General features: G+C 44.7%; 9 protein-coding genes, 2 long non-coding RNA genes and 1 pseudogene across 27 annotated transcripts; 6 read left to right on the top strand and 6 right to left on the bottom strand.

Moving 5' to 3' along the window:
* The first annotated feature begins 16,474 nt into the window (after nt 1-16,474).
* On the top strand, nt 16,475-45,960 carry KDM3A (lysine demethylase 3A). 4 transcript variants are annotated; one of them, XM_040064444.2, is made up of 26 exons: nt 16,475-16,553; nt 17,401-17,589; nt 20,092-20,241; nt 22,391-22,501; nt 24,001-24,103; nt 24,723-24,847; nt 25,316-25,388; nt 25,469-25,557; nt 27,700-27,851; nt 28,840-29,402; nt 30,642-30,843; nt 32,226-32,440; nt 34,955-35,107; nt 35,310-35,405; nt 35,742-35,869; nt 37,554-37,740; nt 38,245-38,414; nt 39,194-39,430; nt 39,824-39,995; nt 40,931-41,021; nt 41,584-41,714; nt 42,512-42,631; nt 42,720-42,859; nt 44,610-44,786; nt 44,868-45,002; nt 45,217-45,960. In XM_040064444.2, the coding sequence occupies exons 2-26, from the start codon at nt 17,419-17,421 to the stop codon at nt 45,295-45,297; spliced, it is 3,972 nt and encodes a 1,323-aa protein (XP_039920378.1). In that variant the 5' UTR covers nt 16,475-16,553; nt 17,401-17,418; the 3' UTR covers nt 45,298-45,960. The 4 variants fall into 4 exon arrangements, with proteins under 4 accessions (XP_039920378.1, XP_039920377.1, XP_039920375.1 ...); XM_040064443.1 differs by having other exon boundaries at nt 16,533-16,719; XM_040064441.2 differs by lacking the exon at nt 16,475-16,553 and adding an exon at nt 16,811-16,884.
* A 1,815-nt stretch (nt 45,961-47,775) lies between these two features.
* On the bottom strand, nt 47,776-62,060 carry CHMP3 (charged multivesicular body protein 3). The gene is made up of 6 exons (XM_040064450.2): nt 61,940-62,060; nt 57,221-57,281; nt 53,625-53,804; nt 51,024-51,145; nt 49,234-49,348; nt 47,776-48,297 (listed from the first exon to the last, which is right to left on the bottom strand). Exons 1-6 carry the CDS (start codon nt 61,982-61,984, stop codon nt 48,161-48,163), a joined length of 660 nt encoding a protein of 219 aa, XP_039920384.1. The 5' UTR covers nt 61,985-62,060; the 3' UTR covers nt 47,776-48,160.
* Nucleotides 62,061-62,833: 773 nt separating this feature from the next.
* RNF103 (ring finger protein 103) lies at nt 62,834-82,305 on the bottom strand. Of its 8 annotated transcripts, XR_005700861.2 has the most exons (8): nt 81,328-81,653; nt 79,077-79,216; nt 69,569-69,684; nt 67,144-67,554; nt 65,107-65,402; nt 64,227-64,516; nt 63,524-63,605; nt 62,834-62,946 (listed from the first exon to the last, which is right to left on the bottom strand). XR_005700861.2 is itself a non-coding variant. In XM_040064447.2 (5 exons), exons 1-5 carry the CDS (start codon nt 81,551-81,553, stop codon nt 65,324-65,326), a joined length of 972 nt encoding a protein of 323 aa, XP_039920381.1. In that variant the 5' UTR covers nt 81,554-81,653; the 3' UTR covers nt 65,029-65,323. The 8 variants fall into 8 exon arrangements, 6 of the variants coding, with proteins under 6 accessions (XP_039920381.1, XP_039920379.1, XP_058276652.1 ...); XR_005700860.2 differs by lacking the exon at nt 62,834-62,946 and having other exon boundaries at nt 63,316-63,605; XM_040064447.2 differs by lacking the exons at nt 62,834-62,946; nt 63,524-63,605; nt 64,227-64,516 and having other exon boundaries at nt 65,029-65,402.
* Nucleotides 82,306-84,775: 2,470 nt separating this feature from the next.
* Nucleotides 84,776-87,045, bottom strand: LOC120752811 (uncharacterized). Its single transcript, XR_005700862.1, has 2 exons — nt 86,451-87,045; nt 84,776-85,529 (listed from the first exon to the last, which is right to left on the bottom strand). It is a non-coding gene; the product is annotated as an uncharacterized LOC120752811 (long non-coding RNA).
* A 343-nt stretch (nt 87,046-87,388) lies between these two features.
* Nucleotides 87,389-112,760, top strand: RMND5A (required for meiotic nuclear division 5 homolog A). The gene is made up of 9 exons (XM_040064522.2): nt 87,389-87,650; nt 92,222-92,364; nt 98,581-98,715; nt 98,859-98,959; nt 103,649-103,815; nt 104,534-104,699; nt 107,278-107,380; nt 109,363-109,517; nt 111,019-112,760. The coding sequence occupies exons 1-9, from the start codon at nt 87,509-87,511 to the stop codon at nt 111,080-111,082; spliced, it is 1,176 nt and encodes a 391-aa protein (XP_039920456.1). The 5' UTR covers nt 87,389-87,508; the 3' UTR covers nt 111,083-112,760.
* A 4,552-nt stretch (nt 112,761-117,312) lies between these two features.
* Nucleotides 117,313-120,527, bottom strand: LOC120752690 (T-cell surface glycoprotein CD8 alpha chain-like; annotated as a pseudogene).
* A 2,694-nt stretch (nt 120,528-123,221) lies between these two features.
* Nucleotides 123,222-129,805, bottom strand: LOC120753353 (T-cell surface glycoprotein CD8 alpha chain-like). The gene is made up of 7 exons (XM_040065456.1): nt 129,545-129,805; nt 129,269-129,456; nt 128,349-128,711; nt 127,693-127,779; nt 127,187-127,303; nt 126,204-126,234; nt 123,222-123,936 (listed from the first exon to the last, which is right to left on the bottom strand). Exons 2-7 carry the CDS (start codon nt 129,312-129,314, stop codon nt 123,891-123,893), a joined length of 690 nt encoding a protein of 229 aa, XP_039921390.1. The 5' UTR covers nt 129,315-129,456; nt 129,545-129,805; the 3' UTR covers nt 123,222-123,890.
* A 2,603-nt stretch (nt 129,806-132,408) lies between these two features.
* Nucleotides 132,409-139,158, top strand: LOC120753356 (uncharacterized). 2 transcript variants are annotated; one of them, XR_009207896.1, is made up of 3 exons: nt 132,409-132,539; nt 137,379-137,499; nt 139,035-139,158. It is a non-coding gene; the product is annotated as an uncharacterized LOC120753356 (long non-coding RNA). The 2 variants fall into 2 exon arrangements; XR_005701078.1 differs by lacking the exon at nt 132,409-132,539 and adding an exon at nt 136,179-136,343.
* On the bottom strand, nt 139,083-147,528 carry CD8B (CD8 subunit beta). 5 transcript variants are annotated; one of them, XR_005701076.2, is made up of 6 exons: nt 147,383-147,528; nt 144,656-145,003; nt 142,746-142,841; nt 142,036-142,125; nt 141,368-141,926; nt 139,083-139,416 (listed from the first exon to the last, which is right to left on the bottom strand). XR_005701076.2 is itself a non-coding variant. In XM_040065459.1 (5 exons), the coding sequence occupies exons 1-5, from the start codon at nt 147,426-147,428 to the stop codon at nt 141,886-141,888; spliced, it is 621 nt and encodes a 206-aa protein (XP_039921393.1). In that variant the 5' UTR covers nt 147,429-147,528; the 3' UTR covers nt 139,763-141,885. The 5 variants fall into 5 exon arrangements, 2 of the variants coding, with proteins under 2 accessions (XP_039921393.1, XP_039921392.1); XR_009207895.1 differs by having other exon boundaries at nt 141,512-141,926; XR_005701077.1 differs by having other exon boundaries at nt 139,324-139,416; nt 141,403-141,926.
* A 3,448-nt stretch (nt 147,529-150,976) lies between these two features.
* LOC120752749 (uncharacterized) lies at nt 150,977-160,377 on the top strand. The gene is made up of 2 exons (XM_040064275.2): nt 150,977-151,213; nt 156,909-160,377. Exon 2 carries the CDS (start codon nt 156,919-156,921, stop codon nt 159,541-159,543), a length of 2,625 nt encoding a protein of 874 aa, XP_039920209.1. The 5' UTR covers nt 150,977-151,213; nt 156,909-156,918; the 3' UTR covers nt 159,544-160,377.
* On the top strand, nt 151,509-160,377 carry LOC120752748 (uncharacterized). The gene has a single exon (XM_040064274.2). It carries the CDS (start codon nt 151,509-151,511, stop codon nt 153,204-153,206), a length of 1,698 nt encoding a protein of 565 aa, XP_039920208.1. The 3' UTR covers nt 153,207-160,377.
* A 25,095-nt stretch (nt 160,378-185,472) lies between these two features.
* Nucleotides 185,473-210,516, top strand: SMYD1 (SET and MYND domain containing 1). 2 transcript variants are annotated; one of them, XM_040063894.1, is made up of 10 exons: nt 185,473-185,879; nt 194,353-194,529; nt 195,823-196,036; nt 197,379-197,509; nt 199,406-199,444; nt 202,137-202,329; nt 205,720-205,812; nt 206,827-206,990; nt 208,519-208,687; nt 210,102-210,516. In XM_040063894.1, exons 1-10 carry the CDS (start codon nt 185,743-185,745, stop codon nt 210,258-210,260), a joined length of 1,476 nt encoding a protein of 491 aa, XP_039919828.1. In that variant the 5' UTR covers nt 185,473-185,742; the 3' UTR covers nt 210,261-210,516. The 2 variants fall into 2 exon arrangements, with proteins under 2 accessions (XP_039919828.1, XP_039919829.1); XM_040063895.1 differs by lacking the exon at nt 199,406-199,444.
* Nucleotides 210,517-210,937: the final 421 nt, after the last annotated feature.

Here is a 210,937-nt window from a genome sequence, read left to right as displayed (position 1 = left end):
AACGGACAAGGGTGTTGGCCACACGATCCAGGTAAATTCTCACCATCATCATCAGCGATGACAAGCAGTAATCTCTCCTTAACATCAGTTTTCATTAGGGGGTCTCACGTCTGTCAAATCCAAATTTCATGAGGAACAGCTGCCCACACACAAAACAACGTATGTTGGCTTGACCTGCAGGTTGTTCTCTTTAAGTTTCCTTCGGTTTCGTCTCCTTTTTTTCACTTGACACATGCCAAATGTGGTTAGATTTCCTGAAATCATCTCCCCTGCTTTGGTTTTTTCTTTCTACTGGAAGCACACATGCTCATGGCAATTAATGATGAGGTTTTGTCTTGAGTAGTCCTGAGATCTCAAGTTTGCCACCAGAGCAGCCCCAAGCTTTTTTTGGAGGCTGTTTCTGGCATTAGGTCCAGGGCTCCAGCCACTCCTGGCCCTGGGTGCACTGCAGGATCCTCACCTCCATGCCACACACATGGTTCTTTCTGAAGACCAGGCACCTGCAGCAAAGTGTCCCCATCATTCTGAGACAGCATAGCTGAAAGATGCTGAAAACCTCTCACGTATTCTGAGTAACCTGAGAAGAACCCTTGCAAGGAGAAACTGAACGTTTCAAACCAGAGACAGCAGTTCTAGGAACTGATCACAGACTTCTCTAGTCCCAGGTTTACCACAGACATCCTCATAGCCCTGTCCACAGTATCCAGCCCTGATCATAGAATGGTTTGGTTGAAAGAGAACTTAAAAGTCATCTCGTTCCAACTCTCTGCCATGGGCAGGAACACCTCCCACTAGACCAGGCTGCTCAGAGCCCAATCTAGCCTGACCTTACACTTCACCTCTCTTCTGCTGAGCTCAGAAGTCCTCCGTAGCAGAATCACCTTTTCTTAAGTTGGCTCTCTGGATCTGGTCCCCAGAAAACCCATAGGTCTAGGGAGAGACAGACCAACAACCCACAGCCTTCAGGTAAAGCTGCAGGCACAGACAGGCCCATAATTAAAGTCCAGCGCCTCTAGAAATGAAACCCCCGGGAAAGATGCGCACGACTGCGCTGCTCCGCTGGCCGCAGTGGGTCTGTTCCTCCAGCAGAGGGAACTTGCGCCCCGCTCTGTGACCCGCACCGCGCCGTCACCTCCGCACCTCCTGCTCCCAAAGCCGAATTTTGGGTTACACAGGGCTGGGAGCCACAGCTGCAGGGATGGGAGCCACCACACACTCTTTCTTCAGGGACTGTAAGGGTCGAGTGTAGCAGCATTGCCCCAGCCAGCACTGACTGCTGAACAGGCACCACAAAGGCAGGGCTGGGTGGTGCACTGCAGTAAGCAAGTGTAAATTAGCCGTCTTCTCCAGGCATGCTTGCTCTAAGCGAGGTCTGCCTTCTCTCCGAAAGAAGCCATTAGGTCATCCAGCGCTAATTCTTAAAGCAGTGAATCATTCTGTGGCTGTCTTGCTTGTATATCGTAGCCAAATAAGTACTTGGAAATCTGTTATCCGGATTTTTCCCTCTGTCAGGATTATTTAGTGTGAGCTTTTAGACTGCATGTTGGCAGACAATACACAACATTGTTACACTTGGGATGGGATATTATCACGTACAAGGCACAGATCTCTCTGCAAGAATATCTGTGTTATCACCACAGTACACAAAACTTGCCACTTAGTACTTGCTGCATATTTCCTGGACCAACAAGAGAAGATATTGGATCATAAAGACAGATAATACACAGGACAACACCCAAAGCTGCAGCAAAACGTTTTAGTGTTCAAATCATAACTCAGCCTCACGTCCTCTTGATTTGCTCGTACGCTGAGCTAGGAGTCACCTCAGAGACTGACCCAGTGCAGTGGGTATTCGCTTTATTCGGCGCCGGTCGAATCCTCGTGGGGGATCACTCCTCCTAATACATACATCCAGCACTTTTACACAGCACAATTTATGGTTAAATTCATGCATAATCATTACATTCTTTGGGATAGGAGCGGTTATACAAATTACTTCTCGGAAATCGTTAATATCATTAGCATACGTGACGGGCAAGCACAGTGTACTCTGGTGGTCGCACTGAGGAAGGCTCTGAGTCTTCCTCGGGGGTCGTTCCGATGAAGGCCGGCAGTCTTCCTCGCTCTGCCCTCTTCACCTTTCTTTCTGAAGCATGTGCAGTCCTTCACTGGCTCGTTCAGTGTTTTCTGCTGACAATAGGTTTTGTGTCTCTTATCTTGGCAAGGTGCATTCTGTTTCTCTTATCTTGACAAGGCTAAGGTGCATCCTGCTTCTTAGGTTTGTGATTAATATTTGTTGACTCTTAATAGTTAACTCATGCTAACATGAGTTTACTACTGATAAACTCCTTTCACTCTTGCCTCCTGCCAGCCTCTTCCAGCTCACCACGTTCACTGCAACTCCTGCCAGTTGCCGTCGCTGCTGACCCCACTGCTCTTTTCTGAGCAGCAAACCTCAGAAAGGCCTGAGGATTATTTTTCTGGCTGGCAGCAATCCAGAGATTGTCAGCACAGGGGTAAGCAGGGCATGGACCCTTCTTGTGCTGCTGTTTTGTACACAACTCGCACAATCACCGCCTGATTACTGATCTGAAGCCTCAAATGTACATAGATAGTTAACAAGGTAGTCGGGTGATGGAAAGCCTAAGGAGCCTGACTGTGAATGCAGGGAGCTTTACTGAAACAGCTGTTTGGTAAACAGAGGGTGAAGGAGAGAAATTCAGCTCCAGTGAATCACCAGTGGAAGGGTGACAATGCCCCCTACCTACTCCTCATGGGCTGTGTCTTAGGACAAGTCACACAGCTCTGTGCCTATGAGCTCTGCATGTGACATCCCAAGCATCCTGGAAAGAGGCTTTCTTGAAGAAAGCCTTCCCTTTGCTGTTGAACCACCTCATCCTGTCTACAAAAAAACAAACCAAACCAACAAAAATACTCCCAAAAAACAGAGAGACAAAAGAAAACAGAGAGACAAAAGAAGAGTGAGCATAGGAACAGATATGAATTAAGTAATACAGCCAGCTCAGCAGAAATGCCATCCAGTGCTTGTGGAACATTTTGGAACTGGTCTAGCAGTAGAAGGTTTGGCAGTGAAAAATCCTACACAGATTGCATCATTAGATGGTCTGATTTCTGTTCCCCAAATTATAAAATAAATCAGCTTTGTTACTGAAGGCAGAACCACTACCCTTGCCCTAAATACTATGTAGTCTTCTCATAGCAACTACTTTTCCTGAGAAGTTCACAGCCAGGGAAAAGCCAGACTGCCCAAGAGCTCTACTATAATGGGACTCATTCCTCTCTGCGCCAGGGAAAGGGGATCTCTGCCTCACAGCTGAACAACAACTGCCAAGCCAGGCCTTCTCAGAACAAAAGCGTCACTGACATACATGCACGGGGCACTGTTACCAAATCCAGAAAAGGTCAGCAAGCAGCAAGTGCAGACAACTCTTATGTCCTCCGATGGATCAAACCCACACCAGAGGCATTTAAGAACAGCTGAAGTGCAGACAACACAGCCAAGAAATGTACCCAGGAATGGAGAAAAATATCAGACAGAAAACTTGTGATAGTTTGGTGATGAAATTCATGTGGCAAAACCAAAAATTAATATAAAATTAAATGAATTACACATAACCATAGTGCACACATATATCATGCAGCGTTGTTACAGCACCTAAGAAGTATCAGGAGAAGAAAGATAGTTTGATCAGGAATAATTAGTCTGCATCCCATCAAGGAATGCACACACATACGCACAGCCTCTTGAAAGAGAAATGTTTGGTGTTTCACCCACCGGAATAGAATGGGCAATTCCTTGCAGTTATCTCCTGACTTCCACTTGGGAAGCAAAACAAAAAATACAAATAAATGAAAACCTAATGGGGTAACAGGGATAATTAGAGTGAAAATCCAAGAAGAATGTAGCTCCTGAATGCAGTAATGAAAAATGCCATTTCTGAAATGACAGCTTTACTAACAGATATGGTGTAGACAGGGAAAAGTTAATCCTACCCATGGGAAGAATTGTTAAAACATGGGGAGACATTCAGCATTTCCCGGCTACTGTTTCAACTTTTATTATGAAATTAACTGCTTCAGAGCTATGGCCATTAGCAAAGAGAGATTAAGAAATGCCTATTTTGCCTCAAAGTGGTGTGGTCTGGCATTTGTGCTGGGAATTGTGATTTCTGAGAAACACTCTTAATTTCAGTGACTCACTACCAGAGCTTGGGGAAAACCTGGAGACCAGTAAGTCTGAATGCATACTTTGGTTTTAGGTAACCAAAATGGGAGGGCTTAGCCTCGATTATCCAAATACAAAACTCTGCAGCACAGAGCTCAGCCATTGGTACTCAGTATCTCAGATATTAAGCTCTGAACACCTCAGGTTGTGCATCAAAAGTGTCTTCTGAGAAGTCTGTCCTTTGCTTTCCACATCCTCTTCTGTATCTTACATGATACAAGAGGCCTCTGCTTTAGAATAAACCCATTTGTTTTAGATTAATTCATTAGTGGTTCTGAGGTATCTGCAGACCCTCTAGCTCCACGAGAAATTATCCTAGTTCAGCATGTTTTCCATTTTACTGTTTCAGAATCCTAGAATCATAGAATATCCTGAAACAGAAGGGACATAAAGGAACAAAGAAGATGCTTGATTCACAGCATTTAATAAATTGATGAAAGAAGGACTGCATTTGAGACTGAGAATTACTTTTTCAATCCTAAAAGTTAATAAAGACATTAATAAATTACCATTGTTATTACAATACTTCTGGCACTCAGGTCTGATTCCTTGCTCCTTGTTAGCTGCTACTCTTTCCACTGGCCTGCCACTGTTTACATACTTAACACCCTGCTATGGACAGCATGCAACTGAAATGTAAAAAGAATGGAAACATACAAATGAAATGTAAAAATAATAGAAACAGTTCAATAACCACCACCCCCCCCCGCCCCATATATAAGCAAAAAACCCCATCCCAAACAAAAACAACAACAACACCGCAAACCAACCCAAAAATCCTTCAATAGTGACTTTGAATAATTAGGCATACTGTCAAAACTTGAAACCAGTAGAAAGACCAAGCCTATCATAGCTTTAGAACTGGACATTGAATGGCCATGGCAAGCTTCTGTGGATGATGCACACTGAGTCAAGACTAGGGAAGGTTTCTTTGTAAATTTGCCCATGTGTGTCCCTCTGGGCCCTTATTATCAGCTACCTCCAGGAAGGAGATACTGAGATGTACAGAGCCTTGGTTTGGTTCAGTGGGTCAGTCCTTACATTCTTGCTCTGGAAGGATGGATTGTTCTGAATTTTATTATTACATTTCCACTGTGTAGTGTTGAAAGATGGTAACAATAGTGAATGAACTGAAGGATGACTTGACCATGTTCTTGACCTTAAAGCAGACACAGAGAGAAAGGAGGCAGGCAATTAAGTGCCAGTGTGAACCTGACGTTTGCTCAAGAGAGATATTGAGAGAAATATGGTCAGTGCACAGCCTTGAGGTTTCACTGAGGCACCACGCTGTGCAAACAGGAATGCAAATGATAACAAGAAGCTGTAAATAATGAAAGGGGCCCCTCTGATGTGCAGAAGAGGGGTTTCCTTCAAGAAAACAGAGAAGGAACGTGCAGAAGGCTATCCATAGCCCTAATTATGTCAGGGGAATGCTGCAGACAGTTAGCAGTTTCTGGAGACTGTCTTCACAGACTGGCGTAATAAAAGAATTTAAGGCAGTAAGAGAGGAAAGCAAAGTGGGTTTCTTCACCATCCCTTGCAGAATTACCTTTAACCAACTTTGCTATCATGGGCACTGCTCTGTTTAGCAGGATCCTACACATAAATGAAATCACCCAAGCAATTGCTAGGCTAATATGGCAATGTAAAAACATGTTTTAATAACTGTATAAACACTACTTAATGGTAAGTCTTAATAAAAGGCTGCTATTGACCTTCTGGATCAGTTTAAATCCCAGCACAAACCAGGATATGGCTTCAATTCCGTGTAGAGCCCCAAGGGAGGCAGAAGAAAATGAGCTGCCCTGGCACAGCTGGCAAAGATGCCTTCCCATAGGAGCTGCTCAGAGGTACTTGAAGGTGAGCAGCAACCTCGCTGTGAGTGCACTCATTTCTCCAGGGGTTTTGTCAGACTTCTGCCAGGATTTTCCTCTTCCTCACATCCAGAATACATCTGCATCTCCCATGTGTGTCCTGTTCTGTTCCTCTCAAGGTGTGTATACTACTCACTTCCTTATAACTGTTTTGTCCTCAGTTACAAATGCAAAGAGAAATGCTGAGTGTCAAAGCATGGAGCATATTAAAGACACCAACTCTCATACACTGTATATTCATGAACAAGAAATTCCACCACACTAAGCTACTTTCAGTTTTATTCTATTCTGCAAAAAGTAAGAAAGGATGATAGGGAAAAGAGGCCTCTTTTTATGGACAAGTTATATAACTAAATTTTTTCTCTGCAGTCAGGATATATGAAAAACTTGCAGCATCATCCTGCTTCTCTCCCTCTCATTATGTGGCAGTAGGGACAAGAATTAATCATCTTCCTGGGGATAAAAAAGACTATGTTCTAAAACTGAAATACAAAAAACCCAGGATCCAAACCAAACAATTAGAGGCTTCAGGACAGAAAAAAAAAAAAAAAAAGAAAACTACATTCATTGTGATAAGAGTTTTCAAGTTACCTTCTACAGGCTATTTATAGAAGCTCCCCATCCCTATAAACTTTACTCCCTTTGAAAGCCTTACAATATCTCACTTTAATGCCAACAATAATGAGACCAGATAATGGTTCCTTGGCTTGGTACCTGCTTACAGCTCACAAAGGTCAAAGTGAGTGCTGTGGGCATTGCATATAAAGAGCTCCCAACGCTTCATATGGCTACAGAAAGTATTCTAACACATTTCTGAACCATGCATGCCTGACTGAGGAAAGCAGTAGTAGTTTTTCCCCACAAATAGTGATCCTTAGCCTGAGATTTGAAATGGCTACAGCTGAAAATGGAAATTTGGACTCCTAGCAGTCTATACTTCAATACCACAATGTACCTTAATGAAGAGAAAAAAGACAACAGATAATTGCTTAAAAAAACATCATTGCCATCATAATTTTAAAATAGCATTTGTGCTCAACCCCCATTTTCCATATCTGTCTCCAGCCAGAAAACTGCAAGTTCCAACCTTTAAAGCTGCTAAATGAAGCATTTGCAAATACATGTTCTCCCTCCACACTTCAGTAAGAGACTCATAACTGAAACGCATGCAGGTGATGCAGTGTTTTCTGTGCTCCCTTGTCTCTCAGACACCAGCCTAGCCAACCTCTGTTGAAAATATTTTCCAGCTCTTTAAGAGCCCAGAGATTCTCCAAGTGCCACTGAAATTAAATGGACAAAATCCAGCCAGTGACCAGCACTGCCAACTGCAGTGAAGGTGTATCTACATCCCATGGGAAGTGTGCCAGCACATCACACGGTCCTCCCAGAACTACCCTGACACCAGTCTGGGTGCTGCTGATAAAAGTGTGGCTGTAGCAACACAGAGCTTACTCTGAGGTAGCTACACAGGAATGTCCTCAAGAGCCCTGGGGATGATTTTCTACTCATGCCAACCTCCACGCTGCTGAGGCTGCACCTAACTTTGTAAAACAACTGAGTTTCAAGTAGCCCATGGAGATCATTGTGTCCAACTTTCAGCTCAAAGCAGGGTCAGCTTTGAGCCTGCATGACACTGGGGAAGACCTCATCTCCACCAATGTCTTATAAAGGAGTCTAGACATGAATTTGTGACCTGTAGCAGTTAGAGTGATGAAAAATGAGACACTTTTACCCTTATGACAACTTTGTAAATCTGGTGTGGTGGGCAGAGATCTGAAGCTGTCTTAGCACTGAAGCTGTCTCCCCTGGTGCCAGCAGCTGTCAGAGCACTGTGCAACAGGTTGTGTTACAACCTCTTAGGTCAAGACATTGCTCTTTTGGGTGGAAAATTGGTTCTGCAAAAGTCAAGTGCAGTCCTTCTAGTTGTTATAGGCAAGAGGATTTCAAACCTTGGCTTTAGGTTATAGCAAACCCACATGGTGGGCAGCTGCAGCCACTGCTTAAGAGTTAATCCCTGTAATATCCTTTGTTAATCTAACTACAATGATCAAGTGGCATGGAACATATTCAACATGGACAGAGAGTGTATGTTAGATTAACAGGATTACCTGCTGATGAGGGTAATACTACCCTGTATTTATTCAGCACGTCTCTGAAGAATGGAAGGTACCTTTCAAATGTGGGTAAATATTTGTTAATCCCAGAGGTGAAAATATAAGTGCAAAGAGGCTGAATAATAACACCAGTTCCACACTGTGAAGCAGTAGCACTGTTCCCAGACATCCTTTAACATGGCACTCCTTGAGCCATAGGTTGGTACAACCTGCTCATAAAGTCCTAACAATCACAGCACATCCTGTTCTCCCATGCTAACAGGCTGCCTATAAAACAACATTTCTATGGCCAGTTAAAGCTCCATTTTCACTACTCATGTTTTGCTGACTTTGTAAGAGTTTACAAAAATACATTTGGGGAACAAAAAAGTTTACAGTACTTTCCTTCGCACGGTAGCGTGTCCAACACATTGCTATGGAACAGTTAAATGTAAACATTCTGAACCATCTGTAAATTTTGTATGTATTTTTTAGAGCTCGTGGTCATGATTATTTTGCATTCTTTGTGTAAAAACAATACATATGTTTAAAAGAGTCTGATAAAATAATGAACTTGAAGAGTAAAGTTTTCATTTTTCTCTCTCTTTAAAAGATCCTTCACACCCACAACCAATTCCTGTGATTCTTGTCGATAGACATTATTCTTTTAATACTCATACAGTCACCTGTACCACAGGAAACCTGTGAGAGCTGAGCATACGCTGTACTCCTCATTAGCTCATTACTGCCCCACAACAACATTCATTGTAGCAGCTTCTGACAAAGAAAAAAAGCCCCAGAACTTCAATGCCTGCCTAATTCAGGCAACAATGTGTAAACCAGAGTAGCACACACACCACCCCACTTCATGTTTGTATCTAGTTCAGCATTTACTCTAGCAGAAAGGGTAGAACATAAGTCAATAATTAGAGACCTCTGCAGAGAATGAGGAAGATCAGACATCTCTGAGGGATAATTTGTCCCAGTTATTCTAGACATCTATTTTAGTATGAATCTCCTTCTGGAGATGCTCCTCTTCACTCCCTGCAGAGTAGGCTTAGACAATGAGATGCCTGCTGGTGGATGAAGTTCATTAAATGCATATTTTCTGTAGCTGGCAGATTGTGACCTACATGTTATACAAAGTGAGATACATCCAACCTCTGCTGCAACCAGAGGCACAATGCTGGTCATCTCATGGAGTGAGTCAGGGAACCCAACACCTGACATAAAACCATGCCTGCAAAAATTCAGTCCTCTAATGATCTGCTAATTTTTTTTTTTTCCTAATACAGCATTTATAAAATTATTTTCAGCCTTGCTAATTATTTCAATCACCTCAAATATCTCTCTACTTGCTTTTGAAACAAATCCATCTCCAGTTACCCCAGCCTGTAGACACACAGGTTTTAAACTACTCCTCATTGTTTATGTGTCCAAGTTTGTTGGACAGCAGAGACACTCTGGAGTAACTTGGCTGTGTTCCTTACATTCTTGTTAGAAAATTGCAGCTGTAAATTTTATTATGTGATAAACTGTGCATAGGAAATAAGAGTAAAAAGCAGCAATAGAAATCTATGCCACAGCAGAAATTCCTCTGCATAGGAAACTGGAAAATGTCATTTCCATTTTTGAGAAAACTGCAATTATGCTATTTAGGGCAGTAGATATTGGGAAGCAGGAAAAGTTCAAATTTACCTTCTTATGCTTTTCAGAAGAGATGAGAGACAGGACAGATTGCAATCTTCTTCTTACAAGAAGATAAAGCTGACATATGACCTCTTAAATCACTGGACGAAATTCCTAGTTTCACTGGAGTTAGGAATCTGCTTTAGAACCACTGTTGTGATTTTAGGCACAAACCTCTGCCATCAAAATCTAGGGTTTGGAGAGCAGCCATTAGTCTCTGACAGCTGTGAAGAGAGACCAGGGAAAAGACACAAAAGTTTCACTGACTTAGGGAACTCTGCTGAGAGGAGTAGAAAATCACGAAGTGGTTTACAATGACAAACACAGAGGGTGATAGAATTACCAGTGCCAGTACCAATGCCCAGCTGCACTGCAGGCTTCAGCAATCCCAGTGACTCCAGAACTGCCCAGTGCCCCCTTCTCCCAGGCTGGGTGGAGATGCAGAGGCCTCTGCACATGGCAGGAGAGCTGACACTGAGAGAACAACAGGAACAATCTGTAACCTACAGCTGTAACCATTTTAAAGCACACTGTTCGATTTGCTCTAAGCTAAAGTACAGTGCCTATTTCCAGTTTGTGCATGCAGGGTACTGGAGGGGTCGGAGCCAGTTTGACGGAACTGAGGTGTCAGCTGCTCTGATTCTGCTTTGAATATATCTTACTCAAAATTTCAACTCTCACATATTGCATTGCCCCTCTATCTAAAACAGATGACTCAATCTCAATTTAATAATAAATATCTTCTGGGAGAAATTCTTAGCAGCTTCTTCACACTCATGCTTTTTTTTTTCTCTCTGGCATTAAGGGAGCATAAACACTTATTAAAGTTTAACAGGGAAAGTAAATTTGAAGATTAAAATAATGCTTAATTAGTAGCTATAATACTTATCTTTCAGGTGCACAACACAAAGCAATTCATAAGAATGATTATTGTTATCCCCATCTCACAGAGAAATAGGGTGAATTAAATGATCTGCCTTATGACACACTTAGTGTTAGATTTCAGAGCTGGCTCCCAGTTCTGTGCTGTACCAACTAGGTCACATTTAGCAATACACAACTTTTAAATAGTTCCAGTTCTATATTCACCAATATCTGGTATCGTAATATTTCAATTTTTTTTTTTTTTTTTTAGCTTCAGTGATACATTACTTTAGCATTGTTAATATTATATCAGCACAATATACAGAATTAGGGAAAAAAAAAAAAAGGAATTATTTCTCACTTGACTCTTGATGTGAAAAGGTACTGCTACTGCAGGTACTGGAATCTGTTACTGCAGTAGCAGGTAAACCATACAATATATCCATTGCTCCAGTTCAAGGGCGAGTTGGTAAGTGACAGGACAGAAGAACTAGAGCCAAGAGAGCTGGTGTTCTGCAGGGGGTGGAAGGATTTGCAGTCCATCAATAAGATTCATACACATACAACCACCCACTGAGATCACTCCCCAGTGTGCCCTCCCTCCAGTCAAAAGGCTGAGCCTCTTTTTAAGTGAATACACATTCAAGAAATTCTTGTCCAAATTTTACATATTCGTGACTCAATGATCACTACTTCTCCAATGTTTACTATTTTGTCAAAAACTGTGTTAAATTACAGAGGCTGAGAGAGAACTTCCAAGATGTGGATTTGAGTAATCAAAAGCAGCAGTGTGAATTTAGTCCAAATGTTCTTAGAAAAGTATGTAGCAGGGTAGTTCAAAATTAGAGCAATCTCTATGCTCAGCCTAGGACTCACTGACCTGACACCTGCACAAGCTGCTGAAATCCGTCAGATCCACAAGAGAAAGGTGTAAGTTTTCTCCCAAGGGAAGACACTCTATCACAAAATAGATCTGTTTAAAAGAAAGAGCAGGAGGGACTTGAAATAAACAAAAAGAATCTCTCTGGCACCGGCAGGGAATGGTGTGAAGTCTAACTCTGCCACAGCCAGATTATGTTGTTTCAATGATGGAAGAGCCTGGACATTATTAAGGAGCAAATTAACACGTTCTGTTTGCAGTTTTGGTGTGAGGCTTCTATAGGTCAGGCTAATAAACAAAGAACAACTTTCCTCAGATCAGTAAACAAAGTTGCTTAAAGTTCCCTGTATCTCTTTATCTCTTTTCAATGTCTCCTTTTGTACATCACCAAGACATTCTTGCTGTGGCGGTGGTTTCTACGATGTGGTTCAAATATATCCATCAAGATAATATTGATTTGCATTCTTTTATTAAAACCCTTTCAATTATTAACTGATAATGTATTAACACCTGAGGGAAAAGGGCTTTTTTCTTCCACAACAGGCCCTCCTCTGAAGCAGTCAAGGAAAAACAAAACCAGCACAGAGTTACCCACCACACTTTATGTCTAATGTTTGTTCATGGTTACTTTGTAAAGGTTATTGCATCACTCTATCTATAAGTACTAATTACACTTTAGAATTAATCTGCAAAATTTAATATCTAATTTCAATCCCCAGATAATACTTAACACACAATTAAATAATTAAATGTTAAATTAATAGTCAATTAAAATTTAATAATTGATCCTGATTTATCATCCTAAGAGTCTTCTCACGATTTCCTGTTTCTACAGTTGGGATAAAAAGTTGAAGTCCTACTAACTCCTAAAGCAAAAGAGAGTCCCCACTGCAGAATATGTAAGGGAGCGGAAAAGAGTAGGTCAGCATTTCTCATAAGAGATTCCTTCAGCAAGTAAATTAAATTGCATAAAATTAAAATTAAAATGTACTTTGTATCCAAATATGTGCTTCCTTCAGCCTCAGACAGTGAGAAAATATTAATTAATGTAAGACACAAATTATTTTCCTTTTTTTTTTAAACTTATGGTAAAGAGATAATCACTGGAAAAAAAGGACCTGGAACCAGTCCTGCCACTCCTGCAAAGCTGATCCAGGTGAGGTGTGCTGAGGTAATGAGGCTGTACTTGAGTAAGGAGCTCCTACAGGTTTTTGTCTTTTCCTGCTATAACTAGAGTTAGGTTGGATACGAGCTGTGACTGATCTACATCAGCTACTTAAGGAGTAATTTAACTACATCAGTTTGGTGCTACTGAGTAAGAAAATTTCTGGTAGTTTTAGCCTCACATCTCAAGACATACTGGAAAATGAGCAAATGGGTTATCTCCCAAAGCTCTGCTTCCAGTTCACAGAATATTCTGGGTTGGAAGGAACTCACAAAGGTCACCAAGTGCAGCTCTTAAGTGAATGTCCCATGCAGGGATCAAATCCACAGCCTGGTGCTATTGGCACCATACTGTCAGCACAGCTGGTGGTTTCATAGCCTGACCATAAGCACTTCCAACTTTAATTACACATCCTTACACCTCTGTCATTAATCACTAGAATATAAAGGACTCCATGTTCCTCTTCTGTGCTTGTAGAGCCCCCTATTCAGAGGGCCTTTGATTGAGAATGGAGACCCTTAAATGTCACAGTAGAGACTTTAAAAACCAGGTCCACAACGTCCTGCACTGATCATTGCCTGTTGCAGCCACACACACACTTGTAGGCTTAACCTGAAAATGCAGGAGAACCCTGAAAAACAATCTGCTCCCTCATACGGAAAACATCTTTGGAGAACACAGTGCCAGGACAACTAATGTTACCTACAGCCCCTTCTCTGACTGAAAAGTCCCTTTCTTTAAAGTGACATCAAATACTTCTAGGTAGTGGGAGGCCAATTTTCAAGCACAAATATTTGAATAGAACATCCAGATTTTATATGCAGAGAGGTAGGCGTAAATGCCTGAATGTGCAATTGTTTAGGCATAAAATTGGCTATTGAGTTTTATTGCTAAATTCCAATTTAAACTGAACTGTTAAATTCAAATAATTAAATTCAAACCTCAAAGCCCCTTCTGCTTTTTTTCCCAGTGATTCCCAGCACAAGAGAAATTTTCTTTTACTTAATGGTGTCTGAAAGGACAAATTTATTCAAGTGTGTTCTGAAGTTACTGTTTAAAGAGCTCCTGTTTGCAGAGATTACTCCTCTCTCACATAGGAGCTAAAGGCTTACCTATTACCTGTTCATCCCAGTAGGTAGGGCCAGCTGGAAAAAAAAATTATGCTCAAGAGTTCTTGCAGGCAGAAGAACAGGCTGAAACCCACTGTTTTGAGGTTTAATCACTTCTGCCTATTTACTGCACTGCTTTGTTTTGCAGGTACTTCAACAGACATTGTGTTTTCCAGGGGTAAATAATGCAGTGAGACAGCTGTGCCATTATCATAGGGTGAGCCTGAAATTTATTTATGAACATTTTGATATTTCTCTTGACACACTGAAGGTGTGTCTACCCACACAAAATACTTCTAACAGACATTAGTTTTGTGGAGACTGTTGCGAGTGGTGATAAAATAACCAGAAAGAAAAACAACATACTTTTCTCCTGTGTTGTATGGTTGTAATAGTGAGAAATAAATTCTTCAGTGATGCAGCAAATTCAGAGATGTTTAGAGACATAATTTTAAATTTTATGTATTTTACTTTTTGACCCGAGACTTTACTAGTTACCTTTAATTTATAACTTTTAAAGAAGCAAGATAATTTAAGAAAGATATTTGGTCCTTATTTAATTTCAATAAATGAAGAATCCTAAGGAAGGGAACCAAGAAGCTAATTGCCTTCTCTTTTTCAAAAGCAAAAAGTCTTCAGTTATATAGCTTCTACTTAGCCCCTAGGGTTTGAATACCTCTACTCTTTCAGGATTTTAAAAGCTTGTTTGTACCCGGGATGACTGAGTTTTGTCCAGGTTTCTGTCAACTTGTGCTCTGTCTGCTTCCCCATCTTCTCATCTGGTCTCTGCCAATTAATTTTATTTTATGCACATTCAGAGTGCTGCTTTTTGATCACATCATCTTTTAGCATCCTTTCCTACGTAACTTTATTTTCGAGGGCACTAATGGACTATGTCACCCTGTACTCTCAGCCTTCTAGACCAGGACCTACCTAAAATATTAAATTTTAAAACACCTTTGACCAACTTCCATGCCACTCTTTGCATATGGGAGCTGCTCATTCACAAAACTCATGTTGTTGTCGTTCAAATCTCTCCTTAAAGCTTTCCTTTATTCTGATGCTAATGGGAAAAAAAAAAAAAAAATACTATTAGGCAACTGGAGTGCTACCAACAGCTTGATCTATTGCATTGACTAATACTACTTCATTATAGCCTGACATCCCTCTTCCTGCATGTATTAATCATCTACTCTTTGAGGCAAAGTGTTCTCTCTGCAGAAAATCTAAGGGCTTTAAATAATGAGGTTATGCAACACCTACATGGTGTGATGTGTCAGTTGTACAGCCTCTGCTACACGAGCCTAAAGTCTACAACGAAAGAAATAATTTGATAGATTCACATCTAGCTTGCTTTATATGATATCACAAATTCCACATTGCAGGTCTGGTTTATATAATAATTATTTAAATCTGAGAAGCAAACATACCTGTTATTTTCTTTCAGTGCCAGCTAACAAGTGGTTCTCCAGACTGCACATGGTTGCTGATCTATCATTTATTATTGACTGTTACTTCTTTTGTTTCTCCCTGCTGAAAACTGTAGCAATTATTAAGTTCATCTCATTGATAAGAAATCATTGGAGATTCCCCTACAGTTGTCAAAGAAATTGGACTGTCTGATTTCCATGTAGTAGACAGCAATTTCCTCATCATGGCACATGAGGAATTTTTTACGCTTTTTGATTTCATACATGGATGTGTTTGCTTAAGTGTAATAGGCAAATGATCAGTGGAGGCAAATTCGTTGGAAAGGGTTTAAAAATACATTTAATGTAAGAGTGGAAATGGATTCTTGGACGAAACGGGGGATGACAACACAACATGGCAGGAATATCCCACTACTCTCTGATGGAGGTTTTTGAAGCTCAGACACCTCTGGTGATGGAAGGAACCCTGGAGAAAGCACAAGCTGAGCACCGTGAGCTTTTAATAAACTGGATGAGTCAACAGTTTCTTTGCCCTGGGTACTTTCTGCACTTCTGGTCTTTTCCTCCCACATACTCTGGTGGGAAAGTCTTACAGTAGAAGAGTACATTTGTCTTTTTGGGTCACTGCTGAACACCATCACCCAGATCTTGTAATATTTTCTGTTTGACTCCTTGGCTCCCATTGGGAATGGCTTTAAACTGAAAGGCAATAGGCTTAGATTAAAAATAAGGAAGAAATTCTTCCCTGTGAGGGCAGCGAGGCACTAAAACCTTTCCAACCCAAGCCAGTTATGATTCTGTCATCTTTCCTTGTTATTTGTAGAAACACATCAGGTTTCATGTTAAAGGCATGAGGTCCTGGAAGCCATTTGCTTTTAGATGCAACTATACAACCTCCATCAACCCCAACTGGAACGCCTGCCATCCTCCCTAGGAACCTCGGGCACGTTGTTATTTTATGATGTTTCACCCAGTGCCCTGACCCCTGCCCCGCAGGACCCGCCTGCCCCCATTCCCCTCATCAAGACAAGATGGCGGCCTGTGGGGCTCCCGCAGGTGCTGGTCCCGCCCCCGTGCGCATGCGCGGAGACGCCCCGCAGGTGCCACCGCCCCCTGTGCTATATCGGAGTACGCCGCCAGCCGCACGTATAAGGGTCGTATCACACCCTCTGACCTCGCTTCGATCCCTCCGCCGCTTCTAAAGTCAGTTGCTATAGCTGGAAGCTCGGTACTCCCGAGGCGGGAGCACGACCTAAAGAGGCGCCGCGGCCCAGAGCGCGTTCGTGCCTCCCCTGGGGCTCGGCTGCGGGAGCTCCGCGGGCTGGCCGGAGGGACTCCTTCCCTCGGAGCTCAAGCGGAAGGATATATGGTTTTTATTTTTTTATCCGCCATCTGCTGAGCAACGGTTTCAGGGGTGTGGCCCGGCGCGCGGGCCCCGCCCCTCCAGGCCAATCGCGGCGGGGGACTCGCTGCCGGACCCGCCCCGCTGGCGCGGCGCAGCCAATAGGGGCGTGGGACGGGGGCGCGCGCACGGGTGAGGGGGTGTGAGCGCGGCGCGGCGCCGGCAGTGTCGCTTGGCCGCGGTGGCGGTCGGGGCGGGGGGGTGGAGGGGAGCGGGACCCGTGCCCGGTGTGACTGCGGGGTGCGCCGGCAGCGGGGCCGGGGGGGAGCAGGTGAGGGTAGGGGCAGGGCTGGAGGTCTGCCCGGGTGGGCAGGCCGGGTTGTTGGTGAGGCGGAAGGAGCTTGGCCTGGTCGCCTGCTCCCTCCCTTCGGCTGCCGCCCGGCGTTCTGGCTCCTCGGAGGAGGAAACAAAGAGGCGGCGGGGGTGGGAATGGCCGGGGAGCTGCGCTGCAGCCATTCTGGAAATACCTTCTGGTGTTTTCTTCCACCCACCCCCGCAGAGTAGTGATTAACAGGACCGTGGGCGGGGGCGCGACCTGTGGGGGTCCGGCTGGAGAAGCGGGGGGGGCGGCCGGGAGAGGAAGGAGGAAGCGCTCACCGCCCTGCCCTGTGTGTTTCTCTCCTCCTTCCGTCGCTTTCCTCGCTGAAGGCCTCCCGATGAGTTAAAATGGTGTTGAGGCTCGAGGGTAGCTGGTCGCTGCTCGTAGGGAAGAGGTTCCTCTGCCTGTCGGAGGAGGAGGACAGGACGTGGGATGCCAGCCTCATCTCGGAATGGCCCTGGAAGTCGGGCAGGATCCGGGCTGTGTCACACACGGACATATCCAAACAAGACCTGAAGGTAACCGGGAACTTTCAGAGAGACCTGCTAAATCGAGAGTGTGACTGGGGAAGTTGGTGTGGGTGTGTGTACTCGTTTCTGCACATGCTGCTCTCGGGGGCAGAGGAGACGGCGTCTTGGCCAACACGTTTGGAAACGTGCACCTCTGCCCAAGTCCCCGATGTGCTTGTACTAATGCCGCAAATTATCTCTAACTAATTATAAATGTGCTTTCTTCCACCGGCATTTTGAAAAGCAGGTTTTTGCCGCACCCACTCTGCCTGTGGTTTATTTCCTAAAGGTAGTTTAAGGACTTGCCACTTGTGAAAAGGTTTTTGCTCCCAGAGTTGAAACCGAAACCCTCCAATGTTGTTTGAGTTGGTGACTTTTCTTTGGAGCAGCTGGTCATGAACACGTACTTAGGTTTTAAAGTCGTACCAAATTCATGCCTGGTGTTGGAGGTCTCTCGGACTCTTCTTACATGGTGGCCTCTTCTTATTAATGATTACCAAGTGGGTTTTTGAACACACAGTTGTTGCAAGCGTAGTGTAATTGGTTAGCTGTGTATTTTGTGTGGAAGTCAAGCAATGGTTAGGGTTTGGCTGTGGAGTTGTTAAGGGGCTTTATTTGGCAACTGTAGTCATTAAAAGAATTCAGCCGTGTCTGGGCACTTATGAGAGTATAGACTGAGCGCTTACTCCCCAAGGACAAAACTCCATTGTAGCAGCGGCATCTTGAACGTTGTGCTTGTTTCTACAGAGGACTTCGATGGCTGTCCTGTGACAGCAAGATCAGCACCTTCTTTCCATTTTAACTGTCTCCTTTCCACTTTTTTTTTGGCAATGAGAACTTAATGACCTCTGATTAGCTGAAGAAGCACCCCTTACTTGTGAAACAAAGCGAAACTTCGGATGTATCTCTTTCTTGAAAGCGTAAACTTTCTTATCAGCTTGTTGTTGTGGATCGCGGCGGGGGTGGAGCTTTGTCCATTTTTGGGCGCGGAGCTGTGCCCCGTGCCGTGCTGGTAGTGAGGAGGAGGTTCTTGGTGCAGAAAACTCTAAGGGACTTTCTCTGCAAAGGAGAAGCAGCAGGTGCTGATGGGGACTCTGTTGTGAGCTTTGTAGCTGGTTACGGTTCTGCCAGAAGCAATTGGCTTGATGTGTTCGCCAGCTGAAGTGTTAAAGAAGTTACAAAGTGGCCAATGGTGTGGAGGGCTTTGTGCCAAAACGCACCCCCATCTCCTTTCCTATCGAAGCTCTGTCGCAAGCATGACAGACCCGAAATAATAATGGACTGAGAGGGAGGGGATTAAGTATTTCTATTGTAAAAGAGTAGAAGTATTTATTTAAATTTTTATTTTGTATAGAAGGACTGTCAACTGCTGTTGAAATTATGTTCTCCACTGTATTTTCCTGTGTGCACAGTGTTGATGCAGTAGACAAAACAAGCCATTCTGGTTCTGGTTGTTATTTGCTTATCTCTTTCATTGTTTCTGTGCACCTCAAAATTACTAAGTTCATTTCTGCACCCATTAGTTCTATGACTCCTGGCTGTGGTAATGCTGTTTGTGTGCGTGTTTTCACTTGCCTTTCCCCTGAGAGGAATGATAAAACAACAGGAAATGTTTCTGAGATTCACTCAGCTGAGATTTCTGTTTGTTAAGTGTATTAAGGCCGGATTGCTGCATTCTTTGGGAAGAATAAATGATTTTTTTGAGAGTAGAGTCCTCTATCAAGGTGTTCCAAATCCTGTATTCAGGCCAAGTTGTATCTGTGGTCTTTCCCAATAATTTGCTGATCTCCCATGTTGCCTTTGAAATCAGGGAAATGCAATACCAGAGATGTTGGTCAAACCATCATATTTTTGCCATGAAATTCTTTTCATTTTGACAAATCTACGTAGTTGTTTCTGAAATTCATAAGGGTAAATGGCAGTTAAAGCAGTCAGGAAGTGACCTTCACATTGCATCATTTGATCACCTTTACTGTCCTACTGTCATTTGTGTTTTCAATACATTGGCTGGAGTTATTCTTTGGGATTGATATTTCTCAAATGTTTCTGGAGAAAAACCAGCTTGTTTATTCCAGTGCTCTAGAGTTTGTGGAAAATCCATGTGTCACTACTGTAGGCGGTCCTTTAGTTTTACTGGACTTATTAAGGGAGGGTGTGTGTATTTTTCCCTGCTTGTAAACACTAGCCACAGAGTTAACATAGTTAAATATCCTCAAGCAGCATAGAACTTTTTGCATGGGAAGTTGTAAAGTTACATGTAAATACTATTTTTTTTATATGGCAGTCATGATGCCAGACCAGTTAACATTGACACTTACTTATGAAATACTGGGTCAGCCCTGGGTGCTTTAGTGATTGCTTGATTATGTGACAGGCAATAATCACGCTGGAATTATAAGTACATTTAATGATTCTTTTAGTTTTGAGTAAATTGGTGGTTTTATCTTTTCCATGTTGAATGTGTCTGAATTTTATAGGCAGTTACTCACTCACTTTGCTTCCTTTCTGTAGATCTGTGTGGAATTTGATGAGGAATCATGGGAGAAGCGGAGATGGATAGAAGTCTACAGTCGGATGATGATAGCATTCCTGGTGGAGCAAAAGCTGGTGTTGGCTGAAAGAAAAACCCAGTCCATGCCTCCTGTCCAGTGGCCTGCAATGGCAAGTACACTCTTGGCTTGACTCACTTTGGTTCTGCAGTTCCACCTTCTGGGGACGGCATTGTCACCGGCGTGGATTTCGCAAGTGCAGCCTCATTCCTGGGTGTCTTGGGAAGGGAGAAAATCTCTGTGCAGCTCGAGCTGACACAGCTCATCAGCATTTGAAGTTGGGAGACACAAGGATGCATTTTTAGGACTTTGTTTCTCTCTTAAACCACTGTTCTGTGCGTTGTTAATTTATTCTCCCTCTAGTCTCAGGTTTTGTTTCTTCTTCCATGAAATTCCTCATAAGAATAAAGAGAAGAAGTGTAAATAATAGGTTTCTAAAGATAAGCTTGTGTTCTTATTTTAAGTTTTTGACTATGCCTCAGGTTAATGCTATGGTGATTCTTGTTCCTGAGACAAAAATAATACTCTTGTGATGCCTGCCTGGCACAAATGATTTGTGAGATTTAGATTTTCTGCATACAAAAAGCTGAGCTACACTGTACGAGGAGAGAACTAAGCTTTCTGTACCTGCCATGCATGGCTGAATAGGCAAATTACCCAGGGGGGAGGTGAATGGGGAATATTTCTTAATGTATTCAGCCAGTAGAGTTGTACTTGACTACTTTGGATATTGCTGCTCGAGAAAGTAGTGCGATAAGGGAGGATGCAAACATGTAAACTTGCTGAACATGAATTATGCTGATTATGTAGTCTGTGTTTTAATGCTATTAGCTGTGCTAGGTATAAAGTGTGCATTGTAATTCATATTGCTGCATTTTAGCTGGTCGTTCTTTCTTAAGCAAAGTCAATCTAAGCAGATAGTTACCGGAAGTAGGCCCCAATAGAATGGGAGAGGAAGGGGGAAATATAAATCCTTAATTTTACTTCCTGGGCTGTGCATTAATATCAGCAGTTCCTCTGGTAAAGTTTGCTGACAGCTTGCTTTGGAAATCTTCATATTTAAACTTAGCTGTTGTCCCTTTCAAAGTATCTAAATAGTTCTTACTGGACACTGGCTTTCAGTTTTTGCATCAGATTTTCCTCCTGAAGTGTTTGATGTGTCAGTTCATGCAGGGTACCTGTTTCAAAGCTCATTTAGCAAAGGAGGATGTAGGAGCAAATGTAGGCCAGTCCTGTTTCTTGCCTTGGCAAAGAAAACTTTTTCTCCCTTTATCATCACACAGGGCAGGAAAGCAGAGGTCACAGAAGAGGTGTGTGGATTAATTTATTTGAAACTTGATCACAACTTATTGGTTGAGGTAAAAGGGAGAGTGTTTGTGACAAATGGAGTAGCTTTGTAGAAATCTTGTAATGCCAACTACTCCTGGAGAGACTCCTGTCCCTCCTCTGCCAGTGCTGTCCTAACCAAGGTGAAGACAGGAAAGAGTATCTGGTTGGGTTTTTGGAGGACTGATCAATAAAAGGCTTTCTTCTCCTATCAGAATGATTCCCTTTGTGTAAATGGGGCGTGATGACACCTTTCAGGTAGGGAGGAGTTACTCTTGCCACTTCTGTTGTTCCAGGCTCCTGGTGCCTGTCCTCTCAGATCTGTTACTGTCACTAGACAAAATTTAATTTTGAACACATTAGGAAGTGCGCAGAAGGTTTTGAAAGAAATTTGTTTTTTATCTGTTCCTAAAGCCTTTGGTATACCTGAACACCATCATTGCACTGCTATGTTACAGCAGCTGTGAGGCTGTCCAAATCATCACATGTGCCTAAATTAAAGTTTCAGTGTTTTATCAGTGTTGCACAAGTTTTGAGAACTTCATTGTAAACTATGCTGCAGGCATTCTTTGATTTGCTAGTTATTTCCCCAGTCTACCATAAGGAAGCTTATTAGTAATATATCTGCAGTTAGAATTATTACATTAATAAATTTTTCATGTGGACATGAATGATTAATTGCTAATAATAGCCACCTGCACTGAATTCCTAATTCATGCTGATATCTGAAATTAATTTCAAGTGGAGTCCAGTAACTTTCATTAGGTGTGTATTAGAAGTTTTATTGGAAACTAGCTTTGTTTTCAAGAGTTGCATGTAGATGTGGTAACTTAACAGAGAAATAGAAGCAAAATTGTCGTAATTTTTTTAAATGTAAAGGATAAATGATGTGATCTTGTTACTCTGTCTCTGAGAATGTATTTCACTTCTTTTAGACCTACAAGTCGTTAGTGGACAAAGCTGGAATGGGATCACTGGTTTCCGTGCGCTACCTGGGGGAAGAGAAATGTGTTTTTCTTTCTAAAGACCTCCTGACACCCATCAAGGTAACCTTGACTGGCATTGTAAAGATGAAAGATGAATCTCTTATCTTAGGATGCATCAGGGTAATGTAATCGAAATGCAAACTTCAGATGGGGAAAACCTTCTAGTAGGTGTTTTAGTTCTGTAACTCGTAAATATCAGTTGTGAATGTAATGTGTCTGATTAAAAACCCTTTAGAGCAGACTCAGGACAAAGTCACTTAGGAGAGCGGGATGAGGGAGTGTGCTAGGACAGTTATTCAGCAGTTGCATGTTGATTTTGGAGATAACCTGGAATAGTTTTGCTTTGTTCTTTTGAACATGGCTGTCATTACTGTGCAAAGAGTTGCAGAAATGTCTGCCATAAGTGTTCCTGTTTAACAGAAGCACATCGCTGCTAATCATAAACAAATGAGGAATTGGCCAGAATGCAAATGAGATGGTTGAATTACAGTCCCTTTATTGAGCACCAGAGGAAAGTTTGTTAGTGAAAATTATGTACAGATGGGTGGAAGAATTGTCCCTGGGCAGGTGTTTGGAAGAATTGTACCTGCTAAAGAATTTAGCCTTTTTAGGAAACTGTTCTCAAGACCTGTAAACAATCTGAAATAATGGTTGTCCCATGCTGAGACTGCAAGTAGTGCCATTATTAGTGTTCTACTTTGACTTGTTAACAGTCAGCAAATACAAGTCCTTTACGAAAACTGACAGGAGAGTCACTAAAAGCCAAATTTGAGTTGTAGATGCTTGTCTTGCTTATGTTGGCTCAACAGCAGGGTTGAGATCTCTTTATGCAGGAGGCTTATCTCAGCACTGCAGTGGAAAAGATTGCTTTACTGGCATCATGAATAACAGTTTATTGACTTCTAGTTCTTCAATTTTCTGCCTCTTACAAATATCAGAGCAGAGCCTGGGACAAAAAGATAAAAGCCAAACCCTTTTCTTACTTGCACTCTTTGAGCCTTGGGTGGAAACTTGCTGTGACCTTTCCGTTTCAGAATCAATTCTCATTCAAGAATTTGAGAGGAAAAAGTAATACACGTACATTATGCTGAAGAATTACAAATAATTTAAATGTAGCTTACTCTGTTTTCATTCATATAAACATTTTATAATGGTATCTTGAGACAGACTGGATCCTGGCATTATCATACATGGAAACATAAAATATTTTTATTTGCATCTGCTCAGGACAAATATGCTGCTGCTTCTGAGAATTTCAGATCCTAAGTTAAAAATGGACAGTTCAATTAAACTTCCTGCTCATTAGCAATGTAGTACAACAAAGTTGGGTTATTTTCAAAACAGAATTAAAGTAGATCTGGCGAGCTCACTTCAGTCTGTCTTGTTGAAAATTAGTGATAAGAAATTATATACTTCCAGTCTAGCATTCTAGAACTGATGGGGAACTGGTTTATGAGAACTGGATTTGTATGAATTGCTGCCATCTTGTTTTTTGAATATTGTGGGATTTTCTTAAAAGCGTTATCCTGAATGCAAACTTTTTTTTTTTTCTAAAATAGGATATGGACAGTTCCAGGCTTTCTCTTAAGGATGATCAAAATGTAAATGAAGAAATTCAGGCTTTGGTTAAGAAACACCTTGATGAGACACGCTTGGTCCAAGGTACAAGCATGCTGTGGAGCAGAAAACTGGCAATAAATGCTCAAGTCCAAAGGGAAATCCTTGCAGTATTGGCTTAATTAATTGTTAATCTGTTCTAGGGGATAAAAGCTTTTTAAAAATACTGATTTTACTCTCACAGCAGTGAATGCAAAATGTGAAAGATTGTAATGTTCAAGTTTCTTTTGAAACTTTTCTTTCTTTTGAAAGAGTATGTAATAATTTAGGTACATATAGACAGCCTGATACTTGTGAAATAGATCAAACTTGTAGCAAGTCTCAAAAATTGAGTTGTTTATTGTTTCAAGTAACTTGATTTTTTTTGTCCAAGTTTGTTTCTTGTTTATGAAAACTTCCAGGGTGTTATATAGAGGCTTCCTTTTTTAGTCAAATTTAAAATTGTTACTTTTGTTTGCCAGCTTTAAGTTCTTAATTACTGGGTTCATACCAGCATATTTGTAGTTATGTGCTTGCACATATAGGGAGTGACTTTTTTTAAAAGGTAAATATTGCAGCTTACAGTCATACTGTAAGGACAGGAAAAATTCATTTTGATAACTGTGGTCATTTTCATGCTGCCTCCTTTGTCTTAAGCTCTTTTTTTTCCCCCCCAATTTTATAGGTGGAAAGAATATCATTGGTTCAAAAATTAGGATTTATAGCCTGGACCCTTCTACTCAGTGGTTCACAGCAGTTGTTGTCAATGGTAATCCAGCTACGAGGACTTTAGAAGTCAACTGTCAGGAGGTAGGAGCCAGCTGCAGTGGTTTACAAATGGATATGGGGAATAAGTGCAAACTTTTTATTTGTATCTCCACCAACACCATTTTTATTTATCTTTAATGTAATCTTTAAACATGGGTGTCAGTGTAGTGCAGAACAATGTAACCCGAAGTGTTTATGTTGCTGGTAGATTATTAAATAACAAATGTCTTTCTATGAAAAATGAGAGAGGCCTGGAATTTTATTCTAAGAATGAAGCAAACATGACCTTGGTTTCTTTGCTCTCTGTGCTGTGCAGACAGTGCTCTCAAGCACCAGTTTGTGTTTTTATGCAAAATCACTGTCACGTAGTATGTTGTTAAATTCAGCTTGGTATTCAAAGAACCTAGAAGTGTCTAAGCTTAGTCCATACCACCACATCTAAGATAAATATATTCAAATAGACTTCCACCTCTCTAAATGGCTTCTTCTGTGTTTACTTTCCTTTTCAAGATTCCAGCTTTAAAAACTCTTGATCCAGAATTAATTCATGTGGAAATCATATATGACAACAATGGAAAATGTGGTAAGACCCATTATTTTTTGTCCTTCAGACATTGAGTAGGTTATTTTTGATAGACTAATCTTGATCACCTTCTCTCCCAGATAAATCAAAAAGAATTGGGGGTGTGAAAAGGAAGTCATCTGAGAACAGTGGAAGTGTTGATGCTAAACACACAAAATCTTCTCCTGAGGTAATGTCTTGCTCTGTTATATATGGGTGATACATAATGATTATGTCACTTCTCAAAACATCTTAAACAAGGATTAGGTTGGCAAGTAGAATGATAAATATATTCCCTTGGAGAGTGTGTTGAGTTCTTTCAAACTTATCTGGGCATGAATTGAACACCTTGCCTTGTGATAATGGGAGTAAAAGCTACTAAGCCTTGAATGGCTGTGGTTTTTGGGGTTTTTCTTTGTTTGATTTTTTGATTGTGTTGGGGTTTTTGTTTTTTTTTTACTGTGCTTTTTGCCCCCTCCTTCTGCTTTAGGAGTTGTTCTGCCTGATCATGTATTCTTGCAGTGGGAGAAAACACAAAGGAGTTGTGAAGCTTATAACCTTTGCTTTTCATGTTCTTCCTTTAACTATCTTGTGCTTGAATCCAAACCTTCAGCTGCACTTGGATGCTTTGAGGATTCAAGCTGCACAAGCAGCAGTTGAAGGCTGTTTGAGTACAGAGAGGAGATGTGACTTTTCTGGTACTCATGTCTACTTTTATTTCTTTTGTGAGTGACCTGCCAAGTATCACTGAGAGATAAGTAAACTCTCATAGGCCTAAAGACAATCTGGGTAACTTAAGTGTATAAATGCAAATGAAAAATCATGGCTTGGCTGAAGAACAGTACTTCAAACTTGCCTTGTAATTTTTCCGCAGTGTTTCAGACCAAAGTCTGCATTTTAGTCAGGAGTAGCCAGTCCCCAGGAAGCTCTGCAATGGGAGGGAGGCAGTTGTGTTCTGTGTAGAGTCAGCTGTGCATATCAGGCTAATGGCTGGACATAGTCATTAGCAATCTTTACAACCTCACAGAGAACCAGCATGAGGTAACAAGCACAGGATAAGAAACCCAATGAAGAGAGTGTCCTGTCCTGTATTTATTGCTGAGGAAGAGCATGCAGCAGGGCAGCATGGAGTAGCAAAGGATCGCACTCTTGTGTTTCCACAGCTCGTGCTTGGGTAGCTTTAGCAGCTTTTGGTGCTCAGTTTGCCTTCCTTCAGTTTTCTGCATAATTCAGCCATTGAGCAGCCTGCCTGACACACAGAGAGGTGGACTGTATTTCACATTCCAAATGCCCTGCTGAAGAATTACCATGATCTGAATTAATAACTTGTTTTACTGTAGTTTTTCCTTAAAGCAGTGAAGTTATCTACTTCTCATTTTCCAGTCTGCCTTCCTTCAAAGGACTGGATCATTTATCACTTTTGTACTCTTTGGAAAATGCCTTGCAACCATTTTTTAAGTGGTTACAGTGAGTGTGCTTTCTAGCAAGGAAACCAGAAGCTATTTGTTACTCTCATTTTGATGGAACCGAGTATGTGGGAGTGATTAGCTGAAGCCATGTTCTTTGTTAATAAGTATGTGATAGTACCGATTTCTTGTGTGGAGTTAATTATCTGCAGCATTTTTCTGAAAGCTTGACTTGGTGCCTGACAGCTGTGTAATACCAAAGCAAAAAGGAAATATTTTGGAGCTGATGCTAACGAGCCTGTAGTGTAAATTCCCAGCAGTAAGTGGAGCATGTGGGAGTAAAACGTGGATGTTGGAGCTAGGGAAGGACCCCCACAGAAAAGCTGCTATTCTAAAGACACTTTCTAATTTGGTAGGCCTGTTGTATTCCTAAATGAATTACAGATTTCTTAGTATTGTGATTTAATCAATGTAGGATTTTTTTACTTAACACTTTCTAGAATTCTGGTGCAAAGATTTTCTTGCTACAAGAAAGTTCACATCTAGATATTTTCTAATGCTGTCAGACATCACAGTTTTGATTTTCAGCTGAGCTCAGAAATCTATTTCTGACTGTCAATTACTGCAGTTACTTTAGAAATATTGTTGCACTGGCAGTTACCAAGAACGGAGGTTTGTCTTCCTTTCCACTTGCTTTATACACTTCCCCCAAAAAGTTTGTTGTTGACTGGGGGGAAATGAATTAACATGAACAGTCTTTCATGTGACACTTTAAAGTCTTTCCACCTCATGAACTGAGTGGCCTTTTATTGGCTTCATTAAACATCGTAAGAAGAGCATTAATACGTTTTTCCTTTCAGGGTGAACCCTGCGAAGCCATAATTTGTTATCCTGAATTTTCCTAACTGTTAAAATTTCCCTTGCAGGTTTCTCCCAGTCAGGGACACGTGCAGTCAGTACCAACTGTGCTGGGTGAAGCACTGCTGGGATGTACTCCTGCAAATAAAGACCAAAGGCACCCAGGCCTGCCCCTGCCAGCCAACTCACCACCCAACCTTGGTGCAGAAACTCCTCAGGGGTAAGGAATTTTATGCTTATGCATAATGCAGACATTTTTACCTCCAGAAATAATTGATTCTTAGCAGAACAAACTCTGAAGTAATTTTAAAGAGCTGTGGTAACTGCTTTTCTGTAATACCAGCATAGAAAAGCGTTATCCTTGCTTCCCACCTTCCCATATGTAATTTACTGCCTAATGCCATGTTTTTATTTATCTTTAAGGAAGTGGCCCTTCAGTGTCCCAGGCTAGTGTCACTGCTTCATTGTACCCATCTGTAAATGGATACATGGGTGTGGTGCCTGCTTTGTCAAATTCAAATGCATTCCTTCCCTGCCCCCAGGAAAACCAGAACATGGTTAAGCAGGTGCTTGCTTTCTTGCAGACCAACTACAGATCCTCAGTTTTAATTCTGTTGAGCACCGGTGCCTTTGAACTTTTGATAACCCCAGTTCTGTCACAAAATGCATGTAATGGTAGAAATAGTGTGACAAGAAAACACAAATTTGAAGTGCTAAGAGGGGCTTTTCTACTAGTTTTGTCTCTCTCACATGCTGAATGTAGAAAATACAACTTTTTTTAAAAGGTTTTTTGTGAGAGAGGTTTTACAGTCTCTGGCATACTGACTTGTGCTGCCAATCAGAAGTTCCTTGAGAATCTTGCCACAGACATGCAAGTGAAATGCATTTGGTTATTCAGCAGTAGCATGGAGAACATGAGAAAGCAACTATTTAATTGTGAAAGAGGATAGTGTGTGCCTACACGGGTGTAGAGCTTTATTGTTTTCTAACTCTTAAAAATATCAAACCTAGATAGAAGACCTGAAAAACACAAACCTGTTCAGCCTCACTCAAAATTTAAGAGACTCATACATTGAACTCAAGGCACATAATTAAATAACTGAATTTCTTGTTTCAAGCTTTAAATGTGGCTAGATTGAGCAGCTGATGCTCTGATTTGTTTGACGTGTTTGTGGGTTTTTTCCTAATTATTGCATGTTGTGTTTCAGCACGTGTAGACGAAGCTTACCGGAAACTCATCCTTCCTGTCTTAATACTGGAGTTAAACCATTGACAGAAGATCTGACAGCCTTTCCTAAAGTGGGGTTTGTGTCTAAAGAACAAACACAAAATCCTAGTGATCAAAATGGTAAATACACCTCTTTGAAAACCTCAAGATCTTCATCTTTGACTGATTCAGCTAATGAAAAGGGAACCAACCTGAAGAATACTAATGACCCTTTTGTGAAGGCCACAACAAACTTTCCCAAGGAATGCATTTCCATGAAACAGCTGCAGCATCCCAACCCTTCCATAGCAATACCCAGAGGCAGTGGCACTGTTGAACTGCAACGAACTTTAGATTGCAGACCCTCAACCTCAGATGCTCATCTTCTGTCCTTCAGTGAATGTGGGGTTAAATCACAGAGCAGCTGCAACAGCCACAAAGGAAACAAGATTGATGAACTCGCAGACATGGAGTTTTTTATTAGAAGAAATTCAAATGAGATTCTTTGTGACAAAAGTGAAAGTGAAAGCTTCTGGACTGGAAGTGCCAAGGTCCAGGATAATAGTAAGTGTTTTGAAAATGTCCTGTCGTTTGAAAGTCCTTGTAATTTCTGTCTGATTACTTAGAAGTAGGTAACTTGTTACATATGCAAAATTAATAATTTAAATTTTGTGAGCAAGTTGGGATTTTGAGTTGTTTGCATGTTCTTTTATGATGGGAGTACAATAAACTGGAGAAACACCCTTTCCTGATAAAGGGGAAGGACTAATCATGAAATTTTAGAAGTAAGTTGTTACAAAATATATGCGAGAACAGAATTGCAGAAGAAGTTACAAAAACAAGGTTCTGTTTGGAATACAGATGCTGATGGCATAATGAGACTACCTTTTAGAAATGGTCCTAGATTTTACAAACATGGTGAGGGATGGAAGTTTTCCTCAACAAAGCACTCTTCAAGAGGGGCTTTTATTTAAGAACCGTCATGAGAGCAAAACAAACAAAAACCCACCCACCACCACCAAAAGTTAAAACCCACTCAGCCTCAAAATCACCCACCTTGTTCCTCTTTTCCATTTGGTGAGCTCTTCAGGTTCTCACATGGGACAGGAGGGGAAAGGCTGTGGTTGTTTAAGGAGCTGGACTCCCGGTGTCATGTGTCCTGCTGTGCATCAGGTGGTGTTGCTGATTGTTCAGGATTCTGGGAATCCCCTTACATACCCACCTCGTTTTTCGTGTTTCTGTCTCCTGTTGCTTGGTCTTGGATTACCATGTGCTGTTCCATAATTAGCATGGATACAAGCAGTCACTGTTGCATCCCCTGCAAGGCCTCACTGGCAGTGTAGGAGGAAGTGAAATGTTTGGCATCTGTTACAGTAAGATGCTGAAAGCTATTGCATCATGAAGGGGGAAAACAGGACTGAGAAACTGCCAGGTTGTACTCTGTCCCTGTTGCTTGTGAAATATGGTTGCTGCATGCCCTAATCTGCTCAGGTCTCCAACTCTGGCTGAAGAGCTTCTTTAAAAGCAGATGCTCTTTCAAAATGCTTCTCTGTGAAAAAGTGAAAAGTGCTCTTAAACTCTGGTCCACAGACTGTGTGACTCCACTGGAACTGCAGCTTGAGACACTTCCTGCTGACCGGAGAAGAGTTTTCTGCCAACTGCAAATATTTTTAGCATAACTTTGTTTCAATGTAACGCGAAACTTACAGGGAAAGTTGACGCGGATCTTTCACTAAAATACATTTTATGGTACTTCCGTGTGAAAAACCGAGGCTTTTCTAATCCTGGCTGCTCTTCTTGCAGTAATTGTCCGCAAATCCATTTTATCTGACGCTGCTAAAGTGAAGAAGCTGCAACAGAGTGGAGAGGCCTTTGTGCAGGATGGCTCCTGCAATAACATCGCCCCTCACCTGCACAAGTGCAGGGAATGCCGCTTGGACAGCTACCGCAAGAACAAGGAGCAGAGAGACTCCACCGTCTTCTGCCGCTTCTTTCACTTCAGAAGGTGAGGACAATTTAGATAAACACCTTGCAAAAATCCCCAGAATTACTGGGCAATTATTTGGCCAGAATGATCTCCTGTAGGTCTCTGTTTCAAAGCTGTTTAATGCTGGTGTTTAGCTGTAAGACCAATATACCCAACTAATGAGTGGCTGCCTATGGTTTTTTAGCCCTTAGAAATGATACAACTGCTTCATTTGAGCAGAAAATATTTTGGCAGGACTCAGAGCTCTTTATTTTGCTGTTCTGGGCTGAGTGCCAGTAGGATAACATGAGTTTAGTTTGAGTGCTACAGCTCAGTAGAATTGGAGATACTAATGAGGCTTCCCAAAGTTTAGTGGTTGGATGCCTGAAATGTTAACCATGAAGCCACAGCTGTGGAAGAGTTGCAGTAAGTGGCTATGGGCTTTCAGCTGGACACGTTTAAGCTTGCCATGGAAACATTTAATCTGTGCACCCACGAGAATTCAGTTTTGTTGCTAAACATTTAAATAAATACAGATGTGCTACTAGTAGTCTGTTGCTTATCCTCAGATTAGCGATTTTACTGTAGTAAATCTTTGTATAATCTGATGTGTGAGACCAAAGTAACAACAGACTCTGCTAATTCATCCTCTCAGGGTAACAATCCAGACTGGCAGTGCAGTTTGAATCAGATGAATCCTTTGGTTTAGAACTTGAAACTGATGGAACTATCCCTTTTTATTGACTATGAAGTCTGCCAGATCTGGAGATGGGGTTTGTCTGATGAGAGCAGCTGCCAGCACGTGTTCTCATGGCACACTTAAAATTGTCACCTTTCCTCTACAGCATTTAGTGAAAAGATTCCTGAGCAGAACTCTTCATGTTTCCATTTAAGACACTACTAATATAGATCTCATTCTTTCCCCCTACTCAGAATCACTCAAGAATATCTCTTACTCAAATTTTGCTTGATGCTTTTTGACAGCTGCTTCCAAATGAATTGTTACTGGAACATATTCTATATTTAAGGCATTCTAACTTCTCTTGAGAGTTGTATGTAGTCCTAGATAAAATTATTGCTGTTGCTATCTCTAGATGTGGCCTTAATGCCCGTACATTTTAAAAATTTTAAACCTGATTTGGTTTTGTGTGAATAAAGAACCACTTCTTGTAAGGTAGGTTTCCTAACTAAAAACGTGGATATTTTTAGTCTTTTTTTTCTTTAAAACAAGCAGTGCATTGAACATACTTAGTGCTAGTGACCAGTATGTTTACCTGTGTCTGTTGTAACCTTTGAGTAAATTCATTGGCATACAGTACACACATTTGCAACTCAAGCATAGACTGATTGGAATGAATTTAAACCAGTACAGCATTGGAGGTGATGAGGGTTTTTTTCTCTTTTTCCCCTTTTTTCATCAGGCTGCAGTTTAATAAGCATGGAATACTGCGTGAGGAAGGTTTCTTAACTCCAAATAAGTATGACCCTGAGGCTATTAGTCTGTGGCTACCTTTATCCAAAAACGTTGTGGGTCTGGATCTGGACACAGCAAAGTACATCCTCGCCAACATTGGAGACCACTTCTGCCAGCTGGTGATATCTGAAAAGGAAGTCATGTCAACGATTGAACCACACAGTAAGATCAACTAGTATTGAAATCATCTGTGTTTTTACAGCTTTACGTGAAGCTTTAAGCTTCTGTTTGAAAGTTAATTGCATATATTTGGAAATACATATGACTTGAGTGTTTCTCTTCTCAGAGAGGGAATGGTTAAGAGCCACTGTGAACTAGTGTCAGCAACTCTGTTCCTCACAGGGAGGCGGGGGGAAAGGGAAGGGTAATTCCACCCTTCCTCGTCAGAAGTTGTTTCTCAATTTATCAAGTTACTTTTCCGGTTACAAAGTGTAAAAAAAAAAAAAAAATTAGGTAAACTACCAGGTAGCTGACAACAAAATCTATTCTTGGCATGAAAATGAAATATTTTATTTGCACAGGTTGTGTTAGATTGCTTTGGTTCTATTTTATTGTAACTGCATCATGGACCTAATGCTGTCTGTCAGTAAGAGATTTCCTTCCACCTGCAAGTTTCCGGTAGCACTTTTAGAAGTGATTGTGTGCAGCCTTACTGGGCATAGAGCAGAGAGGTGCTGGGGTAACTGATTGGAGAGGTTAATTAGTGAAGAGAGGGCAAACTTAGCACCCCCAAACACAGGGGCTTGGCTACATCAAAATATTTCTGTAGCAAATGTGAGCAGACAAATGGGGAAGTCTGCGACCTTGCGTAATCACTTCTCGGAGTAGAATGACTCCTAAACTGTATTTGTTTCCTGGATTTGTAAGTGCATGACCAGGGTACAGCACAGTTTAGGAGATTGCCACTGTCTGGTGTGTTTGGGGAGTGTTGACATTAGATAAAGATCCCCTCAGTTTGGCAGTCACTCCACTGTTCTGAAAGAAGAAAAAAAGCTAAACGAGCTTGAATGCCCTTTGAAAGCAAGATAGTCCAGAAATGCTTGCTGTGGGGTGAAGCTTTGGGTGAATGCCTGAAACAAAGGGGAGGTGTGGTGTTTCTTAATAGCAGAGGATGCATCTGTTGGCACAGCTACCAGAAACATCCTCTGCTTAAAAAACACAGACGTGTGAGTTCTGGAATTGGCTTAAAAGGAGAAAAATCTCATTAATTCATCTTTGATTTTATTGTCCTGACTGGTGAGAGTAAGGGAACTCACTTTCATTAATATGGAGGTTATTTTGAATGCCCTAGGCAGGAAAGAAGTAATTTACAGTCTGGATATGTGGTGTTCTTTGAACAGTTCAGTGGGAGAGTGCTCACTGTGTTGCCTTGTCAGCACAGGAAAAAGGGAGATTCTTCTGCCAGCATGACTTGAAGTTATGGTAAATTTAAGTGTATTATCCCTGTGAAGTAAAAGATTGACCACTGTAGAAAGAACAGCTTGTTAGGTCACGTTGTTCCTTGGCCACCATATGCCAAAAGGAAACAGGATCAAATTACAGAGAGGAACCAAAAAAATAGGAGAAGAAAGGGAGAAGATTCAGTAAAATAGGAAATGGCATTCAAAAGATAAGAAAAAACCTTCATCCTGTTTGGGGGAAATTGGAGAGTTGACCTAGAAAATGATAAATATAGTTCATGTTTTTAAAAGGCAGAGAAGAATGGTGATATTTAGCCCTGTGTCTCTTGGAAGAATTCTGAAGCAAGTAGTCAAACAATTTTTATCTCCTACTTAAGAGCAAATTGTGCTAAGCTATTCCAGTGTTGCTCCATACATAGTCAATGGGCATTATTCAGAAGAGCAACAGATGTCTTGGATCCTGGTATGTTTTTTTAGCATGCATTAGGACATGGTCTCTCATAACTTGCTTTTAAAATTAAGAAATATTGTGGGCAGGAAAGTTGCAGAGAAGTTACAAGTGTGGAAGGTGGTAGGAGGAGGCAGGTGTGTGCTTTTTGTCTAGTCCAGTTCTCTGGCTGGCAACATAAGGAGATGGAGATCAGGCTAAAATAATTCTTGCATAATCACAGATTCACAGAAAAATAATACAGCCCTAGAAGGGCTGGTAGTTTTTTTTGCAAGATAATATTTGGGATGTTTAGAGTGAACTGAAGTGACTTGGGATGAGGAAAAAGGAAGGTAGTGGGTACATAGGAAACCTGAACAGCATCAGTCAGTGCTTCAGAGAAGAAAATACACCATTCTAAGAAAGTCAGATAAACAAAACCACATAAAACCTCCCAAAAGAAGGACAGCTACTTGCCCACCTTGCTGCTGGATAGAAAGCAAGGACAAGGTAGTTGTGGCAAGCTACACATTAAGCTTAGCTTGCCAGCAGTACCTGAATTTATTTCCTGGAGTAGCTGTGGTATTTCCACTTAGGAAAATGTCAGGAATGTCTTGTTAACTTGGGCAAACACATGTCAGGAATAAGAGCTGTGGTTGGTGCTGCACAGGAGGAAGCAAACTGCTCTCAATTGCTTGGAGTGTTGTGTAACAGCTAAAGCATTTTTTGAAGCTCCATTATAAAACCAAGTCTGAGTCATATCTCTGTAGTCTCAAAGTGAGTGTCGTTAACCTGCAAATTCTGAATTTGTTTGCGCCAACACTTGGGCTGTCCCGTTGCTGCCCGCAGGACAGGTGGCCTGGAAGCGCGCGGTTCGTGGCGTTCGCGAGATGTGTGACGTCTGTGACACCACCATCTTCAACCTGCACTGGGTCTGCTCCAAGTGTGGCTTTGGGGTGTGCGTGGATTGCTACAGGATGAGGAAAAAAAGCTCCTGTGAAGGTGAGTGTGCTTCTTACTGCCTGAAACAACAAGGGAGGAGGGGAAATAAAATATCTGTATTCAACTTGGAAGCCAATGATAACCTTAAACGAGACAAAAAAACCCTTCCCAACCAAAAGACCTGTGCTTAGATATATCAATAATAGTAAAACATGTGGCTTTCCAGAGCAGTAACAAAATATGTAATGGTTTTGTTTTACAGATGATGACTCAGATACTTTCTCCTGGTTTAAATGTGTGAAGGGACAGGCACATGAACCAGAGAATCTAATGCCTACACAAATAATTCCTGGAAAAGGTATTGGAAATATTTGGTTAGCATAAAAACGTGCTGTAGGATTTTTCTGTCTCTTGTGTGTTGATATTGTACTGAGTGAGGTTTGATTTTTAGTAGTAAAGCTAGTAAAAGCTTAAAATTTATTTTCTAAAGACAGGAGTAGCATGTGTTTAATACTGTTTTATTATCCTTGACCTTTACAAAAAACTAGCAGAACCTCTTGTTTAATGATGAACGGCATTCACATATTATTGTTTATCTGCACAGCACACAGAATTTCTTAAAAAGTCTTAACTGTTGCAGTGACTGTTGGATGTTGTGATTACATGTGAGCTCACTGATGTTCTCTCCCTTCAGCCCTCTATGATGTTGGTGACATCGTTCACTCTGTAAGAACAAAATGGGGAATAAAGGCAAATTGTCCATGTGCAAATAAGCAGTTCAAAGCACTATCAAAGCCAGCTCTAAAGGAGGATTCAAAACAGGTATTGTTGCTGCCTCTGTGTCTGTGCAGTTAAGTTTGTGTCCCTCTGTTGCATGTTCATGAAGCCACTGCTAATTTGACTTTGTTGGTTGCCAGCCCTGACCTCTGTGATAATCCCACCACACAGGGACAATTTGTATCCACTGCTCATCTTTCTGCTTCAGCTCTTCTTTAAGTTTTGGGGAAAATCTCGTTGTGTGCCTTTGACACTGAGGCCTCAGTAGTTGACCTGTCCTTGAAAAAAGCTCAGCGAGGATTTTTAGAGTGAAAATGGAATTAGATTGAGAGATCCCTTAAGAGAAGAACATGAAGAACAGATGAGTGGCAATGGTTGTGAAGTCTAGGCTATTCCTTGGGTCCTGGAGATATAATACGTGCAGCATCTGAAAGGATAAGTAAGTTAGAAGAGCACTGGAATTCATAAAAGAGCTAAACATGTAAAAAATTGAGATTTAGAGGAGTGTGGAAAACCTGATTTCTCTGGCAGTCTGGTAGGTTTGCTTCTCTGTATTTAGAAAAACAAAACAAATCCTACAAGATATATATATGTTTATAAATGGATGTAGTGGGTTTTTTTGCTTTTGAAAACAGAGCACAAATTAATAGCTTAGTTTGGAGGTATCTCACAAGAAATAGTGTGAATTAAGTGATTTTAATTTTGTTAGATGCTTTATTCATAGCCTTACTTTGAAAACAAATCTTACCTTAAGTATAAGAAGCAGGTTAGACTTAATTTTGGTGTAAGTAATGAACAGAAGAAACAAAAATATTTCAGTTTTTAAGTGTGGAAGATAGTTATGTGAATCAAAAGTTATCGTCCAACTGACCTGGCTTCAGTCTTCTGAAACAAGATTTCCTGTGATTCTGGACAAAGCTGCATTAAATTTATCTGCACATCATTATAGAATTAGCTATTGCACTGGTTGTGTGAGGATAAGCTCGTTAAGGTTGAAGCATTTTGTATTGTCATGTTTAGAATCCTGGCCAAGCATCAGCAGTCAGTGAGAGGTGAAACAGAATGTAATGACAGGCAGACAGAAGAGCAGAATACTCTTAGCTGAAAATTGGTTGGGCAGAGAGAGGAAATATCACCAGTCATGCAGGAATCCCAGGGCAAAGCTGTTCTGGGATTAGTCTGGTTAGTCTGTTCCTAGAGCCTCCAAATGACCGGATAAATCAGCTGCAGAGGAGCTGGACAGTCCTGTGCTGGCCAGTCCAGTGCTGCACTCAGGCAGGTGTAGCTCAGACCTGGCAGGTGAGTGCACTTTTGCTGCCACCTTAAGAGAAACATTTAGGGATGCTTCTTACCTGTTTTAGTCCTCTGAACTGGATCTTCATCTTAGCCCTAGCCTGAGCATCAGCTATGAGTAGGAGTGTGAGAACTGGTTTTAAAACTGCTTGGCTCCCAAAGCAATCCCAGAAAATGCACCTGGGAAACTTGGCTCTCTGTTTTGTCTTGAGGGGTGATGGACTCTGGCTGCTCTAAAAGGCAGGAGATCCCAAATCCTGCTGAACTGTCCTCTGCTGATCCTGAGCTGCAATGCTGACCTCTTGTGGAGATCACATGTTTTGAAGGGCCAAACCATTTTACTTTTAAAAGGATGAGTTTGGACACGTTATTGCTTGTATTCCCTTTGCACAGAGTGTGTTTAGTGTCTAAACAAGTTACTGCTTTGCTTTTTCAGCACTTGGCATCTGGGGACAGGCCTGGCCTTCAACACAACAGTTTTGTCCTGAGCCCACAAGTCACTACACACGATCCTCCTCTAAAGTCAGCACTTGGAAGCAAACAAGCTGCTTCTGTAAATACTTCTCCTTCATTAAATTGGTTTTCAAACCTAACAAGTGGAAACGTGAATAAAGAAAACAAAGGTATGTGCAGAACCAGTGAAGAGTAAGCCCTTTGTGGCTGTTTGTCAGAGGAATATAGGTCAGACCCAGCAAAGTCTTGTGCTGAGTGATGTCATCTGCCTGCTGGGGTGGGTGTTCAGTGCTCGTGCTGCAGAACATGGCAATGGCTTGGAGTAAAGCCTGGCAGATTAGCAAATTCTGTTTCAAAAACTGGATTAAAATTCCATTGATGCAAGTATTTTTGAAAATCCAGTTTGAGAATACTTTTTGTTCTTGTTGTTTGGGGATTTTTTGGGTGTTTTGGCTTTTTAGAGTTTTAGAATGTGGGATTTTTGAAACTTTGGTTTATTGAAGAAAGCTAAGTGAAAGAAATGTTGTATCTGCGTGTATTGGGAGGAGGTTTATCTGTATGCATATACATGTACATACATGTATGCATGTAGGAAGACATTGTCTTGAAAAAAATAATTCCAAGTATTTTCACAGTTTCCAAGTATTCTCATGGTTTTCCTTTCTTCATTTCAGAAAAACTTCTCATACCAATTTCAAAGAATGAAAGTAAACCTCTCCAGACGCTGCCCAGCTTAGCCAAGCCAGCTGCAGCCCTGCAGACATTCAACAGTGCAATATTAACCCCTGTGAGCAACAACAACACGGGCTTCTTGCGGAACCTGTTGAATTCTTCTGCAGGAAAGGTACAGGAAAAATTCTGTCCTACAGGTTTGAGTTGTTCCCAGGCCTAGATTCTGTTCTAAATCTGTGAACAACTGCCACAGGCAGGTTACTTTCTTGTCACAGTAAGAGAAATTGTCTTCGTTTGAGTACAAGGACTAATTCAGTTACCATGTTTTGGTGCTCACTTAGCAGTAGCTTAGTGGTACTATTAGCAAGTCTTGGTGAGGAACTGGGAACTAAGGGATAAAGCAGATTAACTTCCTTAGGCTTCCTCTGGCAGCTACATTGATTGGGATGTCTTCTAGACTCCAAAAAGAAGCACCCTTGAACTTGCAGATGGAGGGAAGAACCTTCTGTTGTGTCTTCCCCATACCCCATTTGCAGACTGGTTCACTTCATATGTTTCTGGGCTTTGTCTGATGTTACAGATGTGACTTCAAAGTGGTGGGGAAAAATACTGGCCTTGAGAGTTCTTTGCTAAAAATGAATTTCTGCTCTTTGATATAAAGCAAGTCCTGTTCCCTGCTGCATATTCTGGGTTTCTGCAGCGCTGCTGAGATGCAGATCAGAGCAGAAATTGTTCTGCCAGAATTGTATAGACAAAGTGTAGGAAATGGCATTGGCATTTATTTAATGGTGCATTTCTAGACAGCAAAGTTCTGTAGTTTTTTGTTTCTCTGCGTGACTGGATCTCAAGTAAAAAAATCTTGGAAGTGGTGAATACTTCCTTTAAAGCCTGCAGGATAAGGTAAAAGAAAAGAGCACTAATTTGTTGTTGTTGTTTCATGTGTTTTATCAGACAGACAATGGACTGAAGAGTACACCCAAAATCCTTGATGACATTTTTGCTTCCCTGGTGCAAAACAGAGCCATTACAGACTTGCCTAAGAAGCCTCAAGGACTGACCATAAAGCCCACGATAATGGGCTTTGACACGCCCCACTACTGGTTATGTGATAACCGCCTGCTGTGTCTTCAGGATCCCAACAACGAGAGCAATTGGAATGTCTTCAGGGAGTGCTGGAAGCAGGGACAGGTATTTTCATTTGCCTGCTTTTTCCATTTGCAGTTTGTGTACTTTGTCCTTTAGTTGAAGCACAGCTACAACCACTCTAGTGATAATTAGCATTAGACCTTCATCGAATGTGTGACCTGAGCTCTGTTACACACCCTTATCTAAGGGTCTGGTTTACTCTTTAAATCTGTTTCTAAACACAGAGTTGAAATTATGGTTCTGCATAAAAAGCTGCCTCAGTTTGAAACAGAATGCTCAGATGCGTGGTAATGCAGAATTCTGATAGGGCATACTGAGCACTTAGTTTGCAAAATGCCTGCATTCAAATGCTCAGTGAATTTTATGTATTACCTTGTTGTAGTTAGGATTTTTGGTGTTTAATAATTCTTCAGAGCGTGTTCTTTTGCCTTCTAGCCTGTAATGGTTTCAGGAGTGCATCACAAGTTAAATGCAGACCTCTGGAAACCAGAGTCCTTCAGGAAGGAATTTGGGCAACAGGAAGTAGATCTGGTTAACTGCAGGACCAACGAAATCATCACTGGAGCTACTGTAGGAGATTTCTGGGATGGTTTTGAAGATATTTCAAGTAAGTGCTGTAAATCTTTGTTCCAGTAGGTAAAACACTCAGCAGCAATAATTCTTCCCTAGCACAGATTTGTGATCTATGATCAGTGTACAAGATGTTCAAGGATTTCTCTTCACCTTGGACAGTTTGGTGAGGCTGCATTGCAGATGTTTATGCTTTGTAGGATTGTGGACTAGATAAAAACTGTCATTCCCATGAGGTACTCCTTTAGGAGTATGTTGCTGCCTTTAGTCTTTTGGGGAAGCATTCTGAGGAGATTTAAGATCTTCCTAGCAAGTAGGTTCACCTGCCAGGTTGTTTTTTATTTCCAGTTGAGTGAAACAGAAGAGCACGTGTAGGGGTGGTGCTCACTGGTTAAATGGGTTTTGCTGTTTTAACTTGAAGATACTTCTTTATCCTGAGGAACTGAAGTTATTTTGTATAAAAACAGATTTAGAGGAGGTGAGCTTGAGGTTTTCCAGGAGAATTAATACTTGTCATTGCATCTGGAGTTCTACTTTGTTTTTTATCCTTATCTAAGGATCTGGTTTAATGTTTAAATCAGTTGTAAGCTTAGGGAATTTGGTATTTTGGGCAAGAAGAGTGGGAGGTGAAGACTCAGACATTTCTCTTCTGTTACTTCATCTTTGAAGAGGTTTGGCTTCATCAGCTACTTTTGGCCTCAAACAAACCGCTTTTTGATCTAAATTGTAGGAAGTGCTTGGGCAGGGAAGCAGTGAAGGCTGCTTGTCTGTCTGACATTTCCTGTTGTAACACATTTGTCATAAGTGATACCCTACTCTGGTGTCAGAGGAACTTGTATGTCTTTAGTTCTATGTGAAAAGTTGTGGATTGAACATGATTTTAATCTGAGATAAGGGTTTCTTTATCTTAATTCTTTGTATTCTGAGTTGTACAACTGGTAAAAACTAAGACTTGTTAATATTTCAAATTAGGTCGCCTGAGAACAGAGGAGGGAGAGCCAATGGTATTGAAGCTTAAGGACTGGCCTCCAGGAGAAGACTTCAGAGATATGATGCCCTCTCGGTATGAATTTCCGGAGGAGATGTTCCTTGTTTCTGTGGTGCACCCCAAAATAAGGGACTGGAGGAATAGCCTCATGTTTTGATACCTGCCTCAGCTTTGAGCAGCAGTTGGTGACATGTGAACAGTTCTGTTTCTCTGTTTCTCAGAGATGCCTGTCATAAATGGAAATCTTGCACAAGTTTCATGATAAATTTTCATGTAGTTCATTGTATTTGTTGCTAAGTAAAGTGAGCGCTTAACTGCTCCTAAAAGCCTGAATCACTTTGAAATCTGAAGTTCAGTTGAAGTTTACTTTCTGGCAAAACATTTTAAAGTATTTGGACTTAGGCTGTTAGATATTCCTTGAGATGATTACACAATGAAAGAGCATTACTCCAGAGCAGTTAAATTTATTTGCTGTATTTCTGTGCCTTGTTGTTTGGTTCCTTTTCATGGTGTCCAGCAAAACCCCCTGAGGGAATGAGTACACTTCCTTGACTGAAGAGAGCTTTTGTTGTGGTCTGTTTCAGTCTGTTTTTGGTTTTATCAGTGGCTAATGTGAAATCTTGCTGCTTTACCTTAGGTTTGATGATTTGATGAAAAACATCCCTTTGCCAGAATATACCAGGAGAGGTGGCAAGCTCAACCTCGCCTCTCGACTTCCCAACTATTTCGTGCGGCCGGATTTGGGCCCCAAGATGTACAATGCCTATGGTAAGGAATTTTTCACTCTAAAGGTCACTTTGACCATATGTTCATATTGAAATTTATTGTAGATTATGTGAATCCTTGCTGTTGTAGACAATTTGATTAATCCCATAGATCAGAAAACCTGAGTTTGGCTCACCTATAGGTATCAGTGATGTTCAGAGCATGTTATGATTTTATTAAACATCTTTTTGTCCAGGTGGTTTTAAGTCAATAGGAGTTAATCCCAGTCTTCCAATCAGCTTCCAATTCCACAGTCTCTTTCCTGTAGCTGGCAACATGTATTTGTTTCGCTGCTACTGGATGTATTGCTTTTGTTGTTCTCCTTTTTGGTCTGTATCATTTAGCTTTTAATCTCTCCTTGAGCAGTTTTTTCCATGTCCAGTTCATCTGCTGTCACTTAGAAGACATTTAAAATGTAGCAGCAGCATGGCCAGTAGCGAGACTGTGGATAGTAAATCCTGCATCAGCTGCTGTTTAGAATGAAAACAAGACTGTTTCTGAAAATGCTTTATCCTAAACTGTAGAAACCCCTTTTCTAACAGGACTTAAACATGACTTTTATATATCATACAGGCTAGATAGAGCTACATTGATCTGTATCAGCCTGTTAGCAGATCACTTGGGAAGCCACAAGATGGAGCAAGGTCCTGGGTAGAAAACATTGCTGTTCTGGAAGCATTTGTTGGTTGAAGTAAAAACACTCTAATCTTTTCAGAAAGTGCTTCTGACAGTGGTGTAACATTTCCTTGTCTTACTAATGGATCTGCTACTCCTTTTCCCCCCTTTGATTCTGCCCCCAGGCCTAATAACACCAGAGGACAGAAAATACGGCACAACAAACCTCCACTTGGATGTGTCTGACGCAGCCAATGTCATGGTTTACGTGGGGATTCCCAAAGGCCAAGCCGATCAGGAAGAAGGTGAAGTCTTAGTGGTGTCTGGGGGGATGTGCCTGTGGCTGGAGGGAAGATCCTTTAGTGTGTAACTGCTGGTGTTGACTCTCCACAGAAGTGCTTAAGACCATACAGGATGGTGACTCTGATGAACTGACAATTAAGCGTTTCACTGAAAGTCGAGAGAAGCCTGGAGCTCTGTGGCACATTTACGCTGCCAAAGATACAGAGAAAATCCGGGAGTTCCTTAAAAAGGTAAGATGTTAATCTTAAAAACTGGTCTTTTAGCTGGGTAGGCTTGCAAGTCTCTCTCCTTGGGCTTTTCTCCTCCTTCATATCGCAGTTACTGTGGCAACAAATAGCTTGAGTTGTATCCAAGACAAAACTTCTCCTGTGCCATGAGTCTTGTAGGACCTGAAAAGGGTGGAGAGTTGAAGTTTCAAGTTACCTTGTATGCAGATACTCCTTCTGCCCACATTTCTCTTAGATGAGTAATGTTACATAGTGAACAAGAAAATAGCTGGTTTAGATTTAAGGAAAAGCAGTTGAATTTGATAATTTTTAGAAACATCTGAGATGTTTTTGAGAAGTGTCAGAGCAATACATGGTACATAATGCTCTTACTTGTTCTCTTTCTTACTACTTTTTTTTTTCTTCCCCATGTCTTGATGAGATCTGAATTAAGGGAAAAGCATGAGGTATTTTGTCATGTCTTCATAGGGTTCAGTAGCGATGTGCTACCACATCCAAAAAGGCTTGTTTCAGTGTTCAAATTGACCTCAGATGGTCCAGAGGTCTTAATTGTGATACTTCTTTGGTGCTCTAAAAGTGGAAAGAGCCAATATGCTGGTATTTAAAAGGATAAGTGGGATGATCTGAACAACTGTTGGCCTGGTCTGGCTTTTGGCTTTTTTGGTGGAAGCCTGGAGAGGCTGCAACAGGCTTATTAAATATTAACAATGAACAAATCTTACAGCTGATAAAACATGATAGTGGGTTTGATAAGCATTAGCACTCGGAATCTTCATATCTGTGTCTCACACCTCAGTCCCTTGTATCACACTTGCTGGCAGGTGTGGAGCTTTCAGCAGCTTTTAGTGGAGTAGAACCAAGCTGTTTATTTCCTCCCAAATGAGTTTTTGGGCTACAGTCCTGGATGTAAATGGCTGCTGCAGCAATTTGGATTTATACAGCAACTTCTTGCAGAAATTCTTTCCCCACTGCCCTCAAATTTCTGTCCTGAAGTGCTTGTTGTGCCTCCCAGTCTTGTTTCTCCTGAAACTCTGGTTTGCATCCTCTAGGTCATTGAGCACACAGTGACTGATTGTGGCCTTAAGGCAGACACCTGCTGAATTCCACGCTTGATAATGTCTTCTAGTCACAGGCTATAGAGTCAGAGAATCTCAGAATGGTTGGGGTTGGAAGAGAGCTTCAAGACCATCTCATTCCAACCCCCTGTGATGGTCAGGGACACCTTCCCCTGGATGAGGTTGCTGAGAGTCCTGTCCAATCTGGCCTGGAACACTTCCAAGGATGGGGCAGCCACAGGTTCTCTGGGCAACCTGTGCCAGTGCCACACTGCCCTCACAGGAAAGAATGTCTTCCTAATTTCTTCTAATCTGAACCTACTCTCCTTCAGCTTAAAGCCATCACCTCACACCCTTCTCCATGGTCCCTCTCCAGCTTTAGTAGTGTCAGAACACTGGTTCCATGTAGGCAGTGGTTCCCAGTGTGAACATGAGTTGCTTCACTTGCCACTGTAGTTGGGATTACTTGCATTTTCCATATCCACATTTGCAGTGTGTCTGTGAAGCCAGTGGGACCTGAGAAATGCTGAAACCCTGACAAAGGTCTGAGTGAAGATCCAAACTTTCATTGTGTAACTCTCCTACCTGAACGTGTGGTACAAGTCCTGGCACACATTTGTATGGATTACCACAGATAGAACTTGACTGACCAGTCAGACTGGTATGTTAAAATGCCTGTTGTCTTGTGACTTTCCCAGGTTGCAGAAGAACAAGGCCAAGAAAACCCTGTAGATCACGATCCCATTCATGATCAGAGTTGGTACCTGGACCGATCGCTGAGGAAGCGCCTTCATCAGGAGTACGGAGTTCAAGGCTGGGCTATTGTACAGTTTCTAGGAGATGTAGTTTTCATCCCAGCAGGAGCTCCACACCAGGCAAGCACCAGGGACATGGGATGGCCTGACTGCTCAGGCAGCCCTTTGAGCACATGGCTAATGCTTGTTTGTTCTCTCTAGGTTCATAATTTGTACAGTTGTATTAAAGTTGCAGAAGACTTTGTATCCCCAGAGCATGTCAAACACTGCTTCTGGCTCACTCAGGAATTTAGATATCTGTCACATACGCATACGAACCATGAAGATAAATTGCAGGTAACTTCCCAATGCTCAGTGCTCTTAATCCTTTACAAAAAAACCCACTAAAACACAACAGATGTTTTCCCCAGTTTGTGATTTGCATGAAGGTCGGGCAGAGGAGTGTGTTTGAACTGACCTGCACAGGGTGAGGGGAAGTAAGTGGGAAAGCTGGAAAACCATCTGTGCTGTTAGCTTGTAAAACCAAGCCCCTTTTCCTTTGCTGTTGCAGGTGAAGAATGTCATATATCACGCTGTTAAAGATGCAGTTGGGATACTGAGAGCTAATGAATCCAGCCTTAGCAGACCGTGACGTAGAGCGCCTTAACCACACACTATGAAACAGAAGCGTTGGCAGCTGTTTTACCTACTCAGTCAGGACCTCTGTGGACTTTGAGATTATATGAATGTTACCTCATCTTCCTTTCAGCAGTACCAGAGGATTGTGGTACTATGTTCTGTGTATTCTTCCAATGTTTACAAACCTGATATGTATATGTAGTAATATGTATGGACTGTGGCATACTGTGAATGCTCAGTTGCAATAGAACTTTATACGGAGTTTCTCTCCAAACTGTACAAAATACCTCCTATAGAACTGTTGGGAACTATTCCAAATTATTCGTTTGAAAAATATTATTCAAGGCGTTGTAAAGCTTCAATTTTTAAGATTTATTTGGGGGGGGAGGAAGTATGGAATCGCTCAGTTTAATAACCTATTTACATAAAAAGTTAAGAATGCAGTTCTGGAATTTCACATTAACATAGAACTAGCATTTAAAAGTAGCTTTAAGCTATTGTATAGTAACATAGAGATGGGAGTTAACCATCTTTAGGTAAATGTATTTAAATTTCTAAATGTTAAAAGAAACTTTTAATCAAATGTCTTCTGTTCGAAACTGCTCTTTAATTTGAACTGATGTTTGATTCTCTTGTTTTTAACACTGAATGGTTACATAAAAAATCTTCTATTTCAGATACTGTTCCTTGCCTGTCTTCTTCAATTGACTGTTTAAAATGTAATTAGTTTGGTGCAGTACTTTGAAATGCAAAAGAAAACTGTGTATCATAAATGGTTCATACTGTTTTTTGAAGTATTTGAAGGGTATGGAATTTAGCAGCACACCTGTTTATAGTTATTTCTGTTTAACCCAAGCATGACTTAGCTGACAGCCTACTGCTGCTAGTGCTGTGGTCTCTGTCTGAAATGGTACAGACTGAACTCAGGGTAATATGCAGAAACACTGAAAACATCATAAAACTTTTAACAGGAAGAGAGGTTATGAGTGGAAAAGTGAATTTCTCATTTGATGAGATACCCTGAGACAAAACTAACCTTTCAGTTCCTTTCCAGCACTGAAAGTTGCAGGATGGCTGTTGGGAACAGCCAGGCAGGAGAGGAAACCTCCCAAGTTCACTTTTCTGAGCTTATGCAACAAATTGAACTCTGCAAATTCCCCTCCCTGTAATACCTGACCTGCTGTTTGTGATGAGCATCAGCTGTTGTCTCTCTTTGGTGACAGGATTCTTCTTCAGAGACACTTCCTCTGCTCCCTCAGCAGTGGGGAGTGGGGTCAGCCTGCAGAGCTGTGCAGGCAGCAGGAGTCTCTTACAAGAGCAAAGTGAAGTTGGCTTACAAAGGGTTTGCCTACACAACAGCCCTTCACTGTAGTCAGTGAGAGCTTTCCTCCACCTTCACCTGCTGCCACCTCTTGGCAGTAAATAACTTGTTCTAGTCACTTCAGGTGCCTTGATTTGGCATTGTGTGCTTGAACTTGTCAAGTATGCTTAAAAACAACACTTACCTGAATGTTCTCCCTTGAACTATCATGTTGAAGTAGATGACACAAAGCAGGTTAATTGCTTTCTTGGAGCCAGCTGGAGTATTTGTGGGCAGCTGGAGCACAGGTACCTCCCAGGGAGCTGAGTCACACTGCTCTTGCACACCCTGTGTGTGCACATAGATCTGAAAAGACTCATTGTTGAAGCTGGATTTTGAGCTCTTACCACTGTGCTGTTGTTCAGTCTTGTTTTATTGCAGCTCTCACCCACTTTTGTTTCTGATCTGTCCTTTCTGGATTTTTAAGACCACAAGAAACAAACTGTCCCTCTTGCCTGTTTTTGGTGCACTGGGGTGGAGATGAACACTTGAATTGCACAGCCCTGAAGCACTGGGGATGCTTTGCCTCCCACAGCACAAAGGTGAACAGTGCTGGGCCCCCTCTCATGCTTTTGTGGTTAAAATAGGAGGTGTTGGACTCCATCAGCTATCTGATCTGTGTGCCTTGTGTTTTTCTACCCTTGCTCTTGGGATGCAATGCTGGAGAGACTTGGCTTTCTTTGGGTAAGTCTTCCTTAAAAGGAAGAGCTCTGGCCCTTGTCCGGGAGTTGCTGTGGCAGTGATTGGTTTGGGTCAGAGGTTTTTGGTTTGCAAGCAGCTTTTTGTGAGCCATGACATTGTTCTACCTGAAGCTTTTCCTTGGAAGGAGACACAGCTCTCCTTTGACCCTGGAATGTGCTATTGGCTATTGGCATGGCCACAGGGTCTGGGGAAGCTTTGCCAACAGCTGGGTGAGTCAGGGCCCCCCTCCCACTGCCGCCACCTGCTCTGCCCTCACTGTGCCACGGCCTTGGACAGAGCTGGAACAGACTGAAAACTTGTCTTTAACTACACCGTGGAGGGCCTAAATGTGCTAAAGAAAGGTGTTGCAAAACTAAAAGGGAGGGGTTAGAGGTGGGTATTGTTTGTGAAAGAGGCCAAAGTGATGCAAACTGAACTGCTGTGTGGCAATGACTGTTAGAAGCAGCTTTAATAAATTTTGTATTGATTCAGGAAAACACAGATCTGACAGTGCTGAAGGTTTTTGGTAGCAGATTTAACCAAAGTGCCTGTTAGGGAGAAATGCTGCTTGAAGATGAGAATTATTTAGGAACTTTATGTCTAAAAATACATAACATTATACCACTCTTTCCATGTCACCACAGGCCCTGTGGGCTGAACAAAACTGGAAGAGATTGCACTCCCCAAGAAGTATATTACAGTAGTGTCTTGGAGAAAAAAATCCTCAGGAAGAAAAAAAATATATATATATTACATAAGTGAGAATACATTAAGTTTTGCATTTTGAAGGTAGGACAGAATAAAATAAAGCCAACTGTACACATCCATCCTGGCCCTAGCTCCTCAGCGTGGCCAACCGTGACTGCATCGCTTCGATGTCCTCCTCCTCATCCACAGCAGCAGCAGCTGCTCCCATGGGCTCAGGCTCTGGCAGAGCATCTGTGACTTTACTGGGTGCTTTACCCAAGGCCCCTGCAACAACAAACAGGCTCATTAGCACGTGCCAGCTCTTCATTTAATAATTAGTGGCTTTGGGGGACATCTAAAATAACCCAAGCAGTCATTTCCTATGGAGCTCACACCCCTGAGCTGTGCCAGGTGCTGCCCAGCAGCACTGACCTGCCAGCTCTGAGCCTCTGGAGGCTCCCAGCTCCCCACGAGCCCTGCTGCCTGCCTGGGAGCTCCCCCTGCCTGCTCGGGAGGAGGGGAGCTGCTCCAGCCAGCAACCACCATGGAAAAAGCAAATTAGGATGTGAGGAAAGAATGGGGCAATGTGCCAGGCACTGGGCACAAGGTGCCAGCAGCCTTTGCAGTGTGGTACAGCTGAATGAAGCCCTGGAACTTGTTTTTGTCACACCACATCACAAGCAATCTAGGTGAAAGGAGCATTCTAAGCATTCTCCAAGTCAAATAACTGAACCAGTACATCATTACTTCATGAGGTGGAAGGCAGAAGTTGTGGGTTTGGTTTTAAGAGGGTTTTTCTGTTTGTTTTGGGATTTTTCCCCTCAAACAAGACACAGCATGTTACTGCCAGGACTCACAACATAGCCTATGACTCGAGGCAGTGCAGCTGAGTTTATTTCTTGGTTTCATTAATAACAATACCTAGTCACTCATGTAAGTTTCACCTTGTTAAGAGGATTCACTGCACAGCCAAACACAGAGCTATTAGAGCCTCAATTACATAACTGCACAGACAGCAGCTGATGGAGATTAGTTCTGCCCTGCTGAGCCCCACTGGCCTTCTCAGCCAGTATTCCCTAAGAAAGCAGTTTGTCAGAGCTCTCTGCCCATCACCAAGGGAAGAAATGTCACTGGGAGAGTGCAGAATAGAGGAAGATTTCAGTTGTTGCATCTTACTGAACAGAGCAGGGCCTTGGCTCCCAGCAGCATCCACAAACTCACCGGCTGTAATTTCAAAAAGGATTTTGTCAATTTCTGCCTCAGCTTCCTCTTCCATCTCCTCCTGATCCTCCAGGCCTTCAAAGGTGTCCTCCAGCATTTCCTCTATAATTCCAGCCTAGCAGAAATAAACAGCAGAGTAAGAAGACACATTTCTACTTGGGAGATGAGGTTATGCCTGTCCAGGCACGTAACACACCCCTGCTCCAGGGTGTGGGTCCAGATGGAGGCTGCTGCAGGAGGGTGAGCACACATCTCTACAAATGGTGCACAGGAAAAACAAAGAAAAATGAGGATTAAAGGCACCTGTTCTCACTTGGAAAACCTCAAGTTATTTAAACTAAAAGAGGAGATATTTTAATTAGATATTAGGAAGAAATTCTTCCCTGTGAGGGTGGTGAGGCATTGGAACAGGTTCTCCAGAGAAGCTGTGGATGCCCAATCCCTGGAAGTGTTCCCAGCCAGGATAGATGGGGCTCTGAGCACCCTTGTCTAGTGGCAGATGTCCCTGTCCATGGCAGGGGAGCTGGCATTACATGGTCTTTAATGTCCTTTCCAACCCAAACCATTCTAAGATTCCGTGGTTATTTATTGTTGTTGCAGCCTGCTCCAAGCGTGTGAAATACAAGTGTAAATTTCAGTCATGCAGCATGAATTGTGTAGCACAGTGTAAAACTGCTCTTTGACACAGCTTGTGGTTTTTTTTATCTCTCTGCATTTGAAAGCATTCCTTTGCAGGCCCTGCAACCTAGATATGGCCAAACCATGCTGGTGCACAATGGTAAAATTATTTAGAAATAAACTTATTTGAACTAAACAGTCTAGAGTGGTAGGAAAGGAAAAAACAAAACAGCTTTGGTAGTTGAAAATGTAATAGTCATAACAGAGACTTAGGATACTTTCAAATCAAGCACTCCCATCACATGGAGACATGGAGCTAGAAGCTTTAAACCAGTGACAGGGAATTAGCCAGGAGTTTTGTGATTCTTTAAAAAATTTGTAGTGAACTACATTTAATTAGTTAAGCAATATTTGATTGTGTTACTTTGGCTGGTTTTGGTTTAGATCTGTGTTGGCTGAGTGTCAGTAAAAACCCTGCAAAATTACCTCACTGCACCTGCAGAGAGGAACTCCACGGACCCATACCCCTTAGAGAATCTACAGCTGAAGAACAAAATTCAATAAAGAATTGTTTAATGGTTATCATGTAACTAGAGATGAATTAGATGTCATAGGACAAGAATGGTATCTTGTGGGTGAAGGAGTCAAAGGCCTATAAATCCCAGAAAACTTGATTAATACATTGCAGGTGTAGTAAGGGAGCCAGTTCAGAGGCTTGTACCCTCAGAAAACTTAATCAATAGTAATTGTCTAAGCAGGATAGCAAATTTAATAAAGCACTGTTAGCTGGATAAAACTCAGGTTATCCATTAAACAAAGACAGATGAGATGTTCTGGTAGTAATTAAAAGAAACAAAACACCTCTACCATGACGCAACAAATTGGGCAGATTTTTGGGAGTGGCTGTTAAAATGTATATAAAATTGTTGTTTCTTTGAACGTGTCTATGGCAAATAAATTCCCCATATCTTCCCATTTTGACTCAAATTAGATATTAGGAATGTTGGTCTAAGAGCTTCTTGCTGTTAGATTTAAAACCCTTTGTGTCTCCAGTATCAGACTGGCCAAAGAGTGAGAGAATGTCTGAGCTCACACCAGCCCTGTGACAACTGCACTGCTCAGTATCAACCACATGGTGTTCATCCAAGCCAGATTTATGTGCCAGATCTTACCTTCATCATCTCTTTGGACAAGTCCCTCATCGTTGCTTGGATTTCTGGGATTTTTACTAGATTTTGCATAGCTTTCATGACTTCTGTGCTCTTCTGCAATGAACCTGCTACTCTGAGGACAGCTGTGAAGGAGAGGCACAGAACAGCTTGAACAACGCATGCACTGCTGAAAGCAGAGAAATTATACCCTCCCTACGTGAAAATTTGTTTACATTCAGGCAATTCAATTTAAAAAATAAACGGGCATTGCACTTCTTCATTCTTGACTAAATTCCTGAAAAAGCCCAACTTATACCCACATTGGCAAAGTCACATTTATAGCAAAGCTACTGGTCCTGTACAGTGAGAAACCCAGGTGGTCTGCAGAGAGATTTCAACCCGCCCAGTTCATTAAAGACAGGGAGAGAGCTGCTCCTGCCCTGCCCCTCAGCAGCCAGAGGTGTTGCTGAGGGTTTCAGCAGCAGAGCTGCAGTGACTGCTGAAACCAGGGATCTCCTGCCTGACACCAAGTACTGGAAACTGACCCTGGCAGAAGTTCTGCTGCAATAGTTTCATAGCAAAGAGTAAGCTACAACATTAATACTGAAGCAGATAAACCAAAAATAAGCTTGTTTAAACTGAATTTAACAATGATCTTCCCAGAGGCTATTCTAACTTAGAAGCTCTCCTCATATATACTGATATACCAAGATCAAAAAGCAGTAATTAAGGGTACTTTGGAGTTTTTTGAATTTTGCCATCTAAATTTGCAGCTTCCTGGACACAGAGAACTCACCTGTTTGTATATAAAATGGTCACTCCTTAATGAAGCAAAATGAAGGTACAGCACATATTATTTTTCATTTTAATAATTTCTTTTAAGAGCCCTACACTTGTAACAAACTAACAGAAACCTTGCCTTGAGAGGTCATTTCACAAGTTACTACAGACCCGAGACTGAATCCTAGATTCCTTCACATTTCCTATCTAAGTGTATCAGAACATTCCCAAGAAGTTGAAGATGCTGGCAGTGGTAATAAGGAGGAGGCTATTTTGAGTTTTCCCTTTTAAGGAACACCTTAAAGTGCAAGGATGGTCCTACTTTCCTTTCCTTTCCTGAGAGAGATGCATGGGGAGCCACATTTGAACCATCATAAAATTACACTTAAGGTTCACAGTGTGACTTCGTGTTTTATCACTCATCCAACATTAAAATCTACTTGGATGGTGCTGGGGTGGGGGAAATGCTTTGACATTTCTGCAGCATGTTGACCTCCACCAAGTCTTCTGCTGCTTTTAAAGCTTTCTTCTCTGCTTGTACAGGCTGGACTGTTTCCAGCTATGGAAAACACTGCAGGAAGTGTATTACAACAGATTTCTGATGTGGATAAGGAATGAAGGAAATAATGCTGGTGCTGGAGGAACACAAAAGACCAAGGAGGGTTTACAGAACATGGGTGTTAAGCCAAGGGACAAAAGGATTCATTCCACACTAAGAAATTAAACACTGCTCCCCCATTCCCATGTAGGCATTGGTAAATGCCCCCAGACTCCTGCTAAGGAAGCAACCATCCACAAGATGAAGAGAATTCTACTCCTGTGACAGGTCCTGTCAAAATCAGTGACACAGGCTCCACCAGGACACAGGGATATTAGGAATGCATTCAAACTGTTTAGAAATGCACACTAAGAATGTGCTCCAAATTGCTGTGAGTTCAGCCTCAGAGCATGTGACTCTCACATCACTGGAACCCTCAGGCTCTGAGGAGAGGTGTTAGATCATCTGCTGAGGAAACAGGGAGCCAGCACGGATGTAGGGAACAATGAGGGGCAGGAACACCAAGAAACTAAAAACTGGGAGCTCCCTGACTACTTCAGAGTCCAGGGTGGGACACCCATCCAGGCAGGGCACAGGAGAAACAGCCTCAGAATTATCCTGCAGACTGAGGGGGGTTATGGCCTACAGGGATACAGGACTCCCTACAGGGATGTAGGGGAAAAGAGCAGGTTTGGACACGGGCAAAACTTACAGTGGATCTTTTAAGGGGATTACAGGAACATGACAATCATAGGGGAACGACCAAAGGTACTTTGGGGAAGGAATGAAGTGGATCAGGGAACACACAAACCTCAGGGGCCTGCAGGACCACGTGCCAGCAGCTCAGGCGGAGCAGGAGATCTGGGGCCAGGTACCAGATATCTGGGCAGCTCAGAAAGAGCATCTGAGAGAGCATCACTGGAACAAGTGATCTGTTGAGCACATGGTTCTATTAATGGACCTCAGTCCTCAGGAGCTGAAGAGGAAGAGCAGGATGGAGCTGTTCATATGTGTGTGAAAGCTGTGTGTGTTTATGGGGTGGTGGCAAAGGCTCTGCTCTGAGAGTGTGGGTGCACAGACCTGCTGGGATTAGGGGGCAGAACTTCAGCAGCCTCACAGCTCTGGGCCTGCTATGGGAGGATCTTCCCAGACTCCTAAAGCCCACTGGAATCAGCTGCTTTTCTCAGGAGCACAGCTGCTCCCACATTCAAGCCCTGCCTGCATTTGATTTTGGTTCTGGACAAGGAAACCTCACTTCTACTGTCAGAGCAGTCATTGTGCTTGGGCCCAGAATTTGCTCTTACCAAGCTGGTTCTTCATCCCCATGAGAACAGAGTTCATGTGAGCTTTGGATGCATAGAGTTTGCTTACGGCCCTCCGAGAGCGGATCAGCTCCTTGGCCAAGATCACACACACATCTCTCTGATTCTTCTTAGCAGCATCCTTTATTGACCTCTTCACCTTCTCCTCTTCCCTCTGGATATCTGGAGTACAGAAAAATACAGCAAACAGTGACAAACTCCTAAGGATATAGAAGAGAAATCAGTCGTTTGTTGGGGTGTGTTTCCAATGTAAAGAATTGTTTCTGCTTGATTTCAGATTCCCTCTGTTACTCAAAGATCTTGTTCTAGGTAGATTTACACATCAGCTGACTAATTCAGCTAAATCTTAATAGGAAAATTCTCATTACTGAACATCCAGCTCTGTAATTTCCTTTGCAGTCAAGAGTACTCTAAAAGGCTGTCTGAGAATATTAGTCTATGATGCTGAGCTAAGAGCTTACAAAGCAAAACAAGGTTCTCTAAGAACAAAGCACTCTGAGAGGGCGACTCGACTTGCAACTTCAAAATAACTTCCTGACTATTAAATTGGTGATATATACACAAAATATACATTTAACTTGAAACATCCTGTTCAAACTCTCCTGACATCCAGCTTTGTTCAACAGCTTTTTTTTAAGAGTGTGCTTAAGTGGGAACACTGAACTAAGCATGAGCACCAAAGAATTGTTTGGATTTGAACTATTAAACACTAAAGATGCCTTCTTAAATACCATTGGTTTCTGCAGCAAATCTGATACGACTGTTTACAGTTCTGCCTTGCCAGGTAACACTGGCTGTGAACAGCAGGAGCCAGGTACTCCAAAAAGCCCAGAGTAAAAAATGCAAGAGGAAGCGGGGACAATATCAACCTCCTTTCTTCTCCAGACCCAGCAATAAATTAGCCACTGATGAAATGTGGATCTCAGAGACCACAAGAAAAATTATCCTAAAGTAAATAAAGGATTCAGATAGTAAGGGCTCCTCACCTTCCTGCAAAGAGTTGATTGAAATGACCACAAGAACAATTATTTAAAGGAAAGCCTCTCTTCAGATTCAGCTTTGAGTCTTTTTGATTTATGCCAGATGAAGTTATACATTGGAAGAATCAGAAGCTGCCCTTTTACAAAAACAAAGGCATCAACACACGCTTTCTGGTCCGAGCCAGCTTGGAGACTTCAACACAGCCTCTCAAGTGGGAGCTAATGAACCCTGTACTCAAGACCAGTAATTCTCTCAGTATCATTCACTGAGGTGTTTACCTTAAAGGACTGGCAGAAAGCTGTAGGACCATCATCAGAAAAACAAACCTTTGCTGCTTTCCCACTATTATTTTCAGAAATACCACAAACTTGAAGACATTTGTATGTCAGACATGGGACTGAGCTGAGTCCCAGCCTATCAGAGCAGGTAAGAAAGAGCTGAAGTTCTCCAGCAGGAAACAGAAGGCACCAGAACTCCAGCAGTACTGAGAAATTACAACATTCACTTTATCAGGCTGAAAACAGTCACAAGTATTGTGTTACTACACCCAGGCTAGTGTAGAGTGAATGCTTCCAGTGGCATGAGCTGCTGAGTATGAGATCAGTGGCACAAGTATGCAAGAACAGTCAGCTCCAGCTTTGAAGGTCAGTGCCAGCTATACTCCTCAAGGGAGCCAAAGTCACTTTCCCAGTCCCTCTGCAGCACTATCAAGCACAAGAGGCACAAAGCAGCCCAAAGCATCAGTGAGAGGGACTCACAAGCTCAGCAAAACACAAAGTTACTGCATTACTCCAATGCTATCAACTCGAAAAATTCAGTTCTGAAGTAACAAGGATACCTTTCATTTCTCCAAACCTTCCAAGCCCTGAGAAACAACCCACTCCAAAGAGAAATCACTACAGCAGCAAGAGTCCAACAACAGATGGTTTCAAAGAGTGTCTTGCTATTTTAGTAATTGTGCTGACTGAGAGAGCCAAGTGTTTGAGTGATCCAAGCCCACTCAGTTCATCCCAGGTGCATCGAGTGTTGCCTTGCTCAAACACATCTAGCACAGCCTTCTACAAGGAAACTCAGACAGGTTCCAGCTTAGCACCCTTACTTAAAGATTGCACTGATTTCCTGTGTGAGGCTCAGCTGAAACAAGAAAGCATGGCAGAATCCAACTACAGTGAGTAATTTTTGAGGAAACCTTCAGTGGCACTTGGCTGTCACTCTTCAGGAGCAGCCTGCTAGCCTGGGAAGTGTCCAGCAGAACCCTGTACTTCCATAGGTGACACATGGTAACACGTGAAATCCTGGCACAAAGATATTCTGTACTTTATTTGACAGGGAATTATCAGTATAGGAGATGTTGGTGGTTAGTGCTGAACTGGATTGCTTTGGATGTAGGACTCTGAAACACAGATATGTTTAGAGATGCTAAAATAATTAGATTTGCATCCACATCAAAATATCACACCACCATGAAATCTAGTATTTGTGTAGGCCATTTAAAGTATTATGGCATGTAAAAACTTAAGAGAAACCCAAAATTTCAAGAAACTCAGTAGTGAACATGTGGGTACTTTGCTTCTGTGGAAGATGAAACCTCTAAAACATATTTTGCTAGTAAGATCAGAGTTGCAGTTCCTCTGTGCCTGATACAGCCACACAAAGTACCCTGGAGAAAGTAAAAGAATTCACATCCCTGTACATCAGTTTTCCTGGGAAAGACATGAACTCTGCTCCTCATACTGGAGACAAGGCCAAAGACAGACTTTGTACTGCACAACCAACTCATACAAGAGGGAGAAAACAAACCCTGCCAGTTCTCTCCAGAGGCACAGGGCTGGGGAAGAACGGGGAACCAAGGATGTACTCCTCGAGGCCCCGCTCCAAACAGGCAATGTGCCAGTTACCAGAAACTGACACAAAATATCCTTCACCAGCACATCTCAGGGACAAATCCCAGGGACAGGGCAGCAGACAAAGAGGGGGAAAACAAAGCCAAGGCCCAAACCTATTTTCAGGCTCAGGGAAGGCAGGCAGAATGAATTCTGAACTAACAGCAGTGAAATATTAAGCAACTCCTCTGCTTTTCAAGACTCATTCAGCAGAGTGTAATGCTTATTATTTAAGAGCAAAACACCCATCCACTGAGAAAATATTTTTTCCCCTTCCTCTCTTCTGTTTGTAATTTTTCCAAGCTGACAGCAAGCTACTTTTGCTTGGTATGTGCACTTTCACACCAGTACATGCCAGTGGAACTGTCTACATGTGGAATTATGTACCACACTGATACTACTCACTAAATCAATGTGGGTGAAATTCTGGATTAGAAGTCTTATGCATATTATCCAAAGGGATTTAAGAGCATTATGCTTTACTGGGACCATGAAATATTCATGTTCTTTTGAAAATTTTACTTGGAGAACTTCACATGACATCATTTTGTAACACAAACTAGGTCTGGGCCCAGGATCACATTCATCTTCTTTTATTCCAAATGTGGTAGACTAACCCACGTTATTAAATTTCACAGCCTGCCTCAATTAAAGCAAAAACAACTTGAAGGCACACAGGGAGAGTAAAAGCAAAAATGAGACACAAGTACAAACCTCTGATCTGTCTATCAATCACTCTCATTTCTTTTCTTATCTTCAAGGACCATTCATTGACCTTAAAAAGAGAAAGTGAGAGTTACTTGAAATTCCAGCTCTAGAACTATGCTTTAATACTTTCATGTAACTTAAATATTCAATATCAAAAGCAGCACTCCAAAATGCATGAGCTTCAAGTTCTGAGTGATGGTAAAATATTTCACTATTCAAATAATAGAACACCCCCAAACATTGCAGAGATACCACCAGTTACTGCAGTGCTCTTAATGTTCAGACAAGGACTAAGGGAGGACCTTTATAGATCCCTTCCAACCAAAACTCTGCAATGGTTCCATGATATGATTTGTGAGTCAGATGCTCACAGCCATGTCGCTGCACAGAGGGAACGTGCCCCGGGGGATTTCAGCAGAAGGGACAGACTGGCACAGGACCACAGCCCCAGGAGTGCTACTGCCCATTTCAGTCAGGAGAATCCCCAGGAGGTCTCCAAGCCAACCCTTACCCAAAGCAGGATCAAGTTCAGACTTCAGACAGGTTGTTAAGGGTCTCATCCATTAAGTTTTGATACTGTTTGAGGGCAGAGACTTCACAGCCACTCCAAGCAGGCGCAATTTAAATTATTCCTGTGTGGTGAAGACTTTTCCTCATAGAATCCTGGAATGGTTTGGGTTGGAAGGAACCTCAAAGATCATCTATTTCAATGCCCTGCTGTTGGCAGAGCCACCTTCCACTAAACCAGATTGCTTAGAGCGCCACGCAACCTGGCCTTTCATGTTCCATTCAAAACTCTCCTCTGGCCAGCTGTGGCTGTAACCCCCCTCCTGTCACTGGACACACCTCAAAAGTACCGGTCTCTGTCTTGACTACAACCCCACCAGAGGCAGTGGGAGGCTTTAGACCCTTGCTCCTTCACCTTCTCTTCTCTAAGCCTAAACGAGCCCAATTCCCTAGGCCACTCCTCCTGCATCACAGGCTCCAGCCCTCCTCCATCCTGCTGGCCCTCGGCCACACTTCCCCAGGTTGTTGAGATCCTTCCAACACTGTGTGCCCAGAGCGGGACACTTGTGCAGATGTGGCCTCTTTACTGCTGAGTAGCACAGTGACTGAACACTCAACACTGTGCCTACAGCTTCCCAACACAGCGCTGTTTGCCTTCATTGCTGCAAAAGTGCACTGGGAACTCCTCTGTCATCCATGGGAAACCAGATCCTTTCCAGCAGAGCCGGTGCCCAGCCAGCCCCAGGCTGCACATTCCTGTGTGCAGGGATGGTTGTCCCACCTGCACAATCTTGCATTGCTCAGCATCATGAGGTTCCTGCTGTTCCTCCCACGTGCTCAGGTCCCTCTGCCCTCCAGCTTCCCTTCCCCTGCCTCTGGTGGGGTTAAAACGCAGCCACTCCTTCGACAGCTCCCTCCTGGCACTTGCCAGGATTTCTCTGTTCCAGATCCTCTGGCTCACCCAGGAGTGGGGAGCTCCACTTGCCCTGATCACCCCTCAAAGGAAGCAGAGAGAAGAGAACTCATGCAATGAAATCTTGTAAAGCAAGTTCTCTTCAGTGCACAGGCCCAGCAGAACAACAGATTTAGACTTTTACCAGTCTCAAAAGATTTCCTCTTGGTCATGGTGAACAAGACCGTGTTTTGATGCAGACAACAGCCACCATATGAGGTGCTGAAGCACAAAATCAGCTAAAAAAGTCTCACATACAACCCAAAGCCCTGCAAAGGTACAGAAGATCCTAACAGGTTTTAGAAAGCTCCCATATCTTTAGTTAAACCCTGGGTTTACAGGGAAACAAACCCTAAACCCTTGCAGGACTGACTGCAGCTGTCCCTCTTGTTCTTCAGAGCAGAGAAGAGTATGTCCTGGAGAGTCACTCCTCACCCTGACAGGAAGCTAAGAAGGTCCTTTTTTTGAGTATGGACTACATGAGAGGGAAAAGAGCAGGGTGAAGGAACTGAAGCAAAACATGACAGAGCTCTGGCTGGCCAACTGTCCTGTCTCAAATGTAACACCTATCAGGGATTTGCTCTACAACTTGTGCTCTAGAACAAACCAACACACAACAAGCCTTCGTGTACAAGCACAATCAGCAACTGTCAAGTGAACCACAGCAGGATTTGCAGCTTCTGTCTCTGGGATGCACAGCCCAGCACAAAGACATCATTAAATCAAGACTGGTTGTGTGTTGTCATCAATCCCTGCTTACTCTGGCAGCAGAAAACTCTTTCACAGCTCATCCGCAGCATTGCCAGGAATCAGCTGCTCGACATGACTGTCCTAAAGACAGAGCTGGGTGCTTACACCTTCCCTGGTGCTCCCAACTCATCTCCTGTTTTGTGTAAGAGGAGGAGCAAATCCCACTGACTCATCCAGGCTACTCCATGCTCCCAGCGACATGAGACAGCAATTTGTTGAGCTGTAAGGAAGCCACACTGCCCATCTCACACAGGGACACAGATGAGAACCATGGCACAAGGCAGCAATGTTGGGAACAGGAGTATCTGGTCCAGCTGAGCAAAGATAATTACCCTGAGCACAACTCCATGCTGATGAAGCAATTCTGCATCCACTCCTGACCTCAACAAAAACATCACTCTCGCATCACTGTATGCCAGCGTCAGCCAACAAAGACCTCAAGCTGAAAAGAGCCAGTTCAGACTGCACTGGAGGAAAACCCACTTTTTAAGTTCAAACGATCCAGACACGGCATTAAAAGCACATTAAATCCCCAGCTTTAGACAGGCTGAAATGCCTCACCAGCTCTTCACAAGGGCTGAAGATATTTGCCTTGTATTGATCATAAATAAATTACCTCACGTCATCAGAGCGGGCAGACCAAAGAACCGAGGGCAAATCATTGCCATCACAAAAATCTCCCATCATCACCCAGCTCCTGCAGCGCTTGCATGGCTCCCTCTAGCCCTGCCCAGGGACTGTATCTTGTGCACAGCTGCTGGCAGACATGAGCTAAGCAGGGCTGTTTTCCCATCAGCTAGGATGTAGAAACAATTACTGCTTTTTCCTTCTAAAGCTGCAGTTAGGTACAGGAAGAAAGGAAGTTTTAACTATTAACGGGTTTCTCAATATCAGTGTTAGGCCTGTGAAGTCACCATGCCAGCCTGCACCCCAAGGGAGTGCTCATGACAGCAAAGGGACTCACCTTTCCCTGCACCTGTTCTATACTGCCTTTGCAGGGTTTTCTGCAAAGAATCACAGAATCATTGGCTTAGGAAGGGAACTCTGGAGATCATCCAGTCCAAACCCCCTGCCAAGGAAGGGTGACCCAGAGCAGGTGACAAAGGGACGTGTCCAGGTGTGTTTGGAATGTCTCCAGAGAGGGAGACTCCACAATCTCCCTGGACAGCTGTTCCAGGGCTCTGCCACCCTCAGCATTAAGAAGTTTTTCCTCATGTAAAGATGGAAGTTATTGTGGTTTAGTTTATGGCCACTGCTCCTTGTTCTGTTGCTGTGCACCACCAAAAAAAAAAAAAAAAAGGCTCAAGGTGGATGGCACCATCCTCCAAGAGCTCCAAGATGACCCACAGACTCTGAGCTGCTGGAAAACATGGCAAGCTCATCAGTTAGGGAAGGCAAAAGAGCGTCCCTCGGACAGGAGGCAAGAACTCAGTGCAGCATGACCACACTGTGAGTTACCCAGCTGTCTGGTGTGTTACCCCACTCCTGAGAGCAGCAGACTCCAGCCCCAGCTCTCCCTGTGATCTCCTGTACCACACCTGGGAGACTGACCCAGCCCACACAGCACTCCAACACATGCAGAGGAGGAAGGGAAAGGACATTCCCAAAGGTACATTCCTCATCTGGTTCTCTCACCCAACCCAACAACCATAACCTGCTCTCCTGGGACTCAGCTGCTACAAAGCACCTGTGACACTGCAGTTCGTCTAAGCCTTCAACTCGTGTGCCTGCCGTCCTTCTCCCTGCTGCTTTTCCAGTACCTCTAAAGTATTTGATCTTCCTCTGTCAAACAGCAGATTTTTTCACTAACACGTTTGGAGCTGCTTATGAAAGGCAACAGTGAAATCCACCAGTCTCAATTATTTCATTTCACTGTAACATCAGAAAGCTCTTCGTAGAAATACACAGCTTGTCTACAGACTCATCTTCCCCCTACAAGCCCCAACATTTCAGCTACTGTTTCCTATTTTAAGGCTGCGTCTGCAAGAGGAGTTATAATCATACAATCACAGAAGCATAGAATATTAAGGGGTTGGAAGGAGTCTTAAAGATCATAGAGTTCCAACTTCCCCTGCCACGGGCAGGGACACCTTTCACTAGACCAGGTTGCTCAAGGCTATTCCAGCTTGGCTTTGAACATTTCCAGGTATGGGGCAGCCACAGTTCCATAGACAACCTGTTCCAGTGTCTCACCACCCTCACAGGGAAGAATTTCTTCTTAGTATCTAACCTAAATTTCCCCTCTATCAACTTGCACCCATTCCCCCTTGTCCCGCCACTCTAGTTCCTCAAAGAGCCTCTCTCCGGTTTCCTTGCAGGTCCCTTCAGATAGTGGAGGGCTCTGTGAAGTCTTCACAGGGCCAGGTGTAGCCTGAGCCAGGACCAGGCCGAACCCGGCCCCTCCGCAGTCCCCGCCCGCCGCCATGGCAACGCCACACGGTCCTGCCGCCACTCCCCCCTCAGGCTCCCGGCCCCCGCCGCCCTTCGGCCCCGCCTCGGTGGCTCCGGCCCCTCACCAGCTCTTTGGGCGGCTTCTCGGGGGTCTTCCCGAACAGCCCCATGGCGGCCGCACCGCCCGGCACTTCCGGGTTCCCCGCTGCCGGGCCGGGCGGAGACCGCACTGCGCCTGCGCGGCCGGCAGCGCGGACCCCGCCTCCTCCGCGTGGGGGCGCTGCCCGAGCGGCCTCGCCCCGCCCCTCGCGGCTTCCCGCCAGTCACGTGCGGCTGCGCGCGGCGCTGCGCACGGCCCCGCCCCCTGCGGAGGGGCGCTGAGGGGCGCGGGGCGGGAGCGCTGGGCCGGCGCGCTGAGCGTGTTTGTAACCCACTCACAGGGTCAGTCAGGTCGGGAAAGACTTCTGAGAGTATCGAGTCCGACCATGACTGAACACCGCTATGGCACTGGGTGCCACGTCCAGCCTTTCCTTAAACCCCTCCAGGGGCAGTGACTCCACCATCGCCTTGGGCAGCCCATTCCAATGTCCAATCCCCCTGTGAAGAAATTCCTCCTAATACACAACCTAAACTCCACTGATCCAGCTTAAGACCGCGCCCTCTCATCCTGTCGCTGGTTTCTTGGGATCAGAGCCTGATCCCTACCTCTGGCTGCACCTGTCAGGGAGTTGTAGAGAGCTACAAGGTGCCCCCTGAGCCTCCTCCAGGCCGAGCCCCCCCAGCTCCCTCAGCTGCTCATCACGCCTGTGCTCCAGCCCCTTCCCCAGCTCCGCTCCCTTCTCTGGAACTCCAGCACCTCCATAACCTGTTGGTGCAAGGGCTAGCTCCCACTCCGGCCTTTCCCCTGGCAGTGCCCGCAGGACACCCGAGGGCAAAGCTCAGACAAGCCGATGGCCACCCCGCCCTCGGCTGCCCGGGCTCTTTCGGAGAAATGCCACCAGCCAGGCCTGGCTCATCTTCACCCTCCTCTCCGCAGGGTCACCTGGCTGGAATGAAGGGACAGCTTGGAGCCGCTCCGCTGGAGCTGCAGCAAACCATTCCATCTCTTCACACGCCGCTGCACAGTCTGAGACTGGGAGCATTAGAAATAAATCAGTGATGCACAGAGTACAAAAGCTTAGGAAGAAAAAGGTGCTATTAACTTAATCTAACTCTTTATTACCTTACAATTATACTTACCCTCATTATTTAATTACCAGAGACAGACATTTTTTAATGAGTTACAAAAATGTACGGTTTCACCTTTGTTATCTTTCCATTCAGAATCTAATGCAGAAAAAAGATCTAAAAAAGCTTTGGAAAAGAGAGCTCTCGTTTTGGACTGAGCATCAGCAGTAGGAAAGCCAGTGCTAATAAAACAGTAATTGATGATACCAGTGGCAAAGAGCTTCAGAGATTATTTAAACCCATCCTTTGTAATAGCAGCACAAAACATCCATCGCCTTTATTGAACCTAACCAGTAAGTGAATACCCTCACCTCAGTGGTTTGACATTTTCTGTTTACAATTGGTCTCCAGCTTCCAGGAACGAGACATCAGAGAATAAAACACCACTTTAGGAATGTTTAGCATCTCAGTTAAGGCACTTCACAAGTACTAGCACAACCCAGCCCTGCGAGGCAAAACATGTGAGCAGTGAAACTGCTGACCTTGTTACAGACAGTCTTTGCTCCTTTGCTCCGTTCTCCGGATGTTCAACTGTCAACGCGTCAGGGAAGGGCTGCTGAGATCCTGCATGCGGTAGAAAACAATGTTACTTGGATGCTTCTGCTGCTGCTGACACGAGCATTTCATAAAATAAACACATCCAACTGCTTTTTCTGTCGTGCTGGGACTCTCAACACACTACGCCAGCTGCTCAAGATTCTCTAACAGATGCGTTGCCGGGATCCGCATCACAACAATTTATATAACCCAGACACGAGGGGACTAAACCTTCCTCCACAGCTACCTACTGGTCATTATCACCTGCTCCTGTGGATGTGCCTTCAGGGGCTCTCCTGCTAATTAAACAGCAGTTTGGGTCATCCATCAAAAGAACAGGAAGAGTAGAGCATCTGAGGATGTTAAAACCAGTCTTCAGGTGAAACAGGTGTGCACAAAGGTTTGCAAACAAGGCTAAGCCAGTGCACCAGAGCAGAGCTGCTGGGGCTGACTGTGAGGGTGAGGAGGTCAGCCTTCAGCAGTAGAGCTGTCCTCCACGAGCACTCAGTGCTCCAAGGACACAGCATTGCTTAGCACTCACAGCATTTGGCAAATTGCCGAAGTACCAGACAAAGGCTACAGCGGGCTGCGGTACAGCACCTCGCTTGTGTGTGTCAGCACCTCAGCTGCAGCCTTATTTATACTCACAAAACTTCTCCTTTCCCTTGGCAAGTCCTCGGCTCAGTGCAGGTTTCAAAACAGTCCTGAAACAATGTGGATTTCAGCTACTCATGACAAGCACATACGCCACGCTGCTGCACAAATTGGAAGCAGAAATGATCTTTGCCCTCATTATGCCTCTCCACTGCTCTGCCGAGGTTGTAATGACAGAGACAGGGCATGTACTGGCAGGCCTCAACTGGAATAAAAATTACTTTCTGGACCACAGGAGAGTTGCTGATATTGTGCCCCTTGCACCTCTCTGCTTTAGTACTGCCCTGGGAAAAAGGAAATGAGAGAGAAAAAAAGGACTCAGTAAATTAAAAACAGCTCTTCTGCTAATTACATTAATATCCTCTTGGGAACACACCTGGTGACAGAGCCATGAAATATTTGATAATAAAAAGGAGTTTGCCCAGGAATACCCTGGACAGATGAAACAATGCCAGCAGTTCTGTGAGCACCACCCTCCCAACTCTATAAAGACACTGGGAGATGAGTTGTAACTGCAATGGGGAGTTGTGTTTGTATTTCCTATTACCATCACCTTTATGTCATTATCCTCCTTTCATATCACATAGGCAAGATTTAGGAAAGAAATAAGACAATTGAAAATATCTTTCTAGTTTAGACTTTTTCTCTACTCATATCATCTCCTGCTCTTCCCATCATCCCATTTTTCTTTCCAGCCAACAATTCCTCTCTATTTTCATCCAGATGATTTCTGAAAGGTACAACCAAAATCAGAGTTTCATACTGAAATATAAAGAAAACAAAGGACTCATATTTTTATGGCACCAAAGAACTATGAAAGAAACCAGAAATCACTTCAGAACACCAGCACAGTTGGAAGCAGGCAATTTTTTACCTTTACGAGTCACCTTTGTCACTGCATGGCAATATTCTGCTCCTTCTCAACAGTTTACTTTGAGGCTGTAGAGGGAGCTACCCTGGAGTTTTCCAAGATGTTTGCAGATGAGGGTGCTGGAGAGACAGCTGCTAGGAGAGGGTCTCCATCTGGAAAGCAGCTTGTAATCAACTGGAAAACCACTGATCAAGCAGAGAAGCACCTCAACACAGCAGGCTTATGAAGGAAAGAGTTCCCAATGAAACACCACTGCCTTCTCCTCAGCCAGCGGCTCGGAGCACTGAATTCTTGCATCCCTAGAAGATGATTTATTAGTCACAAGAGTTGTGTTATATTTTTATTGTCTTCACAGATAAATCAGGCCAGCAAGACATCCGTAACCATACACACAAAATATTTATCGAAACAATTAATGTTACAAATCTCCTTTTAAAATAATTTATTTCACCGATTTCTTTTTAAATGGTACTTGTCTTACAACATACATTATTCAACAAAGATGTGCAGAACAGACTCTAAAATAAGAAACACTTAAATTAAGCAATTGTCTCCGATTAGAATTTCAATTTCGCCCACATCCCGACTTGTAAATGTTTGCTGGAATACACTTCTCTCGTAGGCTTGATTTTTGTGCTTACAAAAACAGCATCGAGTTTCCAGATGTTGAAGAGAACAGGTTATTTGTATGGTAAGTTTGCATTCAGTTCAACATACAAGGCAACCAAATGATTCTGTCGTTAACGTTAGCATCGTGTATATTTTAGTTCACTGCACTAACATTTAAACTAAAACTTCAAACCACGTAATCTTTTAAGTGACTAACATTTAAAAGGCAAGCAGTAATATCCTGAAAGCTTACAAAAGACACGGGCACACAGCTAAGACGGGGGCTCACTCGACAAAGGCTGCGGGTGTGTGTATGGCTGCTTTTTTTTGTAGGACGCCCACCTGCAGACGGGGCAGCAGTGTCGCCCGCCCGCCAGCCACATCACGATGCAATTCTGGTGGAACACGTGGCCGCAGGGCAAGCCCATCAGCAGGCAGCCCTTTGCAAAATTCTCTAGACACACCACACATTCCGTACAGTGCAACATGTCGGAGGGCCAGGCTGACCAGTCTGGCTCCAGGTCACCTGCGGAGCTGTAGGACCTGGCTCCGCATTCGCACGGCTCGCGGTGACAATAGCAACTGGCACACGAATGGGCCTCAACGCCGCACCGACGCTCTCCTTCGCTGCACCCGTGAAACGTGCCCAGCTCATCGTCCTCCGAGACTTCTCTGTCGTTACTGAAGACCTCTTTGTTTTCACTGTCAGAGTCACTTTCGCTGTCGGGAAAGGTTTCCAGCGTTTCCTCGTCGGAATGGGTGCCGAGGCATCGAAACCTCCACATGGGTAAGTTTTTAATATAATCAGTTGGTATCAGAGGGTGAAGCCAGAGATCAGGGAAGGCCAACCGCTCCAAGAACAAATCCGGGTCTTCATCCCAGTCTGAGTCAAAAGGGAAGTGTTGAAAAGAAGCAATGGGATGAAACAGGTAGCTGGTGTACCAGTCCCACAGGCTCGACAGCCACTCCAGGTTATTAGCGTTTACTTCGTCCGTGTTGTTATTGCGCCTTCGCTTCTTCTCAAAGTAATCGATTAGTAAACCATGGCCAAGGTACGTGCTGAGGAAGAGGGCTGGATGAGAAGAGTAGAACATCCAATCTGCCCTCACCCAAGAAGCCAAAGTAGTTGTGTTAGAGTACCTGAAGAGTTTTAAACTGTACTCATAAAAGCTGTCTAAGTAGGGCAGTTGCAAAAAACCTAACACTGGTAGCCAGGAAATAATTAATAGTGAATTATACGTCCCTAAAGTGCTTATAAGAACCACAAAACGCTTTATAGTGGCGCCTTGTGTAATAAACAGGTCCATCCAAGCCATCAGATTAACTAAAACCAAACTTAAAACAAATAAATCGTTAACTTCTGGCTGCAACGAGCGCAAGAAGGAATCCATGGCACGTAGCGATATAAATTCACCAGTGTTATTTCCATACCTGTAAATCCCCTCAGGAGTCCTAAGGATGTACGATGGCGTCTTGTAGATACCGATTTCTGCCATGTAGCTTTTATTGTCCCAGTTTTCCACGTTCACAAAAATAAACTCTACTCTTCCAGTAAACTTTACACTTAGTGCAGAGAAGAACGCTGGAGGCTGGTCGAGGTTGGCAAACAGGTATATTTTCACCCGGTACTGGTCGCTTCTGTTCCATTCTTCCTTCAGATGTTCGGAGTTGTAGATGGTTTTGATCCGAGAAGCAGCGTGGGCTGTGATCCATTTGAAGATGTGCTCCACTTCAATCTTGCGCCCGCTGTATTCCTTAAGCATGACTTTTCCCTTGGAAGTACTGGTTTGTGGAACCGACATAATGAGGGTGGATTTCAGCCAACCCCTCCTCTTGCAGTACCTACAAAGAAAACCGTAGGTTAGATTACAGTTTCACAACCCCAGGACTGAGTCCTTACATTTCTATTCTAGGCCCAAAAATGAGACATGCTGAGCACCTGGGAGCCCTTATAATGTAATAGCAGGAAATAAAGGCACCCGATATTCTCTGGCAAAGCATATTTATTCTTACAGTACATTTATATCTTACAGGAATATTGTAAAGAGATATGCATCCATAAAACAGGAAGAGGAATAGTGTTAATTTTCACAGGTCATTAAAGTAAACAAGGCCATGCAGCCAACTTACGCTTTGTAACTGGATTTGAATAATAAACAAGCTGACTCTTTACTTTAAAGTTTTAGTATTAGAAGCTACTTTTCCTTGGCCTTCCAGCCAAGAAGAAAACCACTCAGTGTAACTCAATATCCCACAGCTTTCCCAGTGCTTCCTTCCATCCTGGTTTTGCCAAGGAGCTGTGGAGTGAAATGAGCAGACACTGGTCTGTTTGCAGTTGCTTTAATGAGGCTGACAAGTGTCCACTTCCTACTGGGACCATTTTGGCAGGATGCAGACAGGCTAAGGGGTGAGGTGAAGAGCTGGCCACAAAACCAGCGGAGCAGGAAGCAGACACATGGTGCTGGATGATTTGGGCTAGAAAAATACCCACACTGTCTGGCAGGTAGATGGGATGAACCCCAAATCCACAACTAAAAGAAGAGGCTCTTCATGGCTGAGCCCTGGAGTCGTGGTCCAGAGCCCAGTAACTCTGAGATAATCTGATGACTCACAAGATCCCTTCTCTCATGCATCTTTCCTACGAATATCATTACACCCAATTATCTAGTTCTCCTTTAAGGAAATATCTGGCAAGCTTCAACAATCAAAATATGACAGCCAACAGGCACACGATCTCTGAGATCCCTGCACATTGGGACCACCAGCCTCATTCACCAGCCGTCTTACCTAGCTCCTCTGTGCTTTTGGTCTGTCAATTGTATTTAGACAACTACAACTCCCCAGGAATCTGAATGCAGCATTTTTAGGAAGATATTTTCCCACTAATAAAGGTATCCTGATCACTGCAGCCCATAGAATTCTTCTGAATTTTAGCTGCAACCTGATGAAAACTATTCACAAGGGTTTACTCGACAAAACACGTCTTGTTTTAAAAAAAAAAATTAATTTAAAACATGGTATTTGATCAGAACTTAAGGCTACTTAGGAGCTATGCAAAGAGAGACACTGCCAAATTTTTAAGATGTTCAAATACAAGGCTATTTTGCATAAGCACTACAAAGCCTAAGAATTTCCTCTTACGATTAACATTGAGATTTCTGTAAACATTTAGGACTTAAGCCGTATAAGATGTGCCTATCCATACATGCCACTGGAATTCTAGACAAAGTCTCCTGTCACGTAAAGCAAACGCCCCCAACAAAATGTTAAAAAAGCGCCTCTTTTTACAGCAGCAGGGAATTATTAATAGCTTCCTTGGCTCTGCTCTTCCTTGTTCGATATCATATGCAAACACAGTGACTCCTGCACAGCACACGGTGTGTTGTCCAAGGGTGTGTGCCAGTTTATATATAAACATACATTTGTCAGGGAACAGGATTTGTCAGTAATTCTGGGAGGCAGGCACTGTATGCAAGGTTCATGCTAACCTGTGCTTCCCCCTTCCAGATGGTGATATAACGACTCTAAAACTGATATATTCAGCTTTGTCCTAAGCAAGCACAGCTCCTCTCCCTGAATGCCTAGACTGGAAGGCCAAACTCTTCTGTTCATGCCTCTGCACTGCTGTATTATGCTCTCCACAGCCTAATCATGCATTTCCCACACAACGCTTTAGGAAGCTGCAGAGCTGATAAATAATGTAATGGAGCATTCTGAGCAGACTTTAGGAGAGATAAAACCATGAATAAAGCCACCTTCTGTCACAGCTACTTTTACAACACAGCAAGACCTGCTGCTAGAACACAGCTGAGCCTTAAGATATTCTTGGTATTTCGATAATCTTTTAAGGATATACCTGGGGTCACTGGAACAGTTAAAAGTGCCAGTACGTATGCCGAACCTTGAGACTTTCTTCACCATTTTCTGCCAGTGGACTTTACCCACCAGTGGGCTTCTGTCGTTTGCTATGACCTATTGCCAAAAGGAAATACTAGTTTAGTATCACAGCCAGTGTGGTTCCTGAAATAAAGAGCAAATTTCAAGAAAACAGTGCCAGTCATGCTTGATACTCTTTCCCCTTCTTTTAGGACAGAGTGTGAATGTACAACTGGGAGTCATGGTAAATGTCTTTGGAGAGTGAAGCTCTAAGATAGAAATGTGGTTTCTGCAGAGAGAAATAAGTGCATCATCATGTTAAGTACATGTTAAGGTACTAAAATCAGTGGTAGTCAACAAAAACTTTGGTAAAACAACAAAACCATGATTTAAGCAGTTCATAATGGGGGAGAAAGGAGAGGGGGTGCAGCAGGTTCCTCTTCTTTGCAATAAAAAAAAAAAAAGTCCATCATTTTATTACAATTCTCTCTCAGAAGTTACAACAAACCAAAGAAGCATTGTCTCAGAGCTAACAGAATGAGTGGGAATGCATGTACCTGGTGCCAGATTAAACTGCCAACAGCCATTCCTGAGCAGTGGAAACTGCTGATTAAACTCTCAGATAATGCCTAAGAATCTTGACTCCTTCCAGCTTTGCCCGTGACTCACTCAACTCTGCAACTTTATGTGACTGTTCCACCAGCTGCAGTGTCCCATCTGCCATTTCAGGACGATCATTTGCTGTGATATATCCCCAAGTTTAATTTGTTCCAACCCAGTATATTAAAGTTGTACTTCAAGTTACCTCACTGTAAGCTCCTGCTGACACAGATGACAAAGAAGCAGCATTCATCCTCTGAGTTATAACTGTACAGGGAGGGGGGAAAAAAACCCACAAGGAGAAGAAAACCCTGCCTGCCTGCAGCTGACAGGTAATTTTGAATGACATGACTGATCATGCAGTATTCCACGAGCCGTCGCAATTTCTATTTTAGAAATGCCTCACATGCTTCTGCAGGTTTACTGGCAGCCACTTAAAATATATTTTTAAATTAAATCTTGAAACTTCCATTTGTTAGATATTTGTTTACCCACCATTAAACTTATCCCAATCGTTTTCTGACTTAATAACCTCAAATGTCAGCTTGCCCCTGGAAGCTGGGCTGTCACCATGATTAACAGTTCTCTGTGGACATGCTGAGATTCAACCTAGAAAGTGTGTCCAGCCTTTGAGACTCAAAAATATTATCTGCTTTGTAGTAAGCAGCAGCCTCTCAGAATCTTAAATCAGAAAAATTCACCAAGCAGAATGTTCTACATAGGGAAACAAACTGAAGTCACAGATTACATTCCCATTGCACTAAGCCCAAAATGTTTAAATAACACTGGAGGTGAAAATCTAGGTAAGAATACTTCAAGATATTCTTAAAACACACACACATCACATAGAAAAGCCTTTTTGGTTAGATAAATGCAACCATCATGCACTGAGACAACCAGCTGGGAAATCTCTATTGCTGAGGTTTCTTTACATCACCCAACGTGACTGAAGCTTTGGATATTTTAAACTTCTTCTTTTCATTCACTTCAGTCAAGGGAGACCAAATTCCTAAAGACACTTCAAAGCCAGAATATCCTCGGAGCTACTATGGCATAATAAATGCATCCAACATGGCAAGGAACCACTATGTTTTCTTAGTAAGCACAGAAGCAAAACTTTGGTGACTGAATTACTCTTTGATACAATGACTCAAAGATTGGCTTCTTCCAAAACTCTGTGCGCATGTTCTGAAAGAGTGAGGAGAGAATGTTAATGCTGTGTGCAGGAGGACAGATCCTGCTCCCTCTTTCTTCTGCCTGGCACAACATTCACGTGAAGTGTCAAGATAAAAATTTGTTGCAAATAAGTCACCATTATATTTTACTGTCACCTGCCTGCACTGGTGGAATTTTTAACATAAGCTTAATTCCTTTCCTACAAAAAAATCTTTCCTCTTGGAGGAAGCTATTTATACTGAAGAACAATGACCTAAGTAGCAGTCTGTATTTTGTAACTACACAGAAGAACCCTACTATGGTTTTGCACACTGAAACTTTGTAAAATATTTTAGGCGCATGCTTTTTTTATGTCATTATGGAAAAAAATCCAAATAAACATGTCCATTGCAGCTGCTCCTTGCAGACAACACCCACTTACAGCACTGGGAGTTCACCATGCCAAGGCAAGGCTTTGTATTTTGGAAAGCAATCACCACCTCTGTGCATGAGGGAGTCCAAGAAAATACTGCAGGTTAAGCAATCAAAATGCACTTCAGTTTAAATTAAAAATAACCTGCAAACACTTGTAACAGATTTTATTTAAGAAGTGTGAATTTTGGTAAGTTAAGAAATTTAGCTTAAAAACCTGTGACTGAGAAGACTGGGAATTTGAATGTGGAAGAGGCCTGCAAGTTCTTCAAGCCCATGGTGTTAAAGCTATCAGGATTTTATATTTCAAGTAAGGAAAAAAAAAAAAAGGTTGTCAAGTCCTGCACTTCTTCCTAGCAATCACTTCCAGAGAGAGGTTAGAAACAGTTTGACAATCTACAAGGCTTTAAAAAAAAAAAGGTCAAAAGGAACAGCTACCAAAGAAAGATATGCAAGGAAACAAAAAAGTACGGAAAAATGAGCTATTCAAGTTAGACCATACAAAGACTATTACAAGTTGTACCAAAAGGTTTTTCAGTCATATGAATAAGAATAGAACAGGGGGAGAAGCAGCAGGATCACCAAACAATGAAGATAGCATAGAAATGTAAGATAATTTTCTTTTAAAGTTAAATTAATACTGTGACTCAGTTTTCAGTGAAGGGAGGGGTAGCTGGCCATGGACCAGTTAGCAAATTTATGGGAAGAAAGTGCATCACCTGAAGGTGAAAGCAGAACTCAAATAACTTAATGCGCTTAGAGTAGGCAGGATATCTCCATCCTAGAACTGTAGCACAAGCACACAGGATCACAGGTGAACATGTGAAAATTTCCTGCAAACCCCTGTCAGAACAATTCACATTTTGACAGGACAGTAACAAATCTGTAGCTATATTTTAGAGCAAATGAAAAAAAAAAAATACAAAATCCCCTCAGTTTGATTTCAATAGGATGCAAAACTGTAGAAGAAGTTTTAGAGGTGCAGAGACAGTAGCATTTTCCACTTCTTTCCAGCATGCAATTACTAAAGATGTATCATTCCTGATTGAGAGAAACTTCCCCTGAAGGAAAATAACAGTTTCAAGAAAAAAAGGGAATGTAGCGCCCTGTTTGTAGTTTGGTAGCATATCATGTATTATGCCACATGGAAAATTTACATGAGAGCTACAGATAGGCTTTTATAGTGAGTGGGGGAAAAAAAAAAAAAAAAAAAAAAAAAGTTTTAAAATGAGCAAGATATTGGCTACAGCAAAAACACATCAAAATGCCAGAAAGACTCCTTAATAGATTTACCTTAGAGCTCAGTTCAGCATATATTCCCATTAATGCCCTTCCTGGGGGAACTTGAAGTCTCCCAAGGCCATTTGTAGAAGACATAAAACTGGGAAGCACATCTATGTGGCAAAGAGGATTTTAACACCACGCAGGAAGAGCTGCACAAATCTTGTAATGCAGAGTGTCACACATGAAATTGAATTCAGTAATGAACAGGACACTTGGGGAGTTCATCAGTTCGAAACAGTGATGGGAGGAAACGCTTGGGGCTATCAGTTGCTCCACAAGAAAACACGAGCCATCAATATTAACTGGCTGCAAAACAAGCAAAGCCCAGGATATATCAGACCTGACAAAACAAACTGGTTGATTGACCTCACTTACTGGGAGGAATGTGGTTGACATCAGGACTTGGTGAACCTAAGGGCAATGTCAATTTATGCCCAATAGGAACAAATTAGCCCTGAATACACCCAAGCCAGAAGTCAGACACATTTCCAAGAAGGAAACAGTCAACAGGAGTATTTGAACAACTTACAGTGTAAGAGAGACAGCAAAATATTTTCTAAACATGTATTCTACAGTCTAGCAGAAAGCTGAACTAGCTCATCAGAGAGGTCCCTTTCAACTCTATTTAATGTTCCTGAAATAAAGCCCAAGCACACAGGAGAAGGTACCTTTTAGATCAGCTAACACAGATGGGAAACAAACACCATGTCTGGAGAAGCACAAACCCTCTCAGCTTTGCTTATTATTATTAGCTATGTTCACAGTCTGTGACATATCACATGTCAGAGTGACAAGTAAGACAATGAGGGCAACTCAATTAATCCATTAATCATCCTAATGGGCTAAGGGAATCCAACGGGATCACAGTAACCCTGCTATTTAACAACTTCACATCACAGAATGGATCTGCTCCCTAACCCAGGCCAGAGGATTAGCTCTGATTGCAGGGTCTGCGTTACCATCTCTGTAATACTGGAAATGCTGAGATTCTGATGATTTCAAAAGACAGCTGACTAGGCAGCTTTTGCATTGGAAGAGTTCTCATGACATTGAATTACACAGAATTATCCCCAAAGAGTTCAATTAAGAAAGTGATTAGAAAAATCAGTAAATTAGAAAAATAGAATACTTTTGATCTGTATGTTAAAGTAGTCATAGTTGTGACATTAAAGAACAAACTTTAAGAGCAAATATCCTGGAGTCAGAAAGATACAAACATTTGGAAAAAGAGGACTAAGTCAGCAAGGCACTTTGCCTCTCTTGCCTAATCCAAACCCAAAGTGTATTGGGTAGGTACACCAATATTGCAATAGCTACTTTATAACCATCATGGATCCAGCTGCTTCTTAATTTCCAAGTATCATTAAGAATTTTTAAAGATCATTTTATGAAACATAGGTTCTTAAAATACAAGTAAAAATATGACTGAAATTGAAGAGGAAGCAGAGATGATGTTAGAGCTTGCTATAGCAATGCAATATGCAAAGACAGACTCATCTTCTGGTACCCCTGAAGTACTTTAGCATGACAGGATAATGACCTCACTTGAGCATTATCCTGTTTTCCATGCATTTAAATCAGATTCTGTTCAATTTCTTTCAGACAGGTATGCAGAGATCTCAGAGCAGGTCACAGGAACGAGATTTGCTCTCAGTAAGTTTTGAAACTCACTCACAACTAAAAGTGTTCAAATATCACAAGGCATGACAATGAGTCAGAGAGGGGCAAAAGCAGAACAAACAGCTCTACATGTATTCCAGCTCTCATTATTTTAACCAATTCTAGCTGGGACAGCAAGTGCCAGGCACACCTGCTCACACCAACAGCACAGAATTTCGAACACACAGTAATAGTCACAACTTGGTTTTACAGCTCAGCCACTAAGACACCAACCCCAAGTGCTCCTCAACTCTGGGCACTAGTGCACTGTGACAGACTTCACACCATCAGGAAGAACAAAACCCATTAAGTATGAGACACCATTCCCTGCTGCACACACACATCCAGGTAGCTCTCTCAGGAGCAGTCAATCCTCAGCCAGCCTCAGCAAGTCACTCTCCACATAAGGAACACAGACATTTGAATTGGAAAAAATCTGTGTAGTTTTGCCAAGGGTAAAACTGATTTCTAACTCATTTAATGAGCTGGTAAGGTTGCATGAACATGAGAATTATCTGTCTGGTTCAGTGGTTTCCATTTGAGACACCCATGAACTCCTCCAAAGTGCCTGCAGAGGGTAAATGAACAGAGAAAACTCAGTATTACTGTAAAGATTCCCTGGAAGATTTTTAGGGATCCACAGCGATAAAAAGGTTCAAAAACTCTAGTCAAAGAACACTTTTTCATCAACAACTATGCTGCAAACTCTGCTCCTACATATAAACCAAGTAAAAATACAATTAATTATAAATGGACTGGTAATTTATTTATTAGAAGCTTGGAAAAAAGCTCACTTATTTCAGATAATGTCAGTAAGTTTCTACATGAATGTCTGCACTTCTAATAACTCTGAGACATCTCACATTCTGTTTATTATTTGACAATGTGTTAATGGAACTGAATTTCCACTTAGACTCTCTACTAAGAATTCACAACTCATTCAGAATCCACCCATATGGACTGAAGATATCTGGAGATATTTTGCCTTTTTTTTCTGAGAAAGAGATTGTGAAAAATCACATCAAAATAGGCAAAGACTACATCCATCACAGCACGCAGAAATTAACCACCTCAAAATTACCTTCAGTTTCTCCAGGGAGGTGAGGTGATCTATGCACTGATCTGGACAGTCAGTTATGCTGTCAGTTAAGTCAGAGATTGAGAATAAATGAGCTTCTGCAATGAGTTAACACAAATGCACAGGCAATACAAGGACTATTACATTCCAGCTGACGCTATTCTGCACCCTTGACTGGATATGAAGCCTCTAAAGAAGAAAACTGAAACTTAAAATCAGATATCCTGTGGTAAATGATCCTGAAGGGCTATTGGAAAAGACACAAATACTGAATTATGTATTCTGAAAGAACTGAGTGTTTCTGGTTTGTTTCTTTTTAGCAAGAACAGCTGATCACCTGGCAAAATTCAGAAGGCAAATAAATATGAAAATCACTCATCCTACATGCAAGCAAAAGGAAGAACAAACAAACCATCACCACCAAAATGCTGTAGGCACATCCCCTGACCTGTGACTACACCACTTGAACTAGAAACTGAGATGCAGAATAGACTGCAGAATTTTATATCCATAATAACGGCCTTTGCAGCTCTACCAGACACAATCAAAATGTCTGTCCTCGTACTTCAATGCTAGGAAGAAGGTTCCCTTTACCTCTCTCTGCCACTATGTTATAGTAGAGACTTTTAAAATAAAAACATGCATTCATTTAGATTTTAACTTCATTCAAAGAGGATTTTTATCTGTAGATCATTTTCAAAAGCCATAATGACTACAATGCTGTTGGATGTGACAGGCTTCTGGAGACTAACCAGAGCCTGGAAAAGTAAGAACATTACACAGACCTCCCCTAACCAACAAGAGAAGCAGCTCCAGAAGCTACCAGTGACCCTCCTCGCCAGCCAAAGAAGTGCACAACAGCAGTTGGCAAGCAAGAAGAACGAATAAAAGGAAAGGTGATGAGCTCATGAGCTAATAGGAGAAAGAACATGCTGCTGTGTGTGGCTCTATGGAAGCGCCACACAGGAGCTGTGAACAGCTACACTGGTAAATAAATTAACCACTGGACTGGGATACTTTGCATGTGGATTTCCAGAAAATAAAGAAACAAAGCCACAAAACACCAATACCTTGTGTATTGCCTTTGGCTTTCTTCAAGGAATTCATCTTGCCGACTCTAAATGAGAAATTTGCACCTCTGTTTTTGTCAAATATATCAAGAAATAGTAATTGCTTCCACTTTTTCCCTTTGATTCTCTGCAGACAGTGATGGCTATCACATTCCCAGCCTGTGCCATACCAGAAATTTCATTTATATGCACTGGAAAATAAAAATCATCTCCAAAGTCTCAGTCCTCTCATGCATCATCACAAAGTGTTCAAACCAACTCAAGTGCCAGCCACTGTGCCAGCTGAGGCAGAACTGCTCCTCTTCCTCTGCCCCTTTCCAGCAGCTCCCACAGAACAGGGATTCAGGGCTCAGGATCCTGAAAAGGATCTGGAGATCCTTTCTGCTTCCCAGCCAGCAGCAACAGAGCAGGGGAATCTCCAACCTTGCCCATGGTCACCAAACCCACCCATGATGCATCCTCCTTCCCCTGCGTGAGCATCGAGCTGGTTAATGAGCTGGAAAGTTTCCACAGCATTCCTAACGCCTAAGGAGGGTGGGTAAGGGAGGGAATCAAGAGTTAGAACTGGGAAATGATGGTAATAACCAGCTTCGCAAGGATGAGGTCTAAGAAAAGAGTGTGGGAAAACCTGTGAAAGGACATGAAGAATCCAGCTCAGGACTTATCCAGCCAGGAGATGTGGTGGGGAATGGAGCAAATGAAAACTCAGAGTGATGAAAACTCAAAAAGCAAGAATGAAAAATAGAAATTCGACATCTCTTGTGGTTTTTATTGTAGAGAAACAGACAAATAGTGTTCAGCAAGTAAATTATTCAATAAATTCCACAATTTTTTTTTTCCACAGCTATTGTGACCAACTGAATAGCTGTGCAAATATTCCCAGGATGATGACAACATTCATCACACTGGAGATACCAAAACACAGCCTATCTGACCTGCTATTAGGGTGCTAGTGAAAAATACATTACAAGTAAAAGTCTGCAAGCAAGAGACAACAGAGAACTATCATATTTCACCCTTTTGAGCTGCACGGAGAGGAGGGAAAGTTTTTCACAGCATATTCATGCTTGTATTTGTCAGCTAGCTTGGGGACATGTAAACTGCCTTTCAACACTCTCTCTCTGCTTGAAGAATGCCCTCCTGTGTGATTTAAACCTCAACTTGGATTCAATAAACTCTTTCCCAAAACACAAATGCCATTCCGAGTCTGAAGGTAATGTGTCCTCTTGTCTATTTTGGGATGAGATCTGACGTGGAAACAGTGCAGGTCTAATGAATAGATTATGAAGATTTAATGACTTCCTGTTAAACAGAAAACATGAAGAGAGACCAGACAAACCAGGTAGGAGCTGTCAACGGATCAATTAATTGCCTGGTGGACAATTCACTTGATGTGGCTGTTAGGAGGAAACTTATGCCTTAAAAAACACCCTTTTATCAACAGAGAAGTTGACATGGAAAAAATAATTTCTACTTTTTGGTCTAGGTTACTTATGTTCTCAAGAATGAGGATTAATTGCTTCAGAATCCAGTTGGAAAATGTCTGTCTTTATTTTCCTAAATGATCTCTTGTTCTCATGCAGCCCTGGGAAAACAGACTCTAAAACTGCTGGGCACAAAAGGTTTGGGAGGAAGTTAACTGTGAGCCACTGGAATATGTGGTAGAAGCAGCCTGCTAGCCTGGGAAGTTGGCAGACCGAGATCCTTCCTGCCTTTGTGAAGAGCCAACAGAGATTTTACAAGTGCTCTAAGCCCCTTAGACAAGCAGAAACTTCCAACTGGTTGGGTCTGAGCATGTAACGGAAGAGCAGCACCAGGAGCCTGTGCCAGCTGGGAGCATCGGTATTAAGGCACCTACTTCACACGTTACAAGGCTCTTACAAACCCAGGGCCAAGGACTTGCATACTTTGTGTACTTCAGTGTGTGCTGCTCTGCTTGTTTTCTGGTTCTAAAGTGGCTGCTTTTCAAAAAGCAACCCAAAGAATGACAGGCTTTTTTTTCTTCCTGACTGTACAGAAGCTCTGGCACTTCCAGCCTTTCTTGTTTTAGTTCCCTGTTCCTCATCTCCCAGATGAAGTTTATCTTTGTCACCATCTCTCTGTTACACATTTTTACAGCTAGTTAACTACCCTCATAAACTCCTCCTTTGAAACACATTCTGGGTGCGATAAACATATTTAAAATAAAAAAAAAGGTCAAGTTTATGTACCTGTACCAGCCAGATCCCATCTTTTGTGTCTTCTACAAGCTCATAGAAGTGCATTTCACCACTGAAGTTTGTACTGGAAACTGATTCAGAGGCCTCTTCCTCCTTGAGAGCTGAATAAAGCTCTCCTTCCATGAGGTCTCCTGAAAAAGAGACAATTGGAGAAATTAAATTAAAATAGCACTGGAGAAAGATTACTTCATGAATTCTAACAGTTTAACTAACTATATTTGCATGGTTGCTCAGAGAACCTTTCAGTACAAAGGTAGCTAAACTTTAAGTTCCAACTATAATTCTATCTCTGGTGACACAACTGTGGACAATTTGACCTCAGTCAGACCACAGAAGACACGAATGCTCTGTTTCCGATTACACAGATGCACCACACATGCACGAGCACACAAAGGAATAGAAGAACACCTTCTAAGGCTCATTCTCTGCACATAACAATATACAGTGGCTGAGAGCAATTTTAGTCAATACATCTCTGCTTTTGTTTCACAAGATCGCAATTTTGCAGCAAGCAATTTCTTAACACTGATAGTTCAGACAGACTTCCAAAATTTCAATCATTAATTCTGGACCAAAACCCAGTGCTTGTGGTCCTGTTGCTAGTAAAAATCTCAGACAGAATAATTTAGGTGTTGGCTATTGTTTGCACTGTTGGGAAAAGTTCCCATGAACTCCAAATGCAACGACATAAAAAGCTCACGGTAAAATCATCTGATTATGTTTCCTTCGTAATCTCATTTCCTTCTCGTGTTTTGTTTCACAATCATTACAAACACTCTTAATGACAACCTGCATTCTAGTAACTAATCTAATAACCTTTAAGAAATGAAGTCTTGTTCAAAACCAGTTTCCTTAAAAATATAAAAATAAGTGCAACAGCTGAAACCCTTGAGGGGTTTGCAAAAATATTCATAAAATTTAGACGGGGAAAAAAAAAAAAAAAAAACCCAAAACGCAACCACGGAAGAATGCTGCAAAGCCTGTTGGTATGAGAAGTGTTTCCATGACATTTGAAGAAGTTGGTTAATACAGTTTGTTTGGAGTTAAACACTTCCCTGCAGCATATGCAACCCAAACATCGTGACATCATGAAAGTAACCTGACAGCCAAGGAGCGAAAGTGATTGGAAACAAAAGTGAAAGTGCCTAATGCTTTTTACTGTTGGGGCAGCAAAGCCAACAAACAACATAAAAATATAAATAAACAATGAAGAGTAACAGCAAATTAGATTTAAATGCCCAGGATTAATATCAATTATTTAAACCAGCATTTTTAAGCTAATATGGCAGGCACTACATCCATACAAATCCTTCTCTCTCCCCGTCCAGACATCAGAGACCCTCACTCCCTATCCCGATTGCTGGGATTTCTCTCTGTCCTGGATCACCAGCCCTTCCATCATTGATTTAAAAGCAGCTACTCACATTTTCCTGCTTGGCTGGCACTACAGCTATTACATCAGCCCCATCTCCCAGTCCTTGGGGCCAGCTCCCTCCGACTGCTCCAGGCAGCATCCCTACTTTCAGGACACTTTTGCCATTCTTGCATCTCCACTGGTCTTCATCAGCCCCAAGAAGTCCATCTCCTTCACCTGGTCCTCCTCACTTCTGAAATGCCCCCCTGCCTTTTTCCAAGCTGTTTTTTTTTTTTTTGTACGCAGGAACTAGTTCTTCTCCCCTTGTAGAAAACCATCTCTACCCTGGGTACCCATCCCTTCTGCTCCTCAGCTATGAAATCATCGCTTTCCTTGGGGCCCATCTTGATAACCGTACCTGTAAGGAACCCAGCAAACGGGTGGGAATACACGGGAACAAGCCGGCCCCAGCTGTAAACAGTAGCCTGCTGCAGCTATTTGGAGCCTCTCTTCCTCGTTTTTCACGGCAGACGACATTCGGTCCCATCTGTGCCGCCCGCACTGACCCGACCGCCCGCAGCGGAACTCCGGGGCAGGGGAGGGAAGGGAAGGGGAGGGCCGCTGCCGGTGCCCCGTCCAGCGCAGGCCTTTCACTCGGCGCAGCCCGCTGGGGCTCACAACGCCGCCGGGCTTTGACCGTCACCCCCCGAGGTCCCCGGGCTCCCTTCACGGACCCTTTTGCTGCGGGGAGCCAGCTCGCTCCCCAAACCCGCCCCGCGAAGGGAAGCGGCGCCCGCGTCTCCATCCAAGGGCGGCCGGAGCCCACGCGGGGGTGGCCGGGCACCGACCTCCGTCCGTCTCCCCGGGTCACGGGGGAGCTCCGCGTACCTGACTTCTCCACCAGCTCCCGCACATCCTTCTTCTCGGGCAGCCCCGAGTAGCCCAGCCCGCGGCACTCCAGGATGGTCCGCAGCTTCCTGAAGCTCAGCGCCACCGGGTCCACCAGCTGCGTGGCGAGGAAGCCGCTCTCGTACCACGCCACGGCCTCGAACACCCGGGCCAGCACGAAGAGCGCCAGGAAGTAGAGCAGCAAACAGCACAGCTTCACCCACATCTTCCCGGGAGCGCCGAGCCGGAGGCCGGGCTGGGGAGGGAGCGAGGGGAGCGGGGGCTGTCAGGGGAGCGGGGCCGCGGCCCCCCCCGCCTCCCGCCCGCCGCTGTCGCTGTCCCCGCCCCGGCGGAGCCGCGGAGACATAACAGTGACGTGAGCGGCCGGCACCGCCCCCCTGCCCCTTTTTCCCCTTTTCCCACTCCCCCTTTTCCCCTTCCCCTTCTCTCCCCTTCTCCTTTTTCCCCGCCGTGATTCAGCACTGCGGCCCGACCCGCATCACCGGGCTCGGGGGGCGGTCGCGTCCCTGCCCCCGGCTGCAACTTTGGACCCTGCGGCTGCGCTTGCTGCGAGAAAAAATAAAATATAAATACCTCGGATATAGGGGAGAGAGAGGGCAGGATCCGACCTGGCCGACGTTTTTCATGAGAAGAAAAATATTTACAAAGACAGAACTGGGGGCCGGTATTTGCAGGGCCGATCTGTTCGGCCAGTTTTAGGGCAGCTTAGTGGACACAGTTGATTTGGATTCGGGCTGCTGGGTGTAGGGATGATCCCTCCGCTCCTCCTTCCCGCACGCCAGCCCCGCTCCCAGCCCTTGGCAGGCGCGAAAGCAAATTCCACAGTGAGATTCATCTGCACGGGTCGGAACTCGGACTCTGCAGCTTTGCCTCGGCACTCGAGCGCTGAGAGCTTGTGCCAAAGCGACAGCCAAAAGCAAGCTTTGAGCTGCACCCCGACTTCGGTCGAGGGTTTAAGTTCGGTTTGTGCTCACATTGGAAGCATTTTGGAGCGCAGCGTGGATCCCCGCTGAAGTGAATCCTCGAAGAACCATCCCAGGCTGTGCAAGTGTTGGCCTGCAACGGTACAATTTACCCTGCTACAAAAACCGTACTAAAATCAAGCTGCTGCGTTGAGATGAAGGCTCTCCTCTGAAGGAAACTCAACAGTGCTTCTGAATGTTCAGTTATTTTAAGAATCCATAATTTGCATGAAAATTGGCAGCTCATACAGATGAGCACAGAAATAGCAGCTTAGCTAGCTATAGCACTGAGAACCCCCCAGAGTGTACACGCGGTAATTCTGTATTATCAATTTTCAAAAAGGCACACTAATATTGATCTGGAAAAAAAACATTTAAATCGCTCCTCAGAGCCTTTAAACACATTTACAGGTTTCTCAGTGTGCTGATTTGATTTTAAAAGGAAATAACTCAGCAATCCAGGTTGAGCTTGTTCTGTGACACGGCCAACAGCCTCTTCCAGAAGAAAAATCATGACCCTGTTCTTCAGGAATGGGTTCATTTTGGTTCTTAAAAGGTTCTTAAAAGTGGAGGGATTGCAGATGTAGCTGCTCACGAAGCCCTTATGGGCTGGCAAATGTTGTGCCCTTCCACTGGGACTCTCATACAACCTTATTTTTCAACATTTTTATCTAAAAAAGATAAAAAGAGACTGCAAACCTTGTATCTGCTGCCGCTGCTCTGTTAAATACAAAGGGATTTCGGCAGCTCCGCAGGGTTTGCAGCCAGCCTCGGGGGGCAGGGCCAGGCGGGACAGAAGGTACCAGGGCCAGGACGGGAGGCACAGCCCGGTGGAGGGGCTCACAGAGACCGGGCCAAGTGCTGATCTTCCTTCACAGCCACTGCAGCCGGGGAACCTTCACCTGCCGAAGCCAGGGTCCATCTCCCTAACGAGCAGGTGGTAAAGCGTCAGGAAGATGAATCCTTTGCCTATGGCAAAACCAAGGGAGTGGCTTTGTCCCTGCAGCTGGTGGAGCCAGGGGACAGTCAATAAAACACACATTTCCCATCACCTGTCAGAGGGCCTCAGGCAGGCTCTGAGCCCTGAAGTGCCCCAGGAACAGGGCACTTCTTTTCCAGAAGCTTTGTGAAGGTTCGTTCTTTTGTCACACCTACAAGAAGTTGCCTGATTTCTCTACCTTTTGTTTCAAGTGAGTGTCAAGTAACTCCTACCCCTGTGAAGTAATGGGTGGGTGTTTGAAGAAGGACTTTGTTTATTTAACTTCAGTTAGAAAACATTGTTGGACTGCGGGGTTTTTTTGGTTTGTTTTGGTTTTGTTTGTTTGTTTTACATGAGCACTTCAGATCCTACTCCAGCAGATCCCTGAGTTTCTCCCCTGTAATTTCTTCGGGGTGCCTTTGCTTCCCCCGGCAGGAAGGCACCTCACAACAATTACTCGTCTACGCTCACAGCTGAACTATTTGCAACACCAACTGCTGGGGAGGCTGTCACCAGCGTGTCATTTCCGAGTGCTCATGGGCTGAGCTAAATGAGGCCCCTGCAGAGACAAAGCCAATCATCCACCAGAACCCAAAGCCTTGGAGTCGTTTCAGGAAAGTACAAATGATATTTCAAGCCAGTATTCAAAACCCCTCCAAAACAACCCAAAACAAAGCAGCTGCCAGCACTGAAGTACCGGCATGAGGGGCGGCTACAACCAAGAACCACAGGTGATGAGTTAACCAAAGGTCTGGCAGAGCAAACCCAAATGGATCCAGCGCCTCTCCCAGGCACTCTGATCCTCTCTTCCCTCTCCACCTCTGCATCTCTGATGCACTAAGCTGACCCTACCAGAAAATGTTCCATTTTCTAGATGTAGCTGTCATTTGGTTTCCACTTGGAACTCAGAATGTCTTTGACATGTCACCTGCAAACAATCTTTCAGGGAGTTTTAATTATCTGGAAAATCTAAATATCTTAAGGGTGAATTGAAATTCATTGGGGCTGGACACAAAGATGACACACACTGGCATTTTTAAAGACCCCAGGGTTAACACTACTTAATTAATAGCATTAGTCATCAGTCAGTCAGTTCTATGCTCACAGAGCAAATATTACAAATGTGTAGAGAATAGAGACTATAAATTCCACCTTTAAACAAAAGCCCAAAGCAAGGATCTGCTTTTAAATAATTTTGGCAGCAAAAATATTTAACTATAATTTAGGAGCTAATGAGCCCAAATCCTGAGAACTGGGACAGCCACCTTTCCTTGTCAGACAGCCAAACCTGCAGTTTCTTTATCTGCTGCCCCTTGGTAAATGGCAAGGATTCCCTCTCCTCCCCCATCCTCTCCTACGAGCAGTTGCTGACTGTGCAGCCTGGGAATATGGACAATAATCCACTTTCCAGACTTCTGTGGGGAACACAAGTAAGTATTGTCATTTTAAAATCAGTAAAACAGATGATTAACTGTAAAACAGAGGATTAAGCATCTTAATTCAATCCTTTATCATGTTAAAATAACATCACACCATTTTTTAATGAGTTTCTCAAGAGAACAGTTCAGCAAACTAATATTCAAACCTGAAGGGCAGTCTTCCCAAGAGCCAACTCTGCAAATACAATTTATTTGATGACAGGATTCAGACCTTGATGATCCTTGTGGGTCTATTACAACTCAGGATATTCTACGATTCTGGGAATTTCTGGGAATTCACTAACACAGAAACTCTTTATCAACGTGGGTGCACTCAACAATTTTTAGGTGTGATTTGAAACCCTGCCTTCCTTGTAATTGGTATTACATAAAACAAAGAAGCTTCTAGGAGAGTCTGAAAGCAAGATGCCATTATTGTGTTGCCAGCAGAGGAATTTTAAATCAGATGTTTCCTGCTTTGTACAAGTGGCCAATGGGAAGCAGATTTAACAGAGTGGTGAATCTGTAACACAGTGACCATCACTGACAGCTCAGCTAAAGCCCTGGCTGCTGAACCATGGAATCCTGGCATGGTTTGGCTTGGGAGGGACCTCAAAGCCCATCCAGTTGCACCCCCTGCCATTGGGGTGAGGCAGCCCGGGTGATCCGGTGGTGATTCACACAGGAATTCGGGTTGCACAGGACGCCAGGAGGCTCTGAAGCTCAACGCCCTGCTCAGGGTCAGCTGTGACACCCGGGCAGGTGATCGGGGCTTTCTGTAGCCACAGCTGATCTGATGGTCACCGCCTGCAGGAATTTGATCTGCTATAAACACATAGTGATTAACAACAGAGAAACGGGCATCAAGCAGGGCAAATCAACTTAGAGAAGCAGAATAAAATAATTAGAGCTTCAAGAAAAGACACTTTTTATTTTTTTTCCCCCCTAGGCTGTTTGCATTTTCTGTTTTTGTACCAGTGAAAAACAATTTGTTGCCCCCCTTGGAGAAGACCAGCTCTGTTTAACGTCTAAAATAAATAAATAAGGAGTCTCTGTCTGAGTGTGCTGAGATGACCAAGGAGCCCACAGCAGTGGAGAACTTCACAAATTAAACCCCTGTGCTGATGACCTAAGAAACCAGAAGATAATGCTTGCGTTTAAGCATAATTTGTGATTAAATAAAGAACAGAACCAGAGAAAGGCAGGTGTTTAGGCTGAAATCTGACCAATTACTGACAGTACACATTGAACAAGTCCTTGCGTGTTCATATTCAGAACTCTTGATTTTCCCATCCTGCCCAGCACTGTGGACACAGATAAAGCAACACTACCCCAGACTGTGACCAAATACTGTTTTTCCAGCAAACTTTATCCAAATGTATTAGGAGCTTTGTTTATGCTATGCTACACAAAACACAGAGTCCTGTGTGTCTTGGGCTACTGCCTCCAAGTACCAAAGCTCATAGAGTCATCATCATAAAATCACAGAATGGTGTGGGTTGGAAGACACCTTGGAGACCATTTAGTTCCAACGCCCCTGCCATGTGTGGGGACACCTTCCACTAGTCCAGGTTACTCAGAGCCTCATCCAGCCTGGCCTCGAACTCTTCCAGGGGTGGGGCATCCACAGCTTCCCTGGGCAGTCTGTGCCAGTGCCTCCCCACCCCCACAGCAAATTTTTTCCCAATACCCAATCTAAATCTGCTCTCTTTCACTTTGTAGCCACGCCCCTTATCCTCTCACCGCACGCCCTTGTCGAGTCTTGCCCCATCTTTTCAGTAAGCTCCCTTCAGGTACTGGAAGTTGGGTCACTCAAAGCTATCTCTCTCCCAGGCTGAACAATCCCAATTTTCTCAGCCTTTCCTCACAGAAGTGCTTCATCCCTCTCATCAACTTGGTGGTCCCCTCTAAATTCGCCTGGAGCTGGTGTTAACAAGTAGAACTCGATCTGAGGCAGCTCTTTGAGCACACTTTTATAAGCCACTACCAGTCCAATGCACTTCAGCCTGTTGGTTAACGCAGCACCCAGCAGGAAATTTACCGAACAATTAACAAGCCAACGACAGGTTAAATGCTCCGTTTCCGGCTCTCCGGTTCCTTAACTCAGTCCTGGCGCCGCTCAGCGTTACTTGTGCGACGTTTGGGGCAGCTGCGAGACGTGCTCCCCTTGTGCCGCTGGTACCCCCCGGGGGTCACCCCAGCGGTGACACCGCACCCACCCCACGGCTCTAAATCGCTCCCGGGCCCAAAGGGCCGAGATCCAGAGGAGCCGCCCCGGCCCCCGCGGCCTCCCCGGGCCCGGCGCCCCTCAGGCCTCGGCGCCACCATGGCAACAGCGCCCCGCAGGCCCGCGGGCTTAGCTGCCCATCTCCCCGCCTGATCCGAAACACCCCCGGGGATACCCGCTCCCCAGGCTGACTCCCACGCGCCACCTGACCGGGAAGCGCTTCCTGATCCCGCCGGGACACCGGAAAAAACGACCCGCCCACCCCCGCCGGCGGCGGGTCAGAGCTGCCCGCCGCGCCGCCTGACTGAAAATCGCCGCTCCGCCCCGCATTGCGCGAAGGTCCCTCGCTGAGGCGTCCGCGGCGCTGCCTGCGCGGAGCGCCGTGAGGTCCCCGCGTGCCCGAGGCGCTGCCTGCGCGGAAGTGCGGCGGCCCGAGGCGACGGTGCCGCGCGGGAGCGGGGCCGGGGCCGCCCGAGGGCCGGGGCTGGCGGGGGGCCCGGGCAGCGCGGGGGGCCCGGCCGCGGGGCAGCAGGAGGAGCAGGACGAGGAGGAGGAGGAGCGCGGCCCGGGCGCGATGGACCAGTGCGTGACTGTGGAGCGGGAGCTGGAGAAGGTGCTGCAGAAGTTCTCGGGATACGGGCAGCTCTGCGAGCGCAGCCTGGAGGAGCTGATCCAGTACGCAGGAGGGCTGCGCAGGGAGATCCTGCAGACCGAGAGTACGTGGAGACCACCCCCCCCCCCCCTACTCCCCGCGTCCTCGTCTGCCGAGGGGTCGCGGCCCCGCTCCTCCCTCCGGGGAAGGGATGCCCAAAATTTGGCGCGTTGTGGACTGGACCCCCCTCAGAACTTCGGGCTTTGTGGGCTGGGAACCCCTCTAAGGAGAGCCCTTGCTCCAGGACCCCCACCTCGAGGGTTCTGTGCTGCGGGTTGAGCCGGGGGTCTTCCCCCTCGGCCCCCGGAGCTTTGGTTGTGTTGTTGACAGGGGACATTTACAAGGACGGAGCAGGGGAGGTTTAGGTTGGATATCGCAAAAAGGTTTTCCAACCAGACAGTGGCTGGGCACTGGAACAGGCTCCCCGGGGACGTGGTCACAGCACCAAGCCTGACAGAGTTCAGGAAGTGTTGGGACAATGCTCTCAGGCCCGTGGTGGGCTTGTTGGGGCTGTGCAGGGCCAGGAGCTGGGCTCGATCTTTCTGGTGGGTCCCTTCCAACTCAGCGTATTCCATGATTCTGTGATCAGTCCCGGCCCTCCCGGGCCCCTCCTGCCTCGTGCGTGCTGCTGGAGAGGTTTGTTTGTTCCTGGTCAGCCGGTCTGGCGTGACCCTGGTCAGTGTGTTCATAACCCTTTATGCTGGCTTACAAAGGGGTTGGTCACCCCAGGGGAAATACAGAGGAAATACGGCAGAGCTGACCTGTTTGCTTTCCCCCCTCTGCTCCCCGCCCCCATTTCTTTTCTTTTTTTTGTCTCTCTTTTCCTGTGTCCCTGAGTTGTGTTCCTTTGCTGTGGCTGTGTTTGGCGTTGTTCAGGGTAAAGCCGCGCTCAGCAAGAGGTAAACAAGCCTTGTCTCTGTGTCACAGCTGATGCTGGGCACTTGCTGTAAACACGGGGCGATTAAACCTTGCGAAATCCCGGCGATGGAGGTAGTGCCGTGTTTATTGGAGTGGGAGGGAATGGAGAGGCAGCTGAAGTGATTTACCCAAGGCCGTGCAGGAAGCGAGTGATGGCTCAGGGATTAAAAATAGGAACTTGCGAGCTCCTGAGACCAAAGTTGAGAGCAACTGTGCTGTTGCTCTGCTTTTGTTTTTTGTTGGTTGGGGGAAAACGTGTTTGCCGTGGTCCTGTGCAAATACGGGTGCAAAGCTCACTCAGGAGTGTGGATAATTCCAGGAACACAAGCACAGTGTGCTGGAGCTGCTCCGTGTTTACCCAGAAGTATCTGTAGAGAGCAGACATGGAATTCCGATTGTGAGCTGTTTTATTTGGGATGAAATAAGGCTTGGTCTTTTTGGCATTGTTTTGAACTGTTTCAATAACTGCCATTTGTGCTGTTTGAAACAGACTGGGCTTGGGCATTGAGAACAGTCAGTAAAATGTGTCTTCGCAAACTGAGTGCTGATCTTGCCTGGAGAGCTGTGTGTGCGACCCACGTTTGTGTTGGTCTTTGTTGGGCTGTAAAGGTTTGACTGTGACATTCCTGTTGGAGCTCCAGAGCTTTTGCTCCCTTTGTAATGAATTTAGAAGGTTCCAGTGTGTGATTCCTTCAGAGTCCTCATTGGGTTTTCAGTCCAAGCTTGGATTAGCAGTTTTTGGCACTGTCCTGTGAAGAGCTTGGACGTAATTTCAGCACTTAACCAGGTGATGCTGTCCCAGAGAGCACAGTCCAAATTGAGCTTTCTTTTAGTAAGTGCTCTAGAATGAAGCCAATACATTGTTAGTGTACCCTCAGACATCTGGGGTCTCTTCAATTTTGGCATTTGAGGGCGAGCTGGATTCATAGGGGCTAAAATTCTTACTATTTTCCATTTTCTTTAAGATGTTATTTGTAACTTTCTAAAAAAACAGGTATTTTCAGCCTTTATACACTGTCTTGAGGGTTTTTGAAAATGGCTGGAATTGAAAGCAGTCAGACATCTTAATGTGGAAGTCTAATTCAGGGCTGTGAACTGGAGAAATAGGCTCCTGGGTGTAATTTTGAAGGAAAAAAGAGAGAGAAATGAAAGCCCTTGCTGCTGAAGAAGAGGTTAGGACAAGAGAGCAAAGATGTATGAAAAGACCTTAAACAGGCAGTGGATAAAAAAGGAAGTGGGTGGAGAAAAAGAAACTATTAAAAACGGCTTTAACCTCTAAACTGTTTTTTTTCTCCCCCCTTCACACTGTATTAAAATGTCTTGAGCTGATTTCACATTAAAGCCTAAGGGCAGACCAACCCTATGATCAGGCCTGTGAATGGAAAGACAAAGTTTGTTTCTCTTCTCTGTTCCCTTAATACATCTGTTTTTCTGGAGTAGCCAAGGAGTGCATATTCTTGGATGGTATACGTGTGTCTGGCTGAGCAAACTTGGCGTTGGACTCTGCTCTGTGCTCAGTGTTTGTGGGCCAATATATTTTATTTTATTTCATTTTTTTTGTGACTGTGCTCACACATCACAGGGAGAAGCTGTCTCTCTCTCTGTGAACCCTGAATTACCAGGAGGGATGGCTGCAGGCTTTCCTCAAGCTGATTTAGTGCAAGCAGCTCATAGTTTGATTGGAGCTGAAAGAGAGGGGTGCAGAGGGGAAACCTTCTACAGCTCTGATGGCTTTTCCTCTGTAGACATTTTCATTGCTTTACTGGAGTTGGGTTTTTGCTACAATGTCATGGGCAAATAATTCACTTTTTTGCTTGGGGTAAAAGCAGGCACCCATGTGGGTTGTTTGGGTTGTAGCTTAATGGCTTTCAGAAAGTGCATTTTAGCCTTTCTGTTTGTTGGGCAGTGAGTGTTTCCATTTTGCTTGTTGCATAATCTCTGGCTGGTCATTTTGCTATGGCAAAATTAATGAGTCAGTTAAAGATCCTTCATGTTACTTTAAATGTTTGTCATAAAAATTAAATACCAACTAAGAAATAATGATTATTCTTGAAATAATTTGGGGAGATTAACTTTTTGGAATAGTTGAGTGGAATTTTTGGTTTTAATTTGGGATGCATAGAATCACTGGAGTGACTGTTTCAGTCCTATTACTCCTCACTCATCCACTAAAAAAAAAAAACAAACCAAAAACACAGAGTCCCTTTAGCCTTTTGCCCTGGAGATGATCCTTGGCTTCATGGGACTGGAGGGAGAAAAAAAGCATGGTAAAGTTTATTTTTGTTCTTAAACCCCATGGCTGTTGGAAAAATGCTGTTGAAACTTGCCCAGCTGGGGCTTGTGGGGCTGCACAGGAGCTGTTTGCTGGTCAGAGGGGAGGTGGCTCTGTGTGTGCCACTGTCAGCAGCAGCGTTCAGAGGGTGCAAGAGGGAAAGTGCCTGCAAAAAGTGGCTGTGAAGTTATTATCTACTCCCTATGATTGCAGTTTTTTCTGGATTTCCTTTGTTCTCTCCAGAAACTGGGCTCTTAACATGCTGCTGAAGGCAAAGATGTATTAAAATATGAACTCAAAAAGGAACAAACTTAAAAAGCGAACATGTTTTCCATAAAATCCTTCTTCTAAAGTGATATTTTGGTCCTTTTGTTTTTTCACATGAAGGCTTTGGGTCTGGAATATTAGGGAGACATTTCTGAGCTGCTCTCCCACTTAAATTAGCCTTCCCATGCAGTGGAAGGCTGCTAAGTCTGTGTCCCTAAAGGAAAAATTCTTCATCAACTTTGAGAAAGAAGAGACTTTTAGAGGTAAGACTGGAAGGGAGGTTTTTCTTGTACTTTTAAATCAAAAGCAGGAAGAAAGGACTGGAGTAAAGCACCAAGAAAATGTAACTTTTTTTTTTTTTTTTTTTCTGACTCAAAACTTCTGAGTGATGTTTGAATCAAGGCACAAAGGGTGTAACCTGTGAAGTGCTGTGATGTGGTCAGGGGCCTGTAAGCCTGTCCTGTGTATTATTTTCTTCACAGAGTGGGTCATACAGCAGTGAACCTGTTGGACATCAGCTGAAAAATATCATAGTTTCTAGAGAATAAATCTCATAACAAGGTCCACAGGTCCTCCATGGACTGCTTCTCATCCATTGAGGGGAATTGGAGACTGTTCAGAGCTACTGCCACAAGTCAGGAAGCAGAAGTTTCATACAGCTCAGAGTCCAATAGCAGTGGGTGGCTTGTGGGGCAAGAATTAATTGGGCCATCGTTAATCCACATTTTGTTTGCACTCTTATTTTGTTTGCACCCTGTTGAAGTTAAACATGATGTTCTGTTGTACCTTTAGGGGTTGTCTAAAAGAAAACTGATCCTGTGGTAGCTTCAGTATCCTTCTGTTATGTCCTTAGCGATTTGTGAACTGAGTGTTACTTTGAGATGTTTATTCCTCTGCTATGACTGAGACACATGAGACCTTTACATTAAATTTTTAAACTGTTGCACTTGTTCGATGTTATTGTGCACTCAACTGGATTCCTAATTCTACAGGAGAGTTTTCATGCAGGTGAAATCCTGTGCATCTGCCTTCAGTTAAGCTGATCTTACTTTGCAAATACTCTCCAGATTGCGTTTCTTTAATACCACTTTCTGTCTGTTTATGTTGTTGCATATTAAGAGGTTTAATATGACCATTTGTTTATAACAAAGTTGGTAATTTTCCTCTCTTTTGTCTAGATCAAGATGGGGACTTGTCGGGGACGATTTCACTTGTTATGACTCAGTGTTGTAAAAGAATAAAAGACACAGTCCAAAAACTGGCCTCGGATCACAAAGACATTCACAGCAGTGTATCCCGAGTTGGAAAAGCCATTGATAAGGTATTTTTTTTGTGCTTTGACTGTATTATCACATCATAGCACATGTGTGGTGTGTGCTCTGCTTCCCAAAATTTGGATTTTTGCTACAATTAACCTGAATTCTGTCAGCTGCAGAAGCAAAGGCAAGCCAGTGGGCAGCACAGTACTTGCTTTCAGAACTCACTGCAGACAACCTATTCCTTCTGGGACAGCTCAAATCTCCTAATTTCTTACAGAACATACCCTATAAATACTACAGGATGTAGAAATACTTATATAAAACTGTGTTTTATCAGTTTAGCAAAATGTTTTCTTCAATATCTGTCTCAGTCAGAAATACTATTGGTTTTTATATATGTGTGTATATATATTTCTAGTTAATTGTCAGTAGCAGTAACTCTGTTTTGCAGTGTAAGTGTCTGCCCTATCCCTGGATGTGTTCAAAGCAACTTTGAGCAGTCTGGTCTAATAGGAAGACCCTGCCCATGGTTGGGGGTTGGAGCAAGATATCTTTAAGGTCCAACCTAAAACACTCTGTGATTCTGTAAGACCAGAGAATATTTTAAGAAAGGCATTTTATACCTCTTACAGGGATGTTACTGGTTTGGGGAACTTAATTTTACAGCAGTACTCTTAATAGAGGAGATGCAGCATCTCACAGTCTCTGTATCTAAATAATAAAATAGGGCAGCTTATCTTTGGTGTTTTACATCTGAATTCCAGGTTCAACAGTAACTGGGATATGAGTATTTTTGTACCTATTTTTGTAGGTAAATATTAACAATTCTTTGAAATTTTACTGAAATGGTGCTACCTGTGTACTTTTAGGCCATGCTTTTCTCCCTCTCTGTTCTCTTATGTAAAAATTGTTGTGTGTGTAGGGAGTCTGACACTTGCTGTTACTGACATTTTGTGATAGCTTCACATCAGAACATGACTCTGACAGGCTCTAAACATTTGTTCAGTACACAGCACTGGTTTATCCTTTGGGAATCTCATTTAAACTTTGGTAGTACTGATAGTCTACTAAAGTGTAATGTAACAATAATGTGATGAAGAAACAAAGTACATAATGCTCCATTATTAGGTAAAATATGCACAAAACTTACTTTTTTTTTTTGCTTTTATCTGACTGGCCATCGTGGAGAGTTCAAACTTTGTACTAATAGCTTTAATCCACACGTCACTGTTATCCAAAGCTTAAGGATGCATCTGTCTCAAATCCTTGCTGCTGTATCTAAACCAATTAACTAGAGTAAAATTCCATCCTTATTACCAGCTCGAAGCCTGAAGTAAATCTCTGTAATCTTGTCCTAAGTTTTTAAACTTTCCAATTCTGCTTTAGCAAGTGGACTTTGTACAAATGCACTTCCAGGTTTAGCTATACTTTCTTCATTTAAATCCTCTGAGGTAGGACAGCCCCAGGTAGTATGGAGAGGTTGTAAATGTTCGGTGGAAATTGGTGATGGTATTTCTTATAAACCAAAGAAAATGCTTGCAAGTGTAATGAAGCTTAGGCTTGAGTCTAATCTACAAATTGCTGTTTCAGTTGTCATGGGAATAATTTTTCCAATGTCCTATCCTGCTGTTTTAAGTTTATGTAGTGTTTCTATTTGAAAAAGAATAGATGTAAAGAAAAGCATTTTTAAATTTTCTAATATGTTGCTTGGTAAAATAGTAGAAAGGATCCCATTAATCTGCTCTTTTCCTCTTGGGTGTCAGAAGAGCTTTTTCAGTGAGGTCTTCAAAAATGAGCTCAACTGACTCTGTGCAGTGTGCTTATTCCTCTGGATTTTCAATCTCACTTATTGTCAGTGGTGTTTGCATTAAAAGATTAAAAGCAGTGGGAACTACACAAGTCCCCAGTTCTGCTTGTAACAAAGGATGTCGTTCTGTAAAGTTCAGAGCACAAGTTAGGATTGTCTCCTTAAATATGTCCTTGGTGGAATTTTTTTGATTAGTTTTCCCCATCTGTAGTATCTTAGAGGACCTACTTTAAAATATAACCCAAAGTCTAGGCCTTTTTGTCAGATGAATATGTGTAATGTTTAAATCCAGGTGAAATTCAGCATTTCCCCAAACTGTAACATGTGAAGCAAATTTTCCACATGTACTTAATGCAATTTCCTTGTGCTGCTGGAAAATACACTTGGAACCTGCCAGCAAAGTCTTTGTTAGCACCAGAGTCCCAAACTGGAATTGCCCACCCCCAGTGTAATACACTTAAGCTTAAACCAGTAGAAGTAATTCAGTGTAATTGATGTAGTGAATTGATTCTCAACACATTCTGGTCAAAATACTGCTGCTTCCAAAATAAAACAGTCATTAGAATTTAAGGAAGCACAGCCCTTGCCTTGATTCATGAGGCTGGAGTTTAGTTTCTGTCACATGTAAGTCCTCCCTTATTTTACAGACAGATTAACATCTCCAAAACAATGCTTATGGTCTTGATAACTGCGTGTTCAGGCACAGATAAATGTCCTGGTTTGAGATTGGGAAACATGTACCCATTTCATGTGGCACAGCCAAATGGTAGCTGCTGTTGCATGTGGAATCAATAGACTTCCTATTTAGCAAGCTTGGATTGTGAAAGGTCTTTATTATCTGCCAGTGGCAATTTCAGGTTAAATTTCTTGTTTTTCCAGTATTGGGGTAGGGTGATACCTACATAAAACGTTTAGTCTGGTCAGTTTTTAAGTTAGTGTAGTCGTTGCTTGTGATTTTGGATGGACCTTAGACTTGTCTGTCTGCAGAGTTCACTCTGAGAACAGAAACTCTTAGAGCAAAATGAAGTTCGAATTTGGCATCAAATACATTAAATTCTGAAATGCCAGAGCTTTGTGTGTTGCTTGGAAAGTTTATCTAATACTGCTTTCATGGCAGTCCTATGTGGATTGCATGCTTCTGATCCAGGAAAGACTACCCTTTCTTCCAAAGAGCATTTTCTCCTTTGAAAGGAAATGTTGGCATCCAGTATTTTTCTGCATTGTACTGGCAATTGCTCTGCTTCCAGAACTCATCATGTCACGTTGTTCAGCATGTTGCTATCAGGTAGCTCATTCAGCAGCATTCCTGTAAATCAGTTGCTCCTCTGGAATGATTCGGATTCATCTCAAAGCATATTTGATGGGCTGGTAAATGTCCTCTCTCTAGGAGCAGTCTATCCGAGTAGTGGTTAAATGCCTTCATTTAGGAAAGTAAGTGGAGTAGAGGGTAGTTCCTTCCATTTTTCCCCTGAATTTTATATCTGTCTTATAAGGCAAACTTTTTAATCCAGTCTTTGTTTTGAGAAAGCAAACTTTTGCTTAAGTTAGTGTTCGTTTCACGTAAAAATTTGTGTATGAGCACATTAAAAACCTTTACTGAACATAATTTGTGTTGCTGTGAGGAATGGGGCTACATAAATACAGAGTCCTTGCAAGTGGAGCTTTATATTATGTGTAGACAGATTGAACAGAGAAGATAAACAAACGTTTTATTTGTATTTTGAGTAAGAATTCATAAGGGAGGAGTGTACAAAGTAATCTAACTGAGTAACTGAGGAACAAAACTGTCCTTAATCATCATCCTTCTTCAAATCCTGTTATGACTAACATGGAGGTTGTGCGTTGGTTAAAAAAGCCCATCTTGTGTTTCTGAGCATCTTGAAGTCGTCACGTTCTAGCAATTATTGGTAATGTGCTGTACATTGTATCATTGGTGTATTTAGCACATAATACTGTACATTTTGGCCCTAACCTTGCTAATTAAGCTTTAAAAAAAGATGTGTTCCTCAGGAATACTAACTGACACATAGGTTATTTTGTGGTTTTCGGGTTTTAAGCTTTCTGGAGTTTTTAACTTACAGAAATTCCTTTAACTTTTGAAATCTTATTAAACCCCACGTGCTGTCAGTTAGCATACTGTTAGCATTTACAAAACAAAACTCAGGGTTGTAGTCACCAGCAGATCCTGCACGCGTGACAGTTGTGAAATATATAAGCCAAAGGCAAGTGATAATTTTTTCTGACATGTGGCAGTCACTCACTGTAATCTGTGCAGGCAGTTCCTGAGGCTCCTCGGGACCCAGAGGAGGCAGAGCTGTAGAAATCTACATATAATACAGACCTCGGAATCGTTTAAAACAAACTGAAAAACCAAATACTGGAATGAGAACCTGGTCAGGACTGGGTTGGTCAGAGAATGACTGAGGTCCTCAGGTTGAACGATGGGACTTGATAACTTCTTTTATGTGACTTGAAAAAGATCCAATGGTGGGGTTTTGTAAAGATTCACAAGGCCGTTTCAGAAGAAAATGAGCATTTTGTGAGAGCACTGAGCTAATTAGTTCCACCATCTCTGCCCCCAAGCAGTGAGAATGGTGAAAATGTTTGAGGCAGCTTTACTGTTTGGTAACTGTCCAGAAGGACACAGTTTCTGCTTAGGGGGCTGTATCATTGCTAGGACATGGAATTGTATGAAGAATAACTTAGAGTCTGTTATTTTTAGATTAGTGATGATCTCTACCCTGGAAGCTAGGTAACAAAAGCAAGCTTGTGCATTCTGAATCGTGTCTCATATCTCAGTGCTTTATTAATGGATTGGTGTTACCTTCTGGTGAGGGTTGGACACTGAGACCAGAGTCAGCAATGGTGGTGAACCTTTAAGGACTCGAATGGTTGGCACAAATAAGAACAGTGTTATTTAGTCTTCAAGATGCTTTAAGATTTTCAAGAGGTCAACAGCATGGCAAGGAGCTTACAGGTTTAAGACAGCCAAGGGAAAATGTTATTAAATGTGAGACATTAAATGGCAATAATTTAAATGCTCACCTCACTCCACCAGAAAGGTGGAAAAGTCAGTTGGCTAGACTAAAGTTAATGTTTTACTGAAAGTTTGCTGAGAGCCCTGAAAGAAGCAGTGGCTTTGGAGCTGTGTGTTCAGGGATGAAAAGGCTGCCCCTTTTTCATGATGACAGAGCAGCATCAAAGGGGACGTGGAGGTGCTGATGAAGGAAATTAGTACGTGGTGAGTAACAGGAAGGTGCAGTGTGAAGCTGAGCTGTGCATGGGAAGATAGCTGGTACCAGCTGGGTGTTATCTGCCCTGCCTGCTGTGACAGGAGCCTGTGTTTGTGTGAGGCTGGTGTTCCCACGTTGTGCAGGGCTGTGGATCCTCTCAGAGCCACAGCTGAAGCCCTGCAGTTTTCACTGAACTTCTGATTTCTGAAGCTCCTTCTTGGGAGAGAGCCGTAGTCATCAGACGAGGCAACAAGAAATGAACTGACTTCTAGACTCTTTGTTTTGCATAGAGGCTTGTTTTAAGCAGTGGGTGAGGATTTTTATTAAAATTACACTGTAACATTACCCATAAATTACCATACCCTGTAAAATTACCCATAACATGTTTTATGTTAGGGCAACTAACATAAAACATGTTAGCAGTTAAAAATCCTGGTTTATATCTTGGATTAGGATAAATGTTGCTCTCCTGCTGCCAAGAGGCAAAGTGCCAAGCGGTGCCAAGTGTTACCGAGGAGTCAGCGTGACAATATCTTTAGTTATTCCTGGAATATGTCCGTAGGCCACTGGCCTAAAAATACATGGCACTGGGATCATCTGAGTTAGATCTAAAAGAGATCTCTTGGATCTTTAAAGCTCATCTTGTTGTTGGGATGTTTGGGTCATCAGAGATTGGAATTTCATTGTTTGAGTGTGGGGAGAAGTGACTTTTTTGCTATTTCAGCATTGGTTACCCCCCAGATATGTAAAAAATCCTTTAGTTAAAGCTCTTACTTGCAACTTGTTGTGCTGTACTGACAGAGTTACATTGAGGACTCTGTCTTGATTCCAGTCTAGGTGAATTTGTTTTCTGTTCTCTCAATATTTTCAGTTTTGCCATATGGAAAAAGCCATTTCTGCAGATGCTTCCTCCAGAAATGCTTCATGGGCTGGAAACCCCTTTATTAGTCAACTAGATTTCTAACTTTCTAGCTAGACTTGTAATTTGTCAGTGTAATTCCTTGTGGTGAACAACATTCAGACTTGAAACGAGCAAGCTGAAAGATTCCTTCTTCCTACACAGGAGGTAATGAAGGAAGCTGACATATATTTATTTCACTTTGGAGATAACCGAAGGCCAGCTGAGTAATAGGCAGAAGGCATCAGGGTGGAGACACAGGTGTCCTGCGTAATTAAAGGAAAATGATGTGGGGTGATTAGTTGCACAGTCCTATTAACTGTTAATTTGTGTGTTTCAGAATTTTGACTCGGACATCAGCAGCGTGGGGATAGATGGGTGCTGGCAGGCTGACAGCCAGAGGATCCTCAATGAGGTGATGGTGGAGCACTTCTTCAGGCAGGGAATGCTGGATGTGGCCGAGGAACTCTGTCAGGTAACAAGTGTGGATGGTGAAGGTTCTCCACTGAGGAAAAAAAAAATTGTCTTAGCTTCCTCATGAATATTTAAACTGTCAGATAGCCCATTGTTTTTCATGCTTTAAGTAAAAAGCGCTTTTTTTTTTTCTCTCCTTTTCAGGAATCTGGTCTATCAATAGATCAAAGTCAAAAAGAACCGTTTGTGGAGTTAAATCGAATATTGGAAGCATTAAAAGTCAGAGTTTTGAGACCTGCGCTAGAGTGAGTCTACTCATTTCTTTTCCTCACTTTTTTAAAAACAGGCTTTTAACAGCTCTTTAGTTATCCACTTTCAATACTCTCTTCAGTATATTCTGATGTGTTCCTGCTTGTCCTTTGAGAGGGGTAGTTACTGTGTGGATCTTTCCTTTTCCATCCCCCCTGTGCCACTCCCCATGGGAAGTGATTAACTAAGGGTCTCTGTCTTAGATTAAGGATTCACTTTAATCACTTGTGGTACTGCTTTAAGGAAACAACACTTGGAGGAAAAGTTGTTAGCCAATGATGGTGCTTGACCTTCTGTTGGATCATTAGTGAACCTCATTTTGAGATCCCATTGCGAAGGATACCAGGGCTTATTAAAGGTGTTGGGTACCATGAAGCCTTTGGAGTGAGCAGAACGTGATTTGGGATCAAAGTTCTCACTTGTCCTCCAGCCACCCTCCATTTCCAGATGAGGGACCAGAGGGTGGGAAGAGCCTGGGGCTGGCCGTGGCACTTGTTAGTGAGATTCCTCCTGAATGAAATAATAAGAAACCCCCTGAAACCCCCCATCCTGTTTTTCTAAAGACTTTTCTAAGCTTAGTTTGGTCCCAAAAGTAAGAAAAAAAAAATCAAAACACAAAAACCAACCAAACAAAACAACCTACCCAACTTTAAAGTGACCTTTTAAAAATAAAACCAGTGAAACCAGAACAAATTCAATAATTCTTTCATTCCAGAGCATAAATCATATACTTGACCAAGAATTTTTTGCATTATTCAATTAAGTACGTTTTCATTTGAACAAAATTTTCTTTTCCCTTTTACATGAACCAACATGGCTGTGTCAATTGAGCACTTACTGGCTTCTAAACTAAGTGCAGGGACACTCTGATATTCAAACCCTGGTGTTCATCAGCTAACTCCTGGGTAATGCCTCTGGGTCATGCAAAGTTTGACCTAAATAGTTGGTCTTTGAATCTAGTTACACGGGTGGAAAGCTGAGGTGGTTTATTGCTGTTGAATTGGCTAATTGAGGGGAAGCAGCACTGATACTACAACTGAAACAAAATTTACTGTCAGCTACACCACATACATTTTGTAGTTCAAATAATAACAGAGCTGTTGTCAAGGATAATCCCTTAGGAACAGTAACTTGCTGTTATTACTGTTCCCTTGAAATCTCTAAATTCATTTCAGCTCCAGTTTGCAGTGCTTTAGGCCTTACTCATTGCTACTGAGTTGTCTCGTGTAGTTTCTGCAATTTGTTAAGTATTTTTCAAACAAAAGAGAAGGCATGGTCATCCCTCAAAGGAATTTTTATTTTCCAGCTGAATGGGTAGACAATAGGGTGAATTGTCAGCAGAGTTTGTGTGTTGGTCTCCCCCCCTCCCTGTCTTATTTCTGTGTATAATGTTTATTCTGTTTAAACTGGACAGTGCAAAAGCTGTCTGCCTCTCTTGGCTGCTGCTGGGCACAGAGGGGCTTTATTTCTAGTGGTGCTGCTGATATAAAAACCATGGCTCTTGGGGAGGATGATCAACATGTGACAAAATGTCCTCATAGTTTGAGCTCTCTGCTTGAGGAGGTAACCAATGCATTAACTGCCCAGTTATCCCACAGAACTGCTGGTGCTTGTGAAGGTATTTCCCTTTTATTTCCTGGCAAACACAAGTGTTCAGGAGGAGGGATAGAAAGCAGAAAGCAGTGCTGTGAAAATGGCCTCCATATGACAGAAAGTGGCATTGTGCTCCTTGGGCTGAAATTGGCATCGGTGAATAAAGCTTCAGCATCCAGCAGCCCCAGCCTGGCCCGTTGCAGGGCCAGGTTGCTGACAGGGGTGTTGAAGCAAAGCCTCACATGAGGATGATTAATTACAGTCTCCTGAAGCAGGAAGTGGAGTAGAGCAGGTTTTATCCATGCAAAATTGTGAAAAGCTGGGATTAAAAGGCAACCAGTCTCTCTGGCTCTGCCAGCACTCTCAGCTTGTGCTCAGCTTCACTCAGTGCTGGAAACAAAACAAACACAGGTGGCTCCTGGTCACTGCTATGGCAAGGGAGTTGTCAGATTAATGACTTTTCAAAAAGACTTTCAAAGCCCTGCTGAGGTGATGGAAATTAATATTTGTATCTAAAAAAAAACCCAAAACCCAAAGCAAAACAAAAAAAACCACCAACAAAAAACCCCAGCCAAACTGGATTTGTTATCCAGGTTTTCTTTCTAATACAAATTTCAACACTTAAAAATATGACCCTTCAGATTTTCATAGAATGTGACTGGCTATAACTTTTCTTGGTTTCCTGTGTGGGATGTGGAAGTTGACTTTTGTAGAGGCCCAGTCTGGCCTTGCACTCTGAGCTATGTAATCTCTGTATGCCTGCAAGTTCCCATTAATTTCCAGTGACTTTTCTCACTGGGGTTTGGTGATGGGAAGCGAAATCCAGGTATTTTTCAGGGTGTATTCTGGTGCTTCAGAGCCCAGGTTGGGCCTCCATGTGAGGTCCTGGTGAAAATTACTTGGAGGTTCAAACCTTTGGCTGTAATTTGGACGAGATGCTCTCTTTTCTTTTGCCTGTAAACAGCCAGTTGCATAGGTCCTGGTATTTGCTGGATCCTTGGTGTATGATTTTAAATTTAATTTAATTTTTAGTAGGCTTTGTTAAATTCAGTTTAACATCTAAATCCCACGTGGGAGCTGAAGAGAGTCCTGTGTACCTGTGGTTTGCAAAATAGAGTGTAGACTTTAAAAAAATTCAGATGAATTTGAGCTTCAGAAGTGAGAACACTGAATGTCATTTTGAGAAGAGGTAGGAAGACAGGTGATGTGATTACTAATAATTTTGGACAGTTGTAGAGAATATGTGGGTTGAGTGTTTTAAACCTCCCTTGCTGTTTTTTTGTTTTGTTTTTCTCTTGGAAATAGGAACAGCATGTCCCAGACCAACCACCTCAGGCCTTGCCTCTGTGGTTGCTTTCTTTTGATACAAATCTGTGCTGCCACTCAAAGACCTAAAACTGGAAAGCCTGCCTAAAAGCTAATTTGGAAAAATAGACTCGACCTCAGCAAGATGAAGTACTCTGTCATGTGGGTGCAAATATTGGCAGGGAGAGGATGGAGGCTCTTTTGATGCAGTAGAGATTAATATCTCATTGATGGCACTGTGGACTTGTCTTAGTGTTTATTTATAATAGTTTTTTGTCCTTCATCTGCTTATTAGTCTCTGGTTGTTAACTTCAGGCTCTTGTTTTTGTAGCTGGGATGGAACTTTATTGCCATAATATCCTGTTTGAACTGTGCACGCTGACCATAAAAATACAATTAACCCCCTCCCCCAAACTTCTGAAACCACCCCAGAACACACTGACCACCCATGGTTAGTGTCTGTGTTTTTACTCCTTGGTGGAGAGTGAGGAAAATCTGAAACTGCCTGAAAGTGGGGACAGTAGGGCTTGTTCTTAGTTCAAAGGCTCCATTTTCCCTGTTTCCTACTGAAAGGTTACTGTGTCTTTACAAAGCCTTGCCAGTGAAGTCAGACTCCTGATAACTTCCACCACAACAAATTGAAAGTGGATCCTTGCTCATTAATGCTACATCCTAATGCAGAAGGCTGACTTGCTTTGAAAGCCTTCCCAATACAAGTAAGAATGCTTAATTTTCTCATTTTAGTATTGATTGAAAAGAGCCCTCACACAGCCTGGGTTTTTCTTTTAAGGAATACAGACTTCCTTACTTCCTCGCTAAAAAGCGAAAAGCTTTTTGCTTAATAGAGCCCCCACAGTGAAAATAGTAGAACTAATTAACACTAATGAGAAACAGATGTATTGGAGAACATTGAAACTTGAGATTCTTAAGAGAAAGATTGGATTGATTTAGGCCTGACTAAATGGAATTAAAGAAAAAAAATTTTAAAAAGGCACCAGAAAAACCCTTGCAAAAAACCAAGAAAGGGATGGATTAATTCTATATAATAAAGAAAAACTTGTATAAAATGCTTTAAAAATTTCAGTTTATTTTACTCTGTGTACGTACAAGAATTCTTCCATGGTATTTAGGAGCCAAACATTGTTGTCATGGTGAATGAGACACAAAAAATGAGAAATATTTTTACTGTTCACGTTGAAAATAACACAGAAGCAAAGTTTAAGCAGGATAAAGTATGATATTTAAATGGATTTCCCTTCCCCCACTGTGAGATCTTGATAATTTCTGTCTTTGAGGTTCCCCTCTCCAGGGTAACAGATGCACACACACAAACAACAGTGGCTAGGACAACACGCTTGGTAAATGAGGATGTTAAAAAACGTCTTTGGTCAAACTTCTTGACATGCAGCTGAAGAATTGTCAGTAATTGTTAAGATTCAGAGTGCTATTAATTGAAATACAATAGACTTGGGCTATTTCTGCCTTATATTGTGCCTAATTTAGTCTTGTCTTTCAGCCAGTGCATGTTGAATTTTGCAGTGCTTAACCTCTACGGCGGCACCAGAATTAACATCGTCCACTTTTTGTGCACCCCGCGTAGCTCCATTACTTGTAAAGAGCTTTGCCATTTTCTGTGCTCTGTAGAGGCTCTCAGAAGTTCAGGGAACAGTCAGACTTTCTTTAAAATAGATGGTACATGATAGATAATTGCAATGATTTCATGTGGTGTGGGCTGACACTTAATTACTCTCGTGTCACGTCCCATTGTACCTCCTCGCTTCTTCCAGGTGGGCGGTATCCAACAGAGAGATGCTCATGGCACAGAACAGTTCGTTGGAATTTAAACTGCACAGATTATATTTCATTAGTTTATTGATGGGTGGAACAGCAAATCAGAGAGAAGCACTTCAGTATGCGAAAAACTTCCAGCCGTTCGCCCTCAATCATCAGAAAGGTAAAGTTTTGGTCACCTTAAGGGGATTTAAAGCACTGGGATATGTCACTTTGTAGTAAAATATAAATCGTGTTTCAAATATGTTCAACTCCATTCTTAACAGTTTGTTAGAGGCTTTTTCTTTTGGATTTATCATACAGAGCCCAAATCCTTACAATTAGAATTATCTTCCTCTTTCCCTTTTAAGAAGGCTCAAAAATAATATCTGAATGTGTGCACATTTGCTTAAATTTAAGGGTTTTGACTCTTTAAATAAAATGTGGATTACATCTAGAATAGGCCTGCTGCCAGAGTAAAGTGCTAAAAATGCAGAAGAATGTTCTTGGAATAGTCATCTGCTATTTTCTGCTGCGTGGGGTAATACAAAGAGAAATTAAACTTTAGAAAAATGGAGAACATGTGAGTTAAATGAGCCATCTCAAGCTGAATCCAGCAAAGCCTACTTTTTAGGGTACTGCGTGTGTCAGAAAGCTTACAAAAAAAGTAAACCTGCTAGAAGCAAATTCGCAGGCAGCACACATCGGCAAAACTCCCCAGCCAAAAAAGTAGCAGGAGTGGAGCTCTTCTCCTGGCTGTCACGGCTGTAATTGCTTTTGTGCGGAGGTGAGGATGTGTGCTGCTGATCCGGTGCTTCTGCCTGTTTTCCATGGGAAAGCTACAGCTGGAGACACCATCTCTTGTTTGTTGTACAAACTCTGCTGTTCCTGCTCCCTCCCAGATATCCAGGTTCTGATGGGCAGCCTGGTGTACCTGCGGCAAGGCATCGAGAACTCCCCGTACGTTCACCTGCTGGATGCCAACCAGTGGGCTGACATCTGTGACATCTTCACCAGGGACGCCTGTGCTCTCCTGGGCCTCTCAGTTGAATCCCCTCTCAGTGTTAGGTATGCTGCTCTTCTCTTGCTTTTGAATCCAGGTACTTTGTGGTTTGGTTCCTGTTTCTTGTTGAGGAAAAAAAAGAAATTACTTTTGAGTAGCTTGCATTAAATACAGGGTATAGTTACAATTAACAAGATCTGCAGAGGTTAAAAACCAGAGGTTCCTTTGTGCTGGGCTTTACCCTGCAGCTCAAGAGGAAGCGTTCCTGGATGGAATTTATCTTCTGCAGTTTAGACTTAACAGTGAAAGATGAGGATGGCAATCAGCCAGTTATTCCCACAGCAATGTGTGACAACTGTCCCTGCTGTTCAGCTGAAAAATAACCCTGAAAATGTGGTTGTGATTCCATCGGCATTTGATAATTTTGGAATTTAATCCACACATTACTGGTCTTTTTCTTAGAAGAATGCTTAACACTTAGGTTGTGGTTTCAGCTGCTAAAATTTCCAAATTGTCTGCTAGGCCTCTTTAGCAGAGAAGAAAGAGGCACTTTTAAGCTCAGTAGCTAATCTGACAAAATGCAAATCTGTAGGAGGCTGTTGGAAATATGAAGAGGACCCAACCTAATCTCCTTCTAGCTTCTTTGAAGATAAAACAGATTAGCTGCTATTTAGCCTTTGCATGTCAATTCCCCCAGTACGCTCCCCTTATGTTCTCATTTTCGTTTCAGATGTTAAATAGAAAATAAATTATGTGTATATTTCTAGGCTGGATTTGGTACTTAGCAGAAGCTTCACTGCTTCCTCTTTTTTTTTTTTTTTTTTTTTTCCCTCCTTCTTTTTTTGCTTGTTTGTTTTGGCTTTATTTTTTCTTTTTACTGTTTCCATTCACTCTTGTTAGACTTCTGTGCTTGGTTTAGAGCTCTCACATTGTTAAGCCTTCTGCATTTCCTGCTTGTACCTCGGTCACAAAATACAGCAGAAACAAAAAAGGGAGCACTTCAGACTAACTGTTTTTCTACAGTAAACTTTCAAGTTTCAGTTTGAGTGTTTTATAGGTATTTAGAGCTTAAATCTCTGGGTTTTGACTTTCATCTACCTCTTGTTTCATTCGAATAACCAGCAGTCCTTTAGATTTTTAGTTGTTGCTCCTGCACTGATGCTGCAATGCAGTTCTCAGAGCAAATGGCCAAGAGATTTTGGGTGAAGTGGAAAATCCCTGCGATGTTTGGAGTGGTTGGACATTTGCTCTGCTCCTGGTGTGGAATTGATGGTGCTGAAATGTATTGACTGTATAGGTGATATCGATGCTCTTGTCATAAACAAGACCGTTGTAAACTGGTGTGACCTTGGAGTGCTGCAGATCCTTTAGGGATTAAACAAGCTTGAAGTGAAATCCCTGCTGTAAAATATTTTGCTTTCTAGAACATGAGTAGCAGGTACTTTTTTCATGCTGATTGGCTTCTCCAATATTTATCTAATCCTGTCCAGGCCTCATGGTCTGAGTTATTACATGGAGACAGTGGAAAAACTCTTGTGTTACAGAGGTTGTGGTTCAGGGTCTTGAAGAACTATGGGAATTTGAATTGACTGGGTACTTGAGTTTTTATCTTCTGAAAGAGCTCTTCAGAGATGTTTCCATGCAAATGTTATTTGTTAGACTTTTCACAAGGTTAACACAAGTTACACTCAGGGCTGAATTAACAGAAAAGCAAAGTGTAAGGGTTAAAATGGCCAGTTGGAGGTGAGATATATATATATATTTTTTTTTTTTTACATGCATATTTTAGCTTAGGCAAGAGATCCACAGGTTTCAGGTGGAGGAAGGGCATGACTTATGTAGACAATAAAACTTGCACAAATAGTAAAATAATCTGCCAAACCAACAGAGCAGGCTGATAGCAAGGTCAAATCCTGTTTCTGTTGCTGGTGATTTCCAATCCTGTCATTAGACTTAAATCCATCAAATCATCTGTTAATTTGTGGAAATTGTCATACTTCCTTTGGTAAAATACTGAAATATTTCCAAATAATGTGCTAAGTTCTGGTAGTGGGAAAATCCCAGAGGAGGCTGAACTGTTTCTTGGGAGACAGACTTTGGGCAGTTTCATACTGCTGTTCTTGTCACAGGCCCTGGTGTGCTTCCTTTCCTTACCTGCCTGCTTTTTCTACATTTCTTTTCTTGGTTTAAGGTGAAGGTGGAAAGACACGTTTCTTTACATGGTAATTATGTGTAATTAAAGGATTATGGGTTGTGTGTATGTGTAGGTTACCTGGAAACTCTTAGGCTGCATGTACTCCACCATAGCTGAGAGCAGCCTCCTGTCTAAACTAATGTGATATCTTCCTTCTGTGCAGCTCAAAATCAAAGTAGGTGGTAGAAGAAATCAACTCATTATAAATCTCAGAGGAGGGAATAACTGTTGTTTTCTGTCTAGAATGTAGTACCCGAGGGCCCCAGCCTAAAATACATGGATAACTGATAACCTGCCCCAAAACTCTTGCTTGTCTGTACTTCCAAGCTCCCTCCAAGTATAACAAGATGGAAATGAAATGAAATGTCCCAGTTAACCTTTAAAACAGAAATGTGAAAGATGTTGGTTTCCTGACATGCACTTTACATGAACATGTCCTTTTTCTGCAGTTTTTCGGCAGGTTGCGTAGCATTACCAGCTCTAATCAATATCAAGGCAGTTATTGAGCAAAGGCAGTGCACAGGGGTTTGGAACCAGAAGGACGAACTCCCGGTGAGTGGGTGCTGAAATCTCCCTGGGGCAGATTTCTAATGGCAAATGCTGTTTGCAGGTTTCTTTTGTGCTGCATGTTATGGGATGTTTTACGTGGCCATCACCTCCAGCAGCTCTGGGGCTTGGGGCTCCCTGCTGCACAGGGCCCTGTGGCTCACAGACACCTCCACACACCCAGACACTGACCTAACTGGCCACACAGGCTGCCCCAGACACAGGACTCACCTAAAATATTAGTACAGACAGCCAAGATCCCTTCCTTCTCCTTGGCTGGAAATGATTGACGTTCACCAGTGAAAGCACAAACTCCAGATTCACAGGCAAACATGTTCTCATGGATCCTCAATTACAGCATGGTCCTCCTAGCCCCTTTTACACCCTTTTCCAGCTGTTCCTACATGGTTTCCTTCCCCTGTAGTTCTGCTGACCCCCTCTCCTCTGAGACCCTCAGCTTTAGATTTCTATCTGTTGCAAAGTTCAGGTTTGGTTGCATGTTCTTGATGACCTGTCAAGGTTGTTTCTTGTTATTATCTCCATTATTTTTGTCCATCAGGTTTGTACCTCTCAGTTTGGTTTGTTGCTCCCCCTTTTGCTTGTTCTCCCCTTCTGCATTGAAAAGGTCTTTGATAAATGACCTGAAAGAAACTTGATGCTCTCACCTTCCACTTACCCAGAGGTGTTTCTGTGTAACTGGAAAGAAAATGGATCCCACAGAGAAACATTCAAGCTCAGTCCAGGGCCTGCTTTGCACTGGCTCTTCATCAGGCAGACAGGAGATGAAAGAATTGGTGCTGCATCTGGGGACACAGGAATTGAGATCCAGTGCTTTATGCTTCCAGCTTCATTTATATCAGTTGAAATGAAGCTGAGTTGTTACGAAACCCCGGGTTCCCTTTATAGCTCTTACCCAGTGTGTGCAGCTCTCCAGTGACCTGCTCCTGATTTGGAAAGGGAACTTATTTAGTGCAAACTGGGCATGAACTGAGTTAGCCTCTTCGACTGCAGCTGGAAGAGATTCATTTATAGAGTAAGGATGAGTGTTGAGTTTTCTCCCAGCTGTGTTTTCTGTAATGCTGAGAGTGTGACAGATTCCTGCCTTGCTGTCCAGCCAGAAATGAATCCCTAGGGAGCGTTTGGAAAAGATTGCTGTCTGATGCAAATCAGCTAATAATACACGTGTCTCCTTGCATTTTCTAAATTGAAGGGTCTCTAGTGTGTTCTGCTAAGGCATTATGGGGGTGGGAAACCTTATTTTCATTGTGCAAATTCAGATTAGGTAGCAGATTATGACATGGAAAGGTAACATTGTCAGGTTTTGTTGAAGGTTAAACCTTTGGAATAGAGGACCGGTCAGAGACTGGTGGTTTAAGTACACAAGATGTGATTTTTGCAGTTCTTAGTTAATTACTGAAGCCACAGACCTGTTCTTCTCTGTTACATGTCCCTTTCTGAAATAATTTTGTCCTCATGTTAAGAGTTGTGCTGCACAAGTATCTTCTTTGTTGGTAATGAAAATTAGTGATTGTGATACACTTTATTATTCACATGACATGAAGGTGTTGGCAGAGCCTTTCAAGAAGCTGTAGAACGGGAATATAGTCAATCCAAGGGTTTTTCTCTTTTTTAATATCCCCCTAAAATGAAATCTATAAACTACTTTTTATTTCCTAGCCAGTGATGTCCAGAAAGTCTTGATGGGTCACCAACTCAGTTTTCCTGCCAGGGCACACTTCTGCAAAAAAATTTGCACTTGCCCCTTGGCAGAAAGTGCTGTTTTGTTTTTACTCCCCATCCCCAACATAAATCACCATTTTATGATCACAATTAAGTATTTTTGGCTGGGAAATTGTCAGGCATCCACACAATGGATTTTGTTGCTTTTACAGCTGAATTGTGAAATCTGTTAAGTTAATGACCTAAAGGGATATTATCTGGAAATGTAATTTCCCAAGATAAATTTTTTATTTTTATTTCTTTCACAGATTGAAGTGGACCTTGGTAAAAAGTGCTGGTATCATTCAATATTTGCCTGCCCCATTCTTCGTCAGCAAACAACAGATAATAATCCACCTATGAAATTAGTCTGTGGTCATATTATATCCAGAGATGCTTTGAATAAAATGTTTAATGGCAGCAAGTAAGTACCGTTCTTTTATTTCAAACAACATACAGACAAGGACACATCCTAGGACTAGAATACTGTGTTTTTTGGGAAAACTGAGTCCATAATTATGTGATTGGTGGAAGCTTGTTAATCTTGGAGAATGGCTTGAAAGCTGGATCAGCTGGGTTGATGCCCTGGAGAAAAGCATAATAAACCCTCTGATGTTGTTGAAAGTGAGCTTGCTTGAAGGAATGCAGTGAGCAGAGCCATTTTTCATGTTGTAACCACCATTGTGTTGTATTAAATTCAAACTGGAAGGCTTTACACACACAGTTTTTCCTTGGGAGCAAGGTTAGCAATGCATGAAAAATCTCTTGAAAAATAAAATTAAACCTCTGGGGGCTATATCGCTTAGTAATTGAGCAAGAAGGGGAATTATAACTGTGGAAATACTCATCCTTAGATATCTGTGGGGTGCTTCAGGCTTTTGGGAAGCGGGAAATGGGAGAGAGCAATCTATACAGATTTTCTTGAGGAAGAACAGTGGTTATTTGGATTGAATATATACAGCTTCTGTGGAGGCTGTCAGCTTAATTTAGAGCTGTAAGTCATTCTGGGAAATCCAGTGTGAAAATAAATGAGGCTATGAATGAAAATGTCAAGTGACGTTTGCATTCTGTGCCATGTTAGAAAAGCCTTAAGGGATGCCTTTGTGGGTGACTTTGGGGGACTTTAGCCATTTTAAGCTGTAAACTTGCTGCTACATCATTCCTGTCCCTGATCCCTCATTCCTGGTGCTTTCATTGATCAGTTTTACTGACAGCACAGCTCTGACAATATTAACTGTGGCGGGGTGGGTGGGGGGAGAAGGTAAAATGCCCAGACGTGGGAGATGGGGGGGGGGGAATGGATCAATGCTCCAAAAGAGGATCAATTTCTTCAAAAAGAAGAAATATTGTAAGTATGTGGGATTGTATGAGTGGAGACCTCAACAGAGAGACCAGGCTGACCCTTCAGTCATAGCCTGCAGGAGCTGATCTAAGTGGGATAGAAAATCACAGCATTTTGGGAACCAGACACCAAAATGAACTGGATATTGAGGAAGCCACAGTGAAAGCTACCAGCTGATGTAAAATTACTGCAAGGCCAGGCTGGATGTGGCTCCAGGCAGCCTGCTCTGGTGGAAAGTGTCCCTGCCCATGGCAGCAGAGTTGGAATGAGATGGTCCTTAAGGTCCCTTCAACCCAAACCATTCTGTGATTCTAAAATGCAACAAGCAAATCCAGAAGTAGAAATAATAACTACAGAGAAATTGCTCTTTCTGATAACCTGATTATTCAGGGGCTTGTGGGTATAAGGTGAGAGACTGTAACTAGGAGGAAAAGCATGGTAGGTTCTCCCTCAGCTGGGGGTGATGTTTAATGTTTCGTGGTTTAAGAGTGCAGTTGTTTCTTGCTACTGGGGGGAAACTCAATAATTGAATGCTATGTTGTCACACATTGCCCCAATTCTAACACATTATCTTTGTCCCCAGATTAAAATGCCCCTATTGTCCCATGGAACAGAGCCCTGGAGATGCCAAACAGATATTTTTCTGAAGAGAAGTTTCAATATGCAGTTTGTAAGTGACACTCTGGATTTCAGGTGCATTTCAGGAGAATTAAAACACACTTGTACCCTTTTATGCAGCAGACTGAGGACTCCTATGTTTGTATAAGCTAATGCTACAGAAACTCTGCCAACATTTAGTATATACGTACCAAGTGGAAATGCTACAGAAATATTAATACCATAGGGCTTTACTCTACTCTTGGTCTCCATACCTGATCAAGTTACTACACCAGCAGTTGTCATTCAATGCAGGTTTTTGTACTTAATTATATGGTGACTTTTTACTTTTTAAAAGCAGAAATTGATCACCCCCATTTGTTTAATATTCTTCCTGCTATTACTCTATCATTTTATTGATAACTGTCATCTTAGAGAATGTTTGTGGACAAAGTTTTATTTCCTGTAATGTGTACATAATTAAAGGTAAATACTTCAGAAAAAAGAAGTTTGATAAATTGAATAGTCGTTATAAAACTAATTTGTATTTTTTTCGCTGAAAATGCTGTGATATATTCTGAGTTTTTCTTTCAAACATTTTTTTCAACTTTTACATAGAATTCAAAGTAAATGTGCATATATATAAAGTATATAAAATATATAGCCCCAAGGGGCTACCTGTTGAAATCCATCACTAATTTATAAGGGTGATGTGTGGCTAAACTACTACTGGGGCAGAGAGGGAATAGGAAATCCTGTTCCTCCGGTTTCACGATCGAGAAATGTTTGTGTAAGAGAACATTCAATAAATTCTGAAGTGGAAATGCTTTTAGTCGATGACATTTGCTCTCTGGCCTTTGTAGTCATGTTCTTTGAACTTTGTATTCAGGATTAGGCTATAAATGTCATGTTGCTGTATAGTTTAATAGTCATTATAGTGTGCTATTTATAAACAGTTATCAAAACCAAATAAATTGTAGAAGTATTCATTGTTAAATGGGGGGAAAGCATGTTCTGATGCAATCTACTGATCATGACTCTGCACTCGGCAGAACTGTGCCCTACATCATATATTAGGAGGTAGCAAGTTTTCTGTAGCTTGAGAACACTTTGCTTCTAGCCTTGTTTTTGTAGTAGAATATTACTGCCATTGCCACTTTCTCTGCTGAATTTGTCATATTGTTGACTAGGTAAATTTGTACTCATAAAGGCGACGTAGATCACGGCAGTTAAACCTTTTTTAGCGTGCATATATTTGTATTTATTGCACTGTCCTATAGTAGGGCAAGCGGCCATAAGGCATGCAAAGCTACATGTAAAATTATATTTCCGTATTGTGTAGTTAAAAAAAACAGCAACCAACCAACCCCAGGCTTGTCTGGTTGAACACTGACACACTGGTTGAATGCACTAGCACAATGCACTACAGCGGAGACCGTCTTTGGGAAATCTTCACCTTTTGAATTTGTCTGTCACCTGACCGGAGAGACTTGAGTCGGACTCTTATGGGATCAATGACAATGGACAAACCTACAGAGACATTACAGAGTGAGGAGCGAGTCAAGGCACACAAATTTTAAACTTCTGATGTGTTTGATACATGTGGAAAAATGCAGGTGTGTGATTTTTCTGCAAAACTTAACGTTGTATTCACACTGAGTTCTAAACAGCCGCGTTACCAAGTGGTCAAATCAACAATAAACGGGTGAGGATATTATTTTCCATGTAGGTTTCCTAGTCTTGCTGAAATTGCTTTTAATATTTTCTTTTGACTGGAGTCGCTTAGTGCTTTGGATCTATATGAAATGGCGTATGAAGTAATTAAAAACCCAACAAACTGTCCAAGAACAACAAACCCCCACACAACCAGCGTGAAGTATGGCTGCTGCATCTTTCTCTGTTACATTGATGGTGTTTTAGCACTGGTGTGAACACCAGTAATGTTGATGGTTTAGAGCCCAAGGATGCAGCAGTTATTAAATGGACATAGGGTAAAAATTCACCTTGATTACTAAATATCACCTTAACTTGTCAGTGTTATGGATCCATAGCTAATTCAAAAGCTCTGTTTCACCAGGTCATTGCCATTCTTTCCTTAGCTGCCTGTACATTGACTTAAAAATCCTTGCCTGCAGTTGTGCAGCTCCACCAACAGATGATGCTCACGGTTCAGTACTGAGAGCGTGTGCTCACCCTAACAGGAGGCTGTGCAGGGTATTTGGGAAGCAGTTCTGTGGTCTGGTTGGCACAAATAATCCAATTTGCCCTGTGAAGTGACGTGGGTTCTCTCCTGCTACTACCTGCTATGCTTATGGTAACTGCAGAACATGGTTGCAGGGGACAAGTGAATAAAACTATGGTTTCCATACTTACAGTTGGCATCTGATATGTGTGCATTGTCCCCATCTGGGTGGGAATATCCAAGGGAAAAAAAAAAAAAAAGTTGATTTTGAAGCTACAGTGGTATGTGAGATGTCTCCATTACACTTTCGGACCAGAAGCCTTGAAGTAGTCCCCAAAGTAGCCCTGTGTGTCCCAAGTGCCTTTCAGTGCTGCAGGATAGGTGTGAAGACACTCTGTATGCAGATCACCGTGCCACTCCTTGGACTCTGCTGGGCTTGCAGCTGGTGCTTCTCCCCTTTGCTCTGTAGTGGTGTGGATGGGCATCAAGGCAAGAATTTTTTGACCGTGGTTTTATTTATGTGTTATGGGTGCTCTGAAAGTAATGGATGTTTATAAACTTGATTTTCGTAGCAGCAACTTGTTCGTAGTGACAGTTCAATGTCTATTAATAGACTTGAATTTTAGTTTTTATAAATGCCTTAAATGGGAAATGTATGAGATCTTGGGGTGTTTCAGGTCTGACTTGTGTTACAAAGCATTATCAAAACTGCAAAAGAGTAGGAAAGGAAAGTAGCACATAGCCTTTTTGAACTTCAAAGGTATTAATTCGCTTTTGCTTGTCATTTACACAAAGTTCATGTCCTCACCTTGTGTTAGTACTCTGGATGTTCCTCTACTCTCTGAAGTATTTTTTAATTAAGTCTTCTCCTGCTGTGACCTCAGCACTGCACATTGCAACTAGGCATGGATGAACTAACAATCTTCCCTCCTAAAGGCAGTGTTCCTCTATAGAAACACTATTGATTTCAGTCTCTTCTCTGTGAGGTTAATTAAAGTGTGGAGAAGCTGAAGTGGATGCTGTGTGATGCCAGTAATGAGTCAGAGCATCTGATCTCTGTTAGCTTATACCTGTCTCCATCCTGTTGCTTTGAATCTTTCTTCTTGTCACTTTACAGGATGGCTGCTGTTAAAATTCAAGGTTGGAGTTACTTATCACTCAGAGCCAACTTGCCAAGTTAAAGGCAGTAAGTTTGGGTTAGATTTTCCTTGCAAGGTTTGTTTGCCCACTGAAAGATAAAGTTTTTCATTCTGTGCTTATCACTTCAGAGGTTGATTTGTCTCTTGGGCAGGGAGGGATAACATGTTCTTAATCCATCCCAAGCCTTGCTCCTTTCCTTTTGTGAATAGGAGACTGAAGTGTAGGGAAAAAAGCTTTTGGAACAAGAGATTAAAAAAGAGTCTGGCAGCAATGATTTGTAGTGAGTAAAGCTGTAATGCGGTGTTACATCACTAACATCACTACTTTGAATTTAATTCAAGCCTTAATATATAAAAAGGAGGAGTGGTTTACAAAAATGCACATATGTGAGATGAGAGTGACTTAATCTTTCTTTATGACTTCGAGTTTGCATTAAATTAGGAGCCCTGTAGAGAAATCCAGGAACTGAAGCTGGTCACAGCCTCCTATGAGCTCTTACTGGGTCCTGCTGGGTCTGTTTGTAGGAACTGGTGTTTCAGCTCACACTAATTTTTACAGCACAGCTGTATCTGTATTCAAATGCAAAAGCCCTGGAAGTGTTGTCCAGTTTCTATTCCAGAATTTTTCACTTTCTAGAGGGTGTTTTCAAACAACAGTGCAGACTGGAACACTCAGTGCTGAAGCTGGTGGGTGCTGTGACCTGGGCTGCAGTGAGCAAACCTTCCCTGAGTTCAGCCTTTAAAAGGAGATCCCCTTTTCCCCCTGCATTTCCTCTGCCTCATGTTTATTTTCAGACCTGGTGACACTGCTGTTGGTTTCTTTCTTCTTACTAAGTGTCAGGTTATAGGTAGGACTTTTCCTTTGGCTAGAGAAAAACGGAGATGGGGAAGGTGCAAATAATGTTTCAGTTCAAGTCTTGAGCATCATCCATGAGACATTTGCCTTTGGGAAGAGGAAATAAATACTTGAATGTAGATATTTTGACTGACAATTCTTTCCCCTCAGAACTGAGAGCAAATCCAGTATTTCTAAGCTTTCTAAGTTATGTGGGAAGCTTCCAGGAATGTGGAACACAAACAGATGTGGTTGATCTCCCATGGCAAAAATGTACACATATTCCATTTATTCAGCACAGTTCAGGATGGGAATCTGGGGATGGATAAGTTGTGCTGACCCTGCATGTCAAACAGGTTTGATGTCAGATGAATCAGAAGGAAGAAACCTACTTACAGGAAGGTTGTGTTTCACTGCCTATTTACTGTTCTCCCAGAGGTTTCTGTACTTTTTTCCTGCCTTAATTTGCTTTTCTTTGTTGAATGCTGCAGAAGCAGCGGCAAGGGGATGGTTTTGGGTGTGGCTTCCAAGCCCTTGCACAAAATGCGCCACAGAATTCGTCTGAGGAGTCTGGAAGGAGCTTAGGTTACTTGCCTGTGATAGGTCACCTGTCAAATACAGGCTTGGACAGACAAAGTGGTTTTACTGACCAGTCCAGTTACTGGCTCTGGTGGGGGTATCCTGGCTCTTTTATGTATCTGGAGTTGATTTATCAAAATCTTTTCTCACTCAGAAAACAAATTTTGAATGCTCTGTGTTTTGGGGGCATCTGATGCCTTCCTCATCTTCACAGGCTTTTAGTGACCATCCTGTACTCTTTTTCTTCCTTTATTTGTTGAGGTTATGCTTAAATTGTGCAACAGATCTTGCTCTCTCCACCATTAAGTGTTAACTCCTGGGTTGTTTGTCTTTAACCCGTGATATTCTGAGTTACGAGCTACTGCATTATTAATTTGGAGCAAGTGTGCAGTTAGGTAACCATCGACCTCTGAACGAATGTGTTCCTTCTGCTCCCCTTTGAGTGTCCTTCTCTCTGCCAGGCTCCACTTTGCCTGTAACAGCTTCCAGCCTTGGCCTCTGCACCCTGCTCAGTCAGCTCACTGTGGAACTAGAACCTCTTCCACGTGCTGTAACCAAAAGCTGTCAGATCTGTAGGGCCTGTCCAGCAACGGCTTCCTGCATGCACAAACAAGGAGCCTTGAGCTGCTTCCCTGCACACCAGCTCAGCCAGTCCTCCTCTTTTTATTCGTGCAAACAGCAGCCCAGGCTCCTTGCCCAGACATTGCCCTCAACCACAAACCCTGCCAGTTTGGGTGAACTTGCCTGATTTGCTAGAGGTTATGATTTGCTGATTATGCATGAAGGGCTGGAGTTGCTCTTGGCACTTTCCCTTCTCGCTGCTGCACTGATACTTGCAATTGCTTCTTAACATTTTAGTGCAAAAGATGCAGTTTTGGTTTTGCCTTCTACTGGTCTTCTAAAGGAAATCCAGATTGTAAGTGGATTATAAAGAATATTGTTGCTCAGCTCTACCTGTCAGTGGAAAACTTTTCAGGCGCTTTTGAGCCATAGGTTTAAATCCAAGGTGCAGTGCTGGGTGCAGCTGAGCTGAGCTGCAGCACAAGCTGCTCAGGGGACTGTGTGGAAGGAAGAGCTGGCAAAGGAAAGTCAGTGTTGCTTTGGAGGGCTGTGCTGGGTGTGTCTCTTCTGGAGGGTTCTGTGGTGATGTTGGTAATTTTTGGCGTATTCAGTGAGAAACTGGGGCAGTGACTACAAAAGGGTTTGTTCTGGTGCTCACCCCAAGCTGTTGTGGTTCTCTCAACCTTCTGACCTGCTAGGGAGAGGATTGTGCTGCTTCTGCAGCAATGGTGGAAGCAGAGCAGTTCAGTATTGGGTGTATTTGTAAAACATACTAACATTTCAGGAGCTCAGTGATAGAAAACCTTGTGTAAGAAGAGACAGAGCACGTTTTACCCACTGGGTATCTTGGGATGGACAGCATGTAGAATCTCACTGAAAATCTGCAGGTGGAGAGCTGGATTTGCCTTTCAACTCCCTTCCCTTATAGGATTATGCTAACTCATATCTGTTACAGTGATACTAGAGGTCAAAAATGGGAAGATTTCACTGTGCAGTGGATTCGGGGCTGTGCTCAGGGGGGTCGTTACCACTGTCAGTGTTGTAATCCTTTTTTAGAGGTTGATTTCCTGTGCAAACGAAAGACTGCAGAAAAAGCACCCACAAGCATACCCAACAAAATGATGAAAAAACCCAATGCCAAAGATTTCCTACTCCCAGTTCTTTACTGCATCAATCTTTCCTGGATCAATAGGAACTGGGGTCTTAGTGCAGCACTGCACGGTGGAGCATCACTATTAGTAATGTCAGGTAATAATGCCCAAATATACGTCTTTTGTATTGCTTGGGGTTTTATTTTTCTCTGTTTCTCCTGTCTTAGGATTCCATGCAGTATGAGGACTGTGTTGTACATGTGTTCATCTTATTGAAATGCTTTTTTTAAATTTAAATACCCACGTCCTCTCTCTCCCCACAGGATTGTCCTCTATAGGCTCCCGAGCAGTAGAACAGGCCACAAATAATTAATCTCTGGGTCAGGACATAGTAATTTAATTTGGAAGAATAACAAAGCTTACAGAAATTGCAATACAGAGGAATGCTTTTGTTCAGTTTTTTGAACAGCTTTTCTGTTTGATATTCATGCATTTAATTTTGATGTGTCACATGCCACATTCAATGACACTGAACAGTGAAAACACATTTTCAAGACAATGCTTCCCATGCATGACACACGGCCTTTTGTTGGGAAAGAACCCCTGATGCTGCGGTCAGATCATTGCACCTCCTTTGTACAAAATCACTGGAAAGAGCTGGAGTGGGAGGGGAAGGGCACTCTGAAATTGTGAAGATGATTTGTTGGAAGGTACCCAGGCTGTAACAGGGATCCTTCTCTTGCGCTGTGTCCAGGTTATCCCCTGCCTCCCAAAGCAGCCGGAACATCCACCTACCCCGCTGAGAGCAGGGCTGTGCTTTCAGGCCAGAGCTGCATCTGGAGGGGTTAGTGCTGAGCCGTACGTCGACGGAGCACGACGGTGATGGCCAGGAGCTGGAGGAGCAGGAGACAGAGGCCTGCCAAGGGGACCCAGAGGAAGACGAGACAGAAGTGATCTGGCTCTTCCTGCCTTCTGCTGTCTGCAGGAATAGAGAAGAGGGAAGGTCACAGCTGGTGTTACAGACGGTTCTGGTGGGGCTGAGGGCGGGGGAGGGAGCCCAGGGCCCTGCCCGGTGAGGACACAAGGCTGAAAGTTTTCCTGCGTCCTCTGATGGGGCTAAAAGCAGAGCTGGGCCCTGAGGCTCTGCCTTCCCCCCTCCTGTTCCTGATGTGCCCAGGCATGGGACATGCTCATGCTTTTTACATCATCCTTAGCCTTTCCTATGGGGGATGAAATGATGGAATTTAATCCTTCCAACTCTGCTAAAGCTGTATGGATTTTCACTCTCCCCCCATCCTAAAATATCTGCGGGATCTGCCTTGCTATCAGTGGACGAGGGTCTAGCACTTCCCCTCTCCCTCCTTGCATCCAGTCTACCTGGATCTAGTGTCTTCAGGCAGGAGTCCTCTTCAGTCATGCCGCACTGGGTGGTGGGTCCTGGTCTGATGGGTGCCACTACAGTGGTGGCTGCAAGTCAAATGGATGAATTCAGCATGGAGGGAAATACAATAAAAATAATTCTCTCCTGCCTGGGCTTGGCTGTTCCTGGATACAGCAAAGACTCAGCTTTGGAGACTCAGTTCTTGGAGGAACTTCAAGAGCCAAGTTTGGATGGGATCTCCCTAAAGAGGCTGACCCGAGACCCAAGAGGGAGCTGCAGCCTCCTTATTTCCCACCTTCTGACACCCTCACAAAGCCTGAGCCCCCTGAGCTTGGTGGTACTTTTGGGACCTGCGTGTGCTGGGGAAGGAGGGGGTGCTGGTGCACTTGGTGTTGATCTTCTCCCTTCAGAGCCATGGCTGGGATGGAGCAGTGGGGATGTGGAGATGATGCTGGGTGAGCCCAGTCACGTTTGCCTTTGGGCAGAAGCAGTCCCAGGAGGAGAGGTGGGAAGCAGGGAGCCTCTGGCAGGAGGAGCAGTGGGTTGGTCATAGGATGCCTTGGGCAAGCAGGCAGGGAAATGGGGTTTGTGGGAGGGATGGCTGGTAAAAAAGGGCACGGGCAGGAGGGCAGGGCTGGGTGAAGGTGGTGCTGACCTGGAAGGAAGGCAAGCTGGCCAGGGCTGAATTACAGCATTTGGTTGAAACCTGCCACGCAGAAATAGCTCCCCTCATCCTGCGGTCTGAAAGATTTCACTACCAAATGATAGGACGTGTGCTCTCTCCAGGCCTCAAAGTGTGAGGATGTTTTCTGATTCCCCTCAAAGGTGGCCCTGGACGTGGAGCTGATGAAGACAATGAAGTGAAGGCTCCCACTCTTGTCCTGGTGGATCCAGAAAGCGCCACTGTGCCTGTCAGAGCGACACTCCAGCTCCAGCTTCTGGCCCAGCCGCAGCTGGGTGATGTCCTTGGGAGACCTGAGCTTTATCTCGAGTGACTGGCCATAAACGCCAGGGCAGCCTGCAGGAGAGAAATCCTTGCTGGAACCACTTGGGAAGAGTCAAAGGGTTCCCTGAGGAAACCTCCCTCCCTGTCTGTGGGCTGGAAGTACAAATGGAAAGGGAAGAGCTCAGTGTCTGGATGATGTGAAGGTTTGCTTGGAGTCCTTGCTGGGGTGGTGCATGGAGGGTGCTCAGCAATCAGCCACCAGGGCTTGCAAGGTGGGTGCTGCCCCTCCAGTGCCTTCTCCAGGACATTCCAGCTTCTCTGAAGTGACTCCCTTGGCACTTGTTGCCCAGCCCCTTTTTTCCACCCTCCTCCCTCCCCTCCAGAACCACTCATTGGATCAATCTCCCTTCCCAGTGCCCGTGGTGCTGCAGTCACCCCTGTGGCTGCCCTTTGCTGCCTGAGGTGATTCTGCCTTTCCCCCACAATGACTGAGCACATCTCAAAGTCAGCCTTTTTGCTTTGATTTTTTCCTCCCCTTGAACCCATTAGTCCTTTGTCTTGGATTCAGTGGAAGGGTTTTTCTTGTCCCTGCCGGTGAAGGGGCTGCACAGCCCCGTGTCCGTACTCACAGAATGCCAGCGTGAGCAGCAGGAGCAGGGCAGGAGCGGTGTCCATCTTCTCCTGGGCTGTCTGTCCTTGGGGCTGGTGCAGCACAGCTGAGATGATCTTTGTCACTTGGCTTGGGAGGCTGTGTCTCTCTTTGGGGAGGATGTGATGTCATCAGGACCCCAACATCCAGATGCATTCCGTTCAAGTCCAGAATCTGGGTCTCTTTAACATCGTCATTTCTTAGAAGGACCTCAGGGATTTTTTCCTGGATGACTTCCCTAGGCATCCAGAGTGACGCTGCTCAAGGCTTAGGGCGGATCAGCCACTGCAGCCTGCTGTTCCCTCCCCACAGCTTCTGTGCAGAAGGTCCAGGCCAGCCCCATCCTCTGGTGCAGAACACGTTCTTGGCAGGGATTCTGCCTCCCTGTCTTGGGCACGTTCACGGAGCCCCGTGTGCGTGGCAGAGCCCACGGTGTTCATGGTGTGGACCCACGGGTGTTGTTCATCTCCAAGCACAGGTTTCTGGCACGTGGATGGGTACTTCTCTGTTGTCCTCCTTGCGCTTCTTTGTTCAGTTCTTTGCTATTGCTCAGCAAAAGCCCTTTCATGCAAGGTAGCTGGTCTGGGAACTGGAACCTGTTGAGACTGTCCCTTGCACAAGTGAGCCTTTTGCCTTTCCTTTGTGGTTAAAACTTGTGGTTCTCTTCTTTAACCACAGGGCCTTCTGCTCTTCACAAAAACCCTTTTATGCTTCACCAGAGAGGGCCCTTGCTGCCTGTGACCACTTGCACATGAGGATGGGTGATGCTTCCTGGAGTTTTGCATGCGTACAAAGAAGCATTTCACCAGCGTGCAAGGGGCTGGGCTGGCGTTGGATTGATTTCTTTCTTCTTGACTTTCCTATTGACTGCTTTTCTGTGTGAGGAGTGGTTTTTGTTACACCTTTGCAAGGAAGCTCCTTTTCTTCCTCAGGTGCTGCTGAGTTTGATGCTGTTGCTATTGGGACTGCTACTCAGGTCACGGGATGACCCAGCCATCTTCTCCTGGGCTGGCTGTCCTTGGGGACAGTGCAGCACAGCTGAGATGATCTTTGTCACTTGGTTTGAGAGGCTGTGTCACTCTTTGGGGAGGATGTGATGTCATCAGGACCCTCCTGGGTAAAGTGACGACGTTTGGCATCTGTGGCAAAGCGTTGAGGAAAAAATGAACTTCTGAAGGAATTAGTTTCTAGGCCAGAATTTGTGATTTGCTTGTTCTTTGTTTTATCTCCTTGTGGTTCTTTCATCTCACCACAAGTTCCTTCTGTCCTGCCCCAAAGCCCGTTGTGTGCTCCAGTGGAGAGAGCCCTTGCTGCTGCCCCAGGATGACCACTGGCACAGGGGGATGAGTGATGTTTCCTGCAACTTTGCACACACAGGCTTTCCTGCTGATTATCTTTCTGTGTAAGGTTCTTTGTTTAATTTTTTTTTTTTTTTTTTTTTTTTTTAATAAACCTTTGCCAAAAGCCTCTTGATCCCTGGGTTTGCTGGAATACAGGTGCTGCTGTTTGTGCTGCTGCTGACAGCTGAGTTATGGAAAATGATTTAGGAATGTTTCTACCACTGGGCATCGATGTGTGAGGGTCACTGGTGCTGTGTGAGCTGTGTCCTGCAGAGTGTGGCTTGGAGGATCAGTGTGAAGATGTGTAGAGGGAGGCAGGAGCCCTCCCAGAGCCTCCTGAGCTTGGCACTGGGCTTAAAAGTGATCAGGTGTGTTCTGGAGTAACCAACAACCCCTCTGAAACAAATAAAAATGCCCAAAGCAAACAGATCCTTCTATTTCTTCGTCTGTTGGGAGAGGATTTGGGTGCGGGGGTCAGTACCAGGAGCACACTGCACTTCTGCCTGGGCTACAGGAACCTGGTGTGATGTGGGACGTGAAAAAGTGAATATGAGAAGATGAGGAAAGAGCTATAGCTTTTTTGGCAGGAACACTTTGAGTTGCAGCTTTTTAAGTGAAAATTTTTAGCTCCCACTAAGTCAATAGGAGACCACCCAATAATTAAATTGATCTCATTGCCTCAATATTGGGGATTTTCTGTTTTTTTTTTTTCTCTTTTTCATTTTTGTCTTCACAATGTATGTAGTTCCATGGAGTTGTCATTCAGTATTTGCCTGCTATTTTTTAGATACCCTCACCTAGTCCCGAATTTTTTGCTGGATTTTTTTTTTTTTTTTTTTTTTAAATTCTTACAAACAAGTAAGTTTGGAAGAACTTTGTTTTTCTCTGATTTTCTCTCCTTCCCATCTTGTTTACAGAGGAGGAGACTATCAAAGGGTTTCTTCCACTCTTTTCTTGCCAGGTTTTTATCAGCCCTGTGACAAGAATTCCTGAGTACCCGCAGATTCTTTATCTCAGGCACTTTCTTGGCAGTTTCCTGGGATGTGGGAGTCTTACTGGGCCCATCAGCAAATCCCTGGGAAGATACCTTTAGATGATTTTAGGCTGTGGTAAGCTGGAAGCTGAAGCTCAGGATGGTGTGTAAATCACTGGCTTTTCCCTTAGCCAAGACTTTTTCAACCCCTTGTTTATTATCTTCCTGATGGATTTTAGCTTTTCTGAGACTAGGGACTGAAGCAAGAAAGAAATAATGGTCATGAATCTGACTACAATAGTTTTATTTTATATCTCAGTTCTTAAATTGCAAGTATACTAAGGAAATATTTACATGAAATACAAGTCTGAAAAAACAGAACTCACGATAGTCCATAGCATGTCCCCAAAATACCAACATTTTAAGCCTCCTGCTTAAACAAAACAAGTGACAAAGATTTTTTTATTATTATTTTTTTTATTTTTTTATTTTTTTTTTTAAATCACTCAGGCATTTCCCTCAGAAAGAAAGCAAATCTCACTTTCCTTACTCAGGCCAAACTCCTGCAGAAACAGGAGGATCAGGGGTAGCAGCAGAACAAGGCTAGTGTGGGGGGAGCAGTGAACCTCACCCCCAGGACTGTAAAAACCTCAGCAGAAAAGCCCTTTAATCCATATTAACTTCTCACTGCAGTCTTGTGTTCCATCACATGAAACAACAAAAACCCTGGGAGAGAGGTACCGCAAGAAGAAGACCTGTTGGGTGAGGATAATTATTTCTAAGGCTTTGTGTAGCAAATTCCACCTCTGGCTGCATTTTGGGAGGAAGTCCCGCACAGCCTTGAGCAAAGGTCCAGCTCGTGTCCTCATTTCTCATCAGCTTCTCACTGAGGCGCGTCAGCATCAGGCTTGGCATGGTTCTGGTGCCTGAACCCCGGCTGGGAACCGCTGGGAATGCCTTTGGCATTGCCCAGAGAAGCTCAGGGTTTGGCAGGAGCTGTGCTTTACCCTGCAGCTCACAGGGCAGAGCTGCTGCTGGCTGTGTGTCTGCGCTCCCTCTTGTCTCTCCAAACCTGCCGGGGCACAGTGGGAGAGGTGCTGTGCTGTCGTAGGAGATGGATTTCTGTGCTGACAGCTCCCAGGAGATGGTCCAGCAGCCAGAAGGAGCAGATGCTGATCTGTGTTACTTTGGTGCTCTGGGTTTCCTGGGGGACTCCTCGTTTGCAGGTCTGGAGAGAGAAGAGGGTTTGGTTTACTCAGATGGGAGAGGAGCAAGAAGTCAATAAAAGCTCCTTTAGCTTTGGGCTGCAGCCAGGGAGCTCCCAGAGAAGGCTGCAAAGTGTTCCTAAATCCTGTCTGTGCAAGTGAATGATCTGCCACCGTTTCAGGTTGTATCTCAAGGTACACTGATGGTCAAATCTAATACTAATTAAAAAATACAGTGGCCTTTTAAAATTTCCCTCTGACTTCTGCACACTCCTGTCCTCTCACTAAGCCTTTCTCTACATGCAGAAAGGAATGAAGGAAGAAGAGCTCAGGGTTTGCAGGAGGTTTTTTTTTGAGTTAAACGGGGTGCTATCATTTCAGAGAGACTTCTTCTTGTTGGAATGTGTTGCCTGCAGAGAACTTTGAAAGGAGGCTTTCCAGACATCCAACATGCACCCAAAATGATAGAAATGACTGCTCTCCATGGACTGAGAGTCTTGTGCTGATCTAAGGAGTTGGGGATCCAGCACCCCTCTTCAGGGAAGTTTAATTGGTGGTGGAGAAGGAATCCTTCTGCTGCCAGCAAGGATCACAAGCCAGATCCTGGGGTGCTCTTTAAGGGAGTGAATTGCACTGTTAACTTCCAAAGATCTTCCTTGCACTAAGCAGGAGCTGCTCAGAGCAGCAGGAATTTCCTCTTTAAATCAAAACTGAAAGATGGCACAATAGCTAAAACCAGAGCCCTGTCAAGTTTAGGGCTGCTGAAGGAGAGCCATCCCAGAGGAGGTGATTTCCTGAGGCTCCTGTATTACAACCACTGCATCAGGGCAAAGTGGGAGAGCTCTGCAGGGTGTTTTTCTTCCCAGAGAGACAGAACATCCTTGCACAGAGCTGGCAACAGGGGTTGAGATAAGGGAAAAATGCAAACATTCTCCTAAACAAGGCTGCATGAAGAGCTGTTCCTTATCATTTCTGCCCTGGAAAGGCAGATGAGGATCAGGAAAGTGCAGGGTGTAATAGATACCCCCTGTGGAAATGACAGTCTGTTCCATTTTACAGACAGTTTGAAAAAATGCAACCCGCCTTTAAAAGAAAAATAAATTTGTAGGGATCCATTTTCTGCTAATGCTGGGGAGGGACTGCATGAATCTGGAGAACAAAATGGCAATTACGTCTCGTACTAAAAAAACCCACAGGTGTATATCAAGGAACAGGAATTGATCTGATTTAAAAGGTGCTTTGATTGGCAAAGAATGAGGCTCCAGAGATGTGAATGTGCTGTTCCAAAGTTTCTTGGCAACCCAGCTGCTCCAAGCACCAGCCCAGCCCAGGCTGCCCTTGAGCAGCAGTTCAGTGGAGACTTCTTGGTGTCTCCCTCGCCGCAAGCCCCAGGCTGCACAAGGCTCGCACAAGTGCAGAAGTGGTTTCCTGCAGAGCAGGAGAGGTGAGCAAACCAGCTGCAGGGAGGTCGATTTGCAGAAACAAAAGATGTGTGGGCAAAAAGCATTTCCTCTTCCAAACCAGGAAACTGCAGTTCTCACCCCGATCGTGTTTTCCCCGTGACCCAGGGTGAGGGGCGGCTTGGGGAGGCAGGAGGGAAAGCACAAAGGAAAGGTTCCTGCGTGCCCTGGAAACTGGGCTACCCCTCAGCCTATTCCTGTCTGCTCTGCTGTTTCTCAGGAGAGTCATGCAAGGCTGCAGCAGCCTCTCTGCTACTGCTCCTTCGTGCTTCTTGGGGAAACAGAGGCAGGAAGCCTGGTGCTGTTGGTCCAAAATGGTGCAGAAGGGGATTTGGGATGCAGGAACTTACATGTAATCCATGGGCACATCTGAATATGCAGTAATGAAATCAAGTGAATTGTCTGGGGAGGGGAAGAGATGCAATGTGGTCACTCCCCAAGCTCAAGTTGGGAGTGGTGCACTGGAAGCACAGAAATGTGGTTTAGTTATGGGCACTGGGGGATGCACAAAGTTTGTGGGCTGCCATGAACACCTCCTGTCTTTCTGTTTTGTATTTGCTGCAGGGTCAGAGCTCAATGATTTGAATGACTTAATAGTCAAAAAAGCAAACAAAAAGCCCAAACAGACAAAAAGCCGCAAACAAAACCAAGAATAGGACAGGAGAACCTTCTGTTCCGTTTTTGCCCTTAAAGTCATTGCTCAGGCTCCTCCCAACCACCTTCTATCAGATGAAGAATTTTTAGGTTGCTTTTTGGCACCTGCCTCCTTTATCTCTTGAGGGTGAGATGTTGCCAAGTTGGAGAGAAAAATGCCAGTGCCTGGCACTCACCTCTTACACCTGCATCTTCGTCTTCGGGTTTCTAAGAAAAGAGAGAAAATGTTTTAGTTCAAAGGTGCCAAGTGACAGCTCAGGAAAGAAACCCTGCAGTGAAGCAGGGCTGGTGTTCCCCTGCAGCTGATATCTTCAAGACTAATAATGGATAAACCAAGGCTATTTTTGAGGAAATCCATGCCAGGGAGTGGTGCTGCAGCTCATGTTACCCCAGTAATCCACTTAAATATTTTCATTAATTAATCTTTAAGGTGAGTAGCAGCAGCAGGGTCAACCTGGGAACGCTGAGGGTGAATTATTTCTGTTTGCTGTCTCCAATGACTTCAGCACATTGCTGAAAATCCCTCAGCAGCAATTGTTGCATGCACCCAAGGTAACTGTGCTCTTCCCCATTTCAGCCTCTGTGCTGTTACTTTGGGGTAGATTGAGCAAAATAAAACTCCCAGCCATTAATTTTAGACTAAGGTGAAAATCCATCCTGAATCCATCCTAAAGGGTTTGGAAATTGCTGCAGAAATTAGCTGCAGCTGAGGCCTTTTCACTGATGATCGTGTAATGAAGTTTCTCATCTGGTTCCATCTCGAGCTGCTGCTGGGACTCAGCATTTTCTGGAGCATATTTGCTCTGTTAGGTCAGAATGTTTCAGGCTCTGGGATTTTAACCTCTGACACACCCATTTATGAGCCAAGACAGTTGACAGAGTAAACACTGTCTCTTTCTAATCTATTTTCCTTCCTTGAAAGTCTTTGCCAACGTAAATAATTTTCTGACTGCGTGATTCTAATTCGATAATTCTTTCTCATCCTAATCCTGCTGATGGGGATGAAAACACACTGATTTTAACAGTGGCCCTTGTCTTGCATTGACTGTGCTCTGATTTCTGTCTGCCTCCCAGCACTGCCAGAACATCCATCTCCCTGAGGGGCAGGGCTGAGCTCCCATGCCAGAGGTGCATCCAGAGAGGGTGTGGAGAGCCTTACGTTGGCGCAGCACGATGGTGATGGCCAGGGCGATGAGGAGCAGGAGGCAGGCACCTGCTAAGGGCACCCAGATGAAGATGTGACAGAAGAAATCCAGATCCTCCTGCGTTCTCTCTGCTGGAATAGAGAAGATGGAATGTCCACCAGGTGCTCATGGCCGGTGTTGCAGACAGTGCTGGTGTAACCATTTTCCTGGCGACTCGAGGGAGGAAATGTGGGCAAAAGTTTCCTCATGTCTCCTGCTGAGGTAAAAGCAGCCCCAGCCCCCAGGGCTGTACCCTCCCTGCCCGTGTTCCTGGTGTGCCCAGGCATGCTCATGCTTTTTACATCACATTTAGCCTTTCCTAGGTTGAATGAAATATTGGAATTTAATCCTTGCATTCGTGACAAAGAAGCTCTGTGGATCTTCTCTCCCCCTCCCAATCCCCAAATGCCTGCAGGATCCCCCTTGGTGTCAGTGGACCAGAGTCCAGCCTTTCCCCTCTCCCTCCCTCCACTCAGGTTACCTGGATCTGGAGTCTGGAGGTTTGGCTCCTCAGTTGTGCTGCTCTTGGGGGTGGATCCACACATGGTGGGTGCCACTACAGTGGTGGCTGTAAGTGAAATGGATGAATTCAGCATGTAGGGAAAGAGAATAAAACATATCTCTCCTGCACTTCTGCTCTCTTACCCTGTTACCCAGGGCACAGGTGCTCTTGAGTTCAGCTCCAGGAGAACTTCACAGAGCCCATTTTGGAGGGAGACTCCGCAAAGGAGGGTGTCCCAAGAGCCAACAAGAAGCTGCAGCCTCCTTATTTCCCACCTTCTGACACCCTCACAAAGCCTGAGCCCCCTGAGCTTGGTGGTACTTTTGGGACCTGCGTGTGCTGGGGAAGGAGGGGGTGCTGGTGCACTTGGTGTTGATCTTCTCCCTTCAGAGCCATGGCTGGGATGGAGCAGTGGGGATGTGGAGATGATGCTGGGTGAGCCCAGTCACGTTTGCCTTTGGGCAGAAGCAGTCCCAGAAGGAGAGGTGGGAAGCAGGGAGCCTCTGGCAGGAGGAGCAGTGGGTTGGTCACAGGATGCCTTGGGCAAGCAGGCAGGGAAATGGGGTTTGTGGGAGGGATGGCTGGTAAAAAAGGGCACGGGCAGGAGGGCAGGGCTGGGTGAAGGTGGTGCTGACCTGGAAGGAAGGCAAGCTGGCCAGGGCTGAAGTACAGCATTTGGTTGAAACCTGCCACGCAGAAATAGCTCCCCTCATCCTGCGGTGTGAAAGATTTCACTGCCAAATGATAGGACGTGTGCTCTCTCCAGGCCTCAAAGTGTGGGGATGTTTTCTGATTCCCCTCAAAGGTGGCCCTGGATGTGGAGCTGATGAAGACAATGAAGTGAAGGCTCCCACTCTTGTCCTGGTGGATCCAGTAAGCACCACTGTGCCTGTCAGAGCGACACTCCAGCTCCAGCTTCTGGCCCAGCCGCAGCTGGGTGATGTCCTTGGGAGACCTGAGCTTTATCTCGAGTGACTGGCCATAAACGCCAGGGCAGCCTGCAGGAGAGAAATCCTTGCTGGAACCACTTGGGAAGAGTCAAAGGGTTCCCTGAGGAAACCTCCCTCCCTGTCTGTGGGCTGGAAGTACAAATGGAAAGGGAAGAGCTCAGTGTCTGGATGATGTGAAGGTTTGCTTGGAGTCCTTGCTGGGGTGGTGCATGGAGGGTGCTCAGCAATCGGCCACCAGGGCTTGCAAGGTGGGTGCTGCCCCTCCCCTGCCTTCTCCAGGACATTCCAGCTTCTCTGAAGTGACTCCCTTGGCACTTGTTGCCCAGCCCCTTTTTTCCACCCTCCTCCCTCCCCTCCAGAACCACTCATTGGATCAATCTCCCTTCCCAGTGCCCGTGGTGCTGCAGTCACCCCTGTGGCTGCCCTTTGCTGCCTGAGGTGATTCTGCCTTTCCCCCACAATGACTGAGCACATCTCAAAGTCAGCCTTTTTGCTTTGATTTTTTCCTCCCCTTGAACCCATTAGTCCTTTGTCTTGGATTCAGTGGAAGGGTTTTTCTTGTCCCTGCCGGTGAAGGGGCTGCACAGCCCCGTGTCCGTACTCACAGAATGCCAGCGTGAGCAGCAGGAGCAGGGCAGGAGCGGTGTCCATCTTCTCCTGGGCTGTCTGTCCTTGGGGCTGGTGCAGCACAGCTGAGATGATCTTTGTCACTTGGCTTGGGAGGCTGTGTCTCTCTTTGGGGAGGATGTGATGTCATCAGGACCCTCTTGGGTAAGGAGGTGATGCTCGGCATCTGTGGAGGAATGAGGAAAAAAATAGGCTTCTGAAGAGATTAGTTTCTTGTCCAGAGTTTGGACTAATATATCCTTATCAGTTCTTACTGGTGCCTCAAGCCTTTTTCCTGGATGACTTCCCTAGAGATCCAGAGTGATGCTGCTCACGGCTGAGGTAGGATCAGCCACCACAGCCAGCTGTCCCCAGCCCGCTGGGGATCCACAGCAGCTCCAGCTCTGCAGAAGTTATGGACGAGTCCCACGCTTTTGATGCAGGCTGCACTTTGCTTTTCTTGGCAGGGATTCTGCCTCCTTCTCTTTGGTGCACTCAAGGATTCTCATGTGGAAGGCAGAGCCCACGCTATGTTGTTTCCCCTCAAGTGAGGCACAGGTGTTTCGTGGCATTGCTATACATATCACTTTTCTCCAAGCACACGTGCTGCTGGCACACAGCTGGGTTCTTCAGGTGCTTGATTGTTCTCTTTGCAATTCCTCTTTGTTTAATTCTTCTTTGCAATTGCGAATCTCTTCGTGCAGGGCAGGTGGTCTGTGAGCAGAAAGTTCAGGTGAGTGCTCAATGTCCAGGGCGTGCTTTGCTTTTTGTTCATTTTAACAACCTGTGGCCCTCTTCTCTCACCACAGGTGCTTCCTCTCTGCTAAAAATAGCCCCTTGTGTGCCTCAGTGGAGAGGCCCTTGCTGCTGCCTTCAGGTGACCTCTTGCACATGGGGATGGGTGATGCTTCCTGGAGCTTCAGACACGTACAGTAACAACATTTTCACCAGCCCGTGAGGGGCTGGGCTAGAGTCTGATTTCTTTCTTTCTTCATGGCTTTCTTGTTGATTTTCTTTTTTTTTAATATGCCTTTTTTTTTTTTTTTTCTTTTTTTTTTTTTTCCCCATCACGCCTCTGCAAAGAAAGCCCCTTTCTCCTGGATCTGTCACAAAGTAGGTGCTGCTGGGTTTGATGCCGTTTCTATTGGGGCTCAGAGCTAAATCACTGGAAATGGTTTAGGAACTGGGTTTATTTCTCTGGGCTTCAATGCATGTTGGCAAATGAAGAAAGCTTCTTTTAGGCCCTGCTGAGATATGTGAAATTCATGCTTTTGTTAGGCTTGGGAGACTTGTGATGTCTACCTTGAATAAGGCAAAAAAAAAAGTAAAATGGAAATGAATGTGCTGGCCGATGAGGATGGGACAAAAAATCCATCAATTCTAGGTTCTCACTCTGCTGCTGAGTGAGCATGCAGCGCATGGCCTCAGAGATGTGGTGCTGGATGTGCTGGGAGAACCTGCACAACCAAAGGATCGTCCAGGAAGGGCTCCTGCCTTTCTTAATAGGGATTCTTGTCTCTGACAAATAGTAAACTTTATTACGAAACAGTCCAAGGTACCAAACTGGCACCCAGATATTCCTCTCCTCTGTGTGGAGGTGTCCTTGATCTTGGCCCTCTTTGCTCACAGGTTGAGTTGATTTCCAGGCTAGGCCACCTTTTCCTCTGCTAGTGAATATATCTTTAAAGGCAAGGGAAAAGCTTATTGTCATCAGGGAGATATAGGTGCAGGAGGGCTGTCACACATCACTTTTTTACTGACTTCTGTGATAAGGTGCTGCATACAATGCATACATAATTTCTATTTTGCAAAGCAGCAAAGAAGAAAAAATGAAGTTGCAGTGCCAATTATTTGATTAGGAAAAGCTCCAGAACACAAGAAGGACCTCCACGAAAAAAGCTCTGATTTAAAATCAACACTTGTTAAAATAATTCAGATTGGTAGATGTAAGTTTAATACTGATGACCAACTCCAAAACTGGGAGGAGAAGGTGAGTAATCAGATTAATTAAGGAATCTTCTTGATTTTCATATATCCTGGTTTGCATTGTTGGACTGAGTTCCTAAGCCAAATCAATGAACACTAGCACTAATAACATGTTTTATTCGTAATTTAGTTAGTAATTTCTGTTGTAGTGTCACTTGTGTGTTGTGACTAAGGAAGAAGAAAATACTCAGACAACCAGTTACTTCAGCAGAGCATCATATAAGAGAAGTCAGGAGACCAGACAGACTGATTAGAAAGTAGAAGTAATTTCTTTTTTCTCCTAAACCTATGTGTACATTTCATTTTACTCACAGCTAGGGTTACAGGACTCTGATGTTGTTGAACTCCAACCTAAGTTGCTTATGACTGAGGTTTATCGTTATATACTAGGGCCTGCCTAGGTCTGTATTTAATTAATGTTGAATAATTCGTAGAAGACAGGAACAAGGAGACAAGAGACAAAATCAGGCAGGGATGAGACAGAGTAACAAAGATTCCTCTGTTTTTGATCAGGGCTTAGCAGGAAGTGAATTTCGGATTCGTTCCCTCTGCTTTTTTAGATCCATTTGACAGAGAAGGAATGAGAAACGAGATGGAGCTGAGGCACCAGAGCTGGAGAACGTGCTGAGTTTTGGATGTGTTTGATTTCTCAGTCTTTTTGTGGAAAGCTCTCAGGGACATTTTCATGGGGTAAGAACCTCTTCAGTTTCTCAGTGCGGGTCACAGCAGACATTGCCTGGATGTCTCCCAGTACTGCGTGGCTGGAGCTCCTCTGGGGACACGGGAGTCACGCTGCCGTGGTGGGTGGACACAAAAGGAGCACCCAAAATGACCGTGCTCCGACATGTCCATTGTTCTGCTGCCCACGGTGTCTCCTAGTGCTCCAGAAGGACCTCCCATTGCCCAGCAGTGATGCCACACTGCTGAGGAGCAGCAGCGTGAGCGGTCAGTGACGGTAGCTGAGGGGTGGCACCGGCCTGTCTGCGCCACAGCACCGCTGACTCCTCCTGTTCTCAACCCTTGAAGGATTGCGTTAAAATTTTCCACTCCTCTTTCATAAGGAGGAATGGAAAGTGTCGATGAAGGTTTCAAAATGCAGTCGCAAATTACAAGCGTTGTTTTTTCGAACAGAGGGAAAAATGCGACGCTGAGCCTCTAGCACGCAGCCTTTCCGGTGTGAAGTGAAGCTGTGGTTTTTGAGCCCCTTGCTGCCCCCCTTCTCTTTGCAGAGCTGCAGCACCTGAAGGGGTTTGCAGAATGTCAAGTGCAAGAGTCACCCACCAGGTATTCACACAGTTTTTCCACTGTGTTTCCAGTTCGGTGGCCAATACTGCCCACTCTTCTGGGTACTCTGCGTGCACGTCACGTACCTCAAAATCCAGAATGCAAGCCACAAACACTCCTGTGCTCTCACCTCTCCTTGGTGTAGCCCTTTATCTGACCACAGGGTTGAAAATCTCCATAGTCTCCAGGCTTGTTGGTACCTCAGCTGAAAGACCTGGATGTGTTGGGAGTTTTCCTTGCAGGAAACTTCCTCTTTTGCTGCTGCAGAGCTCGTCTGTGCTGGCATTCAGTAAATCAGCAATTTGTGGTGGTATCTTCTGGGGATTGGTGACAATGTGCTCTGGCAGTGGCCCAGTTGCAATTAACAGTGGACAGGCTGGTTTTCTGCCCCTCTCATCTAAATACCACAGATTCAGATTAGAATTAAAAAAATAAAACAAACTAAGGTTTTTCTAGCCCTATATAGACTTAAGAAAAAGTAAATTTTCTGCTTGTTTCTTTTTTTTTGGTCTGAACTGTTCAAGCAGGTGAACTGGTCTCGTTATCTCATTTCCAATTCTCAAAATCACATTTCTGTTGGGCTCAAGGCATTGCTTGATTGTAGTCCTCTGAGTTCAGCTCCCTTCCAGGGTCTCATATCCTTGGTGCAATCCCCACAGCTGATGTCATCTGTTGTCACCGCCCGGAGTCTTGCCACGCCTGGTCTCTTTCTTTGCTGCACACTGACCTTCTTCCCCAAAGACCTTGGGCAGGAAATCCTGGTGGAGATCCCTCAGGGAGTTTCTGGGTCCATCTGTGTGATACAGGAGAACTTTTCCAAAGCAGGGTATTGCTGTGCATCTTTACTGTTAAAATCTTTGAGAGGGAGCTAATTTCGACAACAGGTCACAGCTAATGGAATGGAGGAAGGGTTCCCATTTCTGTTCTCCACCTCTCCTGCTGGCAGAGCTGGCAGGATGGAAACCTATGCCTTGCTGGAGACAACTTGCTTCATCCATTTTGTGGTCCTATTAATAGTGTTTGCCGGCTCATACAGCTTATTTCTTCTCAATTTTGCATTTATTTGCAGAATAAAATAATCTCTGTTGAATTAGCCCTGAAAGTTGCAACCCTAAGCCACAATACCCGGATCAAAAGGGGCAGGGCGGGAGGGATGGTGGCATCAAAAAGCAGCAGCTGGTTTAATGCTCTCCTGCCATCAACAAAACAAACTGGATTTGGTGTGGAGTTTCACTTTTAACAGCCTGATCCCCACCAGTACTGCAAAGAGAAGTGTGTGATTACTCTTCCCATGCCTGTTCTCCTGCAGGCATTCCCTGTTTGTGAGCGTTGGACTCAGAGGTCAAAATGGCAAATCATGTCTAAAACAAATCCTGCAAACTTTATTTTTATGCACATTAATTCCTTTGCATTTATGTATTGCAAATGCAGAAATGCAGAAAGATTTTTATAGAGACTGGGCAATACAGGGGAAGGTGAAATTCGGAGTAGGTGATCGTGAAGGGTTGCTTGAAAGGAAAAGCAGTCCTGGCTTGGCTATAAAATTTGGGTTAAGAACAGGTACTACCATGGGAACATCAACTCTTTGCCCAGTAGGAAAAGCAAATTGGATGCCAGCAGCTAGGAAGGAAATTAGATATAAACCAGAGAACACAGCTTTGCCATTGTATGGTCCAGTGATCCAGTCCACAGCCAAGGCATGGTCCAACGCACTGCGTAAATCCTGAATTCTGTCTGTTGATCTCACCCCTCACCTCACAGAGGGGACTCAAATTAGAAGTAGTAGACCAAGAAAATGTTCAGAGCAGGACAAAATGTAGGATCAGAGGTCTGGGATGGATTTTGTTTTACCCTGAAAACATGATCTGAATGGATTTACACTAAAGGTCTCCAGGGTAAGGAGTGGCTGGAAAGGAGTGGGGAGGGATGGATTATTCCCTGCCTTTTCCATAGAGAAAGTAAGGGGCAGCAGATGATGGTGGGTGAGGCTGAAAGCAAAAGAAATCCTCCACCTGGGATGTCCCTGACAAGGACACTGTGGATGCAGAACCTGGACAAATGCTTGGAAGAGAGGTTCATTGTGGGTTACTCAATAGACAGCAATGGGCTCAGGAAATCCATTTAGCTAAAAATAGACTGATTATTAAGGGAGAGTGTCATATATGATTTTCTTGTCATTATTACTTAGCCATCTGCTCACAGCCAGTGTTGGAGACAGGGTGGTTGTCTGGATGAACCTTTGCTTTGAAGAAAACCAGTCATTTTTATATTCTTAAGTGTGAGATCTCATTACAATGTGTCATTTTATGAAAGCCATTTGTTACAAAACTCCACATCCATTTCCTCTGAAAGACTATTAATTTTCCAATTATCTCATTCTTTAATGCTGGACACTTTAATCTTCCTTAGCTGTTCACCCTGCACAAGGACATTTATCCCAACAATAGATTCTGTAGTTCTTCACAGGGGAACATTTATCCCTCTTGGAAAAGGGATAATGGCTAGGAAAGATGTTTGACCCTGGGCAACTAACTCAGTTTGTGTTCCAGCTTTAGGACAGCAAGGAGCGACCCAGGTTTGGGGACCAGGAGAATTTGCAGAGAGGCAGCTTCCTTCCTCTGACATCTCCCTGGGGATGTCACCTTGGGCTCTGCACAGCGGGATGTGCCCCAGGTTTTTAATTGTATCACAATTATCCTGGCTGTGGCAGTGATGGGTGTGAGATTAAAATGAAAGGACCTGAGGAAAGGCATCTATTTTAGAAATGGCTGTTCCACCACTGCTCTGACTCATTTCCTCCTGCATCCAGATGACTTGAGACATGTATTTTAATAACAGGAATGTCATTTGCAGCTCATTTCTCAGGGCAGAAATACACAATCCCAGCCCCTAGGAATATTTTGTGTAATTTTTTTCTTTTTCATGAGTGACTGATAGGAAATATCCCAACTTGAATTTTGCATTCAGTGTTGATGTTAAGGAATAATGTTTTAAAGCCCTGTAGCTGGGCACCAGTGCAGCCCAGCACCTCTCCCTAGAACATCAGTCAGTGAGTTTACCCCGTGCTTGTGCTGGAGGATTGCACTAGGGCTTTGTTGGATGGCAACAGTTCTTCTGTGACACTGCCTGTAAGCCAGGAGCCCCCAGAGCTCAGCATCTCATCCCTGGTGTGCCTGAAGGGGGATCAGGTATTGACAGCACAAGGGGAAATGGCCTCAGGTTGAGCCAAAGGAGGTTCAGTTGGATATTAGGAAAAAATTCTTCACTGAAGGAGTGGCTAAGAACTGGAACAGGCTGTCCAGGGCAGTGGTGGAGTCACCATCAATGGTAGTGCTCAAAAAACAAGCAGACACTGCACTTTGGCATTGAGGTATTGGGTCAAAGGTTGGGCTTGATGACCTTGGAGGTCATTTCCAACCCAAATGTTTCTCTGGTTCTGTGCTGTGGTGGCACTCGGCCGTGGTGCTGCCACGTGGAAGAGCAGCATGCACCCAGCTCCCTGGGGATGCTGTGCCTGTCCCCAGAGGCAGCTGCCCAGCAGGGATGGATTTGTGCTGCATTTCATGCTGCCTGCACAGCCCGGAGCCCCGGCTCCCCGCGCCGGGAGGGCGCAGCAGGATGTGTGGTGGGTGAGATCACACGCGCAGCTCCGGGACGGAGATGTCTCCGAAGCCACAGCTCCCCTCCCTGCTGAACCCTGCGGCCAGGGAGCGTGGCTGCACGCCAGACTTTGGTGCCCGACCTCCTGGCTGGATGTTTTAACCACCAGCAGAGAAGAGGAGCAGCAAACCCAGCTGGGGCAGGGTAAGGCTGGCTGCTCCGAGCTGGCGGCGCGGAGGAGGGCGTGGGATGGGACCAGGGCTGGCCGAGCAGGGTGCCCGTGGTGGCTGGCACCAGCCCGTGGGCTCAGCACAGAGTCACAGAGTGCTTTGGGTCGGAGGAGAGCTTTAAGATCATCGAGTCGAACCCTTCACCCAGCACTGCCGAGGCCAGCACCTAAGCACGGCCCCAAGGGGCACATCCATGCCTTTTAAACCCTTCCAAGGATGGTGACCCCACCGCTTCCCTGGACGGCCTGTGGCAGTGCCTGACAACCCTTTCAGTGAAGAAATTTTTCCTAATATCCAATTCAAAACTCCCTTGGAACAACTTCAGGCCATTTCCTCTTGTCCTGACTTTTCTTTGGAGGCACCCATTGCTCCCAATGCTCTGCAGAGGGAATTCCAGAATTTTTTTTTTTAATTGTTTCCTAGCAAAGCTCAAGGCCTTGAAAAAAATCAGTATTATAAAACTTCTCCAAATTTCTCCAGGATCAAATTTTTTGCTGTCTTATGCAGATGCTCAGTCCAGGGCAAGACAAAACTTAGCCCTGACTCATTGCTGGGGCCAAAAAAAGCCGAGGAGACAAACTCAGAGGTGCCAGGGTCAACCTGGCTGCCGGAGAGCTCCCCCAACCCAAGGAGCTTTTGGGGGAGGATGGAGAGGGCTTTGCCATCTGCACAAGTTTCCTTTGCTTATAGGCTTCCAGCTGAGTGATTCATCTTAGGGGTTTGGAGGTTTTGTGTTAAATGACTAAATAATTTTGCTGTGTGAGATCCCTGTTGCAGCAGCACTTATATATGTTGTACCCGGCAGATAAAAGATTCTGGGCTGATGTTATCACTGAGGTGTTTTGTTTGGTTTTTTTTTTTTCCTGAGTGTTTAATTTCGTTAATTATTTAATTTTTAAATTTTCTGAAGTGAAAATTTAAATTTTAAAATTTAAAATGTTCATTTCTCATTTATTAACTAGATCAGAAAGTGTAAATAGCAATAATTATACTCTCTCTCTCTTAAAAGTGTGATGCAGCCCCCTGTCACGCACAAGGCTGAGTGAGAAGTTGAACTTTTGTACAAAAGCACAAATGCCTACGGGAGGAATGTTAAGGCTTCTGTCATCTTGCAAATATTTAAAGCAGGGGTGAGTTTTTTGCTTCATGTGAAGGAATCACTGGTGTATGAACTCAGATTAACCTTTCTCATAGCGAGGCAGTAAAGGACCAAAATACATACCTTACAGAAATTTATTTTTGGCTTGGTCCAATATGTGTTCCACTTAAATGAATAGCAATTATTTGTTTATAAACCCACAGAAGCTGCAGATCTCACCCTGAGTGCACTCATCGTAGGTATATTGATATACACAAGTACTTGCTATTTCAGCAAATGCTATATACTTTGATATCAAGAAATTATATTAAACAATAATTAGAAAAATGTATTTTAAAAGCTAATTTCTTTTTATACAAACAAGAAATTTAGCATATTGCTATTTTGGCTTTTTAAGTCCAGAGAAAGAGGGGCAAGAAGTATTTGTGTTACCTGGAGGTAGTTTTTTTTATTCGTAGAGGGTTTTTTTGGGATTTCCTTGCAGTTTCTGGGACACATCTGATTTCATACAGTGACAGAAAAAGACATTTAGAAATTTCCATTTAACAGATCTGACCTGAATGCTTAGAACTCCTGCTGTGAATCAATTTCTCCTGCCAGGAAAACATATTTAGTAAACAGCTACAGTGCACGGAGCTGTTCTGGGCAAGGATAAATCTGAAGGAATTTAAACAACACCCATCTCCTTTCTTTTTGCACAGATTTCAAGCTGAATAATTTAATAAAGATGTTATTCAGCCCTTCTCTGTTATTGTGCCTTACTCAGCAGTTTATGATTGAATTTATATATATATATATATTAGGAGCTTTAAACTCAGAGATAACTTTACTCTCATGCCAATAATTTGTTTTCAGTTGAACGTTTTCAGCTGCACCTGATTTATGTTTTTGTATTATAAAAACACAGACCGTCCACACAAAAATGACTGAGCAGCTTAAGACAATAAAGAAAAACCGAGCACTTCCAGTATAAGATTAACAGCTGAGATACTCTGTGAAGACTGGCAATTTTTAAAAATGCATTTACAGAACTTCAACAAAACCACGAAGGCTATTTACTGCAATGCCTGAAGTACTTGTGTTTCTGCTCTGTTTCTTTGTCCTTTGAATATTTTAATGCTCTCAAGATCTGCACTGTTCATTGAGGGAATAACTATATTATATTTTTATAAAATAGAATATACATATATCTATATTTTTTGTATAAAGTCAATATCTTCTATATTCTGTATAGAATATCTGTTCTATAATGTTCTATATCAAACAGATATAGATATACTATAAAATATAAAAGAAATAATAGCAATAATAAATCAGACTATTGCAACTTGTAATTTTTGATCTCTTTTACAATTGCTTGCCCAATAATTTGTGGGGTTGAGCACAACATAGGTGAAGTTTTGTTCTTGAACCTGTATATCTGCAAAACCCTCCTTCTCCTGCTATCTTTGTCCAAATTTTGTGGTGTCTGCTTTTGTCCTTTAAGAGGAAATAGTTTATTTCCATTTGAAGCAAGGCATTTGGGTTATATATATATATATATAATCCCGTTGTTTTTCCTTCTAGGAATGGCTGTTCCTTGCTGCAGGAAGGATGGTGACAGCGGGAGGCAGGAGAAGGCTGATCCATCATTGCAAGGAATAGATTAGGGACCCTCATATGCCAGGACGTGGTGGCAGGAGTGACACCGTGATGGACAATGCTGTCACCTGTGTCTCTCTCTCTCTCTGTGGACCCAGGGATCCTGCTATCAGCAGGGATGCACAGAAACACTTCCCCACTCATTTTCAAGCTGGAAACCCCCATGCCACGGCAGAACACGGCATCCCCGAGCCTTGGCTGGCATCATCATTGTGCTCTCAGCAAGGAATTTGCAGATATCAGGGAACTGGGATAATTTTCTCAGCATCTTTTCATCAGTTCTTCTGGTTTTTTGCTTATTTATGCTCTGGGGAAGAAAAAAAAAAAAAAAGTCTAAGAAATGGGAATTTATTTTTATCCATCAGCTCTCACAATTGTGAAACCTGCTGCTAAAATCTCTCCCAGTTTTACTGTCTAAAACTCTCTATTGATGATTATAGAAATTACTATTATTTTTTCCATAATTTCTACTGGTAAACTGCCCAAACCTGTGTTTCAGCAGGCCAGACAACATTTTGGGCTGGCTCTGTCCTCTCCTGTTCTCACTGCACACAGGCGATGTAGAGTCCGGGTGGGTTTTGGTTTTCCTTTTTTTTTTTTTTTTTTTTTTTTTTTAATCTAAGACAAAGGAAAAGTAAAGACTAATTGGGGAATTCAGACATTGAGCAAATTCTTTGCTGTGGGTGAGCAGAGAGAGGAGGGGTAAATGCCTGGGCTTTGTGCTCGTGTTTTGGAGTTGGGAATCGTGGCTGAAGTCTATCAAGACCAGACGGTGCTGTCCTGGGGAGGGGTTTCAGCGAAGGTCAGACCCTGTGAGGATGTCCTGAGTGTGGAGAAGAAGGAAGAGGAGTGGGCTGGGCAGGGTTATCCCTGAGGCTGCTCACCTTCCTGTGGGAGAGGAGGATTGGGCTGTGCAGCCTGTATTTGCTTGGCCATGGGAGGTCATCTCCTGTGCTGGCTGGGAGGTGGGAGAGCTGAACAAGGCATGGACATTAGGGTCAGGACATTTTAAGTGTGAGAAAGACAGCTGGGGTTTCAAAAGCAGCTGCAGGCAGAGGGAAAGGCCCTGTTTTTTAAAGAGTAAACCTTTGCCTGTGGGAAGTTTCAAAGGGGTTCTCTTACAGCTGTCCTGAAAAATGTACATATCATAAAAACCCTCTGCTTCTGGGGAAAAGCTCTGCTCACTGCTTGCAGGATAGGAAAATGATGGTTTTAGTTAATCTGAGCTCTCACAGAGGATAAATTGTGATGGATGGGAATCAGAGATGCTCAGAGTCCTGTCCCTGCTGCACCTGGGGTGGCGTGGGGCCTCGAGCTGGTGTCCCCTGTCATCAGTGGGGTGGTCTGAGAGCCTGGGTGAGTGTCACAGCCTGGGAAAGCTGGCTCAGCATGATCCACTGCCAGCTTTATCGCTGCATCATTGAGGGAAACCACCAACAGCTGGCCTTGAGACTGAGCTCCTCAGAAAAATCCATTTTAAAGTGGAAAGCAGCAGCACACTGCAGCTGGGAGGGGAGGGAGGGGAAGGGCAGGGTGATGCTGCTCTGCCACTGTGACGCTTTGCACCCACAATCTCATCCCAAGATTGTGTTATCCCCCGCCCTGGGCACTCTGGACCACCTTCCCCTTGCCCTCACTGTAGCTGGCGCAGTGCTGGTGCCCGTGTGTGAGCAGATGTGGGGCTGGGGGTGCATCTGAGAGCGAGTGCTCACTGCCTGTGCTCAGCAGGATGCCGAATTTCCAGCCCCAGCTCTGCCTTGGCACTCTGGGCAGCAGCTGAGCCCTGTTACCATCCCTGGGGAGACCTTGGCTGCTTCTGGCATCACTCGAGGCTCAGCACACTTGGGCATCGTTTGGGGCTCAGCATGCAGGGATGTCACACAGGGTTCAGGACACAGGTGTCACTTGGGGCTCAGCACACCCAGGCATCACTCAGGGCAGTTCCTGCTGGCCATGCTGTGATGCTGGGCTCAGGGCCAGCCCCTGGGGGCCTCTGTTTGCTCCCAGAGGTGGAGTTGACCTTCAGGCTCTGCCAAGTGTTTGGCCTTGTGTGCATGGCTTTGTCTGGTTTTTCTCTCCCACTGCTGGCTGCTTGCAGTCTCCCATAGCAGAAGACACCCTCCCAGATTTGCCCTCCCCTGGAGCTTTTGCTCTGCTTTAACTCTTTCTTGGCTGGAGGCCATGGTTCCCTTGCTTGCCACACAACTGTGTCCCTCACTGAGCAGGACCAAAGGACACCAGTCTGCAGAATGAAGTACCTGAGTGATATATTCACTTTCGGTGCTGAACAAACCTGCACAGGGTCTTTACAAGTTGTCTCTGCCCCGTCCCTGCTGGTTGCTCTCAAAGTGTTCGTTACCGAATTTTTATCAACCAGTATTAACAGGAGCAAAAAAAAGCACCTTTGTGCTGTCCTAGAAATGAACACAGAGGAGAGCCAAGGAGCTCAGAGCTTTCCAGCCCATCTGAAACCCTCTGGTACACCAGCCCCTTTCCTCCTGTGCAGAGCCAGCCCTGCTCAGTGTCCTTTGAGAAGTGCTCAGGATGCTGCAGAATCCAGCCTGGTCCTTTTGCCGGCTGTTGTGCCAAGGAAGATGTTGAAAGTCTGGTGCAGGAAGGAAATGTCTGTTTTGTGGTACGAGCCCACGTCTGTTCCCTGCCAGGTCCTTCCAGGGTCGTGTCCAGGCAGTGCTCAGCCTCGTGCAGGGGATGCAGGGGTGCCTCTGTGACTTCTCCCTGCCGGTCCGAGGCAGGGGCCAGTGGGATTTACTGGCATTTACTGCCCGTGCACGCGAAGCCACAGCCTCCGCCGCAGACCTGGGAAGAGACAGAGCCCATCAGTGCCAGGAGCCCCTCCCAGCTCACCACCCTGCTCCTGGGCTGTCCCAGGGCCTGGCACCCCACAGGGTGCTGGCACGGCACTCACGGTACAGGCGGTGGGCAGCGGAGACCAGGCTCAGCAGGAGGAGCAGGACTCCAGTGGCCAGTGGGATCCAGACCAGGGGACTGCAGGGACCTGGAGAGAGGAGAGGACTCAGCACCTGGCACCACCCTGCCCCAGCAGCTTTGGGGGATGGAGCGTGGCGTGGGGAAGGGAGAAAAGCTAGGCAGGTCCTCAGAGGAGCGGTGCAGGATGTGACCATGGCCCTGGGGTACCCTTTCAAGGATGTCTCACAGAATCACAGAATGGCTGAAGTTGGAAGAGACCACAATGTCACCTGGTCCAACCTCCCCCAAGCAGGGTCATCCCAGAGCACGTGGCACAGGATTGTGTCCACGTGGCTTTCGCATGTTTTTGATAAGGGAGCCTCTACAACCTCTCTGGGTGATCTGATCTGGTGCTCAGCCCCCCTCACAGTAAAAAAGGCATTGCAGGGAACTTGGCTCTGAGGTCTCAATACCCTAAACTGAAATACAACCTGGCCCCTAAAGCTGTGGATATCCCAGGGGAGCCCTCCCACGGGCAGCAGGCAGCTCTATCCAGAGCGATGCGTTTATCTGGACACCAACACCCCCTCCTGCAGGGTGACACTGTGGTGGCCCCCACCCCAGGACAAACTCCAGCTGCTCCCTGAGGACCCCAAGAGCTCAGCAAACCCCTTTTTCCAGGCAGCCTGGGCTGAGACAGCGCCATACCTGTCCTGCTGGCAGCTTTGCTTTTGGTTATCTGCGGCGCAGGCTTTCGGGACACCGGTGTCTGTGTAGTCTTTGGAGGCGGAGGCAAAGCATCGACTGGAGGATGAGGAGGAAAAGAGGATGGTCAGTGTGGCACCGAGTGCAGCAGAGATCTCCAACAGCAGGCAAGAGGGGCCGGAAATTTTGGAGCTTGGAACGAGCCCCATTCAAAGGGCTGTGTCACTCAGAGGGGTGAGCTTGGCCTGAGCTTCTTGGGGGTCACAGAAGTTACCAAGAGCTTTAAAAAGTGTTAATAAAACAAAGTACTGGGCAAAGAAGGGGAGAAGGCTGATGCAGGGAACCTCCCCAAACTTGCTTGAGCAACATTTGCTACCAAGCATCATCTCATCAGTGTTGCACAAAATCATGGGTAGCAGGAGATTTCAGTAGAACTGGAATGTTTTAAGGGATCCCTGGATCTTTTCCTTATTCACATTGCTCTAATCTTTGCTCAACATTTGATTTTTTAATTTTTTCTGATAAAACAAGGGCAGGATTTATTATGGTGCATCTGAATTACAGTGAAACATTCATTTCTGAATAAAATTGGCCAGGAAAATATGCCAGTAAGGTCATTAAATAGCTGCATGTCTGGCTGCTCAAACCACACTTATTCAAAATTTTAGGTGATTGAAAACTATTTTTCTTCTGTTTCTACCCAGGATGTAAATTCCTACAGAAACTACCATTCTTTGACATGAAAAAACGAGGCAGCAGGGCTCTGGGATTTATCTGGGCAACTTCTCCCTTACATGATAATAGACTTAGGGAAAAGAAACATAAAGAAATTTTGTTTTATCATGAGAACTAAAAGGAAAAAAAGAAGATATTCAGCAAAGCCTGAGTCCTCCCCAGAGCACCTGCTGCAGTTTACTTTTTAATTGGTGTCCTTGATCGAGCTGCATTTCAAGACTGTTTTTCAAACTTTGCAGAGATATGTGCCCAGCTGCCAAAAAACAATTCTCCTTTATCTTAAACCAGCTTTTCTCTGAGCCTGCAAGAATCCAAAGGGATTTTCCATCCATTTTTATGGTACAGAGTATATTTGTAAAAATACCCCAGAAAAACTGGGACACTGGGTCTGCTTTAGAGTCAAAAGCTGGAGCAGCATTTCAGTTAAATAAGTTACCTGTATCTTCGTTGAATAAGTTATTTGTGTCCCTAAAAGTCTGCAAAAATAGAGACTGAATCCCCCTTCAAATACATTAGTTTTTCTGCATCAACTACTTCTCTGTGGCCAAAAAGAAAATGAGCTGAAAAGAGCTTCTGTATGACCCAGGTGCCTGTAAAGCCCCTCTCCTCCCATGACACCTGCAGAAAACTGCTATTTCTGTTTGCATCTCCACAGGGATTTTGGGCTGTGAGCTTTGAGGAGCAAATCCCATCCCAGTGTTGTTTGTGAAGGGTGGTCTTGAAAGCTGCCATCAGATCCACCCCAGAGATGTGAGGGGTGATGCTCTCTGGCCTCGATGCCGCTCTCGTCACTTGGAGTGAGGGCAAGGAAGAATTGTGGCATGGAAGGACCCGTGAGCTGAGCAGGGCACACATCCAGCCTCTCATCCAAAGTACGGCAGGGAGTGAGAAAAACACAGGCCATGGCAGTATCGGGTCTCCCCATGGAAATCCTGAAGCACTAGGATCAATGCTGTGCTCAAGGCATGCCCACAGCAGAGCAACTGCTGACGGCAAAAGGACTATCACATGAAGCTGACCTAAATTTTCTATGTTTTCTGCTTTATCCAATCTCATAGGAAAAAACCCCAGAGCCCCAACACTGCGACTCAAAGCTGGGAAGAATCTACCCAAACTAATCACCCCTTTCCCCGGTCACCTCATCGCGGCTCGGTTTGGAACCCCCAGGGTGCTCTTACCCACGCTGAGCCGTGTCCCACTGCCCAGGAGGAGCTGGGAGGACCGGGACACGGAGCAGTAGTAGGTGCCGCTGTCCGAGGGCCGCAGGTGCCTGATGTGCAGGCTGGAGGAGCTGTGGGACCTCGCCTCACGGACATTAAACTTGTCCTGGCTCACGTTTGTGCCGTAGGTGGCTTTGCCCAGCGTGTTGGAAAACACCAAGAACTCGAAATGTTGCCTCTCCTGGCTCCAGCGGTACCAGTACACCCCGCTGTGCTCCTTCAGCTCACAGAGGATTTCGGTCTCGTTGTTCGTTTGGGTCAGAATGCGCTCCGGGGTTTGGGTTAAAAGTAGAGCTGTATAAAAACCTAAGGGAAAAGAGACAGAAATATACAGTTATTCTTTAAATTTCATTATTTTTCCTTTGTGCAAAGAGCGGGTTTTCTTCATGGGCTTAATGAAATCAAGTAGACACACAGACCCGGGGGGGGGTCACACGAGCGAGAGACGGGCGCATTTTTATCAGGATGCTCCCATATTCCCTCAGAGGCATTTTTTGGGTTTCCCAGCTATTTTTTTGGCCGAGCCAAATTTTCCAGGCAGACTTTTCTCTGTAAACACTCATCCAGGGAGGAGGCTCGCTGGCAGGGAGAGGGATGGAGGGATGATTTTGAGGGTGTCCTCAGGGTTGTATGTGTAGGGAAGAGCATGCCTGCCTGCTCCTCTGGATGCCCCTCTCCTGCCCTCCTTACCTTTCTCATTTTTCAGACATTTCACCCCTTTTTCAACAAACTTTTTGTGCCTCTTAACTGGCTTGCCTGGTTTTTCTTCTAAGAGATGCAACACTGCTAAACATCTCAGGGGCGGAAAAAGAGACCAAAAATTGTGCAAAACATCTCAAAATGAGCCAATTTGATATTAGTTTTCAGACAATAATATTTTTCAAAGGAATTTTGAGACATGGGGAAGGAGAGGGAGTGAGGGGCAGCGGTGGGGTTCAAAGCTTTGGTTTGGCATCTCCAAAGCCCTGTTTGGGCTTTGCAGCTTTTGTGGAAATTATCTAAATCTTATTTGTCTCAGGCAGATGTGAGGGGTGTCTGTGTGAGCGAGGATGTGTCCTTGTGGAAAGGATAACAGGTAACTCGTGATCCTTGCTGTTCAGCAAACAGCCCTGCAAAGCTGCAGATACTCTGAGACCGAGTGAAAAACAGAACTCTGACGATAAGGATACTCCTGCTTCCCCCGTCTCTTTCCCAGGAGTGTTTTAAAGCTCTGCAAAAACCTCAATAATATATGTTTCTTGTCCTTTTTTAACCTTAAAATGTTCCTTTTATTTCAAAATCCCAAATTTGCTTAGAGCATGTTTGGCAGTCTCATGCAGCCCTGCAAAGCCAGCGGTGTGGGGACGGGTTGGCATGACAAAAGAACACCTAAAACCATTAATGTGGCACAAGATCCTGATGTCTACCGTGTTCCCAATGGGACTGACAGGGGTCCAGAGCCTTCCTCTGTCCCCACACCAATGACCCCATCACTGCCAGTGCTGCAGAAGTAACACTGCAATGCCAAAATTCCAGCGTTGCACAGCAGCTGCAGCATAGCGCCGCATCCTCTGGCTCTGTGACAACATTAGTGTGTCCTTATTATTAAAATACATAATTTAAAGGTTTTAAAGCATAATTCTCTTAAATTTTAGCCTGGCAACCTCCTGTGTGGTTTTTTAGAGGATGAAATGTGTGTGGCCATGGCACATGGGGGCTTCAGGGTCTCCTTGAGTGCCCCGAGGTCTGGCTCTGCTGGGCACAGGAAACATAACTGTCCATGAAAACTTATCCTTGACCAGTTGGAGATGGTGTTATATAAGTCAAAAAACATAAGAAGAGATTCTGGAAGATCTCATCTCAGTGCCAGTGGTCAACCCAGGAGTGAGCTGAGATGGAGACAGAGCAGAAAACTCATCCTTAGTAATACATTCAACCCCAAAACCTCCCTGTTCCCTTTCCTGGTGTATATTCAGGGGTACCATGAGGAATCACAGTGCTTGGCCAGACCACCCTGCAGCATGTTAAAAATGGCTCCTTTTCCTTTCTCTGGGCAAAGCAAACTCTCATTTATTGAGGTTTTCTCAGCGGGCTCCCCGCCTCACAGATCTATAGGATATCAAAACCTGTAAGGATTTATAACCTTACAGGTTAAATAATGATTTTATGACACATCAATTGCAGCTGTGGCCCTTGGGAAGCATTCAGTCTTTGGATGACTTAGAAAATTTGATGGGATGTTTATCATCTTCGTGTTACACAGGCAGTGGAGAGAGGAGCTATTTTAACTCCTCCATTAGCAGCTTCTTACAGTCCATCTGCACTGAGGGTGCAGCAAAAACTCTGTGGTGGCTATACCATTATATATTGAAATATGAATAGAAAACATAGATTAGAATAGAATAGAATAGAATAGAATAGAATAGAACAGAATAGAATGGAATGGAATAGAATAGACTATTTCAGTTGGAAGGGACCCACAACAACTAACTGGTCCCTCTTCCTGACCAGTTCAGGGCTGACCAAAACCTAAAGCATGTTATTAATAGCATGATCCAAAGTTATTGGAAATAGGTAATAATATCCTGTAGATATCCTGTGATGGTATATTTAATCTTCCATCATCCAGCTGCTGGACTGTGGTGGAGGAGAGGCTCCAGCATGATTTTAGGTGCCCTCAACCCTTAAGAGACGTGTCCCTCTTACCTGGGATCTGGAGGCAGATGCAGAGATGGAGCCATGGCCGGGCCATGGTGGCGGACTCGGTGACGGAGGGGTTTTGTGCCAGCTTCCCCTTTCCACTCGCTGTCACCTCTCGGTGGCAGGGCTGGCTTCACCTCAGGAAGTCCTTGCCCCTCTCTGCACAGATCTCTCACCAGCAGCTGCCAAAGAGCCTCTGCCACAGCAGCACCTGGAGCTTCAGCCCAGCAGCTTCTTCTGCGCCGAGCCCCAAAGCCAAGAGTGCATCAGGGCAACCGCCCTATGCTCTTCTCCAGCACTTCACAGGGTACCCTTAAATCCCCTCTAGAAAAATAAAACCAAGGAAACTCACTGATTTTTAATTATGATTCCTTCATATTTCACCACCTAATTATTCCTTCTTCTTTTAATCTACTTCTATCCTATCAAAACATTACAAATGTTGGACCACGGTCTTAAAGATAAAAGCAAGAAAGCATGAATTTTGGCTGTTTTTTCTCCCTGTTGAAATTAAAAAAGCATTCGAAACAAGGAAAAGATGCAATTTGATCTGTGGGGTTGTTTTCTTCAGCAGAATTTATAGCAGGAGATGTTTTTCTCTGGAAAATGCAGAACACCAGACCAACCCAACATAAAGCAGAGATGTGAGGCATCACAGAAAGCTTTGAAATCAAGAGCAAGAAACCTTGAACAAATTTGTGGCTGAAAAACCACAAAAATGAGGAAATTCTGCTGAGGCTTCTCACCTCACAACATGTGCTACTTCGGTAGCTGTGACAGCATACAGCAAATAGGCAGAAATATTTAAAGGATAAAATATGAGAATGACTTCGAAATGTCTGTGAGGAAGAGATTGGAAGCACTTGGGGTTTAGGAGTCAAATACAAGCACATGAGATGAAATTACAGAGATGAACTGGTGTCAGCAGACTTCAATATTTTCATGTTTCAGGGAAAAAATAGAAATTATTTATTATGTTCATTTATTTTCTGCCCTCTTGGCTACCAAGTGAGTGTCAGTTTTCTTTTATACCCCCCTCATGCAGGTACGTGTGGTTCTTAAAATGCCCCAGCATCTCCCATGAGAAGGGAATCTCACGTGGGGGCACTGAGAAACCTCCCCCAGGGTTGAGCTGGCAGATGAATAGGAAAAACAATATTGCATCTCGTACACTGTAAGCTTTTGGCCCGTCCTGTACCAGATTTTTCCATGCTGCTGTAACAGAGACGTCCTCTCCCCATTTCTGTTTAAATTAATTTCCTGCCCAAAGTGGGTTGGTTGCGAACTGCAAAACCCTTGCCACAAAAGGCTCATCTGCTGAACTTTAGGGTGGGCTGAATTGCTCCTTAACACTTTCCTGGCAGGAGAAGGCAATTTTAGTGTTTTCAAACCCATTTCAGTGCTTTTAAGCTTGTTTTCAGAGCCGAGCCCTTGACGTGGGCTGCAGCAACACTTGCCTCTGCTGTCCTCACCTTCTGCTCATTTGCCCCCTTTTGTTTCACATCAGGCAGAGACTTGGTCCTCCCTAGAATGAGGTGAAACACTTCTTTTTTTTGAGGTGAGGGGGCAGGGAGTGCTTGTTATGAGAAATGTCACTGCAAGTGAATTTTCCCTTCATCCCTGTGGTGAAGTCTGTGAGCTGAGCCCAAAATCCCCCGCTGCTGCAATGGCTGAGTCCCTCTTTTCCCACTGCTGCTGTCACTGGAGCAACTTCTGGCTTCCTGGCCAGGACAAGAATTTTTCCCAGAGGTTGCTTTTGCCATCATTACAACCTTGGATATGGGGATGTTACACTGGGATGACTCCCCAGGACATTACAGCAACTTCAGAGAAAGCAAAAGGAACATATGAAATGTAAAAGCATAGTGTACTGGAACATGGATTAAATGTGTTTTTTTAAAAAATTGCTGTTTACACGCAGTGGAGCTGTTTACCAGTGGCCAGGCTGTTCTCAGGACTGGCTGTTGCTCTTAACAAGAAAACATTTTGGAGGAGGGATACTTTTGTCTGGCAGCATATCACTGCCAAATATCAAAGCACTGTGTGAACGTGCAGGAGACAGCTGCTGTTTATAACATCCCCACACTGTTTGGGGCTGCCCTCCTGGGAAGAAAATGGGAGGAAAGGAGGGTGTAAGTTGGTCTTATCTTTTCACACAAGCAAGATTTGTTGGTGACCTTGCTGAGGAATAGCAGCTCCCGATCACCACTGTTAGGCTCACAGCTGGGCCATGATGGGGGAAATCATTGAATTTTGGTGTGTTTGTACGGTGTAGCTGCACAGTTTCTAGGGGAATTTTATTATTTTCCTGAAATTAAAGACAACCATCCCTGTCCCTGGCCCAATCAACTCACTGTGAACCCATCTTAGTGGGAAACAGCCCCTATTTTTTTTTTTTTTCCAGCCTGCATCCTACCTACCTCACCACTCTGAGATTCATTTCTAGTGCTTTCACCAGCTTTTCTGCATTTTTTGCTCCTTCTTTTCCCCCTGTTATAAATTTCCTACAATAAAGTGTTTGTTTTGGGGGGCTGGAGCAAAGCATTGGGGTTTAGAGCCAAGAAGCAGGACCTGGCTGGCATTGCATCTCTGTTAAACTCCCATGCTGCAGAGGAAGTTAATTGCAGCTTGGTTGTAAATGCCAGGTTGGAGAAAAAAGCTACCATAAAAATAGAGAAAAATTCATTCTCTCTGTGCTTTTGAGGCTAAAAGGACTGATTTTTGGGGTCAAGGAAGGCAGCTCAGTCTCCAGGCCAGTCCAACACAAGCCAGTACTGCAATATGTAGAAATAAGGGCTGCTCTGGGGGTAAAGGGGCGCAGGATTGAAACTCCCTGGGGCTCCAGCAGCCATGCGCGAACAATTTTTTCCTTTTTAAAATTTAAAAAAATGGTTTTATTCTAGTGGAGGGTTTGGCTTCTGGAGTATTTAATTGGAGGTAAAAGCAGTAATGAAAATGATAGCATTTTCACTGAGTGAGATGATTGGTACCCTTTTCTGAGTGTATTATCAGGGAAAAAAGCCCAGAACAAGTGGGTCAAATTTTCTAAACTTCTCCAAGCTAAGATGTGGTTTGTATGGTGAGGTTGGGGGGGTCCATCTGCTTCTGCAGGTGCAGATTTACAGCTGCCATTCAGCTGATGCAATATCACAGCGGAGGCTCCTGACTTCTCATGGCGCAACCCCGAGGTCCATGTCAGTGTATGATAAGCTGGGCTGTGGCAAGGAAAAATGCTGCTTTTAAAGACCAGATGCCAAAATGGATCTAAATGATGAGTTGTGTGAATTTTCCTGTCATTTCATCCCTCCCTGGCAAATAGATCTGTGCTTGGGGGGAGGTTTGGCAGGTGTCAGGTGTGAGCTTCATGTGTGATCTCCTCACAAACCCCAGGTGCTAATGGGGTGTGCAGTAAATGAGGGGGCCGTGGCGGGGATTTGGAAGGATGGACGATCAGAGGACAGGCTCCAGCTCTCCCTCTTCAGGACATTTGGTGCAAGCAGAAGTTTAGTGTGAACCATGACTAATCCTGGACCTCCCCAAACAGATAAGGGGCAGTGCAGGTGCTGCCCGCGTGATTTCAGCTTCCCTAATCAGTGCTGAAGAGGATAAGGAAAGACAAGGGAAGTGTCCTTGGGAAGGCAGCGCATGGAGGAGGAATAGCCACCAAGGAAGTAAACACAGGTGTCATCAGCCCCAAACAACAACCTGCCATGGCTATAAAAATCACCAGGCTGGGACTTCGTGACCACCTTTACCTTAAAGGTGCCGGATCTGCTGGACCTCTGCAGAGACCATCTCCGAGCTCCTGGGACTGCCGGAACATTCAGCCGAGGATTGGTGAGATCTTATTATTGGGGTCCTACTCGGTCTCTCCTTTGCTTCACCCGCTCCCGCATCCCTTCCCCGTTCCCTCCCCGGGAGCCGGCGGCTCGCGGCAGCTGCCGGCTGGGCCGCGGCCTCCTGCTCCCACCTTCCCCTTCCCTTGTGCCCAGGCTCGGTGTCCCCCCAGGGGGCTTTTTGGAGGGGCGGGTTGCGGGGCTGCAGCCTTGCTCCCTGGAGGGGTTGTCAGTGCTGGTGTGTTATGGTAGTTTTGCCCTGAGACAGAACCGTCTCAGATCTCATCCCCTTCGCTATGATGAGCGACATCGTTAGCAGCTGGAAGCTGGAGCAGTTTGTGCTCCAGAAGTGTCTCCCCCCAATTTGGTCACCGGGGTCTTTCCAGGGCCCAGATGCGTACCAGCAGCTGTGCCAGCAGTGGGAGAGCTGGTCGGAGGAGAACAAAAAGCCCAAACCCACTAACAAGTGTAAGAAGCGAGCAGCTTTGCAGGGTTTGCTGATGGTAGGCAGGGAGTTATCCAAACTGCTGAAGGAGGCTCTTGAGAATGTGCAGAACTTGGAGCAGGCCAAGGAGGAGCTCAAAATCCAGGTGGACAACCTGCGGGCGGAGGTGCAGGGTTTGTGCGGGGACTCTCTGCGGAGCGCCGTGGAGATTACCCGGCTGGAAAGCAAGCTGGGCTATGAGAAGCTGAAAACAGAGGAGCTGAAGAAGGAGGTTGGCAAGTGGATTGGGGAGACCCACGATGCGCAGAGCGCGGTGCGGGCGGTCCTGCAGGACGTCCAGCGGGACCGGGGCACTGGCCCCGACCACAAGGTATGCCATGCCAAGATCCAGGAGCTGGAGGCAGAGCTGGGGGTCTCAAGGGGCATTGTGGCTGCCATTAAAGGCAAGAGGGCCCCGATAGGGAATGGTGAGGGGGAGGATTCCCTGGACCTGCACCCACCCCACTACGATTATGAAGATGATGTGTGGGGTGCTAACACCCCCACCAGGCCGTCCCCCTATGCTCCTCTGCGGGAGGAGGTGTGCCAGCTGCAAGTAGGGGAGGCAGAGGCTTCCAAAGATAAAAAGGTCCCCCACGATGAGCCAGTCAGCCATGTCCCACTCCAGCCCGTAGACACCAACAGGGCTGTGCTCTGGTTTACCCCTGAGCAGCTTAAGACAGTGGGGAAGATGCTGGGGCCACTGACAAAGGAGACAGCGATTAACTGGCTGTCCAGGGTCCAGCGTCTGCCCAAGTGCCAGAGTGGCAACTTTGTGAGTGACCTGATAGACATTGTGAGAAAGTGCATGAAACCGGATGATTTCGCGGCACTGCCGGGGGATGTGCAGATGGGCAATGTGCAGGATATTGGGGATGTCCAGCTGGCCGTGCTGAAGGTGTTCTTCCCAGAGGTCAACCCCTTAGTGCTCTTCCACCAGGAGAAGCAAAACCCCGAGGAGAGGCCCGATGCCTATGTTAACCGTAAAAAGATGCTCTACCAGATGGCCGGGCTGCCTGGCTCAAAGGACTCCCCCCTTGATTTTGACAGGCCCGAATTCAAGGAGCCACTGGTGGTGGGGCTGACACCCCCACTGCGGGTGATTGCTGGTGGGGATGCAGCCAAAAAGCCTCTGTCAGAGCTGGAGCAGATCCTCAACCAGAATTTTGAGCTGCAAAAGCAGGCATTCCCAGGGTACATGTTGGGGGGGAAGAAAGGGAAAACCATGGCCATGTCTTTCCAAAATGCAGGGATGAGAAAAATGCAAGGAGACAACCGAAAAGATCCTGACGGCAAGGGGGGGTTGGGGAAGGAGAACCAGCAAGGGCTGAGGTTTCAGAAGTCTAACACCTGGCGGGCTGAGCTGAGGAAGCGCTTGATAAAATACGAGAAACAGGAGGACATTGATGGCTTGCCGGATGCGGAGCTCTTCCAAAAGCTGGCCCTCCATGAGGCCAAAAAGCAGAGCAGCTCCCACCTGATTGACCCGGGGTCTAAGGCTCAGCAATAGGGCTGCCAGGCACCCACATCGCCCCTTTTTGTGGCACCGATTAAGACCGATTTGCGGGGGCGCCTGATAGTTGATACAACTATTGGAGGAGGGGTGCTTGGACAAGTGATGTTAATTGATACTGGTGCCTCTTATTCAATTCTGAATATGGCCCCCGGCAGAGCCGGGATCTTCCAAACCTCTGAAATTATTGAATTGACAGGGCTGAATGGCCAGAAATCCTCAGTGCCGTTCACAGGGCCCATACCCTTTGAAATTGGGGCTGCCAAAGGGTCTGAAAAATTTGGGAAAATTGAAATGAAAGGAAAGCCGGGAATTTTAGCCGTCTCTGCACTGACAAAGATGGGGGTGGTGGTGGACCTGGCAAACCAAGCATTGCTACACTGCCCCCAAATTGATTTGCCCGTCATCCCGGCAAGCCACAGGGTGATGTCAGTGAAAGCCCCTGAGACCCTGGTCCACCCCGAGTGGGAACCGCGGGTGAAACGGGTCACAGAACAGTTCCCCCAGGTCTGGGCAAGGAGCAAGCTGGACTGTGGGCAGATTGATGCTGCTGTGTCAATCAAAGGGCCGGATCCGCCTCCTCAGCCTCAGCCCTGGTACCCAACTGAGGCTGAGGACAGCTTGTGGGGCACAGTCAAAACCTTGCTGGATCAGGGCGTGCTGGTGGAGCAGCAGAGCACCAGCAACGCCCCGGTGTGGCCCCTGAGGAAAGCTGATGGGAAAACGTGGAAGCTGACAGTCGATTTCAGCACCCTGAACCAAGTCACCCCAATGCAGACCTCCACGGTGGTCAAGTATCCCAACATCATGGCAGCCATCTCCCAGGGGTCCGAGTGGTTCTCGGTGCTCAGCCTGACCAGCCCATCATTTGCCATCCCCTTGCACCCCGAGTCTTGGCACAAGTTTGCCTTCACGATTCGAGGCCGGCAATTTGCTTTCACCCGAGTCCCTCCGGGTTTCCACAATGCCTCTGCCATCTGCCATGCCCGCGTGATGAGGATGTGGGATCAGATCAGCCACCGGGAGAGCGTGCTGTCCTGTGCTGGTGATATCCTCATCCACACCCAGACAAAGGAGAAGAATCTGGAAGTGCTGGCAGAGGTGCTGGGGGCTGTCCACAAGACAGGCTTCAGGATTAGCCCCACAAAGGCCCAGCTGTGCTGGAAGGAGGTCTCCTTTTTGGGGGTGGCTCTGGGGGAGGAAGGGCGCTCACTGGAAAAGCAGAGGGTTGAGCTAATACAGAAGATGTCAGCACCATCTGATGTCACCACCCTGAGGTCCTTCCTGTCCCTCCTGAGACTGTGCCGTGAGTTCATTGAGGGCTATGCAGAGAAAACAGCCTCCCTTTGCCACCTCCTGAAAAAGAACACCCCCTGGGAATGGGGGCCAGAGCAGGACGAGGCAGTGAAGACCTTAAAGGAGAGTGTGGCACGAGCCCCCATGCTGACACACCCTCGGGGGGACAGACCCTATGTTCTGCAGCTGGCCAGCACTGGTAGGGGGCTGCAGGCCACCCTGGGCCAGCAACACAGTGCCAACCTGCTCCCTGTGGCCCACGCCTCGCGTCTCCTGACGCCAGTCGAGCAACAGTTCAGTGACTACGAGAGGGAGGTTTTAAACTTAACCTGGGCCCTGCAGCACTGGGAGTACCTGTTGGGGTCGGCCCCGGTGCTGCTGAGGACCTCCTGCACCCCGGTGAGGTACCTCTTGTTGGGAAAGGGGGATGAAGGTCCCCTGTGCTGCCCCAGGATGGCCAACTGGGCGTTGGCGCTGACCAACAAGGAGGTCCCCAGGGACCCCTCACCTGGTGCCTACAGGGTGGTAATCAGTGCCGAGAGGGATGGGGAGCAGCCGGGAGCGTCCCTTACTGGCCCCAAGCCACGGCGGGGACCCCTCTTTGAGAGCAGCCTCAGCCTGGAGGAGGCCAAGAAGAGAGGCTACGCTGTGTGGTTTGTAGATGGGTCCAACTACCACGAGGAAGGGGTGCCCTACACGGGCTATGCCGCTGTCAACAGGGGCACCGGGGAGGTGGTGAAGGGGAGGTGCCTGCCGCACTCCATCCAGGCTGCCGAGCTGGTGGCCGTGATGGCCGCCCTGGAGAACACGCCGGCTGACCAGCCGCTGGCCATATTTTCAGACTCGGGTTGGGTGGTGCGTGTGGCCCTGGAGTGGCTGCCCCTCTGGAGGGAGAGGGACATGCAGTCTGCTGATGGCAAGCCAGTCACCTACGCCAAAAAGCTGCTGTACCTTGCAAGGCTGGCAGAGCAGAGGGCGTGCCCGGCACAGATCATTAAGGTCAAGGCCCACAAGAAGGGAACAGAGGAAGCCAAGTGGAACAAGGAGGCAGATGCCAAAGCCAAGCAAGGTGCCAAGGAAGGGCTGATGTGGAAGGCCAGCAAGGTATCAGAGAATGGCCCAGTGTCGGTGGCTCCCAGCAGGCACTGGGAGAGTGTGGATCTGGTGGGCTTGCAGGCACAGGACCCCAGGGTCTGGGAGTTAGCGCAGGGCAGGGAGTACAAAGGGTGCAAGGTGTGGAAAGATGTCTCAGGACTGGTCCTGGCACGGAGGGAGGGGGCAGATTTCCCGGTCTGGGTGGTGCCAGAACTGGTCCGGACAGAGCTGGTGGCCCTGGCTCATGAGCAGGGGCATCTAGGGACAGACAAGACCATGGTGAGGCTACAGGGTGCTGGGTGGTGGCCCGAAATGAGAGAGGATGTGGAGAGGTATGTCAGCAACTGCCTGACTTGTGCAGCCAACAATCCCGATGCCAAAACATCGAAAGCCATCCTGGGCCACCAGAGGGTTTCCGGGCCGTGGAGCAAGTTGCAGATGGAGTTTATTGGCCCTCTGTCCCAAACAGCCCAGGGCAATAAGTACTGCCTAGTGGTCAGTGATATCTTCACCAAGTGGGTGGAAGCATTCCCAGCTCGAAACAACTCAGCCAGTGCAACTGCAAAGATCCTGGTAGAGCACATCTTCTCACAGTGGGGCATCCCAAAGGAGATCCACTCAGATCACGGCCAACGCTTCATCGGGGAAGTCACAAAAGGGGTGTGCCAGGCCCTGGGAATCAAACAAAAGCTTCACATCACAGGGCATTTCCAGAAACCAATCTCAGCAGAGGGGCCCAATCAGCCACTGAAGGCAGCACTGAGGAAGCTTGTGAGCCAGCAAAGGAAAGACTGGGATCATAAACTCCCACTAACCTTGCTGGCATTGAGGGGGTCTCTGGCATCTCAAACACTTTCTCCCCCAAAATTTCCTCCTGCAAGAGACCCTAAGTTTCTGGAACACTGGTGGCAAGGAGGGGAGCCCCCGGATGAAATGCAGCCCCGCGTGCTGATGGACAGGTGGGTCCAGGACACGCTGAGGACTGTGTCAGCCACTTACCACCAACTCACCTCAGTGCAGGAGACCAGCATCCCTAAGATGGATAAGCAGTTGGGAGTGCTACTGCGCCCCGTGGAGTGGAACACAGGGGACCTGGTAATATACCGAGGGGTTAGGGAGAAGAACCAGGTGCTGGAACCCCAGTGGCTGGGGCCTGTTAGGGTCGTGAACAAGGCCAGTCCCTCTGTGTACCAGGTAGAAATCAGAAAAGGGGCCAAAAGGCAGGAGAAATGGTTCCATTCTTCACAATTAAAAGCATGGAAGGGAAACTAACGGGGCTGGAGAGCCCGCCTTGCTTATGTTTTGCAGATAAAGGAAAATGGAAGGCGATTGTGACCAGCGGGAAGGGCGAACTTCGTGTCATCACCAGCCCTGTTTGTGCTGCAGGGAAAATGCTTTCAAATTTGTGATTGCAGGATTTACTTTGCTTTCTGGTATGTGCATAGTGCTGAGCACCCAATGTGTTCGGCCAACCCATCAGCACCTTGGACAAAATGTCAGTCATCCTCACTTAGAAAGGCACCTTGACACACAGGCCATGGCCCAGCACAGGGTTAGGAGGCACACAAAAATTGGGACTGATTGGCCCTGGTCCCAGGCTTACATAAAACATACAGGAATTATGGGATTAAATTCTAACAAAGGCTTAAATTTGTCAACAGTGGTTATGCATGGGGAAGAGGTGTACTTGGAAAATGAGTGGGGCTGGGATAGCACAAACAGACTTCCACAGTTGCTGGGGAAGGGGGGACAGCAAATAAAGGTGGGGTGCAGGGTAATTAATGGATCCACTCACCAGAAAGTAACTCAAATCTCTGTCACTGAAATAAAAACTAAGAAGAATCAGAAAAAAATCTGTGCTGTGGAGAAATTGGACTGCTGGTACAATTTTACTTTGGTTCAGCCAGTCCTTGTGGTTTGCCTCTGGGCACAAAACAGCGTGGGACTGTCTTTTAAATTTAAGATCAGCACCACAGCACCCTCCTTTGCTGCCATTAAGATCTCAAAGTGCCATTTTTTGGCCTGGCACGCAGCCCCTTATGCTGAAATTGGCAACCTGGTAAAACTGGAAATTAAATACTCCCAAGAAAGTGTAGCTGACCCAATGCAAATTAACGGCACCGCTGTGACAGTCACAGCCCCTAACGGCCACAAGTGGATCATTCCATTGACCTGCCTCTGTGAGAGCAAAACACTTGATAGGTCTGAATTAGATACGCAGGCTTCATGGTATAATCAGGATTATGGACGCTGCCCACACCTGATCATAAACCTCCAGGTGTGGTGTCAAGGAAACCTGAGCGTAGAAATGTCCCCCGAACTTGGAGGAAAGTGGTGGATAGGAGGCCCCGAAGGATTTAAAAAAGAATTTGCCATCACTGCTGTCTTGCCCCCTTTTGTTTCCAAAATAGGTCCTTATGTAGTGAAGAAAAATCACATCCAGGAGCTGTTGACAGGGCCTGTCCGGTCACTAAAGAAGGTGGTGTTGTCTCTGTCCACTGTTAATATTTCCTCTGTCAGACCATACTGTGCCCCCTTCCTGTCTACTCTGCACACTGGCTGGCTGGCATGGCTCCACAGCCGCTCCCTCCAGGGCCCCCGGGCCAGGAGAGACCTGCTGGCCACAGCGCTGGGAGGAGGAGGAGCCGGCCTGGGAGTCCTCAACAGCATGAATGCTGAAGTCTTGGCAAACAAGCTGGAGACTGTCACCTCGGGTGTGCAGGGCCTCCTCAAGCCCCTGAATTCATCCCTGTCCAGCCTTGGGATGGGGCAGTGGCTTGTGTCAGAGGTGCTGCCCAGCTGGGAACAAATAAGTGAGAAAGACCATCAGGTGCTGTTGCGAGCCCTGGGCATCGAACAAAGCAACGTCTCTCTTGCTCTTAGCTGCATCCAGGCCCAGATGTGGGTGCAGAGTGTTGTTGCAGGTATCCTGAGGGACGGTGAGAACGGCGTCCTGCCCACTGAGATCCGAAAGATCGTGTGGGACGCGGCCACAGAGAAGGAGCGGCAGCTCCAGGCCTGGTGGAGGCTGGTCAACTTCACCCACGACCAGGCCCTCAACGCGGTCGTTGCCCACGTCCTCACTGTGGCGGAGGCTCGCATTGAAAAGGTCTACCCCATCGTGGCCCTGGGGGTCAACACAAACGGGTCTGTGGTCTACCCCCTGGACCACCGCATGTGGGCCAGGGTGTCCGATGGGAAGTGGCAGACGGTAGACTTGGAAGCCTGCATTTTGGAGCGGGGGCTGGGATTCATATGCGAAGATGATGCCCTTAAGGCGAGCGATGTTTGCTTTGACACCAAAGAAGGGGTGTGCCACTTTGAGATCAACCCCCAGAGCAGTAACAAAACCATGTTAGTGTACGTAGGGAAAGGCTGCGTGTGCTTCAGAACGACGTGTAAATACGTGCAAATTAATGAAGCTTATAACCAGACCATGTTTAGCGACTCGAATATGTGTGCTTGCAATGTAGCTACTATTAGAGGCTGTGATTTTGTGTATAAACCGCCTGTGTTTACTAGCCAGTTGCTAATCAGAAACTATACCTTGTATCGTAGTATAACCCCGACCCCCATCGGTATGGATTTATCGCTTGTAAAAGAAATGTTAGAGCATGCAGACTTGCAGCAGCTGCTAGAAAATGCCAAGGCCGAAGCTAAAAAGATCCTAATAACGGTTCACCACGATGGCAAAGTTATAAAACAGGTAATGGAACGAATTAAGAGGGTGGGAGAACACCACTGGTGGGAAGTTTTTTTCGGCTGGTCCCCCACGGCCACTGGCATTTTCAACACGCTGCTGCACCCCATTGTAGTTATACTGCTAATGCAAATCTGTATGTGCTTTGCCATGGCAGCCACTTGTTACCGCATGAGGCAGGTGAAGCTCTTCTTTGACAACCAGGTGAAAGAAGTGGGGCAGGCCAGGAGCCTCCTGAAATAGTCAAGGGCAAGACTGGGTTGGCCTCTGTGTTTGCCACCAAGAAGATCTTTTGGCTCCGCTGTTGGCTGCAACCCAGTAGGCGTTGAGCGGTGGGGACACATGCCATGCCAGACCTTGATGAGAGGGGTGGTCTTCTCTGTCACCAGAGGGCCATCCAGGAGGGGAGGACAGGCCAAGCAGCCTGCAGATGCCATGAGTCACAGAATGGTTGAGGTTGGAAGGGACCTCTTGAGAGGTTTCATTTTGTCTGAACCCACCTGCTCAAGCAGGGTCATCTAGAGCAGATTGCTCAGGACTGTGTTCAGCTGGGCTTTGACCGTCTCCACAGATGGAGACTCCACAACATCTCTGGGCATATCTATTTCATTGTTTGATCACCTTCATAGTCAAGAAGCAAAAGTTAGTATAAGTAACTTGTTTTTGAACTTCCTATCCCAAATACTAATGTTAGAAGCTGCTCTTGTGTGATTTAAGAGTCCCTAATCCAGGGAGATGGGGGTAAGGAAAGCCAAGGACACTATCTTTGGAAGGAAAGAGGAGGAAATGTAATACCTGAACTTGGAAAAGCACCCACTGAAGACAGCAGGGGTGTGAAAAGCCTCAAAGACTTGGAAAGATGGTAGAAGATGAGCAGAACAGAAGACCCTGTAATCCCCACGGACTTTAGGGAGCTGAATCCACATGGACCTTTGCAGCACCACCTCCAGGCTCCCAAGACTCCCAGCACGTCTGGCCAGCGGATTGGTGAGATCTTGTTTCTGGAGCCTGGACATCGCTGTTTTGCTTTGCTTTTCCTAGTTGTGCATGTACTCAATAAATCTGCCTGTTAGAGAATGGGCTGTCTGTTCAATCACCACCTCTCACTCACTCCCCGGGCGTGTACCTTTGGCTACACTGGGAAAGAGAAATCCTGGTAAAAAGGAAAAAAAAAGGTGGGTTTTTTTTTTTTTTTTTTCTCTTTTATAAGCCCAGTTCTCTCACTTGCTTTTTGTCTGCAGAATATTCACTCAAACACAAAGATTTCTGCCTTGGGCTGCAGAATGGGGCTCTAAGTTGATGCACAAACACTCTCCCCTCTCTCAACTCTACCTCTCACCTGCATCTCACCCCTGTCTCTGAATACAGAAAGAGCCTCAAAATACACATAGGGGGTCTCAAACAATTTTAAATCATGGACAATTAAAAAAAAATATATATATTAACCACCTCATTTCCATGTTGAAATTCATCTCAGAGGCACTGCACTCTCTGAGAATGGGGGCAGGGGGTCGGGGGCTACACAGGCAAAAAACCCTTTGCAATTCAGGTTGAAATAAATAAAGTCTTTTAACCCAGCAGAAACCAAGTGAAAACTGAGAAATTAATTTAAGACCCACTTTTCACAATTGCCAGGATGAGAAGTACAAAGAAATATCATATTGCTGCAGCATAGGTGTTCTAAAGAAATGCAAAACTTTCATAGACACATACCCATAAAAATATACATTGTAACTGAGCTAATGGAAATATAAATACATATTTATATATAAATACATATCCATATACATATAAATATAAACACACAGAAATCAATTTTTTCCTCTCCAAGAACCACAGCCCCTTCACCCTTGAGATGGGAGGTTGAACTCTCCCCTCACCTCTTCCACCTGGCTGGGAAAGGGCCATTACCTAGTCCCCTCTACCCTTCGCTGCTCCCTTCAGTTTCCCAATCACAAAGCCTCACAGAAAACACATAGTTATTTTGGTTAAAGCGCCTTTCTTACTTGCTAACACCTCACATGTTTCATGAGAACTGATTTCCCAGTGAATAATTACCTTTTTGTACAAAGCCTTTACCCCTTAAACCTGGGGTTTGGGACCGTGTAGCAGAAAAAGAAACCACAGAAAATTCCCATTGTCCCCTCTTCAATCCCAAACATGCACAGGGAGCGTTGCCAAGCAGAGATTAGCCCTGGAATTATGGTATAGCCATAGGGAAAGGGATTCCTACCCCTACACACAGGTTTCAGCTGAGCACAGACCCCTGACCGTGCATCCTCTGCAGCTGCACCGAGCAGCTCCCTTTGCACAGCTGGCTCGTGTGTGCACATGGGTTGGGAAAGTTTAGAAAACTGTGAAGTTCCCCCCCTTTACTGTCATTTGTTTATCACCACAAGCCAAGGAGGGCTGTTTTCACAGTAGCAGCACAACTGCTTGTGGCTGTGACACGCTTGGGGTTGCAGCACGGGGGCAGGACCTCAGGATTTGTCTGCCTTTTCAGCAGTTTCAGTAGATCCCAGAAAAGATTCTACCCAAACCTCTCTGCTCTTCTGAGACAACTGGGTAACACAACGGGATCTGTTCCCTGGTCTTTTTGTCCCTATGCTCTCTGCTCCGGGACAGAGTGGATCTGTGCAGTACGTGTGAGCTGTGGCCTGTGGAAGCCTCCCATCCATCTGCCACGCTCTGGCTTCCCTCAGCTCCAGCCAGGCAGATCAAAGAGGCAGCTCTCAGCTCTAGCCCAGCCTGGCTGCCTCTGTGCCAGGCTGTGAGCGGGTCACTAACCCCACTGACCTGGTCTCATGGCAGTAACTGAGATTAAATTCTGAAAATCAGGGGTTAAGGTGTTACTGAGAGGCAGTTTTGACTCAGCCTGAACAAAGCGATGCAAAAAGAAGCCTTGGTGGAACTCCAGACCTGCTGGGCTCCTCTGAAGAGTCTAAAAAGCACTCATAAGGGACAGAAATGTACCAAACACATAATTTAAGACAAGGTAAGCGCTGATCTCTGGATATGTCTCATGAGACTGCAGAGATGCTTCTCTATTATTTCACCTGGCGATGGACATTGCCTGCTGCAGCAGATCCTGGTGGTTCTGGAAGGTGACCTGCAGTCACACAGAGGTGTCACAGCAGGTCCTCACTCCATTTGAGCAGACACAGAGTCTCCATCTCCTCCAAAGCACAGGTGTGGAGAAATCTGATCATGGCTGCATGGGGCCATCTCCAGAGCCAGCCCTGGGGTAGGGACCTAACAGCTACCCTGAGCCTGAACATCCCACATAGGCTCAAATCAGATGCAGAAGGAATTTGCACCTGGGTCTTTCCCTGGCTCGGCTTGTACCTGAGCACGTTGCTCATAAAAAGCTCAGACTCTGATTTCCCACCCCCAAACAGATGACAACATTGTATTTTTAGAAAAATGTTCAACAGACCTTGGGGCTTTTGGGAGGTGGTTCTGCCTCTGAAGCCTTAAAGACCATCGAGGTTCATTTCATACTCTTTGGGCAGGGCCAGCTGGGCAGATTTCTCTGACAGAGCTGCCTCTCAAACCCATCATCAGCATTTTAACCAGAGTCACTCTCTGGTGCAAACTTTGCTTTTCAGACTCAAGGCTTGGCCGTGGCTCTTTTTCTAGGCTTTCCTTCTCTCTCTTCCCTCTTTCCTACCGCCAGCTTTTACCCCTTCCTGCACCAGCTGCTTTCCACCTTCTTTAACACCACTTTTCTCGCTTCTCAAGCGTGACTGTCACTCCACATCATCTTTCAGGAGTGAGAAAGCCCCAGGGACAGTGATAAAAGTGCAGTGATATAACCTGGCTGATCACAATTTGTTATGTATGGGCACGATAGAAGAAATGAGCTTTAGGAAGAGGAATAAGGAAGAGCATCAGGACTGAGAGGCACAACAAGGAAAATTGGTTAGAGAGCTAAAATGCTGGGGAGCTCATCTGGGATGTGGGACAGACTACGGTTTATGTTGATTTTTTTCTCTTTCATAGAGTCTCAGAGAAATTCTGTGATGTGCCAGCACTCAGCATGAAGGGAGATGCTTGATTTATTCCTTACAACAGCCTCAGGAAGTGATCAGATCTACATCAACCCGGCTGAGAAGGGTCATGAATAACTCAGCAGGGAGTTAGTTTACTCTTAGGAGTGGTGAAATGACAGAAGATGTATCCTGCAGAGGGAATTCTTGAGGGTTCATTCATCTTCTCAAAAATAAAACACAATTGAAACAAATTCCCATTTTGAGAGATATCTATCATTAATGTGGCTGTTGAATTTGGCAAGGCTAACAAAAGACTGTAATTAAGAATGAGGCCCCTCTACAGCACAGAACAATAAACTGCCCTCATTCCTCCAGCTGCTCTCAGCATCTTCACCAGTGGACTGGAGTCACAGGTATCTGGAAAGAGAATAAGACATGAAGTCACTTGAAATAGAGCAGGTTAGAAGATATGAGGGGAAAATATCTGCCTTAAATACTCTTAAATTATCCCTCCTCTCCATGAGCAAATGTTGCAGTAAGGCTACAAAGATGCCTGCTTGCCTATGTTTGCCTAAGAAAATGGCATCAGAAAGTCTATAAAAAATCACTGAAAAAGAGAAAGAAACAAAGGTTCATTTGTTTTAACAGCACACCCACCAATGAACAAGAAAGTACCACCACAACAGCAGTGCTATGGGTGTCCTCACTTCCTGCACACTTCATCAGAAACCTCATTGGGAATCTTAACCCAATTAGCTGCCAGAGCAATAAAATCATAATGAAAGGCGACGTCGCTGTGAGGTGAGTGTTGGAGAGGGGATATGACCACACATTGAGGTACAGATGGACACCAGCTTTGGGGGGCTGCCTCAGCCCCCTTTCCTTCTCCAGCTGGTGCTTCTCGCTGCTCTGAGCACAGAGGGAGAGATGAAAAGCTGCAGGGCAGGCAGGGGCTGGCAGGGGCTGGCTCTGCTCAAGCTGGTGACACAACACCTCCACCACAGAGGTCGGCACTCAGCACCCCCAAACGCGTGCGGTCGGATTTCTTCACTTGTTGAGCTCAGGAAAAAAAAAAAAAAAAAAAAAAATATATATATATATATATATATATAAATATATATATAAAGGAGAGACTGAAAAGAGCTGTAAACAAACCAGAAGGCAGGCAGTGAACAGATGGCAACACCTTCTCCATCTGATTTGAGAGGGATTTTTCTGAAAGCAATGCCACTTCCATAAAATCCCCTCATTTTAAGGGCAATTCTAAGGAAATGAGTCCATCTCCTTTAGACTGTGATACCCTTAGAGAGTGACATGGAATAACTGAGCAGGGAAGAGACATGCATCCCAAGAGTTTTCAAAAAATATCACAGAACTGTAAGTGCTTGAACACACACAAATGCCAGCAATGCCAGCTACTGGTCACTCACAGGTGGTCCCAAAATGCAGACTTCACTTAAATCTGAAGGGATCTGATGCTGTTTTGCAGGATACAACTGTGCTACCATGGTTTTGATTTCACTTCAGCTTCCCAGTCATCCTTCTCCATGCTGAGCATGACAGCGTGGAGCAGGGATGGAGCTCACTTGTGAAGAATCTGCTGATGCACACTCAAGTTTGAAGACTACACACAATACAGGTGAAAAAGGTGCCTTCCCAAGGGGCCCTGAGGTCTCTGCATCATGAGCACCACTGACACGAGCTACTGGGCTCAGGGACCTCTGTGCATGCACAGATGTTGCTCCTGAAGGCGAGCCCAGGTGCTGCCTGTGAGAAACCCACAAGAGCTGAGCCCACGGTGCCTTGACCTGGACTTGCATGAAACTGCAGCACCAAAACTTCTTTTGGCCTCTAAGAAGTAGGCAAAAGAGCCAAGTCTTGCAAGCTGCTGAGAAATCTCATGTTTCAGTGGTCACACACCACTTTGCCCAGACTGAGTGACTCATTTGTCCAGACAGAAATGCAGTTTCCTGGTGTTGCAGCAACATGAGGAGCGCAAAGCAAGGGAGGGAGCATTTCTGGGGTGAAGCTGAGCAGAGTGATTTCTTGCGTTTTTCTTAAGCACAGCAGTTGGCATGCCCCCAGCATAAGAAGATCTGCCATTTCTGGCTCTGCTGAAGTGAGTCCAGAGGAGGCCATGAAGATGCTCAGAGGGCTGGAGAACCTCTGCTATGGAGACAGGATGAGAGAGCTGGGGATTTTCAGCTGGCAGAAGACTCCAGGGAGACCTTCTAGCACCTTCCATCACCTAAAGAAGCTACACACATAGACTGATATAACACAGTTCCAAAAGAAACATTTTGAGTAAAAAAGCTCAGCTAAATGCAAGAGGTATCACAGCCCATGTATTTCTCAAACATCATGATATTACTGATAACTGTGGTTCACTTTGGGGAGCCTGAATTTATAATGCAGACAGTTTGGAAACATCTAGCACCTAGCTTTGGGGAAAACAGCTTCCTTTCAACAGTTTGTTAGGTTAGTGCTTGAAACACTGCTGGGAACTGTTCCATCTTCAATTCTAAGGAATCTTACTTCACTTTAAAGGTGTCTTTTAAATCTCCCCTCTCCCACACAAACAGCTTTTCAGTTTTCTCCACAGCTCTCACAGAGAAAAAAGCCACAATGTACTACTTTCACAATCCCCCCACTGAGAATCTAGTTTTATTTCAAACTTTCATATCTCAAGTACAGAAGCAGCAAGGACCCGAGCCTGTCAATGCAGGAAGAAAAGGTCTGTGACCCGAGGATCTGTGGTTTTGCCAGGTGTTGTCAAGTATCAATTCTGCAATGAAGCCCAACTGTGTGACAAGTGGCACCAGCACACTGTGCAAGGGGGGCTCCCACAGGTGTTCAGGACTTGTGGATATGTCAGTCACCTCTGGAAACTTTGATTTAAGATTTATGCCCACACTCAGTGTTCCACCCTAGAGCAGGAGTGACTGACAGCACACTCGTAGAAGCAAATCTGGGCAGGCGGTTTTCTGCAGCCCTCTGAAAACAAAGCAGAATTTTCCTAAATTCAACAGGAATCAATGCTTATACCTTTATTTTGAAAAAGCAAAACAAACAACAACAACAAAAAAACCCAAAACCCAAAACAAACAAATCAACCAACACAATCCCCCCCAATCCCCAAAAAACCCCACAGAAACAAAATACCCCAAAACCCCCAAACAACCCAACCTGGTTGAAATAACACTTCATTGCTTTCAACTGTAAATTGAGCTCTGAAAGAGAGATGAAGAACACTTGGTTCCCCTTTTCCAAAGCTGTCCTACAGATTCATGGCACTGCACTTATTTACAGTTTCCTATTCATTGGGGTTTTTTTTGTGACTACTTTTGTGACACCTGTTTTAGGGTATAATCAAGAACTGTTCCAGCTGGTCAGTGTTAAAAAAGATACCACGCTTGGCTGCTCAACACCTTGCTCTGAAAACAGAAGCAGGATGGGAAACAGGTACAGCTGGAGAGACACCAGCAGATCTGGCAGGGCTCTGACCTCCTCCCTCGGGCCATTTCCACCACGGGATGTCCAGAAGAACCAGCAGCTACAACTTGTTATGGTTAAAAAAGCTGCAGCTGGAAGAGCTCATCTGGCACCACACTCGTGGTAACTCATAAGTCATAGGAGAAGCTTGTGGGCAGAGAACACAAATCTCCCAGTCCTCACCCTGGTGCTTTCCTCTTGGTGTTCTGGCAGATAAACACAGCCACAAAGCACGCTGTCAGCTGCTGTGGTGTGGGCTGGCAGTGCTGGCCAGGAGCTCCATGCTGAAAAAAGCCCTTTAATTTAATTAAGCTGTAATAGTTCTCTGAGTTGCTCAAACAGCTGTTTTACGCTGTGACCTGGTTCCACACACAAATGGCACGTTTGAGATGCAGCACAAGGCGTTGTGTTCGGGTGACTTGGAGTGATTTTGGCTGAATGCCTCTCAATCTTTAAGGAACCACGCTTGGAAAAGTTACCAGGTTTGATGTGACAAGGACACGGCTCATGAGCCAACAGTGGTGTTGACTTGGCAGGCGTTGGTGCTCCCTGTGTGCCTCGCCGGGGCCACAGGTTCAGGGCACACAAGGTGATCCTGTGGTTCTCCTGCTCTTTGGGGAGAACTTTCCACCGTGGGAACAGCTTTTTGGTCACTTCACTCTGAGACGTTCTGTTTCAGTTGTGGACTCTTTCAGGTGGACCCTGCGCTCGGATCTTGTCACAAATTGTTCACGTACTGCAGCCGGTCGTAAAACCGGTGTATAAAAAGTCATAAAGGGGAAAACAAACTCTAAAACAGTGACACTATTTTGCACATTCCTGGCCCTCTTCACAGGGCAGTGGTGTGACATCTTTGTTCAGAGATGAGTATCTGGGCTCTATTGTGTTCCTTTGCAAGACTAGACGACTGCCGATGGCAAAAGGAAAGAGCCTGCTCTTTTCTGGGAGGGAAAATATTGCTTTATTCTCGAGTCCTGCCCTGCCTGGCTGGTGATATATCCTGGTGGCTCACTGGTGCCAGAGAGACCTAGGTCGCTTTTTCCCCAGGGGGCAGGGCCCAGAGGCAGGGACAAACCACTACCCAATCAGGGATAAAGTGGGAGTGGAACAGAGTTGGGTTACCGCTGAGCAAGGACAGACCGCCTGATACAGATTACAAATCCGATGAAACGCAATATAAACCCAATTAATGCAGGGCTCCATTGTGTTCATCGAACAAGCAATTCCACTGCTTGTAGGCATTTCCTGTGATTCCTGCTCCCTCTGAAGGGTGGTCTTACCTCCCTCTCATGTTGGCTGCCCTTTATGGAGAGTTTCAGCAGATCTGTTTGCCTGTGAGGGAGAACAGCAGGCACACGGACGCAAAGGTGTCTAAGGAAGGGTAACCTTCAGGAGAAAGGAAGGAGAGTGGCAGCAGCAATCTGCTTCATGGGCACTGCATGGGCAGGTGAAATCTGCCAGAATCCCTTTCTGCACTGTTTGTAGCTGAAACAAGAGGCCTTGGAAGAGCTACTTAATCCAGCTGACCTGGTGAACCAGGGACAGAGCCAAAACTGAAATGCAGGAGTCTTCCATTCAAGCTCAGTTTTAAACAGCAGATTTAACCTTGGTTTTGTGCTCTACATGTACAGAGTTTTACCTTGTCCTTTATGTATAGAGCAGTTCTTTCACAAAGCCAAGCAGCACACCAATTTTCCAGACGAGGAACAGATCTAATTTGGTGTTGCTGGGCCTGCAGAGAGGAATGCTCATACCTGCCCTGGACACTGGTCTCCAAAGGGTCTCCAGGAAGATCTGAAAGATTTTCTACTCAGATGTGACAAAGATCTGTGGCTCCATATGTTTTTCAAATTAGAATTGTAATGCTTTGATGGCTTTAATGGGAGGAACAGATGAGCAGAATTTGATTTGATTACTGACATTTGTCTCTAAGAAGTGAAAAAATATGTATTTAAGGAAAGAGTAAATAACATCATCAATCTCTGTGCTTAATACTTTAAATGTAAAGAACTACTGGCACCAATGTGAAAGGCTAGGAACAAGGAGATCAGGAAACACGTGAACAATAACCATTATTTATGACCTTAAAAAATGGTTATTGGTTATTGCTTACCTAAATTAAAGCTATAAGTCACTTCTGCTAGATGAGAATCTGCTATGTCTCATTTGCCCCTTTACATCAAAGTTGCATCATTTTTCTAATAGAAATGTGACAAGTACACTTAATTTGGGATCTTATCTTTCATGTTTGACACCAAGAACCTTAGTTTAGAGCACAGCTTCTGCAACCACTTCCCAGTGCGTGGGTGAGCAGAGTATGGAGTTCACGTACACATTTGGGAATGATCGCTGAACAAACCTGAACTATTTCCTTGTTCTGCCAAATCATGCCTTTTCAATATTTTCAGAGATGTTAATCTCCTCCTCCTGGCTTCCAAAAGTGCAACTATTTTTTCAAAAGCGAGTCACTTGGCACTTATTCCCCTCCAATTACTGTGTTCACAGTGTACAAGTGGAGTACTACATCATGGCCTTTCCATCTGCTGGGAGGTTTTCTAAGTTTTTTTAGACTGACTTCCTAACAAAAGGAGGTCTATGTGATCATATGAAGTAAGGGAGCCCTAGTAATAAATGACACTGGCCAAATTTGCACAACCCTCTGTGACAGAGTGGCAGAAATACAGAAGAAATTTCAGAACTGAGTGAAAAAAGAGAGTCACTGAGGAAAGCAGAAGCATTATCAGTCTCAAATAAAGACTAGAAGAGTTTAGGAAAGGGGACTGATACAAGAAACCCATGTATGCTTTGAACTTAAAACTGAATCCTCATGGACCTTGGGCTGAGCTTCCTGGGACTTCTGACCAATTGTTACTGGTACCTACATGTCCCTGCTCAGCTTTGTTAAGTTTGTCTGGTAGAGGATGCACTAAACTATTTGACAGCTCAGGTTCTGACTACCCAGATTTATAATTTTGCAGTAGCAGGAAAAATCTAGAGCCAAGATTGCAATCAACCACAAAATACAAATTCAAAAAGAAACCAGGGATAAAAAGCAGACTACATTATCTTCAGGGCTTTTCAACCTTCCTCTTATACTCACGAAAGTAAAACTAAGAGAAATCAGAGAGAATTCAAGGTTTTGAGGGTCCTGGTCTCTACTCTATCCCACAGCACATCAGCCCACAACAGAAAGCTTCAGTTGGGCAGGTTCACTGAGCACAGCAGCTCAGCACAGGTGGCTCTTCAAACAGACTCACCCTGGGGAAGGCACAGTCGGAGTGGTGCAAACCAACTGTGTGATGATGGCTTTCAGGTCCCACATCAAGGCTTACAGAAGCTTTCCTGCAACCTGAAGACAGTGAGAGAGACACTGTACAGCCTCTTATGAAATTGCTTTTAAATGATCAGTTCTCAGAATTTCACTGTATTTACTCAGTCCAGCAACTTTCAGTGCAGTGTCACACAGGCTTCAGGTCCTCTGCACAAGCCCTGCTCTGAACACTGCAGGCAAACTATGCAATTCCTCTTTCTCTTGCCTCTTCCTTCCTTCCCCAGGCCCTGTAGAAGCTGATGGTTCCAGTGTCTGTGGCTTATTGAAGGTCTCACCCATGAATCCTGGGAGCAGCACAAGATCTTGAACACATTATGGGATTATAAAATCATAGAATACTTTGGGTTGGAAGGGACGCTGAGCTCTGAAAGGGAGATGAAGAATACTTGGTGCTCCTTTTCCAAGATTTCTAGATCTTCTAATCCAAACCCTTGCCCTAGATCAGGTTGCTCAAAGTCCAAATCCAACCTGGCCTTGAGTACTTCCAGGGATGGGGCATCTGTGGCTTCTTTGGGCAGCCTGTGCCAAGACCTCACCACCTTCACAGGGAACAATTTCTTCCTAATACCCAATCTAAATTTGCCTTCTTGTTTAAAGCCATTTCCCCTTGTCCTGTCACTCCACGACTTTGTCCAGAGTCTCTCTCTCCAGCTCTCTTGTAGCCCCTTTAGGAACTGGAAGGTGCTGGAAGGTCTCCTGGAGTCTTCTCCTCTCCAGGCTGAACACGCCCAGCTCTCAGCCTATCTCCACAGCAGAGGTGCTCCAAGCCCTCTGAACATCTCTGTGGGCTCCTCTGGACTTTCTCCAGCAGATTCATGTGCTTCTTATGTTGGGAACCACAGAGCTGGATGCAGTGTTTGAGGTGGGGTCTCACCAGAGCAGAGCAGAGAGGCAAAATCCCCTCCCTTGGCCTGCCCACCCTGCTGGTGGTGCAGCCCAGGACAGGTTTGACTTTCTGGGCTGCCTGTGCAAATGACCAGGTGACGTCCAGCCTCTCATCCTCCAGTATCTCCAAGTCCTTCTCAGCAGGGCTGCTCTCATTCCTTAAAAGTCAGGAATGTGTGAGGAAGATCTCCTAGGCAATGTGTACACTACAACCATTTCCATGTTTAATGGACTAATTTTTCAGTTAGAACTGGTAGCCAAAAAAACGAAGCAAACCAAAATCCCCAACAGCAAACAACATCTGGAATGATTTTGTTAAACTGTAAATAGGCCTATAGAAGTTTCCTACACTCATGTTTTGGGGGATTCTAATTCTGTTCTAAACAAATATTTAAAATCATACCAGTTCTATATCAGTCTTTTGTGGTTTTATTATTATTGTGCCTTCACTTAAAATTTTTCAGTGGCCAGACTTGGTGATCATATAAGCCTTCTCCAACCTTAACAATTCTATAAAATGTTTTATCAAACTGCTTAATATGTAAGCAATTTGGATATTTAGCTTAGTTTCACAGCACTCTCTAAGAAGTACATCTGAAATCACCACAAAATTCATTCTGCAGTCAACAGCTGGCAGCCCTCTCCTGGGTAAAAGGGAAAGTACAAGAGCTTCCATCCATCCATCCCATAAATATCTTATGCAAAATGTAAGATGAATCCTGAAAGCAACACAATTGATGCAGACTTGGTACTTCTCAGGATTAAAGTCACCTTTGCCTTGTCAAAGGGAATCTTTAAGTTCAGACTGCTTCCTTCCAAATGGAGCACTGCAGATGCTCTGCCAAAAAAGGTGCTGCAAAATAAGAGCAAAGTAGGTGGGAAAACTGCAAAGGTTGAAGAACCTTCCCTGAGGCTGTCACTGAAGATGTAACTATGAGAAGTCTAGGACTGAATCTCAGTTTAAGATGACAGTGCCTCTTAAAACCGTTACACCAAACAACAACAAAAAAAATCCAATCCAAAAACAAAACAAAACAAATCCCCATGAACTTATTCAAGTCAGTTAACAGCAGACAACAGGGCTCATGAAAAAGTCTGAAAGCGCAAGCTACAGAGGAATAGTAACAGCAGACTTACAGACTTACTTATCTGGTGTTTATTTTGTTCCGTGTGAGAATGGAGTTAGGGAATGGACTTACTATGGAAGTGTGATATTACAGACAGGGCACAAGTAACAACCAGCCCCAACTGCTGAAAAAAAGGAACCTGTAGGTTAGAGGCGGCAAAAGAGGGGCAAAACTCAAAGTACACCATGATCCCATCCCATGCAAGAGTCTTGACACAATGACATAAAGAGCATTTCTAAATAAAATGGTCTTGTCTGCAGTTTTACACTAGAATTTATGGATTTTACGCTAGCATTTATGAAGAGAGCTGGAAGGTGACCAGTTGCAGTATAACCATGGTTTAAACATTAACAATGAGTATTTCTGATGTCTGAAGTAACACAAAATAATTTCAGCAAACTATTATCAAGTACTGATGGGAATAAACCATTCTGAAAAAATAAATATATAGTATTAAATATATAGTATTATAGGTACTCGACCCAAAGCCAGCATCAATAGATACCAATCTAGTCAGTCCAAATTTAATTAAAATAAGATCAGTTTAAACATTATGTGAGACTCTCACCCCAGGAGTGCAGCCCCAATAAGCAATACCAAACTGGGTATCAAGATGCTGCTGATCGGCATGGAGTGCCAATAGGAATTAATTTTCCAATAAAAAGTTTATTTTTATGACATACAGTGGGCCTGGTGGCTCATCTTTTAGCGATTCTGTATGATGTGGTGTAAGTCATCCAAAAAAGTTAAATATTCTACAGTTACTGGTTCATGCAGCTTAACCTCTTCAAGCAGAGGAGTTAAAGATGGACACAATAACTTGAGTTGATTCACACAAGAAAATCCAATGATTGAGTTCTGACCATTAGATGAAAGCCCTTCTTGCACCCAAAATGCATGAATTGCCAGTGTTTGTAGCAGAAAAGGCATTTATGGAGGAAAACTGCAGTTTGCTCAAGAGCGCTGAACTGTAAAAACAGCTACGTAGAGAAAGATAGACAGAACAATATTCTCTATTAAAAAACCTACTATCCTGTTAGAAAAAGGCCAATTGCAGAATACTGAACTTTTTTGGATGACTTACACCACAGCATACAGAATCTCTAAAAGATGAGCTACCAGGCCCACTGTATGTCATAAAAATAAATTTTTTATTGGAAAATTAATTCTTATACCAGAAACTAATAGCACTCCATTAAAAAAAGGCCAATTGCAGCTAGGCACAAGTCTAAGAAATGTTACTATCATGGGCAGTATTCACTCATCTCAATTTGCATAACATCTCACTGGAAAACATGCATTTGTTTCAAAGACAGACTTCTTTATATGAATTAAAGACAGTACTTCATGTATGTTTTCCTTAGCACTGAACTGCACAGCCTGCTTGGCAGACATAACCCAACCAAGTGCACGCTACAAAAAAATCTTAAAAAACTTTATAATGAGGTTTGGTTCACTTTTTTCTTGCTGACCGCTATAATGAAAAGATTGGATTATAGGCAGTGTCTTGGTTTTGAAAGACAGTTGTCTGCCAGGGAAAACTAGAGCCTCATTTGGAATGGAGAATGTAAACCCCCTTCCCTCCAAATTATTATAATTTTGCAATTAGGGGCTTTCAGGCAAAGATATGGGAAATAGGAGTAACAGTTCTTTACTAGGAATGTTAAAAATAAAAAGGAAAATTCAAATGTAGTAATATAAAAAACCAAACCAAACCAAAACAAAACAAGCAAGGAAGCAAACAAAGATCCTGGAAAAAGCCCTGACAGAGTCAGGGATACGACCTGGCACCCTGTTGGTCAGGGTGTTGGAAGCAGTCCAAATAAATCCTCCTGGAGTAACAGAAGTGATTCAGTGGCGTAGAGATGGTCCTGTAGAAAATCCAGCGGTAACAAGATGGGTCTGGTCTTCCTCTGGGAATCCAGTGGAAAAACTGGATCCCTTGTGTCCTTCAGTCCCAGTTTTTATCTAGCTAGGAACAGCTGGCTCCTCCCCACTGTGTGGAGCATCTCCCAATGGGATGATGGAATGTGCCATGTCATTGGTGGGCCCTAATGGCCCATTATCAGATGTTCCCCTGGAGGATGGAGGGGTGGTGAAAGAGATAAGAAACACTGCCCCACCTGGTTTGACTGGCTGGACCATTATCAGGAGGCATCTGCCCCCCTCCCCCCTGGAGGGGCAAAAGAAGGATAAAACATCTCCAAAAAACCCAGCCTTCAACGGATGAAATAGAACACACATTTCTAGGTTACATTATCCAATACAGGCAGTAAAAGCCTGGTTGGCCAGGTAACATCTGTTGTGCCTCCTGGAGGCATCCTGAACCCCGCTGTGTCCTTGTCCTCAATATTTTACAGTAGCTGATGAATTGCATGGAAATATATTCTAGAGGCAGCTTCCAATATTACTCTTCTTTGTTATTACAAGATCCATTTCCATTCCTCGATGTTGAAAAAAGGCTGACAGGACTTAAAAATCTTTCTTCTTTGTAAATTAATCACATCTTAGTTATCTTTTCATATTTTTGCCTTTTCTCTTGCTGGTTAAGCCAATTTCCCACCTCTTAACGATGCAGTCCCTTTGTTTGGGCTCAGTCCTCATCAATATAAAGTGATGCTGCTGCAGCTGAGTCACCAGGGATGAATGCAGAGCTACAATAACCTCTTACCCCAGCCTAACACTTGTAATGCTGTTAAACCCCATAATTCATTTGCCCCAAGAGAGAAACAGCCTCTAAAACAAAGGCACTGAATTCAAAACGTTTGTTTTCATTTCGAAACCTTAAAGATTCACTCTGCTCAGGCTTTCTGCATGGTCAGAGGACGATGATTAACATATTTGACATGAAACAGGCAGGGTTCCCAAGCAGTAACTTGGCTGGGGAAGGCAGAGCAGCACCTCTAGCGTGGCAATGTCACCTGCTTTGATGCAGCTCCTGGCAGTGCCCTGCTGTTCCATTAGCAAACAGCCTGGGAGCTCAGCTCCAGCTTTGCCAGGGTCACAGGGCCGAGCACAGCACAGCCTCACCTGCTTCCCCGAGCCCAAACAAGGCCAGGACACCCTGATCCACAAATGGGGACAGCAGCTCCTGCTGCTGAGGTTGGCTGGAAACGCAGCAGCTTCAGAAGTGCTGGGTATCCACTTCTAAAAACCCTGATCTGGAATAATTTCAGCTTCAAACCACATGGAAAAAAAAAAAAAATACAAGCATGCATAGCATTTTTCTTTTTATTTCTGTGTAGTTACCAGATTTTTAGGCAAATATGTGTTTGTATAAATAAATAAGTATAGTCAATATAAATATATAGTAAATACAAATATATAGTAAATATATATATATGTGTATGTATGTAATGTTGGGCAGTATATTTCTACACTGTATTCTGACAAACTGCATGGAGGCAAGCTCAGGAATAAACTGATGTGTCTCACTTGAATCCCAACCAGGCAGTGAGCACTAAATGGCTTTCAGTTTGCTCTGGGACACTGCAGGCTCCTTCCCCAGGCCACCACACATCCACAGCAGCTACATGACACATCCCTGCTCACTCCCAGAGAGGGGTCAGGAACAAGTCTGACCTTTCTCCTCCGAACTCTGCCTCAAGGCCATTTGTTACACACAAAATTGACAGAGCATGGGGAGATCTGTGCTCCTGTGTGCCTGTGTGCAACCAATTCTATAAATGTTAAGCTGAACTCGAGGTTTTTAGCTTTCAGACTCACAAGACATCTTTCCTGGCACCTAAGAAAAACTTCTTTAGAAGGCTTCCTGACAGTCTGTAACCATGCCATCAGAAACTTTTGAGAGAATCAAGCAAAAGCTGTGGCCCTGCAGAACTGCCAGACTGACATTGTCATTTATATGCCTCCAAAACATTTAATGGTGCCGGTGGTGTGAATTTGGAGTGGATCAAATTTCCGACATTAGGAAATGGTTCACTGCAGAGCAGACCAACTCTGGATTGTCACAAAGATGACAGGTCTTTTATAAAAATATATTGATAAAAATGTTTAGGAAATAGAAGATGAAATTTTGTTTTCTTTTTTAAAAATAAAAGATGCAAGTATTCCTAACATACGATGAAGTCAAACAATAATTTTCAGTGTTGTTTTCCCTTTATTTTTAGTCTAAGCAATTTGTTTGTCAACAGCCAAATATTGGAGGGGAAGCCAGTTTTCTGGACTGGAGCCATGAATCCAGCACACATCTCCCATTTACCAGGACCCACTGGGAATATCTTCTCATGTGATTCTTAGCAAATCTTGTGATCTGTCCTTGCCACAGGTTCCTCAGCTGTATTCTGGAACTTAGAGCACTTGGCAGTGCCACAGATCTGCTGTGAGAGTTCCTGGCTTGTGAAGTCCACTTACATACCATAGCTACAGCAAATATTAACAGCAGTTTAAATATCTAAAAGGATGCACAAGTGAAGCAGAAAACATAAGGAGTTTCTGGAAAACAAATTATGAATCTGATCCTAATGAAATGCTAAGAAGAGCCTGGTAAGTGATTTTAGCACAAGATATTTAGCTTCAGATGCTCATAAGATCCCATGAAAAGAATTATGAAGATCCCTCAAAGATTTAATTCCACATTCATGGGAAGTGTGGAGCACTGTAACAATTCCCTCTGGCTTCTGGGGTGAGAAATCCCACTGAACAGGTTGGTACCTCTGCAGCCCTGTTTCCAGTTTCACAACACACCATTTGCCTCACCTGTACCACTTGCTTTGCCTCATCATCCTTCCCAAGCACTACACAAATACATCTTTTCAGAGGGAACTGGGCTGCAAAAAGCACCTGTCAAATCTGATCAGACAGAAAGGGAAATGAGTGTTCAGGCACCATCCAGGCATAAAGGGGAAATCCAGCAATAAAACTGGCAACATCTTCCTGTTCAGTCACACTTCACTTGTGTGCCCAGAAAGTAAATGTGAAATACAGCCTAGACTTCCATGAATGTACCACCTAAAAGCTGTTCTTTAAACAGCAGATAGTTGTGCCAAGAGAAACAGAGTATTATTGTTGTTGGATTGTCAAGGCCAAAGAAAGCAGACCCTGGAGAATACTGCTACCCATAGTGACACTATTCTTTTCACTACCAACCCTCAGCAGCCATATAGTATTTTTTGTGATTACTTTAGCTCTCATGATGGTTCAAGATCTTAAAGTCTAGGACAGGGAGTCAGTGCCAAAAAGATTTTATCTATCAAAATGCCTGCAAAAATGCTAAAAAAGCAAAACACCTGCACACAAAAGTCAGTCTGTATTTCTTCTTGGGTATACAATATTAATTTATAGTAGTCATCTGAGATACTTGGACATTTTAATACAGGGCTGCTTTACAATCAGACTTAAATTCCAAACGTGCTCCAGAGGCTTTGGAGCCCTAACAGAGAGGAAAGACAGAAGTGGGAGGAGGTGAGAAAGAAGAAGGCTGGAAAGTTGGTTTATGCCTCTGCACAGAGACAGGGGACAAGACTTGGTAAACACCCTTAAATGTGCATTCTCACATGCAGGTACTTCCATATTTAGGCTTTTAAGTTTGATATCCGGTTTTCACTTCTGTGCTTCTCTGAATCCTGCAAAGGGAGCACAGGAGAAATGAGCTACTGCAAAGGGATGAGTTAAAACTTAATTCTTGTGAATGTAACTTTGATGGACCTCTCAGTATTACCCTAAACAGCATAATTTAAAATGACTGTTTTCAGTTAGGGTATGAACAATCTTTGTTTGAATTCACTGGTTTAATCAGAAAACTGGTGTTTCAAACCAAGTGCTTGACTCCCTTGAGCAAGCACAGTCCGTGTATTTGCTGCATCACTGCTCCCTCTGAGTCAGTGTTCACCTTAAGTCACACTTGGAGTTCTGCCTCATAATTGTACTTTTCACAGCACCATTTCAAAACCTTGAGACAGGGGTGTGTAAGGTAATAATTTGATTCAAAAGTAATGTTTTAGTGAGTCAGTCTCAGTCTTAAAAGTTCTCCAGCAAAAGACAAGCCATGCATCACAGAAAATTTATTAATTTCCAAAAACCACTCAAACTTTACAAAGGCTGGTACATGAAGAGTTTCCTAAATACATTCGCTTTTGCTCTCATAAAAATGATTTCTCGTTCTTACCTCCAGTGTAACCTAAAAATGGCATGAATAAATAGAAAGAAACTGTTATTAAAGCAGAATAAATCGTAACAATAAATGCATGCTTGAATACCCAGCATACTATTTATTGGTGTAATTTTCTGACTTGTGCATTCTGAGAGAAGACAGAGCACCTGTCATCAGATGAAGTGAAATTAAAAGCAGTCTGAGATAATAGTGAATAACAGTGAAGACAGAGAACAACTTCATTGTTTCAATGTTCAGACACAGAAATTATGGATATTGAGAGGGCAATGGGAACTTCAGGCTGTCTTAACAAAAAAACCTGAATCCCTTCAAATAAATTAAAAGAATAAAAATAACTGGGGTGGATTTTGAAAACCTGAAACCAGACAAGTTGCCTAATAATAATGAATCACACTCTCACTGTGTGAATTGAAAGCTAATGATTTCCTCACTACTTCTCTATTCTCCACTGTGATCTTAGAATCACACCCAGCTTTTTTAAAAGGTTTTTTTCTCATCATTGTCACAGCAATTCCATAAAGCCACTAAAACTCTGATGTGAGAATGCTTAAGAACATTTAAACATTATTATACTTGCATATTTTACCACTTGAGAGAAGTTTGAGAATATCTTTCTCCTTCAAGCCTTTGCAGTCTGTCTTCTTACTTTTGCTGCATTAATTGTAGAGGAATCTTTGTAGAATTCCATGTAGGAAAGGCAAGGAAAAAAGTGTTCCCTGGAGGCAATATAAACGTGGTAGGAAAAATAGTAACATTAATTAAAATATCACAAACCGGGTAATTTTAAAAAGCCTGTTCACCCCAGGTTTTTCTACCACTTGATTAAAAAGGAAATGCTCCCAGCTTTCGCCTGTTATTAACTTTCCTTTCCCAATCCTTCAGGGCAAAGAAGACAGAAAGTAGAATAATGGAGTAAAGAAAAAGTCTAGGCTAGACAAACCCCTTCAGGCAAAGGCATAAAGTTCCAAGCTCAAGGTACTAAACCCACAAAACGACACGGCCAAACCGTACCTCCAAATGCCGCCAGCGAGCGCGGCGATTGAACGAGAAGTGGGTGGGTATGCGTGAGCCAGACACAACAACTGCAGCTCCTCAAGAGCAAATCCTGACTCCGTTTCTGAGCCCCTCCACACGGCACATCCACACAAGCTGTGGGGTCACACACCTCAGCAGCATCACTTCCCAGCCCCCCCGGCTCTGTGCTTGCTCAAGCCTGTCCCAGCAGCACAGCAGAACAGGTTCATTGGCGTCACGTGCACCTCAATAACCCACACTGGTTTGTTTTACTCTGCCAGCAGCAAAGGCAGGCGCCTGCACATGGTCATGGTCTCAGCTGAGTGCTTGCAGCTCTACGTGATGCTAAAACTCTGCTGATTGTGACCAGGCCGTCGTATTCCTGCTCCATAAAGGGAGGAAAACGAACAAAAAGTCGGATGCTGAGAGTATCATGTGTCTCAAAGTGCAAACTTAGAAATACGCTCAGGTATCCACAGAGATTCAGCTTAGGAAGGGCAGGCACAGGTAACAGACTTTAAATCCTCTATGAATCTACTGGACTGTGGTGTTATAGCCCTCTATTCCAAATGAGGAAGGGAGGCTCAACCAGCGAGATTTTCCATTTCTGCTGTTAGGTGAAAGACTTTTCTCCAGGGGAACAATGCTGTTGTAGCATTAAATTTTCATTCTCTCAGTGAGTTTACTCACTCAATGTATTTTGACTTATTTTTGTTTTGTTTTCAAAGCTCATGGGAATGTAAAAAAACCAAAAAAACAAACAAACAAACAAACAAAAAAACCACAAACAAACAAAAAAAACAAACAAAAAACCAAAAAACCCACTGAACTGGTTTCTCCTTGGAAATGAATGCTGTTAATGCTGGCACTGCATGTTTGCATGTTTCCATAAACTAGTTTTATCACTCAAACCCTAAGAATTTTCCCTCCCAGAACACTGTAACAAAAGTTAACTTACAAGCTTTCATATGCATCTTTGAACACTGCATTATCATTAATTTGTCAATGACACATGACTGAGCCTGTTCTCTACTTCCTCCTTCCTATCACACCCATGAGAACTTTGCCAGACTGAAATCAGCTATTCTGCTTTTATCAGAAAAAAAACCCCAAAAAACTGCAACTTTTTAAAGTGTCAAAATTTTTCACTACGACAAATAGGTCAGAATTTCAGAAGACAAGTACTTGATTTTTTGTTTCAGTTTCTGTGAGCATGGTTTGATCCAGCTGTGCTTCACTTCTTGAAACACACCATCAAAACTTGACTAGGGTGCAGCAGAAAGCTGATGAAGTCTATGCTGAGTGGTTGATTCCTTCCAAAGAAGAATCCTTAGGATAATAGACTCTTTTCCCTTTCCACACTGGCTTGTTTTAGTCCTCATTGTGCATTAAGAACACAGTAAGAAATATTCCCAATCACAGTAAGAAAACCTCCCAATCCTCACTTTGCAGACTCTCTGGGGCACTCGTCCTTCTGCCCAGCTCTTTTCTGACGTACAAATGCTCCCATATCATTGTAAGAGAGCAGTTTGTACAATGTTATTTTCCCAGCCTACCCTCAGTGCTATTTAAGATGGGTTTGTGGAGTACTGGGGGTGAGAAACATGATCAGTAAATTGGTACCCAAACTCTTTCTCCTCTCCAGTAAGTGAGTAAGATGTGCTGAAGAAGGGAGAGGGGAAAATTAGTAATTTACAACATATGAGAGCAATTTACTGAGTCCTGAAAAAGAATGCATGACTAACTACAGACTGACTCCATTCCTACAGGTACCAAGGGGTTTTAGCTTGTTACCACTGAGTCAAAAGAAACTCCTCATACTAAAACAAACAAAAACCCCAAAGGGAACATCTCTGTGTTGTGTGATAAAATGATAAAGAACTGTGCCATTGAGTCTTTCCAAAGCTGAAAGTTACTGCTGATTTTGCCCTGAAGAAAAGGATCCCCTCTGTTCTCACAGATTCTCAGACCAGAACATACCCATAATATGCAGTTCCACACCTCTGTTTGGCACAGGTATGAACTGACAAACACAACCAACAATCCTTGCTGTGTCTGGCTCATGACAAAACCTCTACCAGCTCTGTGCTAAAAATAAGGGTGTGAGCTACCTCTAAAACACTGAGGATTTAAAATCCACAACCCTCAGACTCTTAAAACCCCTCGAAATTTCCAGGAGGTCCAAGTGCTTCTGAAGTTGTTCATGTACCAAAGCAGATTTTGGAGCGCAGAAACATGACAATTCAATTTAGGAAATACGTGTGAAAATGGGAATTTAAACCTAAACATAGCAAGACCATATTGCAACTTTCCCCCAGCATATTCCTTTCAAGAGCTTACATACTTTCCTCCAGAAAGATGACTGCTTAAAATAGCTGTCAGCTTTCTAAAGGGAGTGATTAATTCCACTGGAGCTATTTCTGCTTCCAAGAGTACTATTAAACTTAACTGACAATGGGAAAGCTGCTGCTAATGGATGTCTCACAGATTTTAAATGAAGCCCACATTTATGCTAAGTTGCTAAGTGTGTGGGGTTTTTTTTAGTTTTATAACTTGATTTTCATTATACAGCCTATCAGTCAATGCTGATAAACCACTGACCCAAGCCATTCAATGACTCCTAGTGACTGCTAGTAATTAGTTAGTAACTGCCTTGTAGCAGTAACTAGTAACTAACTAGTAACTAGTAGCTAGTAACTTGCCTCAGAGGTAGTAGCACCTGAGTAGCAATTCCCAGTAACTACTAGAGCTAGTAAGCCCCTAGTAACTGCTCAGTAACTACAATAAGAGCCTCTCAGTAGCTACTAGGAAGAGTCTAACAACATTGCAATAACTGCATAGTAACTGCTGGTAACAGCGTTGGAGTCCCAGAAACTTAGAATTTGGGGTTTTACTGCATAGTAATACATATGAGTCAAGATGGAGGATTTGGGGTGTTGTCTTTGTCCTTCTTCACCTTTTTCTTCCTTCTTCTTCATGAGTTTGGGTGGTTTTCTGTAATTGGGTGAGAAAGGTCCTCAGGCCTTGGGTGGTCATTATTGGGTCGAAAATATAAATAATATAGGTGTCATCTCCTTATTGGGGGATTATAACTTAAATAACCTTGGAAAGAGTTAGAATCTCTCCATTTTACCTCGTTTCCCTAGCACACTAGTTGGAGCTCACGGTCCGTGAGTCTGTAAATACTGTAAATAGATAAGAGATAATAAACATTCCAAGTCCGAACTCGATCCTACATTTCCTGTGTATTATTCATGCTGACCTTGGCAGAGAAGAAAAGAAGCCAAGATCCTCACATCTTAGTGCCTCACAACTGCTAGTAACGACAGCTGTCTAATATCTGCCCAACAATCACTGAATTACTAATTACTGTCTTGTAACTGCCTAGTAAATAATAGTTACTTCCTAGTGTCTGCCTAACAGCTCCGAGGAGCTACTTAATACCTGCCTATTAATTCCTAGTAACTGCCCTGTAACAGCCTAGTTAATACCAGGTCTAATTCCAGCCCTTCCCTTCATGGCCCCATTGACCTTTCCCTCTTCAGGGCTGAATTCCCCTCAGCCCCCATTGTTTTCACCCCAAGGAGAATGAGCAGAGTAATTCCCCCCCAGTTTTCCCTGCTGTTGCCCCAAAAAGGGGTTTCATCCAGATCAGGGCATCCCCTCACCCTGGGTGGGGTCACATTGGATGGTCAAAGCTGGATTGCAGTGGCAGGATGAGTCTGAGGAGCTCCTGCTTGGCACAGGGATTTTTTTTCCTCTTGCTTTTTCCTTTTTTATTTCTCTCTAATTCAGGACTTGTCTGAGCTCTGCTCGCTACAGTCCAAAGCTGCTGCCATTAAATTTGCTAAAATCGTGCTTTGGATAATTTTTAGAGGGCAGCAGAGGGTGCTGTCAGTTCTGCTGTTGGGAGGATGGGGCCACTCACCTCTCCAGCCCAGAATCCAGACAGACCCAAAGCACAGAATAATCTCCTGCTGAGGGGTCAGCCTTGCTCCATGCTCTAGAATTGGTGTTCTTCTCCAGCTGGCTCTGAAATTCAATGTTTTTTCAAGGGGCTCGAAGTAGGTTCACTGCTCTAAATACAGATTGGAAAAGAAGGAATCCCCGATATCCATCATGTACTTTGAAAAGATAGATTCATTGTTGTAATTATATTATTTCTTCTTTTATTCTACTCTATTCTGTATTATTTGTTATCTGGGAACCAGAAACAGTGCTTGGTGTGATTGATGACTGTTTTCAATATAGCCACCCTCCAAGTTGTGTGAGTTTGGGAGGAAAAAAAAAACCAATCAGCACTGATTTTGTCGTGCTAAAGTCCTTCTGGCAGTTTCCAAAAGATGCCTAGAGCCAAGGGAATAACCTCGGAATAACAGATGTGACCAGAGCATTCTGACATCACCTATCACACACGGAGAGCACTGCAGCTAAAATTGTAATTGCTTGTAGGAGTTAATTACCCGTAGTGACTCTTGTGGGCTGCAGAGTATGAACTGGGAGGCTCGTGCTGATGGCTCTGGGACAGCTCTGGCCCTCCTCAGGAGCAGTGGAGGTGTCTGGTTGTTATTGAGAGGAATGACAAGATTTGTCTTTACAAACAAGCCCTGGGTCTGCTGGTAGATAAAACTAGCACTGAGAGATAAGCGAAACAATGGGAAGGATTCTATTGATTGAAGAATGGAAAAGAAGATACCATAGGTTTGCTTGTAAATGAAACTGAATATTGAAAGATGAAAGCAACAGTGGGGAAAAACCCATAAATCCCATAAAAAATTAAAAATTAGAGGGGGGTTATACATTAAAAGGGGAATCTTAGGCATTTCGGGAAGTCTGTACCTCTCAAGTACCTCAGCCAGTGGGGAAAGAGAGAGGGAAATGCGGCCGGGAAATTAGGATAAAAAAGAGGCTGCATCCTCTGAAAAACTGAGAGACCCCAGGGGAAATGCCCCATGGCCTCTCCCTTTATTCAAATAAAGTAAAAGGACTCCTCTGTCTCCTTTTTGGACACAAACCTCTGGTGTTCGTGGATTAATTTTCCTAACATTATGAAAATACTGCTCATAACCACATGAGCAGCCAGATCACCCTGAATTTATGGAGCTGTGGATTGATACTGTTTGTGCTTGGCACACACAGGCAGGCTATAATACAGGGATTTGTTATGATACCAGACTTCATTTGCAGGCAAGGAACACTGCCAGAGGCTTTTAGCAGAAGGTGTTGAGCAATTCTGTGTCTTGAAGAGCCCAGTGATACTTCCCACTGCCTTGGAAATGTGAAAGATTTATTTTACTGCCACAGGATGCGCAGGATTTACCCTCTTTATTTCTCTGCATCTCACTTTTGCTGTTAAACCAAGCAGATTTATCTGTGCAGCACAGAGACGTGGGAAGAGGTTTGCAATCATTGTTATCTGCACAGTGCTTAGAGAAGGAGGAAACAGCATCAGGTTTCCTTGGTGCAGGGTGAGACTAGCAGGAACCAGCCCTGTGAAGTGCTATCAAATGATAAAAAATGCTGAAGGGCAATGTGGGCTGGGTTCAGTTTTCTCAGCGAGGTTCATTCATACATGAAGGCTTTTCCTTGTCTCTCCCTGAACTTGCACTGGTGCAGAGAGTAAAGCCAGGACCTTGCTGCTCCTGAGTTTAGTCTCTCTGCTGGACCCTCATCCAGCCACTCAGGTGGCTCAGATTCTCCTGCTCAGCACTGCAGCTCTCAGGTGCTGTTTCCAAGAGGTTTAGTGTAGCCAAGATGATGAGAGTATCTAGGATGTTCCTGTTGGCTCCCCCAGTCCGTGCCGAACTGTTGGGGTCCTTCCAGCTCCTTCCACACTGCCCTGTACACGTGCTGCCACTGGCATTTGGGAAGTGAATTCCTCTTTTCCTGGTGGTGATGGGATGCTGAGAATGTCAAGGCATGTGTTTCACTGTTATCCCTGCCTCTAAACACGCTGTCCACGTCTTTGAGGGTAAAAATAAAGCGGCTTTGTTTGATTTCTAGAAAAAGCCAGACGACGGTGCAGGGGTCAGCAAAAGGCATCCCAGCCCTCCCCATCGCACTGTCTCAGCTGTTGCTTCCTGAGAGACAGAAGCATGTGGTCGCTAAAAATACCCCGCGAAGAGAATGCATTCCCTCTCCAATGGGAGAGTATAAATTAAGCCGAGTTGTAACATATACAACTTCTCGTGGCTGGGAGAGACATTTCCCAGCCGCGCTTGTGGAGAGGGTTTTCCTAAAGAAGCAGAAACCCCGTCCCCGTCCCGTCCCCGCGTAGCTGGGCGTTTGTGCACAGGATCTCCTGCCCCTCCTGCTCCCACCCCTCGCCCTCCTATGGGAATCCATGTGGCCAGGGGTGGGGGGAGACCAGCTCTCCTTTTATAAGCGTGGCCTGTCCAGGCTGATAGGAGTGGCGGGAGGTTTGGCTCGCTCCGAGACACCCGCCTCCCAAACCTCGGGGTCCCTGGGATGACCAAAGGAGGAATGGAGTCGGTGGAAGTGTTCACAACTGAAGGCAAAGGCAGGGGTTTGAAAGCCCAGAAGGAGTTCTTGCCTGGGGATGTCATCTTCGCCGAGCCAGCCTACGCAGCCGTGGTTTTCGACAGGTAAGAGAAAAGCGCTTCCAAAAACTCAGACCAAAAGCGACCTCGCCGCAAAATTTCACTCGGCTGGTTGGATAGAAGTTTGGAGGTGTCTGGATGGCAGCAGAGAAGGGATTGGAGGGAATTCAGAAGCACTTTTGGAAAGACACATTCGCAGCTTGCCGTGAATGTCCTTCCAAGGGCTCAGATCAGCTTTTTCACTCCCAGTGTGCTGCAGTTTGTTTGTGACCTTGCAAGGTGCTTGATGTCGTAACCTTTTAGAAAAGCAGCGGAAGCTGCACGTATTGGGTGCCTCACAAAACCAGCCCCATGCTACACTGCAGAGAACTGCCAGGAGTTAGGGAATTTGGGAATCTCACACTGACTTTGCTGAATTCTCTGATGGGTAATACATGATAAAAGTGAGTTTTATTGTGCTCTGTTCACGAGTACCATCCCCAGTTGCACTTGCCCTTGAACTAGGAGATGGTGGGGATCAGTGAGTGACACCGTTTCAGTTAAAGAGATTTCATATTCACAGCTGGCTGAGCTCACTGGAGACAAACATCTGCTTTTGCTCTTTCACAAGACTGGTTTTAAATTTATGTTCATGCTGATCTAGCCAGACTCCGAGTTCTGGTGCAAGGATATTTTTCCTTTCTGCTGCTTGTTTTCATCACAACATTCACTCAACCTGTGTTACTGGTGTGGCTGGTAGGTGCTCACTTCTGCCCTTTGAATCAGTGAAAGATTCACCTAAATAACCTGGAAAAGATGCAAAGAACAGATTTCTATGTTGATCTCCATTGGGCGAAATCTAAATTAAAGCCTCTGACAGAAATGAAATTTCTTCAGCCTTATAACATGCTAACAGAACAGAATGTGTGTCAAATTTTTAAACTGAGGACTTGGATGGCAGCTGAAGGTTTAATTCTGAGCTTAAAAAAGTTATGAGCGTTCTTCAAAGGCATCATGGTGAGTCCTAAGACTGAATTTTCAGCCCCGAACAGCCAGTGACTTTAGGAAATACCCTGCACACTGAACAGGGCTGTGAAAAATTCTGCATAGCTGAGTTTTGTCTGATTAAATCGGCTCTGCTAACCAAGTCTGGGGCACAAGCAGAGGTCGTGCTGCTGTATTAACTCACATCATCTCGTAGCTGAAGCTGATCAGTGCCACTGTGTGATCTGGCAGCAGCAGAGAATTGGATATTAAATAAGCAGAGGAAGAAATAAGTTTTTTGTGTGTCTTTCTTTCACTGTTTCTTTGTCCTTTAACTGTCAGTGGGTGAACATGATTATGAATCTTTGCCATAGCAGGAATGACACTTTTAGTTTTTATTTTAATGTGTCATTGCAAGAGCTCACATTAAAAATGTCATTTTTCACTTTAAAATGTTGAGTTCTTGAAGCCTTAACCCTGAGCTCAATTACAGGAGTTAGTGACAAAATCATTTCTCCTTGATGCGTCCTTTTAGCTCCTCAGTTAGTACTTCAGTTTCACTCATGTCACTAGCTGGAATTTTGTGGTGATTTGCTTCAGAAGTGCCTATGGACAATTATTTCTCTCAATGCCTTATTAATTTTTTTTTTTTTTTTTTTTTAACCACTGAAAACATTTTGACTTTCGATGGTGGCTTAAAGATATTTTTTTCTTCTATGTGAAAGGTTGCACCATGCATGGGAGCAGAGCCGCCCATGTCGAAGAGCTGCAACTTTGGTGCATTTTCAAATGTCACTTGTGTAATGTGAGAAAAGGGCAGAAGCGATCACTGCATCAGCTCTTAGACTGCAGACTGTGTCTAAGGCTGAGGTTTCCAACAGAAACCTCAGATGGGGAGAGATGTGTTTCCCTGCCCTTCCTCCCCAAGCTGGGGAGGTTTAGCTCCCAGAGGGCAGGTCCAGAGGTTGAGCAGCAGGAAGTCAAGGTAAACACAGCCCTTCTCTGCAACTGTTGTGCAATAATAATGGATTCTTACCCTCCTGTGACACATTTCATCTCAAAGCACTGAATATGGGGCAGTGGAGAAAGGCAGTCCCAAAACCTCTGAAAGGGACTAAATGCTTGTTGATAAGAGCTTGGCAGGATATGGCCCGGGTGTGAGAGGTATAATGGAAACACACATTTTTTTTCTTGTGGATATTACCCTGATGCTTTTCTTACACACTCAAGGCTTTGGTTTTAAAGGTACCTTCTATTGCTGTCCCAGGGTTGCATCAAACCCCACTGAATTGACTGCTGTCAAAGGAGGGTTACCTGCATCCTCATATTCCTTATTCCTGTAAGAATAAATCCACACCTGGCCATGGTAACTGGTTTTGCCCCATAAGAACTGCTGCTGCCTCTGCATGGATGAAAAGCCAAGAGAAGAGGCATGTGCTTTTCCTTGCCCACAAACACAGTTTGTGTTTTGTTCAGGTCCTAAACAAATTACTGTTGAGGCTACACTACTAAAAATGGGTCTCAGCTGCACGGGGAAACCCAAAATCCAGAGTCCCTCATCCTAATTCAACTCAGTATCTCCCGTGCCTTGCTGAAATCACTGTGTACGTGTACTATGGAAAAGGGACTCAGCTATGAATGATAGATGGGATTAAGTTTTTGGCTCAGGCCCTACCAAAAATGTGATCAGATTTTCCAGAGATCTCAGCTTTCTTTGTGCATAAAGACCACACAGATGCACTAGAGTGCAGAGCTGCTCTCTAATTTGCAGCCCTTTGAAGAACTCAGTCCTTTAGGAAGTCTCCTACCAGTCTGTGGGTATTGAGACCCTGAAATCCTTCCCCTGACTTTGCTGTTGAAAGGCATAGGGAAGGCAGTTGTAGTGCAGAGGCCACACAGTGATCTTGTGTATGGCAGCATAGGATGTGCAGGAGAAGCAAAGGTCTTTTTGAGAAAATCAGACTGGGACAGCAGCCACAATTTACCTGGCCAATAACCAGATGGTCAAGTTTAAAGTCAGGAGCTTTGACAATGGCAAATAAATGCCATTCCTGTACTTACCCAGAAAGTCAGGGTTGCTGTCACTGCTGGTTACCTCCTCCACTGCTGGGAGATGTTTGGAGAGGATCTTTGATCCCTTCACTATGGATCCAATCCAGGGCAACAGGATATCATAGTACAGACTCCAACTTGATTTATATGTGTAGATAGACACCTAGACAGAGACACACGTGAGGAGAACTTGAAGTAATTACTTGAAGTAATTTGGAACCAAGGCTGTCACCCAATTGCACTTTATTGATGGCTGTCTTCCAGTAGGAGGCTGAGTTTGAGGAAGTGTGGGGATTTTATTTTGCTGGAAAAAAGGAGAAATGTTTTCTTTGACGAAACTCTGTCATCACGTGTCCCTGCAGAGCCTAACACTGGACTTCTGTGTCCAGACAAGTGAATCCAATGCTAAATGCTGATGTAATCAATGGAACTCTGTATGTGCAGTGAACACAGACATCTACCATGGAGCTGAATGGCTTTCCAGACCCCACTGAGTGCAGTGCTGGAATCTCTACTCAGACACAGGGGGTACAGATGAGCACATCTAAGTGTCTAAATCTACAGGCTGCATCCCACCCTGGACGCCCCTGAAGGTCACAGAGACCCTGAAAGCCCCTAAAGTCATTAGGATTGGGGAGGGCTTGTGCTCTTCAGCCCAATGATGGTCATCTGAGCAGCAGTTTCTTACACAGTGCCAGAGACTTTTAATCTAGAAGTACATAAAACCCAAAGAAAAATGACATTCCTATAAACACCAGCCAGCTCATAGTCAGATTTTAGGAGTATGACTCACTAGGCTAACCCTGTTCATTGCAGGGCAGTTGGACTAGGACTAGATGACCTTTAAAGGTCCCTTCCAACCCAAACCATTCTGATTTTATGATTCTGTAACTTAGTTGCTTAACACAGTGTATACTTAGCGGTGATTCCTGTATCAAGCTGTTACTTCGACCTGAATGAGAGCTGGCTGCTTAAAGAAATGGTGAATAGTGATGGAAAAGAGGTGCAGAACTCTGTGTGATTTCCAGGATAAAGCACAGACACAACCTGATCTCTGATTCAGCCTTGCTGCTGTCAGCTGAAATATCACTCAGAAAACACCACTCTCAGGCCTGATTTGCCCTGACGTAGAAGCAGAAAGCTGGAAATGCATCTTCTCAAGGGATTCTTTGCTTTGGTTGGGGTAATTTTTCTATTTTTTCTATTTGCAAAGGCCCTGAGCCTCTCACTGAAGCTTTCTCTAATCCTTCCTCCCTCTTTGCTTTCTCCTTGAAGATCCCAGGTCTCCTTTCCTCCATCACCTTCATGATGATGGCATTCCCAGTGCCTGGGCTCAATGTACTCTATGTGACCTTCTCCCCTGACACATCACTTGGCTCCCGAGCCTGCAAGAGTTTACATTTCCTATAAGCAAGGGGATGCCTCATTTGTCTCTGTCAGCCTTTTCCAAGAGGTTTGCTCTTTAAGCAGCAGGATTTGAGGGACAGTAGTCAAGGAAAACAGTGTCAGGTGGTGGAAAGCCAAGATCACCTGAAGATCTGCTTGATGAGTGATCTGCAAATTGATAAAAAACTGAGATCATGCGATTTTTGCATGTCTTTTTGATGTATGAAAGAGGCCGAAAACATTTTCCAAGGAAATGTGGGGAGCTCTGCTATCATAGTTAGGATGATCTAGAGATATAAGAAATCCAAAATTTTCCATAACAGCATGACTGAAAAAATTATGGGAATTAATTCTTTGAGCTGACACTGATAAAAACTGAGAGTTAATGTGATTGTATTCACATTTTTTAAAGTGTTCTGGGGACTGATTTTTTTATTACAATCTCATTTGTTCAAAAGCTTAATTAAAACCTGGGAGAAACCCCAGCTTTTTAAAGAAAACCTCACCCACACCTCTAAGAAGCGGCTGGGAAATCTTGAAAGACTAAAAAGAAAATAGTCAAAAATAAGTCTAAAATAAATCCTCCTCTCAAATCAGAAAAACTAGGATATATCACCCCTGACATTTTAAAGATGAAAGTACTAAGCTCCAACCCCTTTTTAAAGGAGAAAACCCATTCTTATGTTAATAATTCATCTTTAGGTAACAGGTACATTTTCTTAGGCTGTTGTCTCTAATGAAGTGCTACAGCCTCTGCTTTGAAAACCAAGGAGACTTTGCCTCCATCTTAAGCTGCTCTTACGCTGTTCTTTGTAGCAGACTGAGGAGAGAGATGCCCTGCCAAGCAATAATAAATAGGATTTAGGTGTAAATTAGGCTGTGTGTAACAACTGTGATGCACAGGACAGCATGGACTGACGTTAAACACTTTGTGAGCTACTCAGTGAAATCCTCCTCCGCTCTTTACACTAAAACCATCTCACCTGGCTTTTCCAGGCCAGTGAATGAGATGTTTTGTGTGATGGATGGCAGATGTTTGGGTTGTGCATGTCTCTGAGATGAGGTTAATACATTTCCTGTGACAGTGCTCAACCCTGGCAGGTCCAGCAGACCTTAATCTGTCTGAATCCAATCCAAGCGGCCACAAGAGTTATTTGTTTCTTGCTCTTTCGCCGCGAGCCGTGCTTGCAGGAGCCGTGGTTTAGTTGTCAGTGCTGTGTTACCTCTTGCATTTGTTGGCTGGCACTTTGAATCACTGGTTTTGTAGCTACATTCAGGATTAGTTGGAGTTGTGTGGCTCACCTATGTAACACCAGAGTCCAGCTCAGTTGATGCTGGGGTGGGAAGCCGAGGAAACCTGAGGCTCCCCAGAACGTCATTCAGTGAGTCAGCCAGTGGCATCTGCCCTCTAAGCCAGTCCTAAATCCCTGACCTGGCAAGCTTGGGATGGGCTGGAGGAATCACTGCACTAAAGAAGATCCTTCTTTTGAGCAGGGTGAGAACCAGTTCTCACTATGTGTGGAACAGGGCAGTGATCACCTCCGAGGCTGTGGTGTGCAGAGACAGAGCAGAAAGCAGTGGTGTTATTCCTGAGATGAAGCCAGGGAAGCTGAGCAGCAAGACCCAGAGGGTTCAAACCTCCAGGGCTCTTTGGTAGGTGCCACAGCAGGAGTCACCTCCCCAGGGTCCTCTCCAGAAACTTCTGGTGCTGCCTGGCCATGCAATATCCTGACTTCATGGGCATGGGCTGCTCTCTGTACTGGAGGGGAGGTCTGGGATACCTGGAACCATTTGGATTGTGTTAAACACAGAAACCCAAATTGTTTCCAGACCAGAGAGAGGTTTTATAGACCAATGATTTCCACAAGCTGAGACATTTTAAATTTAATCTCAGGCTGCTGCACTTGGAGAACCTTAACATTGCAGATGGGGTGAGAGAGGAGGCTGTGAACCACTGCAAGCCCTTGGTGTCCTGGGTGTTGTGTGTCCCCAGCACAGGTGGGGTCAGAACCCAGCCAAGGGAGAGCCCCACTTTGTGATTCCCTCTTGGGGCATCCAGCTCTGAGCTCCTCTGACACAGCAGGAGTTTGCACAACTGCCAAGGGGCACCCCGGGGATTTAGGCGCTTGCAGATGCTTAAGCAATGTTAATTGAAGTTTTATGGAATAGATTGCAAACACTTGTTTCTCCTGATCTTTTTAGCATGCCAAGAGCTGAGCCCTGGCCTCTGGAGTCCTGATAACACACAGTATCAATAAATCCAGTCTTCTTTGAAACCATTTGGGGGGCATGGATGATCCCATATTGGTTTTGTAAGAGCTGCAGTATTTCTTACACTTGCCAGACAGATTACCTGTGAGCAATTGTCTCTGCAGTTTCAATACCATAAGCGCTGCTCCTTTTCCTTCTCAGAAAGTCTTGTATAACTTTTTTGGTGCATTTCTGCATCTCCTCAGAAATGAGGGATTTCCAGAGCTGATGGTAAGTTCTGCCAGCCAGGTTTGCTTTGGAAAACCTGGACACACCATGCAATAAACAGCAAAATGCAAAGTTGGTGTTCCAGTATTTTTTTATTCTCATGGAGCAAACTAAGGGGAGAGAAGCACATGTTGGAAGACTTAGATTTTTCTGCACCACGTTCCCTTCCAACCTGTCATTCCTCTCTACAAGGAAGTTTTTTGTTGTTGTTGTTTGGTTGGTTTTTTTTCTCCTGACTGTCCTTAAGACACCCAGGTGGCAGGAGGGACCCCCATTCCCCATGTGAGATATCTCCCTGTGCTTCCTGGCACGATGCAACCATGTGGGTTTTATCAGCTCTCTGGCTCTGCTTTGCCTTACAAGGAGTGCGATCTCTCTTGTACCTCTCTGCCCCCTTGACCTGACAGCTGACAGAGCACAGCCTCACATTTCTCACCAGCTCTCAGCTCTTCCATTTGACACACTGGAGCTGGCTGCATCCCCCTTTTCCCAGACATGTTTCCCCCTGCCCCATCCCAGGTGCTTGCCTTGAGCTGGGCTCCCTCCAGCACTGCTCACTCTCCTAACCCTCATTTTCCAAATCTCATTTTTGCACGTGGTTTTGTCTGATGTGGGTCATCCTGCTTTTAAATCCATAGCCCTCATTAACCTGCAAGAGCTAAGGCACAGGGTAGATTATGTCAGCAGCTCATATAATCTTTTCAGAGAAAAGAAAATGCATTTTAAATGTGCTGTGCTATAGATAAAATACACATATGTATGTGTCTACCTATATTATAGGTATAGTAGAGAGGAAGGACAATCTTTGGGCTGGATTCCCTGGGGCTGTGAGTCTGATTTCTGCTTGTGGCACATCCTCCTTATGGGATCATCAATAATTTTTTTTATTTTCCCGTGCCTCAGTTTCCCCACTCTGTTCTGTGCACAATTATAAATGTTCCTTTGATCATGAAGCCTCTGTGGTCCCTGAGTTTTTGCAGTGAGCAGAACCTCCCTTCTGGCACCAGCAGTGGCTGAGTGATGGGAATTTAAATTCTCCTGTACTGTCAAGCCTGGCTGGAGGCCCAGATAAAGTGGGTGGTTGCCTGGAGAAGCAGACAGCTGGAGACACCAAATCAGGCAGTGAAAAGCCTTCTCTAGCAGCAAGGGGAAAGTCCCAAAATTTTTTGGACAGGGGACCAAAGTGTCTCCCCCTCCCTCTCAGTGAGTTAAGTTCTAGGAGCAAAAGCTGGATGCATGAAGGGGCATATAGGGGAGGTTTCCCCTCAATCTGGGACCTTGGACACTCTCAGAGGGAGGATGTGAGGTCAGATTTCTTCATCAGTATCCTCCCTTAGCCTTGGCTATAGTTACGTGCATACAATTGTAGGGTGCTTCTTGGAAACCCCATTTGGAATCCCCCAAAGATGAAATACCCCTTTTGAAGGGGTCCCAGTTATTCCATCACCTTTTATCATACAACAACAGCACCAGGCAAGAACACAAGGATTAAGCTGGGTGGGATACTTCTCCATCCTCCTCAAAAATCTTGAGGGGTTCATTTTTGTGGCTGTGGGGAGCCCAGGGGTGCAAAACCAGTGGGATCTTCACTGGGCAGAGCGGGTCCTCCCTGATCCAAGGTGTCCTTCTGTCCTTCCAGCCTGACACACGTCATCTGTCACACCTGCTTCAAGCGGCAGGAGAGGCTGCACCGCTGCGGGCAGTGCAAGTTCGCCTACTACTGCGACAGGACCTGCCAGAGAGCAGCCTGGCTCAACCACAAAAATGAGTGCTCTGCCATCAAGAGGCACGGCAAGGCACCCACGGAAAACATCAGGTGAGAGCCGTGACCTGGGAGAGGACAGAGCACCCCATGGCAGGGAGGAGCTGGGTGGCCTGATTTGGGCGAGGTGGAGGTGGGAGGAGGGTTAGGGTAAGGCAGGAGCATCCCTGAGATAGGGAAGGTATGTGGGGGAGCATCAGTGGTGCAAGAGACGTGTTCCTCTTTGGGTTTTTTTCGCTGCTGGGCCCCAAAAAGTCTGAATGTGGTGAGGCAAACCCACCCTGGTGTTGGAGTCCAGGGCATTCCTTTGGTTGCCCTGGAGGGTCAGGGACCTGGGCAGGGGGGTCTGGGACCCCAGCCCAGGGCTCAGAGAGACACTGGCTTTGATTTCTGTCCATGGGAAAAACTTCCTACACTGAGAGAAGGTTTACATGCCACAAGAATGTGAGAAATAGTTGTTTAGCTTATCACAGAATGAGAAAATAATAGTTTTAGGTTTCTAGCATTGAAGTGAATGGGGACAAGATGGAGAATCTGGGGCGTTGTCTCCTTCTCCTTCCCCTTCTTCTTCCCTCACTCCATTGCTGCATTGACGTGGCACAAAGTAGTTAGTGAGGATTGGGTCAAAGTAAAGATGACCTTTTTAGTAATAGCGATAGACATTGGTAAGAAATAGTAAATAAGAAATACGTAGTAATTAGTATAAAAGATAAGGACAGCCCAGCTCGGGGGGAGACGTGAGGAATCCATGCAGCTGCGAACATCTTGTCGGACTCCGAGAAAATTGTAAGATAAGAAACAATAAACGAAGTATGCAACCTTGAGAAATCTAAACCTGAGAACTCCATCTCTTCCTTCGGCTCGGCTCGGAGCTGTGCAGGGGAGCAAAGACCCTGAAACCACCTCAATGTTGGGGTAAGCCCCCGACACCCTGGATGGTTTAGGAGGTGTGGGAAACTAGGGAGGAGGTGGGAAAGTGAAAGGAGAGATGGATTCTCCCCCAGTTTGCCTACAGGAAACATTCATTTGTCTTCACATTCTGGCTCCACCATAAAAAAAAAAAAAAGAGAGAGGAAACCTCAAGGAAATGGGAGCAGCTGCGAGGGGCTGGGGACCTGGGGGTCCGTAGCCCTTCTCCCGATGAGAACGCAGCTGCTGGGACAAACCCCCGCATCTCCCTTCCCTGCAGAAGGCTGGGGCTGGTGACCACCCATCACCCACCCGATGCTGAGCCTGTCTCAGCCGGGCTGCCTGCCCCCATTTCCCCGCCAGGAGATGAATTTTGACGGTCCTTTGTTCTCTCCTCGTGGCGCCGGTGCTGAACGCCCACGGCTGTGCCCCGGCCAGGCTGGCTGCCCGCATCCTCTGGAAGATGGAGCGGGAGGGCAGCGGGCTGTCCGAGGGCTGCCTGGTGTCCATCGACGAGCTGCAGAACCACGTGGAGAGCTTCGGAGAGGACGAGAAGAGGGAGCTGCGAGCTGACGTGGAGAGTTTCCTGGAGTTCTGGCCGCCCCACTGCCAGCAGTTCGGGATGCAGCTCATCTCCCACGTTTTCGGAGTGGTATGCCGGAGGGGAGGGGGAGCTTGTCATGCCAGATGCGGGGAGGAACTCCCCAGCTGGCCTGATGAGAGGATGGCTGACTTCATCCCATTCCCCACCTGCTTCTCCTCTGCACTGCCTCTGGGAAATTGAGGCATGGCAAGGGCTTAAACATCTTGTCTGTCTGTATGTGCAGACAAGTGGTTTGCTCAATCACGGGTGCCCATTTTCATCACTGGGCATCTCTCTGCACCCGGGAGAACTGAGAAAACACATTTTTAGTAAATACACCTAAATATATTTGAATAGAGCAGATCTGTTCTAGTACATACATTAATGTCTATTAATATTGTGTGCATTAGAATTTTTTTTTTTTTTTTTTTACTCTGACATAACATATATAATGGAAATATATTTAACAAAATCCATTACTAAGCCGTTAACTACAAATTTTTGTTCTCGGTGTGGCAGAGAGGGAAATTCCAGCTCAGGCTGAGCTGCTCTGCTCCCAGCCCTGGGTATCCCTGCATTACCCCCTCAGCTCCCAACGCTGCCAAAAGCGGCCACAAAACGCTCACCCCACTGCCAGTGGCTGCTGTGCAAGACAAACTGGCCTTTGTCACTCCAGTACAGGGAGAGGGCACAGCATGCTTTGGTACCCACACCACAAAGAAATTCCAGTCCACTGTGACCAGCACAAGTTGTCTGTGGAAAAGCAAGGAAGGACAGAAAAACTACAGAATCAGGTCACAAAGCAAATAAAACTATTAACAGGGAAAATAATCAGCAGCTGAGTCCTTTGGTTTATCCTATCACATTTTCTCTTTGCAGGTATTTCCATTATTTATGTTTGTGACTAAAAACTGTTCTTTCCATACATGATAACAGTGTATCATATAGAAAAGGGAAATAATTCATTCTTGGAATATATGTCATACAAAAGCAGTCATTCTGAACATTCACAGCAAAGTGTAGAAGCCGTTTTTTTATGAGCTTTGAGGGCAACCCAGCAAATACAACCAGGCTGAATGCAGCAGTCAAGGTTATTTTCTAACTGATGCCTGTTTTCACGAGTGTGAACTTTGCTTTCTGCTTGAAATGCCCCAAAATAATTTTTTCCTGTGATCTTTCTCTGAATTATTTTCAGGAACCAAATATAAGGAAACCAATGCATGGCTAAATCAAGTTTCTCTCAGGCATCCCAAGCGAACACTGGCAGCAAATATTCCTTAACATTTACTCAGCTCTGCCCTGGTCCCTCTGCATGAGTCCTGCATTGCTTCTCTTCCGATGTTTTATCCCAGCTGGAGTGTTTCAGCTTTTTCTCCTTTAATGCTTCTTCCTGCCTGTGTTTTGGGACTAGATCAGCTGCAATGGCTTTACCCTCAGTGACCAAAGAGGACTGCAGGCTGTTGGTGTGGGAATCTTCCCCAACCTCTGCCAGGCCAACCACGACTGCTGGCCCAACTGCACTGTCGTCTTCAACAATGGCAAGTGAGTGGATTTCTTTCCTTTGGTGCAGCAGGGATGCATCCTAACAGCCAGCTCAGCAGGTTCTGCCATCCTCAGTGTCAGGTCCCTGCCCCAGAAAAATCTATTCATTCTTATTTCCTTCTCTAGCTAAAGAAAAAACAAAAAAACCCAAAACCAAATCAAACAAACAAAACCCCCAAAAAACCCACAAAAAGCAAACAAGCAAAACCCCAAAAAACAAACACCAAAAAACTCCCCCCAGAAAACCCCAATAGTATTTTCTTGCTAAAGACAAACTGGTTTCCCTCCTTGTTATTTAAAGATTTTTCATCTGATGCACTAACAAATACAGAAGGTTTGACCCCAAATCCAGCAACCAGCAAAGAATTTTTCACTGGTTTCTTTTGAGTTTTGTAACTAGACTCAAAAAACAGGTAGCTAAAATAGTAAGTAGCTGTTTAACTCACCCCTTATATCGAAGCCTCATTTATAGGTAGTTAAGGAGTAATTCCACTTAGTAAATTATTAAGTGTCACAGTGAGTCCACAGTCCAAGAGTTTCTCCTAACCAAGGCTTGCAATCAGCTGTGTCTCACTATCTGCTGTGTTTATAACCCCTCTTAACACAACCCCCATCTGGTGAGAGTGTACCATCTCAATTAATCACCGATTAACTCTTTAGCTGCGGGACATAAGTGACAGCTGTGATTGTTATCTGCCAGCAGAGTCAACTGAGGGTGCAGGAGGCTCTCAGTCCCTGGGCATTCCCTATTCCCACCCAAGTCCTGTAAGAAAACCTCTGCAGGACGAGTGAGATGGAAAAAGATCCAGTGGGAAATGTGGGGATGTTTCACCAGAGCTGGGGGTGGAGGTAGCCCACAGGAGGGATGCTCTCCCTCCCCAGTTTCCAAGCTGTGTCAGGTATAAACTCCTGTTGATTCAGGAAGTTTCACTGTGTGCAAAACATTAACTGTGGGAAATTGCTTGCCAAAACCTGCACAGCCACAGGATTTCCTCTGATCTTTCTGCTACTGTTTTACAGCTACCTGTCTTCGCTAAACTTTAGTGCTATAACTTAACCACCCCTCTTCCCCCCAGCATCTCTTTTTTAACTAACACATTGGTTCTGCGCTCCAGTTATCACTGCTGGTTTTCCCTGATAAAACTGCACCAGCACTCACCAAGCAGCTGGGAAACGAGCCAAGAGAAAACAAAACTGCATTAGGATGATTACCCTCGGTGGGAAATAGGGTCTGATCCAAAGTCAGGTTGGAGTCTGTGATACCAGTGATATCTATCACCACCATGATACCCAGTTGTCCAGGACTGGATCCATAGTGGGCTGATGGGAGAGCCCTCCCAAACAGCTCCCAGCAGTGGAGGAGGTAACCAGCAGTGATAACAGCCCTGACTTTCTGGGTAAGTACAGGAATGGCATTTATTTGCCTGGCAGCTTGTCAAAGCTCCCACATGTATCTGGTTACTGACTTTAAACTTGACCATCTGGTTATTGGCCAGGTAAATTGTGGCTGCTGTCCCAGTCTGATTTCCATTTCAAGCTGTGTTCTACAGAGCACAACCACTGATGTCAGTGGAGACCTTTCTGTGCAGGAGATCCAGGCCCCTTGTTCCTGCCAAAAATCAGGAGCAGGTTTTGCACATTCCCTGACCTAGACCACTCCTAAAATCACAGTGCCAGGGCAGTTCTCCCCCAAATCCTCCAGGGCCCAGTGATGGACAATTTGGTCCTGGCAGCTGCACATCAAAAGGGAAGCTCTCATGCAGTGCCACGTGAGCCAGGCACAGGGAACCCCCTTGTCTCCTGTCAGTACAATGTCCAGTGCTATGCCATGTACCCATTTATTTCGTTGTTGTACTTGTACATGTGTAAACTGCAGATGTTTGTTTTGTCTTTCAGTCATGAGGCTGTAAGATCAATGTTCCACACACAGATGAGGTGGGTCAGTCTTTGAAAGCATCATTCTCCTCCATTACCCTGTACCCCTCATGCCCCGTGTTTAATGCAAGAGGTGCAAAGACCCCGAGGGGCTCCCTCTGTTTACTCCAAATTCCACTCTTCCTGTTTTTAAACTTCTCCTCTTCCCCTATGTAAAGCCCCACTAAACCCAAACCTCACTTAACTCTGCATTTTGTAGTAAATTAAAATGGCAGTGGTAATACTGTGACTGTTCCCTAGGGTGAATTCCCTCTCTGCCTTCCCACCCTCTCCCTTGGCTTCCTCCCTGTCAGTATTTCCCCTCTCCACTTCTCATTTCTCCTCCCCTGACCATGGCAAGAGCATGAAAGTCAGAACAAGGTCTCGCTAATCTTGTACAGCCCAAAATAAAACCTTGCGTGTTAGGAGATGAGAAATGACTGTGTTACTGACATACTAAATAACTCCACGTTTCTCCTGCAACAAACTGTGCCCCAGGAATGTGTTGTCTACAGTAGCAGTGCCATGAGATGCAGGTTTCAATTCCTTTTTATCATAATCCATGATTAATGTTCCACCTTTTAATGATGCCACTGTTACCTGATCCAAACCAAACAAATCCCAAAAACACATGCAAAAGAAATCTTTTCTTAACTCATGGCATTTGGTATATTATAGTCAGTGTTCTTAAGGGGACACTGTTGTCTATAAAATTTAATTTCAAGCAGGCATGCATTTTCCTCAAAGAAGACGTGAAATACATTCAAAGTGCTCTTCCTCACCACTGAATCTTACTCAGTTCATTATAAATAGGGCCATTAAAAAAAAAGGTTTCACTTCTGATTACAGTTGCTATTTGGGGCAGTTTGAGTTTTGAGCTATCAGGCACTTGCTGTGCCTGTGCATGCAGCCATCAAGGTCTCTGCTGCTCATGGCAGACACTGGAGGAAGAGCCCTTGACCAGCTCAGTGGTGTGCTCCTGGCTGACAGTGTCTCCTTAACTCCAGTATTTAAAATATGCCATGTGTTTCCTGGCTTACCCCAAAGGCTTTCAATCCCCCTCCACACAAGGGATGGATGCTTAAAATACCCCTACAGTGCTTGGGCTATCAGGGGCATCATGAAAGTCAGAGGCTTGATTTTGCTTCTCTGGTTGCATGACTCACTTTAAGGAGGATCCTGTGAAGTGTGAAGAGGAATGTTGATATGTGTAAACTTCTCAGATGGGAATTGCTCTTTTTTGTGCACTTCCTCCTGGAGCAGCTGGTTGCACCTTTCTCTGTCTGGCATTTTCCTGTGGTTGTGACACAACTAATAGCTGCCCTTCCTGACACTGGCATGTTTGGTGATAAATTCTATATGAAATATGTTGCTGAAATGGCAACACCCGGAGAAGATCAAGACCAGCCTCGAAGAAGAATTTTCACAGCAGCTTTAGCAGAGCTGGAAGATTCAGAGCTACACCCTTGGAACTGAGAGCCTGTAACAGGAATTCCAAGGGAATTAGAAGGGAATTGCAGGAGAATTACGGTCCCTTTGCAAAAACATGATCACAGAGTAAGTCACGTCCTCCCCAAAAGGTTTACTTTTAAAGCACCTGGTGGTACCTGTGAGTCCTCTGCCTCCTCTGCCTTTAGTGAGGCTTCTGTTGGGTTCCACCTAGAGCTCCTCATGCTCGGGTGGGAGCCAGCAGGTCCCACCCAGGTCCATCTCAGGGCAGACATGTACATTAAACACGCTGTTGAGCTCACTGGTATTTGGGAGAGGAGGTGGATACAAAAGAACCACCTCACTGTTGCCATCTGATGGATTTTTTTCCCCCGTTCTGGCCAAATTCTCTGGCCAGTTGTGCCTGTTTAGCCCCTACAGCTGACAGATGGCCCAAAGTAACTGGGAGATTCAGCATGTAGAGTGAAACAGCAAGGGAATGGTTCTGAATCTCAACATTATTTAACACCTTTTGCAGGGAATTACATGAGGGAAAGGCAGGTACAAAGGTCTGGCTTTCCAAAGCCCATCCTCAGGGGCTTGCCGTGGATTTCAGTAACAGAGACTGGCAACTGAATTGTGGTAATAGGTCACATGAGTCATTTAAAAACAGACTCTCTCCAGATAATTATTTCTAAGTTTTTATGTGGAAATGAATGAAGAGGGTGAGGGCAATCTCTTATGCAGCACCCAGAGGGAATTTGTCTTAACTTTTCAAAGTGAAAATGATACTGAAGGCAGCAGAACTTGGGATCTGGGAGTATAGCCAGGGGTGTGTGGGTAGCATGCAAAGCAGTACTTAAAAAAAGACCCAAAATCCAAACTCAGCACTTTGGTGTGTATTTCTGATCTAATTTTTTTTTTTTTTTCCTTCTGGTGAGATCTCCTGCAACGAACTAAAAGTTGATGTCTCGCTTCAGCCCCCATATGTGGATAAAGTAACGGAGCCATAACCTTTTTATAGCTCAGACCTTTACATATCCCTGCCAGGGACTTGTAGAGGGGCAGGAAAACCTGGTGTGGCTGTGTTCTTGCTCTGTGTTCAGTTAACCAGACTGCTGTTCACCTCTGCACTGCCTCCCCGAAGGCTTAAAGCAGCGCCTTAGGGCGAGGGCTCACCTCTGCAAGGCAGGGCAGGCTGCAGGATTTCTCCCTGCCCACTCTGTGGCTGCACTTCTGCTTCTGCTGCTTCTCCAAACGCGCTTCCCACCTCCTGTGCCCCCAGGATCGAGCTGCGGGCCCTGACCAGGATTTCTCCGGGGGATGAGCTGACGGTTTCCTACGTGGATTTCCTCAGCCTGAGCGAGGAGCGGCGGAAGCAGCTGAAGAAGCAGTATTACTTCGACTGCACGTGCGAGCACTGCAAGAAACAGCTCAAGGATGACCTGATGCTGGCAGTGAAGGCAGGGGAGAGCAAGGTATGGTTTGTCCTGCGGTGCCCAAACCCAGCCGTGGCTGCATCTCCTCTGCCAAGGCATCTGTGGGTCTCCAGGACCGTGGTTTCTCAGCACGGGGACGCTCTCGCTAGGGACAGAGTCAGATTTTGGCAAAAGCACGACTAATGCCAATGTCAAAAAATGAGAACAGAACTGAACCTCGACTGGGCACAACAGCAGTTCAAGCCCACCGTGCAACGCCAGCTTTATCCTTATTAGGCAAGGTAAATACAGCTGTTAATTTACAAAAGCCCCCTGAAGTGGCCTTTAACTTAAAAGTCCATCAATAGACAGAACGCAAAAATATTGGAAAATCAGGTCTAGAGCTGAGAAAAATGCTGGCATTTAGGTTGTGGTGTTGGGTTTTTTTTTCCTGAGAAACTGTAAGGGAATGTACATTTTGAACACAGACAGAAAAAAATGTGTTGCAGGTGACCCATGGTGGCAGGACAACGGAGTGCTGCCGGAACTCCGTGGTTTGTACCATCACACTGGCTCCAGGAATGTGGGAAACCTGAACTTCCCGTCCCTCTTTGCAAAGGCCTGTCACAAGGAGTTTGCACCTTCACCTGACATTTTTGCATGCTTGCTCTGGGCAGACTGACTGCGAGGAATTAACGTGTTTAATTGCTCATTTTGAAGGAATCTTTCTTTTCCTTGGAGGTCTCACAAAGTCATCAAGTAGGAGGATATAAGACTGTGCTGCTGCTGGCAGTGGGATGTGTTGCTCAGCCAGCAGCTCCAGTTTATGAGTGTGCTGGCAGCTGTAGGAGTTTCTTTTTAGTTCCTCTGTCCAAGGATATAATTGCTCATAGGTTTTGTGCTCTCAGGCAGTGTTAGCTTGGGGATTTCTACTCCTGCAAGCCTTATAAAGTGTATAAGGGAAAGCAAAGGAAGGCAGAGCAATAAATGTCTCATCAAGTCATTGATCTGCACTGTTGAACAGTCACACTGTGAATCAAACAGTACAGCTCAGGGGATGATGTGGAGCAGGTGGGAAATGAAACAGAGAAGCTGGAAGGAGGAAATGTGACCTCACAGAAGCAGTGCCACCAGGAGAGGCCCAGTGAGATGCAGGAGCTCAGCCTCCCTCTCAGGAAGCCAAGCTCAGTCCTGTAACTCTTCTTTCAGAGAGATGGCAGCCAGGAAAGGCTGGATGCTGCAGAGTGTAATTTTTTCCTTGAGAAAGGTTTAGAGAAATAGCATTGAGCTGATATAAGGGAGCTCCCTTATGGGAAACAGGAGATGGGACTAGAGGAGACCCTTTCCTTCCTGGGTCAAGTTCTCCTCTGGTGCAAAAGACCCTGCTGTATAACCCCATTTAAATGATCAAGCTTCATATTACAGCTAATCCTGACTACTGTAGTTCTCCACTTATAAAGCTGTCCCAGAGCTCAGTTCTCTGATGCAGAAAGATTTTTATCTGGCTTTCTGCAGGAGTATTTCTGAACACATCCTCCAGTAGACAGCATAAAAAAAAAAATCTCATCCCTCATTCAACACCTGCTGTCAAGCCTTGACTAAACAGTGAGACCATGAATCACAGAATGATTAGGCTTGGAAGAGACCTTATCATTCATCTCATTCCATCTGCCCTTCCACTAGACATGCACCATCCCTTTTGTGAGCATTAGAGATGCTGTGCAGCACTCAGCAGGAAAACATGCACTTCTGAGGGAATGTCCTCCACAGTCTGAAGTGCTTGTGCAGGAAAAGCCTGTGAGCATGCAAGGTGCATGATTTCAGCTATCAAAAATACACCTCATCCACAGACAATAAGCATCCAGGCTGACCTCACCCGCAGGGCGTGTTGGCTCTGTCACATTTCCCGGGTTCAGGCACACTTGCCTGGGAGGAGCAGCGCCCACAGCTGTGTGGAAAAAGTGCTAGAAATACATGGGAGATCTTCAGCTTCCATCCCCAACAGCTGCTCTGACCTCCAGTCCTTCACCCCTTCCAAAGAGCAGCAAAGTCCCCATTGTTTGTAGTGGCAACTGACTTAGAACACTACTAAAGGCAAGGGAGGATTTTTAGGAGACAAAGACACAGTGGAAATGCTGGTTAAGGTCCCTGTTCTGGGAGTCCTGACTCAGACAGCACAGCAAATTGATTTGCACTGATGTTAACATTGCCTTGGATGTGCTCTGTGCCCCAGGACACCCTGTGTGCTGCTCAGACAGCTGCCCAAATCTGATCAGCAACAATAGCTTCAGTATAAGACTACAGAATAATAAATCATAACACAAATGTATCCGTAAACAGATAGGGGTAAATGGATCTGAAAATGATGGGTTTTCCTTCAATGCTAAACTTTGAATGAATTTCAGATTCCTCAAAAGTCTAATTCACCAGGTGTGAAAAAAAAGACAGTAGGACAGTCCTACAGTCCTGACGCCCAATCTTTGCATCCTTCACTGCAATGTTGGGACTCTGCTTTTGATCTACACCCAGGGGTCTTTCCTCGCTGCTGGCTCTGCTCTGCGTCTCCAGATCAGGCTCTTCCCAAAAACTCCTGGAGTCATGTGACTGTGGACTGATTTCAGATTTCCTCATCAAAGGAAAGGAAGGTCATGCTAGCTAGGATAGTTGGAAAATGCAAATTTGAAGGGCTCAGAGAAGCAGAAGATGAATGGTTGTGCTGGATATCATGCTATATTTCAGTATGAAAAGAAGAAAGAGGAGGCAGCTAATTATGAGCTCATCAGTGTTTTCCCAGTGTTCCTAGCTGCGCTTCACATCTCTAAATGCATGAAAACGCATGGTGAAACACAAACGTGTCTGAGGTGTGCAGGAAAACACATTTCCCTATGCACCCAGAGGTGCAGCTGAAATCTGAGTTCAGCCATCTTAGGATATTTGGAACTAATGACAGCATTTCTCAGGGTAGGTAAAATTCAGGGATCTTTCCTATTCCACAGATCTCTCATTCGGGAGCCTCATTTCCCTCTAGCAGCTGCACTAGGAGCACCTGACAGTCACCAGCTGGTGGCTTTCACAGCCTCTTTGGTATCTCATGAGACCTCTCCATTGCAGGGTGAATTCTGTCCCTTTTCCAGCGGGGAAGAGTGGCAGGGAGAGTTGAGGAACCTAGTCATGCATGTCAGAAGCACATGGCCACTGCCCTGATGGGCAACACTCTCACTGAAGTCAGCAGGACCTTCACCTTCTGACCTGGAACTGGGACCACTGCAGCCCACTGCAGCGGTGGGCAGGTCTGAGGGACACACCGGTATTTGCAAACAGCAGTGGGAAGTGGTGATGTGGGAAGCATCCCACTAAGCCGATTTGGACCAGGCATTCTTTCAACCAATCTCTTTTGGCATGTGTGAGGCAGTGCGTTTTCCCCATTGGTTTTCCTGCTGTTGTCCCCAGCCCTCTGCAGACACGGTGAAGGAGGTGATCCAGCTCTCCAAGGACACGCTGGAGAAGATCAACAAGGCCCGCATGGAGGGTCATTACCACGAGGTGAGTCCTGGTACTTCTGCTCTCTTGCTGCACACACGTTGCCCAGGAAAGGAGGCTTTGTTCCCCTCTACATTCATGATTGATGGCTGAAACAACTGCAAAGCACAGCCATGTCTGAGACATCCCAGACTAACCTCTTTTGTAGCGATGACACAAGGACGTTCAGGTGGCTTCCAGCACCTCTGACTGACACAGATGTTGAATCCAGGGCTCCTGGGTGAAACTCATGAGTTACAGGGCAGGTGTAACCAGTCAGCTCTGCCTCACACAAAGAAGGACAATGGGTTTGGGAGTGGAACAAGACCATCAGGGGGTTGTGTTGATCTCTTCAGTGCTTTGTGTTGCTCATTTGTTGGGTGCTGGGGACAGGCGTGTGGTTTGGGTGAACCATGTCCCACCTTGGAGCCCAAGCTACAAGGGCAACGGGTGAGAGAGCTCAAGTGATTTCTTTTCTTCTCCCTCCTTTGCTCACCCAGGAAATAATTAATTGTTCTCCTCAGAGAGCACTCAAGGTTGAGTAATGACCTCTGGGTTTTAACAGTCTTTGGGAAAAGGCTGAATCTCCCTAGAACAGAAATCTGGACACTGACTCATGGCTAGGTCAGTGCAGCTCTGTGTCTCCAGCCCCAAGGCGTCACGAAGAGTGTTCCTTGCATTGAATATTTTCAGGAGATTGGGTGGATGGCACTGGGGTATAAGAGTCCTACAGGCACTTGGTACCTGAATACACCCAGCCTCCTGGAGTCTTTCTTCTCCTGAGCAGTAGATATCACTTTTTCCTCACCAGTTTTATGAGTGTAACCCTGGGAGAGAAAGCTGTGAGTGCCAATCATCTTCCTAGGCTGATGCTTCTCAACAAATCAAAGCACATCCTCTCTTCCCCAACTTTCACAGAGGCTGACTTGGTCTCTGGGACGGCTGTGGACTGTGCAAACCACAGGGTCTTGGTGTGGCAGCTTCAGGCCCAAAGGTGCTTGGACTCACCCTTCCTCTCCCTGCTTCCTCCACCCTCAGGTTGTGAAGCTGTGCCGTGACTGCCTGAAGAAACAGGAGCCTGTGCTGGGGGACACAAACATCTACCTGCTGAGGATCCTCAGCATTGCCTCCGAGGTGCTCTCCTACCTCCAGATGTTTGAGGAAGCAGCTGACTACGCCAAGAGGATGGTGGATGGCTACCTGTGAGTCTGTGCCCTACCTCTGGCAGCTCTCTGTGCTCATGCCATGTTAAGCAGTGTGTTACAGGAATAATTTTTTTAGTCTGTTCCCGTCAGGGTGGTGAAATTCATATGGGGACCTTTTTGTACTGCCAGACAGAGAGGGATCCCTTCTTAAATGCACAAGGGCTCCCAAACACCTTGATTCACTGAACTGGAACTGGTAAATTGCTTAGGAACATCTTCCATTGGCCTTTTTGTTTTGTCTCACAAGCATCTCAGGGCTGCCCTGACAGCAAGACACAGAGCCTGGGTGCAGGACAAAGAGGCTGTGACTGCAGGAGATGGCCTGTTCCCTGCACCCTGCAGGAAGGAGGGGTCAAAGAGGAACCATGTCAAATGCCTCTCACTCACTCTCCTCACTCCTGAATAATACATGGATTTTGTCTTGACTAATTATATGGTCCTGTGATAAAAGTTTAGTGAGAATAAAGAAATTCAGGTTTAGTTCATGTAAATCCAGGGTAAACCTCACATTAAAAATTATGTGTTTTATTATTACTGAGGTTTTATGACAGGATGGATGAGTATTTAACAGAAGAAAAAAAAAAAAAAAGGAAAGAAAGAAAAATAACAGAAACTGTAGAGAAGAGAGAAGAGAGAAAAGCCTAATTCTTCATCTCATTCACTCTCCTGCTGAGGGCATCTCGCACTCATTACTTGTCTTTTTGGTCAGTTCTACCCCAAAAGGCCTGTTATATTTTGTTCTTTTGCAGAGGAGTGACAGAGCCACCTCTCTGGCTCGCAGGCTGGACAAGCAACTTCATGTGCCAGCCCTGGCACTGATCTAATTGACTGAGAGAAAATTCTTTCCCCTCTGTGTTCCTCAGTTTTTCAGACCATGGTGAGGAGCTCAGTAGTTTCCTTTCTTGCTTTAAGTGCCAATTCATAATTCCAAAGAAGCTCTTGAGGGCAGGTTTTCAGCTAAGTCCAAGCAGCTTCTAACTCCACTTTAGCTTTTAAATTTGGATGTAAAGGAGAGGTTTCATTTTTCCCACCTTAGGCACTGAAAATTCCCACATGAAGGGATGCATATGCAGAGGGTAAGATGAACATTTCTGGAGTCTCTGGAATCACCTGTTTCTCTTCCTGTTTTGAATGAGAAATTGGTGATTGTTGCACTGTTTCCCCACTAAATGTGTCAAGCTAAGCTGGTGCCAGCTGAGCTACAGGGTCAGATCTGTGTTCTGTTTGTGCCAAAATACTGACAGAGCATGGTGTTGTCTTGGCATGAGATGACAGAGCTTGGCTTTCTCCAAGCCAGGTGCTGAACTTTCCCAGTTCACATCCCATCTTTCACAACTCATGTTTTTTTACAGCTCTGTCCTTGAGTAATGTGTCCTTGCCCCTTTCTAAGGACACATTTCGGGGGCACCGGCAGCAACAGCCTCTTCACCTAAGTAAACTCTGCTCTTTGGCAAACACATCGTGTCAGTGACACTTTTGGGAACGCAGATTTCTCCTGAACTAAAATTACCCAACGTTTTTCCAGGAAGATTTACCATCCCAACAACGCGCAGCTGGGCATGGCCGTGATGCGGGCAGGAGTGACTCACTGGCACGCTGGCCTCATTGAAGCTGGCCATGGCTTGATCTGCAAAGCCTACGCCATTCTTCTGATAACTCATGGACCTTCCCACCCCATTACCAAAGACCTGGAGGTAGGTGTCATCTCCTGTCTTGTCTCTGCTCTCTGTCTGGGCAAGATTACGGTCAAGCCATAGAAACAACCTCCCCTAAGAGCTGAATTAAGTGCTGACTGCTTCTTACTAGTGCTATGGTTTTATCTAGATTATGTTACATTCTGCTGGGAAATGCATGTCCTTTCTTATTGGACATTTTCATCCCTGACCAACAGCTTTTATTCTGCACCAGAACACAGATGAGAAATGGCAGCTGAGCCCCCGAATCTTCTTTGAAATTGCTGTGCCAAAAGACAGAGCCCCCCATTCTCCCAACAGGCTGATTTCACTGCTCTCAGATGGATGACGTTGCAAGTTGAGCAGATCAAATTACACGTGGTGGATGTGCCCAGTTTACCGCCTGATCTTCTTTATTGGTGTCCATTCTTCTTTATTTACCACTCCCCACTCCTTCTGAGCAGCAGTGTATTTGTTTCCTCAGATGACTGACAGGTGCAATTCCTAGCTTAGAGTCAAGAGTGGAGATCCCAGGGAATTACATCTGCTCAGACTTGAGGAATTATTTACAATTGCAGCTGGGGATCTATTATTTCCTTAGCCCCTAATTCACTTCATGTGACCTGTTTGCTTCATAGCATTCTCCTTTATTACCCCCCCCAAAATTATAGGATACCAGATGAAATCCTTTATTGATGCCTTAGTCCCCATATAGCAGGGCTATAAGCTTTAGTAGTGCAATTTTTGATCTTCAGAAAAATTAGTATCTACTACCTGAAGCCAACCTGTTGACTGTTTTCAGATGTGTAGCAAAGAATGAGACACAGCACCTCCATTTCTGTGTTTCCCTTCACTTTTTAGGAAGAAAATAGTGGCTATATGGCACATGCTTATCTCTGTGCTCCTAAACAAAGGGTTGAATAAATGCACAGATGGGTGTAAAAATATATCCTAGAATCTCTTCTGATCCTTTGCTGCAATGCAGCACTAGGAATGGCTGCTGCTGATTGATCAGGGGTGTAAAGGGTGCAACTGTGGGGCTGAGCAACCCTCTTCTCCCACTTGAGGTGACCACCATCCTGGTGATGGGCCAGCCCAAGGGCCAGCCCCGGCGTGTGGATGGGAAGTGCACTCATTTCCTGGCTCTGCACAGCATCACCTCTTGGTCCTGCATGGATTTGGGGAGCACGAGGCTTCCCAGTAGCCTGTGGAAAAGCTGGATGTGGGAGAGGCTGATGCCTTTTTCAGTACACAGGCAAAGGAGAGTGAGAAAGGAGCAGAATATCTGTGTCAGCTTTGGTCCTGCTGACACTGAGGGCGAGGTGCCTCAGTCACTGCACGGCCCAGGGCATCCCCTGGGGACACTGCCTGTGTTTGATCCCCTTGCTTGGAGGGCCTCTGTGTCACAGGGTTTGTAACCTGCTGCGTCCCTCAGGTCATGCGTGTGCAGACGGAGATGGAGCTGCGCATGTTCCAGCAGAACGAGTTCATGTATTACAAGATGAGGGAAGCTGCCCTCAAGAACCAGAAGATCCAAGTCATGCCTGAACCCAGCAATGAGAACACGCCAAGCCTCTTCCACAAAAAGGAATGAGCCCAGAGCTTGACACCAATTCATCCTGCAGGGTAACACCATCTGTGGCACTTCCAAACACTGGGAATGTGATACACGAGGATTTCTTCCAGTGGCACAAGTCTGGCAGCATGGACCTGCTGGGGGAGCATCCTGAAAGCTCTCCTGAGGGCTTAAAGCAGAAGAGGTCCTGGCAGAAACAACATCCCTTTTTCTATCACTAAGGCATTAAATAATCAAAGCAAAAAACCCTGTTATAAAATTATTTACATTTTTATTGGAAGCCTGTTTCTCTCTTTACGCGTCCTGATTCTGAATTCCTTTATTTAGTTTTGATTGATTTTTCCTAAAAGGTTCTACCACTTCCTTGGGATGACATAATTTCTTTCCAGTGGTGTCCATGGGATGATAGAAGTGGGAAGCCAAGAAGTCTCATGTACACCTGTGGGCAATGAACGCAAACTGAACAAGACCCACAGATGGTGTTTTGTGTTAAATGAAATTTTTCTGATGAAAAACAGCTGGAAAATTATTCTGCAGCTGGCACAGGTGCAACATCAAACTGTGGGCCACTTGCAAGTGAGACTAACTGGGATCCCTACATCAAGATAAGTTAATTGAGATAAATTATTCTCTTTAGTTACAAATCAGAAAATGTCAGCAGTGATGGACATGGGGCCATGCCAGAAGCCAGTTGC

The sequence above is a fragment of the Hirundo rustica genome, chromosome 5 (assembly GCF_015227805.2).
Source record: "Hirundo rustica isolate bHirRus1 chromosome 5, bHirRus1.pri.v3, whole genome shotgun sequence".
NCBI lineage: Eukaryota > Metazoa > Chordata > Aves > Passeriformes > Hirundinidae > Hirundo > Hirundo rustica.
The sequence above is the reverse complement of the archived record's forward strand: the minus strand, read 5'-3'. Positions and strand labels throughout refer to the sequence as shown.

What these genes read in the sequence shown, in the direction of transcription:
- CHMP3 (XM_040064450.2), bottom strand. Translation starts at nt 61,984, where the DNA reads ATGGGGCTGTTCGGGAAGACCCCCGAGAAGCCGCCCAAAGAGCTG. An exon ending in AGAAGCCGCCCAAAGAGCTG is followed by an intron (nt 57,282 to 61,939) that starts GTGAGGGGCCGG and finishes TCTCTTTTTAAG; the next exon opens with GTCAATGAATGGTCCTTGAA. An exon ending in GATTGATAGACAGATCAGAG is followed by an intron (nt 53,805 to 57,220) that starts GTTTGTACTTGT and finishes TCTGTACTCCAG; the next exon opens with ATATCCAGAGGGAAGAGGAG.
- KDM3A (XM_040064444.2), top strand. Translation starts at nt 17,419, where the DNA reads ATGGTGTTGAGGCTCGAGGGTAGCTGGTCGCTGCTCGTAGGGAAGAGG. An exon ending in TAGAAGTCAACTGTCAGGAG is followed by an intron (nt 24,848 to 25,315) that starts GTAGGAGCCAGC and finishes TTCCTTTTCAAG; the next exon opens with ATTCCAGCTTTAAAAACTCT. An exon ending in GTCAACGATTGAACCACACA is followed by an intron (nt 32,441 to 34,954) that starts GTAAGATCAACT and finishes TGCTGCCCGCAG; the next exon opens with GACAGGTGGCCTGGAAGCGC.
- RMND5A (XM_040064522.2), top strand. Translation starts at nt 87,509, where the DNA reads ATGGACCAGTGCGTGACTGTGGAGCGGGAGCTGGAGAAGGTGCTGCAG. An exon ending in CGCCCTCAATCATCAGAAAG is followed by an intron (nt 103,816 to 104,533) that starts GTAAAGTTTTGG and finishes GCTCCCTCCCAG; the next exon opens with ATATCCAGGTTCTGATGGGC. An exon ending in GAATCCCCTCTCAGTGTTAG is followed by an intron (nt 104,700 to 107,277) that starts GTATGCTGCTCT and finishes CTTTTTCTGCAG; the next exon opens with TTTTTCGGCAGGTTGCGTAG.
- LOC120752748 (XM_040064274.2), top strand. Translation starts at nt 151,509, where the DNA reads ATGATGAGCGACATCGTTAGCAGCTGGAAGCTGGAGCAGTTTGTGCTC.
- SMYD1 (XM_040063894.1), top strand. Translation starts at nt 185,743, where the DNA reads ATGACCAAAGGAGGAATGGAGTCGGTGGAAGTGTTCACAACTGAAGGC. An exon ending in GCACCCACGGAAAACATCAG is followed by an intron (nt 194,530 to 195,822) that starts GTGAGAGCCGTG and finishes TGCCCCGGCCAG; the next exon opens with GCTGGCTGCCCGCATCCTCT. An exon ending in CCATTACCAAAGACCTGGAG is followed by an intron (nt 208,688 to 210,101) that starts GTAGGTGTCATC and finishes TGCGTCCCTCAG; the next exon opens with GTCATGCGTGTGCAGACGGA.
- RNF103 (XM_040064445.2), bottom strand. Translation starts at nt 81,553, where the DNA reads ATGTGGGTGAAGCTGTGCTGTTTGCTGCTCTACTTCCTGGCGCTCTTC. An exon ending in GGAGCTGGTGGAGAAGTCAG is followed by an intron (nt 79,217 to 81,327) that starts GTACGCGGAGCT and finishes TCTCTTTTTCAG; the next exon opens with GAGACCTCATGGAAGGAGAG. An exon ending in AACTGTTCCAGTGACCCCAG is followed by an intron (nt 67,555 to 69,568) that starts GTATATCCTTAA and finishes TTTTCTTTGTAG; the next exon opens with GTACTGCAAGAGGAGGGGTT.
- LOC120753353 (XM_040065456.1), bottom strand. Translation starts at nt 129,314, where the DNA reads ATGGACACCGCTCCTGCCCTGCTCCTGCTGCTCACGCTGGCATTCT. An exon ending in CCTCCAGACTCCAGATCCAG is followed by an intron (nt 127,304 to 127,692) that starts GTAACCTGAGTG and finishes TCTCTATTCCAG; the next exon opens with CAGAGAGAACGCAGGAGGAT. An exon ending in CACCATCGTGCTGCGCCAAC is followed by an intron (nt 126,235 to 127,186) that starts GTAAGGCTCTCC and finishes CTCTTTTCTTAG; the next exon opens with AAACCCGAAGACGAAGATGC.
- LOC120752749 (XM_040064275.2), top strand. Translation starts at nt 156,919, where the DNA reads ATGGAAGGCGATTGTGACCAGCGGGAAGGGCGAACTTCGTGTCATCAC.
- CD8B (XM_040065458.1), bottom strand. Translation starts at nt 147,428, where the DNA reads ATGGCCCGGCCATGGCTCCATCTCTGCATCTGCCTCCAGATCCCAG. An exon ending in CATCTGCCTCCAGATCCCAG is followed by an intron (nt 145,004 to 147,382) that starts GTAAGAGGGACA and finishes CTTTTCCCTTAG; the next exon opens with GTTTTTATACAGCTCTACTT. An exon ending in CAAAGCTGCCAGCAGGACAG is followed by an intron (nt 142,126 to 142,745) that starts GTATGGCGCTGT and finishes TCCTCTCTCCAG; the next exon opens with GTCCCTGCAGTCCCCTGGTC.